Source organism: Podarcis liolepis (assembly GCF_965112155.1).
Source record: "Podarcis liolepis genome assembly, chromosome: 12".
Classification (NCBI taxonomy): Eukaryota; Metazoa; Chordata; class Lepidosauria; order Squamata; family Lacertidae; genus Podarcis; species Podarcis liolepis.
Genome location: NC_139563.1, coordinates 32273030 through 32561387, shown reverse-complemented (window position 1 = coordinate 32561387; position 288358 = coordinate 32273030). Strand labels below are relative to the sequence as shown.

The following is a 288358-nucleotide window of genomic DNA, read 5'->3' as shown; positions in this document are numbered from 1 at the left end:
GATCCTAAGTCCCCCCATCCTCAGCCTTGCTCCAATACTACAGCAACCCTGGCTGGTATTTAGAGTAGATCCACTGAAATTAATGGACCTAACTTAATCTTAGATTATCTACCATGAGTAAATCTGAGTTGAATGCCATCCCTGGAGTTGGTGCAGTTAATTCGCTTCTGTTGCAGCTGTTGGGAAAGGGGTAGAAGTTGAAACAAAATGATTTTTTAAAAGTCATCTCCTAGAACAGTTTTGGATTGATTGATTTTTTAAACTCTATACAGCTTTATATTTTTAATAAAAAAATAAAAATCTCAAAGTGGTTTACAGCATATTAAAACAATAAAACAATAGCCGGGCAATGTTCCTCCGGCCTCATGAGGAGCCTCTTTCTAGGGCTAGGTGAGTCTGGGCCTCACCCCGTAGGCCAGGTGGAAAGGGCCTTGCAGGGAGATGCCTTCATGCCTCACATCCAGGCGATGTTCCTCCAGCCCCCATGGGTTCTCCTGCACCCTATAGCTCCATCCGATTGCTCTATTACAAATTTATCATGTTAAGTTATATGAGTGAAATTGATACATGTGGCGGTATATTATCCGGACTTTTTGTTTCAATGGTTTATGAATAAGCTCCATTTTCTTTCAGCGAGTTTATCTGGTGCGTGTCTTTCTTTACATTTTTTTTGTAACATATGAGCTTAATCAAATAGTCTATCATCCAGACGTGCTCATAACCAGTTCAAAACAAAAACATCTTGGGCATGATCAATATGCTCATTTTTAGCAGTCCTAGATTCATAGGCTGCAACAGGTCTGAAGGAATGCAAAGCTAAGATTCCCCGACCACTGGGCAGCACCCCCAGTTCTGTGGAATGGTTGAATAGGATTTATGCTGACGTTTGTGGAAATGGTGCAAAGTGGCCAGGGGGTTGCAGCTTTCTAGACCCTAGAGTCTTGTGTGTTGTATTGCAGCCCCCAAACAAAGAGATGTGATGATGCCATTCCCTCCAACAGTTCTCCTATGAAAATAGGGACGTCCCATTCCATAATGATAATTTTACTATTTATACCCTACACATCTTACTGGGTTGCCCCAGCCACTCTGGGCAGTTTCCAACAGATATAAAAACATAATAAAACATTACACATTTAAAATTTCCCTATATAGGATTACCTTTAGATAGCTCGGGGGTCAGATTACTCCATACCCTCCAACATTTATCCAATGAAAATAGGGACATCCTAAGGAAAAGTGGGACATTCCAGGACCAAATCAGAAACCGGGAAAGCTTCTCTAAATCAGGGACATCCCTGGAAAATAGGGACACTTGGAGGGTCTGTGATGCCTGTAGCTGGGTTAACAAATGGCAACATTATTATCTATGTAATGTTAAGGGATTTGCAGAAGGGTGTATTGTTGATTTTATTATTGGATGGAATCCAGTGCTGCACAGTTACCTTTGTTATCAGTACTTTCTGTCACACTGCACATGTGCAAAGAACAGTTTCCACAGAAAATGTCCTTGCATAGACAAAACAATCTCAGCCTTCCGCTTCTTCTTGAAACTTTTTCCTCCGTTCTTCTTTGTTTCTGGAACGAACGACTCTTATACACAAAGAGAGAATATCCAACAAGAATTTGGATCCCCACCTGGACAAGAGCAACAAGTTTAATATATCTTTCAGATACTAAGACATTTCCATAAAGTTTGTATACAGTAAATGCATCTACTGATAATTATGACACAAAAGGCCATTGCATGGTAACAAGAAAACTTGTGGTATCTCCTCCGTAGTGTGGGATGATGTTGTAGCAGGGATGGTTACAATGAGTAGTGAGCAGTAGCAGATGTCTCCCACTCCCATTAAATATTACCAGGTACACCTTTCACTCCTCCAGCTTTCAGTTGCATAATATTTGTATTTAAGAAAATCCTTGCTCCTTAAAAAAAAAATTCTTTGCTACTCCTTGACGCCTACAAACTAGTTTTTTTCTGGGGTTATCACCTGTGTTCTAAGTCAAAGTAAATAATAAGAGAAAATTTGGGGTGTCATCCAAACACCCTCCTGGTGTTTTTTTAAAAAAAAATGGTTCCTTGATTGATCCTCACCTCTTTAATTCATGCAATTATTACTGAGACATGTTTAAGTGCATGCAAGAGAGAACTGGCAAGAAAATGGATTTTGCAGGGTAGGATATTGAGCTATATTGGGGGAGTGAAATTCTGACTTGAAATTAAAAAACAAGACCTGGACTTGCTAAGTATCTGAGATGGAAGCTGTTGCGATATTTGGTTATTATCTCACTGTCAAGTATTGTAATAACCTCTTTTTCTGCTATACGTGTAGCATTTTAGGAGGTGTTGCACCAAGGATCAGTGGTTGAAAAGTTAATTTCCTGCCCAAATGGATGACACCTTTGAGTTAAAATAGGCATCGTAGAAGCATATGCTATCAACATGGTTCTGTTTTATGGATAATGTATTTTTGTCTATAAAGCAGAACCCCAGAAATCTACACACTTAATAATTTGGGAAAATGTAGAAGTTCTTCACACACCTTTTAGGAATGAATCTCAGCAGGAGGAGGGGGGAGAAACCAGGATGTTTCATTTTACTGGCACTCCAGCGCTAAATATTTCCACCAGTCTATCTCCCTGCAACAGCTTCCTTATGTCACTGTCACATCCATGTAAAACTGCAATTTGGGGTGTTGGCAAGGACTGAGCAGTCTTAGTGATCTGTCTTAAGCAATTTGCTTGCTGACGCAACAATCACAGGCTGGAACAATCCTGTGCATGTTTACTCAGAAGTAAACTTGTGTGAATAGGAGTTACTCCAGCATAAAGATTTTTGTCTCACTGAGTAATTTGTGAAAATTACACAGCCATAGAGAAGGCCTAAAATGTCAGTTTCTTATTTAAAGCGAAAGCCTGTGACTGTCCAACCCACCTTTCCCTCTCTCCCCACATTGGAGACCATCAGTCCTGCACAATGTGACCTTCACAAAGAAGGTTATTCCAGTACAATTAGCTGTTGATAGGTCAAGCAAGCAAACAAGAATATGCCTAAAATATGTATTTCCTGGGTTTGTCGGTTTCGGCAAAACTAGCAAAAAGAGTCTTGTGGTACCTTAAGGACTGTCAAATATATTGCATTATAAGCTTCTGAAGAGTACAGTCCACTTCATCTTATGCATGAAGTGTTACATTAGTTTACATATAAATATATACATAATTGAGGTGGCTGGATGGAATTATATACAGTCAGGTCAGAGAGAAATGAAAATCACAAAGTTCCAAGAGGGTTATAATAACATAATAAACAGGGGTCATCACAAAACAGTTGTTGACAACACATACATCCTGGCATTGACAAGCCAATCAACTCATATAGTACTGTTGTTTAAAATCATTTGTCTTGATTAATACAGATGACTGTAATTATAGAAGATCTTTCCCAACATGCATGCTGCTTGTTCCAGATTAAACAGCAGCACAATCCTGTACATGTCTACTTTGCAGTAAGTCCCACTTCACCAATGGAACTCAGCCCCAAGAAAATAGGCTATTTGAGAAGCAATTCACATAAGTCATCGGTGTGGCCCGCCTCTTCTCATTATTGTGGTAAAGATTTTGAACACATAAAGCAGCTTATTTTAATTAAGATTGAATATTAAACATGCATTTGTAATAATTAATGACAAATAGTGGTTGCTAATTAAATACATCGCTTGGCTGAGCACAGTGAGAACTAGGATTGCTTAGGCGGGTTACGTAAGTTGACATAACTAACAAAAGATGGCCCTCCAGGCCCCAGAAGACCCTCAGTTGGCAATAGCAATGCTTCTCAAGTTTGTTGTGCGGTTCATACTTCATACCTAGAATGTACCGTGGTGGGTGAGTCAGTAGCATTGTGGAAACTTAACAAGAATCTTTGTTACTTTTCTTAACTTCAGACCTGTGGAAAATGGCAAGGAAGCCAAACCAAACATTTTTATGGGATTGCTCAGATCCTATATCCACCTCTTTTTGAAGGAGAGAAAAGCCAAACACCAAAGCACACAATCATAGGTGGAGCTGTTGAAGCAAACATTTATTATTCTTCTGCCCTTCGGTGTTTTCTTTTAAAGGTTATAGGGAGCCAATCGGCCAAAATTGCACACGAAGGCAACAGGCAGCTGCTCAGCTTTCCCACAAGTGTATCTGCTGTCAGAAGAAAGGCAGCCGGCCTGCTGTGAAGAGATTGGAGAACCATCCAGATGACAGCTCTTCACAGCAGGAGGCTGTGTCCACAGAGGCATTCCTCCTTTCTGTGTGTGTTTGGGACAGAATGAAAACTCACCACCCCATTCTTCAGAGGGCAAATTTGGGAGGCCATTTTGATTATTTCTGAAGGGCTGTGGAGGGTGGCCCAGACTGGTTTGTTTGGTTTCAGTGCAGAGATGCTCGCCAGCAGGGCCGGCTCATAACATCCTGGCACCTGAGGCAGACCAATAGATGCTGCTACTCCCTGCCACCACCTCTCTTCCGCTTCCCTTGCCCCATGTTGCACCAACCTGCTGGCTTCACTAGACCTTGGTAGAGACAGCAGCATGAGCACTCCTTGAAACACTCCGGGTGGCCATTTCACCCACACTGCCTCACTCTGAAGAACGATCCTAGTTCACAATGAGGTAGGGTCTTTCCTCAGAACTGGGGTGAAATATCCCCAGAGAGCACTGAGGAGCACTGTGGTATTTTAGCGGCAGTGATATAAACACAGTTTAAGAGTAAGCTGTCTGTTAAACTTTAAGCAGTATTTCTGCAGCTGTGGCATATAGTAGTAGTAGTAGTAGTAGTAGTAGTAGTAGTAGTAGTAATAATAATAATAATAATAATAATAATAATAATAATGTGGTACCTCTGATTACAAACTTAATTCGTTCCGGAGGTCCGTTCTTAACCTGAGGTACCACTTTAGCTAATGGGGCCTCCCGCTGCTGCAGCACGATTTCTCATCCTGAGGTAAAGTTTTTAACCCGAGGTACTACTTCCGGGTTAGCGGAGTCTGTAACCCAAAGTGTTTGTAACCCGAGGTACCACTGTAATAAATAATTTATTATTTCTACCCTGCCCATCTGGCTGGGTTTCCCCAGCCACTCTGGGCGGCTTCCAACAAAAGATTAAAAATACATTAAAACATCAGTCAATAAAAGCTTCCCTAAACCGGGCTGCAACATGGATGTTCTCTAGAGCAAAAATAATTCTGCAGTTAGACATTTCATGCAAAGTATTTGCTGAATATTTTCTTGAGGAACCAAATATTTTCTTTGGAGAACATTATTCATATGATCACAGCATTTGACACCTGACAATATCTTATATCCAATGCCATTTTATAACTCCAATATCTGTCTCAATATTGGATTATTATTATTATTTATTAACTTTTGGCATTTCATGATATTTGAGAAGTGACATGAAATGATATTCAACATTTGACCAGAGATATCCATTAATATTTGTTCTGGACAGCAGTGTTTGACACTGTCTCAAATGTTGATGTCAAATTTCACATGATTTAACATAGTGAACTTCAGAACCAGAAGTTGTGGCTCTTTTGAGAGAAATTGAATATGCATGAGCATGCTTCAGTTGTATTAGTTTTGAACTTTTGATCCCCTCAAAGAAGAGAAATTGTTGTTTACTTGTTGGCTCCTTTCTCAAAGTTACATTTATTTCAATTTCAGTCAAACTTGAAATAAGGGCTGGAGCTTTGAGTATGCGAAAGTAACATTTCCTGTAGGTCTAGTCTAGGAGGCAACCAATGAGATCCTGATCACTGAAATGGAAAAACGTTCTTTAGCTGGAATAATGGTTGGTAGAGTGTCCCCATGTGACCACTGCACACTGTTTTAAAGTGTTTCATATTGCAACCACAGTGTTTTTACTCATGCTTAACACACTATGCTTTGGCTTAGGATATAAAAGAATAATATAGTTGCTCTTGACTACATATAGCCGTAAACCAGACAGCTGCAACATGCCTTCAGAGTATTTGCATATCGCTCGCTGTCAAAAAAACAGGCACTCCTTTCCATATTATTTCAAAAAGGTTGTTTTTTTCCTGGAAGCAAATAACATAGTAATGAGCACAAAACTTGCACAATATCCCAGAGAGAAATTTATCTTCACCTTAGACCCAGAGATGGCTTTTACATTGCATGAAAGCTCAAATTTAATGCGGAATGTAACAGGAAAAAGTGATGGAAATGGAATAAACTGCTCTGTGAAAGCAGCCTTTTTTAGCCAAATCTGCATAGTGCAGTGACATCACACTGTTTCTTATGTGATCACTGATTGTCCAGGATCACCTATGTTAAAATCTAAGAAGGAGAAAGAAGCAGTTCATAGGGGGCAGTGGCAGAAAGACATTAAAGCTAAGTGTGCCATGGGAATGAACAGGGTCAGTAAATGGTGAAGATTCTCATAAAGGGTTCATAAGCATTGCTGCTTTTGGCCTGGAAACTGAAATGGGAAAATATGCAGTGCATTCATACATTTATTTTGGACCAGTGAGATTGCATGCAGTGCTGACAGTGGGGAACCAAACTGATTGTCCTAGATGTGTGATTGGAGGCACTGACGTTTGTAGTATAACTGGCCTCTCTGGAGTGTTTCACACCAACAATACCTTCTCGACTGCTTTTGAAGTCTTCAGTCCGCAACTGCTTAAGGGCTCCTGGAATTGTTAAACCCTCATTTGGTTCCTTCAAAGTGGAAAGGAGCCTGGCCTAAATTAAGGTTGGAGTGCTTTCCCCAAGGCATGCCGAGCTTTATGGGGCTTCAGGCACAGTATTTCAAACTGTTAATTCAGAAGTAAGGGGGAAAGAAATTGCCACTATATTATGGCTCTGTCTAAACAATTCAGCATGTTTTCTTTCAGTGCAAATGCGATGCAGCTGCTTCGAGGACCGTATTTACAGTACAGACCCTTTATGAGTAAACCAAGACAATAACACTACATAGGCATAATAATTGGGGGGCTGTGGAGTGGTTTGAAGTGATTTTCTAATTTTAGATTTAAAAAGAAGTCATTATGAATATGTTTTATTTTTAGATCAGGATAAACCAACAATGGACACACACACACAAACACAAACCCAGGTTAAGATTTCATTCAAGGAACTATCAAACTTGCTTAGGGGAGGGAAGGTTCACATTTGAAGGCAAACTTATCCAATTTGCACTTTCCAAAGAGCAATACTGGGTGGGTCTAATTTCAGATGAGAAAATAACTGCTTATTTTCCATTGCAGCCATCTCAGATCACATGAAAACGTTAACATCAGTGTATTGTCAACTGTAGTGATTTTTCATAGTTAACTCCAACTAGTAATGCTTGAAGAATTTGTTTGGTCTACCTTTTTTTTTTAACCAAACTGACCTAATCTGTACTTTTGGGGGACACTATTATCCCTTTGGTTTTCACACTTATCCATTTTGCAATACAGCTCAAGGCAGAAAAGGCAGGGCAAGGGGCTTATAAAAATGCATGTTTTAGGTTAAAATGGATATTTCTTTATATAGAATCATAGAATTGTAGAGTTGGAAGGGACCCTGAGAAACATCTAGTCCAACGCCCTGCAATGCAGGAATGAATATGCAACTGCCCCATATGGGGATCAAACCTGCAACCTTGGTGTTATCAGCACCATGCTCTGGCCAGGTGATTTAGGATCAAATGCTTACCAAAAATGCCTGTTTGGGAGGATTCTGGTTGGGGTTTTTTTAAAAAAAGAATTCACAGAAAGATGTGGAAATGGGACAGAAAAGATTTATGAATGAATACATGTGAAACTAACACAAACTGGGACTTGAATGGCCTGTCCTTCCCTAATCCCGGCTGGAGCATTATCTGGCCCAAATTCTCAATCTTCTCCATAAGCTAAACACTCTTTGCACTAGTACAAACCAAACTGTGTGTCTTTCATGCTCAGCATTATTCAACTTCTAATTCTGATGTAAGTTTAATGTTTGGATTCAGACTGTTGGATCTGAGGTGGCTCCAGGGCCCATTAAACATCATCATATTGAAGTTCACTGGCATGGTTAGTGTTTTTTTATAAACACTTAAAATATGAAGTACACATTCCAACATTTACTAAGTATAACTTTCATCACTAGGAGTATTTCCATATTCAATAGATATATAATAAAAAATGTGACTTTATATTTGGTCTGTTCTCTGTAAAAGGAACTGTTATAAGAAGTTTCCAGTTTGGTTGAGTAAGTGCTGTTTAATTTGTAACTTCTCAGAGGATTAATTATAGCAAACAAGAGAAATGGAAGGATGAAAAATGGAAGGGTTTGTTTATCGAGATTGGTTTAAAAATAAGCATCATCATCTGCTGGGCCAACTGCCCATGCGTTCCAACCGGTACTAAGGGACGTAAAAATAATACATGCCGAGCCTTGCTGTTTCTGACGCGTCTGGAGAACTTTTCAACTAACATCTGTACATAAGACAGAATTAATTCATTTTAAAGTAGAGTTCATGCTTATAGATTTGTGGAACGTCAAAATCAAAGCACACATTGCGCAATTTCTCATACAGGAAGAGATCTGCTGAGTGTCGATCAGGCATATCACTTCTACACCCACTTACCTGGGTGCAAGTCCCATTGAGGATGGCTCTGTCAAAGTGGTTAATACTCACAAGATATAAGAAATCGAAACTAGGGCTGGGTGGAATCACATCCACACCCGTTTGCAGGATCATCCCCTTCAAAGGTGGTAGTGGGGAGAATATTTTTGACTTGGGAGTGGACAAAAGTCACAGCATTTTTGAGTGGGGTAGATTTACATTATAGCAAAATGACCTTTTCTTCCTCTCCCTCCCTTATTTACCCCAAAGTGAGCTATGCTTCAAATAGTGAGTTAGCTGTGTTCAACAACCCAGCTACCATTCCATTTCAGCTACCAAATATGGGCCCAAAATCCCCACATGAATGATGCTACATTAAATCATTCCCACTGATGTGTGCATGAGGGATGGCTTTTTTTTTGAGCTATTTGATGGCCTTAAATTATTGGATGGTATGTGCTTCACTTTAATATTAGGAGGAATGTCTTAGTGGTATGGGCAGATCAACAACTGAATCACCAACATCATCTAGAGGGATAGCGGCCTCTTCATTACTGGAAGTCTTTAAGCAGAGACTGGACAGCAGGCACTCCACCTCTGGAATCCCTGTAGCTAGCAAGAAATTGGAATAATAATAATAATAATAATAATAATAATAATAATAATAATTTCATTATTTATACCTCACCCATCTGGCTGGGTTTTCCCAGCCACTCTGGGCAGCTTCCAGCAAAATATAAAAAATAATAAAATGTCAAACATTTAAAACTTCCCGATACAGGGCTTCCTTCAGATGTCTTCTAAAAGTTGTGTAGTTCTTTATCTCCTTGACATCTGATGGGAGGGTGTTCCACAGGAAGGGCAGTACTGCCGAGCAGGCCCTCTGCCTGGTTCCCTGTAACTTCACTTCCCACAGTGAGGGAACTGCCAGAAGACCCTCAGAAGTGGACCTCAGTGTCCAGGCTGAACGATGGGGGTGTCTATAAAGCCTCCTCCATCCCTGTGATTGTATTATTCTGTTTGGATGGGCTCTTTAAGAAGCAAAAGGTTAGCTTCAGAAGGCAACAGATTGTTAAAGTAACAAAGAAGCACCATTCTGTGAGAGCCAGCAGCTTCCCCCCCCCCATCTCTTTAATTTATTGCTTCCTCAATAGTGAATTTTGTGTCCAACATCTATTATTCCCTTGATGTTCATTGTGAATAGGAAGCCTCACTGAAACATCGACTCCGTGGTACAAATCAATGTGATCCTATTTTTTAAAAAAAGTTATAAAAGAAGCTAATGAACTGGCTGTTCATGATGCATTAATCAAAGAAGGCCAATGGTCCTAACTGGTGGTTTTTCTAGTGAGTTGGTAGGCCAAGACATCTGTGGCCCAGATAAAGAAAACAGGATAGTGTGCTTCCTCAAGGTTACATGATAAATTATGTCACTTTAATGTGTCACAAATTGCATTCCAGCCAGTTTACAGTTCACATGGGAATGCAATGCTGGTTTATACAGAGTGTGTGTGAGTCAAAACTGTCTGAAAAAGTTAGAGGCCATTGAAATAGGGCTTTTGCACAGATCCTCTTGCCATGTTAATTATCTGTCATGTTTACAGCAAAAACTGTGGGCTAATCCTTACTGTACACACAAACGGACACAAAGTTTGTTGTGATGGTGGGTCTTTATTTGCTGCAGATTATTTCTGAGGAAAGAGAAAAGGAAACTATTTCATAAACCCAAAATGAGTAAGGAACAGAGGACAAAGCAAGGCCAAAACAATTTCAGTAAAGATAGATCCTGGGACCCAAAGAACTCCTTCTACTCACATAAAGGATTGTGCTAGCTCAGTGGAGCCTTTGCTTTTTATCTGTCAACAGCTGACTCCCGTGCCATATTATAAACAGTTCGCTATGTCAAGTTTGCCATGCAATGTGGATGGCTGCTGACTTTGAGCAAAACAAGCCTAAAGCCTCCTTGGAGTCACAGAACTAGCTTCACAGTTCTTTGGATCCTGGCCAGAGGTTAGAAACAGAAGAATAAAAACCCACCAGACTGACCAGCACAGTGCCTGAGAAACTGAGAACTAAGCGGAATCTGCTTTATACCAGCACATCTTCAACACTAGCCTAACCCACTTTGGCTGACAGAAGTTCTTCAGGGTCTCTGACAGAGTTCCCTCCTCTCAAGAACATCTTCTATCTGCTCCTTTTAATTGCAGTTTCCAGGGTCTGAGCCTGGGGCCTTCTACATGGAATCTTCCACTGAGCTCTCCTCCCTTCCTTAGTGGAAAAGTGGGCAGAAAAAAAGGTGTAGGGAGATGAAAGGAAACCTTGCAATGTGGTGGAATGAAAACAGCCCTTCGTGCCTCAAAACTTCCAAAAATAAAGAACAGGACAAATTGTATCAGCTTGTACACCCTGGAATCAATTCCTTTGTTTGCTTTGACTGATAGGATGATGTTACTATGGATATTTTTTTTAAGCAACTCTTTGTAACCAGATTGCATCAAAGAACTTCCTACGTTATACAGAAGACGTTTTTTATGACCTAGGAAGTATAGCACAGATGCTAAAATGTCCTATATGTTTCAACATTATTCTTCAGTTCCATTCTTCCTCTGTGGGCTTTTAACTGCTTCTTTCCAACCCCAGCTGTTGTTCAGCTGAACATTTCCCTCCACAATCTTGTAATGTTGTAACACCATGGTGGACATCCTTTCCCCCATGTAATCACAACGGAGGCCATTCTGTTGAAGAGCCAGCCACAGAAAATGAAACTGCTGCTGCTTTTAGAATGTCTCCCCTATGATTTTGCTTCAGAGGGTCTTCAAGGTGGCCATGGACCCAGTGGCAGGTGGTGGTGGCAGGTTGAGTGTGTCAGAGCGAGAGGCAGGGAGGGCAACCTTGGTAGAGCCAGAGCCAATGACAGACAGAGCCAACTAATTCTAGTTTTGTCCCCATCCTCCTCCCAGCTGAGTTCCACAAAGGGTGATGCTGAGATTAAGGAGGAGGAAGCTGATAGCAGTGGCACCCACTGCGCTTGTTTGTCAGAAGGCAGGTAGGTGGAGGCTGGCTAAGATCAGACTGAGGCTGGTGGGGCAGAGATCCACAGGTGTTGGGATTTGAGCTCAGGCAGTTCCTCTTTCGAAGACTTAAACAGCAGTGGGAAATATGAATGTTGATTAAAAATGGACCCAATCCAGCCTAGGTCAAGAACTTCCGGGTCAGATTGATTTGAATGCAGAACTTTAATTATGAGCTCTCTCCATGAGGCCAACCTATTGTCTTCTCCAATTTCCAGCAGCTCTACTTCTGCAGACCCATACCTTAGCAAAGTTAGCTTAACCTAACCAAAACAGGTTTTAAAAATAATAAAATAATACTAGAATCAACAATGAGGGCAATATTTGTTCTGTGTATGGAATATGCCTAACAATGCCCTTTAGGCCATGAAATTTAAATAACATCAACAACAACAACAATAATAATAATGGGCTTTTGGGGAGCATCAGTTTCATTACTTCATTTACAGACTTTGCAAAACTATTTCTGTTGTTGTTTTTAAAGCTAGAAATGATTGTATTGTCCCTTTGAACACTTAAAAATGAAAAATTAATAAAACAAAGAGTTGAGGGCTTTTAAAAACACATGTACTATTATATCACAGTGATATTACTTCAGCCGTTAGATTTCAGCACTGGGAATCTGTGTTATGTCCATAAATCCCTTAGGAGAAAAACATTTTTTAAAAAAACGAGACAGAGAAAGGAAACATTCCCCTATTCAGTTTCTTTGTACAGACCTCCGACAGGTTTTCAGGCACGCCAGCCTGGTTCCGGTGGCTTTGGGGCTCTAGATGTTCTTCAGGAAAGCGAGCACATTTGGCTTATAAATCTTTAAGAAAAAAGGAACTTTGAGGCTGATCTATAGGAGCACCACTTATAATGTCCACTGAAACTAAAGAACTCCCAACACCTCAAAGGCTCGAGTTTACTATTTATTATTTATGTCAGGCTTCACACCATGCTCTGGATTTAGTCAGAGATCATTTGGGAATATATAGTTCCTGGAATGCAGGTGTAATTTAGAGAGCCACACAGTTGCATTTAGGCTTTTGTGTGCTACCTGGTGGATTGTGGGATTTTGGTACATCAACTTACTCGGGCTGCATTCAGGCCTTATGCTTATCCACTCCAAAACTGTGTCATTATTATTATTATTATTATTATTATTATTATTATTATTATTATTATCTTCCTCCTCCAAGGTAATGCCTCTAAATACCAGCTGCTGAAAACTACAGCAGTGAAGAGTACTCTTATGCTTGGTCCTGCCTTCTTCCTAGAACTGGGACTCCGAATGCCTCAAAAGAATGAAAACAAACATGGCTAAAACATATAAACATGGCTGAAATATATATATATATATAAGATAATAGCTAAGAACTAATTAAACTGCAACAGAATGAAAACAATGTAACAAGAAATCTATTAAAATGGAGATAATCAAAACGGCACAGCACTATTAAAAGACATTTCCTTAAAAACAGTCAGTTCCCAAAAGCCTGCTGGATTAAAATAGTCTTCACCAGGAAAATAGCCTTTTCTAGAAAAAGAGGTGCTGGAACTTGTTTTTTAGGGAAGTGCCCACCGGAAATGGATGAGCTTTTTTAAGGAAACTGCTATGCCATCAGCCACAAAAACCCAAGGAAGGAACGCAATGCTAAAGAGGTGCTACAATGTACCAAAGAGGTGCCGGAACTCAGTTCTGGTGAGTTCTGGCTGAAAAAAAAAGCCCTGGTCTTCATCTGTTGGCAAAAGGACAACAAGGAGGGAACCAGTCTAGCTTCTCATAGCAATGTCCAAAGTCTGGGAGCAGCCATTCCGAAGGCCCGCTTCTGCGTCCTCACCAAGCATGACTGAGAGAAGGGCCTCCAGAAGATCTCAGGTCCCAGGCAGGCTCGTATGGGTGAATACAGTCCTTCGGATAGCATGTAAAGGTAAAGGGACCCCTGACCATTAGGTCCAGTCGTGGCCTATTCTGGGGTTTTGGTGCTCATCTCACTTTATTGGCTGAGGGAGCCGGTGTACAGCTTCCAGGTCATGTGGCCAGCATGACTAAGCCGCTTCTGGTGAACCAGAGCAGCGCACGGAAACGCTGTTTACCTTCCCGGCGGAGCGGTTCCTATTTATCTACTTGCTCTTTGACATGCTTTCAAACTGCTAGGTTGGCAGCAGCAGGGACCGAGCAACGGGAGCTCACCCTGTCACGGGGATTCGAACCGCCAACTGGCAAGCCCTAGGCTCTGTGGTTTAACCCACAGCGCCACCCAAATCTCTCAGACAGCATGTACAGAAGCCAAAATATTGACATAACATAAATTTGCCTTAACAGTGCATGTAAACTAAAGACAGGATATTTATTCCACCTTAGCTATCTGTGGTCACTTGCTGGATCTCTTTCATGGTTGTAAAAGCCATCCTTGTTAAAAGGGCAAAGCAGGGTGGGGAGGGAAGCCTTTTTTGTATTGTTTTCATTTTCGAACGCAATGCCAAGGGAAAGGGGAGAAAAACAGGTGGTGACATCATAAATATGGAATCTGAAGGTCACAAACAGGAATTCAGACAACAAATGGGAGTGTTCAGGAATGTACACTATTAAAAAATATCAGGCAACTCTCCCCTGCCCCTCCCATCCTCTGAACAGGGAAGACACAGGGGTGCTGTGAAATGTAGTGTTTCCACCCTGAGAACTGCATAGCACATTTCTTTCTTTTTATTTCTGCTAAAAGTACCTCTGTGAAATCATTTCAGCCTTGAGGAAAAGCTTTCTCTTTCCCTAAAGACTTACCCACCCCCAATATGAGTAAAAACACTCATGAATTTTCCTTTAATAATATTACCAATAGTGACATTCCTCCCTCCACATACCTAAAAAGAGTAGTCTGCACTATTAATCCGAATATATATTATTCTATTTACTGCATTTCATTTTGCTTGCTTGCTTTTTTTGAAGTAGAGTAGAATTTCCTTAATTCTTCTAAGAAGCATCCCTGGAATTATATGCAACAATGATAAAATTTTACTGAAACATTTGTGATGGGAAGTTTTGGAGACAGAATTGAAAGGAGATTTCTTTTTGGATTGATTTTTTTTTTTTAGGGTGGGGGAAAAATATATATAATGAGGCCCTTTTTCATTAATATATCCTTCATAGGCTCAGCATTAGGACAACTGAAGGCTGAGTTTGGAACTGTTTATCTTGAGGTCTTCTTTCCTTCTCCATTATTGCATTTGACTCTTCTGACTAAAAAAATAATAAGTGGGCTTTCTTTTGGTATGCTGCTCTACCTATTTGTTCGTCGTCTCTCTCTCTCTCTCTCTCCTCACATTGTTTTCTCCAGATGGTGGAAGTTACAATCCCCTGGCTATTTTTACCCAGTGTCACTCTCTGCTCCTTTTCCACCGGCAACGCTCATCAAAGCTAGTGGAGGAAATAGCAGCTGTGTTAGCCTCAAATTTATAAGCATAAAATAAAACGTTAATAAAACAGGCATACTGAGCGACACAGAAAAAAATAAAAAACACCGATCAAAAGTGCTCTGAAGAGGCAAATGTAAGGGAGCCTCACTAAATAAATAAATAAACCCACAGATCTTCCAAAAATGGTGTTGCAGAGGTGTGTATGTGTGGTGGTTGTTGTTGTTTTTTGGTAGCCTGGATGATGCTGATGACAATCCCAGTTCGGTTTTTATCATTATTATTTTTTGACCATCAGTGCTTTCCAGGAAAGAGATGTCTGGGTGTGTTCACGCCTGTTACTTCTCTGCTATTGTTTTGCCACAATTAACACTCCATTATATGTGTAAGAGGGGTTTTGTTTGTTGCTGGTGGGCGGGGGTGTGTGGGGTGTGGAGAGGTGGTTTGCCAGAAAATGAATGAAAGAAAGAAAACCTCGTATGGTTTATTAATTTATTAATTTATTAGTTTATCAAAAGCCAGCCACTCTCTTTGCCTCGTTCCAGTCCAGACAGAAATTGTCAGCCTGGGTTCGCTCTCCTTTTACCAGGTCTTTTTGGTTCCTGCTGTTTGCAGAATGCTGCAGATGTCTGACTCCACAGGAAACCCTTCCCCCTTCCTTAATGGAACTCGTGGGAATGTGGGGAACCTGGAAGTGGAGCCCTCGTTCCCTTCCAAGCCTACTCTCTAAACCCCTATTGACTAAAAGGGACGGCGGGGGGTGGGGGGAGAGAAATATCTCCACATCCCTGGAAACAGTTTTGCCAGCCTATTTTTCAGTAAATCCTTTAAATTAACCACTTCACTCCTGATTATAAGAAAGATTTGTAATTTAAACAGCTTCTCTTTAATGTCCTGAATCATTTCCACCCATTTTTCTGAAGTTCTCCATTTGGGTTGAATTACAGCATCCCACTTCCATTATGTAATAATGTTTAATAAATGAAAACAGGTTTGGATTCTGCAACAATTTGCAGTGTTTAGCACAGCCCCAACCCACCTCCTTTACTTCTATGCTCTCTGGGAAAGAGAGAAAATGTCTCTGAATATTTCCTTTAAAAGCCAAAAGCATTCACAGAGAGAGAGAGAGAGAGAGAGAGAGAGAGACAGCCTTTAAAACTTGTCTCTTCGGTTTCATGCAATATTGCCACAAGTTCATTTTCCTTACTCATTTTCTCTTTCTTTTGTGCGATAGTTTTTGCCGTCTGGTGTAGCATTTTCAATGAAGTAGTTAAACTCATTTGGGCTAGAATCTCCTCCACATTGCATACTGGTATGAGGTGTGTCTTATAAAGAGGGTGTTTATATTGGATATGATAAACTTAAGAAATTCCGTTTACATATAATAGTTTCCTCTAAGAAGGAATATAAAACAGAATGAGTTCAGCGGGATTTGCTAAAATAATATGGCATAAAAGTCTAAATCTTATAGACTACTACCAATCAGGGAGGAACTTGTTTCCAAAAGCTATATGGCTCAGATAAAAGAAATACGGCTCAGAACCTGTAATTCAAATTCTTTGAATTACAGCAAATTCTTTGAATTGCAGCTTTTTTTACATGCCCTTTAACTTTAATGGCCAATATTTCATCCACATGGGTAAAGATTTCTAGTTGCGGAGCATAGCATAGCAAAAAGAAATAAGAAATGAAGTTGGTATACGGCAGGATATGAGGCACATTAGTGGTCAATTCACTTTGTCCTTTATGTGCTACTTGTTATGAAAGCAGGTCTGGCAAACAGTGATGTCAAGGCATGGCTTTGTGAGCAGAAGTTCAGGGCTCCAGTGTCCCCTCCAAAATTTCTCCAATGAAACTAAGGTAAAGGTAAAGGAACCCTGACAGTTAAGCCCAGTCGTGAACAATTCTGGGGTTGTGGCGCTCATCTCGCTTTACTGGCCGAGGAAGCTGGCGTTTGTCCAAAGACAGTTTTTCCGAGTCATGTGGCCAGCATGACTAAGCCGCTTCTGGCAAACCAGAGCAGTGCACAGAAACACTGTTTATCTTCCTGCTGCAGTTGTTCCTATTTATCAACTTGCATTTTGATGTGCTTTCGAATTGCTAGGTTGACAGGTGCTAGGACTGAGCAACGGGAGCTCACCCTGTCGCAGGGATTTGAACCACCGACCTTCCAATCAGCAAACCCTAGGCTCAGTGGTTTAGACCACAGTACCACCCGCGTGCCCCCCCCCAGGAAACTAGGGATGTCCTAATCCATACCCTCCAACATTTCTCTAATGAAAATAGAGATATCCTAAGGTAAAGTGGGACATTCTGGGATCAAATCAGAAACCAGGACTGTAAATCCAGGACTGTAAATCCAGGACTGTCCTTGGAAAATAGGGACACTTGGAGGGTCTGCTCAAGTGTGCAGAATGAGGAGGAGGGTTCGCAGATGCACTAGGGCTAGCTTACCACCTTTGGAAATAAGTAATTGCAAACCTAAAAGGAGAGCAGGCCATTATGTCCAGAGTCCGAAATTGCCTAACTACTGTACAATCCTATAGGTATCTGAAAACAATCTGCTGCTTAAGAACACGATAGCACCGCCTGTCCCACTGCCCAAAAACCTGATCATATTGGAATCTTGCTTTGACACTGATAATGGAAAGGTGTCCTTCCCTGAACTGGAGAGTAGCAAGGAAGCCTAAGGGGAGTAAAGTAGGTTTTGTGGCACACACAGCGGGGTCCTCCTACCCCTTGCCACTGCTTCATTCATCTGCTAATGGAGGGGACAGCATCACTCTGTCTAATGGTAGAAGTTGTCACGGTCCAGTTCACGGGCAATCGAAGTCCCAGCTGGGGACATCAAGACGGGGGGGGGGGCAAGATGGCGGGGTGGGAGCAGGAACGGGGGTCCAAAAGCCAGGAGTCACGAAGCAAGGAGTCTCGAAGCCAAGGTTCAAGGATCAGGAAGCAAGAAGCCAAATGCAGCAAGGCAGGAAGTGTGTTGCTGTGGCAAAGAGCCAAAGGGAAATGCTGACCTTATATCCCTTCCCAGCTCTTGCCACCAAGTGCTGTGAGTTACCAATCAGTCTCACCTGTGAGGCCGTGCCTTGCCTCTTCAGAACAAACTTAGGAAGGCCCCAGTCCTGCAAAGTCCTGTTGGTCACAGGGCCTGCCTCCTGCACACACACCTGACAGAGGCAGCCCAAGTTGAGAGGTAGCCTATCTCTAAGCACTAGTTGCTGGAGAGAAACAATGAGAAGAGGGCTAAGGCAAACTGCTTTTCAATCCGAGGATAGTATTTAAAATAGTTTGTGATATGCCACGAGGGACCAGTTGTTCAAAGAAGCAAAACTGGCAATCTTATTGTATCAGCACTGCAAGGTCTAGGAGTGCAGCCAAAGAGTTTTTGGGATTCCAGTCTGTTTGGGTTTTCTTAGTGAAGATATCATGTGTTTCGTTGATATTGATTGGGCATTGCTTTCCCATTCCTACCCCCAAACCACCCCACCAACCTTTCCAACCCAGATTCGAGCAGGGTAGAAACATCTAAAGCAAGGTTCCCAAAACTTGGGTCTCCAGCTGTTGTTGGACTACAACTCCTATCATCCCTAGCTAGCAGGACCACTGGTCAGGGATGATGGGAACTGTAGTCCAAAAACAGCCAGAGACCCAAGTTCATGAAACCCTGATTTAATTGATTGGATTTAATTTAATTAGGAATGAGGCTAAATGGAGTCATTTACAGCTTTTGTGCTCCATCTGTCAAAGAACCCAGGAAAACTGCCTTCAGAGTATGCTATCAAAAATGTTACGAAACCCACCAACGAAAGTACCTTCTTGAACAAAAAGTGGGGGGAGAAAACATTATGGGCAGCAAGGGAATTATGTGAAGAAAATACAAGGCAAGCTCAAAGTCCTCGAGGTTAGAAAATCTTAAAATGGAAAGGCATGCCTAGTATACGCATAGTATAAGCTAGTGGAAACTACACAACTGACCCAATTCACTTCAGAAGGGATTGAAGAATGGAAAAATGAATGCATGTCTGCACGGATGCCAGCTTCTCTTAATGAAGGTTGCAAAGCCAGTTAGCATTTGAAATAAAACCTGAATGAAGATATAAAAATATTGCTGAACTTCTTAAAATGGATGGCATCACCCTGCAAGGTCTTTACTTCGGCTCAAGTTGCTGCCAATAGGGCTGTGATTCAAAATACCACCAGAAGTGGACACGTTCCAAAGCTACATCTGGGTATGTAATTGCAGAGGAATCTTTAGAAACACTTACGAGGAATGCAAAAGCTTGATGGCTGCAGTGGGCAATTTTGAAAGCGATTTACTCACTCTGTGCTCAACCCACGAGTGCAAGCAAGGAGAGGATCCTTTCGAGACAGATAGAAGGTCAGAGCCAGCTAAACGGGTATAAAAATGACTAAAAATAGCAAGAGTAGAAATGGGGAAAATGGGCAATGCTTGGTTGCCAAATCTGAATCGTATAATCTATCCACTAATAAGAAATAAGTGATGAGTGATGTCACCGTACGGTCTTCTTGTCAAATGGTCAGATGTTTGGGCTTTGTGGTTTTTCAAAGGCAGATTTATTGCCCAAGATGAGGGGAAAGTTCTCCAAAATCCACTCCACTTAAAAAAAGAAAAAGGCATGATCTCATTCATTATGACTTTTACTGTATGACACACAAACACACACACACAGAGAGAAGCAATCAGAACAGAGATATTTAAAAGCGGGATATGGCTGAAACGTTGCTGCAATATATAATAGACAGCGCATGAATTGAATTTTAGGGAAAGTGGCATGTCGCTCTGGAAATGCTTTAAATGTCTCTGTGCATAATAGTTCTGCGGAATCCCGCTCACTAATGACGGGTCGTTATAGAGCGTTGAAAAGGAAACCCATTTCCAAACGCTGCCTGCATCCAAGTCTATTAAGAAATAATCGTTGTTAAGATGAAAGTCTTGTTAGAGTTTCAGTGAAAGTGTTTGGCATACAAGGATGAAAAGTCAACAATCAGCATTTAACAAGAGACACAGGGAAAACATTGTTTAAAAATGCCACTGAAAATTTAAATTCTCCGTAATAGCAGGATGCAACGCTACCTTTTATAGTTTTTGATCCGTGTTATAAATGTGGTCGTGACAAAGGGATACTCTGGCTTTAACTTGCTGGCAAGAACGTTAGCTGTTTTCTAGCACTGGAAAAAATATATATTTCCAGCTCCTCCTAAGCCAACCAAAGGCCATTCTTTTTTACTTGGAAATAAAAGTTAAAGGAAACACAAAATAATGTTAGTATATGAAGCCAGAAATGAATTTTCTTGAAGATTTCAGAGGAAATGGGCATACAAGCCTAAAAATAATAATAATACTATGCTCATAACAAGAGACTCTAAACAATGTGTGGGATTTAATTTGAGGAAAGTAAATTTGTTTCTTGAATTGCTGGTGTCCCAGCCATTATCTGTCTCAAAGGTTTCTAAGAACCCATCAGCGGATCAAGGGAGATTTGCAAATGCATTGCTATATTAAAATCAGCGGGTGTTGCTGGAATCAATATATCACAAAGGATGAAGTTTTACTTCCAGCCAAAACTGAAATCAACAGCAAAGCCTCGAGTAGTGGTAAAATTAGATCAACTGCTTACTTCCGTTTGAGGGTGATGAAGATCCAAGGTTGCTCTCATCCGTTCATTTCTCCCATGAATTTCCATTCTCTTCTCAGTATAATGAAATGCTGAGATTTAACATTGACAAGGCTGTGCAAATGGGAAATGTTTTAGGACTAGCATCAGATACGCAATCTGTAATGGGCAAATGCTCCCCCGCCCCTACCAATTGCAGTTTACAGCACTGAACCATGTGAGCGATCGCTAGCATGATGGCAGGGGTTGTTGTGATTTGTAGTCCTAAACATCTGGTGGCCAACAGGTTGTGGAAGGCTGGCAGACATCTAGTAGTGTGTGCTCTGAATATTCGGTTGTTTACAGTCGTCATCCCTGTTTTCTCGTCATGTACCATGCACACAACATCATCAAAATGAAATACCACTCTTTATTAATGACAATTTCTTAGATTCGAAAGGGCTGTGCACAAGCTAAAAGGCTCTTCCATTTAACAGTTCCTGCTGTCTCCTCCCATATAAATCCCCTTTACAGGGAGGTTTGTCGTTTGTTGTTAACAGATTTCAAAATATTCCCAATGAATATTTTTGGGTTTTACCTCCTGGGGGTTTCCTACGTCTTGGAGTTTGGGTTTGTTTTTGCTTTTTTGGAGATTTCCTATTTTTTGTTATTTTGGGTTTGGAGATTTCTTACTACTGCTTCTTGTTGGTGGTGGAAGATATGTCCCCCATTAATGGAAAGGCTCTCGTGGGCCAAAACAAAGCAAAGCTCTTCCCCCCCGCCTTTGTTACATGAGTGCCTTTCTTCTTAGCTTTCAGCTGGCAAGAGGGTTTATGGGAACAAAAGAGAAATCCAAAACAGAACCTACGAACAAAATGCAGAGCAAAAAAAGTAGGGGTGAAAGGAAGGAACGTTGCAGGCACATTTTTTTCCTTTTTTGCATGTATCCCTAGGGAACTGCTTCCCATACACATGTTTTTAGGTGTTTCTTGGTGTCAGATCTTCAATCAAGGTCTGCATCGGCTGTGCCTCCCCGTGTCAAGCTCTGATTGCTGTCAAAGACCTTCGACTGATGGGAGACTCACACCTACATCATCATTTCTTCTCTTTGGGCCTTTAACTATTGAAGAAACAAAGGAAATTAAATGATAAAAAGTGAATTAAAATAACCCCGAGATTTCCACTGTGAAACTTCCCTCATTTTGCCTAAGTAGTAATGCAGCCCATATGGCATTTCACTCAACCTAGCACAAGAATCACAGTCTCTTTATAATGCTTGGCAATAGCCTCAACCTGGAGCTGCCTTACGATATGAATTTAGGTTCATTATAGCATCTCTTTCGGGGCAACCCACTCCTTTGAATTAGGCCGGCTAGATGAAGACGGGATCACTCCAAAATTCCTCTGCACCAGAGGAGCACAAAAGGAACATGAAGAGCTGCCTCATACCAAGCCGATTAGCTGAAGGCGTATCCAGACTGGTGCCCTCTAGATGCTACTATAATAGATTTGATTTATTGTATTTCTGTGCCGATTTCCATTCAATCGGATCTCATAGCAGCTTGCAATCAATTGAGAACATTAGCATCACAAATACAGCACGAATCATATAAAATAATTAACAAATCATCAATAAAGCAATTACAATCGATAAAACACTATTAACAAAACAGCAACTTAAAAATATGCTAAGCATTACAATTATAGCAGAAGTCCCATTATATGATAAACAAATCAAAAAGGCATTTAGAGTCTATAAAACAATTATTAACATGGAGAAAAGAGCAGCTTAAAAAATATATTCTGAGCACTCTCCATGCCTCCTTGACTCATAATCTTTCACTTTATTCAGTTCATTAAAATAAACATAGAACACGCATGGTGCCCATTGTTAAGCCAGCTCATGGCAATTGTATGGGGTGATGGGAGCCGAAGTCTGGAGAGCACCACCAACAAAAATGGAAAAGGAAGCAGAAATTGCAGCAGTTTGCTGGTTCGTCTGTGGTGAGGAATGGAAATCTGCGAAGCACGTAGCACGTACGGTTGATATTCATTTACATCGTTGTTGTTTTTTTAAGCTTGTCAACAATATGCAATTAATTACTTTTTTACATTGTTTTGGCATTTCCTTTGCATTTAAATTAAGGTAAGTTATGTAAATAATTATATAACTTACGTTACATTGTAGACAGTGAGACATGCAACATAGCAGTTGGCAGAAACCTAACTGGAAACAGCACTGATTGTGATGAACACAGGTCAGAATGGAAATTACTGCCTTTTAAAATCCCTATCCCTAATCTGGTTCATTACTGTCTATGCTGACTGGCTGCAGCTCTCCAGGGTCTCAGATAAGAGTTCCCCCCAGCTCTTCCTGAAGATCCCAGGGGCTGAATCCAGGATCTTTTGCATACACTCCATGTGCTTTACTAATTAAGTACAGTGGTACCTCGGGTTACATACGCTTCAGGTTACAGACACTTCAGGTTACAGACTCCGCTAACCTAGAAATAGTACCTCGGGTTAAGAACTTTGCTTCAGGATGAGAACAGAAATCGTGCTCTGGCGGCACGGCGGCAGCGGGAGGCCCCATTAGCTAAAGTGGTGCTTCAGGTTAAGAACAGTTTCAGGTTAAGAATGGACCTCCAGAATGAATTAAGTACTTAACCTGAGGTACCACTGTACCATTTCCCCACTATAACATTTTTGCCACACAGTTTCTCTGGTATAATTATGCTGGTACACAACCACTCTAAAGGGAGGTGTGAGATGGGGTATATTTGGGAAGGAACAGTGCTTAATCAGACTCCAATGCTTGCTCAGAAGTTGGCCCCACTCCCAATGCTGGCAGAATTAAAACTTTCCAATTGGAGTCAGTGGATATGGTGACATGACTTTCCTCCCTCGCCTTTTCTATCTTCGTGACTGTAGCCCTTCCACATGCAGCATGGGCATCAGGACTACATTGCTGCCCCTAACATTATGCAGCACCTCAGCCCTAACGCCCACATGTTGCATGTTGAAGTCTGACTAGATGAAACCTGTCTGTGCATTTGTCAGGGATTGGACTTGAGAGGGTGAGATGGAGGAAGAGGAATGGTGGAGATCACACACCCTTCTCCTGACGCTGCAAGAGAAGAGGGATGAAGCATTGATTTACAGCAGGGCTTTGAGGGGTTTGAGGAAAGTCACAACTCAGAGAGAGATGAACAGAAGAGTTGGAAAGTGTTAGAAGAAGGAGGGGGGAACTGCGGCAGGGCAGCTAGATGGCACGTTGCGACCGCAGAGTATTTCTGATCGCTCTTCTCCCAGAACTTGGCATTAATTAAGAGTTCAGGAACAAAGGACTCAGAGACATTTGGCCACAAGTGACCACCGTAAGGAAAGATTCTGTTACTAGGATGTAGGGAGGAGGAGCCCAGTTTGGAGCAACGCCATTCTTAAGGCTTGCTGCGTTCTTTTGCCTCTCACTATTATGATTGAATGAACTCATTAAAAAGGACTCTACCTTGTTTTCTCTGCTGTTGCTGTAACCAGGTGAGGAATAGCTTTCCTGCAGCCTTGATAGCATTGCTGTTTGCTCCTAGGTTTCCATGTCATCTCAAAATCTCCGTGGGATTGGGTTTCCAATACTGTGTGGAAACACTGTGTGCACCAGAGAGCCAGGCAACGTGAGGAACACAGGGAGCTATCTTTGCATACCTTTTGGAAAAGTTAACTCCAGAGCACACCACCAGCATTATATAAAGCCCGAGTCAGGGACTTTTCCGCACGTCAACATTTTCAGTTCTGTCGGCAAGAAAATATTAAACATAAAGGCCCTCAAATTTGCAGCAACATGACTTCAGAATGTGTTGTTCACCTATTTTCCATATGTTCTGTCTTCCACGCACACATAAACTGTATAGGCATATTTGCACTTAAAAATAACTTTGTTGCATAGACAAATGTGGTTTCCACATGGATGAAGAAACGATCTCCAACTTCCAAACAACATCAGTGCCACATGTAATGTAGTGCAGAACACACCAATGGGGAGAAAGTCCTTGTGGACTAAGACCTGCTTAACATCTTGTACCCCTTTACTAAACGAGGTCAATATCCTTCCATTTTTATAGAAAGGAAATCCATGCCAAGTGATACTGAGTAATTTGTCCAAGACCACACAGGGATTCAAGAGCATACAGAGGCCAGGATGCAAACGCTTCATCTATTTTCAGTACCATCGAGAAAAGAAAGCCTATCAATTCAGACTGTCAATTAACAAGAAGGATAGGTTATGAAAGCAGGGTACAAATGTGTTGCTTGAATCCTCAAAATTAAAGGCACTATGTAGAGAAAATACAAAGTACTCTATATATTCTTTTAGTGCAGTAACCTAAGTACTCTTTAGTAAATAGATTTCAGCTGAAGTAATGAGCATAGCTCAGCAAAAACAAGCTTCCCTCTGGCATTTTCAGCAGTGCAAAAAAACAAAAACCACACACATGACTCCTTTGAGCCATTTTTTGTCCACTCCTGAAAATGTTGACTTGTTCCTTTACACGGCATTTAGTTGACCTCAGTTCGGCACCACATTGCCAAGCCACTGTGTCTATATACTAGATAGCTGTGGTGGGGAACTCCCAGTTCAGTGGCTGAATCAGGCCCACCAGGCCTCCCCATTGGGCCTACAAGGCCATTTCAGCCAAGCCACGCACACCTGTCCTGCAAGGCAGGCAAAGACCTGTCTCAGCTGAAAGGGCACTTGCAGACACTGTCAATCAGCTGATTGATGGCCTCTGCAACTCTGATTGTTCAGCTCCAGTTATTGGAGCTTGCAAAGCCAGGTGCAAGATTCTCCACAGGTCCTAGGGATCAGCTGATTTTTGATGCTTTGCAGACTGTGAATTTGTCTGCACATTTTGGTTTAAATTGTGTGGGCAAAAACCTGTGAGGTGAGAAGATTGATAGGTGGGTGCCCCAGGCATCTGCCAAACCTGGTCCACAGGGTGTGGAGGAGATAATGATCTGTCTGTTGCTGTTGTTGCTATTTTCTGAATTTGTTCGTTCCTTTATCATGCCCAGGGCAACCCAAAGCTACTTACAACCAAACAAACAAATAGGATCCAGTTGGCCAGATCCAGTTCTCAACCCCTAATATATAACATTGTGATATAATCCTATTCACTCTGTGATCCCTGGCTAGCTAGGCTGGATTTATCTGATACTAAGACTGCAATCCTGTGTGCACTAATTTAGGAGTAAAACTCATTGAGTTATTTGGGACTAACTTCCAAGTAAACATGCATAGGCACGCTCTGTAACATAATAGATTGTGGTTGTGCTAAAGTAATGAATCATTATGGTGTTTTTCGATAAGGTTCCCCCAGCCTTCTGCAAACTGACAGATGCCAAGAGGGTGCCAAAATAATTAACACTACCACCTTTTACTTTCTTTTTTTCCACCAGCTCGGGTGTGAGGGTGCTTCCAGATTGTCAACATTTTCTGGTGGGATTCAGTCACAGCCCAGCACATTCAGGCTGCATAATTAAAACTAAAATGGAGCTTTTGTGAAACAAATGCATTTCCTAAAGGTTTGTTTTTTGAGATAAGTTAAGTGATGGGGAAAGGAACAGAATGCTGTGGTTTAACACTTGCTTGATGGAACGTTGTCTATTCCCCCAACAAACTAATCAGGATGAATGCTTATTAAATAGCTGACATTATCTGATCTTTCTGCAACCAGCTGCAGCTGGGTCCTTATTAAACAGTTCATCTGGAAAACCCACATACGTCTCTCTCTCTGTGTGTACACAGTACCCATGACTTCTGTACAAGGCTGTCTCTGAATTCTTGGGGAGGCTGCAATTAACCCCCTGTCGAGGATTACTGGATTAGATTCCTCACTGGTCTGATAGAGTACAGAAGTTCCTCAGGTGTTTTGCCCATAAAGGTCTTTTGCCAAATGAAACCCCCACTTCAGTATATATAGGCTGTTCAAATTGCTCTCTGTTCTGGATTCTTTCCAAGTGTTGCATTGTGTCTGGAATTGCAGCCTATAGACAGTCCTCTGTCTAATGATCTTTCTTTCTTTTTTTCTTAATAAAAAAGTTCCCATTTTGCTATGACATGGTGCTAACACGACGTGCCGCGGATAGACAAAAATATCAAAGAGTGCCCAGAATCTTTCCTTGTTTAAAAACTTTTGAAGCCCAGTCTAAACTCAGCTGATAGCTGAAAGCTTCCCTCTCTTTCCCCTTGTATGTGATTGTTGGAGCAGATAGTTAAAAAAAACACAAAACCCAACCAAACTATTTATCCTAATCAGCAGTTGGAGAAGAAGAATGTTAAATAAACTATTTGATTCAGATTCCCTTTTTTTCTGGATGTTTACCCGGCTGTTGACAAAAGCCAGAGAATGTTTAATGACTTGGGGGGGCGGTACAACTTTCTGATGCTCTGCATTTGCTTTTCTTAAAGGGAAAGCAGCAACGATGACAGGCCTCCTCTTGATACCCAGTTTGATTAACAAAATTTATCGTGTTCCTTGTCCAGTGTCCAAGTCTCCCATGTTGAAATGTATAAACATCTCTAACAGAGCGAGAGAAGACTCAGATGTCTCTCAGAGAATTTGGGCCCCATCTGCACAATGCATTTAAAGCAGGGCCATATAATTTTGAACAACCATGACTTCCTCCAAAAAAATCTTGGGAACTGTAGTTTGCTAAGGGCCCTGAGAGTGGTTAGGAAACTCCTGCTGCCCTTGCGGAACTCCGTTTCCCAAAGTTCCCTGGGAAGAGGGAACCCTAGGAATGAAAGTGCTCTAGGAATTGTACCTCCATGAGGGGAATGGAGTATCCTAATAACTCAATTCATTAGTGAAAATGACATAAAGAATCCATTATACTGGAGAAAATTGCTTGCAAATTTTTTTAGTTAAACTGCAGGCAAAAATATGCAGATTAGGAGAAATTCACAGTAAATGCTGATGATTGTTGTTCTGATGTAACTTGAAGTGCAGCAGCTAGAAACAACCTTGCTACATTTTAAGCCGCTAATGTGCACATAGACTACGTTACACTCATGCAGGGGGTCTTTTATCCCAGGGGGAACTCACTGGAACTTAGTTCTGATACCTCTCAGGTGGGTTCCGGAACGTTTCTGGTGAGTTCCAGGTGCCATTGCCATTCTATGAGAACCTTTTTCTAGAAGTCCATTTGCCCCTTCTTGGGTGGGCACTTTTGCAGGTGGGCCCTGGGTCAGGGGCGTAGGAAGGGGGGTGCAGGCCGCCCCGGGTGTCATCCCTGAGGAGTGACGCAGTGGCTCGGGCCCCCGCGATGCTCGAAACGGCAGCATGGGACGAAGAAGACTCCATCACTGTGGCATCCCCCACCCTGGGTGGTGTGAGGATCGCCACGGCACCCCAGTAGACAGCTCACCCCACCCCTGCCCTGGGCCTCCCTGTGAGCTAGTAAATGGCAGGTCAGATTGTCTTCCTGACACCAAATTGGAGGGCATTCACCTGGGCATGGCACCAACTGCCCAATGGCAGTGCTTGGCCCCGCGCTCAGAGCAGGGATAAATGGCAGGCCTGCCTGGCCTTTGGCCTCTTTCTTCGCGGTGCCGATTCTACAATCAAGTTAGTCTCAGCATCAGGGCTGCCAGTATAACAAGACCAGCCTGCCCAAGAGATGAATTAGGAGCCATCAGTAAATAAACAGATACAAGTTAAAAGGATAAAGAGATGAAGGGAAACAATATGTAAGGCTGATCTGCAGGCTTTGGTTTCAGATATGGTCATGAAATTTCAGATTATTTTCTAATACAGGAAAATGAAGGACTAATTAAGATGGCACAGCAAAGCTTTCCAAGTGTAATGCATTAGAATATTCCTTGCATTCTAGTCATAATTAACAATCTACACACAAAGGTGATAAACCTGGAGGGGTTTCAAAAATGAGGCTTTGCCACTTGTTTGATCAGTCATTAAATTGGGTGTTACCCCAAAGCTTTCCTAATTTGCCCCTCCAAGTATGATTCAGGATTATTCTTTTGTGGATTATTTAAATCATCCTTGCTTTACTGGAGAATGAAATATGCTTTAATTGAAGCCGTGTGTGTGTGTGGTCTGGACTTGGGTTTGGTAGAACAAAGACTTTTAGAATTGTGCCAAACTTCGTAGCATTTTTGGTGGTCTGATAATATGGGTTGCTTCTATTTTCTAGTCTCATAACAACTGCTTTCCTTTAGCATTTCAAACCTGGCAGTTATTACTGTTTACAATTGAACTGCCGAAGAAACAAGATTGATCAACACATTTGGCACGCATGATGCGCCAGGGTGAATTAATAATGTTAATAACACGAGTGGAATTTATTTGTCCGGAGGAGAAAGCCCTTTCTGTCTCACTAGTCAGGGGTCCTCAAAATTGCATGTACTTCTCAATCATCACCACAAGCCTCAAAGTCGATTCTGTGGACAGCCTGTTTCCCTTAAATGCTATGTTAGGCTTGATTTCATGTGTCTTTCATAGCTCGTGCCATTTGTGCAGTGGAGCCAACTGCTTGACAGCAGCTCTTCTGAAGAAATTAATACGATAATATGCCTGGGGGTAATGATGCAAGAGGCATGACTTTTCTGGTTCCATATAATGGTTCATTTTCTAGATGTTTACCTACCCTGAAGTCAAAGGAAGCACAACGCTCATGTGCCTAATGATCTCTTCAATTCTTGACATTGCTCTCATAACTACTCCAACTAGTGCTTTGAAAAAGTGTTCTGGGAAGATTTTGGTTCATAACAAGGGCTGCATCATACATTACTGACACTGCTAGAAGTGTTTCTATGTGCCTAGTGTTCCTTGGGTGACCAGACTACGGTTCTGGCAATGGCAGGGAACATCTTTATGCCAGCACTAGTTACTGCTACCAGGGACCTGCAGGTCTGTTACAGAGAAGCCATGTAACTTGGGCTGCCTCACATACTAAGCCCAGCACAGATGTTTTGTCCTGCCGTGTGAAGTGCTGTCATTCAGAAAAAAACTACTTGGCTGATTCCATATGAGTGCCGCCATAACATACAAATTGTCACCAAGGGCGTTTCCCCAACATCTGCTCTGTTGACTAGATTCCAAATTCCATGTCTTCAGAATACCAGCTAGAAGTTGCTGAAAACAGATACTCACTGGATTAGCACTTACACTGGTATGATTTAGTTGTCTTCAGTGCAATTCCTGGGTATCCGTAAGAGGTAAATATGCACTCTATAGCATTTTGTTACACACAAACCCAATATATATATTGCATGTATATATTTCAGAATCAGGTATCGTATTTAGCTTTTCTTGGGTGCTACAGTCAAGGTTGTGTTGCCAGTGTGAATCCACACAAACACAAATTTATGGACAAAGTCCACGCAAGATGACAACTTCTGACACATTAGAAACAACTCATTTTTGTTTATCTTTTTGCCTGAGAGTGATCAAAATGAACTCTATATTGTTTCGTTGCCAATAAACATGAAAGAGCGAAATAATATACAGGAAGGACATCTTGAGAAGCAGGACCTTTTCCAAAATAGAGATATTTTCATTGCTGGTGGCATTCCAGACCATCAGGGCAGTTAGTGTTCCAGGTAGGAGGTTGAGGTGGCAGCTGAGGATAGGAATTTGCATTTAAATATGCATATGCAAATTTATTTGCATAGCTGCAACTTTATAAGTAATTAATATAATTTAAACAGAAGTGCGGCATTTCTCACATTAGTGGGAAAAACTGTAACAAGTTGATCTGTTGGCTCAGTCTGTTGTCGTGTGCTAAGTCAACTTTGGATGGGCAACATCAAAGCTTGCTTTTCCTTCTTAAGGTTCTGCATCTTTAAACTGGACAGCCCTGCATACAGAGGACTCCTTCAGAGGGAGAACTGGCTTCTGTAAAGTTGGACACATGGCCCCCAGCTGAGGTATTTCTAAGTAATTCCTGACTATCCAAGAGAGTGGTGCAAGGATACCCTATATTTTTTTGGAATTCCGTAAACAGAAAGTGGGATGGTGTCATGAAACTGGGAAGAAGCATAAGAACTAATTATTTTCTGGGGGTGAAACGCTAGCAATCACATTTTGTTATGCCTGGAAAAGGCAGACAGATAGTGTCCATGTCTTATGAGGTGTCTCTGCAGTCTTACGAAAGGTCACTTTCCGAGCATCCCTGTTTCTCACTGGCTGAGAAATGTTTTCTCTATTTAAAAATACAGTCCTTCATCTGCTCAGTTGTTTATTTCTGCTTCCTTGCAACCAATAATTAATAGATTATTAGGCAAGAAGTAGTTTCCACTCTCAGTCTCTTTAGTTCAGTTTGAAATATTCTGGCATGCTAAGTGAATCCTAGTGATCTGGCAATGGGTCTGGGTTCTCCTTACTTCCTCTAATAAGATTGGTGAGCCAGGAAAATATGATGCATTTTCTTTCCTCCTGCTGGTCTTCAGAGATTTCTCTCTCTTCCACTACAGTCATTCAAATATTGCATTTGTGTGCATTTTTAAGAATGATCTGTACTTCTTAACTTCCTGCCTGACTAAAGGGTCCATCACCTCCTCCCCACTTTATGTGGCCAGAAGGTCATGAAGAGGTTGTTGACTAACACACTTTCTTCCATTAATCCTCTTTATTTCCATTTGAAACCATCTAAGTCCATACTGGATTTCTTTTATTTTCAGTTGACTAGCTTTATTTTGGACATATCTGTTTCCATTTCCTTCTCTGCCTTTTTTTTTTTTTTGAATATGCAAAAACAGATGCCCCAATATTTTTATTGAAACTAGATCAGTAGCATGAAAACATTACACAAAAGGCAACTTTTTACAAAATAGTAGGTTTTCTCATTCAGGGTGTGTATGTTTAATTAAAGGGGGAAAGGCAATTTCCCAAAGTTACATAGTATACCTTAAAAAAAACCAGGCCAATATGGCGTGGTGGTAAGAATGTTGGCAAGACCATCTCTACCATTAGGCAGCTGATTTTGGGTGTCACCAAAGTTAAGCAAACGGTCAGTTATTTAATTCATTACCATTGCATTTTTACTGCCAAGGATAGGCGGAGGAGCTGGAGAGACTTGCTATTGTGCCTCAGGCAGCAAAATATCTTGGGTTAGCCCTGAATGTTGGATCAGAGAAACATGGGTTGAAATTCCCACTCAACCATGAATCTTACATAGTGTTCCAAGCCCAGTTACAACCTTTCAGCAAATACCACATACCAGAGAGAGAGAGACTGGGAAAGAATAAAATTGGATAACCACGTGAATGCTATGGTGAGCTCCTTGTGGAATAATAATATGATTATCCTTGAAAATACACTGCAATATGTTACAGTGTTTGTGTCCCATTAAACAAATGCTTCTGTTCAATGCTCCAGCCAGCCTGAAACAGGAATCCTGTATTCAAACCTCTCAGGGTGGAGGAGAAAAGAAGAAGGTGAGAAAGAAGATTTCCTCCCTCTCTCCCTCCCCCGGTACCTTCCTCTACTGCAATAGAGGCCTTGGGCATGAGATTGGCTGCCAGCTGCCAAAATCTTAGCAATTTATTACTATGGAAGGTTGGTGGTGGTGGTTCTACATAAATGGAAAGGGGAAAGGGGTGCTTTTTTCTTTCCTTCCTCCTGAATGGTGCAGGAAAAGGAGTTTATTAACCTCACAACATGAATTCATCCTCCCACCCCTAATGAGCCCCCTCCAGGATGCTTATTAGGGGCTGCTAGTGGCTTTAGTAAGCCAATTTGCTCTCTTGGCCTGTCTTTCATTTTTGCCCCCTTTCTCTTTCTCAGCTGGTACCCTAATACATACTCTCCAGCATTCCTGGGACCAAAGTCAGGATGCTCCTATTTTGGTCCTGAGCTCTTGCACTTGTGTAAGAGCACAAGACCCAAAGACCAAAAACTCTTGCAAGACCAAAAACTGAGCAGCTTTTGTTCTGGTGTTACCCAGATGACTTATGCCAGAGTGAGCATCTTTTGGGCCGGCGTCTCCTGCCAGAACACAGAACCATTCTGGGATCCAATCAGAAGCCAGGATTGCCATCTCTGATTCCAGAATGTCCTGCTTAAAACAGAACAGTTGAGGAGTATGCTAACATTCTCTGTTTCAACTGCTGTCAACCATAGACTTATATGCTGGTCTCACAGAATCAGCCCAATTTCTGGTTCCCTTAGATTGGTCCCCCCCCCTTCCAGGACAGAAATTAAAACCATCCATGTGAAATAATATCAGAATCTGGGGTTTTAAAACAGCTGTGATTGGGCAGCAGCAGTCCCATCAACAAAGCAAGAAGCAAGAAAAAGGAGTTGTTGTTTTTTTCAATGGTCAGAGTGAACCAGGACATTCTATCTCCAGACAATGGTGTGAGTTACTCTAACATTTCCTGAACATGTTATAGACTCAACAGCCATGAACGTTCTGTAAAAACTCGAAGCTCATAGATCCTTAAAAAAAAAAATCTATAGTTTTATTATAGATACATGTAAAGATGAACATTTAATGTTATGGAGAGGAGGGGAATTGGACCAAATGCACAATGAAATCAAACAAAACAACAAACCAAGATACCCCATCATCCCTGATCATTGGTCATGTGTGGACTGATGGGAGTTGTAGTCCTACAATATCTGGAAAGTGCCTCATTGACTACTCCTGACCAAGGGTGTAGGGGTATAGTTGAAAAGGGGGTGGGGGTAGGTAGTGGGAAACTCTCAAATTATCAAGATATAATGTGCCAGCATTTCAATAAAGCATGAATCGCTCAACAACACCTTTTGTCTCCCAGGCTTTTCAACTTATGAAGCTGATTATATAAATTTGACTTACTCTAGAGCTGGGCTGAAGGAGGCTTCCTTTCCCATGTACACATGTGTGTGACTATTTGTGCCGTATGAAAGTGAGGGGATTGTTGGTGACATGTGGAAGAGTAAATTCTAATAATTTTGGTGGAGGGGGCTTACCATTAAGGATGAAGTGGCTGAAGGCTCCCCCCTCAAAACAAAGCTATTGTAATTAAAAAACAAACAAACAAACAAACAAATATTGGTCAATGTAGGCAGCCACTTTTCTCTCGACGATTGCTCCTGGGAACAATACTCCATCATGAAGTATTTCTGGCATCAGTATGTAACAGTAGTGATTCAATCTGCCTGTAAAGAGCTGTGGTATAGCTGGACTTTTCTTTGCCATTCCCAATATATGTAAATGTCACTCTTTATTTATAGTGAGTTTTTTTTTAAAAAAAGAAAACACCAACACAGTTATAGAAATGTAGTTATTCAAATGCATGCTTTTATTTTTTTAAAAAAAGTTCTTAAGGGTTTGGACTGAATACATGAAACCAAGACAATGAAAAATGTTCTTGGCCATGAAGTTTATGAGGATATTGACATTGGACGAGGGAGACACCTGGACAGAGATGTATTGTACCACATGGTTTACTCACTGAAGTTATGAGGTGTTAGGGACTATGTGGAGCACATCGATGACACTGTACTCTGGGCTTCCTCTTCGGACCTTGTGATCTAATTTCTTTGCTTTTCACTACCTTCCAACACGGTTGTCTCTGGCAGGCTACAAATATATAGCTACTGCAGGGGCCCTGAGCTGGGATTTGGGACAGTCTTGTGTGATGGAAAATAGGAAAGAGAGAGCACTGTTCTGAGTATGTTCAAGTCACACGAGAGGTGCGAGAGAAATTTGGTTTATTTAGGGTTTTAAAGTGATCCTCCCTAATTCACAGTTGCTGAAACAAGATGTGAAGCAAAACACTTCAATGAATTTTGCAATGCATAAAAGCACAAATATTAGTGAAACTAACATAAAAATGTGTTGTATTAAGGGAAATTGTTTGCGGAAATGTGACTACCAGGCAAATTGCAAACAAATTATATTTTAGAAGAAATTTGCACTAAATTCATGATGAATTTTCATTCAGACTATATATACAAGAAACAAAGAATTGAGGGAAAACTGGAATTGACAGATTTGTCCCAGCCTAATTGATGTCTCAACTGAGAGTCAAAGCCTCTCACACAATGGTGTGATGTCAGATAGCCATTTCACCATGTTTCTCATTATTCTGCCATTTCACCATGTTTCTCATTATTAGGGATTTTCTTAAAATTACCATTGCGGAAGTCATGAGAATCTCACCTTTATTTGGCTCTCTCTTCTGTAAACAAACAAACAAACAAACAAACCCTTGCTTCTTACCCTTGCAGGAATGTTGTGTATGTGTGAAGCGGGAGCTCCTTTTTAAAATGCAACCACAACACTCTGCAAATTCTTATGTATAAAAAGGCATATCACAAACTGGCATATTATTATTTTTTCCAGTTCATAAATCAAGGCTATGCTTTTACCTGGCCGGACTTAAAACCTTCTTCATATTTTTGCCTCTAAACAGGCTAGTTTATTTTAATTTTGTGATATACTTGAATTTAGACCCTGTTGTCATTGGGGAAGGTTTATGAACAATGCAGGTACTCTTGTAAACCAAGGAAATCTTTAATAATGAAAAAAGAAGAAGAACTGAACTTAAAATGGCCCTCTTGACTCCATATAAGACACCATCTCTCCCCACCCCTGCCTCTGTGATATGAAGTTTATGTTCCAGAGAATGTGGGTTTGGATGGTTTGCAACAGCTAACCATCTTGACCTTTTATGTTTTTGTATGGCACTTGAAGCCACAAAGCCATTTCACTTGTTGGCTGCCATTTTGTTTTAAATAAACATTGATATTCATTTAGATTGGCATTTAATGGTTTTGCTAATTCCCCCCCCCCCCAAAAAAAAGACAATACTGGTGTGCACAGAGCAATCGAGCCCATCACATATTTGTGGCATATAAGTGGAGGTTCTCAAAGTAATTATTCTGTGTACATACATGTAAGATACAGGATCACATGTATGTCTGTGTGGACACATGAATAGATCTGGCGGCATGTGACTGTTATCATCTTGTAACTTATTCACATCCCAAATGAGTCAAACCTTGCTGCTCCCATGAGGCCCTGGGAACTTTATTAAGTTCCATTTCCTTTTTCTCTTTTCCGTGGGGCCTTCTATTAAGGTCCATGACTTTGTTGGGCATACTCAAAATAGGGAGTGTCATTTTAAGCTGCATTGGATGACGACGGTTGGGTAACTTGGGACTGTAGCTCAATTCTTTCAATAGTCCCAAATAAATTTCCCTATATATGCAGATTCGAGCTATGCTCAGGAGTTGACTTGGCTATTACAGCACATGTTTAATCTGACATATTTTTTAGGCACCAGTTATTGCGCTTAAGACAGGAGTTTGAAGTTGACGTAATATACATGATATGAAACAGAAACACAACCAGACATGTCAGATAGAATCCCAAGTACAACAAATGGTCTTCTGCACACGAAACGGGGCTTTTCAATTTCTTCTCTCCTCCTGCAACCCATCTGCACTCTCAAAAAACGGGTTGAGAAACCTTCCAGAATGGCTTAGACTGTAGAGGACTGCAACATGAAAGGGGAATTTGGCTAAAACTGAGGGCCCTTGCCACCCTCTGTGCATGTCAACACCTTTGACTTTCTGTACGGCGTCTATTTTTCTTTTACCCTAAAGTGGAATTGCAATGTCAATATTACACCACCCACGGAAACGACATATTCCACCATGTCGTGTCAGCTCTCCAAAGCAGTAATGCTTGTGGTCATCAGATGTGTTATCCTAACAGGCTTTAATTCCCAAACTCAGCTTCTGGAAGCTGCTGCCTGAGATTTATGATGCCCTCTCCCCTGATTTCAACAAAGATAATTGGAAAGGCACATGTACCAACTTCCAGTGTGTTTTTGAAATCCCCTGAGCGCCTCCAATTAGAAAACAACTTTTTGACTTAATATCCTTCAATTGTTAAAAACTTGCGTCACTGAGAGATTGCACTGAAATGTGGAGGTCCCAGCACATTGGCGTTTGATTGTGAGGGGATGTGATTGTTCCACATTTAGACTGGAAAGGGTTAGGAACTCCACTTCCCAATGTGCTTAATGAATAAAAAGAAAATTGGACCCTGGAGTCAGAGTCAATGATCTAACTGAGTGAAAAATGTTTGCAGGTTAACAAGGGCAACGGTTCCTTGCTGTAATTCCCATTGGGGATGAATGACAAAAAAGGCCAATAAACCTCAGACAATATTATTTATTAACCTGTTTTCTTCCTAGAAAATAGATGTTACATTAGATCTTGGAAGACTTTCTTTTTTTCTTTTCTTTTCTTCAAAATAAGATCTCTGGCAAAGGGAAGAGCCATTAACACATAAACTCACCCTGTTTGTGAAGCTGCCCAAATTAACCCTTTGCTAGGATTACTTAAGCATCAGACAGCAGTTGCTACCTGTCCATGTCACAGAGGTGGCTGGAGCCCATTGGGACTGGTAGGGTGGAAGACCAGAAGACCAGTAGTAAATAAAGCTGGGCAAATAACTCCCGTTTTATCTGTAGCCTTCACCCACCTGAGCTCTTTACGGACCACAGTGAGACTTAGGAAGAGAAAGCAGATAGCCAGTGACATACCTGGACTAGTAGTAAGTAAGAAGACAAGCTGGTGGGGAGCTAGCTGAGTGGAGACTGAGCTTGGTGAGGCAGTGCCCCATTTGTCCTAGAAGAAGAAGAAGAGTTTGGATTTGATATCCCACTTTACCACTACCCTAAGGAGTCTCAAAGCGGCTAACATTCTCCTTTCCCTTCCTCCCCCACAACAAACACTCTGTGAGGTGAGTGGGGCTGAGAGACTTCAGAGAAGTGTGACTAGCCCAAGGTCACCCAGCAGCTGCATGTGGAGGAGCGGAGACGCGAACCCGGTTCCCCAAATTACGAGTCTATCGCTTTTAACCACTACACCACACTGGTCACCCAGCAGCCTCCATTGGGATTTCATCCACATCTGGAAACTTTGTTTTATCGTATTATATTTAGACCTTTGTGTGCCCCCTTTCCACAACCTGGTTCACAAGTCGCATTAAGTCAAACCATGGTTTAGCATGAATGCAACAGTGTGCAGGCTCTTTGAAAGTTTTGCTTTTCCCAGTTGTACTGCTGCCATGCTCTGCTGAACGAAGCTGTTGTTGGGCTTAGTGTGTCATCTGTCATTATGGCTTGGCTCTTCCCAACAAACCATGAGTTTTAAACCATAGGACAAACCTTAGATACAACTCATAGAAACTGAGTCTTTTCATTTCTTATTGGAATGATAAAGTCTAAGCTGCAATAAATCCGTACACCTTACACAGTGAAAAAGAAGTTTCAACCCCAACTTTCAATTCTATGGAATTAATAATAGCATTTTCACATAAACGGAATGTACATTCACTGTACATGTACAATATAAAGTGCAACTATTATGTTTAAGGTAATATTTGAACATTTTGAACAGTATCAAGCTATCCCTTTCTCTGTATGCTACTATGTTAACTATCTGAAAATTTATTTCAGAGGATTTACTTTGTGTTTTCTTAATTTATTACTGTGCTTAAAAAATATTTTTAAAAAACAAATACAATTTTATATCCATGTTTATAAGCAAAGTATGTGATCTCCCACTTTAGTTAGAGTCTTCCCCAGAACTGCCCTCCCCCACCCCCACATGATTAAACGGCATCCCATAAATAGAGCTCAAAGGAGATATAAATCACTAGTAACAAAGTATAAGAGTTGATTTACTGGAAAACAGCAAACTCACCCCATTTCATATTTGAATCAGCTCTTAATCAGAAAACTGAATTCAACAACAACAATATCCCACCCCCCTGCCCCCAGCCATAGAATAGACATGAATCTCACACAAGAGGTTCTTTGTGCTGAATGTCTCTTTGATCTCTATATTTCACATTGTGCAAGTTTGAATATTGAACTGTAACATAAAACATATTTGTTAACTAGTCCTAGCTTTCTTTACAAATCTGTGCCAGAATTCCTATCACCATGGGTTGTGATCTTGTATCATAAATTAAAGGCAGGGCTGGACCTTGTCAAGTTTTGGGTAGAACTCCAAGGAAAATACAGATGCTGTATAAATTAAGCACAAAGACCACCTACTGAGATTTCTGGTTTTGACTTAAGATGCATGCTGTTAAGACAAGTGCCAATCGAATTTGGGTTTTAAAATCAGCATCCTGATCACAACTGGCTGTTAATAAACGTAGGCAGCTTTTGGCAAACCAACAAAAGTAAGCCAAGATTATTTCACAGAACGTGCCTTTAAGGCAGTTACATCCCACACACCCTAAACCTGTCTTAATTCATGGGAGAAAGTGAGCAAATATTGTGCTTTTCAGCTGTTTTTATCTGACTATGCTTCATGTCCACTTGTAGTACACAAATCTGTGATCAGATGCTGAAAGGATTGAAGTGCTTTGAAATGGATCTGAAATTTTGCTTGTTGTTTGTTTGTTTGCTTGTTTGTTTGTGTATTGCTTTTTTAAATTGATGTTTGTGTTGTTCATCACTTCAGGATGTTTCATGGGAAGCCATTAGACAAACAAGCAAATAAATAATACTATTTATTCAAGAGATTTGTGTATCCCGCTTTTTGATGGGGGTTACCAAAGAGACTCAAAACACTTCCATAAAAAAGAAAAATACACCTTACACCAGGCATAGGCAAACTCGGCCCTCCAGATGTTTTGGAACTATCATTCACATCATCCCTGACCACTGGTCCTATTAGCTAGGGATGATGGGAGTTGTAGTCCCAAAATGTCTAGAGTTTGCCTATGCCTGCCTTACACCATATGACAATTCAGGTGGTGGGTAGAAAAGAGATGCAAACGTGTTTTCCTTTTTAAGTAATTTAAAATTCTGAAGTCATGAGGATGTTAAGTTCAGGGATGGAGAACCTTTTTGCAGGCCAGGGACCTGTTATTTCATGGGCAAAAATAGCTGTATTCTTTTATTATAAAATTTCATTTCTTATTAGGATTACATGAGGTTTCATGGGCTATATCTATGTTCACTCTGCTTAATTCTTCCTCTGCTAAGCTGTTTGTGTTTACATCTATAAGAGCATAATATTATGGACTAATCACGCAAATGGAAATTAGGCCGCATATATGTGCCAAATTCAGTGTGCACTATATAGCGGTTCTACTTTGCTGCTTAGCTGGATAAGTTTTATTTTCAGTGTGAGGAGTATCACCATGCATTGACAAAAAAATAAATTTATACGTACAGAAGAATGGAACAATCAGACTAGTTGGTACATAACCGTCTGTAGGTTTTTAGGAAACCCCCCAAATTGTTGAGCTTTTTGTTACAAAAATTGCCCAAATAACCATGATTTTTCAATTGATTTGCCTAAGATCCAAAGTGCTGCCTTACCCTATAAGGTACAGGTAAAGGTCCTCTGGACGGTTAAGTCCAGTCAAAGGCAACTATGAAGTGCTCATCTCGCTTTCAGGCCAAGGGAGCTGGCGTTTGTCCACAGTCAGCTTTCCAGGTTGTGTGGCCAGCATAACTAAACCGCTTCTGGCAAAACGGAACACCATGATGGAAACCAGAGTGCACGGAAACCTTGTTTACCTTCCCGCCACAGTGCTACCTATTTATCTACTTGGACTGGTGTGCTTTCGAACTGCTAGGTTGGCAGGAGCTGGGACAGAGCAACAGGAGCTCACTCTGTTGCAGGGATTCAAACCACTGACCTTCTGATTGGCAAGCCCAAGAGGATCAGTGGTTTAGACCACAGCGCTACCTACCCTGCATGTTCACTGCATGGAACATGATCGGATCTGATTTTCATCCTCATAGTTTGGGCCTTTCTGTGATAGTGTTTTGGATATTGCAAGAAAATAAGGGTCAGATTACAAGTGAATCCCTGTGGATTTAAAACTCCTGTAATTTTATCTTTATTTTATTTATTTTTAGTTGTAGCATCAGGAAGCAGGTAGGGCAACACAGATCAGGTCTGTAGGGAAGGGAAGTTTAACCCCTCCTCACTCTGCCACCTTTCAGCTGAATGTGTCCCAAAGTTGGTATTTGCCCTCAAAGCTACTGATGGCTTCAAGGTTACCCATCTCCCCCCTCCCATCTCCTGATTTGAATTCCTCACAGACCCCTTTTAAAGGGGGGGGGGGAGCATCAAAGGTTGGAATTCAAATAGGTTTTACTGTTGCATTTCATTTGACCATTATTATTGTGGAAATTCCGAAGTCTGTAAGAATAGTAAAATATTGCATAATTGTTTTAGATTTCTTGGCCATCCCAGATATTATACCTATTGTTGTCATTCAACCGGTCCAGGCTGGGGAGACATTTGCAACTTTTTGCAGAAAAAAATCTGACTATTAAGCAGTATATACATATCTGATATAAATAAATAGTTTCCTGTTGCTGAGGAGGCAGTGACAAGAATGTATTTGAATTATCTTTTGTAAAAAAACTTTTTAAAACCCATTCTATAAAATTTCACAGGTAGTTGTATATTTTATCAATATATTTGCATGTATTTATGTATTTACTATGTTTCGTGTAGTTGGTATTGTACAACTTTCATTAGGTGCAAGGAGCCTATGGGACAGGAAAGGTTAGAAGCAAAATAAAATATTAACAGCGCAGTAGTCCAGGAAATGTAATGTGACAACAAGCAATTGCTGCTTTTTTCCAAGTCCCTACAAAGGATAAATGTACGCATTTGGTTATAAAACAAAGGTGGGAGGATAAGGTCTCAAGACCCTGCCATTATAATGGCAAATAAAGTACTACTTTTTGTTGCACATCAGGGTAGAGATTAAAAAGAACTTTATAAAGTATTTATGAGGTTTTGATTTACCACAATTCTTTTCTCTGGCTCTTTGAATCTCTGCATAGCATCGTAACGCTAGATCATATATTTTAACAATAGAACACCAGATAGACTGTAATGATTTGGCATTCTGCCTTTTGGAATAAAAGCTAAAGCTAGTCAAATAAATCATTCCCCAACAGCAAGGAGCTATGATTGCACTGTAAACTTTGGATAAATCCATTATATTACAGAAAGCAAATTGAAAGAAAGAAAGAAAGAAAGAAAGAAAGAAAGAAAGAAAGAAAGAAAGAAAGAAAGGTTGAAATTACCAGCACAGCATTATGATGTAAGAGAGCCATCATAATGACTTGTACACTTTGATCAGAAAATTTATTTCCTCTTTTTTCTTATTCTAAGGGCCAAACTATATGAGACATCATCCAGGCATCCAGGCATTTAGCTATTGCATTTTAATAAGTAAATGGTGGGTGCGAGGGTATCAACCTGGTTTGGGATCTTGTGCTTTTAACTGTTCCCCCACCACCATCAACAGAAGCTATTCTTCAAATGCAAGTAACAAGGGCCTAATCTACATCAGGGCGACAGGAGGCAGAAGGTTGAAATCCTCCTGCCCAATACCTCCGAGGGTTGAAATCCAGATTGGGGGCCATATATATAAATATATCAGCTACACAATTACTCATTGCGCAAATTTTAGATCCTAAGCTGACATACTGATAATTAAACCTGAAAGTTCTTGCGCCAGGAAGGTTTCAGGCAACTGCTTTTCCTTGCACTGACCTCTGATGAATGGAGCATAGGGAAAAACTGAGAGTGTATTGATCAGAAAGGGAGGGGAGCAGGCGGTTGGCATTAAGAACTTCAATGAAAACATATGCATCTCGGAAACATAGACCTGTGTGTCAGAATCCCCACTGGTAGAGCAGACAGCAAGGACGCCAGTGATAGGTGGAGCCAGACCCAATAGCAGAGTCAACCAATTCAACTCCTACCTCCTGAGTTCTACTAGAAGAAAACAGAGACTAAGGAGGAGGGAGGAGACAGCCAGGACCACTCTGCTGAGCGGTTATGATTAAGTGGCGGATTGGTTTGGAGGTATCAAGACTGTGGTTACTGGGGCAGTGCCTCATTTGCCATAATGGACTAACCACCACTGCCTAATAGGAGGAGGTCATTTGCAAGATGGTGTTGATCCTCAGGCTATCTTCTCTCCAAAGTTTCTTCTCCTAGATTGTTCTCATTTTTAAAATAATATTCCTTAATGGCCCCAACTTATAACTGGGGTTTTTATGATAAGCAACAATAACAACACATCAACAAATGGGTGAAAGAGCAATAACACAAACCTAAATAAAATAAAATATAACACCAGGAATAAATAGAATAAATAGAATAAATCTAACACCAGGAATAAACTAAAAAAGAAGAAAGGAAAACAGATAATGAAGTAGTTAACAGTGTTGGCTCTTCACTGTATTTATGCTTTGTAAATGACAAGGCCTCTATGATGAATGGGGGTATTAATTTCTCTTGAAGCTATTGTTTTAGCTGATAGTATGCCAACCCCGCAAGATGAATGGACTTTGTTTACATTATGAAGGCTATCTTCGCCAGCCAGCAAGCTAGAGGTTTCCTTTATTTGTGAGGAGAGAAGTGTATAGATGGAGAAACAGAAGTAAAGTCCTGGACCAATGTGAATATAGGGCATAAGAAGCTCTCTACTGGATCATACTGATTTTCCTTTTTTAAAAAAAAATATTTATATTTTTTATTTTATAACAAACAAAAAGCAAAATCTCTCTTATAAATCAAGTTATTACATATATCATATTTTGACTTTTTAAAATTTCATATATATCATATTTTGACTTTTTTAAATTTCGTATTTCGAAACTGACATTCCTTCTTGTCCTTTGAATGTACTTATTTAAACATTGTGTTTCCAGCATTGGCCAACTTAATGGGAAATCTATAATATCCTTCACCCAACTCATATTGATGGGTATCTGCCACTGAAGATGGAGGTTCTCTTTAGCTCTCATGGCTGGTAATCATTGATGGATCTCGCCACCAAGAATTTGTTAACCATTTTTAAAGCTATCTAAGCCACTGGTATTCCATAGGTTAACAACGTAGTGTACAGAATGGTACTTTCTTTGGTTTTGAAATAGCTGCCAAACAACTTCATCCGTTGCCCGGTGGGTGGAGGGAAAATGTTAATAATCATATTATATAATAAATATCAACATCTGAATACTCCACAGAACTTTGTAAAAGTGTGTAGGCTAAAATCACCACAATCTTAACAAACACCAAATGATACATAATAACCTCCATTGCTTGGACTATTATCCACAACTAAAATATATATATTGTATCAGCAGCAATGCTTATATGCAGGGTTTATTATACAAAGGTGGGAGGGAAGGAGAAAATAGTAATAAATAAAATATCTAAAATATGTGCTGATTGTATGTATTTGTTTTATCTTTGTTTTAAATAAAATTTTAAAGAAGAACAAAAAGGTGTCTCATTGATTTGCGCAGTCATTTGGAGATTATCAAGCAGATAACCTCTATCAGCATTGAGCCTAATGTAGAATGACTGTCATCTGCTTCAACAAAAGTTGATAAAAACAAACAAATATCAACCTCCACTGCCCTTAGTCATATTTTTAAAGTTAAAAAGCCTCAAATGCTTTGACCCACAGGACTCCAACACCCATCAGCCCCAGCCAGCATTGTCAGCAATCACAAATGATGGGATTTGCAGTCCAGAAACCTTTTGAAGGCCACAGGTTCCCCCCAGCCCTGCTTCTGCCTTTTCTGCTAGAAAAGCTGCTGTAAAACCCATGATAATTTTAGAGAGGGCTCCTATGCGTGTTTACTCTGGAAGTGAGCCTTTGCAAGTATGTGTGCTGCCACACTAGACATTATGGTGGCTCTGGGAATGGCATTTCCTCACCTGCAGAACCCCTTTTTGTATTACAGTTCCCCCCAAAATGCAGTTACAATAGGCTGTCACCACACCGTGAACCTCCTGACATGCTCATCTTTCTTGGGGAATTGCTAAGGCCTCTTTCTTCAGCCAGCTCTACGGTGGGGGGGGGGGGGAGGAGGGTAAAACAAAGAGGGACAAATTGAATTTATTTCCCCAAACCCCAGGGGACACAAACTTGACGAAACATGATGGGATATCCTTAGAATACAAGAGATAGCTTAACACTTATGCAGTGTGGCACACAGGAAAAATTCTAGTGAAAAATTCAAGAGAAATTCATTTTCAAGCCAAATGCCAAAGTCTAAAGGATTTTATTTGGAAGGGATGGCAGGAAGGAACATACAGACTAGAAAATAAAATAAAGTCAATCTAACTTAGCTAACTTAACTGCTTGAGTGTTGGGTTTCAGAGGAGAGTCTTGAGTTTCAGGGCATATTCTTGCAAAAGGGAGGTTCTGCCCATCTTGGTCACCTGGCTAGATGGTTCCAAGATAAAAGGGATGAAGCTCCAAATTTTGATGCGAATGCGAGACCAGTAAAAGCTGGCCTCTTTATGGAAGAAGATGTTTTGCTCTGTCTCTGATGTCGGCACTCTATGCGACCAGTCAAAAATGTATTTAGAAGTTGTTATCACCTCCCTTATCATCTCTTCACTTATGTTATACAAGTGCTAGCACCTGAAATGGCCACCTGTTTGTGGCAAGCAGGTCTGAAAGAGAACAGGCATGCCCAATGTAGGCATCCTTGAAGCTAATGGTTCAGAACAGAAGAACAGCCTCATAGGTTCCACCACCGTCCTCTTTGGTGGTCCATGATTTGAACTTTTTGCTTGGGTTGTCATAGTCTAAAACTTTCACAAAAATGGCAAGCACATTCAGAGCCACTGGAAAATAAAACACTTTGTGGGGACTTCATCCTGAAGCCAATGTGTAAAAATGTGGAATCTACATACGTCTACTGCTGAGGTTATTATTCATTTTAAGGGGATTCATTATATTTTGATGAATAGTGTACAGTTTCAATAAATAAGAACTAATAAACAGTCACTTCAAAATTCCACATTGCATTACTTAGCATTATGCCGAAGAGAGAAAAAGTCTTATTGTGGCCCATTCTGCAAATCCCACAAGGTGTTTGCCTATAAATGATTTACAATTTACAGAATAAGGTGGCGGGGAAGAGAAAAACGTTGGACTTTTAAAATTATATTAACACTCACTACTTGCAAAAAGTACTTGTACAGTTATCCAAGTCTCTTGTGGGCATTTCAGCTAAAGTCTGATGTAGAAATACACCGGAAAAGAACAGCTAGTTGATTGGGCTACATGCCAGCCTTTGCTGCAACTGCATGGTCTCATAAAACACCTTGGCCTCTTCCGCTAGTCAAAGTGATACTCTATTACATATAAATGCACTTTTTCCAGATAATTCATATTTTTAAGTATTAATTTTCCTTAGTCTTACATGTTATATCAATGTAAAGGCAAACTCCTTGTAAACTAATTTTAAACAGCAATTACTGTGTCAAATGAAAAAGCAGCAATGCTATACTTTCAGTAGGGAGAGTAGAACTCTCACAGCCTCAGTTTGTAGTCATCTCAATATTTATGGGATTTCTTGGCAAGCATTCAGAAGAAGCTCATCTGTTTTCTGATAGTCTTTTTCCAGTTTAAAATATTGGTTCGTGTGCACTGATGGTATCACACACATACACCCCATAGGCTCTCCACCCCATGGACTCCCAGAGTGATATCCAAAGAAGCCGTACTTAAGTTAGTTGATTTCAGTGGGTCTACTCTGAGTATGAATAAAGTTGGAGACCACTCGGTTTGGTTTCACCTGCTTTACTCTGCTGCAGCAGTAGCTGACATGCTTCTCAGAACTTTAATTGGTCCCTTCCTCAAACATATTTATCCAGGGATAAGACGCGGGTGGCACTGTGGGTTAAACCACAGAGCGTAGGACTTGCTGATCAGAGGGTCGGCGGTTCAAATCCCCACAACGGGGTGAGCTCCCATTGCTTGGTCCCTGCTCCTGCCAACCTAGCAGTTCGAAAGCACATCAAAGTGCAAGTAGATAAATAGGTACCACTCCGGCAGGAAGGTAAACGGCGTTTCCGTGTGCTGCTCTGGTTCTCCAGAAGTGGCTTAGTCATGCTGGCCACATGACCTGGAAGCTGTACACTGGCTCCCTCGGCCAATAAATCAGAGTTGTCCGCGACTGGAACTAATGGGCAGGGGTCCCTTTACCTTTACCTTTACCGTTACATTTAAGAGAAAGGTTGAGATGTGGAGGGGGGAGAACAGCCATTAAATATTGGCCTGAAATAATCAAGAGATTGATTGAAATACAGAAGACAGCTACTAAGCAAAAAAGCTGCTCCATGTGGTGGTCTTGTGACATATATTTCATTAATGACATTTAATGGATTCAGAGGAAATTTAACCCTTTCCTCTCTTTCTATAGTCCTGCTGGAGGGACTCTTCTGAAGCTGGTAGCTGCTTTGGTTTGGGTAGAAATGCACATCAGTGTTGATGGGGGAACTCCTCCTAATGACGGGGCCCTCAGGGTCTGTTCCAACTCTACAACTCTGATTCTATGAAAATACCACGTTCAGAGATTTTCATCAGGACTGCAGCAAGGGAGAAGAGAGTTAGATTTTTTCTCAAAACAAATTGCAAACTTCCCCTCTGTTGTTTTTCCCCCCTCTGGAGTGAAGGTATACTGTATATTGTTTCCTAGTTTTGAAAAAGCGAATGAAACTTGGAGCCTTACCATTTTGCTAGATATCTACAACTCTCTTGTCAACCATCCCACCCCCGGAAGGAGACCAATCCCACACCAGAGCCATCTTCAGTAACCATGGCCAGCCCCACTTTTCCGCCAACATTCAAAGTTCCGCTCTGCCCTTCCTCTCCAAAAGTGGAAATTCAAAAACAGCCAAGCAGTACTGATATCCCTGCACACTTTTCTCGTTTGAGTCAGTCTTTCATTTTTATTTTTTTATTTGTTTGCTTATTAGTCTGCCATTCTTGCAAGGAAAAGTGTTAAGGACATTAAAAAACACACCGAAGTCTTACATTCCTTGTGGACTCTTTTGGTATCCACCCTCATCCAATCTACTCTCCTGCCCCCATGACCTTATACTTGTTGGATGAACGGTGGAAAAGCCATTACCTGCATGTGGAGGGAAAAACATTTAATGAAGCACAAAACCCACACAGTTTTAGTTAGGCTGTGTGTCCATATGTCACTTTCCCCCCACTGGCCATTTAGCATTAAAGCAAAAAAGGAAAAGTGTCACTTGAAAGAATGTGGACTATACTGCCTGTGTTGATTTTTCCTAGTCTCTTCCATCGACCAGCAGGAATTGTCACATTCTCCAGGCAGACTGCCCATGGAAAAAAAATCCCCTGAAAGCTATTCTGCTTCTTCCCCTTATCCTATTAACTGTGGATATGAGCAGCAGAACTCTTTCTCATCTAAGGAGGACAACAGAGCCTTCAGAGAAGTTTAGGGAGCCAATAGTGAAGTTTGAAGTAGTTGAGAGCTACTGAAATTTGTTTATTTATTTGCCTGTAGGGTTTTGCTGTCAAGCAGGGACAATTAAAATGATCAATAAATACAGTTCTCACTGTGGTTTTGCAAATTAAGAGCTTAGAGTTGCATCTGACCAAGTTAAACTTAAATGCACTGAAATTAATAGACCTACCTAAGTTAGTGCACTGAAGTTAATAGACCTAAGTTAGTCATGTGCACAGATTTCAGTGGGTCTAATTGGATACAAAATTTAGTCCACGGTGTAGGGGAAGCATGAGAGCAATAGCTGAATGTGTTTAATGGAACGGGGATGAATTAAATCAGTAAAGACTCTCCCTATAATTTTGGAAATAACTTCCTCCTTTTTGGTGTCTTAGACTCACGGTTATTTCAAAAGGTTGTTCCCCATAGGCAGAGCCAGAGTGGGGCAGAGTAAACCCCACCCCAACAACTAGTTCCTCTCTTCTAATTCTCCTATGCTGAATCTCTTGACAGCTTAAAATACAGTCATTTTTCACATGCCCCTTTCCCAAATTAACTTTGCCTCTTCTGTGTACCCATAATATTTTTTCTGGTTCTGGTTTTTTTCTGACTTCAGAAGGTTGGTGCCCCAAATCAGGGTGCTGCAAACGTTGATTAAAGGAAAGGAAGAGTGGCGAGTCTTCCAGACCACATCCTGTTCTAGGTCCTTTTTTTATACTACAAATAAGGCTCTTCCAACCTTCTCCAGGGATGCTATTGGAGTTCACCCTGAGTATGGATATGGAATCTAAGGTCAAGCATATTCATTTTTCATACCGCTGGCTCCCCTGAGATCAGTTTTAGACACAGTTGGCCTAAGGAAGTCGTCATGATAGCCAAATTCAATGGCTGGTGCACATTTCTTGAAGCATTATAAGACAGGTTGGTAAAATCCAAGGCTATTCTCACTTACTGTGTGGCTCCAGCATTTGGAGCCAATTACAATTTACCAGAATTGGACTGTTTAAAGTGGAGTGATACTGCTTTAAATGTCTAGTGCAGATGGGGCCTATGACACCTAGAACTATTGAGGGTGATCTCGAATGTATATCCTCAATTATCCTTCAGAGTGGAAACAGGAACGTTACCCATGGTGCTTGGAATGTTTCCTCATCTTTTCAATTATTGGATTAAAATTAAATCAGAGGAGATTACCCAAAGGTTGTTTGCAGGGGATGAGTTCCATAGGCCCTTTAGAAGGGATACATGGCTTCAGAAAACTGAATGATTGATTTGATCTTACAGCTTTTCTCAAGCTTATCTCTCTCAGAACAGTGGCAGCTAAAGTGGCCTTTAAAAATAGACTAAAAGGCATTTTGGCACAGGCTGACTTATCCTTGATCTCTGAGGTTAAAGCAACCTCTTGATATTGTATGATTCAATTCAATCTCGATTACGGAAGCCATTAAAAAAGAACTCATGAAGTTCCCTATTAGAAAGGTTGTCTCTTCTAAAAAAAATCTGCAGTTTTGGAAGACCATTTCAAGTATATTTCATTCAGTTTAAGGCTTTATATATGTGGAGAGGGTGTAGCTGATGATTTACCTCAGTATTTGGCATTTTGCCTAACATTTGAGGTAAAAAGATACCTGCAGCAGACTTTCTTCAGCTATCTTCTTTAATCCTTTTCATTTCATTTTTATGACCCTCTTTTTCCACCTTATTTCCCCTTCTTATCATTAACAGTCCTTCATTTATGCAGTGTTATTCCAGTTCTAGGCCTAACGGCGTTGCTTCTGTGTGACTCTGTGTAGTCTGTTTTAATCACTCTGAGTTATTTTATTTATGTATCACAGAGCCTTTTTTATTCTTTACTTTTATTGCTTTGTGTGTGAGCCAAGTATTTTTTTTATTCATCAGTTATTATCATTATTATTAATTATTGCTTTCTGTCTCTGCGTGCTTGCCACAATTAGTGTCGCTGTCTGTGTGTCCAAATGAATATCTATTTATCTTCATCATTATTATTGGTGTCTTTAGGGTGCCTGTTTTCCACATGCGCAGAAATTGCCTGTTACTAGACTGCACTGTTCAAGCAGCAAAGAACACACACAGCTCAGTTGGTTAGAGCATGGTGCTGATAGCGCCAAGGTTGCAGGTTTGATCCCCGTATGGGACAGTTGCAGAGTCCTGCAATGCAGAGGGTTGGATTTGATGATCCTCAGGGTCCCTTCCAACTCTAGGATTCTATGATTTAACACAATTACACCCCGGTTCAGGGACGTGGGTGGCGCTGTGGTCTAAACCACGGAGCATAGGGCCTGCCGATCAGAAGGTTGGCGGTTCGAAGGTTGCTCGGTCCCTGCTCCTGCCAACCTAGCAGCTCGAAAGCACGTCAAAGAGCAAGTAGATAAATAGGTACCGTTCCGGCGGGAAGGTAAACGGTGTTTCCATGCACTGCTCTGCTTTGCCAGAAGTGGCTTAGTCATGCTGGCCACATGACCCAGAAGCTCTCTGTGGGCAAATGTCGGCTCCCTCAGCCACTAAAGCGCCGCAACCCCAGAGTCGTCCACGACTGGACTCAGGGGTCCCTTTACCTTTTACACCCCGGTTCATCTCACATTGTTTCTGACAACGGGGAATATTTTCAATTCTGGCAGCAAACCAGAAACAACTGCTTGGGAGGGCTGGCTCCCAGGAGTGGTGTCATTGCCAGTTACTGGGAAGGATGGAGTGGCAGGAAATGGATGCTATGAGGTTGCACTGGTGGACCCAATATAGTGTTATCACTGCCGCAGTTGCAAGGTGCTGACCTCCCTTCTTCCTCACCCCTCACTCCCTCCAACATACAGCATTGATGGCACTGTTGGTGTTGCCTCCCCACTCCAATGGACAAGTCATAAGCTGGGGCCATGAAATAGGTGGCAGCAGGTTTTTATAATTTGGCAGGTTTCTTACTGAGAGGCAACTCTCTCTGCTCTTCTTTAGGAGAAATTGCCCACAAAGCCCTGGGGAACATCAATTTTTACCACCAACAAGCCCAACTTTAAAAGTTTACCTTATGGGAAGCTACTTGTCAGGGACTGGACTGAGCAGGAGGAATGGGAATTGAGCCCTCAGTCTGATCAGCTCCTCTCAGAAGAGAGGAGGAGTCAGTGGCAGAGCATATGTCCACCCTGCCCAGGGCGGGCATGCTCCCAAGGGGGGCGTGGTGTGGAGGGTGCCCTCCCAGGTGCGGGATAGCTGCTCGGGTGTCCGGAACAGCACACACACCCTGCAGCCATGGGCGGAGTGAGCTGCCCATGGTGGACATTTGGTGCACTGCCCGCCTGCAACTCCCAAGCCTCCCCCAAGCTGTCAAAACGAAGGGGGAAGGGGGGAATGCTGCTGGCAAAGCGGTGCAGCTCCCCCTCCTCACCCCGAGGGCTTGAGGTAGGTTTGGGAGTCATGGGCGTGTGGCGCGCCGAATGTCACCCCCCTCAGTGAGGGCACTCGGGGCGGTCCGCCTCCACCACGCTCCCCTTCCTATGCCCCTGGGAGGAGTGGGAAGTTTCACCCTCCCCGTCTCCAGCAGTTTCAGGAGGAGAAGGAGATGGAGGTGATGTACAGCTGAATGAGGAAATCCCTAGTTATGAGATAGTGCAGGATGAGGAGAGGGAAGTTGGAGAGCAGACAGCAGAGACCTCCCTGCAGAGTATGGGAGACCCTCCTACTCCAAGGGCTAGAAGGTTCCTCCGCATTCAGGAACAGAGAATGCAGAGGGATGCGACTCCTGTGCCTTCCCATAGGTTTCCAGGATGTTGTGGGAGACGGAGGAGGAGGGACTCAGAGTAGCCAACGTCTCCCATGCATGGAGACATGGATCTTCTGTCTTGCAACCAGATGCCTGAATAAAAAGCCATAAAAAACGAACTGTTTGTTCTTCTTGACTCTGAGGCTACCGGGGGAGGAGAGGATACTCCACGCCTGACACTACTATAGCTATACATCTGAAATTTGGCAGGATTCATCCCCTCAGAAAGGGAAAGCATTCCTGCAAATTTCACGCACTTCTGCCAATGAAAAACTTTAAAAATGCAGAACTGCCCAGCATGAACACCCTGGACCTATTTCTCTGTAATTTGGCAGCCTTTATTCACTCTGGAGGGACTGCTGTGTGTACAAATTTTACCTGCTGTCAAAAGGGGGGGAAATTATAGCTGGCTTTGTTTTCCCAATAGTGAATGGGGTGGAAATGAAGCCTCATTTTTTCCAAAGCATACTTGGCTCCTGAGCTGAGTTGGGCAGCCTCCAATGCATTTTGGACTGGGGTGGGCTGTTTTTTGAAGTGCTGAAACCAGGTCCAAACCTAATCTTGTGGTTGGTGCACATTCTGAACAAAAAGCATAAATCTGTAATTACTAGGATAGAGTGAAGCCCAATTATTTGGGGTTTTTTGATCCAGCAACCAACCTGTATTAATAAGATAAAACAGGGAACAGGAATAAAAGTTAGCACAATGTAGAGCAGGACAGATTTGAAAAGTAGCCAGCGAAAAGTGAGCTTTTAAGTATCAGAGTAAAAACAAAATCCTTATGTTTGTAAGTCTCACCTCTGTCATATAAATCAAGAAAAGGGATCTGGCAGTCCTGCAAACATTATTTTGATAAATTACATTAAGTCTGCAATATTCTCCCTAACGAAAGCTAAATGGTCCTTATACTGCAAGACAGTGGCGTAGCGTGGGGGGTGCAGGGGGGGCCGGCCGCACCAGGCGCAACATCTGGGGGTTAGGGGTTAGGGGGCGCAAATCCACGGGTTAGGGGGCACAAATTACTTGCCTTGCCCCTGGTGCTGACAACCCACGCTACGCCACTGCTGCAAGATTACACTGGTGTGGGGGCACAGGAGATAAGAAAGTTAAAATAAAAGATCATTGAAGAAAGAAAGGATAACGGTTAATATGTTCTCCTAAGAAATTGATTTAGAAACCTGGGAACACTCCAATATTTTAGCTGTTTTCAAAAAGGCATAATTTGATAACTCTGGTTGTTAATGAGTACATGTACAATAAGTGCATGTAAAATGTTTGTTTGCTTATTTATTTATTTTCATTTTGCTACACCGTCATCTGATCCTTCCTCCAAGGAAATTAAAACAGCCTTTTAAATATCAGAGCAATCCAGGCAGGTAGATTGAACTGAGAGATAATGGCATGCATGACACATGGCCAAAGACACTCAGTAGGCTGAAAAGAAGATTTGAAACAATTTCCACAAATTCATATCACATCTACAGCCCCATGTCATACCACAAACTGTTCTGTTTCTTAATTATCAATTGCTTTTTCTGCGTTCTATTAACAGGATATTATCACAATCTCTTCTACAAAACCTCAGCTATTCATAAACTGAAATAATCCCATATAACAATCGCATCTGGTTGTGACCAGGGAGGGCCTACACAATAGCTGCACAAAGGCTCCGGAACTCCATCTCAAGGAAAGCCTGCCTTACCTGTCATTAATGGGGTTTTTTTTTGCCACATGTTAAAAAACTGTTGTTATTGTAATTTTAAAGAAAGGTTTTTGAACATTAGTACCTCAGCTCTGCAGGAAGCTGTTTTAACTGGGCACTCTAGGCTCTGTTAGTTTACTCTGGTGTTTTTAATTTTTGTAATCTGATTTAACATGGTACTTAAAGATGGGGCACAATTTAATTCAAACTCCCATTAAAAGGTAAATCTATGAAGTTCACACTTTCTGGAACAATATGAGAACTGAAACACAGCCCTCTGTCAATTTTGATTGCAACTCCTTGGGGCAGGGACCTGTTTTTCACAGGTTCAGGCCTCTCTCTCATGAGAGTATCCTACATATGGACAATCAGATGAACCCTGGTGAGAACAGGATAGTGTTTCTGCATCCCTAGGGTGCAATAGAAGTTTGAGTGGTTTAATAAATAAATAAATAAATAAACTTCCACCCATAGTCTCTAGTCTTCACGTTGCCATGGAATCATGGCAGCAGAGACTTGCATGCTGGTTAAAAGCTCCCTGTCACTGGGTAGTTGCTGGGCTGAAGGATAACATACCTACTTTCAGCCTAAAGGACTGAGCAAATATAAATCTTCAAGTAAGGGCCGGGCTGTCCATGAGACAGACTGAGACAGCTGCCTCAGGCAGTGGAATCCATAGGCATGCCTCCCTGCCACCACTAGAGAAGCAAGGAGAAGAGACTGTGGAGGCTTCCGAGTTCAGGTGAGATCACGCAAGATTCCACAGGGCTCTTGTCTCACCAGAATTTGGAAGCCACAGCCATGTGACCCCAGTAAACAACTCGGGTGGAGGCAGCAGGGGAGTGAGGTGGGAATGCGGGGCAGCACCTCTCCATTTCGCTTCAGGTGGCAAAACAGGCTGAACTGTCTCTACCTCAAGCACTTGTTTCCCCAGGTTGAAGTGTATCATCCATAGATCTCCTAAACTGCAATGAGGACTCCCCCTAGTGGCTTAAGGGATTGCAGGAAGAGGTGGAAGTGATCGATTCACCCCTAAGCCAATCCCCAGCAAACTAACCCTGAAAAGATGTCAGTAATTTTCATGGATATAAAACCCAATGGTTTCTTTCAACAGCCGTGGAGGAGAACAGAAGACAAGCTCAAGGGGTTAATGAGGGAAGGAAGGGAGATTAAAGCATGTAGCCTGCCTGTATTCTGTGGCTCACAACCAAATACTTATTTTAATTTATTTATTTTTACAAAAACAAGCTAAAAGCGTCAACACAACAGCAAATACACCAACAGCATGATGCCTAATACAGCAGGTCAAAGGGGTCCAAATTGTCAGAAAGCTACCAGAAAGCTAGAATGCCCCTCAACTGGAAGGGTGGTCAAGGTGTCTGAAGTGGGTGTCTGCAGCAGATATTAATATATTGGAAGGTTTATATGGCCTGGTCCAAAACCCTGTAGGATATTAAAGGTCAAACTCTGAGTTGTGCCTGGAAACTAAAGGAATGGTGCGGCTCTGGAAATGGTTCTTATCCTGGCTGAATTATGTTGTAATATATTTTATGTTATACATGGAAGGATTTTGAGACCATAAACTCAGGGTACCTATGATTCAGATGAGGATACTGAAAGAACAGTTAAAAGTGTGGAAAAACTGCACCAGGGAAGCAGCAAAACTTCAAGAGCGACGGCAACAGTCCTGAAACACCACCACAATCTAGAAAGCTAGAAAAGTCCAGTCGAGGCAAAGAAGACTTTTACAAACAGCCTACACTGCAGAAAGACAAGTGTACTGGAAATTCAGTGAACTGGGCCATTTCAGGCAAGACCGTGCACTTGTTTAAATCAATTTTACAAGCATGACAAAAACTACATTGAAAAGTCATATGGTCTGTAAAACCTGCTAGGATAACATCTTCTGCATTACAACCAGGGTGGAATTAAACTGCCTAAATGAGAACTCCCTAATATTATCCAGCAGCCTGTTTGGCAAATACGAAAGAGTGGTTGAAAAAAATCTGCTTTATGTAAAATTTAGTAAGGTGACATTACTTTGTCTTTTAAAAACACAGTATAAGATTTGATTAGAATAAGAATGTAAAGCTGTTCATGTAAAATGTAAGTGTGCCATTTTCTTGGTTTGAGAATACAAACAGATTATTAAGACCAAACTTTTCAACCTTAACCTTGATGGGAAAACAGAAAACTGGTTAGACTGAGGGCCTAGTTGAGGAATGGAATAATGTTATCACATGATCAGTTTCAACAGCAAACTGGACGGCTAAGATCCATGACATTTCAGTATTTTCAAATTAGACATGCTGTAAGAGGCGCGGGTGGCACTGTGGGTTAAACCACAGAGCCTAGGACTTGTCAATCAGAAGGTCAGCGGTTCGAATCCCCGCAACGGGGTGAGCTCCTGTTTCTTGGTCCCAGCTTCTGCCCACCTAGCAGTTCGAAAGCACGTCAAAGTGCAAGTAGATAAATAGGTACTGCTCCGGCGGGAAGGTAAACGGTGTTTCTGTGTGCTGCTCTGGTTCGCCAGAAGTGGCTTAGTCATGCTGGCCACATGACCCGGAAGCTGTACACCGGCTCCCTTGGCCAGTAAAGCAAGATGAGCGCCGCAACCCCAGAGTCAGCCACGACTGGACCTAATGGTCAGGGGTCCCTTTACCCTTTACCTTTAAGAGCATTATTAAGAGCTGATTCCCGTTAATGGAGTCATCCCCTTTTGAAAAGATTTTGATTCAGGGGGGCACTAAATGCCCTTGAGGGCAAATGTATTGTCTATTGACTGTATTGTATCCTATGTGCAGCTGGCTTTTATCCTTCAGTGGCAAACCAAAGTGAAGACTTGTTCACTCTTCTCCACTACATAAGCTTCGCCCTCCACTAGGGCCCTGATTGGCTAAAAAAATTCAAAAATTTGGTGGGCCACAAAATTCAAAATTCTGGTGGGCAATCCCAGCATCCTCTGCAGTCATTCAGATTCTTCTGAAGGAAGAATCTGCCCAGTGAAGCTGTTGAAGAAGCCCACAAGGTTACACAATTATACTTATCCCAACCACTTCTGACGTCTCAGGTTCAGATAATGGTATCGTTAAAATGTTCACTCTTGATTTGAAGCCTCCACATTTTTACTGACACTTAGCACAAGGAGGGAAGAATGTTTTCACCTGTGGAATTCATCAATACCCGGGTAGTAAACGTGGAAAATATTCAAAATATTTTAAATGCAATTAAATTGAGGCTTCGACGCAGTCTTCTTAGACTGAAGATGTTTTGGAGCTGGCCGAATAAGAATCATTAGCTGGCTAAGTAACCATCCAGGGAATCAGGAAGCTGTGATCGCTTTACCCTTCCCTTCCCTTCCCTTCCTTCCCTTCCCACCCATGACCTCAGAGCAAGATTTTCCCCACAAATTTGCTTGGCATAATAGGTCTCGACTCTGGCATTCCAGCCTCCCTCTGTATGTGCACTTAGCTTGTGCTAATGCTAGTGGGATACAAGCTGCATTGTGCTATGTTAACAGATACTTAGAAATCTGCTAGAGTGAATTCTTGAGGGCAGCAGAATTCTTTGCAATGCACAAAGCGGATCTGAGAAGGCGCAGTTTGTCCTGAGAAAGGATAGGTTTTCAAGGCATGTGGTGCAGAAAAGAAGGCAGTGAAGAATTTTCAATTCCAGTCCACACATTCCGGATAAGAGAGTCTGAGCTAATACCCTTGTGTATTATGGTGTACGCATGTAGCTACGGAAGTAGTGTTAGGATGGAATTTATGGACACTAAATTGTTTGCCAGGAAATGTTTACTAGCTATACCCAATAAATGCCTGGAAGCATGTCCCTGGATTTTAATGTGATACAGTTTTATTTTCTTATATTTGGAATGAAGTGTTGCAAGAATCGATAGAGGAAACTTTTACTTTAATGTAAAACAAACAAGCTATGCCTGCTTGTGTTTATGAGACCTAGCTGGAAATGCTTGGTTAACTATAAATGTTTTGCCCACATCTCTGGACCCATGCCATTTCTGACATATCAGCGGTGAAATGTATGTCCTATTTTTAGAGCCAAATATTCTCATCATCAAGTCAAGGTATATTTTAAACAAAGAATCTGGTTACCACAGCTGCAGTGTGATGTTTAATGAAAGAACTGGGCATGCATTTGAAAATGCTAAATATAAAAAGCATCTGAAATGGTCAAGACCTATGTGAAGTAAAATATATATATGCTTCTTATGATAAGTTGGGATATTGTACCCAAATATATCTACAATTTTTCATTTCACAGAGATCTGTGACTATGATAGCATAAGATTCAATGTTGCATTTGATTGCTGTTGTACCATCACAGATAGACAAATTGTGTCCTTCCAATACAATTTTTTGGAGTCAGTGAATTACTTGATTCGCCTGGATAACAAATCTATTATTTTACCAAATACTGTAACTTTTGCAAATGCCGTACACTGTTCATCTTTTCCCCTTCATACAACAAAGCTGCACAAAGCTATAAGATCAGAATTCAGCAGAGTTTACTTAAATGTTTAGGGACTGTGCACAAGATGAAATTATATGTGTGTGAGAAATCATACCAATAATATATGTCTTCCATTACTAAAAACATGATCACAACACAATATGTTTATATGCAAATATTTGTTTTTACCTGCAGTATTTTTTTTCCTGTGAGATGTTCCATAGTTTGATACACAACCCACTTAACATGTTAGGATTTAATAGCAGGATAAATATGTCTCACATCTTATAGTCCTAATCTTGTTTTTCTAGCATTTTTAAAAGTGAGATATTAGCAGTGATCCTTCAAATATAGTGTAATTAAACATAATTAGTATACTTTAAATTTACCTATTCATTGTTGAATATTATTTCCAAACAGTTCTTTCAGTTAGTAGAGCACTAAATATGTTTTGCTGGTTTAAAAAACAGACACGTCTAGCATTTCTACATAGGTTATACAGGAAAACTAAATTACTAGTATATTAAAATGTAATTTCTTAACAAGGTCTCCAAGGGAAAAAAATATAATTTTCCTTTAAATTATAGTCTAATTTTTAAAGCTGTGTATGGTGACATATTTAGCTAAACAATGTCACAGCAAATAGCACAATACAATGGAATTCTTTGTGACTGAAGTATAAATCAGTTTTCAATAACAGATTATAAATTTAATAAAGCAGTTTCTATTGGAAATACTTGGGGAGGGGCGTTTCATAGACATATTCTATTGCTTATGAAGAGTAAGAATCTTCAAATGTCTTCTCTCTTTAAAAAACATCCATCAACAGCTTATTCCATTATATGTTTGGCAGAAATATTGGTGTTTGGTGACTGGAGCAACGTTAAAGACCTAAGGCCACACACACTATTGCATCATCACAATTGTTCCCTTTTGGTTTGATGTGTGCCATTTGCCACCAGTTTGCTTAAAGGACCTACAAAATCTGTGTTGCTAGCTCAAGAATGGCACATGTTGCAACTTATTTCCATTTGGTGTGTGCTTTCCCAAAAATGCCATTTTGAAGCAGTTATAGAGGAATGGAAAGATTTTTCGCTTGCTTTGTTTTTGTTTCTCATATGGAAGTATTTCGCTATCTATGACATGAAATATAAAAATCTACAGATGTATAGACACAACAGCAAGTAAACACCCAAGAACACTCAGAACAGTAACACCCAACAGCACTACCCTCCAGCAACCCAAGCAATGCTTCGAAGGACTGCATATCGTGTTTGTATGTCATGTCACGAAATTAAAAGTCGCCTGCTCCTTGGGAGAAAGGCAATGGCAAACCTAGACAGCATCGTAAAAAGCAGAGACATCACCTTGCCAACAAATGTCCGTATAGTTAAAGCCATGGTTTTCCCAGTAGTGATGTATGGAAGTGAGAGCTGGACCATAAAGAAGGCTGATCGCCGAAGAATTGATGCTTTTGAATTATGGTGCTAGAGGAGACTCTTGAGAGTCCCATGGACTGCAAGAAGATCAAACCTATCCATTCTGAAGGAAATCAGCCCTGAGTGCTCACTGGAAGGACAGATTCTGAAGCTGAGGCTCCAATACTTTGGCCACCTCATGAGAAGAGAAGACTCCCTGGAAAAGACCCTGATGCTGGGAAAGATGGAGGGCACAAGGAGAAGGGGACAACAGAGGACGAGATGGTTGGACAGTGTTCTCGAAGCTACAAACATGAGTCTGACCAAACTGCGGGAGGCAGTGGAAGACAGGAGTGCCTAGTGTGCTCTGGTCCATGGGGTCATGAAGATTCGGACACGACTAAACGACTAAACAAAAGTTTTTCTCTTTTTTAACATGCCTAGAAGCCCAGTCAAGACCAGAACTCAAGGTACACAAAGGGAAAAGGTTTCTGTTGCCCTGTACAGTGGTGCTTCGCAAGACGAAATTAATTCGTTCCGCGAGTTTTTTCGTCTAGCGAAGCACGAAATCCCATAGGAATGCATTGAAATCCAATTAATGCGTTCCTATGGTCAAAAAAAGTCCAAACAAAGCCAAATTTGGTACAACAAGAGTTTATTAAGTGCTCTTTAAAGTCACACATACTGTAAAGAGCATTTCAAAAATTGAAGGAACAATAAATTAAGTTTCTAAACATGACAGAAAAACATTTAAAAATCAACAAAGTGTACAGTACATTTTCTAAGACTCTGGGCGACAACTCGAAGAAGGTTCCTCTTCCACTCTTTGCTTCTTGCTGAAGAACCCCCTCCTCAACTGTTCCCCCAGCCACCCACCACACAGAAATTCAAATCCAGAATTTTTTTTAAAAAAACCAGCAGTGGTCCAATGGTCACAGAAAATCATAAAAATGCAGGAAAAAAACCACAAGCTTCCAGATTCTTGCAAACCCCTCCCCAACACCAAGTCCTTGAATTCCAAACACCCCCAACCCAAAATCCAAAACCCCCCAAAAAAGTTTTAAATGTTTAAAAGAAGTTTTGGAAAAGCTTCAAAAATCACCAAAGTCTTCAAAAACCTCAAAAAAGGCTACCACACCGCGTTCTATGAGTTGCTCCTCGAAGTCAAGTCGCAACTGTATTAATGGTGTTAAGAAAAAGGAAACAAACTTGCAAGACGTTTTCGTTTTTCGTCTTGCAAAGCAAGCCCATAGGGAAATTCGTCTTGCGAAGCAGCTCAAAAAACGGAAAACCCTTTCGTCTAGCGAGTTTTCCGTCTTGCGAGGCATTCGTCTTGCGGGGCACCACTGTATATGGGTAACAAAGCCAACCACTTCACTAACAGTTATGAATAATACTGGTATTCTGCTTACTGTATATGCAACAGAAAAGTTTAAAAATGCCCTTACTTTCACTTAACCTGTTTGGAAATGAAGAAAAGGTTTCTATGTCTTAAAGTTTTTGCATTAAACCTGAATCTGGACTCATATAAGGAGGGCCAGCTGTGGATGTTATCATGGACACAAACTGGCCAGATGTCCACTCCTTCCCCCAAACCAGAGTGTGTGGGAGGTGAGGCCATTGTTGCAGTTGCATTCAAACTTGGCAAGGGTGGAGCATGAAGATATTGGCATGTAGACATAAACATGCACATGCTATCCAATGTGACATGAGTCCAGGAAAGGTGTGCCCAACCCTCGCCAATACATTTGCAATTGTCTCAGTGCCTGCCCACCAAGCATCTGGTTGCTTAGGAGATGTGTGTGCATATTGACAAAGGAAAACAAGTTGTTGTTCTTAAAAAGTCTACTCCTCACTGCTTTCTTTTGGAAACTGGGTGTTAATTTAGGGTGTGTTGCCATAAACAGTATCAAAAGGCGGATCACAATAGAAAAGGTAGAGCTGGAAAGGAATAGTTAAAAGCGGTCACTAGACTAGAGTGTATACACAGCCATCAAGATGGCAAAAAAGCATTTTAACTCGGGGCTTTGGGAGCCAGAAGCAAGGGAGAATTTTCTTTAGGGATTGCCTAGATCACACAACTAAAATCTTGGAACTTGAAAAGGTAGTGACTTAGGAAAGTCTAGCTGGAAAGGTGTGGCTATCAGGAGCTTGTTGCAACTCAGGAAAAGATTGTGTTCTCCCTTATCTAGGCAGCAAGAAATTGCCATAAGGTGTCCCTTGCCTTACTGTCCTCACTCAGCTTACAGCTGCAGATCTCCTCGTTTCAGGCAGACATCTTAGTGACAATATGCCAAGGGGCATCTGCAGGCAGGACTGGGGGCGGGGGAACTCTGTCTGAAATGCTGACCAGCTGCCTGACAGTGTAGATAATTCTAAACTAGATGAATCAGTACTCTGGTCCAGTATAAGGCAGCTTCCCATGTCCCTAACATGGTCCTAGTTAATCCGCTGACAAGTAGCTTGCCTCTATATTCCCAAGCTTGGGCACAATCTATCTTCCTGCCAGCACTCTGAAGGCCAGACTATATATGAACCTCCGACTTCTTGTGTTGTTTCCTTGCAAGGTGTGCACCCCTGGAACAAACACTGGCACAGCCATGGCGGACATTTCTGGGAACTAAAAATCCAACTGCTCATTCCATGGCCAAAACTGATTATTCCTCATGCCAGATACCGTGCCCAGGACTTCCTTGGCAGTCTTCATACTTCCTTCCTCCCTGCTGCCTTCCAGACCTTGAATGTGACCTGTGAAATACAACCCTCAGTAAGGGGTTAGGAATGCTGTACCCAGATAGCATCACCCTCCCTTAAACATACAAACACACCAATTGTGGAAGGCAAGAGAGCAAAAGCTTTATGATAACTCGTGTAACTGGGGCTTTTAAATCATCTTCTAGTAGCTCCCTCTGTGCCACACACTTCTGAATTGTCCCCCAACATAGTGCAAGGAGCTGTGGTAATATGCCTGCCTAGAGGCATACAGCATTCAATGCTGTGAATGAAATGAAATACTGAAAGATCCTATCAAATATAGAACAAATTCAACTTCAGGATGATTAAAAAAAAAATAAATCCAGCCAATTAACACAATAAAGAAAGTACACCTGAATTATTCTTACCAAAGTTGTAATATAAATTGGCTCAAATATCAGTTTTAGGATTGAACATTGATTTGAGGAGATGGGATGAGATCCTAGAATCAATGTATAGTTTTCTAAAAATGAAGAGGATCTTAAATATTCTGCTTTAGGGCCTGCTGCAGCAGATTGCAATATGTATTTTGAAGGAAGACTCGTTTTGGCATTGCTGAAGTTGCTAGGAATTTTTCTTTTGATTTTAATGAAAGCTGGAATGGGATAAAAGTATTCATACAAAAAAAATCCAAACCTAATAACCCAGAAATATACCCTTTTATTTATAATACCCACTTAGTACTGTTTTACTGATTCACTTCATGCAAAGAAATGTACTAAAGAGAAGTGTCCAAAAACTTTACAGTCCAAACCTAGGTAGGTATCAGATAATATCAAGTTGGAAAATAAAACACATCTGCTTTAGGCTGTGTTCTCAAGCATGCTTATGTGAAAGTTTTGAACTAAATGGGTATTTGTAAATGTGCTTAGAAGAGACTCAAGTTGGATCTGCAACAAAATGTTGCAGTGTATTCCCCACTTCTAAAAGGAGTGTTCTATATTCAGAATACTAGTCCATAATTCCCCCCAAAGGAGGGCATTCTAATCCACCCCCACCGTTGTTCTATTTCCCCCCTCAGCCATAACTTTACTTTCTGTGGCCACTAAGTATGCTCAGTCTTTATTGGAGCGTCTGTCTCATTAGGATTTGTGTGTGTGTGTGTGTGTGTGTACTACTGGAAATTTCAGAGTTCCCCCAAGTACACTGATACTTCCCTCTTGTTCCTCCATTCATGCTACAAGCCTGAAACCTTGACATTTATATAATCATACACAATTTAATTATTTTTCATAACTTGCATTCCAAAACTACTGTATAAATCCCATCCATTACTATAGGTCTTGTATCAATTTATAGCTGTGGGGATGAGGTGGTGCCTGTTGAAATCATGGTTGCAACCCACAATGCACCGCCGCCTCAATATATATGGATGGAAATTAATGGATATTAATTTCACAAAAGTTACAAGTGTATGGTACATTGTTGCTTCCTGTGAGAATTAAAACAAAACCAATGGACAGCGTGACAGATTTTTCATTACAGCCAGTGTTTCAAGATATTTGTCAGTAGGTTTTTTTTCTTTCTTCCAGAGGAATATTTCTAAATAATAAGCCATCTTCAAACTGGAATGTGTGAAATTAGATGACTAGCCTATTTCAGAAATAAAGTGTATGAACAAGATGTTTAAAAGAATAATAAATGAGAATTGTATGTATCATTCTGGCCCATAATATTTCAATTGCATGTGATGATTCCTGGGTTTTGGTGGGAACTGGGAATAAGAAACTTGTAGCCACATCCTATGAATGCTTGTAAAAGGTTATGGCTGCACAAACATTGGCACTAGCTAGTTGCATCCTATGCAAAGAATATGCCAAATAAGTCAAGTCTGTGTTCTTTAAGGTTTGGCTATGGGCCTTCGTATGTAAGACTCATGCATATGGATCAATATGCATATATGGTGTGGGTTTTTCAGTATGAGGGAGTCAATTGCCCTGTCAGTGTGGACAAGATAGGGCTGTTTCAGCTTATCCAACTTCTCCCTTTAAATACCGTGACACTTTCTTGTCCACACCTCACTCATGTAAGAACTTTAACATTTCCACTGCAGTGCCCTCTGATTTTTTTTCCCAATAGCACAATATATTGTGTGTTGGTGCATACATCACCACACTGACACTGTTGTCCTGGCACATTATGGCAGCTAGCCTCACACTTGATATTATCCTCCTTTTGCCTTCCACAGTAGATCATAAGATCAGAGTGAAAGTCAGTGACACTAAGCATGCTTATCTAAATTGAGCTCTAATGAATCAACAGAACTTATTCCTGTGTACATGTGTTTAGCATCAGGAGGTTATACGGAAACAAATATGTCCAGGTAATTTTTTGGAGTCAGTGAATGTAGACAGAAGACAAAAAAAGTACATGTTTCACAATTCAACATAATAAAGGTTTAATTAATGAATGATGGCAAATAGCTTTGTGGTACTGAGTACATTTCATGAAACCTACTAGCAGCATTATTTTTTAAAAGTCACAGTTTTGGATTTAAAGTTTTAAATGGCAGCCACTAACTAGCCATTGCAAATTAAACACATTCATAGTTAAACATGGAGACCACAATAAATTAATGCTATTTCAGATGCTAATCCTTTGTGACAATAAAGCAAACAGCTATATTAAACAGAACCAAGTCCTGCAACTTAATATAAGAAGCTATGAATATAAGAAGCAATGTATGAATTTCCATACATTTTGGGAAATATTGCTTTTTGAAATCAGTTTACTTATTAGATAATTTTTTATTAATCTCAGGTTTAGAAAATTTAGCAGACTGTTTTTTCTTATAGTTTGCATGATCCATGATTATGTATTTGGAGTAATAATAAAAAAGCTGACACTAGTTTATTTTCTTGCTGAGCCAGATCAAATAAGCATTCCAGAAAGGCAAACCGTGACTTGCTGTAATCAGTAATGTTGGAAGTCTAGAATTTTTTTTTTTAAACAATCAATATTTTAAAAATCTAACATTTAATTAACCTAATTTGAAAAGCTGTACAAGTAACCGTATTATTCAGATAACAATCCCTTGATACAGTATATGCATATATCCACTTTTGTTTAATGAAACATTTACACTGTATTGCTTGTGTCTGCATGGCTTGCTTGATGCACTAGCAAATACGTTCCATTTAAACAATAATGTTTTGATTGTAAGAAAAAATGAAGAGGTGGCAGAAGAGGGGCAGGGTAGTTGATGCGATATCTAGGAAAACAAAATAAAAGAAAGCAGCTTCTGATTATGTGCATTATGTTTAAATCTGTGCAGTATTCAACTGTTGGTCTTTTTATTATTTCCTTCCCTGATATCTACTGACTTTTACACACACAAACCACACACATAGAAAAATGTGGTCCAGTCTATTGCTTTTTCTCTTGACATACAATTTGCGAAACCCTTTTTAGGTTTGCCTTAAGAATGAATTAGGAAGAAAGCATGACAGGCGTCCTTCCGAACGATAGAATTAAGGAGCCATATTTCATATTCCCTTTGATCTGGAACGTTAACTGTTCCAGCCGCTTGGAGCATTTTATGGCTCAAACTGAGCAGTCACCCTTTCGATTCTTCTTGTCCCACATCCACAGCGACTGATTGACAGCAACAGGTTGGGAAGAAATTTCAGGGCACATTAAGATCTGACACTTGAGGGGAGAGAACTTAGTCCCATCAGTGGCCACATTAAGGGAAGTCGCACCTATTAGAGATGAAAGCTAGGACCATGTTTATAGCTCACCTGAAATACCAAGGGACTTTAGATCCCCCTGTTATTTGTTTTCCTAAATAATGTTAGCTTAACATGACTCTGGTCATACTGAATTTTAGCAAGTGACTTCAGTATTTCAGGTTAGCTTGGTTTCATCCTACTACATAATTTGATTCATCTGGTACCACATTATACCTATATATTCATCTATTTTAGATTAAATAGATGGTTGGTAAATGTTCCATGATGGGGCCAGGGCTTCTTCCCCAGAAACAGCAGCTCCAAGTACAAAAAAAGGGGGCTGGCGGCTGGCGGAGAGTCCAGCCATTGTGTTTCCTTTGCCTTGGTCTATATTAGAGCACATATTGAAACGATAAACACAAGGCACAACATATTTCATCAAGATTGTTGAGTACATAGATTTTCCTCTTTTTTTCCCCCTTCCTGAAGGAAGGGGTGGGGAAGGGCAGCTCTGGCCTTGCCCAGCCACTTATGGCCACCGCTGGCCCTTCCAGGAGGACTTCTGAGAAATGCCACTTGACTTAAAAAAACGCTTCAAGATAGTTATAAATATAAGAAGAAAACAGATCTCAAAAAAGTGGGAAAGACTCTTACCGGCCACAGAGCGCTGCAGGTTTCCAGCTCAGTCTAAAACTGTGAGGCAAACTGCAGCAGCTGCTGAACAAAACTTCTAGTTGTTGGTGGTGGCTTTTTTTTAAAAAAAAAAAGAGAGAGAAAGTCTGCAAAACTAATTTCCCACAAATAGGACTCAATTTCCGTTTAAGCAACTACCTCTTGCAAATCTCATACAACCCTTTTTTTCCCCCACTGGCAGATGAAAATGACTTGTGTGAGAGAAAGAGGGGGAAAGGGAGAGAGAGCGCGCGCGTTTTCACACGCCCGAGAATTTACAAAGGGGGACTAAATGTTTGGGATTTCACAAGCGCAAACACAGAAGGGGAAAAGGCGGGAAACCCTTTTTTTTTTAAAAAAAAAAAATCGTTTGCTTATCAGCGGTCAGCTCAACTGTCTCTGCCGTTTGCTGTTTCGAAGCGCCCTCGGAGGCTCTCCTGACACCTGAGACAATACAAACACCCTCGCCAAAGGGAACAGAACAAACTGTCTCGTGTGTTTGTGTGTAAAATGGGGAAGGGCGGGATGCCTTGTTTTGAAAGCACAAGAACCTGCGACCTCTTTTGCGCGCCCTGTGTATATCTTTGTTTACTACTCAGATGAGAAATCAGCTCTGTGGAGCGGGAGGAGGGGAGAGACTCGGCGCTTTGTCACAAGCTTTGACATAAGGGGTCGTGAGGGGTCTGCCTCCTAAAGCCATGATTTGTTTCCCAGTCGAACTCGAGCGCCGAAATGACCATCAGTTCCTCACGTCAAGTTAACTCAGCTTCCATGGCACCTTATCATGAAAAAGAGGTTTCCCCGCCCCACTCGCACCTCTAGGTGAGATTCTGGCTATTGTTATTGCTGTTATTATTAACAAGCAACGTCGGGCACGACGGCTCGAATTCTGTCAGGTAGGGGGAAAGCAAGGGAAGCGGCCAATCAGATCGCGCCTCAGGGACGCCGGAGAGGCGCGCGACAACTGCACGCCCCCCTAGCTGGGCAGGCGAGGGAATCCCGTCAGGCGCTTGAGGCGGGAAGGCGCTCGAGCGCCTTTTGCGCCTCGTCGCTCCCGCGCTCTGCCTCACGCGACGCAGCGCCTCGGACTCCAAACGCGCCTCCGCCTCGAAGGCGGCCCCCTCCCCCGAAGGGTCCCGCTTTCATGTACACTTCAAGCAAGCACTCGTTTCTGCTTACTCCACCCGCGTTTATTTATTCCTCCACATATTTATTTCTAGCCCTTCGAAGCAGCCCCAAATCAAGCTGAAGTATTTAAGTGCTCAGATCCTGAAACTTCCCTTCTGCTTAAGGCTCATCTGCCAAAAGTTTCTTCCTTCTTCCTTTCTTTGTAAAGAGCTCTAGGGAAAGGCAGTTCCACCTTTGTGAGGTGATCACCATACTTTTTGGACCTATCTGATGTCAATAGATCTTACCTGGATCCCGCGTGAGGGTTAGCTATTTTAGAGACCGACCTAAATTTACAAGGGGAAAGCGGGGTGTTGTCAGGTATCTGAAGGATTCATCTCTTGTCATTGGTCCCTAGCCGACACAGTTTGACAGCCAGCGAACTGATTCAGGTGGTCACAGTTATCTCTTAGGATCACGCAAATCTAAGAATACTTTCGCGGGCGGAGAATTTGCCTCAGAGAAACCTGCTCACAGCTTCGTGCCACTAAATTCGTAATCTCCAGTCACAGAGCTGACGCCCATCAAGATGGTGATCAAGTAATGGGCAGGTGTGGGTAACCGTAGCGTAAAATGAATTCTCCACACCTGCAATTGCTCAATAAAGCAAGTGATCACCAGCTGTTTGCCATATTGAAATGTATTCACTTTGTTGAAATAGGCCTGAGGCTTGGCCCCACATTGGCCCAAACAGAGAGTTTTCGCTTTGTTGAAAATGCCCCAGTTGAAGAAGTGAAAGAAGGAGATGACACAAAACCTTTTTTTTTAAAAAAAAAAGTTACATTGGGCTCTCCTGTAAACTTTGATTCCAATCCATCTGATAAGTTCTCCCTTCACTCTGTCAAAGCATTTCTTGAGAGACATGCAAGTGCAAAAAGCATGCTGAGTTGCAGGAAAGTCTTGTTCTCAAGAATCTACTTTTCATAGATACAGAATAATATACTTTTCATATATACAGAATATTCATGTCCCAGAGAAACAATTAAAAGCTCCAGAATGATAGTGGGATGATGCCTCTTCTCAGCGGTAGTTAGATACAACCGACTTTATTGATATATACACATCCAGGCTCATAAGGGCTGGTGAAAGAATGAAACTTCATTCCCTTCCAAACAGAGTACCCCTATTTAATATTGTCATCACTTCAGATCAGGCTTACATTTCGTGCATCATTTGTGACAAATGCTGTTTGGGCGAAAGAGTGGCGTAAACAGAGCACAACCATACTTCATATAAATCCATCCTTGGTACATGTTCTACAGCCATTGTGTGTGCACCCATCTATCGGAGGGGAGAGAGAAGTCTAAAATTTAGCCAGGAGGGAGAACCTCAACGTTTGTTTAGCACAGATCACATACCTTATTTCAGTATTCCTTATAACCCCGGGATTACGTTGCTTTCCCCATATTGCAAATTAACTAGTGTGAGGATGGGGAACTAGCCAACATACTGCACCAGAGAGATAAATTTTGAAATTCTTTTGAGAGGATGACAGAGACAGAATTTTATTAGCCAACGAAGCATATAATGGTAGATGTTAACATTGTATATTCATGTGGCATCCCCCTTCTTGGTTGTTGTTTTTTAGACACTGGATATATATGTGAGGTTGTGTAGCACAAAACTTCCATCCAAGCTCATCATTATAAGAATTTTGTAACATTAAGAATTTGGTGCCTGAGTTTGCTTGTTTGCCTCTTCCCTCCTCACCCCCTTTTCCTTTCGCCATGTTTTCTTAGATTCTAAACCCAAAGGCAGATATTGTACTATTTCTATGGATTTGTATGCCATTGTTTATTTATTAGATTTATATACCGCCCTTTATCCAAAGATCTCAGCTTGGTTCAAAAGATAAGAAAAGCACAAATAAAACCCTTGACAAGGTGAAATGGGTACTCTGTAGCGGATAATGCTGCCTGTTGCAGATTTCTAAGTGTCCTCTCAGCAGGGCTAGAATCAGGACCATAGGCCAGCTGCTCAGGCCCCAGCACTGGTCTGCTGAAGTGCCACCAGCTACAGAGTCCCCCGTGGGGAACTTTGGGGCGCCTGGTGTGGGTGTGAAAGTGGGCGCACATGAGATTGAGGGCGCACTCCTCGTGGGAAGCGCCCCTGCAACTTCCTCCATCGAATCCCGCCTTCTACTGTTCGAAGGGGGAGAGCGCAGGCAAATGAGCCAAGGGGGACACCGGCTGCTCTCGGCAGCCTCTTCACACGGCCACTTTATTTCTGGGTTGGCCTGGCAAGGAAGGCTGGCTTGATGGGGAAGTGCGGCTGAGAACGGGCAAGCCAGTGGGGAAGAAGAGGCTGCGCGTCCTGGTCTCCTGTTAAGAGGGAGCAGGCCCAGGAAGGCTGCCCCCAGAGACGTCTTGCCGCCCGCCAACCCCACTCGCAGCAAGCCCTAATCTCTCCCCCAGAGAGAAGATGTGGACCAAAAGAGTCATGGCAGGCGGCTGCTTGCGCAAAGGCCCAATCCCATTTTGCACTGGGCGGCTGTCCGGAGGGAGATCCTGGCTCTCTCCCCTTGGCTTCCGCACCCTGGCCTGCCAGACTGGGTCCATGGGCGTAGCCAGGATTTATGTTAGCGGGGAGCAATATTTTATTACTTGATCTAGGGGTGGAGGCAGTTGGCCCCCTCCTTGCCTACGCCAGTGGCTGGGTCCCACCCTCCCTTCGATGGCTGTGCCCCCGAGATATAGGGAGTAGCAACCTCCTCCTCGTGGCACCTGCTCATCTGCGCTCTCCCTCCGGCCCAAAGGGGCGGAAGGAGGGACCCTGGCGGGAGCAGCTGCCCCATTGGCCCCCTTTGCCTCGGAGGAGCGGAAGCGGGTCCCCCCTGTCCCTGCCCGGGGCTCCCTCTCAGCCGCAGCTCGCCCTGCCTCCCGATCGCGCCTCGGAGGCTGAGCCGGGGTCAGGGCGAGGGGAGCCGCGGGCGGGCGGGCGGCCGCTGGGCTGGCTGGCGCGCGGAGGCAGCTCGCATGTGGTCAGTGCCGCCGCGCCGCCGCTAAGCCAGCCCCCGGCTCACGTTACACACTCCTGTATTTATAACCTCGGCGAGCCGCTTCCCCCTCGGAGCACTTGCGCGGGACCACCTCCTTTCTGCCGCCGGCGGACCGCGCGCCGATCGGGAGCATCCGATCGAGGCCCCGCTCGGGCGCACAAGCCCTGGATTATTGGCGAGCGCGCAGCGGCGGCGGCGGCGGCATCTGGTGGCTTGCGGGGTGGCTGGCTGGGAGGAGAGCGCAGCGCCCCGGCGCCTCTTGAACCGCGGGCTTCCCTTGGCAGCGGGGCCGCCTTGCGCGCCGCCATGGATCACACGCTTTTCGGCTGCCTGCGCAGCCCGCACCATGCCCCGGGCCAGGGCTTGCACCCTTTCTCGCAGTCGGCGCTCGCCCTGCACGGCCGCTCCGACCACATGTCCTACCCGGAGCTCTCGCCCTCGGCCTCCTCTTGCATCATCGCGGGATACCCCAGCGAGGAGGGCATGTTCGGCAGCCAGCATCACCGCGGGCACCACCATCACCACCACCACCATCACCATCACCAGGCGCAGCAGCAGCAGCAGCAGCAACAACACCAGCCATTGCAGACGAACTGGCACATTCCGCAGATGGCTTCGCCGCCGCCTCCCCCTCCGCCGCCGCCGTCCGCCTCGGCCAGGCACAGCCTGTGCCTGCAGCCCGACTCGGGTGGACCCCCGGAGCTGGGCAGTAGCCCCCCGGGACTGTGCTCGAACTCATCCAGCCTGGGGACCAGCACCCCGACGGGGACGGCGTGCGCTCCGGGAGATTATGGCAGGCAGGCGCTGTCCCCGGTGGAAACCGAGAAGCGCACGGGCAAGCGGAAAAGCGACAGCTCAGGTAAACGGGCCCCTCGTGTCTTTTCTTGGGTGGGTGGGTAGGTGGGTGGGTGCGGGAGTCGAAAAGGGGAAACCCACCCCCGGGTGGATCGGGCTGTTGGCGGAGAAAGTGGCTTCATCTTTGGTGCGCTTCTTTGGTGAGGTTAAGTCACCTTTGGGGAGACGCGGAGAGCGCATGGCATCGCCTTCTAGACCTTTCGTCGCGGGCAGAGATGCATGGACCATCAGGTGGTGGACCATAAAATCGTTGGCCGGCGGGGCGGGGTGGAGAGACTTGCTTCGGAATCTGGCATCTCTGACACCAGGGTTTCCATTCAGTCCTCCTTTCCCCAGATTTTTGTTTCCCTCCTGTTCAGGGTCGCAGGCTGCTGCGCGCTTTTGGAAGAAGCGCCACGAGCAGTCATGGAGCCCGTTTCTCTTTAGGGCTGCCTGATATATAACCGAACCATTGCACAATTGGAGGCAAGTTCTATCCCTGGAAGACGTTTGTAGTTATTCTTTTGGTTGGTTTTATGGATTAAGAGGGTTACACACAAATATGTAAACAGTTTTATGTCTAAAATGAGATTCCTACCTCTGAAAAGCACATAAACTGATAAATTAGACGTACATGTTTCAGATGTTTACAGTACTACTTGTGTAATAGATACAATGTAAATTATATCATACACATAGTGCAACTTCTTCAGGTACAGACTACAAACCGAATAGTATGTATACTATTTAAATACCCACAATAAATGCCACTTTTTATACCGTACATAGTCTTGTATAAAGAGCATAAAGCATTATTTAGAAAGAAATAGAAGTGAATTTCAATTTTGATCAATAACAATGTATAGCAAAAAGTGTAGAATTTCTGCAATTACATTTCAGTTCTTAAGACATTTACTTGAAAGTAAATTCAATATATTTAAATTTAGTGGTATTCTGAGATCAGATGCATTTACATGACAGTTTCATTCACTTCAGAGTTTATTTTATATGTCCTATAGTTTTAAAGCTAAATTTGACATGTGCATTTATCTGGATTGCATATCTTCTACAACAAATTCTGTGATTCTGTAAATTGATTTAAATATGCTACAAAATTCCAAGTGGGAAGCTAGAAATGAAAGATGTCATTCACATAGTAAAACTGCTAAAGGTAAGATGTGCTTGTGCACGAACACACACACACACATGCACACAAAACACACACACAGAGAGAGAGAGAGAGAGAGAGAGAGAGAGAGAGAGAGAGGGGAAGATAAATGAAGCAATGCTTAGAAAGAGAAAGTAATAGGCGTGTTCAGACAGTATGAAAAGTTCACAAGGAAAGCCTTGACCTTGTCTTGTGTTGTTTATAATTGCTAGAATAAGTAGTAGAAACCTCATATTTGAAATTGCCTACATTTTGTAGTTTTCTATCCTTTTTGAGCAATTTTCTGTGCCAATTATTTTACAGTGTTGTAGTTTCTTATTATTTCTATCTTGCGATTTATGGGAAAAAAGGTCTTGTTGATCTGAGAACACTGAATTATCTGCAAACAGAAATTGTATATTTATATAAAGAGTGAGTAATTACATTTTTTCACATGTGTAAGTTGGTAATTTATTATTATTATTTCAAGGAGATATAATTTTTAATTGGCAGAAGAATAAGAAGAAAAACTTCTTACAATGCAAAATGTTAAGAAAACAGCTCATCACAATTCAAGGGAAATATTTATATTTAGCTTTTATTGAAATCCAAAAACTCATATATTTAAAGTTGAGTTGCAGTGAGTAATATTCTGTAATACAAGTAACACAAAGTAAAACACAATCCTAAATGTATTTATAGGAACAGGAATACTGTTTAGGATTACAGCCTTAGATCCATGTCATATCAAACATTACCTAGAAAAAGCAATTTAGTGAAGCTGACTTCCCAGTAATCTGTATAAGATTGCTGGCATAAATTTGACTAAATTATTGAAATTCTTCACTATTATAGACTTCATTATGCAAATGTTGCCTACGGATGGCTTCTGTATATTTCAGAACAGTATATGTAACAAAACATGCTTAACAATCGATGGCAAATACCAATTTTAAATTAGTCCAGTTACATAGTTTTGAACATTTCAAAAGGTTTTTTTGGCAGTATTTTATTCAGTATATGTAAATTATATATTTTTTGTTTTCTGCTTCAAATCGGTGCATCTTTCTGACATAATTGAAATAATGGTTTTTGTGGGGGGTCACTTTCCCATACGAATCGAGATTAGATTTCAAATTGCTATTTCATTTTCCTTGAAACATGAACGCCTATGGATTAATACCTATACATATGTCTATCACGCTTGTATGTTAGAAAAATTTTATGTACAAATAACTAGGGCAATGCCTAAGGTGTAGATTCTAAATAGGCATGAATTAGACCATTGCATTTGTTAGAACCGCTATATCCCAAAGAACTCCGTAGAGTCTTTCCCAAAATGTATCTGCGTGTATTTACAGTGGTGCTGACAATGAACAATTGTAAGTAATTTTCTTCATCTGGCATCACTGTTGTACAAATTTTTATTCCATTAGAAATCCTAGCAGTAGCAAAAGCAATGCAATTTTGTTTTGGTACACTGGTAGTTATAACTTGCAACAGTAGGTACCTTTGCAGAGCAATGAATAGACTTAATTTTTGCCCTTGTCTTGTATCGACTTTCAACAGTTTTAACGGACCTCTGTATTTGACTGATTGCAGTAGCATCACAGGAAACTGTCATCTGTTTCCAACATGATCTGTACATGATATCATGATGGGAAATTCAGTCATCAAAACTAGCAGACAACTGCTGACAGTTCCTCCATGTGTCCGCAGTAGCTCCCTTTTGATAGTATCTTTTGCTGATGTAATATAACCTAGCATGAGAAAAACAACAATCTTTAATCAGTTTAACTTCTTTCCTTTTAAATGATCTGTGCCGTCCATCACTGCACCTCTTTCATATCAAAACCTCTGAATTCAACACTGTAGTGCTGAGCATTTGTGTAATAATTGTGGATATATGTTGCAAACAAATTTAAATTTAAATGCGGGAGTTAATTCACCTATGTTAATGAGGATAACAATGGCCAAATAGAAGCCTTTATTCATTTTATTTAACATTTATTTCTTTGATCTGTCATGCAAAATGAATCCTTATTAAGCCTCAGTGTACCAAATAATTTTCATCTCTAGCTTTCTGTCTACACTTATCTTTATTTCACTGTTGGTTAAAATGTAGTTTATAGTTAGAGATGAATACAAGCAATTCACTATTACAAAGGACTTGCGCTTTATAATCAAGCCAGGCCTGTTTAATTCAGTGGTTCTTGCCTTATAAGTAATAAGATGGAGTCTGAAATGTAAATCATTTTATTATTTATTTTGGACTGCTTCTTGACCCACCTGATAAGCTGCCCTTAGAGCTTCTTAAATATCAGATATTATCAGGGAGACTTGAATGGAAAAATGTAATAAGAAAGCAATTTTATAAGAATATGGAAATACTTTTTTAAAAAGGAAATATTATTTGATAGCATTTTGAATAATAACAGTTACATATTTAAGAAAGTGCATGTTGAAAAAACATTTAAAAAATAAATAAATAAAAGTCTCCAAGTCTGTTCTTATAATTCATTTAATACAGGCAACAAAATTAGGCATTTGCAAACTGTTGAATGCTGTGCCAACTAAGAATTTGAGGAAGGGTGGGCAATATGGAAACAGAAATTATTCTTCAGTAATATTAAATATATTAATCCCAAAAGTAAACAAATGATAACAAGGAAGGCTTATAAAATATCCTCTGCATATTGTAAGTTTTGCTGATCACTTCCATATACCTTGATGCTAGACTTCCCTACATTATTAACTGATGAATAAACACATTTCCTTACTTATTTTCCATTGGCATCAGTAGGATTTGTTCCCCATTATACCTATTTGGGAAAGCTTCTTAATTATTTAAAATAATGATGAAACTATTTTTCCATGTTCATGAACTGTTTTGCAACCCTGAGATCCAAACTTAAACTACCACATGCTATCCTAACCACACAGAATTAGGTATCCTTAAATCCATTGGAATCAATGACTGGTAATTCTGTAATAATCTGTTTAGAACCTGGTACGTACTACTGTTGCACAATTTCAATTAAGTGACCTGGAGTCTTGCATAAACTCCAAACATTGTGCATTTGATGGATTACTTCCAAAATATTTGCAATAATTTCCAAGAAATGCCTTTAAAAATACATGCACCAGCGTACTTATTAAAAATATCACGCATGAGAAAATGATTCGATAAATGCCTGCTAATAGTGTGAATTTTTTGTTGTTTTAATGATTACTCTCCAAAGCATTTTGGTGTATATACACATGCATGCATACACAGCATAACGGATTCATCCGAGTTCTCAAACTTTTCAGCATGCTTCTACAGTACAAGCACAATATATTTACTATGTGTGTTTTTCTTTCAGACAGAGGTAATCTGTTCATTATGCTTGGTTTTTATTATTATTATCAACATATCATTCATCTTGAACAAAAACACTGAATCCTACAGGCCAGGATCCAAAGATACGATATAGGCGCATCTTAAGAGCTAGAATCCGAAGAATAGCACAATTCGTTCTGCGTTCTCATGGGGGACATTGGGCTTGTGTTTCTCAAACATCACCTCCCCATGCCAAATGGCAAACCACTTTTGAAATTAAGGGGACTTTTAAAAGCACATTTTATATGGCACAATGGGTGGTCTGGTGCTCAAAGAAGAAGAAGAAATTAAAATCCCCACATGTCCCAGCCTTTGGCATACCTAAATTAGTTCTTTTAACCCCAGCCAAGGCCATATGTGTGCCCAGTGGTATTTCCCCCCCCACCCCCAGCCCTTTTGAGCAGCAGACTACAACGCCATATTATTACAAGCTGCTTTTGAAAGTTTCCCTGAATTCAAAAGTAGCTTTTCCTGTAGTCTTCGGGGTTGCTTTCCGATGTACATGAGCCCAAAGTAAACTAGTTATCACAATGAAAGAGAGAGGAAGCGATGCTTTACTGCGTTTTGCTGTAGGATTCTAAACAGATATGACTGTATTGCAGATACATCTTGATTCGGGTCAAAACTTTGGCTTAATTAAATTAATCAAATATTTCGCTGATAACATAGTAACTTTAAAACAATTCCTACAAATACAGGGCCAAATACAAATCCTACCATTAGGCAGCTTCTTCAGACAACTGATATTGGGTATCATGAAATGGTAGCAAATTGACTATTATGTGATTTATTGTGTTGTTATTGCCGGGGAGGCTGAAAGGGTGCTTATGGGAGTTTCTGCCTCAAGTACCAAAATAACTTGGTCAACCTTGATGGGGATGGAGAACTTGCTTTCCCACCTGAGGCAGCTAAATGCATTGGGCCAGCCCTGCTAACTCAAATCCAAAATGTGGGATATGGAAATAAGGCCCATTGATTACAGTAGCATTTATTTCTAGTAGCACATTGTATGTGCGGGTATTCTGCTGGGCGTATGGAACTCTGAAACATACAAGGAAGGGATTTCCCATTTAGAATAGAATGAAACACCTATCAGAGTGTGCGCCTCTGTGATAAGTTCGGAGCTCCTGAAAGTGGAAACTGCATGTTTCCTTGAACTTTATATGTATATCGAATGGAGCTCTAGATTAGGATGGACACATTTAGGGTTGGAGTTTCTTTTTGTGAGTCAAAACACAAATAACACAAGTACTTGCTTTTAGAGGCAAAGAATATTACTTTGAATATGCTTATAATTATAGTGCAAGGCTAATAATTATTCTTAATATGAAAATATGAAATGCTATACAGTGGTACCTTGGGTTAAGAACTTAATTCATTCTGGACGTCCGTTCTTAACTTGAAACTGCTCTTAGCCTGAGTTACCACTTTAGCTAATGGGGCCTCCCGCTGCTGCCGTGCCGCCGCCACACGATTTCTGTTCTCACCCTGAAGCAAAATTCTGAACCTGAGGTACTATTTCTCGGTTAGCGGAGTCTGTAACTTGAAGTGTCTGTAACCTGAAGTGTCTGTAACCTGAGGTACCACTGTATTAGTTTAAATTTCTAAGCAAGGCATTTTTATTTACAATATATTTTTCTAATGCTTTTCACGAATATTATAATTACGCATTAGAAGATAACATCATTTTAGTACGAAGTGGTTTTTGAATCAATGTGCAATTCTGTGCTCAGTTATTTTGGAGTAACCTCCATTGAACACAGTGCGATCACACTTGGAACTATGCTGTATGAATGATAAAACCCACTACTTTCCAAAGAACAACTTGAGACATACTCTAGAGCAGTCTTCCTCAACCTGGTACCCTCCAGATTTTGTTAGATGACAACTCCCATCAGCTCCAAGTAGCACAGCCCAGTGATCAGGGATGATGGGAATTGTGGAACCTCAGGTTGAATTAGGCTGTTTGCATGTATACATAGGATTTTTTTAATGTTTAGTTTCAACATCTAACCACCATGTCCCTTGTCTTATAATGTGGTGTAAGAAACTATGATTTTTAAAAAAGCACAGTTCAAAAGCGTATGTGGGTACTAAAAACAAGTTGTGTGCTTTTCTGACTTTTCCCTATGATAAATCAAAACAGCTTTAAAATAATTGAAGTGCATTAAAATACTTTTGGAATTTTAATTTTAAAAATTTGGAGGTTGTGTTCTGAACGCACTTCCTAGAGAATAGCCCTCACTGCATTCCATTGGACTACACCGCTTCCAGATGACTTGTTTATTCAGCATTCTTTGTGATTTATTTACTAGGAGGTTAGATGATGTTGCACCAAAACAAGTGTTATCCCACACTCTCCAATGCATTTCCCCAACACTCCTTATCTCAGAAGGTCTGATCTTTCAGGGGAAAGGATATGTTGTGGAAGACTTCCCGATCCACTATAATTGGGTAAGCTAAATTTGCCAGTATGAAACTGAATCTCCCCTGCAAACAATGACAGTCTGGAAGGATCCTTACTTCTCAGTAAACTTGCGTAAAGATTGTGCTGTATAATCTCATTTGCTTGGAAGAATAGTACATGGATTTCAACTGAACTTAATTTTACAAATCAGGGTAGGAGATAATACATGGCCTGTGCAAACAGTATGAGATTACGTAGTTCAGGATGAGACCATATAAGACAAAGGCAAGTTTTGCTTATGTGTTGACACTTCAAATTACCTTCTGTTTTTATGCATTATAGAATTCGAATGCTTGTCTAGTTTGGGTTTGTCTTGTAGTAAAATTGCCTGTAACTGCCAAGAAGTCCCCATCTTTAATCTGAACTGGCTACTAACACACCCAAGCAAAGTTGCATTGAGACAATTGCACATTTAAGACATAATTAAAGAAAAATGTGTACCTTTACAGTGGTACAGTATAATTTTATATATACTGCTGGTCCAGAATAATTTTGCGTCTATCATTTACAAATTAAATTCCTTTTGTTTTATCTTTACTTCTGTTTATCTGTTGTCATATTGGCAAGCGAAAACAGAACCATAGCAAATTGAGCATTCTTTAATATTTTTAGGGTCAGGACAAATTGCAGTGTTTTTTTTAAAAAATAGAAAATTCCGGGGGGGGGGGGAATCTGCTATATAGGCCAATTTCTAAACATTACAAATAGTTTCCACTGTATTTTAAACATAATGAAAACAATGGATTTTATTTTACCCTGTACTCTTTCCCTCCAACCGTCATATAAAAGCCAGGTTGAACAGTCAACCATAGTAAGCAGCGGCTGCTTAAATGCAACTCTATCCGTTTGCTTTGTGCTCAGAAGAAAATCTTATGCGGATTGCTGCAAATAATGTTAACAACTGCAAATAGGTTGTTGTTTTGAGCAAACCTACTGGCATATGTGAGGTTTGCGCAGAGATCAGGGATTATCCTCAATAGCAGTTGGTGATATAAGGGGAAGAAGAGGGGCAACAGCCACTTCTCCCCACTGACAAGGGCCAGTTTTCTGTACTAGATGAAATACCTATTTCCCTATATACCTATATTTGGGATTTATTATTAATATGGTTCCAAAAAATAAGTCTGATGAAGCTCTTCATTTTTAATATATTTTAATGCAGTAAACTGGCTTAGCCATTCGAAAGCAAGTAAAGTAGGAAAGAGTTTATCTGACTTTCAGCACTGAACCTGGTTGTAGGACTTAGGGGTTCTGTTTGGGTGCAGAAAACGCAGGATGGTCCTTTCCTTCTGCTATTAAACCCAATATTAATAAACAAGTTTATTTTAGATGGAGATCCTGTTGGGATTTCAGCTTTAGTGAACCTGGGATATGCCTTCAGTTTCAGCAACAGGTGGAGAATAGCGGTAGGAGGTGAGGTGAGCCAGGAGAATAAGGGTGGAGAGTTTATTTATTTTCTTTACTGCAGAATATTATTTTAAAACGTGCTAGTATTTATGCAGAGGCAGTAGTACAAAGGCTTTAACTCCAAAGCTTAATGTTTGTATATTCCTAATGAGCGTGTAACCCATGGTTGTTTACAGTAGAAGGGGCCTGTGCCTCCTATCATTCAGTCTGCCAGCATTAAAGCAGCTTTTACAGAAGTTGCAGAACCCCTTTAAAACAGTAGAAGAACAGCAAGGAAACCAAGATATTTGAATTAGTTTCAGTAGCTATCCTTTCCCATTTGGATCTACTCCACTGCAGCTCATGCTGTTTTTTGAGAGACAAAATTAATAATTTGCAAGATTGTTTTAATGGCCTCATTGAAATAACTAAAAATTGGTTGGCATCCATCTATCTGTCTTGGGAAACAATGGAGGAGTGCACCTTTGGGGGTGAAGTCAAACTGTTGGAAGGTTACAGTGCCTGCTGTGGCTGTAGAGACCAGTACAGGAGAAACGTGTTTTATTGTAGCTGGGGCAGATGAAGGTGCCCAGTTGTGCTACTGCAGATGTACCTTGGTGCTTTTTCTCTTTGCGCTGCTCCCAGCAGACATTCCTCCTCTGGTCATTACTATGGAGGCATGACCCAACTGACTTGTCTCTAGGCGCCGCCATTGTCTGCAAGAGATTCTCACATGGCAGGGTTGCCAACCCTCATGTCACGTTTGCAGACATCTTCGTAACATGTCTGCCAGCAGGCCTGGTGCTTGAAGCCAGCTTCCGAAGAACATACTTGGATTCAACTAATACCACCCAGGGAAACTACCCTGGAAGCCAAATAAGCATTAAAAGGAAAAGATTTTGCTAATAAGAAACTTCTTTCTGGTATGACAGGAGGAAAAACTAATGAATGCACATGCAAGGTTGTACCCAAGTAAGTCATAATCAGAGTAGAATCAAGAGGCACGACTAACTTAAGTACACTGAAAATGAATATGAATGAAAATACTATGCACCACCAGATGCTGGTGCTGTTCTTTGCGAGTTATCCACATATTTGTACAGTCCTTTTCTTGACCCCTCAAGAGGTTGTAAAGCAGCCACTAATAATCCCTCCTCCCCAGGTAGATAGTAAATCAGTGGGTCTATAATAATTTTCAGCATTGACAAGAGAACTACAATTTGCACCAGAAATTGAGCCTACCACATCACTCCCTTAAAAGGAGAAAAATTGTGCTGTGTAGCTCATCGTCAACAATGTATTTAAAAATCTCCAAAGTTTGTCATGGAATTGAAATCTAGTAGCTTTCTCTGTGTGTAGACAGGTGGAAACAATGTAGTTATACATCAAGACTTCCATAAAGAAACTTCTTGTTATTCCCAGTATGAGTGAGTATTACAGCAATGTGCATGTGTTAAAATCTAGTAAATAAATGGATGTGCACAATACAGTGGATGTTTCTTCCTCTAAGAAAGACTTTCAAAATAGGCTAAAGTGGTCATGGCATAAAAAGGAATATATGGATAGTTTTTAAAACATCTCTGCTGGGAGCAGGGAGTGAGACCGTTCTTTTCATGTTCTGTTCTCAAAAATACAGGAGATTTTGCCAGGCTCCTCACCTGGTTATGGGCCAGCTTTTGAACCAGTGGATCTACTGCCAGCTCTTTCTTGACCCCATAATGACCTGTTTTGTTGAGTGGGTTGGTGGTTTCTACTGACTTTGCAGATGGTAGCTTCCTGACTGCCTGTGCTTTCAGCAAGTGCAGCAAGGACTTTTATGGCAACAGAACCCTCCTGCAGTAGTGTGGTTTGGGGATTGTTCCCTAAGGCTGCAATCCTGAGTCCAGTTACCTGGGAGAATGGAATAGGTTTTACTTCTCAGTAGACATGGTTACCGTTGTGCTGTAATTATGTTGTCTGCTTGTCTTCAGTTTGAAATTATCAAAGCTGTCCTTCATGGTTTCCATGCTGTGCTTTCTGGAAAAAAGACACTGGAGGATTTTGATTTATAATTGCTCTTTGCTATTGATCTCCTGTAACCAGGGAAACTATAAACACTTTCCTATGTCATGTAAGCAACATATTAAATTAGAAACAACGTTTTTTTAATGTCCTTGATTTCGGCTTTGTGTATCTTAAATAATAAACATAACCTCTCAGTTAAATAGACCTTTGTGTTCTGATATCAAAGGAGTTCTGATATCACAAATGCCTTTGTCTTTTCAATGGACAGAGCAATCCAAAAGAATAGGGAACCAACACATTCCAAACTACATTCAGGAGCAGGGCAACTGGCTGTTGAGCCAACCTGAGCCTGGAGAGGGGAAACAAGCCTTTAAACTAATTTAACTTATGCCATCCTTTTTGCAGTGCAGCTTCCACTGGATTGCTAGGTCATGTGACCAAGCTGAATAGTGTTTGGGATGGGAGTAAGTCTCCCCCTGTTCTATCCTATACGAGACCCCTTTTTGGAGACTTAGCTCAGCCGCCTTCAGCTTACCTGGTTGAGCCCCAGCTGAGCTGACACTTAACAAGATGAAGAGGGCGGCTCAAGACATTTTGCTGCCTGAGGCAAAGGACAAGATGGCGTCCTCCCCCAAGGCCCATACAGAAGACAGTTGGACTGGCAATTTAATCTTAATCCAATACTGGTGAAAGGAAAATATAGCCCACCGCACTTGAGAGCAGCAGGATAGTGTAGGGGGTACAGGCCACATGGCTGTCACAACTTTTCCCCACATGGCAGCTGCCTCACTCTGCCTCATCATAGGGCCAGCCCTGTGGATGAAAGAATTCGGCCTGTATGGCTTTGGCTGAGCCCAGGCTCATCCCAGCTCAGCCAGAAATCTCTCTACAGTGGTACCTCGGGTTACATGCGCTTCAGGTTACAGACGCTTCAGGTTACAGACTCCACTAACCCAGAAATAGTACGTCAGGTTAATAACTTTGCTTCAGGATGAGAACAGAAATCGTGCTCTGGCAGCGCGGTGGCAGCGGGAGGCCCCATTAGCTAAAGTGGTGCTTCAGGTTGAGTACAGTTTCAGGTTAAGAACGGACCTCCAGAATGAATTAAGTACTTAACCCAAGGTACCACTGTATTTCAAACTCCACGCACCCCAGAGGATATTGAGTTTGAATGGCTTCCTAAAATACTAAGAAAAATACAGGAACCCTTTGAAGAGATGGATGATTAAAGATTAGAAGATAGTGGAATTAAGCATAGTAACTCAGCCAAACTGTATTTTTCATAGGTATTAAGAGTCCTGCTGCTCATTCTTTCAGTTGGCAATTCTGAGTGTGTACTAAGGTGGATTTAGTCACAGCAATAAAGCTGGTTTTCCTAGACCATCATTGAATCAAGCTGATAATGGAACCTGTTAAATTTTATTCTGCATATTCTCTATGGTGAGTCACTGCAGCACAGCATGATCACCGCAACAATACTAGCAGTTTGGATACCAAATGCTAAGATTGCCCCGTATAAGATTTCTGTATAAACATACAACAGAAAGCTGGGTGGGGGATATATATGAAAGAAACATGTTCATGTTAATTGAAGCATTTTACGTCTATTAATACGATGCTTCGAACTTTTTAAAAAAGACTGCCGTGTGTGCAAATGAAGAACACTGAAAATTCTGGGATCATAGCAATAATATGACAAAATTTAAATAATAGGATGATTGATCAATGTATTATAATTGTATATTTTTCTTGGGCAAGCAAATGTTTGGCTCTGTAGTTAAGAGTCTTTGCTTTCAGACACTGGGCTGGCTTTGAAGTCAAAATATCCAGGACTAGAGAAATTAGAGTCTTTTGTGTGCATTTTCTGGAAAAGATTACTATGTTCCTGCGAGAAATTGTAAGGCTGCTATACTGAAGGCAGTGGAACTTACTTCTGAGTAAAGATGCAAAGGTCCAGTTAGATTCATTGATAAAAGAGCATACTTTCATAAATGGGCTGCCAGATCATGTAAGTGTCCCATTTGCACAAACAAAAGGAAATAAATTTGCTGGTGCATTATATTTTAAAATAAATGCCAGGTCAATAAATGCTGAACACAACTCATCTGTTTGAAAACTACCGTATTTTTTGCTCTATAAGACTCACTTTTTCCCTCCTAAAAAGTAAGGGGAGATGTGTGTGCATCTTATGGAGCGAATGCAGGCTGTGCAGGTATCCCAGAACCCAGAACAGCAAGAGGGATTGCTGCTTTCACTGCGCAGCGATCCCTCTTGCTGTTCTGGCTTCTGAGATTCAGAATATTTTTTCTTGTTTTCCTCCTCCGAAAACTAGGTGCGTCTTGTGGTCTGGTGCGTTTTATAGAACGAAAAATACGGTAATCTATTTCCCTAAACATATTTACTTGTGAGTAAGTTCTACTGAGATCAATAAATGGCTATAGCATGACATTCCCTTTATCTCTCAGGTGAATGGTGAATCCTGGGTTCCTACATTGTCACAACTTCAGATGTTGTTTGGGGGAAAACACTAAGATAATGTGGAAGTTGTCGTTGTGAGTGTGCTGTGTAAAATATAAATATTCTCTCCTTTCATATCTTATTATTTTTGAATTTATTAATACTCTATTAAAACTTTAATAGAAGCTGCGGGTTTACGTAGCCCTAAGTAAATTGGTTTTAATTTGGAGTATTTGAACAGGTGGACTAATTAGCAAGTGGATGCAAATTGCAATGATCCCATATAACACTATATTTTCATGTATTTTAATCTTATGTTAATTATGATTCACACCCCCACCACTAGTCAAGCACAGCATTTGCTAACAAAAAACAAAAATATTTTCTCAGTTATTGAACTACGGCAATAAAAACAAAGAGTGCTTTGTCAGTGAACACTCTCTTCGTGCTGCCAGTTGAAATTCCTGAAACTGCCTTCAAAGGCAAACCCGGGTAGAGGCATTGCAGTAATTTAACTAGAAAAAAGGGGAGTGATGAGATCTCAAGGGTGCACAAAAATAAAGATTTTATTGGTCCAACATGGTTTGAAATATGTACCACTGTTCTCTAGTGAGTTATGTAATCAAATCATTTGGTACTGAGCACCCCAAAGGGGGGGGGAGTCACCTGCTTTTTAAGTCCTCCTGAAAAAAGTGTATATCAAAACATGTTGGGCCAACAAAAACCTTTGTTTTTGTGTACCGTTGAGATCTCCTCTCCTTCCCCCTGCTCCTCTTTTCCTATTATTGGTGCCTTCCTTCTTCTGGTTTCCCTTTACAGTAATATTACCTGGAAGAGACTAGGACATGAATAATCAGACACTGCCTCGGTCATTCACAGTTAAATTACTGTAATGTGTTCTGCCCTGGGCTACCTTAGAAGACAATCCAGAAATTTCAGTTGGTTCAAAGTTTGAACACCAGGATATTTACTGGAGGCAGCAGAGTGCATCATATTTATTATCTACAGTTGGTTTCTGTATTCAGATCAATTTTCCTTTTTTAACTATTAAGGCCCTAAATGGCATAGTACCTTAAAAACGACCCTCCTCATATGATCCAGCTTGTGTACTTTAATCTGCCTCTAGCTAGGGAAGGGGGAGGAATTCAATTCAGTTCTCATTTAAAGGCAAACCTATTGAACCTGCACTCCTAGAAATAACCAAATCAAAACACAGTCAACCTTCAAAATTTGAACTTCTATGAATTTTGCAGTGCAGATCTGCAGCCAAGTAATGTGTACATATACACGTACATGCTTACGTAAAGTGTGCGCATGAAATGCATATACAGTATTAGTGAAGATAGCATTCAAAAATGTGTTAGGGGAACTTTCTTGGCAAAATGTGTACATTAGGCAAAGTTACATGCAAATATATATATCTGTTGATTAGGAGAAATTCACACCAGAATGCTGATGAATTTTAAAAAGAAAAATAGCAAATTTCTGTGGAAATGTGTGTAACTGAATTTAATACTGGAAAATTGGAGAACTGAAATTGACAGATCCAATAATCCCTAGCACTAATGAATGTCTTAGGTGGGGTGCCACTGATCACCACACCCCTGTTTGGTCATACCACTGCAGCTTACCCAGAGGCAGAGGTGAAGCAAGGTCATGGAGGTCCAAAGGCACTACTAGTTAAGCTAATCCTCTGCTCCTGACCATGTGTTTCCATTATACCAACCTTCCTACTGCCATGACTCCCTACTTTACCTCCTGGTAAGCAGCAGCAATGTAACTGACTGGAGATGAGGTGAACAGTGGCATCCCATCAAACCATTCGCTGCTGCCTCTGGGGCCCTTCTCCCGGCACCCTTGCTGTTTGATACATGATGAGTAGGTATAAGAGAGAACCTTTTGTATTGTGGTGCCCAGAATGTAGAACAGCCTTCCCAAAATGATTTCTCGGATTTTATGGTTGAAGGGCCATGAAAACAATTCCCAGCAAGTCCCCCCCCCCCCCGCAGCTATTTGATAGCTGTTGCTATCATTGCAGTTATTTTTATTCTTATTTTACAAGTTTATTGGATTCTTAGCCACCTTGATTAGCATAGCATTTTGGAAGGGGGCAGTAAATTCAGGCATTTCTGTTCTGTTTCCCCACTGTCTCTCTCTCACTCTCTCTCCTGTGTTGGCATGGCTTATCTGAAAGATTCTTCACTTTTGGCTGGTCTATAAGAAGAAGCATAGAAGCCATAGAAGTTTGACTTGACACTATATAAACCTATTTAAGATTCGGTTTGTTCTCCTTAGTTTGACATAAGTAATTATGGGGTTATCCCAACAGTAAATTTTATTAACGTAACTTATAAGATGGTCTGACTCTGTTTCTCATGAGAGCTAGTGCAGTAGTCCAATGGGGACAAAGTCATAAGAGGACAATGGACTTGCTTGGTAGCCACAGGCCAGTTGTTGACTCAGCCTCAATCCTTCATCTGTAAAGAAGAAATGACAATCTCAGTTAACTGGGGGAATTGCATGCAGGCTGCACAGAGTTGTTGAAACACACAAACTGAAGCCCACTACAAAATGAGACATTATGTTATGCTCCACTGCCTAATTTCTCCCCCATATGAACCTGTTTGGGCCCAAAGGTCAGCTATAGAAGCCGTGCTTGATATTACTGTAAGATCAGTCACATTAGAAACATGGGAAGAAGCTGCTTCATACAGAGTCAGACCATTGGCCCATCTAGCTCAGTATTGTCTATGTTGACTGGCAGCAGTTATAGAGGATTTCAGACTGGCACCTGGTCCCTGCCCTCCTATCTGTAGTTTCCTGGAATTAAACCAGAGATCTTTTGCATGCAAAGGAAGGACATGCACTCTGACTGACACCTCCTCTTCTATTTGATCTGGAAGTCACCGTCTTCCTTTTTGCTTTATTGCTTAATTGTGACTATCCACTCACTCACAGTTTGAGAATTGCTTTCTTAGAAAGCATGCTGGAAATAAACTCAGAAAGGTCAGCATAGTTTTTCATTAAAATAGCCATAATTAAAATAGGACTGCAAGGAACTGCCTGCCAACCTGAGTATAGTTAGACTGCTCAAACCCCACTGGTATAAATGGCATCCTCTAAAGCTGATTATAGTTTTAGCTTGATGATGCCTCATTAATTTTCATTGCGTTGCACAATACAGAGGAAAAAATCAGCATGTCTCCCAAGTTTTAGCAGACTACCGTAGACTTCAGGTGATGTCCACTCAGAATGTAGCCTGGGAATAATTTCTTTATTAGAAATAGAAGGACAAGAATGTTCTGCATAAAATGAAGCTTCAATATAAATAGAGAGAAAATCTCCTGTGTTAGAAGCATTTCCGCCCCGGTATTATTTCCCCCCCTGTATTATTTTTTCCCCTGTACTATTTAACTGTCTGGCCCTATTAAAGAAGTGGGGCACTGATTTGGATATCCCTTAAGCTTTATATATCAACATTGCAAGCCATTTTGTTGCAGTACACTGTTTCAAAATCTGTTTAAATGAACTGCATTATATGGCTAGGAATTAACAATTGCTCAACGTGCTTACTGAGAAAAAATATTTAGAATTGTACACTTATATGTAGTGATGGGAAAACTGACACATTTCAGCTCAGAATAGGCTCAGCATAGCTAAGCTAACACATTTAACAAAGTAATAATAAGAAAATAAATTATTTTATTTCCAAGCCTCCTCATGCTATCATGAACATTGATGCATAGGTAGCTCCTCCCAGAATCCCCCATGGCCCTTTGCAGATCTTCCCTTCCTCCAAAGCTTTCCCAATAGCAGCGGTTGGACATAGAAGTGACGAGCTCTGGATGAATGCAGCATTCCCCCCCCCCCCCCCTGAAAGGGATGCATTTGCAGTCTTGAGGTGGTAAAAAAGGAATCACTTATTCCCAACTATTGAAAATAGTGTGCATCATAGAGGTACCACTAGATAAGATTCCTGCCAGGGTTTGTGCATGCATGTGCATACGTGCTAAGTACCTTTAAAGTTGGGGCGTGTGTGTGTGTGTGTGTGTGTGAGAGAGAGAGAGAGAGAGAGAGAGAGAGAGATGAAAAGGATTTCATTTCCTCCCTGTGGTTTTGTGAATGGATTTGAATGAGCAGACTGGTGTTCTGCACAGTTGACACCATAAGACACAGAAACTACTGTATTTTTCACTCTATAAGATGCACCAGACCACAAGACGCACCTAGTTTTTGGAGGAGGAAAACAAGAAAAAAAATATTCTGAATTTCAGAAGCCAGAACAGCAAGAGGGATCGCTGCACAGTGAAAGCAGCAATCCCTCTTGCTGTTCTGGCTTCTGGGATAGCTGCGCAGCCTGCATTTGCTCCATAAGATGCACACACATTTTCCCTTACTTTTTAGGAGGGAAAAAGTGAGTCTTATAGAGCAAAAAACATGGTAAATACAAAGCTGACTTGACAGGAGTGGATGTGAGGGTATGTGACACAAAGACAGAAGGCTTTGCTTGTCTAGAATTTCCAAGCAAGTTCCACTAGTAGTACTATCAATGAGCACAGAACATGGAAGAACAAGGTCAACATTGCTTCAGCATTCCTTCCTGAAAGCACTGCAATTGGGAAATCCTGGTAAAGAAAACATTCACTCTGATTAGAAACTACACCTACCACTCAAAATTCCCTTCTCTCCACTCTGGTGTTTTTCTTGCATGGCATGTTTCGGGAGATGTTTCAGTTTTGCAGCTGTACTGTAGCCACTGTTTTCATAAATACCACAATTTCTGAAATTCCCTCAATCACTAAATCAGAGGTCCCCGCTTCAGTTCAGGGAGCTGCTTCATCTCAGACAGACCCTGAATCTGTCCAAAGCTGCCTGCTGTAGTTTGGGATTCATCTGAATCATATGCACAGCCCCAGTGGCGTAGCGTGGGTTGTCAGCACCCGGGGCAAGGCAAGTAATTTGCGCCCCCTAACCCGTGGATTTGCGCCCCCTAACCCGTGGATTTGCGCCCCCTAACCCTAACCCCCAGATGTTGCGCCCGGTGCGGCCGGCCCCCCTGCACCCCCACGCTACGCCACTGCACAGCCCTATTGTCTGCTGCGAGGCAGAGGTGTATTTGTGGTGTCTGGCCACCCCTGGGCAGAAGAGATCTGTGTCCCTACAAAGAGAAACTATTTAAATAGATGAGACTGAATCCTGCAGACCCTGAATCATAGGTCCGCATCTTCCCACTAGGTGGGGCGGGTTGGGAGAACCCCATACATATCATAATCCCTCACACACTCAACACCATTCAGGACAGTCTCTCCCTCCCTACACTTTTGTTTTAACTGCTTCTTCTACCCCACCCTCCCAAAATGGGGAGGGAAGAAGCAGAAGCAGCAAAGTTCCCATCTGGATCCCAGGAAATGCCTCCTCTTCCACTAATAGCTTTTCTGAATAAGGATGATCTGGGCTGACTTCTCCCTGTGTACAGCCATTGACGGAAAGACATGTGCGGCCTTTGGAGGAGTTCCTGCACCCTTAGCCCACAGCAGTGGTGTCACTCATTGTTGGGGATTTAGAGCAGCCCAGTTAGTCTAGCTCATTTCAAAGAAATTTGTGGGTATCGGGGCTCATATTTAGCCTAATAACATTTCCCCAACATCACTTTTTGGGACGCGGGTGGCACTGTGGTCTAAACCACTGAGCCTAGGGCTTGCTGATCAGAATGTCGGTGGTTCAAATCCCCGTGATGGGGTGAGCTCCCGTTGCTCGGTCCCAGCTCCTGCCAACCTAGCAGTTCAAAAGCACATCAAAGTGCAAGTAGATAAATAGGTACCGCTCCAGCAGGAAGGTAAACGACATTTCCGTGCACTCCTCTGGTTTCACCAGAAGCAGCTTAGTTATGCTGGCCACATGACCTGGAAAAACTGTCTGCGGGCAAACGTCGGCTCCCTCGGCCTATAGAGCGAGATGAGCGCCGCAACCCCAGAGTTGTTCACAACTGGACTTAACTGTCAGAGGTCCTTTACCTTTTTTTACATCACTTTTTTGTTATAAAACCAAAAAGCTTAAGAGTCCAGTCCCCCTGCCGCTGTTGCAAATGCCACCCATCAACTTTGCCATCCCTGGGCAATTGCCCCATTAATACATTTCGGCTGCAGGAGTGGCTAAAATGATTCAGCCTGAGGGCCAACCCATCTACCCATGGCCAACCCCCTGGGGCTGCATATGAGTGGTAGATGTGACTAAAATGGTGTGTGTGGCCATACCACATCCTTGCATACATGTGCACACACAGGACAACCCCCTTCCTTCTCAGCTAATATTTTTCTAAACCACTTTGAGGGGTTTTTTAAATAATCAAGTGGTTTATAAATGGTATGAAATAAATGAATAAAATAAATAATCTGTACAGATCAGCTGAGGAGGCGAGTTAGTGCTCCTCTCTGCTCATCAAACGATCAATATGATGATTAAGGAGATGGTGATTTGCATCCCGATAAGATTTCTGGGCTTTGCCTACCTCCGCACTGTGTCTACTTCATTATTGTTTTCTTTTTGCCACCACTGCCGAAATTGGTAGTGTCTAGGATATTTGCAGATAAGACCTATGTGCCTAATATGGAGGCCACCCAGAGTGGCTGGGGAGGCCCAGCCAGATGGGAGGGGTACAAATAATAAATTATTATTATTATTATTATTATTATTATTATTATTATTATTATTACCAGATCCTGTACATTTTTATATTCAGAAGTAAATTCTGTAGTTTAATGGTTTTGATTGGGCTAGAAATCCATTAATTTCAATATAATTTAGGCATGCCTAATTTTATCTGGATTGCCCAGAAGTCAGTCCAGAGTTACACATGATTGTACTTCAATGATTTCAATGGGACTTAAGTGGCCAATTTGTTTAGGATCAGGGTATTAAGAGTCTCAGCTCTGAAGACTGTAGCTGAAATGAGAATTAGATCATATGAGTTATACATTGGCTAGTCTATTGCTAGTCCCTAGAGGACTTTTTTCCATCTCACAAAAACCGGCCACACTGTTTGGCACAAACTAAAGACTCAGCTCAAGAGGCTTCTGTTCCAGGACAGAAATAGCAGGCAGAAATGAGTGTCAGAATTGAGATGCATTTCCACAGTTCTTTGGAGACATTTTTACAACTTTTTGTCTGAGCTACACCTGGCTCTAGCCAGGAATAAATCACCTAATTTTTATGAATGCTAAATTAATCTTACTTATAAAAAGCCAAACTTTTGTGAAGTAAAATAATAATCTTACGGGGATCAGCCTACGATAGTAAATCAAGGCATTATCCAAAGACAATAAAAGGATTTCACAGATGTTTAAGGTCTGCACTGATTTCTTGTAGGCACCTTGTCCATATGAAAGGGACTTAAGCAAGGGAGGCACTCAAGTATAGCTTTATTCAGACCAGACATGTCTTGGGTGATAGTTGATTTACTGCCAGGTCACTTGTGAATCTTATCAACCATCTCATCTCTTGCCTGTTATCTTAATTCTGTATGCTATAAAAAGATTGCTTCCAGTGGAGATGATTTCACACAAGGGCTGTTCTACCCTGACTAAGCAAGGGCAGCTGCTGCTAAGGATAGAAAAAGACAATTGCATTAAAACATAACCCGTAGTTGTTGCTGCTGTGCTGTTGAGGATGGGTTTGTGCTGGGTGAAGGCAGCTCATCCCCCTTTCTCTTCTTCAGAAGTAAGAAGCAAGGGCAAGGTAAATCTTCTTTGTCCCCCTGCCGTTTGTTCAAGGGAGCTAATTCCTTTCCTTGGGATTACAAAAAGAAAAGAAAAAAACAGGATTGGTGGACTCGCAACATCCACACAAATGTATGCTTCATTGTTAAGAAGAAGGAATAAGAGGCGATAAGAGAAAACATCAGACTCTGTTCTAGACAGACCGTCCCCTAGACTGTCTATTTCAGACTCAGTCCACTCCTATGATTGGCCTGGTCAATCTGAAAGCCCTGACTTAGATAGAGGAGTTTAATAAGCAAAGCCAAAAGTATATCTCTAGATTGACTCACTAACTGGATCTCCTCTGCTTCTCATATCCAGCTAAAGTTCTCGCTCCTGTCTCTAACATTTGTATGTGGGGGGGGGGAGGGGAGGGGGTGCAGCATTCCTTCAAAAAAGCAAAAAACAAATGAAAACCCCACCCTGTTTTCATTGATGAAATATTTGGTATTGAGTGTGTGACTTCCTCTATGGTTTTCTAGCCAATTTCCTAACATTTTTCTTCCAAGTGCACACTAAAAAGACCTTGCCTTAAATTTGAGGATAACTTGATATGTAATAGCAATAGCTTATAGTATGTTTGAAGTTCTCAAACTTAATGGCAATGAACTGTACAAATAAACATGAGATCAATGAACCGCACGACACATGACAAACTGCTCTGCCGTGTATATTGTGTAGCATGTTGCTCAGGAGATACTTCTAAATGCATGATTACTTTCAGATCACATAATAAGCTGCATATGATTTTCTCACAGTGTTTTAATTTTTTAAAAGTTACATTGTACTTTTTTTTTTTGAGACATTCAAACACCCCCCCTCCCAAGAGCTTCATATGCTCCCCTGGTTGAAAAACACTGCTTTCAAATCTGTACCCTGCTAAAAAATAGGACTTTGGGGCTTTATTGTAGTCTTCTGCACCACAGTCATACTGAAATTAGCCATTCCTCATCCACTCTGCCATCACTGTTTAAAAATAATCAGGCAACTAAGCAGACAACAGCAACAACAAAGCCCTGCCACATACTCACAGCTTTAAAGCAAATGAGCAAATAAGTAAAGGCACATCATGAAAAATCTAATGCATAATTCACTAGGAAGTTTGTCAGATATTGTCATGAATGACATTTGTTCAAGCCCACTGATTTTAACAGGTTACCAAATCCCTCTCATAAATAATGCTCTTAGGCTCCTTCTACTTTTCAAACATGGTAGACAGAAACACCATTTTAAAAGGGCTCATGGGGACAGAAGTTTGTTTATAAAGAGGAACTGCACTGTGATTTTTACAGGTGCGGTTCAGTGTTGCTCAGGTATGTAACTTTTGTTACTGTTACTTTGCCTTCATGCTAATATTTGTTGTCAGAATAGTTAGCTTCTCGAACCCAGGATGTTATCTTTAAGCACATATAGATGATAAAAACAATCTGCCAGTCCCTTGTCTTGTCATCAATGTATAGAAGTTTGTAATATTTATTTATGCAGTTATTTATTTTAATAACTTTCTAGCCTGGAGAGTGAATTCCAAAGTTCTTAAGCCACCACTGAAACTTTCTTACTGGTGCACCTGAGGTTAGGGCCTCAGACACTGACCTTAAAGTTTTGGAGGGCTTATATGGGTAGATGGTGCTTCAGATAACTTGGTCTGAATTCCTGTCGGGATTTATAAGTCAAAACCAGTCCCTTAAATTGAGCCTGGAAATGAAGAAGGAGCCAGTCCCTTCACATTCATGTGACAATCTGCTACTAATGACTCCTGCATACTTAACATTATGGTATCTTTTCATTTTCATATATTTTATGGCTTCCCATTTCCCCATATTTTAAAAGATCATCACATGTACTTCCAAAGTATCAGAGCTCCAGATGACCCTTATTTTAAATGCTGCAACTATATTATCCCTTATTTTTCACATTTTGATCTTAGCAGACTTTTCCCTGGCCTCGTAGCTATGGCATTTTTCTTGTGTGTTGATTTTCAGTCTACCCAACCTCCTACTTTCTTATCCTGTTATTTGCCAAGTAAGGTGGGTTTAGACTTTTTATACCAGTCTATACACCTCTTAAATACTTATTTTGGAAGGCTTGTAATTGTCTGTGCCTATGTACTTATTGAACTTGCTGTCTACTAATAGGCAAGAACTAGTAAATGTAAAGAAATATCTGAAAGGACACGCTGTTGAACTAATATTTTTATTCACCTCGGCGTATTAAATAATTGAGAAGCTAGAAGGAGCTGGCAGAAAAAAATGAAGGTACATTGGAAAATGAGCAAGTAGCCTAAATATTCAGGTTCTTATGGATGGAAAAGATCTCTGCCAGGTTTACAAACATTTCAGTTCCGCCATTTGCGCAGTTCCTCATTTTAAGATTCAGAAACCAGTTAAGTAGAAGTATTAGAATTGCAATTCACTAGTTATGCTTTTGCTCCATTCTGCAACTGAAGTAGTAGTTAGAATTGATAACTAGGGTCACAGAACAAACATATGAGTTGGACTTTGCCTTGCACTAGTGCATTAGCCACTGTTGGGAAACTTGCTAGTATAGGCTGCTAGCAGTCTCTGGCACTCTATCCTAAGGGCTGCCAATGTTGTCACGACACTGCTACATTGAATTTTCATAGTAAGGGAATAAGATAGAAATGGAGGGTTTTAATATGAAAGTATAGTCAAGCTAAGTATGCTGCAAATAGAAGATATTTGTTGTGACACAAAAGCTTGCCAAGTGGGGTGGAGCCATGCAGCTCAAAGCTAAACAGAGCATTTTTCATAAGCATTCTTTCCAGGTTAGTCTTCTGCAACTCAAAATGTAATGACAGAATCACTCCAAAACCCTGTTGGGAAGCCCCATCCCCTTTCTTAGCAAAAGTGCTGTAAATGGAAGTGTTGTCCTGGCCACATCCTGACCTAGCTCAGTTAAGAAGTGGTTCTAATGTAGCATGAGTAATTTCTGAAAGTCTACCCAATAAGAAATACATGAAAAATGTTTTGTCTGTCTTGGAGTGTTCCTAATCCATGTGCTTGGATAGTTGGTAGGAATTGTTCTAATTTAGTTAACCCTATCTATAGATGTGATGCAGGATTTCCAGCAGACCTAGCGTAGGCGACCAGTTTTGCAGTTGTTTGGTTGATAAGGCATACATCAAAACAAAATTAATCTAAATCAAAGATTATTTCACTCTGTAATTTCTTCTAGGGGGGAAGAGCTGCCGGTACTACGTGCCCTTGAGTATGCCCCAGGGGAAAAACACTTATTTCACTTATTGGTTTTCATTGCCTGGTCCAAACAACATCTTCATATTTAGTGAAAACTAGCAGTTTTGGGCCAGGTGCAGTGAAGCCTTGGATAGTGTGGCCAAGCCAGGGGAAGCTGCAATAAACACAGTACAACCATTTTGGGATTAAGCAGGTTTATTGGCGCAGGCATTGGGTGTGTATCTTGTATCAATCAGCCTGTCTGCTGCTTGATTATTTAGCATCATTACCTAGAGTTAAGGATCGTCCTATGACGTACATTAGATTGGGGTGACCCTTCCAAAATAACCATTTTGGAAGGGTCATGGCCCATCAGCCGGCATCTGGACAGAAGCACCTTGCCCTGGATCCCTTTAACAGGATACCCTGATTCTTTGGATTCTTTGGCTCCCAACACATACATCCCCCATCCACCCTTGACTAAGGATCCATCTCAGTGCCTTAACTGCCATCAAGTTGTGATAGCTATGAAGTAGGCAAAGCCCCCAGATAGGCCTACTTTGTCTGGAGGCAAATTCCTCTCTGGCCCCGAATACAGCAACCAAATACTTCCAGAGCAAAGTCTTACGCGAGGCCTGTTTGCGTACCCACAGGGAGCCCCTACAACATAACCTGTAGCGTAGATGCTAGTGCCAGCTGTGGCTGAGTCCTGGGCATGGCTGACTTTTACAGCTTGGGAGCAGAACAGAGGGAAGACGTTTCCTTTGGTCCACTCCTTAAACTACTCCCCCTAGCTCGCCTACAATTGGCTGCAGCCACAGCCAATGAAATGGAAGAGGAATCGATAGCCTCCCCTGTGCCGAACCGCAGCCACTGCTCCCCTTCAGCTGGTGGTAAGTGGTCCTTGCCAAATAGAGGAGACCTGGCAGTTGCTTCTGTAACTTCTTTGGCTTTTTCCAAGTGATAGAACTATTGGAATATTCATGCTGTTCTCCTTGGAGTGCTGTAATAATAAGGTCCTAAATAAAACATTCTTTAAAGTGTAGATTTTCTTCACTCTGCCATTTGTACGCATAGAATGCGCTGTCCCCTTTTAATAGGCCTTTGCCCATTTAACGCCTCAAAACTGCTGACAGCTCTGGTCTTTGCTTTCTGCGGTCTAAATTTGATCAGCTATGTTGTACAATTTATCTTGGCTCTCAAAGAGGTTTCATATTAATTTTCACGCTTTATTGCTCCTATGTAATATTCTCCACTGTCTGGTTCTCTAGCTATAGGAACTACTGATACACATGCCATATTCGAAAGGGTCTATTTAGCCAACAATTAAGGATCTGTGTGTGTGCCTTAAGAAAAATCTGAGCATCTAGTTGTTTCCCTTATCGCCTGAAATGATCCCAATATGTTTGCTTTTTTTGCCAGATCACATATTGTTTGCTATTTAGTTAATTAATAATAATAATAATAATAATAATAATAATAATAATAATAATAATAATAATTCCATACACCTCTCAAGCAATTCACAAAATGCAATAAAAACAGCCTTTAAAAAGTTGAAAAGACCGCAGAAAATAGCAGATTACAAAAATAATAGTGAAGAGATGCCCGTAGCAGAGACCTAGTCATCCAGCTGGGAAGAGGGGTTTTTTGCTTCAAATGCACAGGTTCTGAACTGCTAGCTTGATTTTTCAGCATATGGGATACTGCATTTTTATAGAGTTCTGAAAAACTGAAAAATTTACTATATGAATGAGAAGAGAGGGAAAGGCTGAATTTCAGAGATATAGAACACCAACTTTTACTGCGAGTTGCTATTAGTGTGGTTAGAATCCAGACTGTGCAGGATGGTGTGTTTGTGTGTGTGATGTCCGCATAACCAATAAATCTGTCATCACCTACTGGCCTCCATTTCCTTTGAAATAAACAAATCACTACGAGACTCTTTGAAGCAGCAGACTTCCAGGAAACACAAAAGTCACTTTTGCTTCTTCCATTGAGATAAAATAGTCAGTAAGTGGAAATGAGCTGCAGCTGAAGGAGTCCGAGGGTTCCTCGCACCTGCTGGAAAGTACAGTAGGTTTCCACACAGCAGGAATTCAAACAAACCTCAGATCATTGCATTTGGCGAAAGTGAACTTGCCTAGCCAAAGGAATGAATTGTAGAGCTTTCAAAACGACTAAAATAAAGCCAATTCCATAGGACCATAGGAAATGTGAAAATGGAAAGGAATCCAAAAGGAAACCCAGCTAGGTCTGTCACTTCCATTGAGCTGGCTGCTCTTTTCTTTACACTGTATCAGAGCCTTCGCATTTATTTCAGTATCAGACTTATTGGAACAGTCCACAATTTTCTCTGCATAATGATAATAATGTGTTGGCAGTTCTCTAGGTACCTTCACATGCCCATTGGTGCTCTGCATGTTTGGGAAATTATTTTGACGGTTTTTTTGGGGTTCTCCCTTTCTATATGCTTTGTGAAGTTAAATACCTAATTTAGCCACTTTTTCACTGCTTAATATCGCATTACACAAATGTTTCTAGTAGAGCCAGTTTTGGTTACCTTGTGCTATTTTCATTACAGAATGAAAATGGATTGCAAGTGATACAGTTTCCAAAGTTAGTGTTCTGAATGAAAAGCAATCACCTGTTTAGTAATATTCAACCCTTATTTGCAATTGATTTACCATTGAAGTATGGAACATGGTGCTGAATACAGAATTTAGCATCCCGGGAAACTACAAATACATGGGGGAAAGTCAGGTTGCAGTGTTTAACTGTTTGACCAGGTGGATTAATTGGTTAAAAACTTTCATGAGTACCCTGATGAATCAGACTTTTTTTTAAAAAAAAAAAGGTTAAATTTTATTTTTTAAAAGTTATTATTTTTTAATATATATGCTTATAAAAACGGGAGATGGTAAGCTGTGGCTTACCGACTCACTCAGAAGGGAGCACCTCTCCTAAGAAGACAACTATGCCTATAACACACATGTAGCACACTACCACTGACTTTTGTAAAGTCAGCAATAGGCAAGAGAAGATTTCCTTTTTAAAAAGGAAAAATAATACTTTATACATAACTGAGGCATACTTGGGTTTAAAAATATAACACTGTCACATCTAGCTTGGAATAATTTTTCTAATTAATGTTATAATGGTGTTTTTGCCTTCTTTCTTTCTTTGTTTAACTTTATACATTTTACATTTTTAAGTAAGGCACCTAAAGCATTTGATACTGTGAAGCTAAACACTTCATAAACTTCACCTGGTGTTATAACATAGGTAAATGCAGAATATGTTCATTAACTTTTTTGGTAGCTATCAGTGCAATGCAATCTGTGAAAGATTTTGAGGAATGCTTCATGTACATGATTTCAATGCTCTGGCATTTGCTCAATATGTAGCATGTCCATTTGCAAGCTTCTTTGTTCTTTTCTGTTTATTTTTATTTCCACCGAGCATTGCCGTGTTTGCTATAGGCATTTTGAAATACAAATCAAATGATTTAAACATATATTTCCAGACCTCTTTAAAATGGCTTGAAAATAAATGTAGAAAAAAAGGAACAAAGAAATCTAAATAAGCACAGGTGCACTTCTCAGGAAGTATGAAAGAGATCCTTTAAAGATTTTGAATCATGTCCTTGGGTGATTTATTTGTGTAACTGCTAAACCACCTTACTGCAGGAAGGAAGAAAAAAATTAAGGACTATTAAACACTTAACATCATATTTTATGAACTGCATGGGGCATTGGACACACAACCACAACAAAGGGTCAGTCACAATTTCAACCAAATGTATAAATGGTGTCTTTTTACGGTTGATGTGCTTAGCCATGCATCTTTTAAGCTGTAAACTGGGCAGCTGTGAAAAATGTCTTTCTTAATCAAACTTTTTATTTGCTTGTTGGGGTATTTTGTTTCTGAGTTAACATTGTATCTGGATTTTATTTTCAAAACCAGCATATTTAAAGATTTTTTTTCCTTATAATTCAAAGTATACCCACCACCAAAGGAGTTGCTTAAAACGGTTAACAAATAGAAATGCAAACATAAAAACAACGCAATTAAACACACATTTTAAACACAAATGATCGGAAACAGCAGCAAAAAATAAAACAGAAAGAACAGCATGAGAATCGAAAGCTTGTTTTAAAAAAGGAAAGTTTTCTGTTTTCAGTAGAACGCAAATAAATAGCAAGGTGGTCTAACCTCTTGGGGCAGGGAGTTTCACAAATGGGGTGCCAACACAGGAAAGGCCCTCTCATGCATTACTCACAACCTGATCTCAGAAGGGAGCAGACGGGCCATAGAACATTTAGATGGTGGCCGGTGGGGGGGGGGAGCCTAGCTTAGTTGACCCATGTCTTGAGGTGGCCCTTAACCGAGGCACGACCCTGAAAATCTCAAGCCAACGGTAGGAGTATCAATCATTCTCTTGCTTACTCTGAGGCTTCTCAGCTCCTGGCAATCAGCACCCCCTGGCCAGCCCCAGAGGCACTATATGCCTGGGGAGCTTGTAGCCAAGGCTGCTATAACAAACAGCCACACAAACCTTTGGGAGGCAGAGATGTGAGAGGGCATCAGATGAGAGGGAGGGAAGGAAAGAGGGACAGAGGCCAGTGTTGCTCATGGCACACTGGTTGAAAACCACGGGCCTAAACCAAAGGTTACCTACATCTGTAATCAATAAAGCGGTGGCCATTTTCAACCCCAGAACATTGTTGTGTCATTTTGTTCACTGGTTATTGCCTTCCCCCTCCCCTACCACCTGGGCATCCTGTGTTTGGGTCTGCAAGCTTGTTTAAAAAGGAAAGTTTTCGATTTCCAGAAGGATTCAAATACAGTGGTACCTCGGGTGTACAGGCGCTTCAGGTTATAGACTCCGCTAACCCAGAAATAGTACCTCGGGTTAAGAACTTTGCTTCAGGATGAGAACAGAAATCGTGCTCCAGCAGCGCAGTGGCAGCGGGAGGCCCCATTAGCTAAACTGGTACTTCAGGTTAAGAACAGTTTCAGGTTAAGAACAGACCTCCAGAACAAATTAAGTTCTTAACCCGAGGTACCACTGTAAGTAAAAACACTCCTGTCTACAGTTCACACCTGGACAAGTGTGGTGTTTTAAATTGAGTGCAATCCCAATCAGAACAGGTTGGACTGGTAGCCTCCTGACCAACAATCCTGTCTTAATTTAATTTTTGTTAAAAATTAAGCCCTCATCACAAAATGGTCCATCTCTCAACCTCGTGTCAGCAAGGTGGACCAGAAGGATACCATGGTTGATGGTAATTTACTGAATGGTCCCGTAGAACCATTAGAGGCACACTCCCACACCTAGCTCCTGGATAGGCGGCTATGGTTATGTGGATAAGAATGAAAGATTGCACAGCTATGTAATTCATTCCTGAGTATATGTTGCTAGAAGTGTGGATGTGCTTGTAAAAGTCACCTCTTTCTGATGTAGAAGCCAAATTATCTCTAATCCCAGACACGCAAAGGCCAATTGTGATTATTCACAGGCAAAAGAAACACGCTTCTTTGTTATTGCACCTTCATACGACCTGAGGCCAAGTCTTGGTTCTAGAACTAAACGGAAAAATTTATCCATTTTTCAATGAATACAGAGAGCAGATCTGAGAGTTGGCGATATTGCTTGGCAGACCTCTGTTGTTCTTATTATCAGCAGGAACTTTCTCAGCATTTGTGACTTCATTTCCAGATGTGTGTTTAAGTAATGAAGCCAACCCATAGTAAATCCTAATTACAGGTGCTGGGCATATGTGCAGAGAGACATGGCATTCAATAACTTAGAAAAACGAGACTTCTTTTGTGTCATGGATATAAAGTAGACTGTAGTTGCCACAGAACTTCAGAAAACTTCAAGAGTAGGGATCCAGCATCAAGAATCAAGGCCTTTCCTTCTATGTTTACCTCTTGCTTTTTCCTCTTGATTTCTGCTAGTGGAAGAATCTGAGAGCATGTTTGGTTTCGAAATAAAAGCCACAAAGAAACAAGAAGCTGAATTATCTCCAGCACTTCAGCAGTTGGATAACTTGGGGAAGGGAGTATGTAGAGATTCAGTTATCAGGATTTCATAATGAATAGATTTGAGAGGAAGGACTTGTCATTTCCATAGATGTCTGTTCATCCTTCAGCTCATTGGAATGATGAGATCAATATGTGCCTACTAAAAAGTTAGGATAAGTAGAAATACAGATGGACTTCATACACCAGAGCTACAAAGTCTCTTCCTTTCTGATCAGGATTCTGCCAAGGAGTAATTGGATCTTGGCCATGAAATATGACAATCAGTAAAGATATTTTTAAATCTTAATTAGGAAACAGATTTGAATGACGTTTTCAAATTCAGCCTTATTTCTATATCCTTTAATCAAAGGAAAGGAAAAGGGTTACCTTAGAAACATATTCCTGCCCTATTTCAGAGTACCTTGTCTGTAGCTGAAAACTGTTTATCTATGGATGTGTTCATACAAGCATGCTTATCACTCAAGGGCCTGCACACACTAAACCATAGCAGAACATGTTCACAAATCTAGGGCTCATGTGCTCCTGTCTTCCACCATGGCCATGAGCTTGGAAGCTTCTACTTCCATTTTCAACAAACCATGGTTTCTTGTTATTCCTTTTCTCCAAACCATTATGTCTTGCTATCTCTAAACCAGTAATTATTGGAAAGACTAAATATAATCAATTGAAATTGGCTATGATTGTTAACCACAGTTTGAAGTTGTTCTATTTCAGGAAACCATAGTTGACACTAACCACAGTTTATCTGTGTTCAGGCATAATGAGGAACCATGATCAATTGAAACAGAAGCAAAAGCTTCCTCATGATCATGTCAGAGGAGGAGAAGGAAAGCATGCATGAGCTGGTCTTGCGCACATAACATTAAATTAGTGTTACATACAAACTTGACTTCTGACTACACTGCCAAGTGACAACTTGCGTGTGAAGCAGCCATAATACTCCAAACACCAGAAAGCTTTCATGTCATCTAGATAATCTCAAAGGCTGTCTTTCCAGTGCAGGCAATTCATCTACTAAGCTACATCTAAAGAATGAATTCTACATTAAAATAAATTATGTGTGTTTCCCCCCCCTTAAATCTTTTATTGTTTTCTAAAGCATATTGGCTAAGAACTCAGAATATGCCAAAATACATGCAACAGAAAAAAATTAACAAAATATTGCAATTAAAGATAAAAATATTTACAAATGGTTTGTTTTTGAATTACAGACCAACAATTAATAAAAGCCATACCCTTTCAAAGTGTTTTGTGTTTTGTTTAACCTTTCCTCATACATGTAATTCATCAGTTTCACCATCTAGCAATTTTCCAAGAATTTCACCACTCAGAAATGAAAGAAAGGTAGACCTAGGCCATTGCAGTTATTTCTTTTCCAGAAATTATGAGATTTCTGTTACTTAAACACCCCAACATAGTATGGATTGGATTGCAAATAATATAGAAAAGAAGAAACAATAAATTTCATATATAATTTGTTTCTCAAAAAACTTCTGCTCTAATATGGTCACACCTTCAGCATTTATTGTGTGTCTCTGTATATGCAGAACCACACATCTGCACAGAGCTGCCAGTGTATTGAAAAGACTCGAGGAATCTTATGTCTGCATATTCTTATAAAACAAAACCTTATAATATGTCTGCAGATTCTTATGTGGCAAAGATATGGGTCATCATGGGTCCTTTGCATTGACTTGTTTTTGCTTCTTCCAAAGATTTAAAGACATGTTACCTAATATTTATTTGAGGAAACAAATACAGTACAGTTCTATTGGTCACATCTCGGCTTCTACAAAAAGTAGAATAAACGTTGGCTTTTTCGTTGACTGGTAGGTAAGGATGCCTGCTGCCTCATAGGGATATAAGCACACATAGACTAATTCAGTTCTCATGAACCATGAGCTATTGACAAGATTTTTTCCTGCTTTACTACTTGTGGTTTGTCCAGAGAGACAAACCAGAATCCTGGGTTTCAATATAATGCTAATCCAAACCTTGGCTTGGCTACAGGTATACCACACCAGCAGAGGAAGAACAAAGCAGCTGGGCACTCACCAATTCATGGTTAGCCATAGCTTAGTTAAGCGGTAAATGCAAACTGGGCCACTGTTTTTGCATTTTGTTGTGCTTCCTTGCAAGTTTTAAAAACCAGCAACACAGTAACTTATAATGTTCTTTAGTCCACAGAGAAGCACAAAGATGTTTGTAACTATCTTAAATCAAATCGTATTTGGTAGAGAGTAAGGGTAGGGAACCTGTCATCCTGCACATGTACTCCATTTCCTATCACCTTGACCAGCATTGGCCAGTGATTAAGGATGATGGGAGTTGTAGCCCACCAACATCCGAACAGCCACAGGTTCTGCTTCTCTTCTATAGAGAATTCAAAGATTTTATCTCACTCACACTTGAAAGTTAGGTAATGAGGCTTAATAGATTAAGATTTCAATTTTTTACCAGAAGCCTTTAACCTTTTCTATTTATTATGAGTCATTCAAATGCTATCGGTCTAGTTCCCAGATTCCCATTACATCAGTTTACTGTGAGAACATCTCTGAACTGCATCACCATCCATTTCCCCCCTGGATTTCATAAAGGTTTTGGGCAATGGGTTGCATTAGGAAGCCAGGTGTCCAATTTTACAGGAGATAGTCCTGGATGTACATCTTGCACAACATGCTTGCATTAAGTTTATGTTTCTAGTTCTGGATCTGACAATGTAACACATAGAAAAGCACTGAAGTCAGGTGGAGTGAAGTAAAAGTTTTGTTTGTGGTGTTTATCTGTGATAACATATTCACACATGCCAATCACCAATTGTCAGATGTAGAACATATGTGCACAATCCCAGAACGTTGAGTGAACTAATGACAGGACTTCAGGTGGTGTGTGTGTGTGTGTGTGTGTGTATCCACATGTGTGGCTGGCCCTAAGTGAAGGCAAAAACTATTAACTTTTAACTCCAATCCCTTACCAGGGATTTTCTGTTTTAACGTTTCCCAATCTTAATATTTCCTTTTTCAACAGTTCTGAATGATCAAAAATCTAGGGTTATTTTTCTTCCACAAATGACAATTTTCAGATGGGGGTGGGAGTGGGGAATGTAACATTTCTTTAAAAAAACCGATTAGGAAGGGCCAAGGGGATGTTTTGCTTTACCATTCCACTCATAAATGGTGGAATACTAGGAATATAAGCAATCTGTTTATTCATAGCCTTGTTTACATCTGCAAAAGGAGTCGTTGCTACATTTCTTCGTTTCTCCAGAGGCCTATAAATAATGTCCAAAGCCAAGTACAATCACTCAGCATTGTGGAAGTAGTATTAAAATTCAAACAAATCTTTAAACAAACTTTAGAGTTAGTTGGGTGACAGCAGGGTGTGTGAGCGAGAGAAGGAAAAGGAATTCTCCATAGGTCTTGCTAATTTATGCACAACACCATGCATTCCAAAGAAAAACCAGGCTTTCGAACTTAGGCGGCTGAATAAAAAAAAGAAGACTTGCACTGAAAGTTCACTATTGCCTGAAAATATCATTGAGGTTTGAGCCCCATGTTGGGAGAAAGACTCCTGCATTGCAGAGGGTTGAACTAAATGACCCTCGTGGTCCCTTCCAACTCTGTGATTCCATAGAGTTGCCTAACATAACACATGTTAAGTAGGGGTGGCAAACCACAGAGCCAGGGTCCAAAGGTGGTCCTCCAGGCTTTTCTATCCTACCTTCACGACCATGTCCCCTTCTCAGGCCACACCCTCTTTCCCAAGGGCCTATTGGCCCAAGGGGAGGATACAATGCCATATGATGCAGCAACCTTGATGAAGCAAAGCAGGTTCTATCATAGAATCATAGACTTGGAAAGGACTCCAAGGTTCATCTCCTCCAACTCCCTGCAATGCAGGAATCACAGCTAAAGAATCGTTGACAGTTGCGTGGCCCCCAAGGTGGAAATAATGACGCATGACACAATTATTAAGGTTAAAGGGCTAAAAAAAAAAAGGCCACAACTTTATTAGTTACAGGTGATGAGCGGTATTGGCTTAGGCATTGGTCCTAACCGACTATATCCAACTTCAGCCTGTCCGCTTGAAGTCCGAGAAGGGTTAACCACCAGCAGAGGGAGTCCTGCTGATGCACATCAACTAGGAACTCCCCTGGGGTCACCGATAGGAGGTGTGCCTTAGGCCCTCACCTCCTTAGGCTTCGGACAGGGCCATGCCCCCCGGAATCCTTTATTGGACTACCCTTCAATATGCGGGGCAGCAAAGAGGGAGATCCCCAGCCGCGTCCTGCCTTAAATAGGGCAGGCCACGCCCCCAGAGCCAGCTGATTGCCTGGCCAGGTGGTGACGCAGCCAGGAATCCCCCTAATTGCGCGGGGGCTGCGCTGAAGGGAGGAAGTGGCTATGGCCATCCAACCCAAGAATATTTCTCAGTCTCTTCTATGCAGAGGACTTATTACTTCCTTGTTCTTCCTCTTGCTTCAAAACATAGCCGAGAAAAAGGTGGGCTATAGATATAATAAACACACAGAGACACAAATAATATTTACACCTACATTTATCTATAGAGAGATAATCTTTTTAATTTGTGAGCTTGGGGTGGGGTTTGATGCTTCATTCCAAAGCTCCCTTTATGCCTTTGCATTGCTTTTCATGGTCTTTATGAGTAGGGGTGTGTTTTGGTCACTTTGGAACAGGCCAACTACCCAATGGAGGGGGACATAGTGGGGCAGAATTAGTGGGACAGAGCAGAGAAAATATAGTGGAAGTGCTTTGGATCTGAGATTGCCAGATGGATCATTCAGAGTGAAGGTGCACAGCTGAGGACAGCATTGTTGTGAATAATAATAGTAATAATAATACCTTGCCCATCTGGCTGGGTTTCCCCAGCCACTCTGGATGGCTTACAGCATATCTAAAAACATAAAAACATCAAGCATCAAAACCCCCGATATAGGGCTGCCTTCAGGTGTCTTCTAAAAGTTGTTTCATTCTTTTTACGGAATCTCTGCTAAGCTCAGAAGACATAGGCACATGAGACAAAGCCATGTAAAAAAAATGAGCGGAGGAATTTCTGCTGTTCAGTGGAAATCTGAGTTAGCTGATCTGTGAATCTTAGATCCACAGGTGACAGCAGCTGGACACAAATCCACATCAAGTTGTTCCTATTATTTTGTCAGCCTAAATTTTGGGGTTGCAAATCACAATTTCCATTGTACAGCTCACTGATCTTGCAATTCGTAAATGTAGTACATATTTGTGTAATGTTGGGTATTGCTCCCATCAACTAAAATTCTACCCAGCGTCCCAAGAAAAATGAAGCAGAGCAGTGGTTAGGCTTGCTGCTTCTGACCATTTGCATTGTGGGCAGAGATCATAGCCTGCAGATCAGAGCCCTAAAGTATTAGGCAGGACTGAAGAACAGCCTTTCTCAGGAAAATGTCTTCTTGGGGCCATGTAATGTGGCTGGGCCTTGAACACTCTGGACAGATTTGCTGTAGGCTCCAGGCACGTGAATCTGTGAGGCAGGCTAAGCAAACCTCTTGGCGAATATAATGAACTGGTCAGCAGCTCTGATGACTTATTTACATGATAAGTCATCCTGGAATAACCCTTTTTAACTTACTCAGCTCTAATTTGTTGACATATTTTACTAGCTAATCAAAAGCTGGAGTGAGTTTAAAGAGAGTAAGATGTGGGTTGAATGACCCTAATGTGGGTTGATTGGTGCTGTGCCAAATCATGATTTATGGTTCTGATGAGTGATTCAGATGAGCTATTTGCCACATGAAAGGTACAATCTAGGCCGAAAGAGAAAGCAACTCATCAAGTGCAGAAGCAGTTGTGTAAATCTGTTCTGAAACAGTACCAGCCCTGGATGGCCCTCAGATTAACATGACAAAACTTTCAATTAACCAAACAGCCAACTGCACCATTGAAATTCACAGTGTCTCCATAGGATTCCTGCACTGTGGCAGCTAAGTTAACCCTGAGTTGCTTGTGTTAACCAGAATGCATGAGATACACCTGTACTGTAGTTCACACGGGTCTTTACAGGTACTGTACAGACATTAAATGTGAATCAAGTTACTTGGGAGATAGGTCTTCATATTTTTAAAAAGTCTGTACATGGTTTGTCAGAAGGACAATCCCATAGCTAATGACTGTTTGTTTGATTATGATTCACTGTTGCCACCTTGGCAGGGGTACCCAGAAGTAGTTCAAATCTGCCCAATGGGGTGAGCTCCTGTTGCTCTGTTCCAGCTGCTGCCAACCTAGCAGTTCGAAAGCATGCCAGTGCAAGTAGATAAATAGGTACCACTGCAGTGGGAAGGTAAACGGCATTTCCATACGCTCTGTTTTCTGTCACAGTGTTCCATTGCACCAGAAGCAGTTTAGTCATGCTGGCCACATGACCCGGAAAGCTGTCTGTGGACAAACGCCAGCTCCCTTGGCCTGAAAGCGAGATAAGCGCCGCAACCCCAGAGTCGCCTTTGACTAGACTTAACCGCCCAGGAGTCTTTTACCTTTACCAGAGGAATGTGCAATGCTGAACTCTTTATGGAAAAACAAGTTAAGAAATCTTCCAATAAGAGCCAAATGGACAAATCTGTAGTATGATTGATCTGGTACAAATTTGCAATTAAGAAAAATTGATGCCAGTTACTACTTTTGGAGTATATATTTTGTAAATTATACTTGATTTAGCATTTATGTATTAGTATATTGCTTTCTGTTAAATTTCAGAGCATCTTAACAGTAGATGAGTGTGTTTGTTTGCTTTTTTAACTTTACTGTACTTGACAGAGAAGGATTTGTTTTTAATGCCTTTGCAGTATAGATTACAATTGACTATACTAGGAAAAGAAAGGATGCAAATGATATAAAAAAACAAATGCAAATCTGGATTTAATAACTACCAAAAAGTTTTTCCTGTGGGAAAGCTGTAAATGAGAATGTCAACAGAATGAACTTTCTCTTCTGATTAAGATGGGGTACATCATCGGCTGCTAATGATCAGCTACTAATATTTTCAGGATCTCTCTATTGTGCCCCAAAATGGATGTATATCTCCTTCTCTGCCTCATGGTACACAATGGGATGAGGGAAAGGGAAAAGAGAAGCACCACATACTGAACAGGGTAGAGTTTTATTCCCGTGCCAATTTTCTTTCAAATTTTATTCTCTTGCTCATTCAGCTGCTTTAAATCAGCATTTTATATTTGACTTCCTTTAGTAATGTTTTATTTTGAAATGTTTAAGATAATATTTTAATTTCCTTTTAATTATGTTGCTTTGGATGTAAACGTTATATTTGGCTTTCTTTGTTATTGTTTTATTCTGGATTGTTTTATTTGATGTTCTAATATCAGTTGTATACTGCTTTGAGTTTTTCTTAAACATATAGAAATTAAAAGAATAACAACAACAACAACAATAGTAGTTTGGCTTCTATCCAAAACATCCCCAATTCTCAGGGCAGTTCTGATCATTATTCTTTTTTTCCTTCTTCCATACAATCTTTCTGTTTTTAATGAGATTCCACTTACAATTTGGGAAATGACTGCATGATTCGAGGCATGCATTTTACAAACATACATGTTCTTCAAACATGCTGCCTACATATGGACATTTGGGGCTCTTGGTGGGGTATAGGCATGTCTGGAAGGTGTTCATGGGTGTATGCTATCTTGTTCCTCCATTGAACCTAGAAACAAGTTTGTGAGGTTATCATTCAATCTGAGCCAAATAAGAGGTAATTTGCTATAAGGAAGGTATAAAGACATTACTTTTTGTGTTGACATGTATAGGACTGCACTGCTGAAATCCCAGTTTATTCATTAGATTTATCTGTCTCATATTTGCAGGTAGTCTTTTTTTGTGGGCGGAGACCCCCAAAAATGTGTGACTCTTTGACATGAACATGGGCAATAAAATCTTTTTTTCAGATGTTTTAACTCTTAATATTTTACAACCCCTTTTTATTTTGCCTTCTCCTAAAAGACAGGTAATTCCATTTAATTGCAGGTGGGAAAGCACTTTCCACTGTTCCTTTTCTTTTATGGTGAGTGTTGCACTTCGGGATGATGCTGTAAAAGTAAACTGAATGAAATAGTAGAATACACATACACTGGCAGCCCTGTGGAGTCTGAAAAAAGGAAGAAAAACAGATAACGTCTGGTTATTTACTAACCTGCATTTATGAGCACAGCTGGCCCTTTTAGGTTTCATTTTAATGCTTTCTGAGGGGTAGTAAGATATATAAAATATTTGGCTAGAGCACATGTAGCGGACATAGGTGCACATATATGATAAACCAGAGAAGACAGACTCTTTTCTACATTAATTCTTCCTAGCACTATTACAGAGGTTAGCTTGGATTCAACAGACAAAATCAGAAAGAAAGAAAGAAAGAAAGAAAGAAAGAAAGAAAGAAAGAAAGAAAGAAAGAAAGAAAGAAAGAAAGTATTTAGAAAGCTAACAGACAACTTGAGTCTAGACCATGAAATGGGAAATGATTTGTGACTGCATGGTTAAGCTAGATACTCTGTATGCTACTAATGTGTAATATGAGCTTTTGAAAACACACACCAGGCAAAACTGCTTACAATAGAGACGGAGAAAGCAATGTGATGCGGAAATGTTGGATAATAGTCAGACCATTCATGCTTAATTGCTGCTACAATAGTCTCCTCTGCGTTGTTGCTTCTTTCAGACTTTGGGCTTCCATAAGAAGAGCCCTGTAGCTGCCCTTCCTAGCTGGAGCAGCCACATTTCTTGGTGAAGCATTTGTGCGTGTTCATAGTACCAGCCCATCTCCTTCACTTTCCTGGTGGAGAGGATGTGAGGGCCAGGCCAGGGGAAGGAAAAAAAAGTGACCTTCCCTCGCACTCCTACATGCAAATAGTTTGCTATATAAAGGGCTTTATAAAGGTCATGTTAACAGAAATTTTAGTACAAACACCAGGAATTAAATGACTGGCATAATTTTGTGTTTCATAAGAAAAAGGATGTTAAGGATACAGTGAACAAGAGAATATCAAGAGGTTCTTTTTCATGCCATATAGACATTGTTGAAATATAGACCATGGGTGTAGCATGTTTGTGAAAGCCACTTGATTTTTCAAGTGCTTTTCACAGATTTGGTTGGAAATTTCAACAAACATTGCAGAAAGCTACATCAGCTGATGCAGAATACCCTAACCATTCATGTTTCTGAAAGCATTCTTGTTGGAAAGTCCTGTTCCCACACTGTTCTCTGGGAGTGAAGTCTAATGTAATGTATTGGCTCATCCTTCCAGAGATCCCCAGAAATATCAGGCTCAAAAGCTTGAGTTTGCCTATAGCTCCAGTCCTTTCTTGCCTGCAGTCTGCCCTTATCTATGTACTGAACCTCTTTGCTGGATTAGGTATTTCAGTTTTACATTCCACCAGGAAAACAAACATGTCTGTACTACAAGTTTAAGGAAGGAGGAGGAGTAGCATGAGGCATAACTGCTGGAGACTTGAGTAAAACCCCTTCTCCAAAACTACTAGTTGGGAGAGAGACTTTGGAGAGAGAGGAAAGTGTTACATCCCCTGCCCTGTGCCTGTGGCGATCCTGTTAATTATCACCCACCCCCCAAAACAGGTGTCATGTGCTTTTTTATTTTCCAGTGTGCAGGTTAAATGTAAAGTGCATTTTACGTCATGTTTACTTTGGCCCTCAGAGGCAATTTTAAAAGGTGTGCATCCTGAAAGCTCCTTACTGCTTTCAGTGGGAGACCCAGTTTCTTTCTTCTTAACTCTCCTTTTCCTCTCTTTTTTTCATTTTGTTAACCTACTCAAAGCCCATATCTGTCAAAGATCAGATGGAATAAAGGGTCCTGGTTTTAAGGGCATTTTAATAAAAAGGCAGACAGATGTACCCTAAGTGCTATCTAAACCAATAGAACCACAGAGTGGCACAGCAAAGAAGTGATCTGTGAGATTGTATTCCTCGTAAACCAGATCAGAGAATTGCAGGTGCAGAGGAACTCAGCAGCAAGGCAGATTTAGCTGCCAGCTAGTCTTAAGGGACATGGGTGGCACTGTATGTTAAACCACAGATCCTAGAACTAGCCTATCAGAAGGTCAGCGGTTTGAATCCCCATGACGGGGTGAGCTCCCATTGCTCGGTCCCTGCTCCTGCCAACCTAGCAGTTCAAAAGCACGTCAAAGTGCAAATAGATAAATAGGTACCACTCTGACGGGAAGGTAAATGGCATTTCCATGTGCTGCTCTGGTTCGTCAGAAGCGGCTTAGTCGTGCTGGCCACATGACCCAGAAGCTGTACACCGGCTCCCTCAGCCAGTAAAGCGAGATGAGCGCCGCAACCCCAGAGTCGGTCATGACTGGATCTAATGGTCAGGGGTTCCTTACCTTTACTAGTCTTAAGCAGAAGCAAGTATATAAACAAAAGGAAGTGCTTCTTCACATAGCACCATGGCTATACTATGGAATCTGCTACCATAGGATGGTGTGAGGGCTGCCATCTTGAATGCTTTTAAAAAGGAGATTAGATAGTCATTGAGGATATGTCTCTCAATGGCCACTAATAATGAATGCTCTGTATTACTTCAGTAACCAGAGGCAGCATGCCTTCAAATGCCTCTTGCTGTGGAGCTCAAGTGGGGAGTGTCTTTGAGTTCATGTTCTGCTTGATTTAAGAGACTGCTTTTCAACATTAGTAGTAACTGATTTTTATCTTTCATATTTTGATATGCTTTTAATCACTGCTGAAATATTTTATGTTAAGTGGTTTATAAATTATTAAAACAAAATAAAGCGAACCCACAGATTGGGGGGGGGGGGAATAGTATTGGCAATGAAGCTTGTGACACCCTCTTTCATAGCTTCCGTTCCTTGCTGTTACCACTGGGATTGGCGCTTTCTGTGTGGAATGATGTGGATAGAAACCATTAGATTTATGGATACTTCCTTAGAGATGATGCATTTTTTTTTCCTTATGAGCCAGTTTGATTGCTCTCCCTGTAACCTTTCCATGAGCTGCACAATTCCAAGCAAGGACTCCAGTTCAAATGGATGAGTTCTGAATAAATTAACAGGTCACAAATGGAAATTTCATTTGGAAATCAGTCATATGCATTCCCATTTGTTTTCACAACTAAAACAAAAGGGTTTAATTCATTCATACCCTCCTTCCATTTATTTACTGCTTAACATGCTGTTGGTCATAAGCAAGTGTTTAAGAGGAGCGGAATACTATATGATTTTGAGAAAACCCCCCAGCCTAGATTGTGAATGTTGCTGCTGCCATTCCTGGTGACTCCAAGAATCATCATGCTGACCACTGGAGCCTTAGAGCTCACAATGAAGCCACTTTATGTCTCCTTTCTTGGGTGCTTCATCTTGCAAAGAATTGGGACTGAGCTGTGTAATATTCAGTCCCATCTTTGCTGTCATATAGCATTGATGCTTTTGAGCACAACTGATTTGCCGATACAAAACTGCCATTGTCCTTTGCAAAATGCAACCTCAAGAGCTGCCTTTCTACAGAACAAAAAGGAAAAAGTGAAAAAGTAATAAAGCCATAAAGAAACTCAACCTGCCTTAAACTCTGTGAGCTTTTCAATTTTATTGCTAAGTATGGAAAACTTAAAGCCTACATTCCTTGGCTTACATGCAAGCTATTTATTATTTTTGGTCAGATGGGAGCTTGTGCATTTGTGGATGAGGAAGAAATGGAAACTTGAAAGCCAGCAAAGTCTGAGTTAACATGCACACTCGTATTTGTGGAGAGGAGGGCTCTTCATAACAGTCTAAGAAAGTTAATTTTAAGAAAATAAAAGACCTTTCTTATGAATGTAGACAAAGAAAGTTTAGAACAACTCTGAAAAGGGTGGGTGCATTCTCACTCCATATCCAAATATATACTGACAAATCAGTGGTTGTAGTGGACACCACCTGGCATGTCCCGACAGATTATTCTAACGTGGGTTTAGTGTTGGTGAACCAAATTAGAATGAGTGTGTGTGACAAATGATTCAGAGGCTACTTTATCACCAATTGAAATGTGAGGAAGCAAGGACGGTACAGAGCAATCAACTGGTCTTCCAACCAACAGGCACAGTTTTGTGAACAGAGAAGTATAACCTATTGAACTGATAGGTCTGATGCCTTTGTTACGTAACTTTTCTCCCGGGCATATGGCTCATTAAACAAACTATGGCCTTTTAAACTGGGGGGGGGGGTATTGTTTTTATTTGTCACTGTGCTATGCATTTTTGACTCTGGAAGTTTTGCCATTGATATCTGCATCGAAATGGCAGAAGGGTTATTGTGAATGGTGGCGACCAAGTACAGTGGTACCTTGGGTTACGAACTTAATTCGTTCTGGAGGTCCATTCTTAACCTGAAACTGTTCTTAAATTGAGGTACCACTTTAGCTAATGGGGCCTCCCGCTGCCGCCATGCCACCGGAGAACGATTTCTGTTCTCATCCTAAAGCAAAGTTCTTAACCCGAGGTACTATTTCTGGGTTAACGGAGTCTGTAACCTGAAGCGTCTGTAACCTGAAGCATCCGTAACCCGAGGTACCACTGTACTCTGGTTTAATCTTCTCACAATCATTACCATAATCTATTTTCCATATACTTTACTTTTTCATATATATTTAAAAGGTTGAATATTACCCTAGCAATTGAAGGACCTGGTGCTCCTTATATTAAAAGAAGCTGTATGTCCCTCTGCAAATAATTGCAACCTTTCTCCCTTACTATACTAGTTAAATTTAAGATCCTCTCTGGGTGTTGAAAGAGAAAACAATGCTTGGAAGCAAGTGTGCATGTTTTTCCATACTTCCTGTTTGTCTTCTTGAGTTAGCTTAATCACAAAAATCCCCCAAAGTTTTACAGAACTAAAAGCTATCAAGCTAAGCACCACCTGATCACTCATCTGCATTTTATGAAATATATAGCAGCGAGTGTGGAGAACAATACAAGCTTTACATAATGCTTTCCTTTAACCTCAGGTGTTATATACCATATGTTAATACTTAAAGTATTATGTGGGAAAAGGGAGTGCATTATGGGGCCCTTTCAGACCCCCCCCTTTTTTCAGCTACACCTACCATTTGGCATAGGATACAGGCAGCAGAGGAAAACTCGAGGGGGGGGGGTTGCCTCAGTTGCAGCAGCTGCAAAACAGATGGGAAGCTGACGTGAAATCTGCCAGAAATCTCCTCTAGGTTTTCCACCCATTTTCCACCAAAGAGAAAACAAATCTAGGTGATATTATGAATATAGATCCCAAGCTCAAGATGGGATGGAATCTCTTAATCCTGGCTGTTAGAAATGTGGAAAATAAATTCCTGCAAAAAATAAAACAAAATACTGCTTTGGGAATCAAAGCAATCAAACTTCACAGAGACAACATACCTAAAGAGTATCCAGAGCAAGTTGATTTTAATAGAAAACAACAGGGAAAGAGTTGCACATAACATAACACGAGGCCATGAAATGAAGGACAGGAACCAGTCAAATGTATGCAGGAGTTTAAAAATCATACATCTGCTAAATGCACATTTCCCCCATAGCTTGTAATTGCATAGCATTCTTTGCTGTTCATTCAGTACAAAAAATTATTTATCCAAGTGAAATTCTGCCATTATTATTATTGCTGTCAGGTATGTGAACCATATTAATGGGGCTTGTGAGCCTCTCTGGGTTTAGCCAGAGGTAGCTTAGGCTGCTCATATAGCAGAGATGGGGAAGGAACCTGTGGCCCTCTGGATGTTGCTGAACTCAGATCGCACCCCCAGCTCCATCCCCCAGGATACCTGGCCATGCAGAAATTGCATAGCCGGTGTAATGATATTGCTAAACACCACATTAGCATTAAGATTTTATTTTATTATGTCACAAAGCCAGCTGAAGCATTGTCCTAACTCAGGAACGGTGCTGGAAAGCTGAACACAGCTCTTCCTCTTTGCAAATCTTCCTGAAAATTAGAGTGCTTTTCACAGCAGCCAAAGATGTTTGTGAAAAGTGACCCCCTTTGCAGTTTAGACCTGTTTCAAAGGATGAAACCAAAGGGTTGTGGGAAAGATGGCATTTTGGGAAGTTAATTGAAGAAATAGAGATGGTGGGGGCATGTAGGTATAAGGGATGCAAAGGTGGAAACCGCTTAGAAGTTTCGCCCTGTGAGGGTGGGGAAGCAAAGAGTCTTGGATATATCATGTTTTGAAGTCCACTCTTTTTAGAGCGTTCTCTCAGAGAATCTCAAGCAGACGTCTTGCACATCCCTGTAAGTACTGTAGGTCTGTGAAGTTCTGCGTAACGCAATAGAAGTAGTTAAGTGGGACTGCAACTTGAGAGAAAGCCAGATAATTGTGGAAACGCAGTCACTAAAAGTTTTATAATTCTGTTACATAAGCCTTGTTACCAGGACTTTGTGGTTAATGTCTAACATTTCTATGTACCTTTCCAATTTTAGAATTTATTTTGTTTGTATTAGCCTTATATATACCCTTCTTCTCTTGCCGTATTGAATTTTACAACGTGTTAAAGTAGGCAGAAAATTTTAAATTAAAGTAAATATAGTTAAAAAATTTAACAGCCCCAAACATTCACAAGAATAACTCATTTCAATAAGGTCATAGATTAGTCAGTGTTTAATACACTGGGCATAGAAAATAACATTTTTGGTATGGTCAGCAGTCGTTAGAGATAACCAGTTTTATTCAGGAATTTACTGGCTGGTCTTTGGCAAATTATAATCTCACCCTAATCAGTGCGGCCAATGTAACAATAGTGGTATATCTCAGAGGATAATGAAGTAGCTTCCACATTTAAAGTGAATGATAATTTGTTCTACAGTGATAATCTTTCTTCACCACAGAACTTTGTGAGAGCAACTAGCAGCAAGAAAATATGTGTTAATATATTTTACGTGTGCTAGATATTGCGGAAGAATTTCCTCTTCTTGTTTTATCGAGACTAGATAGTGATAGATAAATTTAAAAGATGTAGCTGTAACTGTGTGGCGATGCGATGATTATTTGTTTTTTTCATGAAACAGAGACCAGTTTGGATTCTACCATTAGTCAGTGTTTAGCAATAATTTATGCAAGATATTTTACTCTACTCCAGACATTTCATTGTGTCCCAACATAGCCCCATAAAGCAAATGAGAGACTAGGAAGCCAACAAACGATGAGGCTGGGCAAAACAGCCTCACCACAGTTCAGCCGGGAGGCCTTTGCCAAGAGCAGATGCCGTATGACACACGTACATTCAGTGATATGCAATAAAACTGCAACCCAGACTTTACCCATATGCCAGTCTGCCAAGGAAAGCTACTGCTGCTGATAGAAGCACTGCTGCCAAAAAGGTTTTACAGCATAGTTTCTATCCAGTAATGGCAAGAATGTCTGAATAGCGAATCTTCCCCTGTTGCTTAGGTCTCGTGCAAGATCTTTCTGGCTAACAAAACGTGACCAGCTAGCTATGCAACTCAGTTTAATAGTCTTGCTTGCAATATGCAAAGTGTTTTTCAGTGACAACCAAACCACTCAAACTGTAGTAACTGTCCAACCAGCAGTTTATTTATCCTTGAGAAAATGCTTCAGACTTGCAAAGCTATCACCAGCCAGGTAGCCTTCCCAAACAAGCAGTTCGTGCAAGATGCTGAAATGTGTGCAATGCTGTGTGGGTTCTTTTTTTTTGGGGGGGGGAGGAGGTGGCAGAGCTGGCCAGGATGGATTTGATTTAAATCAAATCGATTTAAATCACGATTTAAATCACAAGTCAGACTTGATTTAAATCATTTTACAGAAAGACTCATTCTTGCTGGTGTAATCTTGATATTTACAACCAGAGGAAGGTTTCATTTTTGGAATAATAAATTTTCAGAGTAGTTTTTACAATTATCTCAAAAATTACTGATTTGGTTATACTATTAGAAATACACAGACAGATAATTATGAAATAATTGTGAGGTTTAGTAAGTTAACTGTTTATATTTTCTGCTGTACTTTATTGGTAGAAGAAAAACAATCATTTCCTTAACAACAATTTAAGCAATTTATTTAACTAAAGCAATAACATTATAGCACATGTATCCATGTTTGTTAACTGATGTGGTTAAACATATATTTTTTAATAAACTTAGACTGAGTTTTAGCACACATGAAAAACTTAAAACAAATCCTTATTTCCCGATGAATAGCCTTTGGACTATCATGTAACTTAAATAGAAAACTATCTTTAGAAAGATTTTTCTGCCCAAAGCATTTTATTTTAAAAATCCAATTTAAATTTTAAAAAATCCGATGTAAATAAAACAATCCATTTTTGTTTTAAAAAACCCATTGATGGAGCGGGCAGACTGAACACAGTCCAAGCAAGTGTAACTGAGTGGACCATCCTTTGGGCAGGGCAGGGCAAGTACAGCCTGGGCTAGCAGATAAAATGGCAGGCTGCACGAACTAAAGAGTCAGAGCAGAATCTAGGAATGTGACATACTGTGAGAGCATGGGTGGGGAACATGAGTCCCTCCAGCTGCTGTTGGACTCCAGTTCCCATAAACCCCAGCCAACATAGCCAGAGATTGGAGGTCCAGCAATACCAGGAGAGCCACAGATTTTCCCACTCTTGCGCTAGAGCATAAGGAGCAGAACTGCTGACCCATCCAGTCCAGCCTCCTGGTTACCCAGCTATTTCTAGCGCATGAGCCTTTTACCATTGATGCTCACCTGTAACTGTGTTTCAGAGATGTGCTACCTCTGAACTTGCGAGGTTCCATAAACTCCTGCAATGATTAGTATCCATTGGGGACTGCATCCTCCATTCGTTTTTTCTAATCCCCTTTCAAAATGATCAAGCCTTGTGGCCATCATTGCGTCTCGTGGGAGCCAATGCCAGAAATCAATTGCATGTCATGTGGTGGTATGAATAAGTGCTTATTCTTGTCTGTCCTGACAATTAAGTTTCACTGGATGACATCAAGATTTAGTCGTCCCGTCCCCCCACACACACAACAAACCCCAAATATTATAGTCTTTCCTTGTAGGGAAGGGGCTCCAGCTCCAGATAATTTTGGTTCCCTTTTCTGCATGCTTTCCAGCTCTACAATATCCTTTTTGAGATAGAGACAATCTGAACCAGTAAGTTCAGGTCAGACAGAAGACTATAGCCCATCGCATTCCCTAGCTGACCGTACCAGGAGGTTGAATTTACCAGTAGGTCTCTCATCTGGTATAACAGTCACAAGGCTTGGAAATGCATCACTCATACGTAGATCCATTTATGGCATCAGACACTGGGTTACAGTTCCTATTGCCCTTACCACTAGCCATCTTGGCTGGGGCTGATGGGACAATTTCTGGAGAGCACCATGTTGCCTATACCAACTCACACACACAAATAAAAATAAAATAAAGTAAAATCTGGGGGCACCTGTTCTTAAGTAAATAAGTGTGCCATTTCAAATAGTAAGATTCTGGATGGCAATGGTGTTTGTCAAGCTTTGCCTGAGATTTGGAAAAAATACGACAGGACAATTAATCAAATGCCTGCTTCCCTGATTAAAACAAAACAAAACAAAACACCCATAAATAATTCTCAAACCAGAAATGCAACCCAGGATAAAGTGCAGATTGCAATAGCTGTTCCTGAGAGACGTCCTCAAATAATGGCTGGTGCAGGCTTACCTGTTTCCTAACTTCAACAGGCTTTGTTGCATCCTGCAACAAAGAATTGCCTAATGGAGCACAAGGGACTGCCTTTACAAAGACACTAGAACACAAGGAACTTTTAGGAATGAAGAGGAAGATGAGGCTGTGATTGTTCCTGTCATTCTTCCCTCAGGCCAACAGAGTTGTCTGTCAGCTCCTAAGCACATCTTTGCGCTGGTATTTAGAGGCAGGCAGGGTGGAGCTGTCCAGCTCTGCCTTCCGTGGTTCCCATAGGATCTCATAGCAGTTGTTGCAGCTACAGGACAGATAAGGATCACGATGCCCAAAGCAAACCTGCATACTCAGGGCTTGTAGGCAGCCATTCGAGGAGGCTGATCTGCACTGTTGGAACTGCCTTGCCTTGCCTTGGTGCACTGCCAAAGCCTACTGGCATTTCCTGGAAGTATATGGTAAGCTTTCTATTTGTACATGCCATTAGGGAGGAGGGCGAGGTGCAGAGTTCCTTTGAATTTCATTCTTTGGCCTTCATAATAAGCATTTTACATGCCGTATTGGTAGAGTTTGTTATATTTGTCTTTTTTATATCCTGTTTGCCTTTCAACATTTCTTTTATTTTTAAGATGTATATCAGCAGACAGGCCTATGAATTTTCCTTCATAGAAGTTTCCAGTGACTTTGGCAGTAGGGACAATGATTACTGGAAGTTCTCAATGAAAACTAAACCCTTTTCACTCTACCCTCCATAGGAGCTGGTTATAATCCAAACCATTCTTGTCTGCTTATAAGATCTGCTGTAGTTATGGTGTTCTTTGGCCAACAAGGCCATCTCAGGCATGCCAGTGACTCATCCTTCAGCGAAAGTCATAAAGAGACTGCTTATGAGCTTGTCTGCTTGGAAGTTGATGCAGGTTTCTATTTAAATCAGCAGCTGAAGTGTGAATTTATCTGTGACATTTTTAAGATGGTTGATGAAGCCAAAAGTTGACTAGTGATTCTCATGCTGAACGCTAGCTAATTTTGGATTTACAGCACACAGCATGCCAAGATTAGAAACAAATGGATATAAAATTGGGGTGGGCAGGGTAATCCGATACATGGGTCATAGTTTGCTTTAGGGCCACTTTGCACATGATTCTTATGTGTAGGGAAATATATGTGGAAAAATAAATGTGCATGTATTTTTCACATGTCATAGGGGACATGGTTTTTCCTACAAGGCAGTGATGTCCAGGTAGGAAAATCCCAATTCATTCAAGCAGCGGCAGTCAGCTAATAATAGTCAAATAGCAATGAGCTAGCTTTTAAATGTTAATATGGGAAAGGCCTTCAGGGAGGTGCCGTTCTTATGACATTGCTTCATTGAGAAAGTTATTTTATAGTAGAAGATATCTTGCCTGGTGTAAAAAGAGAATATAAAATGGCCAGACAACTCATTGATCCAAAGTGATCACAATCCCAATGTATTTTAGGTTATAGAGCCCTTCTTTGGAGGAATGCTTAGGAAAAACTATTAGAACAATCTTATATTTAAATGTTGCAAGTTTAAACTTCTTTCAAACATATCCCAAATGACCTTTACATAAAACAGCAGGATGCTAATCATTGCATCCAGTCGTATTGCATATGGCAAAGAACGCGAACAACAAAAAAACCTCTTCCCCATTTTAAACAGGGTGTGTTTGAATGGTGGTTGCATGATGGTTATTTGAGATATATTTGTAAAGACATTTGTGTAGGTGATTCAAGGTATTTGCCTCTAGCAGCCAGAGCTGTACCTGCAGTACATAAGAAGGACATGGGGAGTCAACCATGCACCACTTGTGCCTTCAGTAGGCTGTAGCATTGCAAGCACCCATGAATTTGACAGAATACCGCCGGCATGACGTTTCCTGCCTATACCAATACTTTCTGAATCCTATCTGTACAATACCATCTCAAATGATATTTTCACCTTGAATGTTTGCTTCCTAATAAAGCATAAACGTATCATGGCTCCTGATTTGATCTTTCATTTATTTCAGATTCTCAAGAGGGAAATTACAAATCAGAAGTCAACAGTAAGCCAAGGAAGGAAAGAACTGCTTTCACCAAAGAGCAAATCAGAGAGTTAGAAGCAGAGTTTGCTCACCACAACTACCTCACCAGGCTGCGGAGATATGAGATAGCAGTAAACCTGGATCTTACTGAAAGACAGGTATGAATGGAAAATAAATTAATGGCGTTCTAAGTGCAGGCAATTACCTCAGACCAGATCTATCTCATTTAGAAGTAGACATGATAATGTGTGGAATAGAATAAAATCCTAACATGACATTTATGTTATGCATATACATACTGGATAACATCAATGTTATCTTTGAAACAGATACTTATAAAATCAGTTAGCACATTGTAACAGCCATGGAAAATTAATGAGCTCAGTTCCGTGTCTGCCAGAATAGAAGAAATGCATTTTCAGACTGTCCTTTTAACATTCATCCTGTCTTCTGTGGGTTGTTGGTTTTTTTAAGTTTTATAAGCATTTACAACACAAATGCATTTATCTTCTTCTCCAGTCCCGTTTTTTTTTAATAAATCCCTATCCCTCCATACGCACACTCTATTAATTCTAGCAATTCAAACAAAACTGGTGATAATGTTGACCTGTGACACAGGGTAGGGTGCTGTCAGGCATGTTCAGGACATGAAACCTGCTTCTGAAATGTGAATGACTGCTGGGCAGGATTATGCAACTGCTAGGAAAATCTTTACTCTCTCCTTTAAGTGACCCTGATTCTATACTGACTGCTGCCAGTCCGGTACGCCTACCACAGAAATGGCCACATTCATCAAAGTACACAGGAAGTTATTATTGAGAAAGTAAAATAACAGGCAAATTTACTCAAGGCTTGTCCCAGAAAGGATGAAGGAAGTGAGAGAGATGGCGAGGAGGTGGGGAAGAGAGGAGATGCTAACCAGCCAAGAGTGGCTACATGGTTATGCTTCAGTGTTCAGAACAAAAGGAATCTGAAGTGGTAGAAGCTGGAAATCTGGAGACATGGGGAAAGAGGGAAGAAATCATGGGGGATGGGTGGTGCTTAAGTGAAATAGTACCCCCGTTTGTCCTTATGCTCTGTCCAAAGCGTGTCAAAGGGAGGGAGAAGGGGAGATGTAAGGGAATGCTTGACTTTAGGTTGAGTATAGTTTTTGACATGAATGGGAAGGTTACAAAAAAGTGCAGTGCTGCGAGTAACTAATTCCTAGATGGCAAGGTGGTGCCTTTATTGAGTCAAGACGTGGAGGTGATTTGGCTGCAGCATGTCCAAAGGTTTTCAGGCCAGCATCTAGAGGACAGGTCCACTTTCTGTTGTGTGCTCACAGGCTCTGCAAATGCACACTGTTCTGGTGTGTCAGTTCACATTCAGCTAACAGCTAACATTCCTGACAAATGAAGGTGAGAGAAAATATTAGAGTGGACACCGAAATGGGATGATCTGGTGCTGTAATAGGGAGAACAGTTTAAGAAAACAGGAAAGTTCCCCAAATATACATTAAAAACAGGTGTCAACTGCTACTGGTGGATAATGCTCACCTGCCCCATTCCTTAATCCTGTGTTTAATGTTCACACCTCTCTCTCTCTCTCTCTCTCTCTCTCTCTCTCTCTCTCTCTTAAAAACCACCCACCTTCTCCTGATAATATATAAGGTAAAGGTAAACCCCTGAACGGTTAAGTCCATTCAAAGGTGACTATGGGGTGTGGCGCTCATCTCTCTTCGGGTCTAGGGAGCCAGTGTTTGTCCACAGACACTTTCTGGGTCATGTGGCCAGCATGACTAAATCGCTTCTGGCGCATGGAGGACCATGGCGAGTGTCAGAGCGCACAGAAACGCCGTTTACCTTCCTGCCTCAGTGGTACCTGTTTATCTACTTGCACTGGTGTGCTTTTGAACTGCTAGGTTGGCAGAAGCTGGGACAGAGCAATGGGAGCTCACCCCATGGCGCGGAACTGAACTGCCAACTTTCTGACTGGCAAGCCTAAGAGGCTCGGTAGTTTAGACCACAGTGCCACCTACGCCTCACACCAAACAACACTGATGCAGCTTGAGGAAATTAAGTTGCATGTGCACGAAACCTTTGCTTTCGTAATGGCACTTAATACAGCACATTCTTGGTGTGTTTTTTTTAAAAACAGCAGAGCATGATGAGATGATTTCTGTTTCCCAGAGGCAATTCTTCAAAGGTTTCAATTCAATATGCTGCAGAGGAGTAATTTTTGCTGCATAGCTTGAGATATGACAGAACCAAAGGAGCTCTCAAAAGAGGGGTGGGGGGAAGCCTCCAGAACTGCCAAGACAAAGATGCTTCTTAAATTGTCTTTGCTATATAGCTGTGGCAGCCTCCAGGGAAATCTGGAATGCAAAGAGCTGGGCTTCTTCTGCTTCTTCATTTGCTTTTTAAAGGTGGATAGCAGTTGTACTAAATTAGTTGTTGCAAATTTGTCTTTCTTTTTCTTTTTCTATAAACTCCCTTCAAAGCCACTTACTTGTGTGGTAGTCCGGGGAAGGGCTGTTGCTTGGTAGGCAGAGCACATGCTCTGCACATTGATCCCAGCAGGATCAAACCTTGGCGTCTCCAGGGCCTGAAACCCCAGAGTGCTGCTACAAGTCAATGTAGATTAACACTTTTCAAACTTCCCTAGGTGTTGTTGGACTACAATTACCATTATCCACAACCTTTGGCTAAATTGGCCAGGGATGATGGGACTTGTAGTCTAACCATATATTGGAGCACACAGTTCACAGAATCAGAGAGTTGGGAGGGACTCCAAGGATCATCTCTTGCAACCTCTGCAATGCAGGAATCCTACCCACAGCCAATCCCTGTGTGGGTTTGAACCACCAACCTTCAGGTTAGCAGCCAGACACACTGACCCATTGCGCCACAGAGAAGAAACCAATATAGGCCATACAGAGCTAGGTGGACCAATTTTGTGTCAATATAATAAGGCAGTTTCCAATGCTCCTACTTCAGTAGTGCTATACATCAGCTACTAAGAGCTAAAGAGATGGGTCTTCACAGTATGAAAAGGGTGGAAAATGTCGCAAACTCACAAAGCCTTTTATGAAAGAAGTTTAATTAAAAAATTGCAAGGTTCTAGGCCTTCATGGTAGCTAATATTATTTACTTATTTGTTTTAATATATACACACATAAATGCACCATTTTATTGTAATAAAACCTCTAAATATTGAGATGATCAATGCAAAAGTTAAAACGAGGAAACAGGTTTAAAAGGTAATTGAAATTAACAGTAGACCAAAAAGAGATTAAAGCACATCAACATCCACATGTCTGGATAAACAAATGTTTTAAGCAGGTGCTGAAAAGGATACAGTGAAAGGGCCTGCCTGGTGTCAATAGACATATAGAGTGTTCCAATGAGGTGTCAGCAATCTTTATATAATACAGTACCAATAAGTAACATATTGAACTAGACTGTGCAACAAATTGGCAGCCAGTGCAGAACTCTTAGCAGGCTGACATGGTCTCACTCCTGATAGCAACCGTGCTGCAGCATTCTGCATTAACTGCAATTCTGGTGCAAGAGAAGCTCCACCTAAGAGTGTTTTGCAGAAATCCAATATTTACTTATTTAATTTGCCTACAGAAAATCCTACCTTCTCAGATTATATTGTTGTGGTGGTTTATTTATGTATTAACTGTGATTATCACTTGGCTTTAAAGCAAAGGGATTTTTAGGGCCCAATCGGGAGTGATGCAGGACATCTGAAAACACAGATTCTTGCTTTTGGGGTTTATTTAAAGACCAAAACTTCCTAGAGGGCAATTCAGATAATAGCCATAGTGCTGGACGAGGGGAAAATGAAGACGGAGAAAGGTGACAAAAAGAGGCATACATTTCTGCATGACTACTTTTTAACATAGTCTGCCAAAGAATAAAAAGTTATCAGATTTCCATGAGACAAGTCATGTACTTATCTATCAGAAAATGTCCTAGAATAAGCACTAAGACTTAATAAAACAAATCACATTCTTTTAAAACTCTTTATGTAAAAAAAAAGATTAAAAATAGTAATATCACTTTCCAAGAATGAATAGGAACCCTTCCCATTATGCTATTTTCCCAATCGAAACTTAGGCTAATGCTAGCTGGGTGAGGGGGAAGCATTTTAACCAAAAGCTGCATGGGGGAAAAACACAACCCACCCCCATGCAGAGGTCGGAATCCAAATCATTGCCCCCCCTTGCCCCCTGAAGCTTTCTGATTGTTTTTTTAAGCTGTAGATCCTTTTCATAGATCTTCTGTGTCACCTCTGCTTTGCCCTTGACAGAATATTAAGAATCAATGTTTCATTGGAGTTAATGAGAAAAAAAGAAAATGGACTTTACACTTCCCTGTTTGATAAATAGATTCTTCAGCTTGTGGGTGGGCGATCCACTTTCTACTGAAAACAATGTCCCAGTTTTCAAGTTACATAGTTCTCTCTTTTTCCTTTCGATAGGCAGGTTTTACCTGTTCTGATAAATTGCGTGACCGTCCATTGGTAAATGAGCAGAGACTCCACCTGCTTCTTCAATACAGGAGGTTTTTTATAATGTGTTGCTGGGAGGGTCAGGAAACCACCACATTTGAAGGAAAGATCACAAGAATTATGGGGTATGGGTTTTTATGTTTTATTTGGTTTCTGAAACGGTGTCCGTTTCCTGCAGCTCTGGCCTTGGAATGTGAGATCTGGTCCCAGTGGAAATGTCTGCTAGTGCTGCCTGTAAGAGAGGCTGTCAAATACAGTTTAAGCTACATATTCACATACACAAACACATTATTTCTCTGGATTTAAAAGAAAGTCGTTATTCCAAGGAAAAGAAAACGTGTGTGTGTGTGTGTAAATATACATATATGTCAGACTTGATTTTAAAGCAGTGAGGCAAATTCTCCACTGACTGACATGCTGTGCAACTTTATTTATTTTTAGGGGAGCCACCTGCATTGAAGCGAGCTTAGGTTTTGACTCTTGAGTAGAAAAAAGCTTTGATTCAAACTGTTACCTTTTTACTGTTGTCCTGTATACACTGAAACAATGCCTCTTGTTTCTAGCACCCATATCATATTCTTCCCCCACTCCTCCAAGTTCAGTAGCCCTCTCTCTCCTCCAAATAAAACAGATAAAGCTAAGAGACTTTTCCTCCGGTGCCTGCTCCCAAAGAGATGTTCAATATGCGGTCATATATTCCTCAACCTATTTAAGCAACTGCTAAATCATCAGTCTGGGAGACCTAAATACTAACCAAGTTGTTGACTAAGGGGAAGGAAGCTGTGCTTTCACACCACGCCAGTGAGCAGATGTGCCTAGCAGATCAGTCCATAACTGGTGATTTAGAAATAGTTCCTCGTGCTGCAATAGCTCCTCTCTAGATTAGCCACCTTTTCCACTGTGCATGGTAGAGTATATGTGTGCTTGAAAGAAACAATAAGAACCTGCTCATTAAAATAAAATAAAACGGTTGAAAGAGGAGACTTCATTTCATCAGTTGTTTAGGTTTATCCAGGTCCAACTCATCCTTTTCTATCAAATGCACAAACCTCTTATGTAGAAATATGATGATTTTAAAGTCACTTTCTTGTCCTTCTATGGCAATGCATTTAGTCCAGTACACTATTATTAATTAAATTTATGTACTGCCCTTCACCCAAGGATCACAAGGCGGTTTACAATATAAAAACACAAAAGTACATAACATAATACCAAACAAAAAAAATACCCCCCATATTGTTTAATTAGCCAAAGACCTGGGAGAAGAGGAATGTTTTTCCTGGTTCAATCAGGCGCCAGTTCAATCAGATCCATAGGTCATACATCTCTCTTGACAAAACAGTGTCTGTCAGTTGGAAGTCCAGTTGTCAAGATTGCTGTGTGCCTTGCTTGTTTCGTACCATTACAAAGTGGTGCTCTGAATCATTTGTTGCACAGACTGATTCTAAGTTGGTTCACCACCACTAAACCCAGGTTAGAATAGTCTGTTGGAACATGCCAGATGGTGACCTATGTGACCTGCCTGGGGTTTGATGCTTTGGAGGTATGAAGCAGCCGAGCTTGCTAAAACAGCATTAATATGTTAAGAAAATGTACTTAGTTCCATTAAAAACAACTGGATTGATTTCCAAGAAGGTGTGTTAGGCTTGGAACACTTTCAGTCAATGTTTCATCTGTATGCTGCCGTTCCATAGTTCAAACCTTGCTCAAGGCAGCGTACAATATATTTAAAAAATTACATAATGACAAACATAACTAGAGTGGTCATAAACAATAAATGAAGCATCAAAAAGCTGAACAGTTTCCACGTAAATCACAATAGTATCTAAAATAAAGATAAAATAATTAATATCAATAAGAACAATAACCCACCCCAAATCGCTAAACAATACCCCAGCACCATTACAGGAAGCTGAACTGGAAGTAAAGTATCTAGACAGATGAATGGTCTTAATTAAGAAGTATCTCAAGCAAGTGCTAGCATTAGGGCGTGGTCCTACTGCAGGTTTGTTTGTTTGGCACAGCCATCATCCATGTTAATCCTGCAGTTCCATTTGGAATAACAACAGATAACATGAAGTTTACAGGCGTAAGATGTGCAGATTCAGGGCACAGCACTTTGGTCTGGAAATGTTTGGGAAGTGTCAATCAGTTTAACTTCATGACTTAAACTAAGACATACTTGCAATAGACCCATTGAGATCAATGACTTAATTAAGTCCATTGGTTGCAGTGGGCCTGTTCTATGACTAATACTGGATACCACCCAGAACCTTTTGCATGTTTAAATTGCAGGGTTTATTCTTATTATTTAAAAATGTGAAATTGCCTTAAGCAAAAACGTTCTTAGAAATACCATTTTATTTAAATAAATATTTGGGAGTTAAGTTTGTATTAGAAAAGATCCCAATTTCAAATTAATAAGCAGCTATTTGCCCCAAACACTTTACGAAAATCAAATACAAAACTTTACATAAAAATAAAGTCTGTTTAATTTTTCAGAAACTGTTAGTATTTCTTTCTCATATTCCGACTTTTACTTCTGCTATTAGTATTACTACTACTACTTCTCCTCAATATATATTTTGACTTTCAAGCAAGCTGCTTAACTGTTTCAGATATGCAGGAACTTTTAGCAATAGGATAAAGTGTGGGCTTCTAAGAATTTAAGAGAATTGATTTTCAGAATTCACACATCCTTCCTATTGCTAAAATGTAACAGGATCATGTATCAGTTCCATTATTGACTTGTCACGAAATCCAAAGGAAGTTCAGATTTCACCTCTCTGAATTTGATCTGTGGAGGAAATAACACATGAAACATCCTTTACAGGTTGTTATATTTAGCACATGTGATATATGCAGTTCAATACTATTTCTGTTTCAGAGTATAATGGTGTAAGTTGTTCTTTATTATAAAGTAAAAGACAAGAACTTGACAGTCTAATGGTGCTAAATGAAATACATAGGAGACTGGGATTTTAAACGAGTGATTTAAGCCATCTGTAACAAAGACTGCATTTTAAAAGCTGTTAAACTAGAATTTTAAAAGTGATACATTAAAACCCAAAGGAAAAGATGGATTTTCCATCATTTATAAAGTTTGATTCTCTTCATCTGATCATTATGCATTTTTTTAAAAAAATACAGAATGCATTTATCTACTTGCACTTTGACGTGCTTTCAAACTGCTAGGTTGGCAGGAGCTGGGACCGAGCAACAGGAGCTCACCCCATCACGGGGATTCGAACCTTCTGATCAGCAAGTCCCAGGCTCTGTGGTTTCACCCACAGTGTCACCCGCTAGAATTATGCAAATTGTCTGTTCCGGTTGGGGTTGTAGGTGTCTGGGGGCACTTCTGAATCCATTACTGTCACTGGAGGGCTTTAGGAGTGTCCTTTACCAGCTCCAGATAGTATTGCTGCAGTGATTCATGTGTTAGTTACCTCAATACTGCAATGTGCTCTATGTGGGGCTATCCTTAAGGTTGGTGTGGATGTTGCAACTTGTGGAAAATGCAGTGGTTCATCTGCTAACTTGAGTAGTTTACAGCAAATGTATGAAACCACTGCTCAAAGTGCAGCACTGGTTACCAATTTGCTACCAAGACCAAGTTACCTAACATATAAACAACCTGGGACCTGGTTGCCCAGTTCTTATGAGATGTGCTAGAACCTGTGAGTGTCAATCTAGTGACAACCAAGAAAGCCTTTTCTATTGCAGACTAACTTGCAGAATTATCTCCCTAACCAGAAATAAGGCAAGCAACAATTCTGCTGAGTTTTTGGTGCCTCCAAAAATATATATATTTTCACTCATCCCTCTGCTGAGTATAGCTATCAATTCACAGTCCAGTTGCTATTGCTATTACTTTATTTGTTTGCTTTTATTGCACTGGCATATGTTGTTATCTGTTCTAGTTTGTTTGTTTGTTTGTTTTATAAAAGGAAGAACAGTATAAAATGTTAAGTAAAATTACCAGAGCCAACTTTTCATAAACCTGGGTGGAGGGGACATCCTTAAAGTTTTCTGGCAAACATACTGCTGGACAGCTTCCTAAATATAAGAGAACCTCTCCTTTTGTACTCCTTCATATCTCTTTGTGGGGTAACAGTTTGGCTCTGGATAATTTAAATGATGACTTTGCTTTAGACCTCTTTTCTATTGACCCCCAACACAACCAGCATTAAACCCACTAGAGTTGTTAATTGCCTATTCTTCTTCTTTCCTTTCCTTCCACCTGTGGTATGGTGCAGGATGTCAGTAAAGAAACAGAGTGTTTTACCGTTGCTTGGATATATTCACCAAAGGGATATTGTTATATATATTTTTTGCCATCCAGTAGTTATTGCCTTCAACCTATTGATGCTAGTGAAAGTCACCCTAAAAGGGAAAAAAGACTAATTGACATATCTTATTCACAGCTTAAAGCTAATGGAAATAAAAGTGAAGAGAAGAGCTTGGGGAGAAAGGGCTTGTCTCATCTTACACAGACCACTTCTTAATTTTGCCAGAAGGCATCTAAATTTAGAGGAAGGCTCAGATGGTTTAACTTATGCTTTCTTCCAAGCCTTACATGTATGTGCTAGCCAATGTAGATTCCCTTAGATTGACTTAGACTCCCTCAGGCTTACTCACTTCCTCAGACTCACAGGCACTTGCCAATTTACACCTCTTTTTACATATGACCTTTGCAATTTGGGCCTATTATGTTTCAAGCAGTTTTATCTATTTTTCCATTCTCGTTGCCATTCCTCTGCAATCTAAAATAAAAATACAATTACTCAAACACACTTGTACACTTATAGGCAGAAACAAAGATTGCTAATAAGTATGACCTGCAAAGTCCCCACCCCCAGTAGAATAATGCCATACAGTTTCTTTCCTATGAATTTGTCTAGACTTCTATCCTATTTCCATATTCTCAGTGTACCTTTGTTACATTTTATCCCCCACCCTGCAAGAGTACATTTAGCTTTCCTATCTTTAGGCACCCTTTGGTTGCCAGACACTACAAATCAGACTAGATATAGCAGTGTCACAAATTGCAGCCAAGAGTGAAAGGCATTTAACATATTAAGATAATCTTTTCTTATTTTTCCCCTAGGTTCATTGCATTATTCTTAGTTTCCTTGTGCTAGTTCTATTTTCACATGCTAGACTATATTATTCCCTCCCCTTGAACTTGAATTTTACGTGTGACCCTCCACCCCACTGAACTGAGCACATTTGCCTTCATCGGCCTTCATAAACTATTCCTTTCCAACTGCTGCTGGACATATTTAAGGCTGCAATTCACAAACCAGCTAACCCGATGGGCTTGAGTTAAATAGGCGTTAGCGCAAGTGCCCTGTCTATGTACACTTGCTCTGGTTTCACTACACAAAATATGGTTGATTGCCTACTAAATTTTACTAAAACGGTCTTTGAATTTGTGGTACTTTCCCCATAGATTAGATATTTTCCCCAAACTCCACAGAATAAAATATGCAAGATCTAATTTTAGACACAGATGAATGCGGTTTTTTTGAGATGCAATGCACCCCTGGTCCAGCTTCTCCTTCGCTTTCAGTTATGGTTCAGTGTTGAACTGACCAACTAATATTTAAAAGGGATGGGGAATCTGTAGCCCTCTGGGTGTTATTGGACTACAGTTCCCATCTGCCTCAGCCATTATGACTAATGGTCAGGGATGATGGGAGTTAAGAGTCCACCACAGGTTCCCCATCCTGGCTGTATATTATTCTATCACCCCCATCCATAGATAAATTTAATCTCTCTCTCTCTCTCTTTTTATACATTCTGTGCATGCATGTTTAAGCATAAATAATATTTATGAGAAAAAGCTGTTGATATTTTACAGAAAATAAGAACTCATCGGATTTATAGCAGAATGATAGTCCCAAGCATAGTATAGCTTAATACAGTGTTTGGCATTAGCAATACATTGCTATTTTACTAGAGGAAATTCATTGCGAAAAGTGTCATATATAATTTTCCACAAAGGACTGCATGAAGAGTACAAACATTATGAGCCCTTTGACATTGTTTTTGTGAAAGCTTTTGACAGATGGCGTAACAATATTTCCTAACATCAGAGCAACTAGCAATAAATACTTTCCTCCTTATATTAGGTTTATTTTACTAGCCTGCTTCTTTGGCTCTGATGTGCTGTCTAGAAGAAAGGATGTGCTGCTCAAGGTTGAGAAGCTTCTAACTAATTCAAAACCGCCTTCTCCTAATTCCAGACACTTACATTTCGTTTAAATAGCAACATGAAAACAACACAAGCCATCAGTTTGAATTTAGCATAAAATTACATAGAAAAAAAAGGTTTATAAACAATATCTGCAGTAGAATTTGACTTGATTTCCTTTTTTTATTATTTGTGAAATAGTACAACTATAACTATATGAAAAATGAAAAATATGCCATGGCTCCGTTTACTGGTGTCGTATAACGTTTCATGCTGTGGCTAATCCTTGGTGTTTCTTTTTAAAACCCTGAAACAAAAAATCTGAACCATAGCCAAGGAGACAGGAACCTCCCCAAAACTTTCCACACTAGACTTTTCCATGCAGCAGTCCTTGTAGAAAATAATCATTTTTTGATATTCCAGGACTGCAGTAAGCAAAATGTGTATTAAATAAGATGAAGAATAGTCTATTTCAGCTGTGCAAATGAATGTCTGTGCACCAGTTATATCAACGGTAAGCCAACATATCACTTACTGAATGCAGCTGTGGCACAAAGGAACTTCAGCCACCCTCTTAGATATTATAAGCATGCCATTATCAGTCCTGTGACTATTTTATTGATGTCCTACATGGCCGTTTTCTTTTGTTTTTGATTCAAAGGTAAAAGTTTGGTTCCAGAACAGGCGGATGAAATGGAAGCGGGTAAAAGGAGGGCAGCAGGGAGCCGCTGCCCGAGAGAAGGAACTGGTGAACGTCAAAAAGGGCACACTCCTTCCCTCGGAGCTTTCTGGCATTGGTGCAGCCAGCCTCCAGCACACAGGGGACTCACTAGCAAACGACGACAGCCATGACAGCGACCACAGCTCTGAGCATGCGCACTTATGATAAGACACGAAGGAGTTGCAGCTCTGTTCTCAGGAAAGACACGCTAACGCAGAAAGCCTTACACGGACGTAATTGACGGATGCAAGCGACTCTCTCGCAATTAACAGAACCTTGAACTTACGGTGTCTGCTACTCTTGAATTTTTTTTTTTTTTACATGAATTCAGTAAGTGCCACACCTTAAAGTTGCCTTGTGAACAGAAGCAGAAAGACAAGCTTGCTTTTGAACATTCCAAATTGGACTGTCATTCTAATGACAATGGGCAGGTATTTTTTGCTTTAGCTTGCACTGAAAAAAAATGCCATTGCTCTCAACAAAATAAATATTCTAATAAATAAATAACACAGTGCCAACAGAAACATGGTCTAGTGGGTAAGAAATGTATTTTAACTCTGTATATATCTACTTTACGGCATTTTTACTTTTCACTCATTTTTAGCAACGCATTCATATTAGCTGACGGCAATAGTCACTCATGAGAATTAAATGGCTTCTTTTTGTCTCTATTTTGTTTTGTGTCCCAGAGATAGCTACATGCAGACCACTGTGTTCAGAAAAGAGTCTGCTATGGAATGTCCTTATACCACAGACAAAACAAATCTTATGTTGCATTTACTATCAACTGCTGCTAATAGGAAATTATTAAACCTTGCTCTTCAAATTTTCTTATCTTATACCAGCAAAAGTTTTGTGTTTTGTTTTTTTTAAAAATAGGATCATGCCTGTCCGGAAAAAGAACCATTGATTCATATTTTTTATAGAATTCATTACCACAAATGTTTTACATGCATTGACATCTTGGCTCATTTCAGCTGCTGGCCACAGTTCATCTACTCCTGATCAGCACCTGATAAAGTCAGTAGAACTGTGGATAGTAGCTTGTGCTATAAATTGGAATGTTTTTTTCATTTACAGTAATGTAATAATATTCAGGTATTATAAAGACAGAGTTAATGGTCACAATTTATTAGATAGCTCTGTGTAGAAAATGCAAAGGTCAAGGCATTCCCTCCCCCTCCCAGGCTTTTGTGTACATACAGTGGAATAATACAATCAAATTTTACACAAAACAGTGATTGTACTTGTAAAGGAAATGTTTAATAAATGATCCTTTTGGAAATAATTCTTGCTCTCCTTTGGAGTTTTCATAGGTAACTCAAAATGTCAGAACTGTAAAATGCTCTAAAAATGTACCCTATGTTTGCTTTAGATAGTGCAAACCAGGTTTTCCATATTGGATGAGGCTTCTACCTTGATACATTGGGGAAATCCTTTCCTGTAGCAGGAAAAAGCAACCCTTAGCTACAGAAGTCTCCAGCCAAGAACAACAAGAAACATGCTAAACCGTTTTCCCAGATCTAAGGCAAATATTGAATGGATATTTTTTGTGGCAACTTGTGGAAAAGAAGAAGAAATTATGGCTAGTGTTCAAAAATGTGATGTAGGCCAAGCAAACATATATTGCAATTTAAAATATTTAAGATACGTAAGTACCTAAGGCATATAAGAAAAGGTGATGATATTAACAGGGAAATACATTATGCAAAATAACATGCTAAAAATAAAAGCAATTTATCACAATACTCCTCACTCTTTTGCCAATTGTCATGCTTTTGCTGCCACTGAACAGTCATTGTCCCCACACCCAAATAAAGACTCAACATACAGGGTGAACATTGTTAATAAAACTTGACTGCTACTGAAATAAACTCCTTACAGTGACAATAGTCTAGCAACCCTACCATGCTTCCAAGCTTGAAATTGGCCACTGTCTGGTCCCTGCTCATCAAAGCTAACTGCTTCAAGGAGGCAACAGGGATCATCATCAACAACAACAACCACAAGCCATCCTGCCTTTGAAATCCTCCATTCATCACAATGGTACCTTGGGTGATCACCAATATCTTTCTTTTATTCTCCGCCCTATCTATCTAACCAATGGTGATATTGTCTGAGGCTCTCCACTGCACCTGTATTCTGTCAAGTCAGAAACTTTTCTATGCTGCATGAGTTGCAGCATAACCTCTTTGACAATCAAAAGCACCAATCCAGAAAGAATTTCTAATACCCCAAAGACATTTTCCTGTACTCAGGATGAAAACTTTGTTGCAGAAACTATACTGGACTTGCGGTAAAGAAACGAGCCTGTTTTATATGGGCTCAAAAGTCATTTTCTGGGTGAAGTCCTTCATTCTTTTTCTCTAGGTGTACACACACACACACACACACACACACACACACACACAGTGGTACCTCGGGTTAAGTACTTAATTCGTTCCGGAGGTCCATTCTTAACCTGAAACTGTACTTAACCTGAAGCACCACTTTAGCTAATGGGGCCTCCTGCTGCTGCCATGCCGCTGGAGCACGATTTCTGTTCTCATCCTGAAGCAAAGTTCTTAACCTGAGGTACTATTTCTGGGTTAGCGGAGCCTGTAACCTGAAGCGTATGTAACCTGAAGCATATGTAACCCGAGGTACCACTGTACACTGTGTATATATATATATATATAGCAAGGGGAAAGAGCTGGTCCATATCAGGGCCATGGCATGGTGAGGAGGTGGGCTTTAAAAATTTGCCCTTGACATGATACCTGGTCCCCTGGTCCCCTCGGCACCAGTTGAAGATGCCATCCTGATGCAAATAGCAGTTGAAGCATGCAGGACAGGGGAGGGTCCAGACTAGAACCACAACAGCGGCAACCCATCTCACCACATCAGGGTCCACCCCCCCCCAATTCTCGTGAACTGTCACTTTTTAAAATCAAACACCCCACAATCGCACAGTGCTGTGTGAATAGCACCACATCTGTTTTTGCCAAAAAACTATCAGGTTTCTAATTTTGGTTTGGAGCAGATCAGGTCCTTACCACAGAACCTGATGTTCTCCACATTGGCAATTTAAGGGAGAGATAGATCTCATGTTGGGTGTGCAAGTGGGAGCCAGCAGCCACATATATTCCATTATAAAGCGGTCTGCACCCAGTTGTACTGGGATCCGGTGAAGTGGGCATGCCTGAAACTCCAGATATCTCAAAGCAGGATTTCACCGCATCACTAAGTTGAAATGAAACCAGCATGGTTCTTCAAATCTTGAACTCATGCAGTGTTTCTTGGGAAGGCGGATGACACAAGCTAAGAACCAAGCATTAGTCCCAGCATTCATGTTGAATTTCCTGGCTTTCGTCCGGCAATCTCTCTTGGGTCAATACATATTTTGGTCTGCGCAAACAATGCACATATACAATTTAGGATCACCATGCAATATTGGCAGTAAAGCTTAACCACTTCTCTGCTGTAACTGAATGTATTACTTAAGGAAATATACTGGATGGATTCTGTACATAATTGGTAAATGTACTAAGTTTATTTTATACACACACCCCGACGAACATTTCAAGGCATTGCTGAGCATAGAGGTACAATGAAGTCCCTAATGCAGCTACTAATTTCAGAAGCCCTAACAGGGCTATTTCCAATGGAGAGAGAGAACGGAGGCAGGGGAAGTGTGAGCCAAGACACAGTCACTACACAAAGGCACAAGCCTTCCATCTGGACGACCTTTCCCCTTTGTTGTTCCTTCAATCCTCTTGCACCTCCCAAGGGAACCACTAAGTTTATAGGCAGGCAAATTCCACGTGCTCCATGGAAATCTCTGGGAGAACCACAAAAAGAAATCTATCCCCTTGAGTGAGAAGTCTCCTTATTTACAGGAAGTTTTCCATCTGGAGACAGAATTACTGTCAAATAAGTATTTACAAAACTGCTTTGCTCTCAATCCCTCCCTCTCCCCCCCTCCCCACCCCAACCCCTTCTAATACAGCTATCAAAGCCTGGAACATTTACAAGTGTTTCTAATCTGCTTTGCTGGCTGATTTACAGAGATGTGAGATAGACATACTTTATGTAAATAAAACTAATAAACATGAAAGCTTGTTTAAAATGACTGAATACAAGATAACGGCGCATTTGGAATACGGCGTCGTGTCTAAGGTTAAGAACGAGGCTTGGCCTGCAGCATGTGGCATGGAGGAAGACTGCAGTAGAAGGTGCGGAATGGTGAAATTTGGATGAGCCAGGTTGTGTGAGAGTTGCACCCCAGGCCTTTCCTTAATGGTCCCCTGAGTGCAATGGCGGACAGCAGGTTTCACTCTTTAGTGGATCCTATCCACTGTATTGCCCTTTCTAATATTTTCCAGAACTGTAATTAGATTTTACTGGTCATGGAAATGAGAGACCCCGACTAGGAATAGATGTTACTCCAAATGATATGTTGATCTGCTAATATAGGACTTTTTTTTTTTTTAGGAATTCTAGTGTCGGTTCTTTGATTGTCACTTTCATTTGCATTAGAGTTAAGCCACTCTCAGCACAGTTCATGCACAAATGGAGCAACACCACAGAGCAGGCTGAACAAACAGCATAGGGGGCTGTGATCTCTCCAATCAAGACAGCATGCTTTCCCTTCTCCAGCTATAGGAATTACTGAATTTGTTGCAGTTCAAGCTGGCCCTACACCAGGCAGAGGATGTGCAGGGTGGGGGACAGTCCCCCTTGCACTCCTCTTGAGCCTCCTCAAGAGCACAGAGTTGTGTGTGCCAGTTCAGTTGGCTTTTCTATGTGGAATGGAAGAGAGGGTGCCATTGTCCAAGCAACACATCTTAGGCAAGCTCTGTTCTCATGCCCATTCTAATTACTTACTTCTTACGTACTTACTTACTTACTTACTGATTACGTTTGTCCCAGTCACTGCTGCAGAGTGTTCAGGCAGAGGTGAAGCTAACTGTGTGAAGCATCACTCTAGTTGTTCAGCAAGTTTGTTACCCAGTAAATTTTCCATTGTGTCAAACTGTTTTGTAACCATTTGGTATAAAGACTCTGTAACAATGACGTAGGCACTTCATGTGTTGTGCCTTCTGCATGTTTCCCCACTAATGCAGATTTGTGGAATCGGTGGTTGAGGGGGCGCACAGAAAATGCACAGAAATCCAATACGCAAACAATATACTAAAGCCACACCATCAAGCAACCTTTAGTTTTTGGACTGGTGGACACCAGAATCTACTTCCCTTGTGCTCTCCTAGTCTCAGCACAACTGAAATTTGGAAGAGAATGTTATTTTGGGGGGAAGGAAAGCAAACTCCTTCCAACTGCTCCTTTTCTGGCCCATGGATGAGGTGAGTTTGGCCTCCTCCTTGCAATGGTATTCTTCCTGGGAAGCAGGAATGGTTCATGGTTCCCTGACCAATAGTTCTTGCCCTTAGTCTCAGAGCAACTACGGTTTGAGACGGGTGTTCTTTTAGCAATACAACAGTCACTATATTTCCCTGTTTAGAGAAGGACCAAAACTCAGTGCTAGAGGATCTGCTTTGAATGCAGAAGATTCCAGATTCAATTCACAGCATCTCCATATAGGAGGTGCCTGTTGTGAAACTCTGGAGACCCACTGCTAGCTGGTACAGTGGTACCTCGGGTTACACACGCTTCAGGTTACATTCACGTCAGGTCACAGACTCCACTAACCCAGGAATAGTACCTCGGGTTAAGAACTTTGCTTCAGAATGAGAACAGAAATTGTGCTCCAGTGGTGCAGTGGCAGCAGGAGGCCCCGTTAGCTAAAGTGGTGCTTCAGGTTAAGTACAGTTTCAGGTTAAGAACGGACCTCCAGAACGAATTAAGTTCTTAACCCGAGGTACCACTGTACTGCAATTGATAGACAAATGATCTGACTTCCTCTGCTCCAATATAGAGGGAGGGGAATCCTTAAATATCCTACCAGAAATATTGTAATGGACTCCTTTGGAGGGCTGGTGTATAATATATATGAAATTATTTGAACAGAATTTGGAATTTTTATCATTATTAAGTGCACTAGTAAGTTTTACCTGCCATCTGGAGGCCGGTACTCAACATTTCATTTTTGACCAGTACTAACATGGACCAGCCGAGAAATAATTTGTTATAAACATTGTTTCCTTCAATATCTACAAACATGTAACCTTCACTGGGCATTTTACCACAACTGTATTACTATAGAAAACATTTTTCTATAGTAATACAGCATCGCCTATTTGTGTTTACTTATAGATTTTTCTTTTTTAAAAAAATAATCTTCCAAACGTTTATGACTTTATTTGCATGTGCAGCTGACAAAACAGTTGAAATATGTGGTTGCCAAAATACATTTTATCTTTCAAATTACCTTCATAAAAACTTTCACAGGAGTATATACATTCCAGTGAGGAAAGGAGCCAAACCTAAATATGACCCAACAGGAACAGAATACGATATTTCTGTGATTCTTATGAATGCTTACACATAAGCAATTTAGAGAGGAAATGTTTGCATGACCTTTTAATTCATAAAGCATTCCAGCTGGAAGTCAAAACATTACACTACTCCTATTGCTCTGTGCTAAAATAGTTGCCTAAGTATTTGGTTGTACCATGCACACAAGACCCCCAGAAGCAATTTCTGCAATAATTTTGCCATTCAGAAAATTGACTTCCATGTGCTTGGAATCTAGTACAAATGGGACATACAAATTTATGCTGATTTGCTCTGATCTGGCAATTCCTTTGGAGAACAGCAGCAACAATACAGACATACAGGCTGTGCACACATGGCATTTTAATGTGCTTTCAATGCATTCTCTGTGCTGGTCAAAAATGCATTGACCACAATGCATTCTTCAAATCGTGAAAAGATCTCAATTTTTTTTAAAAAAGTGTTAATGTGCTTCTTCAATTTGCCATTTTAATGCAGAAATAAAATTTAAAGCTGCGAAAATTTGCATGGCCCTCTTGTGTGAATTTTTGCAAGTGCTTTTGAAAAGCACCTTTCCAGGGATGGGGTGAGGAGTTTTACACCTGCTAGTGACATTCATGGTGACATTGCTGCTGAGTATAGACTGCAGGCACACCCCACCACTTTGCTCCCCAACCCTGCAGAGTCTGGCATCCACTTTTCTTTCAGGTAGCCTCAGGGGACAGTTGTGTGTTTCATGTCTGAACTTTTACTTCTATGCATATTTATTCAGAAATAAGTTCATTCAGTTCAGAGTTCAGTGGGATCTACAAAGGAATTGCAGCTCTGAATATATTTCCCTGGAAATAAGTTCTAGTGATTTCAAATGGTCATACTTCCAAGTAAGGATGTTACCCGCGCAATTAAAACCATTGCTCTAAGCAAACACTGTTCTACATTTTACTCAAATGTAAGACACACTGTGTTCAATGAAACCAGTGCTCTAATTAAGAGGCGGCAGAGGGGGCCTGTCTCCTAAACTTTGGCTAAGAATCCTTAGGCCATTGGTCAGCAAACTTTCAGCAGAGGGCCGGTCCACTGTCCCTCAGACCTTGTGGGGGGCCAGACTATATTTTGAAAAAAATAATGAATGAATTCCTATGCCCCACAAATAACCCAGAGATGCATTTTAAATTAAAAGCGCACATTCTACTCATGCAAAAACACGCTGATTCCTGGACCGCCCACGGACCAGATTTAGAAGGCGATTGGGCTGGATCTTGCCCCCAGGCCTTAATTTGCCTACCCATGCCTTAGGCAATAGCCTGTTTTTCAAAGACTAAAGTGTGTGTGCAATTTGTATTGTGCCATTCCATAATTTGAGCACTGAAAGGAGTGTACTCTCAGTTTAGCTTTAGGCAGTCACCTGGCTGGCATAGAATCATCACAAGGGAGATAGTTACCGTAATGCCTAAAAGAACATTAGTCAACAAACCTGCTATCTTATTATTTCCATTGTATTGCATTAGGTAAGAAAGAGTAAATCATTTCACATTAGGATAATATTAGGTTAGGTTTTAACATATGTTCCCATATAGTTAGGAAGCGGGGGGGGGGGGGAGTCAAACTCTCTTTCCACCCTGATGTCTGTCTTGAATTTCTCTCAGTTTTTGCAGACAGTTTGGCTGGTTTCCAACATACAGCGTTGGCTGTCTGGTATGAAAAATGCCATCTGTAGTATATGGAAGTCCTGTTATTAAACAAAAAAGTGGGCTGCTAATTATTCTCTGGGCAGGTGCTGTTAAAGTGAAGTCATGTGTCAGGCATGGTATAACCTTGGAATTGCCTAAAATTGCCATATTCAGTTGGGAAAGTACAGCAGAACATAAAATGGAATTAAAGAGAGGGTAGAATGGGGAGCTTTTTAAAAGGGCTGCAATGACCTGCTGCTGCACAGAATGGAGAGGAGTAGTATGCATTTAAAAAATGTTAATAAACTTTGAGGATGTGGGTTGGCTCGTAAGTGTAAGCTTCTCAACACGGAAGGAAGCTTTTCTGGTTCATTTTTACATCCTTGATTTCGGTTCCTTTAACTTCCAGCTGGAGCTTTCCAAGGAATCTCAAAAACCTTAAAATAAAATTCCTGCATCCCAGAGCCCTGCCCCTCCAGGTGGAAGGTGAGCCTAGAATAGTTGTTCTTGAATGGTGATGAGAAGCATGGAGAAAGCATGGCACAAGTTCCTTGCCATAGTCTAAAACCCACCTTTCTGTTGTCTAAAACTGCCATTAATAAAAAATAAATAAATCCAAAATATCACATACATCAAAGGCAATAATAAATAAGAATTAACTGCTAAAAACTTTCAAATAGCCTTCAGGTTCTGCTTGCAAGTTTCTGAAGTTGGCCACTGTGAGAATAAGAGGCTGGACTAGATAGGCCACATCACAAACTGCTTTTGACAATCTCCTCCACTTATTGACAATGGCTTATTAACTGTAATTCTGTGCTGCTATTCAGCTCCTTTTGTTTGATGCACTCAAGAAAATTTTGACTATTATCTTTGGACAGGGGACGCAGGTGGCGCTGTGGGTTAAACCACAGAGCCTAGGACTTGCCGATCAGAAGGTCGGCGGTTCAAATCCCTGTGACGGGGCTCCCATTGCTCGGTCCCTGCTTCTGCCAACCTAGCAGTTCGAAAGCACGTCAAAGTGCAAGTAGATAAATAGGTACCTCTCCGGCGGGAAGGTAAACGGCGTTTCCGTGCGCTGCTCTGGTTCGCCAGAAGCGGCTTAGTCATGCTGGCCACATGACCCGGAAGCTGTCTGCGGACAAACGTTGGCTCCCTCGGCCAATAAAGCGAGATGAGCGCTGCAACCCCAGAGTCGGTCACCACTGGACCTAATGGTCAGGGGTCCCTTTACCTTTACCTTTGGACAAGATGTGGGTTTAATATGGCTGGTTTTATTAATGTTGTGATTTTTGTATTGCATTCTGTTTTATTATTATTGGATAATGCAATTTCATTCATTTTTGTACAAGCAGCCATAAGTGGGTCTTACTCCTAAACGTGGCCTATAAACATTTAAAATAATAAATAACAAAATACTAAACCCACCTCATGAAGGTGCTGTTATGCTAAAAGGCCCAAGCAAGCAAGCTGAAGGAAGGGCAGGGTTAACATATATTAACTAAAACAAATAAGCCTACTCGACAGGAGTGTTGTGGGAAGAAACCTGGAAGAAAGGCGGAACATAAGTCTAACAAAGAAATACATTTGAACCAGAGTTTAGCAGGCTGGAACTCATTTACTGTTCATTGTACTTTTATTCCACCGTTCCTTTGAGATGCACAGTGGCAAACATGGTTCCCTCTATCCCGAGTTTTATTCTCAAAACAATCAGTCATGTGAGGTAAGTAGGCTGGAAGTCAGTGGGTTTCACAAGCTGTCCCAGTCAGGCTAACCACTAACTTATTTTGAATCTCAGTGCTCAGCTGTGGAACACAGAAAGGGCAGGATACTAACCTCTGAACATGTGCAGGGTGCATATGTTTTCCACACACTTATTGTATTATCTTTTCGCAAATTTAACTCAGCCTACTGTGTACAGTATAAGGCACAGTTCAGGGTTCTGGTTTGTTTTGTTGCCTAGCCCTACCTTCCCACATCTGGTTAATTTCAAATTGCTACCATCCCTCAGTGAATTTTTATTTTTTATTTTTATGCGATGCCGGATGGGCCCTGGTGTTCTTAATATACTCAGCATCTGAATGTTTCAGTGACTTGTGATAATGAGATGTACACTAAAGGACTGGGCATGCAGCACAACTGAGATTGTTTCCTTTTTGGCAATGCCAGATTCCTGTTCAAAGTTACTATGGAATTTTTTTCAAAGATGAGCAAAACATGAATAAAAAAGGCCAACATGTGTGGTGAGACAACCTGGCTAAAGCGGGAGCCAAGATCTCACTAAAATTAAATGCAGACGGCATGAGGATAAACTTAGCAAATTACCTCAATGGTATTGAATCAAACAAACCAAGAATAGTCTAGAGAAATGCTGGGAGCAGGATTTACATATATCTGTGGAATGAGTCCTGCAAACTCACTTTTCTGAGGCCACCCACAAGGGCACAACTATTAGTAATTCTACTTATGTGCACTTTTTAGTGCAACTAAGGATGCATCAGATTATTTTCTCCTAGTTGTATAACAATTAAAATGTGGGCAACCCCCTTGCCCCAGCATCCGTCATCAGATGACTCCTTTCCACGTTACGACTTACAGGCATATACCATCAATAAATGTCACTTGAAGTGGATTGCTGAGTACAAGTGAAGTCTCTACTCAGCTATACAGCCCACTGGGTTACCTCAGGCAGTCTAGTCTACCTCGCAGGGTTGTTGTGAGCATAAAGAGAGGCAAACCATATAGGCTGCCATGAGGTCTTTGAAAGAATGGCTAAATGAGAAAAAATATATGTTGTTCACAGCATATACTATTTGCTAAACAAAACACAAAAAGGGGGGGGGGGAGGAAACCAAAACCAAGTTCTGTGCTGTATTAACTGTGCTGCAGGACTTAGGGAAAAAATGAATTCTGTCAACTAAATGAATTATGTAAATCACTTGGCTTTATTTAAATTTACTGATTTTGCATAATCTTTTCTGCTACTGCAGCTTTGGAAAATAGCCAGGAGGACTGAAATGATGCCTCCAGGAAATCTGTCTTCTGTCTGTTTTTTTCATAGCTACAAGAACTAGAAACTTGGCTTTTTAAAAAAGAGAAAGTGGCTGTTCTGAGGCAGAGATTTCACATGAACCTGCAAAAATGTGTTTCCTAAGTATGTGTTCCCCAATAAACACAAACTGGTAGTATCCACTTGCGTAATCCTTCCCATGTCCACAGATTCTCCCCTGTAAGCACCTTTTATTAGCATTATGGATCACAAAAAGAGGCTCAAAAAGGATGCAGGCTGCATACAATTTGTTTCTGTTAAAGATGCAAATTTATAAAAATAATTTAAGAAATTTCAACAGCAATACAGCTTACCGTAGTGAAGACCGTGACCAGGTGACCTGTGTGCCTCTGCAGGTGCTAACTGTTGATGGACAATTTCAAGGCCCTTGTTTGCTCTCCCTTCTTGTGGTTCTTTAAGTTGCACTTGGACCAGACCTTCAAACAAGAGGATGTCTTCAAATATAGGACTTTCCTCTGCAAAGTGGGACCCATGGCCACCCTAGCAAGTTGCTTTTCTGCAAGAAGTTTATTTTTTTTTATTTTTTTATTAAAGATTTTCTTGATTTACAAAAGTGTGTATAATGTCTCTCTCTCATATATTCCCCCCCCCCATGTAACATTTTTACAAATCGGCTTCATTTGTTGAGACATTAGGAAGAAAAGGGGGAAAGAGGTGGAGGGGGGAAAGATGGGCGGGGGTGGGGTCGGGTGGCGATGTTTCTATTTTACTTACTATATGTAGGGTTTGGTGTCAGCGTTGCTTGTGCAGGTTCTTTGCTGTTCACTCATGTTCCTTTGGTGGTGAGAGAGGTTGGGGTTGGCCTAGGGTATGGTTATTCATTTGTGGTTGGCTGTGGTCGTCTTTGCTTTCATGTATGAGTGGGGTGGGTGGGTGTTTTGGATCAGGTTAGCCATATTGATTTGTATGCTGTTGGTGGATTTTTGTCGTTGTCTTGTTGGGCTGTGTATGTGATACCGGGGTGAAGCAGTTTACATGGGAAGGATCAGTCAAATTGGGATCAGACTGGATTGGGAAAAACTTCAAAGAGAGGATTAGCCTCTGGGCTCATGAACACCCTGAGGGAGACACATTCTGAGGAGTCAATCATGTTCCTTGTAAAGTGTAGATGGATACAGAATGTTGGTTTTGGTGTCTTCGGGTGTCTTCCCGTGTAAGAGTTGGGGTGTCTAGGCGACGTTTCGTTGTGTACAGAATGTTGTGTCCATTATCAGATTAACATTTGTACAGAGTGATTGTGAAAGTGCAGCATACACCCACTTCCAAGTGTGGCTGGTTTATCAAGTATTCCCAGGGGAGAAAACCTTAGATGTGGATGCTACCGCTGCCTCCTGACTGAGATTCAGGGTAGCATTTTGTATCCACCGGGCCATGGACTTGTGCCAACCTGATTTATTTCTGTCTACCCTTAGCAAAGGAGTTGGCTTAGCTTCTTCCGCTGGTAGGAACTGTCTAATCTTTGCTTCCTCTGAGAGCAATGGGAACCCTCCAGATGCAAGACTCCTAGGGCCTCTTCAGACATTATCTTTTCCATGTGTACACCTAAGTAAGTGCAGTGTGAGCCCAGAATTGGCTGCAACTTTTTGTTGTGTGGCAGAGTTTATGGACATGTACTGTGTGAAACTATTGCTCACCAAACACTTGGCTAGGTGGGAGGGCCTCTGCAAATAAATGTGCAAAAGCATAGCTATTCATATTTCCAGACTTCCTCCCTGCAATCCCTTGAAGTATGTGAATTTGCTGCTTGTGATACATGCATGAAAAGAACAGGCTCTACGCCTGACCAACACCCATAAAACAGAGCAGACTCTAAAGTAAGTATTTTACAATTTATACACTGCTTCTCGAGATAAATATATTCAAGGCAGCGCACAGCATAAATTTCATCAAAACAAAACCACCTCACTACTCCTGGAATCTTGGATCTAATTGACATGTTTTTAGGGGGCTGCTTCTTTAATTTACAGGACCCTCTCATTGCCACTTTGTGCTCCTTTGCTGGAAAGGGTGAAAGAGAAATTGAGGAAATAAGTCAAAGAAGCATAGAATGATAGAATTTTACAGTTAGAAGGGACTAGGGTCATCTAGTCCAACCCCCTGCAATGCAAGAATCTCAACTAAGCATCCACAAATGATGACCACCCAACCCCTGATTTAAAACCTCTAATGTCTACCAATGTCTACCAACAATGCAGGATTGCGCGCCCTCATTGTTCAGGGGGTGGAGGTTTCCCCAGCATCATACCGTATTTTTCGCTCTATAAGACACACTTTTCCCCTCCTAAAAAGTAAGGGGAAATGTATGTGCATCTTATGGAACAAATGCAGGCTGTGCAGCTATTGCTGAAGCCAGAAGAGCAAGAGGGATCAGTGCGCACCGATCCCTCTTGCTCTTCTGGCTTCAGGGATAGCCACGCAAAGCCTCTTGAGTGCAGCCAGAGCGCTCCTGCCTCTTTGCTTAAGAGGCTTTGCATTGCTTTCTTGTTTCTTGTTTTCCTCCTCTAAAAACTAGGTGCGTCTTATGGTCGGGTGCGTCTTATAGAGTGAATATATGGTAACTTCTGGTAGATGTAATGTCTAGTGTCCACCACCATCCAAGGAAGTCTGTTGCACTGTCAAACAGCTCCTACTTGTCAGAAAGCTATTCCTGATGTTTAGTCGGAATCTCATTTCTTGTAAATTGAAACCATTGTTTGGGTCCTACCCTCCAGAGCAGGAGAAAATGAGCCCAGGACACCCCTATGGCATCCCACTTGTCACTTTTTCCCAGGATTATGAGGAAGCATTAGTGAGTGCTCTTTGGATTCAGTTAATCAACCAGCTACAAAGCTACCTAACAGTTACCTCATCCCCTTGGCATTTTACCACTTTCTCCACAATAATATCATGGGGGACTTTGTCAAAAGCCTTGCTGAAATAAAGATACACTACTTCCACAGCATTCCCCTGATTCACCAAGCTTCATACGCTATCAAAAAAAGACATGAAAGTCATCTGGCATAACTTGTTTTTGAGAAACCCATGCTGGGTATTAGTAATCACAGCATCCTTTTCTAAGTCCTCACTGACCAACTTTTTAATTATCTGTTCTGCGACCTTTCTTGGTATCGATATCAAGCTGACTGTTCAGTAATTACCTGGGACTTTTCTTCCCCTACCTTTTTGAAGATTGGGACAACATTTGCCTGCCTCCAGTATGCAGCGACCTCACCTGTTTTCCAAAAAGTCTCAAAGATTATAGACAGATGGGATTACATCTGCAAGCTCCTTTAGTACCCTTGGATGCAGCTCATCAGGCCCTGGAGCTAGGTTTTCCATTACCACGTCTTTTCCTATCTTGGGCTGCAGGGAGTGAGCTCCTTCCAATGTTTATTCTGTTATTACCAGGTTGGGCACTGCTATGCTTTTGGGTGAAGACACAGGAAAAGTAGGTGTTGAGCAGTAAACTAATCAAAATGACGAGACTATTTTCTTTGCAATTCTCAGCTGCAGCATCTTCTGTGTACCTTGAAGTTGCTGCACTTGAGGTTTATGGGCTCACACTATATTGCTCATCCAACTAAACAATGTATGTGGGTGGAATAAGAGCTATGTGAACTAGCTTATGGAAGTGTACCAATTCAACTGTGTTTGTTAAGGACTCCAGACATTATATGATCAGTGTGTTCTTAACAGCCCTGCCTTGCCAGGTCTTAAGTTTTACATCTCCTTTGTGAGATGCTCTGTTGCTCCAGGATATTAGATCAATATTGACTCAGGGGAAGACGTGTCAGCTTTTGAATCCCCAAACCAACATGCACTAATACTATGAGCTTTTCCTCCTGGCCTCATGCCAGTTTATTTCTGACACTTCCTGACCTTCCTCTCCCTGTGGGATTACACAATATTGTTGATGCTCAAAAGATTAAGACACAGAAGTCCAAATACAGACATGCACTGACAACTTGGCCAATCTTGAATAACTGAGCAGTAACTTCCCGTAACTTATTTGGTACAATAGGTTTGCTCATGAATAAAAAATATTAATCTCAATAGCTTGGTGCACAAACCACTCACTATTGTGCTGTTCCCATGAGGTTTGCCAGAAAGTTTCCAAATGAGTTGTGTCTTTGGGGAAAGGTGTGCTATAGATCTCTATACCAATGATCAATCTCTTAAGCTCTCTCTTAAGGAATCACTTCGTTTCAGGAGTGATTTAAAACTGTTAATCAAGAAAACTACTTTATGAATCTATTTTATGGTAAAGCCACTGCATCTTTGTGAGATTAAGGAGGGGCACCAGTCATTAAACCCACAGTGTGGTGATGGGAAAGGAGCTAGATCACCTCTAGCATGTATGAGTTTTCATCCACTCCAGCATACTCACTTTCTTCTTGTGATGAAGAAAAAACGGGTTTCAAAACGATACGGAATTCCTCCAATTTTGAGCTGAAATTAGCAGGACATGTCGCATTTGTAATGTGCTTTGGACCAATTTACAGAAACAGCACCATTCTGCATCTGAATATATTCACCTCTTGGGGAAAAAGTGCTTTTGATGAGTGCATGGAAAAAGAGAAGGGCTTTTGGCTTACTTTTCAAAGTTGACAACAGGCTACTAACAGCTTACATGTCTGTGGAGCACCTGGAAAAATGATTTATGGCAACTGGGGTGCATGGTCCCTCAAGTGGCCTCAATTAGACTTCAAAGTTACTGTGAAATCTTACCGGTTGTACTGAGCAACAATTCTGCCCTCTGGTAGAGAGCCTAGCTAATGCTGAAGTCTGACTCCAGTTTCTTGGTTCACAGGCCAAGGCTACTTTCCAATGTGCGTACAAAACGAGACAATATGAGATCAACTTATTTGTATATAAACCACACAAATTCTTAAGCTTAATTCTGTGCAGTGTTTGGCCTAATTTTATTCACGTGTGGGGGAGGGGAGGAAAGGCAAGTGGAAGAACTAAAATGGTGGTGGATTGGGAAGGGATGAAACAGATAGGAGTGGTGGAAGGAGAAGGGGGAAGCTCTCTGCAAGCAAGTAATTTAGACCTCTGGCAAGAGCAATCTGTCCTTCCCTTGGTAGCCCACTGAACAGGAAGAGGGAAAGGAAAAGAAAAGGTACTGGGCCCTGCTCACACCGAAATATCCAGTCCTGCCCACCAAAGGCATGCAACCCCTGAGCAAATGCAACCCTTAAGAAAGAAAAAGTTATGCTCCCCTGCAGTGCAGGATGTCCCAATGTGAGCAAATGGGGGAATCAGGGTAAACATGGAATTCTAAGCATGGAACTATATATTATCCAGTACAGGCAAAAACAGCTTGGTGGTGACAGTGAATGAACAATCCAGGGGAAAAGAGTAACAAAGCATTTGCTGCCTCACACTAATCTCTTTAAAGTGTAATTTCAGAAGCTGCACTTTAGAAAAAGAAAAGCCATTCATTTTTAAAAAAATCACAATTCAGTGTATTGCAACCCATAAATTTACCAGAAGGTGCTCCAGATATGATCACAACAACACGAAAGGACAAACTTCCATAGAACCTTCTCCCAGCCATTTGAGGGAATGTGATTATGATTGCTGTTTCTATGTTACATTTTTAGGAGGGGTACTGCTGTTTTATTGTTAAACTTGATGGATTATTTTTTTACTGTGTATGTATATTGCCTAGAGATGTTTTCTATCAAGCAACAAATCAAATCAAATTAATAATAAAAAATAAATAGATGGCACCAACTATTTCCTTCAGGATTTTTACATGCTTCCTGTGCTAAAGAAGATGAACAGACCAACAGCCTTTATTCATAATGCAAAGAATAATACAAATGGCTTGCCATAAAGCTGATTTTCTATCAGAGACACAGAATAGATTCTATCTCTGTGTATCATTATCCTTTAATATAAAGCAAAATATTACATTTATATTAAAGCCCGCCATTGTCATCAATGAGCCTTGGATAAAATCCTAAATCTCCAGACTTTCCGGAACTGATAAATAAAAGCATACACAGAAAAATCCATCCACATCTTGATCCCAGCTGCTGTCAAAACAGTTGGCTGCTCTGGAAGGGTTCCTCCGAACACAATTGAGTAAATTCCACAGTTATTATATTATTTTCTCAAAGTATAACACTCTCCCTCAATGGATTGGAAACATTCATGAGAGTATGTGGAATCCTGTTAATTACTTCTGGAATGACCATCGAGGAGATAATTAGGACTTTCCACAACAGCTAGGGCTCCAATCCAGAACATTCTTACTATAACTGGACTATAACTATAACTGGACTATGGTTTGAGCTTACACTTTCCTACAATCCCTTTCCCCTCCAGATATTACAATGCTGTATTCAGTACAGTAGTACCTCGGGTTACAAACACTTCAGGTTGCTCGATTTTGGGTTACGCACTGTGCCAAACCCGGAAGTACTGGAAAGGGTTACTTCCAAGTTTCAGCGCTTGCAAATGCGCAGAAGCGCTGAATCATGCTTTGTGCATGCACAGAAGAGCGGAATCACAACCTGTGCATGCGCAGGCATGGTGTTGCAGGTTGCAAACATGATTCCCACACAGATCACATTCGCAACCCGAGTGTCCACTGTATTCCCACTTATCGCTTGTTTACAATCCAGTTGTGATAAAAAGACGGAAAGAGGAGAAAAGTGGGGGGAAGGAGAAAGAGAAAGAGAAAGGGGAAATGAAAGTGAAGAGGGGAAATGATATACAGCAGTTTGCTTATTCCATGTGTAGCTCAAGGGAGCTGTGACAAATTGTCTGAAATGTGACCCCCTTTTGAATCTTAGTGCAGAATATAGCTTCTAATACTAGGTCATGGATCCAGTTTTGCAATATTATCTATTTGATTCCTTACCCCACTCTTCACCATAATGTCCCAGGGTGGATTACAATGATACAATCTTACAATGAAAAGGAAGTAAAACAGGTAAAGCAGTTTATACAATTATAAAAATGAGCAGAGGAAATACAAACAAAAGCAGTACAGCATAGCTTAAACAAAATAGTATTTGTCTTGTCATTGTGATTCTGGTGAACCATTCCCTGTGTTCATCTATTAAGTCCCGGTACTTCTGGGTCTGTGTGCAGCCCACCAGGGTATGCACATCCACCATTATGAATGTTTTACCTAGGATTGCTTCCCACTATGCTAGGATGTGTTGCCTCAGTTCTGCCACCTGATTTCTTGCTGGATTTATTATTATTTATTAAATTTATTGGTCTTTTTTAAAAAAAATCAAAGTAACTCAAAGTGACTTACAATATATAACGAAACATGCAAATAGAAAGAAACATAAAAGAAAAAACAAAGAAAATTTAAAAGACAATACTGTTTTTTAAAGGCAGGGTTGAAACATTCCACCCACTTGAAATCACAGATAAATAAGAGCCAAAGGCCTGGCAAAAAAGGGAATGTTTTTGCCTGGCACCTAAAGCTAATGTAATTATGATGCGAGGCAAGTCTACCGAGGGACATCATTCCACAAGTGGGGAGTCACCATTGAAAAGGCCCCTTCTTGTGTTGCCCCCCTCTGGACCTCCCAAAGAGGGGTACATGAAGAAGGGCCTCAAATGGTGACTAAAAGGTCCAGGTTGGTTCATATGGAGAGAGGTGGTCCCTGAGATATTGGCATCCTGAGCTGTACTTTAAATTGGGAAAGCCAGTCAAAGCATAGAATTGTAGAGTTGGAAGGGATCACAAGGATCATCTACTCCAACTGCCTGCAAAGCAGGAATATCAGCCAAAGCACACATGACAGATGCCATCCAATCTGTGCTTAAAAACCACCGAGGAAGGTCCACCACCTCCAGGGGGAGACCATTCCACTGTCAAACAGCTCCAGACTAAACATACCCAGTTCCCTCCACCATTCCTCATGAGGCTTGGTTTCCAGACCCTTGATCATCTTGGTCACCCTCCTTTGCACATCTTCTAGCTTGTCAATATAGATCAAATCCAATACATTCTGCAGGCAAAGCAGATGCTTTACCACTGAGCATCTTTCCCCCCACAAAATGTATGATTTAGCCATACAAACTGTGGAGGCCTAACCATGGACGCGGGTGGCGCTGTGGTCTAATCCACTGAGCCTCTTGGGCTTGCCCATCAGAAGGTCGGCGGTTTCAATCCCCGCGATGGGGTGAGCTCCCAATGCTCGGTCCCTGCTCCTGCCAACCTAGCAGTTTGAAAGCATGTCAAGGTGCAAGTAGATAAATAGGTACTTCTCTGGCAGGAAGGTAAACGGCATTTCTGTGTGTTGCACTGGTTCGCCAGAAGCATCTTAGTCATGATGGCCACATGACCCAGAAGCTGTACGCTGGCTCCCTCGGCCAGTAAAGTGAGATGAGCACCGCAACCCCAGAGTCGTTCGCGACTGGACCTAACGGTCAGGGGTCCCTTTACCTTTACCTTTAACCACGGAAGGTTCTCACAAGGCTCCCCGTCATTCCTTCTCTCTCACCCACCCACCCAGCCTTACCACTGGAGGTTCAGGTGGCCTCAGTGCCTAGAAGGGCCTTTTACCAGCTATGCCCATTATGTAAACTATTAGTATTCTAGGCCATGGTGATTCAAGCCCTGGTAACCTCAGTTATTTCAATGTCCTTACACTCCAAATGTCCTAATTTACCAGCGTTGATCCCTATTTTCTCATACTGTGGTAAAATACTCTATTTTGCCTGTGGTAATATTAGAAATGTCTTTTTTAAAAAACAACAACAGCAGTAACAATAAACATTGGTGTACACTAGAATTTTTTCAGGCCTCACACCTTCCTTTAGCTCCTTAAAGCTCTGAGGGGAGATGAATGCATTGTGTGTCTAGAGTGTTTGAGTATATGCACCTGGACAGAAACTGCCAGTGCATTATCTTCTCTTCAGTGGTGTCACATCAGTACAGGAGTTTGGGGAAGGTGTCCATGGCTCCGAGTGCAGCAGGCCTGGCTTACCACATTTTGGAGGAAGTGAAATAATACACGTTACCATCTAAAGAGGCCTCCCCTAAGACCGTTAAGTCCAGAATCTAAAAATTACCGAAGTACACCACTGTTTCCCTTCAGTCCCCTCACAACCATCTATCTAAACAATAATGCATTCCCAAATGTGTTTGAGCTGCACCCATTGTGAAATTAAACATTTTAAAAAGCATTTAGCAGTTTCCTAACAAGTCCTGCTTCTGTAGCCAGGGTTCTTGACTACTCCAGAGCTCCCTATGTATATACAGTAATTCATTCTGGAGCTCTCTATAGAGTTGTTGTTAATGCCTAGATACATTTTTCTTTTGCTTAAAGCATTTCTACCTTACTCTTTAACTCAAAAGTAGCAACAGCCCTTGTTCTCAAGCTAACCATCTAAAAGACAAGCCATGCAAGTATATCAGGTTTGTTCCAGAGTTTCCTCCAATATCTATTATTTAAACACATGCCTTGGTTCTCAGCAAGATAATCCATCAGTTTCTGTTTATGAAATACTCTTCATAAATATTTGTCTATAGTACATAGCACTAGCTCATTACAAAAATAAATAAATAAATAAATGGGGAGCCACAGCCGCAAATTAAAGAGATGGAATCAGGTACTGGTTTGTGACTGATAAGCATTATTTCGTCATGTGTTTTTAGTACTTATCTAATAAAGAACTTCGACTCTTTTGCAATCACAGGTACCACCAATTAAATGAATCAAAATAAGCTGTTGCACAATTACCCTCATCAGGCTAGGAATATAGTTTAATAAATAGCACTACAGTGGTACCTTGGGTTAAGTACTTAATTTGTTCCAGAGGTCTGTTCTTAACCTGAAAAATGTTCTTAACCTGAAGCACCACTTTAGCTAATGGGGGCCTCCCACTGCCACTGTGCTGCTGGAGCATGATTTCTGTTCTCATCCTGAAGCAAAGTTCTTAACCCGAGGTACTATTTCTGGGTTAGTGGAGTCTGTAACCTGAAGCGTATGTAACCTGAAGTGTATGTAACCTGAGGTACCACTGTATTGCCACATTTTAGACTACTTTAATAAATAGCAATGCATCAAAAGACTTTTAAAAATATGGTTATTATTTATTATTTTAAGCTATTTCCCATATTCATGTATAATTTCAAATCATTCAAACAAACTATCCGCAGCTCACGTCTGGATACAATTTCACTTTGCAGTGAATTGCTGCCAAGGCAAACGGTATTGCCCAACCCATTCTAAACCTACCCTAACTCCCTTTATGAGTTTATTATTTAATGCTGCTGCAGAGCTCCAAAGAGACCCAAACAGGAAGCGTCTGGGTGTTTTCTGCTCATAGAGTGGGTGGGACAGAGTTCTTCAGAGAAAATAAGAATATGAGCTGCCTGCAGATCACATTGGGCCAGTTCCTCAATTTCCTCCAAGAGTTTAGTTTCCTTGGATACTGAAATGATTAGTCAACACTAGAATACTATCCCTTTAGACCTGTGTTCCTTTAATTGTATTGGAGAGACCTTGGGTTCTACAAACACAAAGGCATGGGGCAGAGGAACACGTACACATCCATACTCACAAAGGTCCTGTTTCTGGAGCCTTGTGCCAAATGCTAACAAGTCACAGTTCAGTATTCAGCTCAGTAAATATATGCTGCATTTGCTCTTTCAACTCTCCATCTTCAGGACACAAACAGGGCTCTGATAGTCCTTTGAGAGTATGCCAGAGAAGAGACCATACTCACATAAACTGAATGTCCTACCACATTGCAAACTGGGGGATGCTGGGGTCCTATTAGTAGAATGTTCCTTCTAAGAGAAAACACTGATGCATTTGTTTCTGAAGTGGTCTGCTTTGTGTGACTTTACCCACCTAATTTTCATGGGAGACATTTGTGGGAAGTAATCTCCACATGAAAAAAACTCAAAGCTTGTATCATGCCAAAGAATTATGAATGTTCTCATTTTTAACTGACAGGACGACTCAAAACTTTTTCTATATTTTCCACGGGTTGAATCCAGAGATATGCACACCTAAGGGAACTAATGGAACCTGCCTTTTCCCGTTCCTCTAGACCCTTATGCCATAAGTCACTCCATTCAACAATGACCCCTGGATCTCATGAAAGGCTTTTTGGGATGGTTGCTGGCAGGGAGGAAAGTTTGTTCTCAGCAGTCCCCTTCAGTGCACTTATCTTTAGATCCAACCCCACGTTTAATCTAATTTAAAAATCATTGATTCTTGCTTTTATTCACAGTGTTTTATACACATAGTCTTTTTATTATCTGCATTTTCAACATGATTTGTTGTATACTTTTGAGCCCATTTGAACTTTTGCAGTAAGTTTCACCTGAGCTGCTTTTAAAGAGACATTATTCACAGAGCAGTTTACAAATACACATTAAAATGTAACCATGCATTTATTGTCATGACACAGGGACTTTACCCCCATAGAATCAAAATGAACCTCATAATATAGATAAAAGGGCTGAAGTAAAGGTGTAAAGATAAGTGAATATGCTGTTCTTATTTGGAGCACAGAAGGGGCTCCTGAACCCCAGTTCAGTTCAGTTCAGTTCTGTTCTGTTCTGTTCAAACATCTCTAGTTATTTTCTAAAATGGACTCTGAGTCTACTGTGTCAATATGCACATGCTCAGTCTGTATTCTATTTTATTGTTTGGATGAGCAGAGAGCAACATAGCTTATGTGTACCTTGTGATAACCAGTTTACTGAACCTCTTAGAAGTTGTTTAAGGTAACAATTGACTTATCAAGTATCAATTCTGCATCTACCAAGAATCATCACAATGTTGGTCTGCAGCAGCTGTATAATGAGAAATAAAATACTCCAGCAAAGCAGGAAAATTGGTCGATTCATTTTATTGTTACTATTAAACATTTTGTAACTGATATGGAAAAATCAATGAAAATTTGCAGATATTATTGCTTGCCTTCTGTAATCTGAGAGGAATTTCCTTTAACTCCAACTGTAAACATTCCTTATACATACCCTCTCTGTTACTTATCTTTGTCTCAAAGCTTTGTGCAGCATCATATTTTCAAGAAGCAAAGTTATTTCCTTCCACGTTGCCATGTTGACAAACCTAATCTGGACTCAGATTAACAGCTGAGACAGCAAATGCAGTGATGAAACCATAACAGGGTACTTATTCTTTAGCACAAGGTCTACTTACATGGCAGCACATCAAAGAATTGTACCTGCTTCTGGATTCAATTCCTATTGCTGTGCTTCCCAGCAAGACAGCAAGCAAGAGGAGCAAGACGCAAGATCAAAGTGCTATAAAATAAGGAAAATGTTGTAAGATAGTAAGAAAATGATTGAATCGGAACATTAAACACTACTTTCTTAGGTCACTTCAACACAATTGGTATTTTTGGGGTGGGATTCAGTTGCATAGCATCACCATCAAATTTCACAATTAAAGTAGATTTGGTGCTTTTGCAAAACAAACCCATTTGCATTTTAAAAAATAAATAAATTAAAATACTTTTTGAAGCAAAGAAAGTGATGGGGAAATGCACTAGAAATTGTGCACTGAAATTGCTTGATGCAGTCTCTTATATTTTCTCCCACAAATCAGAATGAATGCTCAATAAACAGTGACGTTATATAACCCTCCCTGCAAGCTTCGTGCAAACAAATCAGAATGCTAAATAAACAGCAGTCTGGAAGTAACCTTAGAATACACTGTCTTTGTAATGTAACAAATTAAAGCTTTTTAAGTTGTTATTGTTGCAGCTACGGTGCCTCTCAAAAACAAAACAAAACTGGCAATACTACAGTGTAACCCCATTTCTCTACTTTCTCTCTTTGTGTGGACAGGAGGCAGGCATCTGTGGCAGACTTTAGGCTTCAAAATTTCAGCGGTGCCCTGTGAAACACCAAAATTTGGCACCCCTACCTCCACTTGCCTTCCATTGCTGGTCATTGTTGCAGCAACTGGCCCAGCGCAGGCGAATGTAATCAAGATCCAGGTGTATTGGGATGTGTGGATCTGAGCACCCACAATTAGCATGTGAAGAGTTAATTAACCTGAAGGTATGGGGCAGTTATTATTATCATTTATTAAATTTGTATAGTAACAACGTCCCAAGTGTGAGTTAGTATACAAATTTAATAAATAACAAGAAAGTCAAAATTGTCTTAAATCCTAGTCAATCAACAGGTGTTGATGAAGTCAGGTGAATTCCTTTGTTAGGTGATGCCTGGTGGGGGATTAACCATTAGCGCTTCAAACCACTAGTGCAGGCATAGGCAAACTTGGCCCTCCAGCTGTTTTGGGACTACAACTCCCATCATCCCTGACCACTGGTCCTGTTAGCTAGGGATGATGGAAATTGTAGTCCCAAAACAGCTGGAGGGCCGAGTTTGCCTATGCCTGCACTAGTGCATCAAAAGAACTGCCCATTAGAATGCCAATAAATAAAGGAAGTGGAATCAGGGGAGACAGGGCCAGGAAATGCTTGTATATTTTTAAAAAATGTAGTATAAACACTAACAATTGGGAAACACTTGCCCGCCAGCAGTCCAATTGGAGAACAGCCTTTACCAAAGGTGTTGTGGACTTTGAAGATGCACAAACTCAGGGCGAGGAGAAACAAGCTAAGAGGAAGGCACATTTGGCAAACCCTCACCGTGATCAACTCCCACCCAGAAAACTATGTCCCCACTGTGGAAGGACGTGTGGATCCGAATTGGCCTCCACAGTCAGTCACAGACTCGCTGTTAAGACTGTTTCCATGGAAGACAATCTTACTCGGCTAGGAGCGATGGCCAAAGAAGAAGAATTATGTTCCTGGAAGGCCAGCATGGGTGGCAGAACAAAAAGTGATGCTGATGCTGCGAGGATAAGAAAAGAAGAAGAAGAAGAAGAAGAGTTTGGATTTGATATCCCGCCTTTCACTCCCCTTCAGGAGTCTCAAAGCGGCTAACAATCTCCTTTCCCTTCCTCCCCCACAACAAACACTCTGTGAGGTGAGTGGGGCTGAGAGACTTCACAGAAGTGTGACTGGCCCAAGGTCACCCAGCAGCTGCATGTGGAGGAGCGGAGACGCGAACCCGGTTACCCAGATTACATGACTACCGCTCTTAACCACTACACCACACTGGCTCACAAAAGCAGACTGCAAAGTTGTTCAGGTGTGTCAGATAAGCGTGCCTAGTTACGTCGGAGGGGAAAGCGAGGGTGGCGGCCAACTTTCGTCACGAGAGACCCTGAGGCGAGGAGGAGGCCGTGGCGGTGGTTCGAGAGCCGCTCCTCAACTTATGGGTCACCCGCCGCAGCCCTGCTTCCAGAAGCCGCAGAGCTCGCTGAACTCGCGCAGCTCATCGATCTACTTCCCTCAGGTTGTTTGCCTAAACGGCTGGCGCAGGGCCCGGGCTGGCAGGGCGCCGGCCGCGGCCTTGAAACTAACCCCAAAGGCTAGCGAGGAAAGACGGAGCGAGCGCTGCTCTCGCTCTCTCTCTCTCTCCTCCCCACCCCCGATAAGTTGAACTTTCCCCTAAGAAGGGAGCGCCGGGCTAATATCCTCTCTGCTCTTCGCCTTGGGCTCGCGCCTCTCCTCAGGAGGGGGAAAAAAGGCGGTCGGCGTCGTTGTCAGCAGCAGCTGCACAAACAAGGCGAGCGCAGCCAAGCCATGGCGGCTTCTTCGCCCGCCGCCCCTCAGCGGGCGCTCCCCGCCTCCCAGCAGCTCCGCGGCCTCTTCTACGCCCTCACGCCCAACGAGAGCTCCTTCTGCGCCGTCGAGGAGGTGCCCGATTACACGGACCAGGTGAGCCAAGCGCAGCTCGGAGGAGGAGGCGGCCTCGCTTGGCTTTTTTACCTGAGGGGGTTTTACTTCGGTCCTTCTCCTCCCTCCCCCCCACCAACTATGCACAAACCCCAAGGAAGCAACCTGTGCTTTGGGCTGTGGAACACACGTCGTGGCAAGGGCTCTTGGGCTGCCATAGAGAAGCCCAGGGTTGAGTTTTACCTCAGGGGTGAGGAGAAAACAAAGGCTCTTTTGGGGGGAAGTGTTGGCAGAGCTGTTCTGTTTCTTGTGGGGCAGCCCTGGGTGTTGTGAACAAAAATTGCCCTTTTCCCCTTATGGGGTATCCAAGAGCCCATATAGAGTCCTTACATAGGTTCCCTATTGGTAGGAGAAGATAACAGAGGCCAACCAGAGAATATTGAGAAGCAAAGCAGCTAGTAAGCCTGATCTTTATTGATCTGTTGCAACAGGGTGCTCCCTTCACACGCAGGAGAGGAGGAGGACCCAGAACAATGGCGCGCAAGGCCTTATAAAGACTTTTGAAATTGTCACCCTGTAGATCAAGACCACCCCCAGAAACATCATACATACATCACGGAAGGGGTGTAATCTAAGACCACCCCTCAGATACATCATACCTACATCACAGAAAAGGCGGTCTAAAACAGAAATTTGAAATTTGTCTTTTGTAATGTTAAATACTTAGTGGGCCAGGTCACAGGCTCACACCCTATTCATATCTTAAATGTGCCCTTGAGACAGGATTTGTGAGGAAAGAGACAATGGGGAGGTTTCCCACTTCGACCTTGCAGAGAAAACATTTGCTCAGTTTAGGAATCAAAATGGTTCCAGGTCGCTCTTCCTGTGCTGATCTATGCACGTGTTTGGTTGGTACGCTTATGAACATTACTATATATCTAAGACCTCAAAAATTCCTATCACATGGGGCCCTAGGAGCCAGGGGGCCGGGGTGTCTTCGCCCCCAATCAAATATTTGAGCCCCCCACTCCAATTAATGGACATCGCCAGCACCATTTTGCTAGAAAAAGAAGGGCCAGATTTCTCCCTTGTTCCCTTAGAATGACAATGGCGCCCACCAGAAAAAATGGCGCCCACTGGGAAAAAAGCCCTTGGCATTGCTGTTCGTATGGTGCCTTATATATTTTTCGGGGTGGGGATTACCTGCCTCCCCCCAGTATTTTATTCAAGTTGGCAACTCTGTCTATGGTACACACTTTGTATGTAAAAAGGCTCTAGGTTCAGTCCTCAGCATCTCCAGGTAGGGACTGGGAGAGACTCCCACGTCTGAAACCTTGGACCAGGGCAGACAATACTGATATAGGCAGCATGGGGGTAGCCAGGATTTTTGTTGGGGAAGATAGTCAGGTCACCCTCTAAAGTTGATGATGTTTTGTGGGGAAATCACAGGTAAAAAAAATACACACACACACACGCCAGTACGGAGGGCACGCTTTGGTAGGTTGGTTGGGGAAAACCTCAGTTGATTGAGTACTTTCAATGCTTTTCAATAGCTTCGCCCATGCTAGGCAGCCCACTGTTCTGACTGGGCCTAAGGCAGCTTCCTGTCTTCCTGGCCCTGACTGTGGCCTGAAATGAATTGGAGCTTAATGTTGCAGGGAGCTGGTTGGCACCAGGTTTCAATAAGAATGATACAGGAAATTCTGAGGAAGCCCAAATAAAAAGGGGAAACAAATATGGACTGGCATTTTAATACCAAGTGTTGGGTGAATGCTGGGGGGAAAGTATATTTTACTGTTTACCTGGCCTTTACCCCAAGGTCCCAGAATGGGCTACAACAATTAAAACACAACATTAAAAATACTTTAAAACAACTTACAAGCACAGAAATAAGGTAGGTCCTAAAATATTTATATCTCAAGTGTCAAAAGCCTGAGTAAAGTGGAGCACCCAGGCTCCCACAATAAGCACACATACCTGGGCAAGTCTCATTGAATTCAATGATTTGCTCGGTCCCAGCGCCTGCCAACCTAGCAGTTCGAAAGCACCCCCGGGTGCAAGTAGATAAATAGGGACCGCTTACTGGTGGGAAGGTAAACGGTGTTTACGTGTGCTGCGCTGGCTCGCCAGATGCAGCTTTGTCACGCTGGCCACGTGACCCGGAAGTGTCTCCGTACAGTGCTGGCCCCAGCCTCTTAAGTGAGATGGGCGCACAACCCTAGAGTCGGACATGACTGGCCCGTAAGGGCAGGGGTACCTTTACCTTTACCTTTAATCTTTACTTGGAGTAGACCCACTGAAATTAATGGGCCTAAGTCATGACCATTAATTTCAGTGTGTCTGCTCTAAATGAAAGTTAGTTGAATAGGACTAGCCCACCCATGGGATCAGACTATTGGTTTGCAATTATGTCCCCAGCTGGGAAGGAATGTTTTTTGCTGTATATACATATACAGTTGCACTTTTATGTTGCACTGAAACAGAAGCACTTTTCAGATTGGAAAGGACTATAGATCCCATGGTTTCCATGAATGTCTCTAGTTCCTGACATATTTACTTAAAGTTGTGGTAGCTAACATTCTTTGGCCCAAGACATGTAGGAAGAATGGAGGCTATCGTTTCAAAGGGCTTCATGGGCAGCACACATGTGTGTGTACACATATACACTGCACTGCACACACACATACAGCAGGCACAGAGAAGAAAGAGTGGTCACATGCAGGTGTTCTCTGTTTCATGCACATGCAACACGCAGGCAGACTTCATCTGCCTTGCCTCATCCCCCTGCAGGTTGATCTGATGACTGGGAGAAGGTAGTGTTCTCCCCATCCATCCCCACTCACCAGGTAGCTTGCTCTCTCATCTCACTATATCATTATCTATCCCGGTCCTAGTTCTGGAATGGCATTCTGCAATGGGGATTCAGTTTCTCTGTGATAGGAGGAGAACACAAAATCTTAAAGGGTAAAGGCTTGGGAAAGTTCCCTGTCCGAGATCTTGGAAAGCTGCTGCTACAGTGGGTAAGCTGGATTAATGGCCTAGTTGTAAATTCAAACCTGCTTTTCCAGGGTTCTTGGTCACTAGAAAATGTGATATATATTAATTGTAGGATCTACACACACATTTTATTGAGTGTGTGGCGGTTAGGAGTGATAGCGTCATGTGTGATCCTCCTCTCCTCACCCCCACATGTGAAAAGTGCTAGAATGAGATTTGGATCTGGGAACATAAATTCTACATCTGCTATGAACTTTTATGGAAAATTAGATCCCTGAGTCTACTCAGCCTCATCAGTATAGCTTGCAGTGTGAAATAACTGTGTGGTAGAATGACCAGCTCTAAATACAGTTGATTCAGAAACAATACACTGAGAAAGTCTTTTGCTTCAGAGGAGTCTTTAACAGTGTAAAACATAAGCAAGGGCAGACTTACTCAATGTAACAATGGAGAAATTTCCCAGAAGGCAATTTTCAGTTTCCCTTTCACCGTGCAAAATGGTATTTTTCATACAAGTTGTGTGTGTGTGTGTGTGTGTGTGTGTGTGTGTACACACACACACACACACACACACACACACTAATTTCATGGATCGGTCAGAAGAACACAATACCTATATTTTCTTGAAAGTTCATATGTTTTTAAAATACAATTTTCTTCATAAATGTCATGTTCAAGTTAGGATTGGTTTCACACCTTCAGACAAACTTCACTTGATCTCCTGTCTCTTGATGACAGCTATATGTGTGAATTGTCTGTACTGAAAATACATTGTTACTGAGTTTTTGATGCAATACAAAATAAAAAAATCAACCAACAGCAATATTCCTGCAAAACTACAATATGCAGATGCGATGATAGCAAAAATAATGTGGTCTCAAGTATAAATCTTTACTACAAAATAAGCACTCTGTCGTCTTTTATTGTTGACTATCTTGTTTTTGTGTTTCTTTTTCATTTTAGGCAACTCCATGGTTCATTACCCTGATTTTTCTAGAGCTTATTGTTAAGTGGGCTCAGAAAGGATCATCAGCTCGGGTCAATGACAGCATAGCAAGTCTCTCTGCAGGGATCCTGTCTCGACTTCCAGAGTGAGTCCTCTCAATTGCGTGGTTTGGCTGATTCATGTTTAGGGGGAAATAATCCCCTGTGGCAAATACTAGCTTTCACTAACACAAAAAAGCTAGTAGGTTGGGTTGGTTGTGAAAGTGCAGTGTGAAATTGAAGGCATTTAGCTTCTCCTCCTGCTGCCACTGCACTGCAGGGAAACAATCAGTGTTACCTCCAAAGCTAGGCTTGTGTTTTATTCTTCTCCACTTGTTGTAAGCTAAGAACAGACCTTGGCTACTGCTCATACAGCAACAATGAGCCTGGGTTTGAATGTAATGTTAAGCCAGACCATGGTTTGCTTCTTGGCAGCGCAGCAGCACCAGGAGTGTGGAAGGAGCAAAGCACCTACTGCTTAAGCAGTGAGCACATTAAACCAAAGTTTATTTTATTATGGGTTAATGTAACATACAAACTAGGCCACTGAGGCATGCAGCTGTTAATACAATACGTAGTTTTGCAGGAACTGGTTTTCCACATCTGCATCTGAAAGTATTTGTAAACGACTAAATAGACTAGTTTAAATCAGGGGTTGATAACCTTTTTTGACCATTGGGCACATTTTGAATTTTGAGAAAGTGCTGTGAGTGCCAGTCACAACATGGCTATCGTGGAGGACATGGCATAACACAAAATGGGTGCCATGGGGGATCCATCATTGTTGCTGGAAGTTCCTGTGGTTGTAATGCTGAGGACTGCTTCTTATCAACTTTGGCTACAATGAACCATGCATTGGTATCCTTGAGACTATATTACTGTAATAGTCTATGTGGGGCTTCCCTTAATATTTGAAGGTGCAGAATGCAGCTGCTGGGTTGCTGAGTGATGTGTCTTGCCATGGCCATGTAATTGTTAACAGAACTACACCAGTGTCCAGATTTGCAACTGACCCTAGTTTAAGGTTTAGATGTTAACTTAAAAGACCCTAAATAACTAGGGCCTGGGTTATCTGATCAAACACCTTCTCCAACACATATCTGTCCAGTCACTAAGTTCATTCACAGAGGCCTCCTGTTGGGGCACAGCCTGCAGACATCCATCTGGCATTAATGATGAAGAGGGATTTCGCCGTGATGGTATTGACTTCTGGGATGGTCTTGCGCTAGAAATAAAGTATGCACCAACAGTAATGCAGTTCTGGCACGTGCTGAAAGCTCTCCCAAGGAATCCATTCCATTGTCGAACAGGTCTTATTGTCAGAAAGTCCTGATGGTTAGTTAGAATCTCCTTTCTTGTAACTTGAATCCATTGGTTTGGTTTCTAGTCTCCGGAGCAGGAGGAAACAAGCTTGTTGCCCCTTCCATGTGTGACAACTCTTTAAACATTTGAAGATGACTATCATTTCTCTTCTCAGCCTCCTATTTTCCAGGTTAATACTAATAGTAATAATAATAATTTATTATTTATACCCTGCCCATCTGGCTGGGCTTCCCCAGCCACTATGGGCAGCTTTCAACAAAATATTAAAATACAGTAATGTTAACATACCCAGTTCCCTCAACCATTCCTCCTAAGGCTTGATTTCCAGACCCTTGATCATATTGGTTGCCTTCCTCTGCGCATGTTCCAGATGCTGCTTCCCTTGCATGCTTTGGTAAAATTAGGTACTACTACTTTAGTTCATACTTGACTTTACATCTGAACCAGCAAATTGATTTGTGCTTGGTAAGCACAAGTCATAGTTTGGTACATGGAACCTATGGCCCTGCAGTTGGACTGCAGCTTCCTTCAGCCCCAGCCAGCATGGCCAATGGTTAGGGATCATGGTAGTTGTAGTCCAGCAACATCTGGAGGACCAGAAGTTCCCCATCCCTTTATTAAACAGTTGACCAAACATTATCCATTGTTCTAGATGAGTTATGAATAGCAGAGGGGAAAAGCTAACAGGATTAAAAATTAAAACATTCCTTTGTCATTTTTTATCCTAAAAAGCAAGCAAACAAAAAAAAAATATTAAGTTCCTTCCATTAGAGCTTCAGGCAGCCTTTTCCCCCCAACAAATACATAGTAAGGAAGTTTGACTGAAACTGTTAAAATAATATTTCAGCAGAGCTCACTGTATCTGGGGAAATAGTAGTGTAAATCATTAACAGCTGAGGGTTAGATTAACGCACTATTGATGATATCCTCTCCTAGGGACTAATTTTCATCTTCTCGGCTAACAGGAGAAAGTTTCCCACTTCCTTGGAAAGCATGTGATTAGTATTAAAATGGTGACTTGCAATACATCAAACCTGTAGTTGGAACAGATCTTCAGACATATAATAAGAATACCTTTTTAGTTGCTGTGAAGAAATTTGAAGCCAGGGATTTAAAATTTAAGTATGTAATGCAACTTTTAAATTCTCTTAAAAGGAGGAAGAGTATTGCGGCTGCAATCCTAAAAACTTTTAGTAAGTAAGGTCTATTGGACACAGTGGGACTTGCTTCCATTCCAAGTAAGAATTGAATGAAAACGAATAGTAAGTTGCTTAAGGATAATTTAAGAGACATTTAAAATTCATGTAAATGTAAAGCTTTAAACTTTTTAAAAATCACTTTAGAAATGGAAACGGGATTGAAACATTAAAGCTCAGTTCTTGGGAATAAGTCTCACTGAACTCAATGGAGCTGTTCCCTTCTGTAAGTAGATGGTTCTGAAAACCTTGACACTAAAAAATAAATTACAAATAAAACTTGCCTAAAATCTTGAAAAGTTTTCAGTGAACCAAGCAAAACAATACTCATTTCTCCGGAAATAACTACCGGTATATATATGCTAGATATGAATATCATCTACAGTTAATGCACTATTTCTTATATTGGTTCATTTTCCCCCATGAAATTAAGAACTACAAGTAAATGTTCACAATAACATTTTGGTAAATGTGAAGTGTTTATGCATATATTTTCTTATATTCAGATCCTAAACTCACCTTATTTATTTGAAAGGAATGAACTTCCATGGAAAAATATAGGATTGCAGCCTGCAATGAAGTATCAGAAAATACCTTTCAGTTGGTTTGCCAATATGCTTTTGTATTTAGGCTGTACACTTAATATTGTTTCTTTTTAGCCATGCCTGCAATGAAGATTTCCATTCCTAAAACCAGAACAAGATATAGTTAATCCTGTCAACTTAATATAACTCTCCACACTGTATTGACTACAAAAAGAGGGGAAATTCCTATTGGAATTTTTATTATGTGTGATTCTACATCTTCCTTTGTTGATAACCTTTAAAATTATGCAGCTGTTTCATATTCATTTTTTAAATAGCTGAAAGTCATTTAACCTATAAGGGCTGCAATTCTTTATACACTTATCATTGAAAACAATGGTACATATTTTTGTGTTGGTTGCAGCTTTTCTTTATTTTTAAGGGAAACAGCACAGATTTAAAATAACAATAAGCAAACGTTTACTAGGCTCTGCTAATAATATTCAAAACTCTGCCATTTTTGTGAATTGCTCTTAGCCTAAGGTTACTTCATAGCCAGTTTTGCATATTGAGGGTAGAAGTGGATCATATTTGCCTTCCTGAGCGAAGTCAGGGAATAGAACTCCCACTCCTTCCTTCCCCTTTCCGCCACCTTGCGGAAAGTTTGGCTTTGTATTGGAGTGTGAAAAGGGAGAAAAAGCCTTGACTCTAGCATGTCAAGCATATTTCAACTCGATTTGTGTCAACTCTAATAAGTTGGTTGACAGAGTAATAAATTGGTTGTCAGCTCGAGAGCTGGCAACTGTCCAAAAAATAAAAAGGGGATTTCAGATTGCAGGCAAGCTCTTTTCCTTTTTCAACCTGAGGTTTCCAAAGGCTGCTGCTTCTCCCTCCTTTTTCGTAGAGAAAACATTAGGAAATCTTGTTGTTTTACTTTTTCTAGTCGTTTTCCCATTGAGAAATGTAAATTTCAATTTTAAAGTAAGTCTGTAGACTTAGTTATGGTGTGTGCTGGTGACTTCTAAGCAATTTCTGTGAAATAAGTGGTGTGGCCAGCTTGTATCTTTGTAAACCACATTGAGGTTTGTTTGTTTTTTACAATCAAGTGCTGTATACATTTTATTAAATAAATATTTCCCTTGCGCTGAGGAATGCTGCCTGTTGTTATTAGACAAGAACAGTGTGTTTGTGTGTGTGTGTGTGTGTGTGAGAGAGAGAGAGAGAGAGAGAGAGAAAGAGAGAGAGAGAGAGCAAGAGCGAGATTTCACTCCATAATCAGAACCAGCAGAACATACATAGCTGCTCATGGTAAGCATAAGGTGGTAAAGGGTGGCTGTCTTTCTAATTTTGTGTTATTCCATGCTCTCCATGGCAGCCATTTTGTGCTCCACAGCAGATACAAGATTCACAATGTGCACACTTAATCCAAAAAGGTTGGCGACCTTTGGATTTCCTATCTCATATTTTATTTGTGTCATATCTACTTGATTTTAGTCTTTGAAGATCCAGCGTTTCCTAGTAGCTTCCTTTCCTTTATTCCACAAAACTAGACAGCAATTTATGGATTTTTAACACATTATTTATCTAACCTTTTGCAGAATTGCATATAAGGCTACATTACTCCAAAATAGGTAGAAATTAAAGCCAAGTTGTAATGTTAGTGAATTTTCCTACTATTTTGCAATGAAAATTTGTCAGAGCTTCTGATTATAATCATCTTACTTGGAGCAAGTGCCATTTACGCAAAGGAGCTTAGTTCCAGATAAATAATCAGCTTAATTAGCCTCCATTTTTTTCTTGAAACCCTCATTGAAGGGGGGAGTAGAAGGTTTTTTGTTTTGGGGGGAAAAAAGAGTAAGCATTAAATAACTGCTAGGTTCATGACTTTCATAAAATATTATACAAAAAAATATAAGTAACTGCTGATGCTTTTTGTGATACAATCAATTATTCTTACAATTTTAGCTATTATGTTTCATTTTTTTGTAATCCAATGATGAATGAAAAATATGCAGAATTTACTTGCGTGACTTTTAAAACCAAAACAAAATCATTTCTTTGCAGTTAGTCTGAATTTTACACTCTGGCTACAACCCATGGAAAAAAGGACTCAAGGGTAAAATGAAAGTTCATAAAAATGGAGGAAACGTATCTATTCATATTTCTGGATATGCTGCAAAAGCATTACATTTCTTTTATTAACAAGGCCAAAGTGAGAAAACAGTATCCAGTGGCCACAATCCAACACAGAGTCAGGCACTCTTAAGCCCTTTTGATTCAGTAGGGCTTAAGTCCATGTAACTATTCACTGGATAGTGGCCAATAAATGATAACATTGTGTTGCTGGATCCCCCCCCCCCTTTTTTCATTTCCTGGGCAGTGAAATGTTGTTGAGAATACTTTTTTTTGTTCCCTTTAGACTAGCATTGGTTCTCTTCTTGCCACTTGTCTGTATGATTAAGAATTTAAGCTAAGACTTGCAAATGCCGCATGCTATAAATTGTAAAAATATGGTTGGTCATATAAAATCATCTTTAACAATATCTGAAGAACAGGACTCTTATGAAAATTAAACATCTTCCAGGTGTTTTGCCTTAGAAAATGGCAGGTTCACCTACCATTGAAAGTTGCATGGAAATTCTCGGTCCATCAACTGCCAAAGTGAAGTTAAACAGATATCTTGAGTGGAAAATCAGGACAGCTGTTGGAGGGCTATGAGTGAGGCACAGGTGGACTATGACAGCCAGAGGTGAAAGAGGGTCCTCTCATACTCTTTTTGAATTCTTTTTGGCTTTTGGAGTTGTAACCAGGAAACATTGCCAATGCATTTCCCAAATAATAGTTTAGTGTTAACACACTTTGATCATAGTGATTCTTTGTAGCTAGAGGAATCAGGTGCGCAGAGCCTTACAGGTAATTTTGGGTCAGCTTAAGCCTCCAGCACCACAGTAGCAGCAATCTAATACGCTGACTGCACTTATTTGTCTTGTTTGTCATTTTTTGACTCTTCAATGTTGCCTCTGCTCATTGGGCCACTGCTTCTGTAGATTCAGTTTCATAGGGCCCTGTTGATTTGATTTTGAATAATTTATCTTCACCTTTTTTTGAATTCCTTATGAATTTGTGTTTATTGCTTCAGCAAGTGTTCTTTCACTGTTTTTCTACAATATTTATTTATTTATTTGCTGAATTTATATCCTGTGTTTCCTCCTGAAGGAGCCCTGGGTGGAAAACAGATCCACAAGTTAAAAACAAAAACTTTATTATTCAGTTAAAACATTCTAAAAACAATTACAGTTTAAAAAGTACTCCACCAAATGATCTCAGGGAGGAGCAGTATTCTTCAGCCACCAAATACTGAAATGTTTTCAAATTCCTCCTGAGCATTAGTAATGATGGAGACCTACAACTCAATAGGGAGGGCATTCCACAAATGGGGAACTATCGCTGAAAAAGTGATGCAACTGAGTAGTGCAGGTGGCAGCACTGCCAAAAAGGCCTCACTTGTTGATTGTGGGGTTTGAAATGGTTGAGAGGAATATTTTAGGTACTTGGGTCCCAAGCCATTTAGAGCTTTATATGCCTCATTTGTCACTGCCTCCACATACTTGTCCAACACAGCATTTTCTGATTCTGAAGGAATGGAAAGAGAGAGCTGCGTATCACAGGTATACTGATAACACCACCCTCCAAGTCCCCATATGACTGCGTCCAATAGTTTCATATCATGTTAACTAGCACACGAGACTGAATGGATCCTTGATAGATTCTGAAAGGCATGGAGTCAAGCAACAATCTCCTATTACTTGGGAGTAAGCCATATTCATCTAGCTTTTGAGTAAATTTCTTCTGAATAAATGTGCATAGAATTGGGCTACATGTTGAACTCAGAAATTTTCTTCTGAACTATGCCTTCCAAATTTCAGAGCTTTGTTTATAACCATTGAGCTGGCAATATACATCTATGTGTGGGACAACTACAGACTTCTGGAACTGCCATGGGACTCACCGTGGACATGGTATTTGACATTCCTTGGAGTAGATTTTGGTTACTACTGGTTCCACCGTATGGCTCATGGTAAGACTTGTTTTGTTTTTTGATTTCTTGTATATTTTTTACTTGTTTTCTCAAGAGATGCTGATGAAAGCACGCTCAGTTGATGCTGCCAGGAATGTATTAATCTTCTCTTTAACAAGTTGCTCCACCATGAATGCCATTTTGGCCATGAGGACTGTCATCCTGTCACCCAGGACCAGACTACTTGTAGGCAGAGTAAGGTGACTGTGTCAGGCAATAGACAATGGGGGTGAAGTAGTGACAACAGTCTACCCCTGCTATGCCCCCTCAGCATGTTTGCAGGCTGTTTTCACTCTCCTGAACTGTTAGTGATGCTGCTTGTATTCCTGTACTCCCTAGTCATGTTCCAGTGCATCACAGACAGTACCATTAGAACAGGAAAACCGAGAGGCAGGCAGCCCAGGCTACAAATGCCAGATGCCAGAAGGCATATGTGTGCATTGTTCTGCTCCTATTATGCACGAGGGTCCTGATGCTGTTGCATTTGGTTGAGGAATGGTGAACTAAAGTGAGATGTTCGAGGACAGAGCTTTGTGTCCCTCAGCTGTCTTCAGCTGCAGTAGAGGATGTTCTCCTTCCCATAGTGTTAGAAGTATGATTCACATACCAGTCCATTTCATGTTTCCATTTCAGTTTATGGAATGGAAGGGGCATTTTGTGTTTTTTCCTCTCTCCTTTTTAGGCAGCAAAATGTTTTGGGCTAGACATGACTGGATGTAGGCAAGTAGAAACCTCAAAGGCAAGACACAGGCAGGCTGGAAGCTGCAAATTGTAAAGTTTGTCTATGTGAGTGAACCACTGCGAAGATCAGGACTTCACTTGTATGGAAAATAACTATATTTAGTGAAACTCCCCTAAGTTGTTGCATTATCTTTATTTACTTGATTAAAATGCACCAGTGAAAAGTTTCAAAAATGTATTGGCGTTTCCCTAAGAGTGAAGTCAGATGTAATCTTCTGAGAGCAGTGTAGCCTTTTTGTGAGTGTGTTCAATTTGAAGGTTTCTTTTTTTTCTTGAGTTAGGAAGCTGGGGTACCCAGTATGCTTCTGATTGCCTGGTACCCATGCTGTTGTCAAGAAATCTCTTCCCCTTACCGCCACCAGTCTTTGGAACAATTTTGAAGTTAAATATTTTACTCTCTTTAATTAGCAAGGCAAAGATGAATGAACATATATATGCATACATGAAATTAATTTAAAAATGAAAAAAGATTGTCAGCCTTCCTGAAGCATGAAAGGTAGGGGCTAAAACTGAATGGCCGTATAAACATTTAATTTGCTGTTATATATGTTTGTATTTTAAATACTAGCAGTCACCTTTAAAGTCCAAAATGGCCTGGGGTGAGGTGGAACATATGAACTTGCATGTACTTTATGATTTGCTCTCTGGCTCATCCATTCGCAAAGATCTGATTGGTAGTTATCAGAAATGGGATCTTCTCCTTGGTGACATCACAATTATGAAATTCTCTTCTCATGAAGATCTAACAAATGCCCTTTCTTCCCCTTCTTATATAGGTGCTTTTAAACTTCTTCTTTTTTGAAAAAATATTTGCTTTTTTACCTTGCTTTTTAATACCTCTGTGCGTTTCTACTGTGTTGTTTGATTTCCAGCATTGTTTAATTTGTTTCTTTAAATGTAAGCTGTTCCAAAACATTGGTTTGAAAAGGAAGGTATAAATTATTTAATAATTTTAGGCCAACATGCCTAAAATTAGTAGGGGACCCCTTTTGGGATTAGCGTGAACTTTTGCATTTCCTTCAAAGGATAGGAAATAGAGATTTCTGTTCAAAGGGGAAACATTCCTAAATCCTCAGATGTGTGGAAAACATTGCTGCAGACTTAAAAACTATAAGGACAGGTAGGAAATTATGATGGGCTGTTGAACTGAGTGGAAGGGTGGGATGGCTCCTGCCGCTGATGAGAACACTTGTGATGGAAAAAGGAATGGGGTCAGAATCGGGCTAGAACAATGCTGGGAGGGTTTTTGAATTAAGCAGCAGAGGAAGGAGGCAATCGGACATACAGCAATCCTATGGGGAGGAACTCCAGACTTCATTTAGAGAGAGGGGTGGGTGGGAGATGAGGAAGTGCATGGGAGATGAGACAATGCTAAGGGGAGGGAATATTCATCATAAGGGGTAGCCAAATTCTTTGTGTGGGTGTGAGAGAGATGGGGAATATTTTTCATCAACAACAACATTAACTGTATTGGCAGCACTAAGATGTCCATGATTTCCATTATGAAAAGCTATTATAATACATCTCATCCTGAGCACCTAATCCTATCCACCAAATTTGCATTGACAGAGAGGAAAAGAAAATCTGTTCACTTCTGTTTGGGGGGGGGGGGAGAACAATTGCCCTTTAAGAGAACACTGTTGAACTCTTATTTTTAAATTATAATTAGACCATTTCATTGCAGGCAATACGATTTTTAAGGTTCAAACTACATGTGACACTCAGTTGCACGATTCTTTCCCCAGATGATTTGTTTCTTTAATGCAAAGCAGCCTTGGAGGAGGCTGTGATCAAGAGCGGGGAGAACAGTAGGGGGGTTGTTTTAACTCCTATCCTTCCTGCCATTAGTCTGCTGAAAATCCTCCCCCCAGCTGCTTTCCCACCTGTGGGGAGAAAAGAGATTAGGTCCTGTCAGGGAAAGAAGCACACAACTGTGTAGTGACAGGATGCATGCATGGTTCATTCTGAAACAGCCTGCTTACTACTACACTGGATGGGTGCCAATTCAGCAAGGTACAAGAATCTCGTGTCATAATAGCCACACAGAATAGAGAATTGTCAAGGGAACATCTTTACACTATGGCTGAGTGTTATGTACGGAGTTGAATAGGATCCAAACTGCAGCAGTCTGATTGGTCCTAGAACAATAGGATTCAGAATACAGCAGTCTGAGTGGTCCTAGAACAATGCAGCACTATGATTGGTTGGCAGGAACCACCCAATCATGCTCCAGATAGAAGTGAATCCACAACCTGATTGGCTTACAGTAGAATTCCGGAATTAGCCAGTCATGTGCAGCCCATTGTGTAAATAATGTATATAAAGCAGATACTTTGAGGGGACTTTTATTCATTCCTCCTCACCACTATGAGCTGAATAAAGAGCATGAAATCACTTTGCGACTCTGAGTATATTTCACTGAGGAAACTATCCAGTTCTGTTCTCTAGAAGTGCTCTATTTTGGGCAGTTGTATATGTAGAGGACCACTGTCTTGCTAGTGATTAAACTAGCAAGCAAAGTGGAAAAACAGCAGTGAAAAGGAGGTTACTAGTCAGTTTGGGGCATCCAGCACCATGTGGGATTGGCAAGATACAGTAATGGCTACTTGTGTTTTGCAAACTTTCAAAGGACTCAGGAGAGCAATGCCTCCCTGCCTCTTTTATGACAAGCCATTCCATGTGAGGCTGTTGAAGAGCAGCAATGTAAACTAAAATTAATGTTACACTAAACATATATTACTAGTAACTTTTTTTTTTGTAACTTGCTTTCAGCTTAAAAAACAACAACCAGAAAAGAGACTTCAAAAATGTATTAGAAAGTGCCTTTGAACATGTGAGCCATTGGGAAAAAGCTTAATAGATGGCTTTTCAAATTTTAGCAGACCCAACTACAGTGGTACCTTGGGATGCGAATGGGATCTGTTCTGGAGCCCCGTTCGCACCCTGAAGCGAACACAACCTGCGTCTGCACATGAGCAGGCCGTGTTTCACCACTTCAGCGCATGCACGTGACGTCATTTTGACCATCTGCACATGCATGAGCAGCAAAACCCAGAAGTAGCGCGCTCCGTTACTTCAGGCCGTCATGGAGCGCAACCCAAAAATACTTAACTTGAAGCACATTTATCCCGAGGTATGAGTGTATTTTAACTTTACTAATTCTAAAAAAGGTGGGAAAACTTTCTGTAGAAGGTGACAGCATAAGGTTTCTAATTTACTGTAGTTACCTTGTTTGTTTTACATATCTTTTGCTTGGTTAATTACAAATACAGTATCTGATGTCTTTCCCCGGTGGCTAAAGGTTTTTATTTTCATTTTAAAGGTGCCAAAATGCTTTTTAGTTCAAGAATGGCAGTGCTTTCCCCAGGATACTGGAGTGTTTTCTAGGTGACGCAAACACAAAAATGGATAAAACAGATTTATTCCTCTGCACTCCTCACTTTTAAAAATAGTCAATGGAATGAATAGACCCATTCTGGTGTTTTCAGAATTGGTCTAAGGCCTATTGTCATGTTTCACCATATGAATTAGGCAAACTAATCTTCCTATAGTTGCCTGTGAGCAAATAAACTTTTCCAAATTACTGTGGACAAATTCTAACCCATATGTGATGCTGTTAAAAGTCAACTTTTATTTGGCTATATCTGAATTTCCCAACCTGTAAGCCTCCTGATTTGTTAGGCTGTATTTGTAGGTCACATTTTCTGATCCTCTAACGTTCAGAAATTTAAACCATAGTTTGAAAGATTGGGAAAGCGTGTTCTCATTAAAAGGGAGCACATATTGCGGTGGGGGCCAGCCAAGACACCCTCTGTTGCCAGGCAGTTTGGGATGGTATAGCTCTGGCAGAGATTGGTAGCCTGAGTTGCTGGGGTAATTTTGATGTTACCAATTTGGGGGTGGGAACAGAGGTTTTTTAAACAGTGCTCGCAGCGATCTGCTTTCTCTTTTGCTGCGTGCACCGGATCACCCGCCCACCCGCCCTTAATTTGGGTCTTGTGCGTTGACCTTGCTATGCCTGTTACGAGGTCGCCTGCGTTGGGGCAGGGGCCTGGTAGGAATTTTGTCCATTTGGCAGATTGGCTGGTGCCATTTGGTTTTTTGCCTACTGCATAGCAAATCGTCGCAACTTGTAAGGTTGCGGTTAGGCATTGGTTAAAATTGGTTGGAGGAGGGGTAAGGATTGGCTAGACCTGCCCCTCCAATGCTGCTGCTGCAAGGGAATTCTGTTAAAGGAATTCAGGGGCTTGCCATCCTTTTGTCCAAACCCCTGGAATCGGGTTCGGGCCGCGTAAGCCCCTGGGAGCATGCGGGGAGAAGCTGAGGGCTTGTGGCGCAGCTCCAGTTCTCCCCAACATTGTTCCCCCTCACTGACTTTCGCTGGAATCCGGAAGTCAGTTCTGTCCCCAGACACGGGGACAGATAGTCCTAACCAATGCCTAAGCAACCACTCACATCCATGTATGTTAATAAAGTTGTGGCCAAAATTATGCCAAAAACCTTAAACAAAAATTCTGTGTGAAGTGTGTGTTATTGGGGTGGGGGTGTCTTGGGGACCTCAACAGCAACAAGCACTATACTTGCGTGTTGACACCCCACCCTTCCCTCCTATTATGCACTAAGCTTAATAGAATACTTTCTGGTTTGATCAAACCTCAATCCGTCATTATGTCTGGCAAATTGCGATAAGACTGACTCTTCCAAACTAGGAATCTACATGAGGAGCTCCATGTTGGGCAAAAGATCCTTGCATTGCAGAACGTTGGACTAGATGACCCTCGGGGTCCCTCCCAACTCTAAAAAGGTAAAGGACCCCTGACAGTTAACTCCGGTCGTGAATGACTCTGGGGTTGCAGTGCTCATTTTGCTTTACTGGCTGAGGGAGCCGGCATACAGCTTCCGGGTCATGTGCCAGAAGTGGCTTAGTCATGCTGGCCACATGATCCGGAAAAACTGTCTGCGGACAACGGAACACCGAAACCAGAGCAACACACGGAAACACTGTTTACCTTCCCGCCGGAGCAGTACCTATTTATCTACTTGCACTTTGACGTACTTTTGAACTGCTAGGTTGGCAGGAGCTGGGACCGAAAAACAGGAGCTGACCCTGTTGCAGGGATTCGAACCGCTGACCTTCCGATTGGCAAGCCCAAGGCTCAGTGGTTTACACCACAGCGCCACCCATGTCCCCCACTCTTATAGTTCTATAATTCTGTGATTTTATAATCAAACAGTTTGGAGAGAATCACTCAAACTAAGAGGGCAGCATAGCTGCTGTTTCAAGTGGTGGCAAAGTCAGCCTCCCACTTGTTATTTTTTGGTTCTGCTTTGTTTTTAACTAAAATAAATTATTGGCCATTTAATCTTCCCCCACCAGAACATTTGGAAAATTCACTTTGCTAAAGTTGCGCTTTACAGGGGAATGGTGGACCCCAGAATGTGTGTTTGAGGGAGGAGATAATTTTAGCCTGACTTAAAATAATGTAACATTTATTTTAAAAAGTGGTATTAGTATTTGAATTGTCTGTGCTGAACTTTAAAACTTAGTTACATAATAAAATCAAATGTGTCGGTTGTATGGCCCTTGTAGTTTAAATGCATCACGTTAAACCACAATAAGAAGACTTCAGACTACTTATATTTATGCTTACTGGCATCCCAGGGAAAAAGGTAAAGTTCAGTTTATAAAATCTGGGCAAATAAGGATGTAACTTTTTCTTTTCTCCCTTGGGCTGAATCTCAGCTGAAATAACTGACAATTTCTGGACTTGCAGGAGGAAATGATGAGCTAAGATAAATATCCAGATGTTTGCTGGCCAGATGGATAATGTTACATTTTGGAAGACAATGGTATACCTGTGTCTCCTGACAGGAAGTTGTAAACACAAACAACCTTTTTATCTCTGTAGTCTTGATGAAAGTTTGTCTCACTTTTTTAAAATACAAAAGTGTGCATTTTTTTATAACTAAACCTACAACGGTTCCAAATAAGAAATCCTTGCAGCATGGAGGCACAGCTTTGAAATGGTGGCTGCATCTGTCAAAGTTAATTTAACACTCTCTGTGCATTGATTTCAGTTCATGGGAGACTTGGCTTCCAGAAGTGCCTTTCCAGCATTAGGAAATAGGTGTGCCATCTTTTCCCATGCTTCCTAGGGTCTATTCTCATGTTTCAGGTTATTTATGTCCAAAACTGGAAACCTTGACTTTTCACCTGTCCACACCAATTCAGCCCCCCTTAATTGTTTGGTTACATTTCAATCAAATTATTGAAATTAATTATTAAAAAGTAATGGTTTGTATCCAAAGTTAGTCATACTCGTAATAGACCCATTGAAATGATTGAGCATGACTAATTTAGGTCCATTAATTTCAGTAGGTCTACTCTAAGTAATAGTTGAATACCACCCTATGCAAATGATACGTGGGTGGCGCTGTGGTGTAAACTACTGAGCCTTGGGCTTGCCAATCGGAAGGCCAGCGGTTCAAATCCCCACAACAGGATGAGCTCCCGTTGTTCAGTCCCAGCTCCTGCCAACCTAGCAGTTTGAAAGCACGTCAAAGTGCAAGTAGATAAATAGGTACTTCTCCGGCGGGAAGGTAAATGGCGTTCCCATGCATTGCTCTGGTTTTGCCAGAAGCGACTTAGTCGTGCTGGCCACATGACCCAGAAAAACTCTGTGGACAAACGTTGGCTCCCTTGGCCAGTAAAGCAAGATGAGCGCAGCAACTCCAGAGTCATTCGTGACTGGAGTTAACTGTCAGGGGTCCTTTACTTATACCTTTTACCCTATGTAAATTATTCAGCAGTGTAAACTCATATGAAGTATAGCTTCTCAACTCCTAGAGAGCCACATATGCTGGTTTTTCATGTAGATTGGATACATCCAGAAGGTGGAAAATAACGTTGAGGTTTTTTCTTTTTAAAAATCAGAAACAAAACAACAGACTCTTTAAAAAACCGTCCCCTTTTGGTTAATTTTACGGGGTGGCTATGAATAGGATGAAGGTGTTTGCCTTTGCAGATTAAGGACTCTGTTTCTTGCCCTCAGTCTGTATTGATTTTGTGACATCAGGTATAGCCTGGTCTGGAGAGAGCCTTAGCTCAGTTGCAGAGTCATCTGCTCTGTCTACAGAAGGTCCCAGATTCAATCCCTGGTATCATCAGGTAGGGCTGGGAGAGACCTCTGTTTGAAATCATGGAGTGCCACTGCCAGTCAGAACTCAGCTAGATGGTCTAATTCAGTACAAGGCATCTGCCTTTGTTGCTATGGTTAAGTGATTTAGTGATGTCATGCTGGATATGGTAACCCTGATTGACTGGAATTGCATAGTCCGCAAGGAGGAGGAGGGGATTTTAAAAATTGGTGCCAAAACAGCAGCTGATTAAGGCTGTAAATGACGAGGAGCAAGGAATAGATGGAATGGTGCTATTTAAAACTGAATTATGTTTATAAACCACTTAGAGGTTTTTTTTTTTACACTTTAGCAGTATCCAATTTCTGTTAAATAAATATAAATAAATAGAAAGAAAAAAAAACTTGGTACAGCACTGAAGAAGCTTAAAAATCCTACGGGTTGAATTTTCATGTCCCCCTCTAAATTATTTTAGGCCCAGGAAGACTCCCTGAGTGAGTGCTTGAGGGCCCTGCTCTTGCCACTTACCATCTGGCTTGGGGCGGGGCCTTTGGCCTCATAAGGACTGCGTGCTGCTTGCGGCCTGCTGCCCAGGAAGACTCCCTGAGTGAGTGCTTGAGGGCCCTGCTCTTGCCACTTACCATCTGGCTTGGGGCGGGGCCTTTGGCCTCATAAGGACTGCGTGCTGCTTGCGGCCTGCTGCCCAGGAAGACTCCCTGAGTGAGTGCTTGAGGGCCCTGCTCTTGCCACTTACCATCTGGCTTGGGGCGGGGCCTGGGGCCTCATAAGGACTGTGTGCTGCTTGCGGCCTGCTGCCCAGGAAGACTCCCTGAGTGAGTGCTTGAGGGCCCTGCTCTTGCCACTTACCATCTGGCTTGGGGCGGGGCCTTTGGCCTCATAAGGACTGTGTGCTGCTTGCGGCCTGCTGCCCAGGAAGACTCCCTGAGTGAGTGCTTGAGGGCCCTGCTCTTGCCACTTACCATCTGGCTTGGGGCGGGGCCTTTGGCCTCATAAGGACTGCGTGCTGCTTGCGGCCTGCTGCCCAGGAAGACTCCCTGAGTGAGTGCTTGAGGGCCCTGCTCTTGCCACTTACCATCTGGCTTGGGGCGGGGCCTGGGGCCTCATAAGGACTGTGTGCTGCTTGCGGCCTGCTGCCCAGGAAGACTCCCTGAGTGAGTGCTTGAGGGCCCTGCTCTTGCCACTTACCATCTGGCTTGGGGCGGGGCCTTTGGCCTCATAAGGACTGTGTGCTGCTTGCGGCCTGCTGCCCAGGAAGACTCCCTGAGTGAGTGCTTGAGGGCCCTGCTCTTGCCACTTACCATCTGGCTTGGGGCGGGGCCTTTGGCCTCATAAGGACTGCGTGCTGCTTGCGGCCTGCTGCCCAGGAAGACTCCCTGAGTGAGTGCTTGAGGGCCCTGCTCTTGCCACTTACCATCTGGCTTGGGGCGGGGCCTGGGGCCTCATAAGGACTGTGTGCTGCTTGCGGCCTGCTGCCCAGGAAGACTCCCTGAGTGAGTGCTTGAGGGCCCTGCTCTTGCCACTTACCATCTGGCTTGGGGCGGGGCCTTTGGCCTCATAAGGACTGTGTGCTGCTTGCGGCCTGCTGCCCAGGAAGACTCCCTGAGTGAGTGCCTGAGGGCCCTGCTCCTCCCTGCCACTTACCACCTGGCCCAGGGCGGGGCCTGACAGGCCTCACTAGGACAGTTGTTACTGCCGGAGAGGCACAGAGTGTTTTTAAAATGTTTTAAAAAAATTTTTTTCTGGATTTTTTGTATTTGGGGGGTGGGATTGATGTTTGGTTGGGCTTGGGGAATTATTATTTTTTATTTTGATGTTTTTGTAATTTTTATATTTTTTGCTTGTATTGTTGTATTGGTTTTGTTTGTTTGTTTAAGGTGTTATTTTGTTTTTAGGGGGAGGGGTCAGGGCTGCCGGGGAGTGGGCCCCAGCCCACAAAATGGCTGGGGCATGTTCCACAGGGGGGGATGCACTGGGACAACCGATCTCAGTGATCACGGGTAGGAGGAGGAGTTACGCTAAGACCAGACCATGTCATTACAGAGGAGGCAGGTTTAGTCGTTGTCTGAGGACTATCCCTGCCTCCGGGTCTGGTCCTGTCCGGACGGATACTAGAATCAGCAAGGGATACCCACATGGCCTGAAGGTGCTGCTGTGCAATGCCAGGTCAATGATTCAGAAGACCACTGCCATCCATGACTTGATCATGGATGGAGGATTTGGCCTGGCTTGTGTAACAGAGACTTGGTTGGATGAAGCAGATGGGCCTGTTCTTGCCGCTGCTTGTCCACCAGGTTTCTCTTACGCACAGCAACCCAGGTCATGTGGGCGGGGAGGGGGGGTTGCAGTGATTTTTAGGAAGTCATTAGTTTGCACCAGGCGTCCTATTGGGAAGACCCAGTTTTCTGAGTGCATGTTCTGGAAGTTGGGCAATAGGGGCAGTACAGGATTCCTTTTGGTGTACCGACCTCCCCGCTGCGCCAAGGATTCCCTGCCCGAGCTGCTTCAGGTCGTGGCGGATGTTCTCCTGGAGACACCTAGCTTGGTCGTCCTAGGGGATTTTAACATCCATGCCGACACGACCTTACAAGGGGCCGCTCGGGACTTCGTGGAAAGCATGGCCTCCATGGGGCTGTCCCTGAATAAGTCTGGCCCAACCCATAGCCGTGGACATGCCTTGGACCTGGTGTTTACCTCTATGGATGTTGGTGATCTGACACTAAGTAAAAGCGAAACGAAAGAAGTGCCATGGTCAGATCACTTCCTGGTGCAACTGGACTTCTCTGCGACCCATCCCCTCTGCAGGGAGGTGGGACCAATTCGGATGGTCCGCCCCCGCCACTTAATGGATCCAAATGGTTTTCAGAGAGTGGTAGGGGATGCTTTATCCCATGTTGATGGCCTTTCAGCTGATTCCCTGGTGGCCCGCTGGAATGTGGAGTTAACCAGGGCTATTGACTGTTTGGCTCCGAAGCGCCCTCTCCGATTGCATGGAGCCCGGACAGCCCCGTGGTTTTCCACGGATCTGAGGGCAATGAAACAATCGTTGAGACGGCTAGAGCGCCGGTGGCGGAGAACTCATTCCGAATCTGACCGGACACAGGTTAGAGCTCAACGTCGAGCCTACCAAGTGGCGATAGCGACGGCGAAGAAGAATTTCTTCACCGCCTCTATTGCATCTGCAGAAAACAGCAGCAGGAGACTTTTTCAGGTGGTTCACAATTTAGCGGAACCACCTGCAACATCGGGGCCCAGTACGGGCCACATGTTCTCCTGCAATGATTTTGCAAAGTTTTTTGCAGATAAAATCGCTCAGATTCGGGAAGAAGTAGACTCCACCGTGGGAGCAGGGCCGGGGCGGGAGAGTGCAAGAGTTCTGTCTGGTCAAGTTGAGTGGGATCAATTCCAATCTGTTACCTCCGAGGATGTGGACAGGCTGCTTGGACGAGTGAAACCAACCACCTGTCTCCTGGATCCTTGCCCATCCTGGCTAATAAAAGCAAGCCGGGAAGGGCTGGGCGATGGGCTTCGTGGGGTGGTGAATGCTTCCCTCCGTGAGGGAGCCTTCCCACACCCGCTGAAAGAGGCGGTTATTAAACCGCTTCTTAAAAAACCATCTTTAGATGCGGCCACGATGGCCAACTATCGCCCAGTCTCAAATCTTCCATTCCTGGGCAAGGTGATTGAGCGAGCGGTTGCCGAACAACTCCAGGCACGCCTGGAAGAAGCGGACCATTTGGATCCCTTCCAGTCGGGATTCAGGCCTCATCATGGGACTGAAACTGCCTTGGTCGCACTGGTTGATGATCTCCGGCGGGCTAGGGACAAAGGTGAGAGCTGTTTCCTAGTTCTGCTGGATCTCTCAGCGGCGTTTGATACCATCGACCATAGCATCCTTCTGGACCGTCTTGAGGGGCTGGGAGCTGGGGGCACTGTTATACAGTGGTTCCGCTCCTTCCTCCTGGGCCGTGTTCAGAAAGTGGTGGTGGGGGATGAGTGTTCAGACCCCTGGGCTCTCACTTGTGGAGTGCCTCAGGGTTCTGTCCTCTCCCCCATGCTTTTCAACATCTACATGCGGCCGCTGGGAGAGATCATCAGGAGGTTTGGGCTGGGTGTTCATCAGTATGCGGATGATACCCAGCTCTACCTCTCTTTTAAATCAGAACCAGTGAAGGCGGTGAAGGTCCTGTGTGAGTGTCTGGAGGCGGTTGGAGGATGGATGGCGGCTAACAGATTGAGGTTGAATCCTGACAAGACAGAAGTACTGTTCTTGGGGGACAGAAGGCGGGCAGGTGTGGAGGATTCCCTGGTCCTGAATGGGGTAACTGTGCCCCTGAAGGACCAGGTGCGCAGCCTGGGAGTCATTTTGGACTCACAGCTGTCCATGGAGGCACAGGTCAAATCTGTGTCCAGGGCAGCTGTTTACCAGCTCCATCTGGTACGTAGGCTGAGACCCTATCTGCCTGCGGACTGTCTCGCCAGAGTGGTGCATGCTCTGGTTATCTCCCGCTTGGACTACTGCAATGCACTCTACGTGGGGCTACCTTTGAAGGTGACTCGGAAACTACAACTAATCCAGAATGCGGCAGCTAGACTGGTGACTGGGAGCGGCCGCCGAGACCATATAACACCGGTCTTGAAAGACCTGCATTGGCTCCCAGTACGTTTCCGAGCACAATTCAAAGTGTTGGTGCTGACCTTTAAAGCCCTAAACGGCCTCGGTCCAGTATACCTGAAGGAGCGTCTCCACCCCCATCATTCTGCCCGGACGCTGAGGTCCAGCGCCGAGGGCCTTCTGGCGGTTCCCTCCCTGCGAGAAGCAAAGCTACAGGGAACCAGGCAGAGGGCGTTCTCGGTAGTGGCGCCCGCCCTGTGGAACACCCTTCCAGCAGATGTCAAGGCGATAAACAACTACCTGACATTCAGGAGACATCTTAAGGCAGCCCTGTTCAGGGAAGTTTTTAACATGTGATATTTTATTGTATTTTTGGTTTTTGTGGAGGCCGCCCAGAGTGGCTGGGGGGGCCCAGCCAGATGGGCGGGGTATAAATAATAAATTATTATTATTATTATTATTATTATTATTTTATGTATAGGTCTGTAGAAAGCTTTTTGTTGAAATAGGGAGTTTCCAGCTCTTTAAAATGTGGAGCTGATGGGATTGAAAGGATATATAATCCTAAATCAAATTAAAAGCTGTCTCAGTTTGCTATTCTGGGCCACGTAGAAAAGTGTTGTTCATCTATTGCTAGTGAATGAGCATTGCGTGGACAGGCGGAGTCCCCAGATCCCGCGCGGTCCTGTTGGCTTTTTGCAGTATAGTGACGCTGGGGAGACCATGCATTAAAAAGAAGGGACTCAAAAATAACTTAAAGAAGGTTTTAATAAGAAAAACAAAAAACTCCATTTACACTAAATACATCAACAAACCAACATGACCCAACCACCAACCCATCCCCCAGGGTAATGGGAGAGCTAGATGCTGCTCCTTATATACTCTACCCAAATGCTGACACACCTTAATCAAATACAACTCAGCAGCACCTGCTATGTTTCACAGCTGTAAAGCTGGGTCTCGTTATCTTGCTCTGGCCCTTGCTCTGGCCCCTTAAAGACATACACATGGAGTGGAACAATGATGAACCTTTACATTTAAAGAAACCATTCAACAGGTCCCCCCCGTCATGTGGAATAACGACTCAAGACAACGTGCTATGGGATTAAATTGGCCACAACTTTATTAAATTTCAAATGTGGGTAGACCTTGGCTCAGGCATTGGGCATTCTCCCTCCCCAGTCCCCAGCCAGGGACCTAGGGAGCTTCAGGGTTATCCAGTGTGTGGGGGGGGGGGATGGGCCAGCTCTGGAGAACATATGTTCAAGCAGAGATAGCCGCCCCCGTTACGCCGCCACCGCAGGGGAGAGCAATGACGACCTTTCGGCGTACGGTCAAAGCCTCCCTTCAGAAACCCCTTTAACAGGGAACCCTGGTATCGCCGCCGCAAAGAGGAAGATGGACTAAAGGATTCCGCCCAAGGCCTGATACCGCCAAAGTTGTGACGTTTTGCTACGGGAAAGGCGAAACCTGCCAATGCTGGGAAATTCCTTTCTGGCCCTTTAACAGCGACCTTATTGTAGCAGCGCCCGCATACCTGTGAAGAAAAGTTAACCTGCAAAACCTGTGAAGAAAAGTTAACCTGCAAAACCTATGAAGAAAAGTTAACCTGCAAAACCTATGAAGAAAAGTTAACCTGCAAAGGAAGACATTAACTGAGGGTGGGTAGGGTGGGAGAAGCTCTGGAGCCAAGTGAGGATTCCCAGGTAAGATCCTCCCTCTATTGTGTGGGCAGGTAATCACTCCCCCTACCTGGCCTGGTCTCCTTGGCAACGCTTCCCCCAGGTAGGATTGGACAACTGACTGAGGTAGGCGGGGACCTCCAGGTATCCCACCTGAGGGAAGGCAAAGCCAAGCCTATGCTGATGGGGCCGCTCCAGATCCAGGGCTGCGCGCGTCCACGCAAAGGGTGCCCCCCGTTTTAAGTGGGGAGTGGTCATTGTGTCTCCAAACTATGCTTTGAGCTAATTACATTTTAGGCAAAATGCTGATGCAAATATGATGTTGCACCATTGAAAGAAAAGAGAGGGAGAAATTCAAGAGGAGGGGAAGGAAAGGAGAAGGTGCAGATGAACCTAAACAGTGCTTCTGATTCCCTTATCAGAATTAGATTGGGCAACATTATGCTTGCACTAGTCCTGGGTCACTGATTCCTACTAGTTTCACATCCTCCATTTTCTTCTTTTTATCCCATTCTTCTTTTTCTGTAATCCCAGGAGGATTGCAACATGTAGTCTAGGAAATACTGACTCTTGAATTGTTATCTGCTAACCAATAAAACAAGCACTATTTTGTGTCTGGTTTCCCACCACCTGTATTATTAGAAGAGAAGCTAAGTATCATAAAATAATCAGAATATGTATTACAGTTGTATATACAGTGCATCGGATTTGAAGATTCCTTGCAGATTCCCTGATGCTTCTGTTAAACATTTGCTTGGCAAAAGTTGGGGGGGGCTACATTGAGTTCCCCCCCACAGCTACATTCTAGACAGTATATGTAGATCAAAACGTATTTTACAAATAATAATTCATAAATAAAATTGGTACTTGGTCAAGAGAAGGTTATTATTCATATTACTTTTGTTTATCCCACATTTAGATAATACGGTACCTTGACTGATACCATCTTACTTGATAATATATTCCACCCATCTAAGAGCATACATTTCCATATAAATATGGAATCACAGGATCATTTGTTTGCATGAATGTATGTATGCACTATTCATATGCCCTTTCCCAAGACTAGCATGTACCAATGTAAAAAAAGTTTTCCATTACAGCTGATAACTGTGTTTTTAAACCCCTTATGAATTGGTGGAGACAATGTTTTCCATTGAGTAAAGTATTTAGATTAGCTCTGAGCTGTAATTATGGGCATACACTTAACTTCCTTTGACTTCCTTAGGATTGCATAAAGTACAAAAGTTGATCTAGCAACTGATTACAGTATGAAACATAGATGGTGTAATTCACAGAATCATATCAACACACAATAATAAAGGCCTCCCTTTACAGAGAGCCCCTCAAGATCTACATATGATTCTATGCTAAACAGCCATGTTATTAGAGCTCATTATTAAAAGAGATGCATATAAGGCATCTGACAGTATCAATTTTAAGGTTTTAGTGCACAATAGCACCAGGAATCTAAAATTAAAACTGTTATTAGAAGCAGTTGAAAGGATGCACTGAACTGAAGCTGTGCCTTGCAATCTTGGCTATTGTTATATTATTGCAGAGTCCCACAGGCAAGCCTGACATGAACAGTACAGAGACTTCACATCCTGGCTCTTTTGATTCTTTTGTCCGCCCTCCAACCTGCATGGCCAGGAACCTTCAGTTGAGAAAGATTTATGAAGCCCTCACTAACAGGGTCAACCCTGTTATATCATCAGAGGGATCCTTCTTAAAAATAATAACATCCATCCACAGCTCTGTAGGGTGGCCTTTCTTGGCATCAGCATTTTGTGTTTGTCTTAACAATCTGCGCACACAAAAGCTCACCCCCACTCCCTTAACTCCAGTGAGAACGTCTATCAATTCTGTTAGGCACAGTAGCTCAGGTTCTTGTTATCTGTCAGCCCTGTGTCATCTGAGGTAACTGATACATTGGAGAGGTGCTGTAAACTTCAAAGGGGTAGAATTGTGCATCCTGAGGACACATGCTTAGATTTAGAGGTTTCCACATCAGAAGATATAAACAGAAGGAACTGACTGCTTAAGAAAAGAATTTATCTCTCACACGTACAAACCACTCCTGCAAATAAGCATGTTAGTTAGCGTACATTGCAGATATTCCAAATTGCCAACCAAGGTTAAATATTCACAGATGTACTACAAGACAGAAGTATTTTTTAGATAGATAATATGTAAATGATGGATCATCTCTCACACAGTGACCTTCCTTGCAGTTCAAGCTTAATCGTTTGGCCGAACTAATCAAAATGTATTGTTGTTCATAAGAATGGCAAAATAAATGAGGATGTTATGTTTTTGTATTGCTTCCTCATAGACAATGGCCTTTTATTTACTGTGATTTCATAAACTGCTTCTTTGCAGTTAGCCTTTCAAACTAATTTTGTCTCCAGTGTTGGGAGTTTAAACAAAAGAGAATATATTCCTGGGTACTTAGCCAGGGATTTTGGAGAGTTAATACTCCCACTCTTCTTTGTCAAGTGCCATGGGGATTTCTAACATCCGCACAACAGACAGGAACTTGGTTTTATGCCTTAAAAAGTGGATGGATTTTTTCCACCACATAATCTGTACTGCAATTACCAATAAAAAAGTAGTATTTAAGTACTATAAACTGAACAATCTGCAAGCAGGTCTATTTTTTAAAAGTAAGACATGAGCCTTGAAGTAAAAAAAATGGGGGGAAAAGACACAGGGAATTTACATCAAGTTTCACAGTGAATATAGAAATCACCAAAATGGATAGATGGCCAGGTCCTAAGGCTATACGAAAGGGCAGGGGGACTGTGTATGTTTTTGAAGCCCAGTCCCTTAAGCATTGTAGGCCATGTTAAGTTCTTTCTGCTGTGTGTTCTGTGGCTTCTGCAGAGTATGCACCTGAATCAAAGCTCAATGGGTGTTCTGGGGCACATACCTTATTGGCAAGTATATCATGCCAGTCACGCTGATCTTTGAACTGGGCCCCATGAACTTTAGCCTTTAGCTTGCAAAAAGGACACTAGTCCTTTGTGATGGGTGTGAGTTCATTTTGTGGTAATTGTAGATTTCCGTCCTCCTTTCCTAATTCAGTTTGTCTTTATGCGGGTCTTTCGTATTGCTCTTCACATTCTCAACTGAGAAACCCAACTTCTGGAAATACACCAAAGTTTTAACAATGTATCAGGAAGGATTCTGTAATCCATTTGCTTTTACTTTTATTTTTGTCTCTTCACACATTTTGCAAATGTATGAATGTGAGGACCATTTGCATTTTATGACAGATTAATTTATTTAGCTTTTTCTTTTTCTTTTTCTTTTTCGTCCCGGTAGTTTTCTTTTGGATGATTTAGGACCAAACTAGATGAAAAGTGATGTGGAATCGCATGTTGTGTATTTTGGTGGGGATTTTTAAAAAGTGGTTCCCCCCACCCCCAATTTATACAGGTGAGCTGTTGGGTGCCAATAAAAGCCTGAGGAGCTATTTTCATTGGGAATCTGTTGTGGGGAAAGAATTAAATTTCCCTTCCCTGCATATCACAGTCCTGATCATGCTCCTCTATTGCTGCCATTTAACAGCAGATATGTGAAAAGCATATGTGACATAGTGTCAGGGCACCCCCCCCCCAATATTGAGGGGGTCACCAGGCACCCTCTTTGTGCCCCAGTCTTCACCCAGCAGCCCAGGAGCTGGGTCAGGGCTGGGAAGAATGTGGGAGATATTTGCCTTCCCTCCTCCTAGCAGCCCAGGAGCTGCCAAACTGTATTTATGCTTGAGAATTTTAAAGCAGGGATCTGCAGCAGTAAAAATTGAATATAGATGCAAGAAATAATAATAATTAACATACTGAATAAACCCAATAAATACATTCTACTGGGGTGTCTACATTAAGGCTGTTGCATAAGAGCTAGAGCATATGTTGTGTTTACTATGGGGAAACTGCCGAAAAAAACTATATGGAGAGTTTACTGTCAACCTCTAGCAGGGACCTTGAGATTCTCCATATGGCACTCTGCAGCCTAGGGAGGTGGAATGGAGAACTTTCTCTGAGGAGGACCTCTTAGATGACATTCCTTTTGCATATGTAATAATTAAAACTGACTCCTAAAATGGTTCTTGCTATTTGCAGTTTTTATAAGTTACTTGTATTAAATTTGCTGTCCAATTAATTTACTTGATAAAAATGTTTTAAAGTCAGTCAGTTTAACCAATGAATCAACTAAACATTTCAGCCCTAATAAGAAGCCATATGTCCACAGGGTTTTTCTGCTGTGTTGCTCATCTTTTAAACAATTAAGCAACCAAGAAGAGCCCTTCATGTTATTTATGCATCTTGTAATCAAACAGACTAGTTAAGCCAAACTGCTTGGATTCATGCTGGTTAGTCCTCTAAAGCCAAAGGGATTTGATCCATTTTTAAACAGATCAGCTTTACTGTTCTAGTAGACCACATTATGAAAAATTAAGTTCTTAAAGCATAGCATCTTAGCATAAAGGAAACAATTGAGACTTAAGTAAATAATTTTTTTAAAAAACTGAACTCGTGAACGTGGCTTAAAAAATTGGCACAGCACACCAAGCAGCGTTGCCATTTGTGTTGATATTCTGTGATGTGACCAGAGTCCCAAAATCCAGTGGTTGTTTTGCTTGGCTCAGTTGAAGCATCACATTCCTCAGGCTTTTGCACCCCATTGACTGTACTGGTGACAAGATCTTTAAGTCACTCAGCAGACTGAAAGTCAACAGCTATTACACATATTGCTCACATGTGCTAAACTTTACAGTCTGTTTTGCCAAGCATTTCTTTTAAGATCCTTTTTTCAAGGGCATTTTTATTTTTTAAAAAATAAATAGCAATAAGCAATTTCTTTTACTTCGTGTTTGCTTGTTTGTTTAAAAATTCATTGTCAGCTAAATAGTTACATCTTGCACTTTAAAAAAATATTCCAAAGGTGTCTGCTGAGAGAACTCTACTGCTGTATCATTCCAGTTTTAGTATATGTGCTCCTGGAGTGAGCATGGACTGCCTTCTTTGGAGTCAACGTCCCTCTCTCAATTCAAAATTCAGGAAGCATGTAATATTTACAATATTCATGTCAACAGCAAAAAATATATAAGAACAATTAACTTGAATTATTTCTTAGCTCTGGAGTAATGTTAAAATTATACAATACAATTAATTAGATGAACATCTTAATTATTTACGAACCATTGTTTGTATGAAAGGAGATGACAGTAATCAGACCACGACTGCCACAAATAGGTGGTATTATCTTTGACAGTGCCAACTATATGTGACTTACATAATCCAGACCTATAATACCAAGTGATGGAATCATCTCCTTCATCTCATAGCACCCTTCAAATCACCTAGGTGATGATTTGCACCTCTGCATAGAAACTTGTTTGAATGAATAAATTATTCTTACTAGACTGAGACACTAGACAACACAGCTGCTTTTAGAAAACACATTTATGTACTATATGTACATCGCTAATTGCATATTATTATTATTATTATTATTATTATTTGTTAAATTTGTATACCGCCCTTCATCAGAAGATGAACCAGGGTGGTTCACAACAGATAAATACAAAATGAGAATACAAAATACATAATAAAACAAAAACAAGAAGAAACCAATAACACCTCTTCAATGAACACTTTATAAAAGTCATGTAATGTTAATCAGCCAAATGCCTGGTTGAAGAGAAACATGTTGGGAAACTGCCAGGGAGATAGTGTCCATCATGAGCCCCCAAGCCGGAGTTCTGGATGTCCATCGGCCTCCCGTACTCACGCAGATCCAACAGTTAGGGGCACAAAGCCTTTGGAAATTCCTGGCATCATTCCTAGGCTGGTGCACCCTCTTTATCAGAAAGACACAGCCAAAAGCTTGCATCACAGAAGAGCATAATTTACAGACTTTATTTAGCGTTTAACAGAACAAAAGAAAACACGTCCATTCTGTCAGCGTGTCTGAGCCGACTGACAAAACGAAAGGAAAAACAGCAAGCATAAACATCCTGTGAATAGGACATGCGCAGACTCTGTTGCTTACAAAAGCCTGCTCCCTTTTAAGGTGGAACGGAAATATCCTAACATCCTCCCCCTTTCCGTGTAACCTGTTGTACCTGTGGTTCACCCAATTGCAACCTTTGTACATAAACCTTAAGTTGTTCTCTGTTAACAACCTTTGACAACAGATCAGCAGGAATTTCATTTCCTGGCATGTAGGACACCTGAATCAGTCCTTTCTGGATACACTCTCTTGCACGATGTAACTTAATCTGCAAGTACTTGGTTCTCTGCTTGCAACTCTCGGAGTTCAGCAAAGCCAAACAAGATCTATTGTCTTGATACACTTGTATAGGACATTTCACAGAAACCCCGATGTCCTTAAACAGTTGCATCAACCATTCACAATCCATGAGTGAAAATGACAGAGCATTGAGTTCTGCTTCACAGGAACTTAGGCTCACTGTTGTTTGCTTCTTGCACAACCAGTCAAACAGGCAGTGGTTGTACATGTAGCATACTCCAGAAGTGCTTGTACCATCCGTGGTGTCACTTCCAAAACTAGCATCTGCAAAGATTTCAAGACCTCCAGTCTTCTGACTGGTGAATCTCAGCCTGTAGTGCATAGTCCCTTTCAAATAGCGGGCTATGCGCTTCAGAGCTTTCCAATCCTGAACCGTAGGATTGTTGGCATGTCTGCTAAGCAGATTACAGCTTACAGCTATGTCAGGTCTTGAACATCTGGCAATGAAATTCAGCTTGCCTAGAATGCATCTGTACAGCGTTGTGTCAGAAAACGCTTCAGCAGTACTGTCTACCTGGTAACCTGTCACCATCGGTGTGTCTGCTGGGTTTGCATCAACCAAATTCAACCTGGTTAATACATCAGCAATTTTCTGTGTTTGGTGTACCAGAAAATTACCTGCTTGGTCCCTCTCCACCTGCAGAGAAAGATAGTTGGATACCTCACCAAGATCCTTCATGTCAAAGTGCTCCTTCAGCTGAGCTAGGGTGCTTTGGTAAAAAGCCTGATTCTTCCAAAACATCAGAAGATCATCAACAAAACATAAACAATACAGTTTGTTTTGCCCCTCCTCCTTGACAAATACACATGGATCAGCTTTGCCCTGGTGAAAACCTAGAGAAAGCAATGTCTCAGTGAGTTTTGTGTTCCAACACCTGGCACTCTGCTTGAGACCATATAAGGATTTACGCAGTTTACAGACCATTCCCTTCTGTATCTGCATCCCATCAGGTGGAAGCATGAACAGCTCCTCCCCCAAAATCCCGTACAAAAAAGCTGTATTAATGTCGTGGTGGGAAACATGCAGTTTCTCCTCCGCAGCGACCTTGAGCATCAGCCGAATGCTCTCATATTTGACTGTGGGAGAGTAGGTCTCGTGGTAATCCTGTCCTGGTACCTGTGAAAAACCTCTGGCAACCAATCTGGCTTTGTGTCTGACTACCTTGCCATTCTGGTCTGTCTTAGCCTTGAAGACCCATTTGCTGCCAACCAGTCTCATTCCTGGGACTACCGGTACCAATTCCCAAGTTTGGTTCCTGTTCAAGGAATCAACTTCAGCCTTCATGACATTAAGCCAAGGCTCAGCATCTTTAGAGGTTAACTCCTGAACCTCTTTGAAGCTTGAAGGTTCCCATACCTTCTTTGAGCTACTAAGAACAGCAGTTGCTGTCTTAGCAAACTCATCAGCATACCTCTTTGGAGGTCTGCCTTTGGTCGCCCTTTCAGATCTGCGTACTAGACGCAAGTCTTCTGGACTCATCTCCTCTTTCTTAGGAGAAAAGTGACCAATGGTGAACAGTGGTTCTTCCAGTTCATTGTCAGACGCATCAGATGGTCTGACTGAGGCTTTTGCGCTCTGGTAGTCTGCTGTGTCGTCACTGTCACTGACACCAGCAGCAGCAGCAGCACCGCCCACTGAACTGGAATCCGAACTCTGATCATCATCATCATCATCATCCTCATCCTCATCATCATCATCCTCATCCTCATCAGCAGCAGCTTTCTCATCTTTAGCTGCTTGCTTGACATCACCTTCATCCTCCTCTGGGTAACACTGGAAAATTCCCACATTTCCCCCCCACTTAGGATTGTACTCAACACTCCTTGTGAACTTAATGGACTTAGAGTCAGTCATCCATACCCTGTATGCACCTTTTTCGTACCCCATGAACAAACCATGTGCCCCACGCTTCCCAAGCTTGTTGGATTGTTGTGTGCGTATCCACATGTCCGAACCAAAGATTCTCATGTGTTTGGTGTTGGGTTTCTTGCCAAACATCTTCTCATAGGGGGTACAACCAATGGGTGATGACAATCTGCGATTAGCGGTGTAAACCAAATTCCCTAGAGCCTCCCCCCAAAACTTATCAGGGAGATTGGCATCATGCAACAAGGTCTTGATTCCTTGCAGCAATGTTTGATTTGCTCTCTCCGCAAGCCCATTCATCCATGGCGATCTGGGCGTTGACATGTCATGCTGGATTCCCTTCTCAGTCAGGAAAGCTTCAAACTGCTGAGAAGTAAACTCCCCGCCCCGATCAGTAAATAAACAAGAAATACGTTTACTGTGCACATTCTCCAACCAAGCACAGAATTCCTTAAACTTCGGAAACGCTTGCGATTTCTGTTCGAGCAAATACACATGAATGTACCTGGAAAAAGAATCAATCAGAATCATGAAGTACCTTGCTCCTCCTATAGAGGGCGCTAGTGGCCCTACCAGGTCTGCATGCACTAGCTGGTAGGGTTTGGAAGCCTGCCTGCTAGACTCCTTGCCCTTTGGAGCAACCTTCACCTTGTTCTCTGCACAAGATACACATTTCATGTGAAATTTACAGGGTTTGATGTTCAAACCTTCAACCACCTCTGGCATTTTGGCCAGTGCCTTCCAAGAGAGGTGACAAAACCTTCGATGTGCATCATGAATGCAACCTGCATGAAGAACTTTGTTAGTTTGTGCAACACAACAAGAATCAGCATTAGACACAACAACAGTGTCATCATAAGTTATATGGAACAAACCATCCATAAACTTTGCATGCAAATAGTCCTCTTTGCCTTTACTGATGACACAGACGCTCCTCTTGAAGGAAATCTGAAAACCACGCCCAGTAAGCTGTGGGACGCTCAACAAGTTGCTCGCAGCGCCTGGAACAAAAAGTACTCCGCTGATGGTTGTGTGCAAACTTGCAAGTTTCACAGTCCCTTCTCCAGCAATTTGCAACGTCCTTCCATCAGCCAGGTGGATCTCACCTTCCTGTGGCTTGAAGGAGATAAAGAGATGCCTGTCCTTGGAAACGTGGCGGCTGGCACCTGAGTCCACAATAAACCTGCCTTTGGCAGTTGGAGCAGTCCTTACAGCAAGCAAACCCTTGTTTTGCACTGGTGTGGGCTTTTGCAGCTTGCCCCCCTGCTGCTCCTGGCCAGCAGATGTGCCTTTAGCCTTTGGTGAAGCTGTGCCAGCAAACATCGCTTTGTTTTTCCCTGGCGCCACGGGCTTTCCACCCCCCCTCTGCTTCGGGCCACCTGCAGGCTTTTTCCTCTGTTTATTTCCAGTCTTTGGACAAAACCTCTGAGTATGACCTTGGTTCCCACAGTTCCAGCACTTCACAGCTGCCAACGCTTTGGCTCCCCCTGGAGGCTGGAATGCTGTCCCACTTTGCTCCCCCTGAAGCGCACAAGCTGACTCAGCTGCATTCCTTCTATCGTATTCATTTTGCAAAGTTGCCAAGACCTTTGTAGCAGTGAGGTCTTGCGCAGGGAGGGTCGCCAGCTGACTTGCCACGGCATGATAGCTTTCATCCAGGGAGTCCAGGATGAGAATAGCAAACAGTGACTCAGGCATATTGAAACCTCTCTGAGCCAACTCCTGTCTGAGATGCTGCAACTGCAAAACGTGGGCTCTAAGATCTTCCCCTGGCTCCAAACGCTTCCTGTGCAGCTTTCTGAAATAAAGCAACACAGACCCAGCCTCTCGTCGGAGATGACAGGCTTTAAGCCCATCCCACATCTCACGGGCAGTTGCCTTGCCAGCCAAGGTGATTAACTCTTCAGGAGCTACTGAGAGCAAAATTATTCCCATGGCTCTCGAATCCTGTGCTTTCCACTCATCTGTCACAGGGGCTGGGGGGTTCTCAGAAACAGTATTCCACACTCCAAGCCTTCTCATCTGGCCCTCACAGTACCTTGCCCAGGTCTGATAGTTGTGGCCATTCAGCTTTAGTGGACACGGAGCAGTTTCTGAGGTCTGTAAGAGATCCATCTCAGCTTTTTACTTGAGCCGTGAGCCCTTTTTGCCTTCAAAGACTCCTTATCTTGGCAGCCATTAATCACAAAGCCTTTCTGGCTCGGCTCCCAGGCCAATTAATCTGCCGGAGATCAAAGAGGTAAAACAGAAAAGCCAAATGCCTCCCTCATTTCTTTCGCTTTTCCCACCATACCTCTTAAACGCAGTCTGTTGCAGCTTTACTCTCCTGTAGGTGCCGTGAATCTGGGCCCATAACCTTGTTGTTGGGAAACTGCCAGGGAGATAGTGTCCATCATGAGCCCCCAAGCCGGAGTTCTGGACGTCCATCGGCCTCCCGTACTCACGCAGATCCAACAGTTAGGGGCACAAAGCCTTTGGAAATTCCTGGCATCATTCCTAGGCTGGTGCACCCTCTTTATCAGAAAGACACAGCCAAAAGCTTGCATCACAGAAGAGCATAATTTACAGACTTTATTTAGCGTTTAACAGAACAAAAGAAAACACGTCCATTCTGTCAGCGTGTCTGAGCCGACTGACAAAACGAAAGGAAAAACAGCAAGCATAAACATCCTGTGAATAGGACATGCGCAGACTCTGTTGCTTACAAAAGCCTGCTCCCTTTTAAGGTGGAACGGAAATATCCTAACAAAACATTCTCACCTGGCACCTAAAGATGTGTAATGAAGGCAGCAGGTCTCTCCCTGGGGAGAGCATTCCACAAATGGGGAGCCCCACAGAAGAGGCCTTTCTCATGTTGCTGCCCTCTGACTTCTTGTGGAGGAGGCACACAAAGAAGGGATGATGATTGCAAAGTCCAGGTTGGTTTATATGGAAAGAGGCATTCCTTGATGTATTGTGGTCCTGAGCCACTTAGGGCTTTATAGGTCAAAACCAGTACTTTGAATTGGGCCTGGAAACTAAGTGGCAGCCAGTGCAATTGGGCAAGGATCAGCTGAAGTTTCCAAACCATCTTCAGAGGCAGCCCTACGTGTAACACATTGCAGTAACCTAAACTAGAGGTTACCAGAGCATAGACAACAGTAGTGAGGCTATCCTTGCCCAGAGAGCAACACAGCTGAGCCACTGATGGATGCATAGTCTTTGGCAAAAATACTTTTTTCTCATAGATGAAAAAGGTACTGTATTTGTGGTAGAATAGTTAATATTAAAACCTTTGACCATTAATCAAAGTGAAGGCAGTAGAAGTTCCTATGGTAAATCTAGGACAATTGTTTATTTGCCTACCTGAATGTTCAATATTATTTGTACATGTTTTTCCAAAAGGCACGTGATGGCAAAGTGCCAATTTACCAGCTTTTCTCTTGTGACAAGTAATTAAACATTATACTTGTTATTACTAGGTATATTTATCTTTCCCTCACTAGAATTGGACCATTTGTCTTCTGAAAGGGGCAGCGCCTGCACATTTTTCTAAGTGACATTTTTGAATTACCAGTCCAACATTTTCCACCCCACCCCTGGGTGTGTTTTTTCAGAAGTAAGTTTTGTGACATTAGTGGCATTCCTTTTCAAGAAAAGTGAGCATCACATTGTAGACTGAATATGAACTCTGAGTAAGGAGGTTTCTGCTTCAAATCTTTCCTCAGCTGTGAATTTGCTGGATGCCCCTAGACAGTTTTGACATCATGTCAAACAATAGTTAAGGAAGATTAACTATGGTTTTGTGTGTTACCTGAATTGACAAAACATAATTTAAAGCTTTTTCTGCAGCTCCTTCAGGGACCACTGCACCTAAATTGCTGACCAGACAGAAAGTGATAACTAACTAGCAGCTTCCATGGTTTACCTTAGAAGTTCACATTGTGATTTGCGTTGTAAGGTATGCTTAGTGCAAACTATGGCTTGGTGTGATACCTGACTGTCTCTGAGAACTGGCAGGGTTCTGAGGAATGGGTGGAAGAGGTAGCGGGGCCAGAGACTGATACAGGCACAGCAACAACTTCAATGTAGGAGAAGTTGCAGGTTGATTGCGCTCACGCTATTAGGGAAGCATACTTAAATTTGGGGTGTAGGAATGGCCACCGGTTGCTCCTACAGTCCAGCTCAGAGCACAAGCCTAAGGAGGGGCTAGCTAGCCACTAGAAGCATGTTTGTGTGTGCTTAGTGCATCTCAGGAGCTGCTGTTATTCATGCGTTGTCAATAAATAAGGAATTAAACTACCAGTTGTTTTACCTCCATGGGCTTGGTGTGCTCAGTACACTAGCTCAGTCTTAATACAGTCATACCTCGGGTTACAGACGCTTCAGGTTGTGTTTTTTTGGGGTTGCGGACCACCAAAACCTGGAAGTACCAGGATGGGTTACCTCCAGGTTTCGGCTGTTGCACATTCACAGAAGTGCTGAATCGCACTTAGGTTGGGAACGTGCATCCTGCATGGATCACATTCGCAACCCAAACATCTACTGTACATTTAAATTTAGTAATGGAGATAATAATACTTACCTACCTCACAGGGTTGTTGCAGAGATGACGAAGGCTATGTCTGTGACTGTGTCTGTTTCTGTGATTCTGTCTTGGACATCCACAAACAATGATAAAAATATAGGATGGTTAATGGTAACAGTATAGATTATACTGTTAATTGTTTTAGTTGCAATGCTAGACAGCTGTAGCAAGGTAGGGGTGTGTCTTCATGAAGTGGGAAATAACTATTGAAAACCTCTGATTGCCACCAATCACCTTATGGAGTGGGGAAATGGCTTTTCCAAACTAGCATGCTGGTTCAGCTGGCTTGTCTGCTTGCGCACATGTTTCTCCCTAGTCTGCCTTATACCTCTCTAAAACCTGTTTCTTGAAGCACTCTTTGCCTGATGTGTGCTGTCTTACTCTGCTATCTGATTAGCATTCTGTGAATGACCATGGAACAGAAGGGATGGAAAATGTGAGTGGTGACAGGGGATGAAACAGAAATAGGCAAGATTTCTTGAAAACTTGGCATTTTGTTTATGCAATGATTTGGGAATAGGGCAATCCCTTATTTGCCTTTAAAATTATGAGAGATTGTGAGTCTCCCTTCAGTTTAAGGCCAAGCCAGCATGTAAAAAATATTGCAGTGCAGTAAACCTCAGTGATAAAATAGCAACATCCATTTGATAAACCTTGACAGGAACCATAGAACAATTAAAATGAACTAATTTTCTTGAAATGCTGGGGATTTATTTTTTAAAGACTTTGTCCAGTGTCAAGTGGATATCAAAGTAGAAACTGGGCAAGTTTCTCGGGAAGGTAATTCCAAATGAGGGCACCACAAGCAAGGAAGTCCTCATAACACCAGTTAATTTTCTTGGTGGAACAATAAAATGCATTCAAATATTTTGCAAGAAAGAAGTGAACTGAAGTGATGTCTGGGCTGTCCCATTGTCCTCAAATTTTTCTCAACTGTTCTCTTCTTAGATGCTTCGCTGTTATTTTCAGCAAGACGCACAATAGTGAAAGGCACAGAGACTCTCCTGTGAATGTTTTTCTTTTTTCCTCTTAAAATTTTGATGCCTCAGCATCATCTCTTTCTTCTTGGCAGTACACCATGAGCACCAATCTGTTTATACTCTTCTTCCCAGCCAGTGTAATCGAACCCCCATTATTTTCTTCCTCTGAGAATTGTTAAGTTCATTTGTTTTAACTATTTTTGAAAGGGGGGAATTGGCCTCGCTTAGGAACTCACTCTTCTGGGTTGCCCTCGAAGTCTTAAATCCTACTTGAAAGCACCACAAATGAGGCAACCTTCCTGCTTACTTCTTCATCATAGCTGAGAGTTTTGGCTGGACAAAGAATTAAAATGAAGGGGAGCAGGAGCATTCTGTGGTATGTGCACTGCAAATATTTTCCTAGCATATAATATGAACTATTGGCTCCTTAATTTCAACTCTTCTCTCAGCAAGATAGCCTGAATAGCTCGGCAGGAACACTGCAGTCCTACTAACATATTTAGGTGTGTGTTTTGTGTATCTCAGATCTCAAAGTCTCAGCCCAAGAACCTAGGAATGCTCTTAACCCTAAAATGCATGTTCAGTACCGGTACTTAGACTGTGATTTGAAAATGAAAAGTGTATGTGTGGAGTACTTTTCCTCCACTAACACCATCATTTACCATCTTTCTGGTATTACTTATTTATTTAAAACTTTTATAAAATGCTCAATGGTTTAAAAAACTGTGATCGTTGTACAACACAGAAACATAAAACAGTATCGTTAAAACAAAAATACGCATAAAATTCCTGTTTTCGGTATGGTACCACAAATATAATTTCCCCAGATGACTTAAGTGATCTTACAGGTCTATATAGTGACATGGCGGTCTTTAAGGTAGGGGGCATAGGGCATGATTTCCAAGCATGGCTGATCTAGCACCTGTTACTTTAGAAATTAATAGTTGTTTCTGTGATGTGATACTGTGTTATGAAGTAAAAGCAGCGACCATTTTACTTGGGTCTAATGTGTGCGTGATTGCGCATGCATGCATCACCATGGACCTGGAAGTGGCCCAAAAATGTGGTGGGATGGGCTTATACACAGTCTATGTATGCAATGACCCGGAATGCAACCCCCCACAGAATCAGAAAGTTGCCTGTATTAATAATGCTGCTTTGTATATCATGGATATTTACATACAGGTCTTTTCTTCTTCTTTTTAACCACCGCTGAGGCTCATGGCCTTTTTGGTTAATGGATTGTCCCTTTAATGGTAATGATATTTCAGGGAACCTAGCCTTTGCATAGGAAATGTAGTCATGCTGAAATATGAATAAATATTCAGAATGACACATTCCCATGACTTTGATTTGTATTATAAATGTGCTAATAATATTCTGCTATGGACCAAGGTTCATACAAATTGCTGTGGAATTTTTCCCACACTTGGAAAATGTTGGCCACAGTATTCTCCTAGTATATTAAGCTTTTGGAATTCACTTCTGTTTCCTATTTCACAAACATTAGTCAAGTTTTAAAAGAGATAGAGTGGAAATAGTGTGCAAAGATTCAGTTGAAACCGCCACGAAAAAATGATGGATAAATATTGTGTAAGGTTATTATTTTGTGTGCTACATGGTACACCAAACAAGGTAAAGGTAAAGGACCCCTGGATAGTTAAGTCCAGTTAAAGGTGACTATGGGGTGTGGCGCTCATCTCTCTTTTCAGGCCTAGGAAGCAGCGTTTGTTCACAGACAGCTTTCTGGGTCATGTGGCTAGCATGACTAAACTGCTACTGGCACATGGAGGACTGTGACAAGTGTCAGAGTGCACAGAAATTCAATTTACATTCCTGCCACAGTGGTTCCTATTCATCTACTTGCACTGGTATGCTTTCGAACTGCTAGGTTGGTAGAAGCTGGGACAGAGCAACAGGAGCTCACCCCATTGCGCAGATTCAAACTGCCAACCTTCCAATCAGCAAGCCTAAGAGGCTGAGTGGTTTAGACCACAGTGCCACCCATGTCCCACACCAAACACTGATGCGGCTTGAGGAAATAAAGTTGTAAATGCACAATGCCTTTGCATTCATAATGGAATGGTGTTTCCAAAGAAGTGTTACTTTGAGTGGATGGGGAAATGTATTGAAAAATAAAAGGTCTCCAAAATAATAATTGCAATTTCTTCATTGCATGGGTTAGTCCCACATGTTTTACAAGCCATCCTAATAAGTACAGCTGTGTGGTGAATATGCAGAGCAGTTCTAACCTCCAATTCAGCCCAATTCAGAGTTAGGATGTGGCAGAGGCTTCACTTTGTAAATAGGGGATCTCACTTTTCCAGTGCTGGGTGCTCAGCTTCTTCAGCTTCTAGAAATGAGCCTGATCAGGCCTCTGTCTTGCACCAGCCTGTACTGGAATGCTGAAAACCAGCACTTTCACTGCCCCTTCCCCCAGATACAGATGGGTAGCCGTGTTGGTCTGCCATAGTAAAAATAAAAAAAATCCTTCCAGTAGCACCTTAAAGACCAACTAAGTTAGTTCTTGGTATGAGCTTTCGTGTGCATGCACACTTCTTCAGATACACTGAAACAGAAGTTGCCAGATCCTTCTATATAGTGAGAAGGTGGGGAGGGCTATTACTCAGAAGGGTGGTGGGAATGGGTGATTGGCAGATAGCTGAGATGAGCCTGTTGACGACTCTTAACGACTGCAATAGGTCTTACAGGAAAAGGCAAGGGGTGAGAAGGTGAAAAATGGCTTAGTCATGTATAATGAGATAAGAATCCAATGTCTTTGTTCAGACCAGGTCTCTCCATGGTTTTAAGTTTGGTAATGAGTTGCAATTCAGCAGCTTCTCTTTCCAGTCTATTTCTGAAATTCCTTTGTAGTAAAACAGCTACTTTGAGATCTTGTATAGAATGTCCTGGGAGATTGAAGTGTTCTCCTACTGGTTTCTCTGTTTTGTGATTCTTAATGTCAGATTTATGTCCGTTTATTCTTTGGCGTAAGGTTTGGCCTGTTTGTCCAATGTAGAGAGCTGAAGGACACTGTTGGCATTTGATGGCATACACAATGTTAGACGATGAGCAATTAAATAGTCCCGAGATGGTATGTGTGATGTTGTTGGGGCCAGTAATGGTGTTGTCCGGGTGTATGTGGCAGCAAAGTTGGCATCTGGGTTTATTGCAGGCTTTGGTGCCAGTGTCCGTGTTAAGTCTGGTTGTAGTATTATTGTGGGTTAGGAGTTGTTTAAGATTGGGTGGCTGTCTGTAGGCAATGAAAGGTCTTCCTCCCAGAGCTTGAGAAAGAGAACTGTCATTGTCCAGGAGAGGTTGTAGATCTCTGATGATGCATTGTACTGTTTTAACTTGGGAGCTGTATGTGATGACTAGAGGTGTTCTGTTATTTTCTTTTTTGGATCTGTCTTGCAGCAAGTTCTCTCTGGGTATCAGTCTGGCTCTGTTGATCTGTTGTCTAACTTCATCTGCTGGGTATTTTAGTTTTAAAAAGGTTTGCTGTAGATCTCTTAGGTGAGAGTCTCTGTCTGTAGAATTGGAACAGATGCGGCTGTAACGTAGTGCCTGGCTATATACAATGGACTGTTTGGTATGTTAGCTAGAGGCATGTAGATATGTTTGTCGGTCAGTTGGTTTACGGTATAAGGTGGTGTCTATGCGCCCATCCTGTATTTTTATAGTAGTGTCCAAAAAATGTATTTCTTGCATAGATTGATTCATTTTTAGGTTGATTGTGGGGTGAAAATCATTAAATTTCTGGTGAAAGGTGTCCAGGGTCTGTTGACCATGTGTCCAGATGATAAAAATATTGTCAATGTATCGTAGGTACAAGAGAGGTTTGAGTGGGTAGGAGTTTAGGAAACGTTGTTCTAAATCTGCCATGAAGATGTTGGCATACTGTGGGGCCATGCGGGTGCCCATTGCTGTGCCGCTGATCTCATCTCTCACCTATCTGCCAATCGCAGATAGCCTGGCAGATAGCTGAGATGACCTTCCCCCAGAGGCATACACAGGCTTTCCTGCAACCTTGGCAAGGAGCTGTATTGGTGATTCTGAAGCCAGGAGAGACCATGGACAAGAAACTCAAAAAGTTAGTTTTTTGTTGATTTTCACAGGCTCCTAGGCACGCCGAGCCACAGTGGTGGTACAGTTTTTGTGCCCCCCTAAGCCTGCACCCTTCACAGGGGTCAACCTAGCCAACCCATGGTAGGACTTCCCGACTGGCATGTTCTCTCCCTCCTGGTCGATCGTTCGGGAGCTTCAAAAGCTTTCTTCTGCCTGAACATCACAGCGACTGATGCCAACAGACATCAGCACACTCACGGATCCGCAAAGTCTTTGCAGTTTGCGTAACAGACCTCAGCAACTCAGCATTTTGGCTAATCTACTTTATTTACATATAAAACACTCAGAGCATTCTGACTTAGCTCCTTTGTCTTTCCCATCAGACAGGAAAGAGAGAGAACAAAGGACAATAATCCCACTTCACAGAACACAGTAACACAAACATCCTGTCTCTTCCACTTCCCACTGTGGAATGAAAACATACAACAATCTCACGACTGCAATCATGGAGCAGGAATCTTAACAAAATACACCCCTGTCTTTCTCCTCCTACCCTGGCTGATATGAGTGGTAGGACTTCTGATGTGACACTGGCTCTGTCACTCTGCTCAGTTTGACTGCTCCTGGCCAGAAATAAGGATTCTAAGATAACAGTGATATCCTATGCATGCTTACTTGGAAGTAAATCACACTGTTTTCAGTGGGGCTTAGCCCCAGGTAAGTATGCACAGGGTTGCATCCCTAACGGTTGTATCAAATAGCTTATAAGAAGTTGTTTAAGGAGGGTATTTTCTGCTTTCTGTCTTTAGATAATGCCTATAGAATGACTAGAACTAAAATCTGCCAAATATCCTACCAACTAATTGATTGTGTATGTGGTCAAAATCAGTGGGGGGTTGTACCCTCACTTTCCGCTCCAGAAACTGGGTATCCCGTTAAAGGGATCCATGAAGGAGTTGCTTCTGTCCATTTGCCAAGATGGCAGCTTGGGCCTCAGTACTTCTAGAGGTGGCGATCCCTGTGGGGATCCCCCTATTTGATGTAAGTCATAGGAATCCCCACTGCTGGGTTGACCCTCATGTCATTTCCGGCAGGCCGACAAGAAATAAATGATTACCCATTGTCTATGCCAAACCTCTTCTTCTGTAGTCAATAAAGTTGTGGCCTAATTTGATCCCATTCGATGGCATGGTGTCTTATTGGTAGCTCATCTGAGTGGAGGGGTGGGGTGGGACAATGACTAGAACTAAAATATGCTAAATATCCCACCCAATAATTGATTGTGTATGTGGTCAAAATCAGAGTGGTATCAGATTTATTATGTGTTGAATTGGAATAAGAGGAAGAAAATAAACCAGGGAAGCAGGAGGAAGAGGATTGGATCTGGCACCAATACAAGAAATAAAAAAAGAAGAAAAATACAGTTAAAAATCAAAATGAATATTTATTTTTTAATTTTTATTGGGTTTTGTAAACAAGAATAATGTTATACAAATTAGTATACCAAGTTTTCTCATGTCATATGTATATCACAAAAATAGCATAATAAATGTGGAGAACTATCTACAACATATGTTTCATTATTTAATGTGATGGCTGTGCCATCACCTGTCTTCAGCCACATATTCAGATCTGTCACAGACCACCTGAAAAAGCTCACAGACCACTGGTGGTCCATGGACTACAGTTTGGGAACCCCTGCCTTAGACAAATGTGAAGTAATCCTGATACACTTTGTCTGTTGCCTTTTGAAAGATGTTTGGGAGCATATTTTCCTACAGATTTGAAATTGTGACACTTAAGTTAAATTTGCAGCCTTTGTCATCAGTGACCCATGACAGATGGACAAATTTCAGCTTGATTGGTAAAGATGGAGAGTTATGTGTCATGACATTTCTGTGACTTGTGTTAGTCATGACTTAATATATTGTATTCAAGAAGCAAAACTTTTTATTTTTCGTTGTGGAGATATAGTTTGTCTTTGTGTCATATGCAACCTCACCTAAAAAAATAAATAAATCGAAGAACACAATCATTTGTGTTATAAGTGTAAGGTTTCTTCTTTCCCTTTTGCAGCGGTGCATTATTTATGTTTTAACTAGAGTACACTTGATAGGAAGTGGAAGTCAGAGCACTGATCTCTTGTAATTTGAGTCAGAAATTGTCAACAGATAAATTAGTTGTAACTTTTCGCAGCTGAATAAGAACATTAAAAATATTGGTAACAGCAAAAGGCCACTTACTATACTTGCCAGTATTATTTCATCTTATTCTAATCTCAAACACCTGCATAGGCTGCCTCTTTCCATCTCCACCCCTAGATCCAAGGCTCTCAGGTCATCTTTCCTGAACACATTTATAATCATTGGCTTATTCTTGCCGTCTAGGTTGATACTTTAGATGTCGTGAGATTTATTGTCATCTGTTAATGGCAATAAAAGTATACTCAATGCTTCAGGCCTAGTATTTTCTAGGTCAGGACCTGACACACAGTAAGTTAGAGTCCGTAGTCAAAGGATTTATAGGACGGGTTAACAAGATGCAAAAAGGAAACTAGAGAATTCCAGTGTGGGAGTAAAGAAGAGAAGAAGTTGAAAACAATAGTGCATTATTTGCCAGGGTTCTCAAACTCCCCCCCCCCAAAAAAAGTTATATACACAGACACACAAAATTTACCATTAAGTACAAGATTTCATTGGTACATCAGTGCCATTACTTTCATTAGCAGCTGATTATAAAAATGATACAATTTACATAATTGGGGAAGGACCACAGTTCACTGGTAGAGCATCTGCAGTCCTAGGTTCATTCCTGACATCTCCAGGTAGGGCTTAGAGAGACTCTTCACTGAAACCCTGAACAGCCACTGTTAGTCAGTATAGACATTACTAAGCATGATGCACCAATGGTCTGATTCAGTATAAGGTAGCTTCCTATGCTCCTATGTGCATTACCAGGTTAGCCAGAAATCCCTTGCTAACCATGTCTGCTCAGCAGTACGTCTCATATAAATCAATGATGCTTACTTCCAGGTAAGTTGGGTTAGGATTCCTCCCTTACTGCATTTTTTTTTTTACTACCACTCTGTAATAATCACAGAAAAGTTCAGCCATCTTTGTTCTCTGGTTTTTATTTTTTTACTATATTACTGCTTGTGTGAAGACCAAATTAAGAAAAATGTGTGTGTGATTTAAAGGGCATATGATTGGGAGATTAGAAATTGCTCAGTTGGTATTGCAATAAGTCAAGAACTAAGACATAGCAAGCAAACAAATTGCCCTGGAAGCATTCAAATGAATACTTGGTTGTAGTGGACAATGGTCTTGGCATTTCTTTTGCCAAAGTTTGTGTTCTTGTTTATTCTTCATTTTCTGTAGGAAGCCTCCTTGTCTCTAATAGCTTCATTGACTTTGCTTGTTAATCATATTAGCATCCTCTTTGCCTCAGTGGTGTTTTCCACATTCGAGACATTGAATTTTCCACATTATGGTTGTGAGGAACTCCCAAGCATTCTGGAGAGATTTGTTACTCTTTACTTTCACTATCAACTTCCCTTTTACCCTCATTTTGGGGGAAGTTCTCTCTTTTGAAGTCAAATGTGACTGTTGGACTTCCTTGGCAATTGTTCGTTTTCATATATACTGAATATGATAGAACTAATTAATTCAATATTATTTACATCCAATACCAGGTCCTGTGTTCCACTTGATATTAGGTTCAAGGTCACCATCTGTTCTAGGGCACATCATGACCGGAATGCACACATACCCAGTCTATGTTAGTGTGACTGAAGTCACCAATTACTAAAACATTTCCTCAATTGGATACCTCCTTGATTTAATTATCCATCTCATATTCGTTTTTCAGATCATTACTATGAATATTCAGAATAGACTGTGTTGTTTGCTATGTGCCACCCCCCCCCCCCATGCAATACAGTATCTCCTTCAACACAATGAGTTCCCTTGGCTTAAATTGTGGGGAAAGCATAAGCAGTTCTCCCCTCCCCACCCCCATATTAAAATTCAGGGGATTGAGGGGGGTGCATCTCCTACAAAATAAGCTTGTCTGTTTTTTCTATCCATACATACACTTGAAGTGAAATTTCTATGCAAAGAAAGTGGTATGTAAATAGCCTTTCTTTTAAAAAATACATGTAAACTAAATACATACAATTTTAAACACAGAAGCCAAGATTTGAAGAGTTGCATTAGGTGTGTCCATCAGCTTAGGTATTTGCAATGGGACTTAACACAACCTTTCAAACAGTGGGCCCTTGACCCTAATTGCAAACGACTTTTGAAAGCCACTTTCCCCATGATATGTGGGGATGATGTTCAAAGTAGATATGGGAACCCAGATGGTGGTGTTAGAAACTGAGATATGAAAGCTATAAATTAAATGGCACCTCAAACCTAGGTTATGGGTGCTGCAATGGAGTGTCTAGGCACAATTATTAGAACAAAAATACAAAACTGAAAATGAATGAACTGCAGCTAAAATCTTATGTTCATTTTTCACATAGTCTAGTCCTCATCTGAAGAATGCAAAAAACAAAGCCATACTTCCCCTGCCCGCCCCACTAATATTCTTATGAGGGTCCCTTCTCCAGTCTTCAGGGAGTGGCTAGAAGTGGGGAGGTAGAAAAAGCTCCTCCTTTTCTTCCAGCAGTGGCAGTTTTAATCTGAAATCTTAGTCTCAGTACTGCGCCCAGGGCTCAGAAACTGCTCACATTAATGAAATTCCCTGTCGCAAAATGCATCTAGAACGATGGGAGTTTCGAACGCTGTCAGTTGGGATGTAAAACTAGGCCAGATGGTTTTCTAGATCCTGACCAAAACTTCTTATTAAGTATATGGTTGACCAATTGTCTTTTATTTTGATTCTCTTTTTGAGTTTGTAGAAGTAATATCAACATACCTTAGTTAATATCTGCATTTTTATTTATTTATTTAATTTGTTTACTCTTGGTGTACTCAAACTTTAATGTTCCCCTTTAATGTATGCACATTCAGAATTTTGGACATTGTGGGAAAAGGTTTCACTGGCAACCATTCTTGCCATTAAAAGTGTTTCCCATCTGAATATCAGCTGCCAAAGTATGTGGTATCCAGCAGAGCAGGAGGATGAGGACATAGTTTGCAATGAAGCTGAACAGTTTGCACTTCCTAGCAGTGACACCAAACATCAATCTTTATAGAGACAGCCCAGAACACAGGAAAATAAGAACCCTTTACGAAAAAAAGAACAAAAGGAGAATTATCTTCTCCCTTTCATTCTCATTCCAGTTGTTTCCTCTTCAGATCCTTTCAGAACGAAATATATTCTCCCAGTGACATTTCAGATTTTTATTAACGCAACTTGAGTTATAAATGTATGCACTCCACAATGTAAAAAATGCTTTGATTTCTTTAAATGTTGGCTTTGCTGTTGATATTAGTCTATGGAAATGTATTCTTGGACTAGTAGAGGAGCAGCAGCCCAGCTGCAAAAGTAGCATCAGAGTGCTACAGTATTGTGTCTACATGGGCTTCTGATTTCATAGCATCTGAGGCTGCTACTTTAAACTCTTAGTAAGGGTTTGAGGTGTTGCAGGGAAGCTTGTCTCCTGTTTGTTTAGTTTGGTTTCATATAGTTTTGTCCAGCAATGGGAACAATGTTCTTCTCAGCATGTGAGTAACCTGTTTTGAAGTGGCTTCTCCCAGAAGGGAGAAGCTGCATGCTTTGCCTGCAGTTGTTCACCCACAGGAAATTAAAACAGATTCCTTCATCAGTTGTTGTCTGGTTATGTGTTTTTAATTTTAAGTGCTTGTGATCTTTTTAAAATACATGTGTAGGTTAGGGACATTTGTGTGGGAGGGACCCTTTCCCTGCCTTGTCTCTGTTCTTCTCCACCATTGGTGGGACCATTGGTCCTTTTAGCTCAGAATTGGCTGGCTGGGATTTAGAATTCTCCTTGTCCTGTTCCTTCTGCTCCAAGAGTGTGTTTCATCTTTCCTTGTGCATGCTAGGGCTAATGTGTTGAACTTGGGTCAAGAGTAGGAAGATGTCATCATGCACTGTACAAAGCCACCTTTCTTATTTCCCTTTCCTAGATGCCACCTGGGTTGGCATGGTGTGCTCTTAGGTTGAGCAAGAAAGGAGCAAGGAAAAGAAGGCTACGTGGCTCCCTGTGCTCTGTCACTGCACAAACCTGCCTGCCTGCCCCCTTTCCAAGGGATGGGGCTGTAACTCAGTGGCAGGACATCACCTTTGCATGAAGGAGGTCCTGGTTTCAACCCCCATCATCTCCAAATAGGGCTGGCAGAGGCCCCCCCAGTCTGAAACCCTGGAGAGCCACTGCCCGTCAATATGGATAGTACTGAGTTAGAGGCACCAGTAGTCTGACTCGCTATAAACAGCTTCCTGTCTTCCTACTTCTCAATTGCTCTGTGCTTCAGTATTATAAAACAAAATGTTGGAGTGTGATAGAAGAATTGATGTTTGTGAAGATGGATGGACAGACAGGCCAGAGATGCTACCAAAATTCTTCAGGAAATTTTAGTGGCTTTGGTGATGTTTGTCTCAAAGAAGAGGAGATCATTAGAAGTCCTGAAATTCTTCGCTCATTTTTATTAAATGCCAAATGAGAGAAGGCTTTCTGACTTACCAGTGCTAAAGAACTGTCACTAGGAACACTAGCCCATGGAAGACGCATGGTAAAAGAGGGTCCCCAAACATAGGTTGGCTTTTGCTCCCAAGCCCAGTTTTCACAGGGATAGCTATGAAAGGTAATCACCTAGCAAAGCGGTGGATGAAATCTTTGTGAAGAAAGGTCTGAGCTGCCCACCATTTCTCTAAGTCAAGATGTCACATGTCTCCTGCCAAGGCTCTTCATATGCAAAATGGGTACTTAAAATTCCTACCTAAAGAACATGAGGAGAACGAGGCAAGGTTCCCCACCCAATGAGAGGGGAATGTACCTCCCAACATCAGGGTATCCAGGTCCCTTTAGAGAACCAGAGTTCCAAGCTGGAATCTTCTATGCAGCTGACCAGCCTTGGTGATTCTTTGTGAGTAAACTTGAACAACAAGTGTAGTGAATAAGCAAGTTCAGTTTTAGAGCCACAGTGCTCAGGTTTATTTTATATTATGTTTTGACCTTCTGCTTCCCCTCTAAAAAAGTTTCTTAATTTGGCTGTGTATATGGTTGCCAGTCTCAGAGTTTTTGGATCCCTACATGCCTAAACACTTGGCATTCATGCTACTGGGAATTTTGGATTGGAATTACAACCACACTCTTCTGAGGTCTGGGAGGGACTCGGAGAGAGTGAATGCTTCCACTACACTCCACGTGAACCTCAAAGGTGCTAGTTGATCTGAGTGCTAGGGCACTGTTTTAGTGCATCCCAGGTTCCCTTCCATCTGGGGCTGAAAGAGTAATTGGGAGGGTGGTGGCAGTAACTGCTGGAGAGTAAGGCCCGCTGGCAGCACTGCAGGGCTGTTGTGTTACAGTTGGGCAACGAAGTGCGTGGGAAAAGCTCTCTTGAGCACTTCTGTCTTCGTCACAGTCTTGACTTTGCTAGAGGGGTGCTTTTTAGAGCCTTACGGTGGATTGGAAAAGGAAGTGAGTTATTTCCAATTGTGCAAAAAAGAATTTTTTTCATTTCCAAATTTGTCTATGGTGATATCTAGTCAAGCTCACCCATCACTAATATCCCACTCCCCAAGCTTCAATATGATGCTTACTAACTAATACAAACAAATCAAAATCCTATTGAAATAATGTGGCTTTTTGGACATGTTTCACCTTAAAAAGCATAAATATGTATTACTTAAAAAATAAAGCTGTTGTAGACTTGAAGGGCAAAATCAATATGGATTACACCCTCTTAACATAGGCTGTGTACAAGATACCTTGAGATTTTACTGCAGGAGGGCTTGGCCGTCTCTATTTTTCCTGGACGAGGTCTGTACTACTTTTTGCTTTGGAGATTTCTTCCCACATTGCCTCAGATCAATGGTTTTTGTTTTGAATTTCTAGAATGCTTGTGGATCTTCTCTGTGGGAGTGATTGCTTTGCTATTCAGATGGTATGGCAGAAGATCAGGCAGGGGTTTCTGGCACACGTACATATCTTTGAGGCAGGTTTTGCACTAGCTTGCTATAGTTCTTGGCATGTATATCCTGGGAACATATTCCCTGACTTTTCTATTTGATCCTAAGTTAGCCCACTCACTGAATCATTTTCAGACCACACAAGGTTTTTAATTTTTGAGTGATGGGAATGAGAATGAATGGAAAAATCAAATTAGAGAAAGAAAAATCAGTAAATTGCCAATTTTCACTAAAATGGTTCATATATTGATACATTTTTCCTTTAACATTATGCAGATGTGTTAAAAGCATTTAAGGGCAAGCTATGTCAATATGATACATTTATGTGCAGTTTCAGACCTTAAACTGAGGATATGGGGAGAAGCCAACAATTGGCATTGGATCACAATGGATTTCAACCCTTATCCTTTACTACCGCCAGCCTCCTACCTGAACCTACCAAGTGCCTTATCTCTAGCAGTCCTTAACACAAAAGCTGGCAAGTGGGATATCTTGGCAAGCTCTCCCATAAAATTTTTCTTTTATTGCAACAAAAAAGGAGGAACAACTTTGGTGTGTTCTGGTTCAGGTTACCCTCTGGGGTTGACTTCTGGCTACTTGTTTCAGTTGATTTGAGGGCTGGATAAAAATATTAACACACTGGATACTGAAGGAGCAGAAATGAAAAACAAGAAATTTAAAGTTACTTGGTTTCTTTTTATTTAAGAATGTATCAGTTGATTTCTGATACTACATCTCAAAAGTGACATACTTAGCAACATTTTAGTACAAGCAATGGAATGGGGGACTCTTCAGGGTAGTATGCCAAAGACTCCTTCAAACCTAGTGCCGCTCTCATCTCTGGAAGTTGGGACACCCAGAGAAGTGCTCTAGTAGCAGATCTTGGAGTTCAGGCAGGTTTTTGTAGGAGAAGGCAGCCCTTTAAATATGCTGGTTCCAAGTTATTTAGGCTCTGGTGCAGTAATTTAATTTTCAATGACTGGCTGACCATTATTAAGGGGGGAGAGAGAGAGAGAAGAGAAGAGAAGAGAAGAGAAGAGAAGAGAAGAGAAGAGAAGAGATTTATGCGGCTAGTGTATCTGGAGTCTGCATGTGACTTTTTAGTTCATTTGTTAAAGGAAAACTATTATGGAAAAAAGGTATTTGAAATTCAGTCTTTAACCATGTGTAACATTTGTAATTGTGGACAACTTTAAGTTGAAAATAGTAGAATGGAAATGTTAATGAAATTATGTTGTAGTTTGCAGCCATGTAGCTATTTCCTTTGTCTTGCTGGGGAAAAAAGTGTGTTTTTAGTTTGCTTAAATTCCCCTTCCCTAGATTCAACGTTTTTATTTTTGTTTTTGATCATGGGGAGAATAAGTTATGTTAGTTGATTGACACTGGTGTGCTTTCCATCCTTGTAGAGACACCTTTTGTATTTTACAATGTGTTGGCTACAGCTGTATATTTTGTAGTAATAGATAAAACAGGCTGCCACCTGTGTTCAGGGCTGACCAGCAGTGAGTGTGACTGTTCCAGTTCTTCTAGGCGTGATCATTGCTCTTCATTCATTACTTAATCTTAACTCTTTCTTTTTAGAAAGGAATTCTACATTGCAAATACAGAGCAGAGTGAAATTTTGGTTTAGCACACATTGTCAATATATTTGATTAACATCAGTATTTATCCTGCCAGAGACCAATGGATTTTTTTATTATTTCATTTTTCAAATAGGACACAGTCTATAGTCCTTAGGCTAACCATTAGTGTTTCTGTCTACATTTACAACTTGACACTTGGCATATATTTCAAAATGAAAATAGATGTAATATATATGTATAGACAACAATATACAGTACTAGTATTTTCCATGAAACCACATCTGCTCCCAATGTAATTAAACTGTTCATCTTAAAATAAGAGCTTGTATTACAGTTACTTTCTAAACTCAAGGAAGTTATACTGGCCTTTATTGGTTGCTTTTGCAAATTCTTCTCTCAGAAATAGGTCTTTAAAATTAGCTTTTAAAAGACAAGTCCACCTTGGTATATATTTTAATCAAATAATCAAACAATAACTATCTGTTTATAAGGTGGAAATCTGTTTATAAGGTGCAGGAGTGGAAGTTTTGATGACTATTCTCATTGATCAATGGGTTTCCTCTTAGGCAGTAAGAACCTTTTTCTGTAAAAATAGCAATCAGAGGCTCTGTGTGCACATAGTTCTGTCCCACCTGTGCAAGAATTCTGGGCTATGTTTTTTTAATCACTCATTTCCACAGCTGACTGTTTGATGTATTTAAGACGAAGAACACGATTTGGCATTGTTCTCACTGGTTTCTCACTCTTTAATTGAATACTTGCTAGTAATAAAATGGACTTCTAGTAATTCTTTTTGAATACCATTTAACCTTAAGTTAAATGAATGTACAATGTAAAAATCATCATGGATTCTCTTACTTGAACTTTTCACAATGACTGAGGGAAAGAAGCAAAATCCAGTTACTGTACTGTGTTTGTACAGCTGTATCTCATTGAGTCAAGGTTTGTGTTACACACAGTTTGTGATAGGAAGTATATGCTTTTAAAACAACTAAGGAGACAGATCTTTAACCTCCACCCTTTTTATATTTTTTTGTTCACTCATTTAGCTTCTGTCATGGTCCTAGGAAGTATTTCAAATACAAATTATTGCACAGTATTGTAGTTTGCATGAATAACTCATCCCCTAGTGCACTCATTAGGAAGGGTGGATTAAGATACTCATTTCCCTGAAGAATTGGTTTAAGATACTGAGTGCTTCAAGAGAAGATGAATTTTCAAAAACGATTTCTCAGGTTGCATGTTAGGGATATTTTCCTGATGGGTCAGTTAAATAATAGTTTTTCAGTATAGCTGATGTGAGGATTTTGAGGAGCTCAGGATACAGTCTGGGATAATTTAAGTTGCATCCTATATTATTAGCAGGTCATAATTTGTTGGCTGTCATATGCTAATATCTAACTTACAAGTAGTTTGCAATTTCTCTGGTGTCTTGGAATGAATGACCTGAAGATTCATTAACATATTGGATTTGATAAATTTGGTCTAACGGGTTAATCATCACTCCTAATATACTTTTGGCAGTAGAAGATACCACAGCATTGATGTTTAGAATCATATATAGTGAACAAGATCCCAATTTTTGCCAAATCTAACTTGCTTAATCGTTTCAACAAAAGTTTACCTTCCCATTGTTACTAAGTAGAGTTCATCTGGCTGCCATCCAGTCAACTTTCACATTATCAGCAGATTTATGTAAACTTCATTCTTTGAAACACAGGTGACCTGAGATTTGTTTAACTTTAACAAGACAACTACTAGACTCCACCACCCACTTTCACATTATGATGAGTTCAAGACACTCCACAGAACCTCAGGCTACACATCTGATGGCCATGAAAGACTTTGTCTTTTCAGTTCTTCTTGCCAAATTCCTTCTCAAAACTGTCTCAAAATAGACATAGATATCTAAAATTCATAGCAACCAGGCCACCTAGACTATTTTAAAGAAGACAGTGTCCTGATATATTTTGGCTATTGATAGTGAGGCAAGGGACATATAAACAATCAGTATGCATATGCATGGCTGCTGATTGGTGGCTGCCTGCTTCCCTGTCTCCTTAGTAGAATTATAGGAATGGAGGCCTTGATCAACCAACCAGGCATATAATCATCAGCTCGGGGCTTCTGACCTCCTTCACCATCACACTTAAGAATGGAAATAAACCAAACAAAATGAACAACCCCCACCATTCAGCCCAGACACTAAGGTCCACCTCCAAGGTTCTTCTGGAAGTTCCCTCACCGTGAGAAGTGAAGTTACAGGGAACCAGGCAGAGGGCCTTCTTGGTGGTAGCGCCCTCCCTGTGGAATGCCCTCCCATAAAATGGACTTCTAGTAATTAGTCAAGGAGATAAAGAACTACACAACTTTTAGAAGACATCTGAAGGCAGTCCTGTATTGGGAAGTTTTTAAAGTTTTACATTTTATTACGTTTTTATATTCTGCTGGAAGCTTCCCAGAGTGGCTGAGGAAACCCAGCCAGATGGGCAGGATATAAATAAAATAATAATAATAATAATAATAATAATAATAATAATAATGCAAAAAGTGTAAAATTCTCATGATATCCCTAGACAGCAATATTATGTTCAGGGAACGATAGAGAATGAAAGATTATAATAAAGCATTACTACATAATAAGACGCTTACTCTTATTTAGCTTATCTTTACTGATAAAGATTATATCTAATTGCGCACACACTCTTCCAATTTCTCTTAAAATATGTCCTCCCAATTTCCTCGCTTTACAGTTTATTTCTGTATGTATTACTTCAGCTCTTTAAATAGGTAACTTTTCTCACTTATATTAACCCCGCTGAGGGGTCCATTAGATATTCTCTCAATCATGTAGGAGCCACTTAATTGTGAGCCGTTCCTACATAGGTCATTTGAATTATCAAGGCACTTGGGCAGGGTGATTGTTTCTTTGCAATTACATTGTTTGATTGCAATTATATGAGCATTTCCTCAAAAGTAAATATTGCTTTATTCAATGGGTGTTCAATGCATAGGATTGTAGCCTTAATCATTTTCCTAGGTGTACGATAGATATCCTATGATCCTGAGAGAATGTCTAAAGAGATTCTGGAATTAGCTGATTTTGATGTATAAAATGGGACCAGGACAGAGACACCGAGTTCCTCCCAACATTGGGGGGGGGGAGGGCTCATTGTTTGCATGTGACATTGCATTTGCGACACACACATGTGACATCATGTGCATCGGGAGGAGGCTGCAAGGCTCGCTGCCACTGTGGGGAGGCCTTATAAGGCCCACCCCCTCAAGATCGGGAGCAGCTTAGCTCTGTTCCCACATAATCTGGGGGGCGGGATGGAGGTGTCCTCAGCTCCATGGAGTTTGCACCTATGGACTATGATAACTGAAAAAATGATCTCACATCTTACATATCCAATCAATCACTGTCCTCTGCAGGTGAGCACCCCCTGCAGATACCACCTTCTCAGGAGGTCAGTTCCCAGTTCCATACAATGTCCTTTGTTTACTGCTCTTGGCTCCTTTGAGAAGAAGGGTGGGATATACTGGTAAATTTAATTAATCACCATCATTATAATTTCTGAAATATGTGTATCACATGCTAATTTTTATTAATTGTGATAGTTACTTGATTATAGGAACAAAATGCTTTGTTCTCTATTCCAGGGCTCACATGAATTATTTGTCTTTTCAGAGATTAATTTATTGTGGGCAGGACACCAGGCTCATCACAGTTCTGAGGACTATAATTTATTCACAGCATTAAGGCAATCTGTCCTGCAGAAGTATGCATCTTGGGTATGTTGCATAAAAGTTGTGCAATAAAATAATGGCTAAACATGTGTGTCAGTCATCAACTTTAGGGATATCAAATCTATGACTTAAGCTTTTTTCAAAAAGTAATTAGTAAAATGCTTTATTTACTTTAAACTTCCATGTGGATTCTACTTTCTCTATATCTTAAAGATTAATATATTTGACATAAGTAAATAAAATGAATTTGATACTTAAGTGCAATTGTAACATTTCTATTAACTAAAATTAAAAATTTTGAATTAACAATGAATTGATTTGTATATAAAGAGAATTGTTTTAAATCACATTGAAAGCCTATATATATATATTGTGTGTGTGTTCTAAATAAAATGTCACAAAACTACCTTGACAGGCTAGCAAAATTCTTATATTTCACCCCAATCTAGGAAGTGATATCTATATGTAGGAAGGAGGCTTTGCTCTTAAGTTCCTTTGCTCTAAAGTTCCTTTGGTTGGTTGGGACATTTATAGTGTGTTGTGCTTCTGTGTTAATAGCATGAGTGGATGCCCATGACAAATAGTCAGGGCTGTGCATGTGAGTCCTCGCACTGGATTAGGGACTGTGGTTGCTACACTGTTCAGGAGCTTGGTGCTGCCAATTCACACACTGTAAGTCACCTAAATTAAGGAAGTGAACTTTACTTTTAAAATGTAACTAAAAAGGTACTAATACATGGCCCCAAAACCTGACTAGCCTTGATCACCAGCCAATATTTATGGTTGTTGCTGACCATGTGCAGTGGAAGGATCTTTGCTGTGATGTCACAGTATGCAGAATGCATTTGAAAAAGTGTGAAGTGATTGTGGACGCAAACGTCTGTTCTCCTCACCTGGCTTTGAGCTTCTCATGTTGGGGTTGCCCGTGTAAAATGGCTCAGAAAACAGTAAATTGAGGTGTGGGGGTTTTTTTATCCTCTCTGAGGTTTAAAGATATATGGAGCCTGATCCTATGTGTGTTTACTTTGATGTAATTTCCCACTAAGTTCAGATGAATTTATTCCCATATAGAATTCCCAGGCTGCAAAGAATTGCAACCTGAGTTTCATTTCTTTGTCCTACATCAGGGTGCATAATTTCTCTTAACTATTTAACATAATTTACTACTTACTTTGAAAATTCTGCCGTTTAGATTTATAAAAAATAGAATTAACTGTTTTTGTGGTCACTATATATAAGCAAATAGTATGTAACAGCACTGCTGACTATTTGTGAGACTTGCAATCAAACTAATGAAGAATGACATTAGAAGATTTTACAAATTATAGTTAACTAATAGGAGATCTCTGGCTTCTGTTTCATAGCAAATGTTTGTGGTCTCCAGTGATGGGTAGCCTGCCATGTTCAAACGGATCCAGTTGAAATGTGACAGTGGTTCTTGTTTTGGATAAATTTGGCCATGCCAAAATGGAAACTAATTAGAATTGCCACAGCCTTTCTCGTGCTTTTGGAAAAAAGCAATGTGTTGTGATTTAAGCATTTTGCATCTCACCAGAATACCCTCCTAAATTCTTTACTTAGAACCTCTTTCTGTTACAAGTGCAGTGAAATAAGACTTGGTTGGATACAAACCCAACTGCTGACTTTTCTGTCATTGAACTTTTCAAATTTTTACCTGATGACATTAATTGAGTGTAGACACATGAATAGCTGGAAAAATGTTGTGGACATTTCCAATCCACTAGGAATTCATCCTTAGAGTTTTGGCTGGTTAGCAGTTCCATGGCAGAACAGCAGTGAAGGGAACAATTGAGTTAAGCAATTTAAAATAATGAAATGTGGCGACCATTTTAGTTATAGCACATCTTTATCCATACTAAGTTTCAAGAAAGCATATTTCAGAGTATGATGGTATGTATCTAATAACCAGAATAGCAACCAAGGGAATTGCAATGGGTACATTTTCTCTTTGCTGGCTTCTTCTATCTTTGTCATCTCAGGCATGTCTTGAATGTGGAGTTTCCCATAATTCTTTTATTAAATGAATAAAATTATGTCTATTATAATTTGGTAGATCCATTTGTTAACTTGTCTTCCTTAATTTTCAGATATTCTACTTGCCCATGGCTCTCTTTATTCCTCCCTCAGTGTGTGCTGTTCATCTCCAGTTTAATCTCCTTTACCAGTTCTGGATACATACAGAGGTAATTTAGGATCTTTAGCAATGCCTAAGCTCTTAGTCTGGAACTGTGTCTTGGAAATCTACTAGTAGCTGATTTATTGTGTAACAGAAGTATTTTTCTGATTTCTTTAAAGAGAAACATATGCTCCTTTTTATTCCTCTCTCTCTCTCTCTCTCTCTCTCTCTCTCTCTCTCTCACACACACACACACACACACACACACACACACAGGCCATTTGGTCCCAATTAGTTTAAAATATTTTAACTTCAGAATATCAAAACAAAGTACTATTTTAGTACTATATTTTTACACTTTTTATTTTAATTGCTGCAGCACAGATAGACTTTATATCTGAGAAAGACATATCAATGAAAATATTTTCAATGATCATCAGATCATTTTGTTAATGATCTAAAATCATGACCCAAATTTTGGTGTTGGCCTCCATTGTCCTAATGATTAGCTGCTCATGAAAGTTTCATGTGAACATTGTGTGCCTTTGAGCACATATTTGTTAGTCTTCTGTGTTGATAACTAATTAGTCATCATGCTATTTCTCAGGTAAACTTTGTTTCAAGTTTTAGTAATATGCAAGGATTATGTGCTGATCATATTATTTTTCTGCTGCATACAACAATCTATTTTGAATAGCCATCACCCCATATTTAAATTAATCCTAGAATAAATAATTATCCTCTACTACAACTGTAGCTTATTACATTACATTACAAGATGCTTAGTTATTTTCAGTTACGTAGTTCACAGATTGCTGTGAGGAGGCCATACATAGTTCTACAAATGCTTTCTCATCCTGTTTTCAGGTTTCCTGTGCATATTGTTTGGCTTACTTGCTGTGCAGTTACACTTGGCCTTTTATATATAATATAGCCTCAGCTTTTAAAATATTATAAATCTGAAGGTTATACTACACTGGTCTGCTAGGTATAATAAAATACCAAAATCACAATGGACTGTTAGGACAAATAAAGCAGTCCTGCTTTTTATAAAGAAAAGGGTCCAGGTGTTATTGTGACAGAACTAAATGTAATTTTGTTCAGATGTTGCTGTCTGACAGATGTGAATTCTACATTATATTTAATTAAGTGTTCTTCCATTACAAAATGCCTCTCTCATCTCAAGGCTACCTCTATTGCAACATTAAATCATGCGTTGCTGCCCTGCATGAAATTCCCCCAAAGAAAATGTTTAGCTTAGATAAATGATGCTCCTGAATTTCTAAAATAAATGGTATAGTTGTTCCTCTCAAAATTACTGATATAATAAACAGAAGAGGACTTTGAAATGCAATACTTCAGGAACTGAATCAGGCCCTTAAAAGGCTGAGGGAAACTGTTTATTGATAGTCATTTGAAAAAGACAACATGATAGCGCTTTTGTAACAACTGAAAAGAGGGAGATGTAGGAGGGAATTGCATATGGCTCAACTGAACCTTTCAACTTGGTTTCTGCTGCTGGTTTTTGGCAAGGTACATACATTCTGCAACCTGCTAGCTAATACTTGGTGTAGAAGGTCCATGCTTGCCTTCCATAGCAACATCCAAATATCATGCATTCATGCATATGGCTAGTGCTTCTTCAATCAGTTGTCAAAAGGTTGTTTTGATTTGGCATGGGAAACTTCTATAAATGCATCAAAAGCAGAATATCAGATTCCTGGTTCAGAAATATTCATTTTAATATAATATAATTTAATTTTAATTATAGAGCCTTCCACAGGCATGGGCAAAATAAAAACCAATACATTTATGTTTAAAGAATAATATAGACTATAATAAGTAATGCTTTATACAGGGTGTGCACCTACATCATATTTGCTTCGGACCCCAATTTGGCACTTAATGGAACAGCCTAGAATTGTGGTCTGAACTAATTTTTGTGGTCATTGCTCAAGCATCAAAATTTTGTTAATTGAACTTCAGCCCACTGCTATGCATGTAAATAGTTGATTGGGGGTGTGTGAATAAATGAAGGAATTCACTTTCTAGTTGAAATAATTCCCTCAGATTGTAAACTTGACCTTTTGATCACAATGGAGCTGTCCCTCAGCACCTTCTCCCCTCCTCACTCTAGCAGCCTCCTTAAGTTTAAATATAAAAGCTTCACTTTCACGAAGCTGCTCCATTCCCTAAAGCACTGGGTTTGGAGAATGCTAATAAAATCCTTCCCTATGATTACAAGCTAGACCTGTCAATCACAATACTCCTCCACCCACCCACAATCTCCCTGCTAGGTTTATTAATTTGGTCGTGACAAACTGTGAATAAAATAATCCTGAAGGAATGTGTTCTTTATATAATTAGGTTCGAAATGCTAATGAAACATGCCTATTTCTTTCTAAAAGCCATTGATTAGTTTAAAATAGTTCTAATTCAGTTTCTTTATAATTGCACACTTTTCCCACCATGTTAAAAGGTTTGTTTTTTATTCAATTAAAATCCATATCTAGTTATGTATCACCTGTCTAAAGAAAAGCTTTGAGCTTGTCCAATGGGAAGTAGAACCTTTAACTGAAAATTATTGGTGAAATGTGTGTGTGGGGGGGGGATTGAGTGACAACATTCTGCCTTCAAGATAATTTATTATAAACAGATTTCTTGAAACCCTTGTATTTATTATATAAACAGTTTCTAAGCTTGACAGTCCGTTAAAGCTAGGCTTTCACTTCTTCATTCCTATAGTGCAGTTATATCAGAAATTCAGCCCCCCCCCTCAATTGCTTTATGATCCCTACAGGCCTGATTCCTTTAGCTTGTTTTAGTTCGAAACCAAAAATATTATTGTTTCACTTCTCAATGTGGAAATTTGGAAACCTCCATATTACATGCTAACTGGAGTAGAAAACTGCCTAATCAGATAGGAAAACAGTTGGCGATGAATAAATCAGGGTTTGCCGAAAAATTCAAAGTGCTAAGGCGGGCAGACGAGTGCATATCCTAGGGGTTCTGCCTTTCCCCAGCTTCCCTGTAGAGAATTCACATGACAGATATGGCCACCATGCCCATCTGTATAAATACATGGGTGGGTTGTCTTGAATTAACACAACAACTTTAGTAGAAAAAGCAAATCATGCTTTTATTTTTATGTTTCCTTGCCAGATGGTCTCAAATATGGATTCATATTCCAAAGGGTTTTTTTAAATCACCTTGACTTTGGTGTAGTAGTTTATAATATTAAGGGAGAACAAAATAGTTGACTCAGTTCAACCAAATACAGCAGACCATGGCCCTAACCCCTTCTGACATTTTCATTTGTTTTTATATGTTAAGTTCCTGAAGAATTCCCTTGTTGGTTACATTGCAGGCTACAGATGTATTATAAAGAACCAAAGTTTAGATAATAATATGAGTCACAGGTAGCGTCGTAGCTACTTTACATATGCAGCCAAGAGTAGCACAGGTCTTCTTTACCATATGCAGATGGGCTGTTGAGGCATCAGTGTATTATTCAGGCCCAGTAAAGTTATACTGTTGGTAGTATAAGAGGTGCAACATAGATTCCACCTAAACATCAGGAATAACTTTCTTACAGTAAGAGCTGTTTGACGATGGAACAGACTTCCACAAGAGGTTTTTTTTAGCAGAGGTTGGGTGACCATCTGTCACTTATGATCTAGTTGAGATTCCTACATTTCAAGGGGCTGGGCTGGATGACCCTCAGGGTCCCTTCTAACTCTACAATTCTATTATTCTATCAAAATGAAACTAGGAGATGTGCTGTCATGGTTCTCACACCTTCACTGTAACTGATGCACCCCATTTGTTCTGGATTTTCATTGATAAGCCTTCTCCTCCACAATCCAAGAAGCGGGATCCTTATTCAAGTGACCTGTGATCTTTATTCAAGTGACATTTTGCAAAACAGCAGAACTAAGGATTCACGATGCAGTGGTGACTAGGGGAGTTGGCCACAAAATGTGACATTTGCCTTAGATTTCAAGTCATGACTGATTATCATTATTTAAACAAGAACAGTATTCAAGTCTACAGATATAAAGTAGTAAAGATTTCCTCATGTGTTGACACGACTTTGAGACAGCAAACATGCCACAAAAGATGCCGCAATTTTTCTATCCCCATAAAGCTAGCTTTGCTATTTCAAAGAAGCAAGTTTATTTTGCATTGATTTCATTTGTCTTTTTATAAAATATGACTTAAATAAAGTATACACATAAATGCCTTGGACTTGACATACAGTATATGTAGTGCAATACTGGTAGTTACTACATGAGTATTCATGACTGAAGATTCTATGATGAACTTTTGTAGCTTTTGGAATTGTAAGTTTTAAAGTTGATAAATAGCTCATTGTTACTATTTGAGTGTCAAAGGATTAGTATTACATTTCCTTTACCTTTTTATGGATTGGGGATACCAGAGGAATACAGTGCACACCATAGTCCCAGTGCAGCAACAAGTGACTTGTAAATGGGAAGAAACATCTGAACACATCTGCCCGTTATGGAGACTACCTTGCAAATGCAAGATGGTGCTGGTGTGGGGAGAGGATGCATATCCTTCACCCAAGGGTGTGTGAGAGCACTGCCAAACAGATGTTCAGCATTTTCAGTTCTGACAGTATCAGTCACCTGTTTGGGTGGGATGGATTCCAGCTTTCCCAACCACCACCACCACCTCCAGCAGGTGGTCAGGGCTGACAGCATCAAAATTTTGTTCGTTGGCAATGAACTGCAGCCCACTGCTATGCATGAAAATCTCTGGATTAGGGCCAGAACATAATACAACCCTCTTCAAAGGATTAATACTGCAAGCAGTGATGTTAGCAGGGATGGAAAAAAATCATTAAAAAACATCTACTTAGATCAAAATGTGCAGTTCTAGCCCACTTCTAAGCTTACCCAAAACATATAACTTGGTTCATAGTACTCCTCATGTTGGGAACCCAAATATGATATATTTTTACAAAACTATTTCAATATTTATTTTAAAAACAAACCAAAACTAAGCGGTTGAAGGTTAGGTGTGGTCTTTTAGAGAAACCACTGTGAATCAAGGAATGCCTCTATTATTTTATCATGGCTTCAATCTTGTTCTCACTTACCTGAGAGTATGCCTGGTTGAATTCAATATGACTTAATTCTGAGTAGACTTTTATGGGACTGTACAGTGAATCTAACTAGATGTCACCTTGTTTATAGCTGTAGAACTCTCTTGCTGGACAAATGATGAAAGTTGAGCTAACCTGAAATATTAACATTTTTCTTACTCTTAGGTGGCCTTTTGGGGCTTGGAGATATTTGCTGGCAGTTTTTTGTGGAATTCAAATGTGAATGCTTGTGCTTTTTTTGGTTTAGAATAAAAAATAATAGTCTGTATTCTATTGTCAGTCTTTTTGGAGTCATTTTATACTAATCTGTTGTCTAAATAAGCTTATTCATTCAACATATATAATATGTGCACAACTAAGATGCATCTGGAAAAATGAGCAAGTGTCTGTACTGCTTTCAGTTTGTACTATATAGCTGCTTTACTGATGGAGCAAATTGCATTTAGAAATTACTGGTCACCTCTTCAAATTAGAGAAAAATAAAAAACCATGTATAAAACATCTCTTTTGCTGCATTAAAGTATATCTTTGAGATAAAAAGTTCCATTCATGATGGAAATGATCACATTCTTATTATTTCCTTTTATCAAGGTGATAGTTTTCAAAGGAATCCTTTGTTTCTATGGTGTGTGTGTGTGTGTGTGTGTGTGTGTGTGTGTGTTGGGTTTGTGAGCATGTCTGACACTGAACATAAACTGAAAATGTGAGAGCAGTGGAGACTCTTGCAGTGGTTAAGAAATGACCTAGGGCCAGGGAGATGCAGCTTCTCACTCAGCCAAGAAGCTTGCTGGATTACCTTGGACAAGTTACCACCCCTCAGCCTAGTTTACCATACAGCAGGGATGGGGAATCTATTGTTCAGATGCGAAATACAGCCATCCAGTCTTTTCTACCTGGCCCTCAAAGCTGCCCCCTGGCCACACCCCTCTCCAGCTCTGCTTTATACCACAAATATTTCTGCATGGCTGGAATGTGTCATCGAACTCTGATAAGCCTCTTGTCTAGGTAGAGGATAGTGAGGCATGTGCACAGAAACTAATCTACTGTACAAAGGCAAACTTTACATTTGTTTCCTTGCCCACCACTGGCAAGTGGCCCTTGGGAGGTTGCCCTAAAGGGAATGTGTGGCCTACAGCCTGGTGAAAAAATTACCCACTCCTTCCTTACAGGGTCATTGTGTGGTTAAAATGGTTTGGGTCACACATATGTTGTACTTCGCTCTCTTTAGAATAGGATGGGATAAAAATGTAAGATAAAATTGCAATAATATGACAAAACCCTGACTTGTGTGAATAAAGGTTGTCCTCAGTGAATCTTACACATCATAGTAGCTTTCTCATCTTCTCTTATGACTATTTTGTTCAAGATGGCCATTGACATCCAAATTATCCCTCTGCTCTGAATTTCTCCTGTGGCATTTTCTTTTTCTTTTTCTTTTTGTTAACAAGATCATTGTTTTTTCCAAGGTTATTAAGAATCTCGGCCCTTTGGAGTTTATTCTCAACACACCTAGTCATCACAGAGTACATCATGGTAGGCAATATTAGTTCTGTGTTCATGTTTGTATTATTTTTTAAAATGTTGCTTTATATGAAGGAACGGAATGGCAGGAGCAGTTGTAAACGAGAATTTTTCTATTACTGTCTTAATAGCAGTTCTATAACATTTTAGATTCCCACCCCACTTGTATTTTTACATCTCACACAGGAAGTCAGGGTTATCCTTGATATTACTTAGATGTTTGTGCCCCATTAACTTCTGCCATAAATATATCAACAAGCTTGTACTCAAATTCTTCTCTTGTTCCTCAGCCCTAACCGCATGTGACAATGTCAGTGTTATTGTAACACAATATTTTGTGATGTTGAGTTGTATCTTGAACGTTTAATATTTGATTAATAATATATAAAGGCATTTCAGAAAGCCACTCCATTTTATTAAATGGTATGTGAATACCCATTTTGTTACTTTCCAAAACATTTTCTGCTTCAAAGACTGAAGAAAAATAAAGGAAATATCTCGCCCCTTATTTAACTCACCATAAATCTTACAAAACAGCTTAAATAATTTTTTACAGTGCAACACTACTCTTAAACATTTTTTTTCAAAAATGTATCAAAAAGTAACTCCAAATGTATTTCTATTATTTTTGTAAGCATGTTTGAAAAATGTCTTAAGCAGCTTGCAGCATATAACCCAGAGAAATGTTATTAGAAGGGAAATGACGCAAGAGGTTTTAAAGAAATGCTCAGAATCATGGCTGTGTTATAATTTGTTTATGAGGAAATGTATTCCTAGATGCTTATTTAAAGAAAAAAAAATGATAAAACACAATGTATTCTTCAAAGGCATTGACAAAGTTGGTTGCAACATTTCCCCCCAAATAGGAAGAAATCCATACTGCATTGATAAGAACTATGGTGGCACACTGATCATTTGGGACAGGATTTTTGGTAAGTGTAGTTAATTATTTTTCTTAACATTAGCTTTGCAAGCGGTGATTTTATTCTCAGCTTTTTTCCCTTCCCTGCAGGGACATTTGCTGCAGAAAATGATAAAGTTGTATATGGCCTAACACATCCAATTAACAGCTTCGAACTTCTCAAGATTCAGGTAGTCAATCTGTTTTTCTAACCTGCTTGTATGCTTTAATATTACATTTGATTTCATGGGTTGAATTCAGTGTGTTTCCTATTACTCCTTTGCTTTTATTTGATTGTTTTTGGTTCATTGACATACATAAGAATAAACTAGTTTTCGTCAGCCTCTAGCAGGATGGGGAATGTTAAGCTTCAAGTATTCTCATTAACAGAAGAAAGTGCCCCTGCACAGAAATGTCACACTGATTATTCTATCATTACAGTTCCATCATTGTATTTATATATGGAAAACATTTTGGAATACTCCTGGATTCTGCAATAAGCTTTCTGTCCTGTTCAAGGGCCCAGGATGGGGGCCAGGCAAGCCAAGACTTGGTCTTATGGAGGACATCCCAGAGGTAAGTATAGCATGAATTTCACTTCTTGGTTCTGTAAATTATGTTTTCATAAGGGTTCAGTCTTCTGAATGCTTACCTAAAGGCAAGCCACATATTTGTGGGATAGAAGCAGGTTCCTGAGCAAACTTACACAGGGACACTCCTTAAACCCAACTGAGTGAAAAATAAAAAAATGGATCTCCCATTTTGGCATACTGCACCCAGGTAGGATTAGCACCACCTCATGCTCAAGGAAAGACCTTAGTCAGCTCCTAGGAACTTTCAACTGTGCTCCTGGGAGCTCTTCAGTTTTAGGTCCCTGCCTTTGGTTCGAGCAGCAGCCCAACAGTTTAGTCCATCAACACAGCGCAAAGCCCTTTCAGCCTTACTAAAAGCTCCTTCAACCCCTTGTGTATAATCTCTTTCTAAGCACTTGATTACTCAAGTGATTCTGATCTTCATGGAAAGTTGGTTTGTCCTCCTTGGGCTGGTGGCTTTGCAGGCAGGCACCGTATCTCCCCTATGAACCAGCCTATTGCTGACTGGATCGTACCCCTGCCACCAAATTGGCCAGTGGTGGCAGGTATGCAGGGGGCATTACCTGGGCATGGTGCCAACTGACCAACACCCAGGGGAAGGATAAATACATTTTTTGTAATGTAGAAGGTTGAAATGTATATTTGTTATATGGAAAATAAATATGTTACCAAAAAGTGAGGGAAAGGGAGAGTAGAACCTAATGGGCTACGTGTGCAAATATTGCATTCCGTTAAAGAACAATGGGGGAAAATGACCCTCTAGATGCTACTGAATTCCAGTTTCCATCAGTCACACCCAGCATTGCCGATAGTCAAAGATGATAGGAATTGTAGTCCAGCAACATTTGGATAGCAACAGGTTCCCCACTCTGGCCTATAAAATAAATCATTTGTACAGATTAAAGGTTTCAGCTGCACTTCTATTTAAAATAAAATAACAATAAAACATGACGAATAGTGAATTTCAACTACTAAATGCAAAAATGGAAGACAAGTTAATTTGTGATTGAATAAAGACTCTGATTTGTTTGTTTGTTTTGTTTTGTTTTGTTTTTAATGTAGGTTACTGGAAAGGAAGTTCCCTACAGCCCCACATTACCAAGCTACCTTTGTGTCTATGTAGTTACGCATTTCGTCTTAATGCTGGGATTTTACATTGATTTCATTGCTACAAAATATGTAAGTATAATTTACACTTATTTAAATAAGCTGTTTCATGATACTTGAAGATGGTGCAGATACAGTGAAAATAAAGTATGTTTCTGTTAAAACTGGATGCATGAAACTGAAAACACTGGTGGATAGTATAGTTATTTTTATGCTTACCTGTTTTGTGGGTCAAGATGGATTTATCCTATCTTAATGTGAACATAATTTTAATCTGGTAAGAGATTTCTCATTTTTACTGATAGCTCCATCCTGACATTGCCCCCATCTTCTGTTGTAATCCTTTACTCATTCTTTAAACAGTGTAAAAAAACCCCACAGTTCCCACAATGGACTGCATAAAAGTTCTTGTTTCAAGACCCAGATCCTTGGCATGATACAGAAAGTCAAGCTAAACAGAAGGCTGAGCTTCAGGAGTGTTCTAAAACTCCAGAAGGAACTATCATAAGAAGAAAGCATTTATGTGAATAATATAACTTGGCATTTAACTTCAATATCAATTTTCCACTACACAGAGTTATGAAATGCCCATAGACAGAACTGGAACCTTTTTTACTTGGCTATGTCACAAATGTGGCATTGATCCATAAATAGACACAACTGTTTTCCTCATTTTTAGACATATGTTCCATTCCATAATAGCAATAATGCACTTGAGGTTGTGCAGAATTATTCTCAAATTATTATGTTTGGTCTGATATACATGTATACACAAAGTTTTAATGCATTAGCTTTGTTTTCTCAGTCTGGAATTATTTACTTGTAGGAGATAAGAAATAACAAAAGAAACGTTTTTCCCATAAGAAAATATTTGGTTAGATCATTCTTTCACTAAGAGGTTTAACCTGAACCCCAGCAAAAAGAATTTGGTTGATTTACATATTAGTGAGAGGTGCATTTGGCTGTTGGTGTCTGAGACAGTGACAGCTTTGTACCTTAATGTTCACTCTGGCCAGTTTTATTGTTTTCCCAAATTCATTTTCACACCTCCAATTTGTTTCCCTAATGCAACACTAAGTATCAGTTGGTTGGCTTGAAAATTTCTCAACTATGTTGTATTTTTAAAAATCACTGTCTTTAATAAGATTATAACACTGCAACGTAGATAAATCCATGAGGTTAAATAAAAATAACTATTCATAACTCTTTAGACCAGGAGAAAGAACCTCTACCTATAGGCCAATCCTGGCCCACCAGTGGGTCCAGTTTGGCCTGTGAAGCCATTTTCCACAAACCACTCTCATCAATGCATATGGGGTTACATAAAATGTTGGCTGTGCATGCCTCTTTCCAGCTGGGAACAGGTGCATGCAGTCAAGTCATCACTGCCAATAGGAAATAGTATGATTGATACTTAGCTGAAGTGTAGGTCTATATGACATCATGGGGTTACTGGGGCCTCTTCCTAATATGGACCACAGTATAATTTTATTCCAGTTTTGTTCCATTCATGTTTCTGGCCGTATTGGCCATTAGATAGGCTGCCGGTTTATAGGGAAACTAGTATTTTCTTACGCCTTGAAACTCCTATGACTGTTTAAACTTGGCAAGTTGGCGTAACTGATTGGGAGCTGAACACCTTCCCAAAGAGTCTTCGCTCCTGATTACGGTGGAGTCATAGCCCAACATAGTGACCCCATGATGCCTTATAGATCTATGCTTCAGGTAAGTACCAATCGTACTTTCTCATCTTCAAAGATTCCAACTAAATATCAGGAAGAACTTTCTGACCATAAGAGCTGTCGTTCCTTGGAGGTTTTTAAGCAGAAGTTGGATGACCATCTGTCATATATGATCTGTCATAAGTTTCTGCCAGCATTAATGAGTGATTCTCAAGCCTTCAAATAAAGCTCACCAAAAACCAACAGGTTACCATTATAAGCGCTTATGCACCAACACTGGATGCCGATGAAGACATTAAAGAAAAATTTTACTCTCAGCTGGATACCATCCTATCAGAGATGCCTAAGGAAGATCAAATTATCATCCTGGGTGATTTTAATGCAAGAGTTGAGCGAGATTTCGATCTGTAGCCTGGGACTATTGGGAAAGAAGGAGTTGGCAACAGCAACCAGAACGGAATCTTATTTTTTTATTTCCATTTAGTCTTTTGAATTTGTCATCCTATCATTTCTTTCCATCTTTGAGTATAGCTAGGGTCTCATTTCTCCTTCACCATAAAATAAAATGGAATAAGAGACAGCTTTTTTGACAACCTTTGCTCTTTCCCCCCTATATTAATATTTCCAAAAAAAAAAAACATTTTCTTAATGCAGCCCTTTGAAGGTTCAGCCAGTTATTTTAAAAATCCCTTAACTGGAAATATTCAAATATGGAAAAAAAATTGTTTCCATCATAAGGGCAAGTTGTTTAACATGGATGTCCTCAAGCTAGTCAATATATTTAGTTAACCCTGCTTGCTGCCAGTTGATGAACATAATTTTTTTTTTAAAAAAATCATTTTTATTAATTTGAGGATCAAATAATACTGAGGCCATTGGGAATTGTGGCAGGCCTAAGTAATTTTTACATTTGGCTCATATTTTCCACAACACTGGGATAATACAACTTACCCTTTTGCCTGACTTCCTGTCTTTAGTTTCCTTCCACATAGAAGCCTTTGGATCTAAACACATCTGCTCCAAATCTTTTATATTTCCCTGTCCCATTTCTTGATACCAGTCCATTTTTTCAAACTAGCAATTTGTATGCAAATGCATTTTAAAACCTGGATTTAATTTTTGTACGAATACTCTACCAAATTTAAATGTGTGTGGGCTATAGGTCAGTGGTAAAGCACATGCTGTGCAACCGAAATGTTCCAGGGTCAGTCTGTGGCATCTCCAGGTAGGCCTTTGAGGGAGAGCTGCCTAGAATCCTGAAAGCAGCTGCCAGGTAGTATCAGCGATACTGGATAAAGTCGACTAGTATCAAGCAACTTCCTGCATTTCTAAAAACAGTAGCCTGGATCTACAGAAGCTTCCTTCAGAGGAAATACCCACATGCCTGTCTGGATCCAATCTAGTATGTTAAGGAAGCTGCAAGAGTTTAGAACATTATTATTACTTTCCTGATTTATAAAATTTATTGATTTCCTTTTTTTTACTATGGTAATTCAAAGTGATATGCACGATATGAATAGTCAAAGGCAAACCTTGAAATGCACATAAAAAGACAAGCCCATTTTTTAAAGTTAGGATTAAAAACATTCCGCTCACTTGAGGCCACAGATAATTAAGAGCCAAAGACCTGGTGAAAAAGAAATGTTTTTGCCAAGCAATGATGTAAACATAACTTCCACTCATGAAAAGGAAAATGCTGGTGCTATGGGATATCATATTTATGAGAGATGTACTTTTGCTTTAAAATCACAGAATCGTTTAAAGTTTATTTGAATTAGCATGTAAATTTGAAAGCTTCCTCTCTTTTCGACACAACAAAAATCCCGTTTTTTGTTCAGTTTCTGTCAATAACCACACTTCAAAAGCTGTGCCTAATATATAATTGAGGATCCTGCTGTGGTTCCAGAGATCATCCCTTTCCCCTGGTTAAATACAAATACTGCAGTATATAAATTCTTGTTTATTTTATATGTTCATGCTTCATGTGTATTGTGTTTGGAGACAGAGGATTCTTACACTGCCATTAAAGTGTAACAGTGACATTCCTTTCCCACTGCAACTTGCAAACGCTTAGATTAGTGATCTAAGTTGTTTATTTTCTTTATTTTATTTCATTGGCGCAGCACCCAGAAAATTAACACAAGAACTGCCAAGTTCCCCTTTGTGGTTTGTACATTTCAAATATAAATGTGGAACGTAAATACAGGAACAACTCTAGTGTGCGTCTCCTGTATGATTAGATTGTAAATAGAAAACTATATGTAATAAATGCATATTTATATAACACAATATGTTTAAAATTTATATACATCTACCATGTATTTTGCTTTGATATTAACTAGAAACATGCAGGTTATTCCTGCTCCTCCTGACTTCTAGATCTCTTTGCTCCATCTAACTGTCACCCCTTCTCCATATCATGCTTCTTGTTTCTTGAACTCTTTCCCTCCCAACAGCACTTGGCCTATTCAATCTTCAGAGCACAGTGTGTAAGATGTCAGATGTTCACATATCTTTAATTTGCAGGCTCTTGATAATATCTACAAATGACTTCCATGACTGAATATATGTGCAAACATATTGTCGTTGAAAAATTGTGTGTATGAGCTATTCACATCACACATCTTTATATTTAAGATTTCAATTAGTATATTGACTTAAGAGTATGAGCTGTGAGCCAAATTTCCCTGGTTCAGATCTTCCATAGGTCACAGGTTTCACTATTTCCCAGTGTCAATATCCTTTTGCATCGTAATGGGATAAATAAGGATGACACATCCTCACAAATCACCCTGTTAGGGTTAGCAGCTGAAACATTTATTATTATTTATTTAAGCCAACAAAGTGTATCATTCCAGTGTTGTTACTGAGAGAAAGAGAGATTTCATATTTGCAAAGTATTTCGATGTATATTAAAAACTCTAAATGCTGTTTACAGTAATAACAATTTATCAATGGGATTTCCTCATCCTGTGTCTTGAAACAACATGATTTATGGGTCACCAGTGAGAGATAATACAGTATCTTTAAATCAGTTGCAATGATTATATCTTAATAAAAGAGAGAGAGATCTTTCTAAACACCAGTTAATGCACAGAGGAGAGGAATTGGTATTGCCTCTGCTGTCAAGATCCTGATCTCCATGTGCTCATCGAAATGTCTGAGCAAAGCCTATGTGTATGCTGGTTATATATGTATGGGTGCTGTTCAGATATACACATGGAGCCTGGGAGTGGGGACAGAGAGTATGATCTCTGTCGCTCCCTCCATGTGTCACCAAGCCACTGCACAGGGCTGCTGTACCTCTCTTTTCCCAGGACTTTTTCAGATCTGCTTTTACTTTAATCCAGAACATTATTGCTTAGGTTGCAGGTCAGAGTAACTCTACTTTCATTAAATGGGAGTTTGCATAATTTACTAGCCACAGGATTTCGGTTTTAGATAGGGAGGTGCTTATCTTGGCTCTGGCTGCAACCAGAGTCCACTAAGGTCCAGAGCCAGTTCTAGCACATTCTTTAGCTGTATTCAGCACTTCTAGCTGAAATAAGCCATTGGGGAGAAAGAGGCAAGACAAGAATTGCTGGGGGTGGGGGGGGGGGCGCTGAGCACAGTACTCTTTCATTCTGCGTTTTAAACAAGTAGATAGCTTCTCTAGTAAATGTATTTTTTCAGGTTGTAACCTGCCCTTCCAAAGGACCACATAGTTCCTTACAGCAATAAAAACCACAAAAAGCAATACAAGAAATTATGAAAAAGCATTGCAATGTATTAAAAACAACACGGCAGCACCTCCCAAAATTGAGCTTAAAATTATCTTTTTTTGCTTCATGGGAAAAAGCTATACCTTGAGATTTAACTTGAACACATTTCTCTTTTTTTTATAAAAAATCACGAGTTATTGGGGAGGTTTGCCTACTGGCCAAAATGCTTTTCGAGAAAACAGCAACAACAATAATAATGTGAAGTACTGTTACATTAAATTTCCTCTTTTTTTGTATCTCTCTATCTTGAAGTGAAGCAGTAAATCTGCGATTTGATAGTTTGTCCTGGGAAGAAATGTGTGTTGGCTTGTAAACTGGTTAGATTGTGTTTTGGTTTTTTTAAAGGCAGTGAATCTGTTTTCTTAGTTTAAAAGGAGTTAAAACTTTTGGTTAAAAATCCCTGGGGGTGCCTTTTGACTCTTCAGTAAAACAAAACCCACTCAGAAATAGCCTGGATCTTGTGGTTTGATGTGTTCTCCAAACATGGACAAAAGGAGTTCTCACTGCTATTAAATTTGAGAATCCTGTCCAACAGCATCCTTCCCTCAAATGCCTTTGAGGGGAAGGGATCACTGTGAAGGCTGTGGTATTCTTTCAGAAAACTTTTTATTGAGCTCAGAAAGCTCCTAGTACAGTTTCATGCATTTTCATCTACTATTGAGCCCTGAAGTCTGAATTAGAAATCTCAGACTCTACTATGAAGACTAACAGTATAGGACTCTTCCACTGCAGTTTATGCTTCTTTGAATTTTTTTAAGGTAAATGTACAGTGGTACCTCGCAAGACGAATGCCTCGCAAGACGAAAAACTCGCAAGACGAAAGAGTTTTTTGTTTTTTGAGTTGCTTCGCAAGACGAATTTCCCTATGGGCTTGCTTCGCAAGACGAAAACGTCTTGCAAGTTTGTTTCCTTAGCTTCACGATCTGTCCTTCCAGTGAGCACTCAGGGCTGATTTCCTTCAGAATGGATAGGTTTGATCTTCTTGCAGTCCACGGGACTCTCAAGAGTCTCCTCCAGCACCATAATTCAAAAGCATCAATTCTTCTGCGATCAGCCTTCTTCGATCAGCCTTTTCTCCCCTGAAATGTGCTGCTGCTATGGATTAAGTCATTCTCCACCTATCCCCACCCCCCAGTATCCACCAGTCTACTGAATCCATTGCCATGTCCCTGAGGGAGGGAAGCAGTCCATTAGCGAGCACGTGATTCAGAATGCCTCTCTGAGGTTGGAAGTCGATGACCTCAATTCGAGGTGGTCGGTGGCTCAGGAGAACGGCGCAGACCAGCACCAAGTTGAGATCAGGTTGGCGGCCGCTATTGGCTGACGTGGCAGAATCCGATCTATCTGCAATGCCTCTGTGCGGAGCCCCCGCAGCAGACGGGAGTGCATGCGCTCCTGTGTGGCTCTTCCATTGCAGCAGCTCCTTGCCGGAGTGGAGGCGGGGGGGGGGGCGGCGGTGTTGAGGCACAGAGAATTGCACCAGCTCAGCTGCTCTGTAGGTGCATCCCTCTTCATTGGCCAGCCCGGGCCTGCTGCTGCTGCTGCGGCGGCGGGAGGGGGAAGGCACATTTGCTGCACTCTCTGCAGGTTTCCCTGCCCTCGTGAAACCACTAGCCAAGGGAGTCGCTAGAAGGCAGCCGAAGCAGCTGCGGGCCTGATGGCGCCCCCACCGTCGCTCTCGGGCCAGAGAGCGTGGGAATGTCCCACTAACTGTGCTTCGCAAGACGAAAAACCTCACAGAACGAATTAATTTCGTCTTGCGAGGCACCACTGTATTTAAGTTTCGGGTGGAATCACCCTTGGTCAATAGATTGGTTATCCTGTGCCTCCTTAAAAATAATATCAAAAGCAACTGCTATTGTTTTCATATATCTTTTCCCTTCATTTTACATGTGGCAGAATTAGAAATTGAGAAATCGGCAGAGCCTATTTTCTGTGGCATGTTTCCTTAGGTACTCTTGCACAAGTGGCACTTCCGCAGGTGAAGATTCCTGATTTTTACCGAGGATTGGGGGGCCCTCTAGTGGAATGGCACTGTATGTGGCACAAAAATCAAAGGCAGCATATTAAACGATATCACTGTGTGAATTGCTGGGAAAATAAAAGCCTTGGATACTGTTGCTACTAAAGTCAGCAAGAAGAACAGTCAGTGTGATGAAGGAGAGCTGCTCTTCTGGCATTGGAGTCGCTGCAGTTTACTAGGACTGGGTTGATGGTAAGGCACTGGCAGAGCCAGTCTGACATCCCCTCTTGTTCATCCACACAGCAGCAGTCTCCAGCTGAACAGCAGCAACTCTGGTGTCATGAGGGTGGATTTGCAGCTCTGCCCTACGACACCAACTGCTGATGGGAAGCGAGGAGCAGAAATGAAGCGGAGACTGAGTCTGAACAAGGAAAACATAAACTGAAGCACAAGCACGCAGAGAGAGTGCTGCAGGATGTATAGGAAAAATGGAAACATGGTAAAAAGACTTGTGGCAAAACAAAGCGGGAGTAAGAAATGGGGAGATGCAGAAAAATTGATGGCATGTGGAAACAGAGAAAAAGGTTAGGTGGAGGCAAAGAGAGAAAGAGAAATGGAAAAATATACACTTTGAGCTTTATAGAAGGAAGAGAGAGAGGAGACGGTCTAACCATGAAACTTGTGGTGGCCGTCCATGGATGCCAGTACCTCCTGTGGCTCCTGCAATCCAGCACCTCTGAAACCCAAGAGGCTGTTTGCTCTCCTTGCTTAACGTGAGAACCTAAAAAGAGCCTGCAAGTTCACGCCAATGGCCCATCTAGTCCAGCATCCTGTTTTCACAGTGGCCAACCAGATGCCTGTGGCAAACCCTCATGCACTCTCCCTTCCTGTGCCTTCCAGCAAGTGGCATTCAGTAGCACTGCTGCCTCCAGCTGTGGAGGCAGACCACAGCCACCATAGCTAGCAGCCATTGATAATCATTTCCCTCCCTTGTACTTACGGTACGGCCTCTCCTGGTGTGTCCCGCAAAGGACCCTAAGGTCCATGAATAATAATAGCTTAAAGGTCCCGGGCCCTAAGGAAGCCAGACTATCCTCCACCAGGGCCAGGGCTTTTTCAGTGATGGCTCCGACCTGGTGGAATGCTCTGTCCCACAAGACTAGGGCCCTGCAGCACTTGATCTCCTTCCACAGGGCCTGTAAGACAAAGCTATTCCACATGGCCTTCAGTTTGAATTAGCCTGATCCTCTATTCCCTTTTCCCCTTTCATCTTCTATGAAGAAACCCTTTCTGGGACCCCACATTTAAATTCTTCCCTGGTTTCCTTGCTGGCCCTAGTAGGACCAACTTGGCCAGTTAGCCCTGTTGATCATTTGATGTCTACTGACTGCCCCCCCCCCTCAAATGACCCCTGAATTCTTGAATTTTATTGGTATTGATGCTTCATTTTATGTTGTATTTTATGCTGTTTTTAAGTCGCATTTTAATCAATGTTTTATATTTGCTGTTAGCTGCCCTGAGCCCAGTTTTTAAACCGGGAAGGGCAGGGTATAAATAAAATGTATTATTATTATTATTATTATTATTATTATTTATTAATTTGTCTATTCCTCTTTTAAAGCCCATCTAGGTTGGTGGTCATCACCGCCTCCTGTGGGAGCGACTCCCATAGTTTAACTATGTACTGCTTCCACTCTCCCTTTTGTTCTGAACAGAAGAGAGATGCAAAGAGCTTAGCTCAACATTCCAATTACGCTTACTAATCCAAGGTTGAAGACCACTGTGTGGTGGTCTGTAGAGAAAAGAGCATTCTATGGGGTTACAGGGGTGTTAACCAAATGAGTTAAAATGTAAGAAAATATCATTGTGTAGGTAACCTTTTGGTGTGGCCCTCTCCAGTTAATGTAAATGTCGTTCTCAAAGTCATGAGCTGAGCAGTCCTGTCTGAAAACATCAGGGCATTGCAAAAGAATTGTGTGTGTCTCTGTTCCCTTCCTTGATATAATCCTTATACCATTATTTGCTGGCAAACTGCTGCCGTTGCTGTTCCTAGTCTGACTGGGGAGGAAGAAAAATGTGCCACTGCATATACATCAGGGCCCTAAGCCAGTAGTAACCCTGTCACCTTACCCTATTTGCTTAATCTCTGTTGAGAATTCAAGTCCTGAATCTTTATATCTATATTGAATGGAATCTATCTCAACAAATGTTCCATTGAAATTACATATTTATACTCTACTGATTCTAGGTCAATATATTGAATTGTTAAGAAGCAAAAGCATAAATGTGAGCTCATGCTGAAACTGTGATAAATTATCAAACTGGCTTCATTTTTCTTTTCTTTTCTGTTTTTCTTTTCTTTTTCCCTTTTAATAGGATAGTGTTTTCAGTTGCCACTGCTCTCTAGGGAGCCAAGATTGGAAAATACAAAGATGTAATGCTATTAACAGTTTGCAGGGGGCGGGGAGGAGATATGTGATATGGTATTTATTTAGAAAACAGGTCTACTTCTTTGGTTCAGGTCGTTGAGGGTTCAAATAATTTCAGGAGAGGAAACAATAATAACGGCGAAGGAGTTATTTTCAAGGCTAACATTGTGTGAAGAACGATTTGGGAGAAAATATCCAATTTTTGTAACCTTCAGCCTTGAAACATAATGACATTAAGAGGGAATGGAGAATCTGTAGTCGATTTTTAGTTGCAAGGTTCAAAGTATCAAACTACTCTGAAAGCAGACAGTAACAAAGTAATATAATTGAGAGTGAAAGTTCAGACTGCCTCACTGGTAAGTTTAGAATTCAATATTCCTCCAGAGAGTTAACCTAAATGAGTAATTTGTCTGCTTGTTGGTTTAACAGACGTTATCACAGGTAACTATTCTCATGAGAGTTGGCTACATTATCCTGACACTAACCTCCATTGGATTCCTTATAGAGCAAAGGTAAGTAATTGAGCATTTCATTTCTGTATGTTTTATATTGCAAATGCAGCCTCTTGGGTTGGATTCAGAGTGTCACTTCAGTGAAAAGAAAGAGGATCCCGCTGGAAGGGAGGCAATTTTTGCCAGTTTTCCCTGTTCTCCTTATGGGAACTCTAGGGTCCCCAACCCTTTGGAGAAGCTTTTCAGGTTGAAAGAGAAGTCAGTGAAGATAATCTCCCTAGCCCTTTTCTCCAGGAGGAGTGCTCCATGGGTGGAAATCCACTTATAGAAACAGTGGGTCCAAGCCCTTGATTGCCAAAAATGTTTCTTACAATACAAAAATGTGACAATGGTGGAGGTTTAGAATTCCTTTACAAAATGTGCATTAGTGCAGCCTAGCCAATGGGTGGCTTTCCAATTATTCTGGGACTCCCAACCAATCCCAGCCAGCATTAACAACACTCTATTCGCTTTGTTTGCAGTTTAACCTTATTTTGCTTCCCGTGTATCTCCTGACCTTCCTGTGGTTCAAAATGGTTGCCGTATTCAGAGCCAGGAAAGAATTTCCCTGTATTGGCCAGTCTAGAAGTTTTGCCTTCCCCCTAGCAAAATGTAACGACTTTTGGTGGTTAAAGGCATAGGGTGGAATCCTAGTCTTTAAGCATGGGGTGAAGTGGTGCATCACCCAGTATTGATCCAGTGGTGTTTTCAGGGTATCCTGCTAAAGGGGTCTCGGTGGATGTCTTTGTCCTGAAGTCAAGCGTGGGGCAGACAGTCCATAAGACTTCCAGTGGCAGCCTCAAGATGGCCAGCTCAGTAGATTAGTTTCTTGGGGATGCCATAATCCTGGCACAACCTCCAGCAGGAGGCTAGAATGCATATGCACCCAATGCTTGTGCTAAAATTCCACCTACATTTGTCATCAATAAAGTTGTGGCCATTTTTAATCCAGATTGTTGTTTGCCTGAGTCACATATTATGACACTGACCCTGGAGGAGGGTGGCACTGTGACTGGGCCCACAACTGATGTTTTAGGGGGGTAATTGTGATTCTTCTTTACTGCAAGGATACATGCCAATCAAACCCTGAGCTGGTGAACTAAAAATAGACCTTACTAATTTCAGTTCTTTATGTTTAGGCCTGAAGCTCCCTTCTTGGAATCTGTCCGCTGTTCCACTTTCCTTGCCCTGCACAAACTTGGTTACTTGAAAACTTACATTGCGCTTCTGTCAGTGACATATGAGGTAAGGCAACTTAATTTATCACATAGTGCATATATTTATTTTAAGAATAAACTATATATGTTTCTGGGCCTCAGAGGTTTGCAATATTTAAAAAGTGCTTGCAAGCATAACAGAGTGTAGTGAGCACCATGAACCAGATATGATCCTATTTATTTTATTTTATATCCCACCTTTCTTCTGGTGCAGGGCCCAAGCCAGCTCACAACATTATTTAAAGCAGCTACAACTAAAAACACAATACATACAAAGGTTAAAAAAAAAGTAATCCTATTAAAAACATCACTGAAAACACTTTAAACCATTTAAAAGCACACACATACAGGCACACAAAAGCACCAGACCCACCCTCTGAAGACACTTCCACAACAGCCAGTTAGTAGCTAAATGCCTGTTGAGTGTGACGGGGCGGGGAGCCTTTGCCTGGTGACAAAGGGAGAGCAGAGAGAGACCCAAGCTGGCCTCCCATGAAAGAGAGTTCCACAATTTGGGAGCAAACACTGAGAAGGCCCTCTCTTGTGTCCTCACCAAATGTGTCTAAAGGTGGCAGGATGGAGAGAAAGGCCTTGCCAGAATACAACAGTTGTATTTTACTTTGGCTTTAGCAGTAAGCACTCAAATGGTGTACAGATAACACTACTTACAAGATCTGAATGCAATATGATAGAGTCATAATTGCTCATGGTACATGTTGATCTTTCTCAACCTGCTGATTGATTTTGCTGGTTTGTATTATAACGCTTCAAAAATCCAATTGACCAGACATCATTTGCAAGACAGGAAAGGTGATTGTGCAGTTTGGACAGCAATGGTTCCATTGATTTTTATCTTCAAATATTAGTGTCATCTGTATATATACTATTCTATAGCTTTGCTCATATCTATAATAGGAAGACTGTCATAGTCTGGGTATTGGTTGGGATGTACAGCTGTGTTTTCCTGTCAAATGTAAGAACCGCAAGCCACTCCATGGCCATGCCTACCCCCATGCTGTGTAAGATGTTGGAGGAAGGAAGTGATGGAAGGAAGCTCCCATGAAGCTTCATGATAAAAAGCCTTGTCAGCACACCTAGATCTAAATAAATTCAAGTTGAGCTTGTAATATTAATTCTCTCTGTTATCTTTGCTAAAGAGAAAATCCAGCCATTGTGGACTAGTAAGATGGACTTTCTTGACAAGACAAGAGCTCTGGGGGTAATAATGCCCCTTGGAGAAAAGAAATCATAGTTGAACCTTACATTCAGTAGATTAAGTTAGTTTCCACTTAGGTGTGACAGAGTCATTACTGACTTTAGCCTTAGCTAGTGTGTGAGCTGGCTTCACCACCATCAACTAAAGATGATGATGTATGGTTCCAGATGCTCTGGCCAATTGACCATAAAATTGCTCTGCATTTCTGGCAGGGCAGCCAAGTTAGAGCTTTTAAAATCTCCATGCCTGAAGCTCAGCGCCCACTGTTTGGAAGCTGCTCATTATTCTTCTCCTGCCCCCTGATCTGAGCAAAAGAGAGACTTCTGGAATCAATTAGAAATGTCTGCCCTTGATGAGATTTGCACGTGAGTTTGGAATTGTGAGGCTTTGATAGTGTCAGCCAACAGCTGCAGTTTCAGGTGGTAAAATCAAGAGAAGAATTTTTACAGGGCTTAATTACAATCAGTATATATTTATAACTAGTTGAGGGACACTAGAAAAAAGTGAAGTTCGAAACTGTCAAGCATATTGTTGAAGATGAGACTTCATTACTTCCATCACAGGAAAGTAAACAAAATGTTTGTTGGAAACTTGTGGTTGTGAGACTGTGTTGTGGCTGCAAGAAACTGGAAATGGTGTTTTCTGTAGTTCTTGCTGCAAAAGAAACATCTGGCAGTATTTATGTCATTCCTATTTGACAAGTTGAGGTAATAATAAGCGGTGATACACATTTGTGTACAAGTGTAAAGTACAGACTTTCTTAGATAAATATAATACAGCAATCCGAAAGTAACCCTTTCCCATCCAAGGATCTATGTATTAAATGTATATATTTTAAACATGTTATATTTACAGGGTTGTATCCAACGCTGTCCATGCACTCCTCCTACAGAACCCTTCATGCCCTCAAAATCTGCTCTGGAGGGTAGGGAACCTGCTGGAGCAGATTTTGCAGGGTGTGTTGGGGGGCTGCAGGGGGAAGGACCAGAAAGGTGAAGTTCTGTTGCTTGGGTGGAAGTCCACTTGTGCAATATTGAATTTTGCCCACAGTAAATAACAATTCATGGAAACTGTTACTGTTGATCATCTTGCTTATATTTACCTTTGTCTTCTATTGTGCTTGCATTTACTAAAATAAAAAGGAAATTATAATTATATCTGTATTTTGGAATACATTTTTAATCTATTTAAAATATGCAATCTTGACTTTGCTCAAGTAGTGGTTTCATGTCCTGAAAAATTGACACCCATGCTTCACGTAACTTTTTTAACTAGTAGTAAAAATTCTGCAAATATGATCTGATTGTCAGACCACAACTGCATTTATTAAGCAAGAGCTTATATATTTGCCCTGGTGGTTACCTTCTATCTTAAATAGAATGGAACTAAATGTCTGTATAATTGTTTTAACATCTATCCTACTTACCAGCTGAAAACCATTTTTAAAAAATAATGTAAAATAAAAATAAAAATCACTGAAGCAAGCTAGTTAAGTTTCACCGAATGTCTATCTGAACAACAACTAGAAAAGTATGGTGCTCATTCAAGAAGGCTAGGAGGGATGGTTTTTGTTGTGGGGGTCACTACAGAAAAGACAATGCTTCTCAACTGCAATTTTTCCTTCTGTGGAGAAAAGGATTGGGTAGTTTTATCTGCAGCTTAAATTCACTGTACTTTTACATATGACTGTACACCTGACTGTTACAAATGACAGGCATGGGAGGTTCCTACCCAAGGGTCTTATAATCTAAAATAGACACAGGTAAGCAACTGGGGGTTGTGTGAGAGAGAGCGGGGAGAGGGAGAGGAAGGTATGGGTAGTCCAGGGAATACTTATTTTAATTGCATGTATTTTGCTTTGTACAATAAGATATAGGGCGTAGCTGTTTCTCACGTTCATGCTGAATAAAGGAGAAAGACGCTCCTCCTGCAAAAGAGGGGAGTGGTTGTGGGCGGGAGCTGGTCTCCGCCTCCCACTCACCTGGCTGGCGCACCACGCCCACGGGCAGGCACCCAACCAGGTGCCTTCGAGGGGGCGTGGACGGCAGCGTAAATCGCTGCTGCTCCAGCCACATGGCCTCACTCTTTGTCGTCCCGTCACGAAAACTGAGACCCTGAGCTTTAAGGGAGTGGAGGGTGGGTGACTTGCGACGGGATGACGAAGAGTGAGGCCGTGTGGCTGGCGCACGACCCTCGGTGACATCAGGGGAGAGCTTATAGTTGGATTAGCATCAACAGGCTCAACCTACTGGTGAATAAACCCCCCTTTTAGACTCACCCCTCTCCGAGTGGGTGGAGTCAACTGACATAATCCAATGCCCAAGCCAATACCTTTTCACTTGCTGTAATCAATAAAGTTGTGGCCTTTTCTTGCCCATTAACCTTATATCACGTGTCCGTGTGTTTTCATTCCACTATGCGGGGATTGGGTCCTCGAACCACAATCCAGGGTTCTTAACAGCTTGATTGTAGAAACTTCTGCACTAGCAGATATATAGGAAGTGGTGAAATAACTGCTGCACTATTATGATGTTAGTGTAGGGTTGATTTCCTATTTCACCCCTTCAAAATAGTATCCTAGGCAACAGCCATGATCACCCAGCATGATGTGGTTGTATCATGTACCAGAGATCTTGATCCAGGCACAATTGCAATGAAACAATACACTTTACTCTTTACTCTTGCCACCACTGTGGCAGCTTGTTAGAGGATGGAGGTACTGGCCATTTGTATGCTCTAGTGCAGGCATGACCAGACTTGGCCCTCCAGATGTTTTGGGACTACAATTCCCATCATCCCTGACCACTGGTCCTGTTAGCTAGGGATGATGGGAGTTGTAGTCCCAAAACATCTGGAGGGCCAAGTTTGGCCATGCCTGCTCTAGTGGCAACAATGCAGGGGGCCAAAAATACATGACAGAGATCACAAGAGAATTTGTGATCCTAAAGGTTTTTCCTTTGGTGTCTCAGTGAATACACTGTTCCAACTCTCTGTTTGCCCTCAACTATGTGTATCAGTGGGGCTGGGGTGAATGTTCCATCACATATTCCTATTAGTATTCCATCATTCTGACTTACACTTATGCCCTGGAAAAAGATGTTCTGTAGGTCCAATTCCATTGTTTGCTTCTGATGTGGTAGAGTAACAGGTTATTTTACCTCATCAGCTTCCTATGGTGATTATTATGGGTGCTTCTCCGTGTGATGACAGGTAGAATCTATCATTTCAGTCCCCTTGTCTGTTATCATGATGTAGAAAGTACCACTTATCACCACATAGGGATGCTTGGTTGAGAAAATATTCACACTTGCCTTGTGATGGCTTTACCCCATCAAATGTGAGCTGGACCATAGAGGGTAGTTCTGGATCATAGAGGGTAGTGAAACAAACCTTAATCAGATCTAATGTGCTCATTACGATATGAGGTTTGTAATATTAAAATGTAAAATGTCATTGCTAAAGCACTGGGAACCTGAATAATAATTTTCGCTTTAGTTTCATGATCCCTGCTTTTTTCCTGGAATATTGGTTCTAAGCTGTTTTTCTTTTAATTCTGGTTCCTTAAACTTTTTTTTTTATTTAAAAATGATTATCTTTACTAGCACTACCAAGGAGTTTTAATTCAGCATTCTAATAGTTTTGAGACCTTCAGACCATTTTATCTAAACAGAAAAAATTATTGCATCCCTCCTTTAAGTTGATCCCAAAGTATAAATTGTGGCATGCTTCCTTTCTTTATGCAGACCCCATGAAATAGATAACTTATGCCTGTTCATCCTATTACTTCTCGACTAAAAGATTCATCATTTGCGAGGCTTTCAAGAGCTATTAATAGCCTCCAGTGTGTGCTATTACTGCCATCAAGTGTAATTATATCATTTTGCACATATAACTTTTCACATACTGTTATTTCCCAGGTATGACATCTCCCTTACGATTTCATCTTATGTGTGGTATTCAACTCATACTATTAAAACAATCCAGACTTTAAGTATTTTTGCTCTGTAGTATGTGGGAGGGTTACAGATGTATTGGATAGGAAAAATAGAGCTTGTATTTTAAAATAGGGAAATCTGGTTACTTTAATTTTGTTTTTCTCCAGTGAAAACATCCCACCTTAGTAATGAAGAACACAAAATTGTCAGGGGAAAAAACCTCCTGAAAAACTAAAATTATTATCCAAAGACATTTTTCATCACTTTTAAGTCAGGCATGGAAAGAACCTAAGAGTAGAAATGGGCAACAAGGTAAATCATAATAAAGGAAACCAAGTTTATCTTACTAACCAATTCCTTTAAAAAATGCCTATTTTGTTTGCAACTTAGTTCTCTAAAAAAATCACAAATTCTCACTGCTTGCTAAAGCTAAAGCCTAAGGCTGAGGCTTTCACCACAAGAAGGAGTTGCTTTGAAACTTAAATATAAGAAAAGCCTACTGAATCATAAAAGGTAAAGGGACCCCTGATCATTAGGTCCAGTCGTGACCGACTCTGGGGTTGCGGCACTCATCTTGCTTTATTGGCCGAGGGAGCTGGCGTACAGCTTCTGGGTCATGTGGCCAGAATGACTAAGCCGCTGGAGTGGTACCTATTTATCTACTTGCACTTTAACGTGCTTTCGAACTGCTAGGTTGGCAGGAGCAGGGACCGGGCAACGGGAGTTCACCCCGTTGGGGGGATTGGAACCGTCGACTTTCTGATCGGCAAGTCCTAGGCTCTGTGGTTTAACCCACAGCGCCACCCGTTCTTAACCCGAGGTACTATTTCTGGGTTAGAGGAGTCTGTAACCTGAAGCATATGTAACCTGAAGCGTCTGTAACCCGAGGTACCACTGTACTCGTTTTGATACTGGAGGTAATATATAGCCATCAAGACTATAGATACGGGGATTAGTTAGATATGGGGATAAGTGGCAAAATCGCCTAGCTCAGTTGATAGAGTGTGACACTCCTAATCTCAGAGCCATGGGTTCGAGCCTCAGTTTGGGCAAATGATTCCTGCTAGATTGGCCTAGATTATCCTTGTGGTATCTTCATAGTTAATCAAAGTTGAATGGAAAGGTATTGGGTGCATCAACCCTTAGTAAGTAACAGTCAATAAGAGTCAATAATTAATTGTCTAATAGTGCTGCAGACTGAGAGATAAGATATACTATAATGACTGCCTGTTGGACACCAACAGAAATTTAATTAAAAAATGCTTTGCATTTTCTTTCCCTCAGATCTGCATTCTCCATGACTGTAACAGTCCAATAGAATTAGAAATCAATGTAGCTTTTTTTTTTAAGTTGTATTTATGAAAGTTCATAATACAGGGAATCTCAGACTTTTTTTGCATTTGCATGCAGATATATGCAAAACAATACTAGTTGATTTAATCTGGATAAACTAGTTTTTTATTTTTTAAAAAAGTTAATTTATTAGCTACTTATTAGACATTGAAGCACCACCAGATGCATTGGGTTATTTTAAACATTTATTATAATGTTTTTCCTATGATGTGGACCCATTAAAATAGTTGTAGCGGTTTCTCTGTGGATTAGTAAAAAATATTTTGGAAATTCTTGCATTCAGTGTAGCCATCTATTTTAAGTAAAGAAAAGAAGGTTGTTAAGCTACCAGTGAGAAGTGTGAATATTGTGATTGGCCACTGTGCCTAAACCTGTGGACAGGTATAATGCAGAGTGTAAATGAATTGCTACTGTATAACCTTAAAACTGCAGATGTGGAAGCTAAAATAATATTTAACTATTCATGGTATAATGAATTCTTGCTTGGCGGCTGGCATTCAAAGTCTATTTGAAAGGTACTGTTGGCCTGAGATGCAAGTGATTTGGCAGAGGTCTTGCCTAATATATATTCTCAGAGCCTGTCTGCGCAAGGATGCTGGCAGTTTTAGTGTGATTTCTATTCCAGGAGACAAGTTTCTGTCCAAGGCAACATATGAGTGACCAAATACTTTCCAGTGGAATCTGGGCACTGTAAAATTTCCGGAACTAAGCCGAAAGATTGCAGAGCTTGCTAAACTCTCCCCCCGCCCCCTTGCATACCAGTGTGATGGTGAAATATTTCCAGCTGGAGTACAGTGTGGTGAAAGGCTGTAAATTGAACAGACTATTTATCTTGTTATATTTTACTGGTGTTTTAAATAGCAGTATAGTATTGCTAATCAACTGTAGTTTTATTTTTATTATTATTATTATTACAACACTATGACAAAAGGCATCTACAATACCATAAAACACATCTTACCTCTCAGCCTTTTGTAGAAAATCATCATCAGCAATATATGTAAAGGAAAAGGCATCAAATCACTTCCCATCAAACCAGCAATTCTCAGACCAAACCAGATGTAAATGGAAAAATTTCCTTAAGAAATCAATTAAGAATGGGATGGTTTTTGCTAGTTTACTTATCTTCCCTCAAGCATTTTCAAATCTGTTTTACAAATGTAGAGTCTACCCTTTTTGACAGGCTATTTAAATGTAAATGCAACTATATTCCCATATCCATTTTTTTATAGAAAAAAACAGACTTTTTATTATGATGCATGACACTTTGGGCTAAATTAGAGCCAGCGGTTACTGTTGGGCTGTTCTTGCTCTTCATGAGTTTTGAGTAAATTAGGGTTCTATAAATTATAGCCATTTTGTACCATTGTTTAACACAGCACACATGGAAAACACAGCACGGTTGAGTTGTAATTCAGCTTTAATGATGCAACACTTGGTTCCAGTCAATTGTTAGAAGGCTGTGGTAGTGTTACTTTAGTGCTTCAGACATTGCATGTTCCATAACAATTACAGCCCAGCTTTCAGTAATGGCTGCTGGCGGATTATCCACATGTGAAGTCATAGCAATTTTGAAAAAGAAGTAATAAAAATGCACCTGCCTTGTAGTGGAAAATGAGACTTTAACATCTTTGCTTTGAAGTTGGGTGAAGTCTGTGGTATTAACTAACAGATACTGGTATTATGATGCAGTAATCCAGCCCCTCAGGGGAGTGCAGGGATTTGTAATACAAAAAAGCTGCTATTTTCTAGTCACCATGACAATCTGAACGAAGAATGGAAATAATGAGGTGATGATAAAAACTAGAAGGGTGTTAGCTATAAAGTTGGGAATATGTGGAAAAATCACTTACATTTTGTACATTTTAGTTTAGGTGGCCAGTCCAGGGAATCAGAGAATTTGTTTTTGTCAGTAATGTACATTGGGCCTGTTTGCTTATCTGAAACTTGAAAACATATGATGTAGCAGACTTGCTGAAGGTAAGCAGCTCTTTGCCTGGTAGGTGCCTGGATGGCAGACTGACTTGGAACCCCAAGTACACTTCACTGAGCTCAGGAGGAAGGGGAAGCAGGATATTAATGTAATAAATAAGCATAGTTGCAAATACATAAATTGGGAACCTCTTTAAGGCAAGCTTCTTTTTATACAGTGAATAGTATTGCAATAGGCTGCTTTACACGAATAAAGGCTAATTTGCTTGTTAATGTGTACCAAATTCTTGGGCCTTAATCTACATTATCTTCATGCAGAGTGGTTCATCACAAGCCTAGGGGCACTGAGCCCATGACCAGTGGGGGCCAAGACATGACAAGAGGCAATAATCACAGGACAAACATATTGGGATCATTGATTACAGATGTTAGTAGATTTTGGCATAGGCATTGGGTGTATATCCTGATTCCTGAATCATCCAGCATGTCTGATGGTTGATTGTTTGACAGGTCAGTCCTGGGTTAAGGATTGCCCTATAATGTATATGATATTGGGGTGACCCTTCCAAGACTACAATTTTGTGAGAGTACTATGGCCCGTCAGCCCCCACCTGAGTATCTGGAAAGAAGCACCTTGCCTTGGACCCGATTCCTTGAAGTGGTGCATGGGGCTCTCAACACACACACACCCCACTCCACCTTGAATGAGGATCCAACCCAATGCTTTATCTGCCAGCGAGTTGTGACAATTGCTATGAGGTAGTCAAAAAACCCAGGCAGGACCAATTAGTCTGGAGGCAAAATTTTGCCTGGCCCTGAGTACTGCAAACTGATCTTTCCATAGCAAGGTCTTAAGCATGACCTGCCTGCTCACCTTTGGGCAGAGCCATGAGATGTGGGAGGGTGAGAAACGCAATGCCAAGTGAGCTGCCGAGTAGGTGCAGCCTTTTTATGCTTAGGGAGTAGACCAGAGGGAAGCCAGGGAAATGAAGTATTCCCTCTGGTCTGCTCCCCAAGCCACACCCCCAGTCACCCATGATTGTCTGCAACTGTGGGCAAGCCCCAGCAGCCCGTGGAGGAGGAAGAGACATTCTCCCCCTTCCACAGAGGGACCAGAAAACCACCGTGGCTTGGCCACACCAGACCACAATTTCCACCCCCTGCAAGGCAGATGGTAAGTGGTCCTTATAATTCAGTAGCAATTCTCTGTAGTAAATGTATGATGCAGCTTCTAATGTAGAATGGTTTGCTTCATTCTTTTGAATTCTGCATACTATATCTACCGACCCGTGAATTCTCCCTTAGCAAGAGACTTCACTGATCTCCTTTTCTCCCAACTTTAAGCATTCTGTCCCATCTTTGCTTTACTTTGAATTTCATATTGACATTTTGACAATATAATACACCACTATTTTTTCTTGTGAAGTCTGGCACAGTAACAATTCCTTCTTCCTGGTTTGTCTAGTTAGGATTTATATATATATCACCTTTTCCTCCAAGTAGGTATTCACATACAAATTCCATATTGTAATGCCTTTAGCTCTGTAACAGTTGATACATTCACAATACCTAATTCAGCATGTGTTGTAGCACCTGGTATAGCTCTTATTCAGTGCCAGAAGTTTTCAGACAAAAACATTTGGCCATATTCCAAAAGTGTATTGGTAACTTTAGGTCTGTAATTCTGCTCCATTTGATAAATATACTACTGCAGCTTTGAAAGTGTTCTTAATTCTGGGTATGTCTTCTCTCCTTGGGACATTAAAAACAAGTATTGCTTAAATAAGCACATAGATCATGTATTGATAAAGATAAGTATGCATTGAAGGAAAGAATGTAAGTTTAAAAAACATACTGAAATCACCCTCTCTACATTTTATGCTAAGTTACCTTGATGTGTAAAATTCTTTGGAAACAATTTTTCCTTCTACTATGGAGAGATCTTTTGGCTCAGAAATGTCTTTCCAGTCTTATAATACTAACAACAGCAACAGTAAAAAATGCATTTTGAAGTAGTGGTTGTCCTGTATGTATAATGTTCTCCATTTCTGGCAGCATCGGGGGTGGGAGGGTGGGAGTATAAGTATTAAAATAAATACAAACTTTTCTTAACTGACTCACATTTTTTTCAGTCACCACATATCTTCAGCTGTATAGATACAATTGTAAAATAATAATGTTATACATACATAAAAGCCATTTTGTCAGAATTCCAAATCGCTTCTTCAAAGCCACCTTCTTGAAGAGACATAGCCCTGTCTATGAAGTGTTAGGCCAGTTGTAAGAAATAAGAAAATGCCTGTGTGCGCGCTTTTAATTTACAAGCAATAACAATTGTTAAACAAATTAATGTTTTCCTTTTTTGTGTTAATTGATTTATGCTTGAGAAGCAAAAGGGCAGAAAGCAAATGACAAAACAGTCTTCACAATCTATTCTGGAGCTGCATAAATTGAAATCCACTTTCACACACACACCAAACATTGGAATACTATTTTTTTCCTAATTATTGCAACCTTCAATCATAACTATATTTTTCCATTACTTCTTTGTATTTAGTTTTTTCAACTGCAGTCTCTTATTTCCTGTTTCTATTTTTTCCCCTATCTCAATTTCCTTACTAAGAAACAATTTCTTATGGGATTGTATTCTCCAGGCTTCCTTAACAGTTATTTCTTTCTGCTTAGTAGTATTCCTCAAAGTCTGGTGTTAAGCTCAATTAATTTCTTCCCATGTCTGTTTCCCAGCTGGAATTCTTGTACTTTTATACTGCACTTCCCCTTCCTACTATTAATTTTTTATCATTGTGACATTACAGCAGAATGATTATAGTACCGTCAGGTTAGGGGGTCAACCCATTTTACATGATGCTTCGATTTGCTTAGTTACCTCCTGCATATCCTGTAATTTCATTATGTTGAAGTAGTGTACTTAATCTTCATTTCAGGCTAATCTGATACTGGTTCATACTTCTTCACAATCTCTTATTTAACACACTTTCTTCCATTTTTGTATTACAGTCCCTCAAGTTCTTTTAGTACTTGGCATTTAAGTCTGCCTATTTCCATAAGTGTTACCTCTCAGCTAAAGTCCTATTATAATTAATTACTACTGTCAGGCTTGTGAGATGCCTTAACACCAGCGCACTTGATGTTTCATATATACAAGCCAATTCAAATCCTGCTTCCACTCCAGTGCTGCTTTGCATGACCCCACTATGGCCTTGGGACATAGCCTTCATCATGGTAGTGGTGGTGTTTAGTCATTAGTTAGACCCATGCTAAATAGATATTGGACTAGACAGACCCATAGTGTGTTCCAGTGGGATTCTTCTAATGTTCTCTCTTATTCAGCTTCCACAGGGTAGCAGCACAACCACTGATCATGTTGAAATAGCAGCTCCGTAGTTAGATGTTATCAGCAATAGGGAACATCCAGCCTTCGGCCTTATTAGGTCTGTGAGGCTGCTTTCACCAAACCACACCTATCTGCCCCACACCTTATATAAATATGTGATGTCAGGTGTGAAACAGTTGAATACATGACTGCAAATGAACAATCAAGGTTCCTGATTGCACCTCAGCAAATGGGACTTGCTCTCAGCTCTTTGGCGCTGACAGAGAGCCCATTTGGGGTTGTACACTTGTAGGTGTGGCTTGGATTCAAACTGTGTCTGCAGGCAGACATTTCCCCCTGCAGAGTAGCTTTGCAGACAGCTTTGCCAGTTTGCAGAGGGAAAATGTCACTTGCTGGCTTTGTTTGACTACAAACCGTGCCTGGAAATACGCAATGTAGAGTTCGTTGACAACCCCCAATCAGCTGAACGGCGCTGACAGCAAGCCCCTTTGAAGTTGTCACCTGACATTACAATGTCAGGTGAATGACTGTGTACCTGTCAAAGTGATCCCTGAGGAGTGGGAGAGGTCAGGATCCAACCCACCCACTGGATCCAGTTCCCACCTCTTTCCTAAACTCCTAATTGCTAGCATATCAGTTCGCAGGCAGTTGGTGAGCCTGTTTAAACATTTTAGTAAATGGTCCCCAAGGGCAACTTCAGGGCGACAGCCACTATTATTACAGGAATACAGATTTAATGCTTGTTATATGGCACCTTAATATACTGTGACCTTGAAGCTTTGGTGTAAACTCAAATGGTCAACAGAAAAACCCTTTATATAAGTTTTGTTTCTGCAGCAAGCCAGCTGTGGATCCTGGTATTTATCTCTCTCCTCAATGTGCATTATCTGTTGGCTGGATGACAAGAAGGTGTAGACAAAATTTATGGGAATTAAAGAGTGAAATAAAAGTCTAATTGGAAGGCTGACCCAAAATAGTTCCATAGTGTATTGCACACTTGGACAGCTGTACAAGATATGTTTCATTAGGTGTATAAATAAAATTTTACACTACATTTTGGCAATATATAAGTAAGTTGTCACGATAAATTATACTCTCATTAGCATAAGTGTAGAAATCTATTGATAATGGAGATACATTTAATGTGTACACTGGGTGCTATGTTAACAAGCTGGCTACCAGCAATTTCTTTTGTTTTTTTCTGTTCACCTTAATAAAGGAAAATGATTTTAGGTCTGAACTTTATTATACATAACCCCTTACAAGCCCAAGGGAAAAGAATTCCTGCATTAAAGCTGGAGCCTAAAATTCCGCTGCCTCAGCTCTTAGGAGGATTTGAGAATATGAAGAACTCCTCCTGGAAGGGAGGTTGGAGAAGGGGAAAACAACCATTATATGAGTCCTGCGGGATTAATAAATCTTCCTGTATTCCTTGGAATCCTTTGAACTAAACTTCGAGAGAAGCAATGGAGACAAAGGTCTTCTGGAGCTTTGTTTCCAGGTTGCAGCCCTAACACAGAAATTCACTTGGACAATTTTTATCTGTAAACTCTAAAATGCTGTGTGTGTTAACTTCTGAACTTTTAAAGTCTGAAGACAACAATTATATGAACTCTTTTTGAAAAACGCAGGTCATTAGTAATTTAATGCTTCAATGATATTGCTGAATGTTATCTGATTGGCAAGGATCAGACCATTCCCTCTGACCATAAAGAGTCATCCAGAAACACACACAACGAGAGGCTGTTTTGCATGCAGCCCAAACAACGGACTGTAATTCTGTAGTAAGTGAATTGTGCACCCAGTGGCATCATGGCCAGCCTAATATTATCTGTGCAACCTATCCAAGGTGTGGTTCATGAACATCTGGGGAGCCAAGTGGCTCATAAGAATGCAGAAGATGGCCATCCCTGGTCTAAATAAAAAGGACCGTTTGAATCTGTGGTGACAGAAATAATTAAATTTGTGAAATGATTACCATGGTGGAAAAGACAAAATAAATTTTGGTAATGTCCATAAGCCTTGGAAAGTTCATTGTAAATCTAAATCAATGATAATGAAAATACTTTTTTAAAAGAGCCAGTGTGGTGTAGTGGTTAAGAGTGGTAGTCTCGTAATCTGGGGAACCGGGTTCGCGTCCACGCTCCTCCACATGCAGCTGCTGGGTGACCTTGGCCCAGTCACACTTCTCTGAAGTCTCTCAGCCTCACTCACCTCACAGAGTGTTTGTTGTGGGGGAGGAAGGGAAAGGAGAATGTTAGCCGCTTTGAGACTCCTTCGGGTAGTGATAAAGCAGGATATCAAATCCAAACTCCTCTTCTTCTTTTTTAAAAGTAGGAATACATTAGCAGGAAGCCATCTCTTTATTCTTGAAATTGTAGAATTGGAAGGGACCACGAGGATCATTTAGTCCGACCTCTTACAATGCAGGAATCTTTTATCCAGCATGGGGCTCATTGCTAAAGATTATTATCGCACTGCATTTCTGTGTAGAAACCAAAATAGAGAAAAGCAGAAATGAGGTGGTGTGTGTATTAGATTTGTTAAAATTTGCAGCTACAACTTCAAAAATGGAATTTTGGATAAATAGACTCATCCCAGCAGCTAAGAATCTTGTTGTAGAAAGTCAGCTGCCCGTACAAAACTCTTCCTTTGCTTCAGCAAATTCTCCACATGTTCCTCTAAATATTTATTGTTGTCATTCTTAGATTAACAATGTGAATGAGGACTTGTGAGAATAAATAACCGTATCTCTACAAACCAAAACATATGTTAAGGATGACTGTGTTTACCCAACTTTAAAACAACAAACATATTCCGCCCATGAGCAACAACACGTATTTGAAAACACTGTTTGGGCTGAAATGTAGGAATGGAAACCAAACAAGAACTGGCCAAGTTTGAATTAGTTGATGGAAATTTTGTAGAAATTCTAGCTTTGAGCCAAGAAAATGAAAATTCTCATATGGGTATTGTATATGGCTGTTTTGATTAGCCTTTTTCTCATGGCTTGGGTGGTTAACAGCAAAAAAATAATTTGTGAGGTAACTTGCTATGTATTAGCAATATATACAGCACTAAAAATCCCACAGTTTTAATCTCCACCCGTTAAATGTTCATCTTTTTATTCATTGCTAAATATTATTGCACTGCATTTCTAAGTAGAAACCAAAACAGAGAAAATCAGGAATGGTGTTGTGTGTATTTCAGGGTGTTGGACTAGATCAGGCATAGGCAAACTCAGCCCTCCAGGTGTTTTAGGACTACAATTCCCATCATCCCTTACCAGTGGTCCTCTTAGCTAGGGATGATAGGAGTCATAGTTCCAAAACATCTGGATGGCCAAGTTTGCCTGTGCCTGGACTAGATGACCCTCAGAGTCCAATTCCATGATCCTAAGAAAAAGGGCTTGTGAAGCCTTTGTACAAGATACTCCTTTTAAATTTGGAAGACCTACCTACAGCACATGAAGCTGCCATATACTGAATCAGGCTATTGGTCCACAGCCCAGCACTGTCTGTTGACTGATTGGCAATGTTGCTCCAGGGTGTCAAGCAAAGGTCTTGCCCACCCATCTGACATCCTTTTAACTGGGACTTGGATTGCAAGACATGTATTCGTTCTGTTACGTATGAGCTTCCCACATATATTTCAACATGCGTTGAGGTTACCAAAATATAGCTGAGAATTTTTCAGTCCAAATCTGATAAGAAAATTTGCAGCTTCCTCAACATATGGAAATGATGAAAAGTCTTTCTTTCTTTTTTTTACTATTGTTGTAACCATGTTATTTATTCACTATTGGGCACTTAAGGTATAAATGAGCGCAGTGCGTATGAAGAGCTGCTTAGCTTTTTTAATGTACAATGTGATTGCCTGCACTCTTTGGAAATGAAAAATAACAGAAGAACATACCTATGAGGCAGCTGCCAAGGTTACTAGGAGACATTTGTTTTTATAGTGAGTGGTTGAGGGATTCACCAATTTCCTGATAATTGACCTTTTTTTCCCCTAGAGTAAATTGCCAAAAGAATGACAATACAGAAGGAACTGTAATAAAAACTAGTCAGGATTATAGTTTTTCCAATGTAGATATTGTGGTGATGGGCATGTGGCATTTCACACAACTTCTTTCACATATGTGGGATAAGTGTCATGCTTTGAAAAGAGCACGTGGGAGACTGAACTGACTCCTCTCCCCTTACTTCAATCCCAGCTCACTCCTGTAATGGAGACAGAAATGGAGAAAAATATATGAAACAAGTGACTGTAAGACACAGGAATGGGGAGGGTTCAGTTCCTTTCCCTCCACATGCTGATGTTAAAAAGATCACACCCTCATATATGAAAAGGAGCACATATCCATCATTGCCACCATCTTGCCTTTCCCTTTAGGGTACAAAATAAGGGGCCCCATACCCATTTCAGAGATTTTCAGGATGTTGTTACAGTGAATTAAGCTTTCAACAAACCTATTGCCAATGCTATTATCCCCCTACCCTCAGCCTAGAATGGGGGCTGGAACTAGTGCTATCACCCTTGTTGGTGCGAGATAATGTTACATATTACGAAGCTCTAAAATTCACGAGGGATTAAAAGCTCTTTCTTACTCTTGTTTAAAATATGTCCTTAGTGAATATTTAGTGTGTGTGCATCCTATTATCTGAATTAGTGTGAGGCAGGATTTGACATAAGCATTTGTGGAAATAAATCATTGTCCCTACTCTGATGGGCAGAGCTAGAACACAAGGCTCATGGGAAGGAATATTAGGACTTGGTTCAGTCTACCTCCTCTGACTCATGACACATGTAGTTCTTAAGGAATCCAGCTGATCCAAGACTAAAACTTGTGTTTTACATGTGTATAGGATGTTTTCTGGCTGTGCTCATTCCTCACAGGTGTGCATGGTTGGCCAAGAGAATTTGTTTATTATTTGTTAGCATTTTTCAGTTGCAAGTTTTTCCCCCTACCACAAGTTTTCTGCTGCAGAGCCAGTTGCTATGTGCTAGCTGTACTGCATCAAATACACACACACACACACACACACACACACACACACACACACATATATATATATGAATGTTTGCCCCAGATAGGGACAGGGGAGAAAATTGTGTGGCTCGTGTTTTAATATAAACCAGCCAAATTCACACTTCCTGAAGCAACCTATGAACCTTTTTCAAAATTTGAATTTCTCTGAATTTTACAAGGCAGTTCTCCAGCCCAAGAATGTGTACGAAAATGCAGTTTGTGGAGCGCACACAAGAATGCATATATTAAGGAAAGCAATGTACAGAAATCATCCTATTAAAGAAAGGTTGCTTGCAAAAATGCATGTGCTAACCAAAACTGCATCAAAAGTGCATATGTTAGCAGAAAAGTGTATGAACTTTCATATGGGCTTTTTAATTTATGCAGAAATGAGGTGAAATGAACATAAATTTTGAAAAATGAGAAACTGAAATTAGCAGGTTAGGCAATCCTTAGCAGTGGAGCCACTTCTTTAAAAATGGCAGTTCCCCCTTTTTGACTACATGATCCCATCTAAATGGGGATCACATAGTCAGTATAACGATGTCATAGTAATTGGTCTCTACAGCCACATGAGGCACTGTAACCTTCCAACAGTTTGACTTCAACCTGAGATATACAACAACAGCGACACCTAAAGTACTCAATTTGGTGACATAATGATGTCACAAGAACAAGTTAGACAAAGGGCAACATTTCTTGCCTTTACTCTGAATTGGCTTCATGCTAATGCTATATAGTCAATCAAATCTGGTTGCATAATGGTCTACAAGCCGGTACAGAATGACAGCAAAATCGTTTTCTTACTCTGAACAGGCAAGCATATTTGCTCCTGTTGAAGTCCTCCCCACTCACTGAAAAGGAGAGGATAACTTTTAGCAGCTTTCCTACAAAAAAAACCATATGTGTGTATGGTACACACACACCCATACACCCACACCATTTTGGGGCTCAGCTCTAATCTATAAAGTACCTGTCATTTGTAAGAGATAGTTCCTATACTCCTAGCTTAATGCCATATAAAGGCCACAAGTAACTGCCATCTATATATGATTTAAAGGTTCAGGCAGTACCGTATGCTTAGTTCAGTGCAAATGACAGCATTGTGAGAAGTCCTCACTTTTTAACACTTAATCTGTTACCCTATTGTGTGTTTTGATATCCAATGTACATACTGAAGAAAGATGTGATTACTCAGTAACAAAGCTGCCAAAATGCTGGACCTTTTGCTTACTGATGGAAAAGAATTGTATTCAGTGGAACCAAGCCACTGAGTTATTTTTGCCAGGAAATAGCTAGCTGAAAGTTAACTAACACAGAATAAAACAGAATTTGGGAACTGAATGATGATGATAATAATAATAATAAAAAATATTTGTTGGTAAAGACTGGGTTCTTTTCTATTTTCTGAAGATGTTTTACAGCATCAATAGTCTATTTCCTGATTTAATATTCTATTTTAGATGTTTAGGGGTGTTAGAGGATAGGGGGTGTTTCTTCTGGGGTAGTTTACCCACCTTTGGTCCCCACCCTGAACTCATCTCTCACCTGTGGCTCCTAGAAACTGTCAGCACGTAACAGCAACCACACCTGGGGAACGGCTTCAACTGGCTGGCTAACCCACGTGAGGGTAGCCAATGGGTCTCAAACCTTCAGTGAGTTAGGGACTTCCCCGGTATGTGATAACAGGCTCTGGTGGATTGAGCAGATGAGACCAATAGTGAGTCCAATGGTCAAGAAAGCGGCTTCTGCATATATTGTACAGGGGAGTGAGGGGCATTTAGGGATCATCAGCCTGGGAAGGTAGCCCATCTAGGAGAAGGAAAACTCTTATCGTAAACATCCACTGCTTTGCAGGATATCTTCAGGAGAAGGAAAGGCTAAGGAGTAAGCCCTACACAAATCCACTGTGGAGTCCCTAAGACAGTTGGATGGAGTCTTGTGTGCCTCTTTCCGGCAAGTCCTGCAGCCAAGCATATTGGAGCACATCAGTGAGGCCTTGAGGGGAGCCTTTTGTTATCTGGGCAGTTCAGGACCTCCATGCACACTATCCAAGGAGATCACTTTGGTGCTGTTAATACAGTGGGTTGACTGTTCTGTTTTTATCCCACCTTTCTTCACCAAGTGTGCTCAGGGCATTTTCAGTGAAACAATAAACAATTTATAAACTACAAAATCATAAATGCAACCCAGCAATAAAAGCAGCAGTTAAAACATCAGATGGGTTCTCTCCTCTGCCTTGCTTCATCTTCAATGGGTGGTGAAGCCATTGAATTTATTACTACCCCTGTGATATGTAGTAGCATTTGTGTGGGGCAGAGTGCAATGTATCTATTTCAGAAATGGGTTCACGCTTGCTATAAACTTTTCATATAGGTAGTAGTCCTGAGTTTTTACAAATCAGACCTGCCTTATGATGTGGCAGTCTATATCAAGAAACTTTGAAGGACAAGACCAATATATTCAGCTCTTCCCCTTTGCTTTCTTACATGGAAGTCTTTAGAAACTGATAATCCTACATTTCTGTTTTGCATGATGAAATAAGTTATTCTCACGCTCCTTGCCTCCAAAAGACTGATAGTCCTAAATTAGAAATCAGCAGTCATGAGTCACTACAAATATATCTGGAAAGTTGAGGAGAAATGTTTTTTCTTTAGAACTTGATCTTTCATCAACTGGAAGTATCCAGAGTTGATAACAAAAGAGAAGGGATAACAAGTTTCAAAGGTGGACAGCAGAATTTTGAAAGCATTAATGGACCTGTCAGCCATATACAGTTGACAGCTCCACATATGCCTCCTCATTTTAAAAGAACAGTAAGTTGTCCATACTCGTGGGTCTAGATTTTGATTAACAAATTTTACAAATTAGGTGAGCAAGGAATAAAAACACAATAAAAACATTAAAAATTTTAATTGCAATCTGAATAGCTTTCTAAACTGGCATAGGAGTAATTGTGATCATGTTGATGTTTGTTGTTGAAAATTGTGGCATTTTGAGCATTACTCAAATATAAAGCAGTATTCCAATGTCAGCAATGTCCCATCTTCGAACAAGTAAAAGAGGAGTTTGTTGGTGAGGGATCCACCAAACCACTTGTGTGAACAAAAGGTACTGTTGCTTACACAAGATAGTATCTGATTTCCCTCTCCATCTTGCATTGTGTCTCACACAATTCTCACAATGTTCCAGACAAGTCCCCAACCTTGAGGATCAGTGTTTATATGGTGCAGCATGAAGGAAGAGTAAGGTCTGTGTGAGCAGACCTTCTCTCACAGTTCTCTGCATTCCTTGACCTGGTCTTTCTTTCCAAGGTGAGGTTAGCCCCAGAAAATATTAGTCGAGGCAATGCAGCTCCTCTTGCCCCCTGTAATGGAAGTGCCAAACTGCTTTTTACACATATGATAAGCCTTGACTAATCAGTTTCAAGCCTTGCTTCAGCTGACTCTTTGAAAGCTCGACATTTGTTTAAATGAAAGCACTGGTCTAAAAACTTTCTTCAAATGAAAACCAAGCCCGGCTGAGTTCACGTGAGCCAAGTTGCTCAGCTACATGCCTGCATATCAGATCTCAGCAGCTGTTACTCCTGAGCAGATTACCCAGAGAGAGTGCAATGATAGCATTAGTATGAAATGTAGCTGATGAGTGATGACTTATTTCACAGCAGTACATGATTTATGTTTTCGACCCAAAAGGCTACATATGGCTCTTTAAGTTTCTAGGTGCACTCAAACCTAAGATTCGGTTGTTCACTGTAACCATGCTGGCAGTCATGACTTATATGGAAATTATTTTTAACCTGTGGTGGAAATATAGACCCGTTCCCCCGGGTTTGCATGTGTTGTGTTATGTATGTTGATGGCTTGCCAGTGCATAGTTTCACTAGTACTGTACTCTCTGATGTGCTGTTAAGGGAAGCAGTTGTGCAAGATGATTATATTTATATGATGCACATGTTGCTGCTGCCGCTGCTGCTTTTTAAATACAGTTCTCTAAACAACTGCTCTGAAGTAAGGAGTTTGAGGATTGCACTAGAGAGGCCATCGCACAGTCTGTTATAGCAATTGTTATATGCCCATGTAGTAAAATGTATATTACTCATGAAAGCATGCCATCTTATCTAGAGCAAATTAACTTAAGAGATTTGAAAGATATATTTTTATAAGCAGACTTGCTCATTATGGATAAAGCAGCCTAATTATTGTTTGAGGCATTAGGGTGCCTTGAGCAAGTCCTCCTGGCAGTTCTGTTCCTCAAAAAACAAAAGAGCTTCAGACTGCAATTTTAAGGTTGAAGCTTTTTCTTGCAAGCAGAAGCTTCCAAATAGGGTCTTATTGGGTCAGTTTCAAATTCCCTCCATAGAAGGACTACACTCCTCTCTAGAATTATTTTTCTTAGAAATAAAATTGAGGACATGACACTATGCCATTGCAAGAGTAGTTCCAACCTGCAGTGAATAGAGGATTCTGAAGCCTTCTTTTATAGCCTATCAGTTTTTAAGTATTCCAGTTTGCTGTTCCTGATATGACACTTTAAGAGCACTTATCCAGAGTATACCTTTGCTGCTGCTATATGTCAGGAGGACTGCAGGTGCTTGCTGGATTACAACTTTGCACGCACCTGTACTACCGATGCCTGATGCAGTCAGCTTCAGCAGCAGCAGTCTTTTGTCCAGGAGAGGATATCCCTCACATATCCCACTAGTCACATATCCCTTCTTTGTCCTAATAGTTGATAATGGTTTTGAATACTCTAGACTCCATGGTATGAATGCCAGTTGCCAGAAACCACAGGAGAGAAGAATGCTGCTGTGCTCAGGTACTGCTTGTAGGCTTCCCATGGACATCTGGTTGGTCACTGTGAAAACAAGATGCTGGACTACATGGATCACTGGCCTGATCCAACAGGGCTATTCTTATGTTCTTAGTTAACACACATCAGCACTAAATAACTAGGAAATGTTATATGCAGAAACATGAATCCAGGCCGCTATTGCTTGCACATGTGGAAGGCTGGTTGTAGCTCAGTTGCTGATGACATACTTTGTGCAACAAATGCTCCAGTTTCACTTTCCATTATTATTAAATCCTCACAACAACCCTTACAGGTAGGTTAGTCCAAGAGATAGTGACTGTCTCAAGGTTACTCAGTGAGCTTCATGGCTGAGTGGAGATTTGAACCCTGATTTTGCAGGTCCCAGTCCAACACTAAACCACGTTAGATCTTGTAGATTGTATTGGGTGCACTTTCAAATGAGTAGTGTATATGAATTTTTTCTGTTTTTGAGGTGTTGTTTTTCTTATACATTTCCCCCCAAAATCTTTGGGCTACTTACAAAAATCTTAGGGCTACTTAACTACTTAGGGCATGCTTTTCTCAATGGCTGATGGATATCACTAATTTGTAATGACAGACAGTAATTATAAAAAGAACAGGGGTAAAATTGTTATAGAACTGATAGGAATTTATTTAGTTGGTGACAGAGAAGAATTTCTTGTACAAATAAATTTATTCAGATAAATTAGTTAGAATACAAGCTAAATAGAAATGAATAAATCCACAGTATTTTGCCATTTAAGATTTATCATTAATGAATCATGAAAATAAGAAAATTTAACTGTATTATGGATCAAGCCAGTCTTTCAGCCTTGTGGTGATTTTGTTGATCACACTATATTTTTTTCTTCAACAGTTCAGTTTTAGGATAACAATCAGAGTTTTCAGTGTTTTTCAGTCTGGGAGTGAATCTCCACAGCTGGATAGCTCTCCAAAGTGAAATGATCCCAGAAGGGTATGTTTCCCATTAACCAAGTCTCCTGTACCAATTCTTCTGAATAATTAATATTTCAAGAATCCCCTTGTGGTCTTTTTTGATCCATAGATGAAGTCATCCTCAGTTCTGATATCTAAAACCTGACTCCATCTTAGCTACTTGAAACCCAAACCCTTGTCAACATGGCATAAAAAGAATATTCAAAAATGTCAAAGTCTTTCAACTTTACCATATTGAACTGAAATAGGTGTCAAAAAAATTAACTATGTTTATTTGACATCAAGCTCCAGCACGTGTATAAAATTGGATGCAAAAGAATTAATTTCTGGAATAATGTGAGGAGAAACACACATTATGATGGATACAGATATTTGAATAAGATTTAATTAGGACAGGACAAATCAAAGTCGCCAGATGCTTTAAATTTACTACTACTTGCATGGCCTTTATATTCCCACATATGGATTTTGGATAGGACTGAGCCAAAAAAGTGAGTGTATCTTTGCAAAACACCCCACCCCATGAAAAAGGGGAGTCATTTCATTGATGTTTCAGGAGTGATTTCCCTCTCCCCCAGGAGAGTGCTGCTCATCAGAAAAAAATATTAATGCCTCCTGAAATGACTTTTAATATAAAAGCCAAACACCAAATACTTTTGGTTCAGTTCTAATTTTGAGCACATATCATATCATTAAGCTGAATTTACCAGAAAATACTGAAAGGGTAAGGAAGAGGTCCCCCTCTCAACCCAGAATAAATACCATTTGAGGGATCTCTTTAAAAAATTGAGACATTGTGTGCTTTCTGTTATTGCCAAAATACTGATGCAGAAACTGTAAGATACACATGTCAATGTCACGCACAAACACATTTTTGTAGGAGCCTTCATGCCTCCAGCTGAGGGGCAGATAGAAAGATGGTAACTCTCACTGAACTCTGGTTTACATAGTAAGCCCCCCTCTTCTAAATTATTTTAAAACTTTTGTCTTGGCCCTGAAATCTTTGGGGGTTTCTTCCACTTTCACTCAACCTCAATCCTTCCCCAAAATACCAAAACATAAAGGCTGAATGTTTCAGCTCAATGCTAAGCCTCAGTGAACTTCAATTTACTAGTGAATTATCATCAGCCTTCCTTAACATACAGCTTGACCTAGCCTGAGCTCTCCTGAGCTCCACTTGGAGCTGTCCGAGGTTCTACTAATGTTTGCACACCTGCCTATGCTGAAACTTCTGCTGGGACCTGAACTTAGGATCGATCTTTGGCTTGGGCTTTACTCAAACCTGGCCATCTTTGCTCCCTGAATCTAAATAATCTGTTGCAATAAGGGCCTTTTGCAATTATTTCCCACAAACTCATAGGCAGTTCCTCTTAGCTAGTAAAGGTACAAAGTGACAATACAGAAGTTCTCTGGGAGAGGCCTTAAGCAGGGCATCTGATGGATATGTAGTACGATGTTTGCCATGTGAATAAAACCAGAAAGCACATGGGTAAATTATTTTAGTAGTCACCATATGATGGCTGTTCAAATAATCTTGGTTCAACAAAGGCCAACGATGATTAGGCTTCAGCGTTGGGTTGCAGATGGAACACAAAACGAGAACACTGTAGCAGTATGATTTAGCAAAAACAGTTTTCTATATAGTAGAAGGGAAACAGTCAGTTCCTCATGTCTGCTATTGAATTGGAAAGGCCGTAGATGTGATTGGCTTGGAATTATTTATGTGGTAGAGAAGCTTGTAGACCATTTCTCAAGAATGTTTGTTCTATTGGGGTGTGTAGGGATGATTGCGGTGTGGGGAGTGGGGTCCGGAGGTGCGGGGCACCCCCCCCCTCACAGACAAAGCCACAGCTGTCTGAACATCGTGGCCTCTGTCTAACCCTTTGCGGTCTCAGTAGTCTGTGGTGTCCTGTCTGTAACCTTTGTCTCTGAGACCTTTTGTCTCCTTCGTCATACACTGTGCAAGGGGAAAATGACGCGGTGGAAACAGGTGCCAAAATAACTTTGTACCACCCCACAATCTCGAGACTGGAAGATGTGTAAAGGTCACAGCCCAAAATGTATCTGCCTGGTTTGCATATTTGTGTCAATAAAAGGAGGCTCCACAGGGCTGGCCAGCAGCTTGCATGCAGCCCACCTGTGCGCAGCTCACCTACATTATCAACTCCTGCCTCATGTCCATCACTTCAGGGTGTGTGAAATAGTTGCCCTCATGGATTGGTGTCTTAGCTTTTTTAAAGTTTAAAGGAAAGGGGAAAACACAATTGCCACGTCATTGAAAGTAAGCACCACCCTTCAAAGTGGTAAAAAGTTGCAGTACCTTACGCCTACCTTTGTAGGGAATGAATGGCACCACAAAGAGTGGGGCCATTATACTCAGTCTTAACTATAACTAGTATAGAAGTTTATAATCCTTTTCAGAAGAGTGTTGTCTGGTTGTGTGTGTAATTTAAAAAAAAACACAGCTGTGAACCCATACATAATTTAACATCTACTTGTTTTCTTTTGATGTGAAACATTTGGTGCAATAAAGCGGTAATACACTGATTTCATCATACACTGATTTTTCCAAGTTTCACTTTCTGACTTTTAGCACTGCTACTGGCCTTCATATCTGTATGGCGCTAGGCAATCTCTGTGTGCTCCCTAACAAGAAACACACATTATGGTTAAGTAGCAGAGGTGAGCAACATACGTACAATGCAGGTCAGGCGCGATCACTTACATTTTTTACGAGGGTCACTTCTGCTCCCTGGGTGGGATGTGACCTTTCCTGTTAGAAAAGGAATGACCACAGATGTTTGCCACCTCTTGTCTAAATGGCTTAGTTCTCAGTCCCCTTTCAATATTCCTTAAAAGCATTCAGAACAACAGAAGCTGGGGAAAGTGGCCAGCATGTAGAGATCTAAATATGGGTATTTTAAAGCCATAGATAACCTATTCTGAAATTAAATTTTTGCTGAGGACCAGTTCAGGGCTTAAGGATAGGATTTTGTCATGTCACTAGATAGTTTTGCTAAATTGTTTTCATTCATGCTGTTAGACACCTGAGGATTTCACTGAAGAGTATAATATAAATATTTTAACACAAATAACCCAAATTGATTTACAGTTCATAAGAGCCTTCTACATCAGGCAAATGGCCCATTTACTCCAGCATCCTGTTTTCACAGTGGCTAACCAGAAGCCTATGGGAAGCCCAGAGGCAGCACCCAAGCTCAAGAACACCCTCCCCTCCTACATTCTTCAGCAGCTAGTATTCAGCAGCACACTGCCTTGACCATAAAGGCAGAGCATAGCCATTGTTGCTAGCAGCCATTGATAGAGCTTGATTTCATGTTTATTTTAGTGGTATGATAATATATCTGCTGTCTTGCAGGACATCTTCAAGAGAAGAAAAAACTGGGGTGGTGTCTCTAAGATAGTTGGATGGTGTCTTGTACGCCTCCTTCTGGCAATTCCTGAAGCCAAGCTGGTGCCAAATGTATTACTCTGCTTTACTTTGGGCCACAACAGCAAGGCTGAGAGGCGGTTCTTGTCATCTGGGCAGTCCAGGACCTCCATACACACTGCCCAGGCTTGTACCTGGAGAGGTCACTTCAGTGCTGCTAGCACAGTAAAAGAAATGCAGAAGGTGGCAGTTTGAGTTAATCGGTCTTTGCAGCCACAGCAGGCTCTGTGGTTCACCCCTGGAGGCAAACTCCATTGCTTCTTGAGACAGACAGATGCCAGCAGCAACAATAAGTTAATATTTTTATAAACCACGCCTCTGCTGGAGGAGGTGCACTGCTTGCCAGTATGGTACCAGGCACAGTTTAAAGTTTTGCTTTTTGAATTGAAACCTAAACAGGTTCAGGCTAGGTTACATAAGGCATTTTATTGGCCACTATGGGAGCTTCATGGGCCTTTGGCGTGATCCAGCAGTGTTCTCCTTCCGCTCTTATGTTCATAGTGCTGGAGGGAAATGGTTTTCTTTATGGTAAAGCTGAGATGTCATTCCTCTATTCCAAAACTTTTTTTCAGTGGTTTCTATAATTCTTTTCTTTTGTATTTTCTTAATCCAAAGTGTTGAGGAGCTTCTTCGGCGTCCATACATTTTAATAATTTTCTGAACAACTAAACAAGTTGTTCCTTCCCATTTATACTGAGCTTCAATTTTCTTTCTTCTTTCTTTTTCGTTTCTTTTTTTAAAGTTTCCATCAGTTTGGCAAAGTAAAGATGAGTTTGATCCAACTTTTTAAACTGGGAGCTGGTCCAAAAAACTGAGTAGTCAAAAATCTGTTAAGTGTGTTGATGCCGTATTACCTGATACTTTTGGCCTTAATTTAAACAGTTTATGCAGTCGTTTACAAATTCTCTCTGTTGTTTTGTTTAAGTCAAAGTTAAATTTTTACTTGACATATTATCCACACAACTGAATGGATTCTGTCATAGTCCCTTTCCTACAGACCATATATCTTTAGGCACTGAAGCCAAACAAATAAGTACAGTTGGCTCTTATATCCCCAATATGAACATTCTCCATTCTCTCGAAGATTTCAAGTTAATTAATAAAGCAATCCTGAACATTTCCAGAATCCTGATGCTCTGCAAGGAATAGCCTTTATTTCACCTCATCTGTTTTCAAGTTACCTGAAAGTGAGCGGGTGGAAAAAGTGAATCATAAAGACATCAGACATGCATATGAGCATTAATAATACAACTGGAACTGATCAAAAGTAGAAATCATCAAAATAGTCTTTGAAGAAAAGCCGCTCCAACTTAAGACTCTTTTTGCATTTGTGAATAAACATTTTCATGGATTGATTAATTAGTCCTGACCAAATAACAAATGAGATGTAATGTTAACATTTTTTTAATGAATATTCTCTTCTGTATTTTAAACAGGAAAATTTAGATATGCCATACTTGTTGGCCATGATCCAAAGAACTGCAGTTAGGTTTCTTGGTTCCGTGTTGAAAGCAAGGTATTGTGAACAAAAACTATTCTGTAGCTTACAATAAAATATCCCTTGACTGTGCTTGGAAAACTCAGACTGTAGTCTGGAAGCACTGTATGAAAATTCATAAATTCATCATGGGTTAGCGCTCTGAACAGAAGCAGTCCAAGGGCTACAGTGAATTGTTTTGGTAGTGTGGTTCCCTATTTACTCATTAAAATATCAAATTTGGATAGTCTTATATTTTTTATATCTTAGGGCTTATCCACAACTCCATTTGCCACACTGTTTCCCCCCAGGGAAACATGATATTTAGGGCTGAATTTGAACAAACATCGATCAGGTTTTCTGTGGATTGCTATTTGTTGTGATTTAGTGCTAAAGAGTTTTTCATGGGAAAGTGGCAGGGCATAGACAAAGCTCTGAAACTGCTCAGACCTGTGTTTTCTAGGCACAGGACAAGTAGCAATGTGGATGAGTCCTCAGTGAAACAAGAAACAAACAGGTTTTCTGACTGGGAGAGAGACAAGTATGGAGAAAAATATTAGTCTGTTTTAAAAAGGCCCTAACAAGTATTGAGTATCAGAATGCCAGGAGGCGTTGAGCGTCATGACCTTTCAGGAGGAATCGTGGTGGACTAATTCTCTTGCCAAGTGTGTTGATTAATGATAGCCAAGACATAAACCTTGGTTATCACATTCTTTCTTGTACACAACTCAACTCACTTAATGAACAGTGCCACTCCTATTCACAGATACTGTGATTCAGCAAAGGCGCCTTACTCGTGAAAGTATAACTCTGGTTAGCTATTGTTATTGCTTGGACAATTTCTTGTGCTGAACTCCTGTTGATGTTAATTGATGAAAATGTTGCCTTCCTTTAAAAACAACAACAAAGAGACAGTATCGCTACTCATTCCAAGATTAAAATTTCTGCTGCGTTCTCTGCTTTACCCCCAATCTACTTTAACAGGAGGTTGAGTGATTAGCAGGAACATCAACTGCAGAATAGTCACCTTTTTGTATTAAAGATATTGCAATAGCAAACCAAATTCACTCTCATTCTCACCAATCAACTAATTAACATTTAATAGCAGGGACAGGAAGCCTGTTGGCATCCAGATGTTGAACTACAATATTCATTGTCTCTGACCATTGGCCATGATGGCTCCGGCTGAAGGAGTCCATCAACACCTGGAGCTCCCTGATTTATAGCCTGCATTCACTGTGAGTCACGTATGTAAAGATGCAGAAGTGGCTCACCCAGTGAGGGAGAGCAGCAACACCTAGCTTCCCTGCAGGTGTGTCACTGCTGCTTACTAGGTGAGGCAGGGATTAGGTGATGGGAAGGGCAATGTCAATCAACATCTGATGATCTCCTTCTACCGGTCAACAATAGAAAGTGTCCTCCACTGCATCACAGTGTGGTATGCTGGCTTGATATCATCTGATAGGAAGTGCCTACAGAGGGTGGTGAATACAGCACAAGATATTATGTCCCGTGAATCCACTGGATGAAATAGCGGAAGAACATTGCCTCAGGAGAGTAAGGAAAATTCTTAGGGATGATTCACACCCTGGTTGGCACTTTCTGGATCTCCTGCCCTCAGGCAGAAGATATAGAAGCATGATTAGTTGCACCAACAGGGTAAAGAACAGCTTATAGCCATGGGCTGTTAGGCTGCTGAATGAAACGATAACAACAGGGCAACTGACTTTCGGGTTTGGTGTGTGTGTGTCAGTAAACGAGGGGAATTAAGACTAAGAGAGCTGAGTGGGGGGTGCTCGTGTAATCTCACTGTATACAAGTTGTACAAGTGACAATAAAGTATTTCAATAGGAGCACCTGATTGGCTCTGCCATGAGGAGACCACATTGATCTCCCTGCTGACCTAGCTCTCTCCTCCTCATTAAAGTGGCAGCAACACACCTTTCAATAAGCTAGTTGTGGGTCCATTCCTCCAGGTGAGCCACTTATGTACAGATGTACACATCCTTTTAAAACAGCACACTTGTAAATGCCACACTGCCCCAGTGCTCCCCAAATAGAAGATTGCTTGGATAGCTCTCAAAAGGCTAGCCACAGTTGTAGGCAATTATCCACAGAACAACTCCCACCAAGCATACTAGAAATCTCTTAATGAAAGGATCAAACTACCCCGAAGAGATCTCTAATGCATACTAAAATGAAAGGCGCAAAAAAAATATCAAAAAAATCAGGAGGAATGCAACATCATTCCTTGCCACTGGAATAGATGGATTACAGAATTATTCTACAAATGGACCTTGGCAAGCAGCCAGGTCAAAAATAAATGTCAGTTATCTTGAATGAGCAGAAATCCAAATTCTGTTCGAGCTGCTCTGTCATAGGGTTTCCCTAAATGAACAGTGTAACTGTGAGATGACTGCATCTATAAGATGACAGATGAACACATAATCCAGGAGCTATTTCACATTTCCACTTCCTAGCTGTTATAAATCCACCCCAAATAAATTATGTTTTCTCCAGCTTGAAGTCTAAGGGATCACTGCAACGAAGCTAAGTGTATGAGATTAAGGGAGAAAGTGTCGGTGACAAAATGTCCTGGGAAAGCGAGAAACAGTTTCTCTCCTTGCTAAGAATTTGAGCCCGTATAGAAAGACTAGACTGACTAGAACAAATTTTGGAGCCGTGATAGGTCAGAAGGAACTCTTCTACACTATAGGTTAGTGTTGTTCCATGTCCATTCAAACAACCTTTGTGAGCAACATGCCATTTTCCTGGGCTCAAAATGACTTCATGCTAAACCAAAATCCCAGACCTGATTTGAGCAGATGCTACCACTCAGTCCACTTCAGAAAGGTTTTTGGTGGATCCACAGTCTATATTGGGGAAAGGATCCTCTGCTCCTCCAGATGTGTAGGAGTCCAATGTCCATTAGCATCAGCCAGCATGGCCAATGGTCAGGGATACTAAGAGTTGTATTCCAACAACATCTGGAGGGCTACAGGTTCTCCATTTCAGCACTGCATTCTCATGATGAAGTATACACACTCTCTTAGCATATTTAAACCCAGTTTTCTAAACAAGTATATTTGTTGTCAGCAAAGGAGGGTCATGGACTGGGTGTCCATCAATATGCAGATGATACCCAGCTCTACCTCTCTTTCAAATCAGAACCAGTGAAGGCGGTGAAGGTCCTGTGTGAGTGCCTGGAGGCGGTTGAAGGATGGATGGCGGCTAATGGATTGAAGTTGAACCCTGACAAGACAGAAGTACTGTTTTTGGGGGACAGGGGGCGGGCTGGTGTGGAGGACTCCCTGGTCCTGAATAGGGTAACTGTGCCCCTGAAGGACCAGGTGCGCAGCCTGGGAGTCATTTTGGACTCACAGCTGCCCATGGAGGCGCAGGTCAATTCTGTATCCAGGGCAGCTGTCTACCAACTCCACCTGGTACGCAGGCTGAGACCCTACCTGCGGACTGTCTCGCCAGAGTGGTGCATGCTCTAGTTATCTCCCACTTGGACTACTGCAATGCGCTCTACGTGGGGCTACCTTTGAAGGTGACTCAGAAACTACAACTAATCTAGAATGCGGCAGCTAGACTGGTGACTGGGGGCGGCCACCGAGACCACATAACACCGGTCTTGAAAGACCTACATTGGCTCCCAGTACGTTTCCGAGCACAATTCAAAGTGCTGGTGTTGACCTTTAAAGCCCTAAACGGCCTCGGCCCAGTATACCTGAAGGAGCGTCTCCACCCCCATTGTTCTGCCCGGATGCTGAGGTCCAGCACCAAGGGCCTTCTGGCGGTTCCCTCATTGCGAGAAGCAAAGCTACAGGGAACCAGGCAGAGGGCCTTCTCGGTAGTGGCGCCCGCCCTGTGGAACACCCTCCCATCAGATGTCAAAGCGATAAATAACTACCTGACATTTAGAAGACATCTTAAGGCAGCCCTGTTCAGGGAAGTTTTTAATCTGTGATATTTTACTGTATTTTTGGTTTCTATGGAAGCCGCCCAGAGTGGCTGGGGAAACCCAGCCAGATGGGCGGGGTACAAATAATAAATTATTACTATTATTATTATGTGAATTGGCCCTTGGCCTTACTCGAAGGAATGGGTTACTGGCTGGCACTGGTTTTGTTTACTTTGATTAGCTCAAATTAGCTTTCAGGCTTTTAAAAGAGTTTTGCTTTTAGAGTTTAAATGAATTTTCTGTTTTAAGTCTGAAGGAATAGAGGATTGGAAGGGGTAACTGCGGGTGAAGGGAACCTTTGAACCATTATTTAAAAGCAGAGTAAGGGAAATAAATCTATGTGAGTAGCTATGCCAATTTCTTGCAAATGTTTTCAGCCCAGTCTCTGTAGGATTCCTCTTGACACCAGTATAACCTCCCACCTACTTCATTCCCTCTTCCTTAGGAGAATAATTGTTGTTTATCATCTGGGTAAGATTCAGATTTATAGGTCATAGAAAGTATAAACTAGGGTTTCACCTTCCGCTGCCCTTCTCCTTTACTTCCTCTTTGAAATATTGGCCATTGCAACTAAAAACTGTTTTTGCATATAATGAAATTCGCAAGTGCATTGGAGGAGGTGTACTTTTTCAGCCCCCAAAGTTTCAATAGCAGCTTATTCCTTTAAAAGACAAATTTCAGAAGGCATATGTTTGAAAGAAAACTGGAAATATAAATACAGGAAATGAGTGTGTGACTGTATAACTGAGTTCATAAATGGGCCCCCTTTTCTTATTAAAGTGGACTTTTACAGTAGGGAAAAAACAAACCCACCTACTTAACTGTTCATTGTTACTACCAGAGCATGAAATAAATCCATAGTTTATATCCAAAGTTCTACCTTTGATATTCATTTTTCAAGCATACCCTTTGAGAGGTATGTCCGTACCTGTCAAAATAATGTGATCCATTCAAAAACTACCTTGATTCTCACCAATTAAGAACCTTTTTAATACGGCAGTACAGGTACTCAAACAACGTACTGTTTCAGAAAGAAATGTTGGCGACGTCAGAAGTAATTGCTGTTGCAAATGTGACATTTTTGAGGAAAGGTGCACGATAGCATTTGGTTCAGTTTGGGGGAAAGAAGCATCTGAACAGAAATGCAAAGAAAAATGAACTGTTAGCAGTTTTCAATCAGCTAAAATTATATATACAGTGGTACCTCAGGTTAAGTACTTAATTCGTTCCAGAGGTCCGTTCTTAACCTGAAACTGTTCTTAACCTGAAGCACCACTTTAGCTAATAGGGCCTCCTGCTACTGCCGTGCCACCGGAGCACGATTTCTGTTCTCATCCTGAAGCAAAGTTCTTAACCCGAGGTACTATTTCCGGGTTAGCGGAGTCTGTAACCTGAAGCGTATGTAACCTGAAGTATATGTAACCCGAGGTACCACTTTATCTCTTATCATGATATCAGTCAAGCATCAGCAACCATGTGTAGTTAGAACATAGGAAGCTGCCTTATCTAACTCCATATTGTCTACACTGACTGGCAGCAGCTGTCCAGGATTTCAGGCAGGAATCCCTCCCAGCCCTATCTGCACAGTTATAACAATGGCCAGAATGACTTCACTGTTCCCTGAAGTGTAGCTACCAGTGATTTCAAGAACATGTGAATCATGAAATAACTTTTTTTATAAGCATGCCTTTTGTGTTTGTGCACTATGACCACAATACAATCATGCATTTTTCATCTCTAAGAGCCGTAAACAAATGCGCTGACTAGAAGGAGAGTGGTGTGGGAATAAAACCACTGGGCTAGATCTATAGGAGTGGCAAAACGGTATCTGCAAGGCTATGTGTCTTGTGGTTCTTGGGGAATGGGAAGATTTGGACATGTGGCTCAGAAGCTGCCATGTGGTTGATAGCCTGCCCAGGCTGTAGTCACAAGTCAGATAATTGGCAATGGTGCTAATCAATGGTGTCCAGGAACAGGAGATCAGGTTTAGACTTCAGTCTGAATTACTGGTTGGTTCTGTCATGCATAACCTCACTAGGGTCACAGTGAGGTAGCAGTGAGTTCTTCTGAAATCAAAGTGGCATAAGCTCCTTTCAGTTTTTCCTCCCGAGTATTCATTGAATGTGTTTAGGCATGAATGAGGCTATGTTGCAGGCAGGATTCCCAACCTCAGAACATTCAGCAAGGGACTCTTATGGAAGTGACAGCTCAGGGCCGCAATATCTCAGGGACCGCCTCTCCCCATTGACCCTACAAACTGCCCCAGTGCAGTCTGAGGCCCTTCTTTGTGTGCCCCCTCCACTGCAATGGGCCTTTTCTGCAGTGACTCCCCACATATATTTGCGTCTCTTTAGGCACCAGGCATTGTATGGGAGAATGTGGTCTTTTAAATAACCTGATCTCAACTTCTTTTTCTTCTTCTGAGGCAGGAATTTCAACCTCTCAGTGACCCTTGGTCTCCTGGCCAATAGCATAGGCCAGAGCATTTGCTTCTTCTGCCCTGCAGTTCCAGCACAAGTGGTGATCAGAGCAGAGTCTACCTTGGACTGTTAGTGTTCATGTCTTTCAAAATATCATTATTCAAAGTGTGTTGTAAAAATTAAATGCGCAATTTGGTACAAATTGCAATGGGCTTATCATCTATTGATTACTGTTGAAAAATATATACTGTGCTCTATTTTCTTTTTTTCTGTTGCGGAACGAATTATAAAATGAGAGAATACTGAAAAAAATTAAAAAGATTGTTAGGTAAAGCAAAAGAAAAGCCTTCTTTCCAAATCAGCTGCAAAAGTATTGCCTGAAATACTAATTTTATCATATGTAGATAACACCAAATCAGCTGTATTGTGGAGAGCACTTTTTTTGAATGTGTTCCATTTTCCCGTATCTCTAGTTGTGGCACATGATAAAATTATCAATGAAGCATCCTAATTGGATCCTGAAGCAAAGGGATGTTGCCCTATGAATCATTTTATGTTTGTGGGAGGCAACTTTGGAACTAACAGAGTAGGAATGAGAGCCAGATGTTTTCTGGGAACCTGGCTGGACTGTAGGCTGTGTGCATTTCCTAACATAGGCAGCCATATGGAAGAAAAGGTTGGAAACATCCCATTACAAGTCATATATCACCCATTTGACAGCAAGGATTTCAGCTTGTTTTTATTTAAATCATGAAAGCAGCTGTTCAGCTGTCCAGCTGTATTAAATTTAACCCCTTTCCCCTAGCAGAATGAATGTAGTAATTTATGCAATAGTAGCCAAACAATTTGGTGGGTGCAGAACAAAAACATGTTAGGAGGACCCCACATTTACTCATGCTCTATGAACTCACCTTAAATGGTTGTGATTGGTTATGTCTGTTACGAAGTTATGCTGATGACCAATAGGAATCATCTTTATATCAAGAATACAACCAAATATTAATATTGTGCATGGTAAATATAAATAATTGTAATGAAAACAAAGATTTAAAACCAACTTTTCTTGAAAACTGGAATCATGAATAATTTTCAGCTTGATGTCAGCTGGAAAACCCTGTGCTTCATTCATTTCCCCCTCTTTCTGTTTATCAACTGTACTTACTCAGCTGCCAATACTATTTTTAAGGCGTGTTTTTCTTTTTCTCTTTATCTGTGTCTTCTTGCTCATGCAATGTTATCTTTGTGATTTGATTATCTTTCTTTACATATTTCTGTTTCCTTATACTGTGTGTTCCTTTCTGTCCTTTTCATGACCTGTTTTTTGCTTCTGGCCGTTTGGGTTGTTGGCTTTCATTGTAGAGTAGTACTCCACAGTGCAGTCCTATGCAAGTGTCCAGTGGCGCTTTTCTCATGAGTAAATTTAAAAGTGTTTCCCTGCCTTCACCACTAAGAAGGGTACACCAGTGTGTGCAGCTTCCCTGTCAATAAAGGGTTGTTGTTTTTAATTGGGATATCAGACTTACTTCTAGTGGTTTCTTTCAGTTGTGTTACCTTATTAGTTTGCTAACAAATAAGAACTGTTGTGTGATACATAGAGTAGATACGGAGTTCAATTTCCTATGCGGGAAAAGTATTTAAGTGAGATCCCAATGAATAGTATGCCAGAGTGATAGTTCTGGCATATTAAATGCCCCCCTCCCACTGATGCTCTATGAAGTATGTGTTTTATCTCTTTTGCCACAATACTTACCTTTAGTTCTCAAAGGTTTTGTATTGTGGTTGCAGACTGAGGCTAGGCTGTGTTTCCTTTGTAACACCATTATTTTATGAAGCATCATGAGGGGGCACTGGGCTTCCTTTTCAGGATCCTTCATAAAATATTTGGCCTTGAAAGCAATAGGGAATGAGCTGATCTCATACTCGTCTCTGCTACTTCCAGCTGCTAAGTTCACTAAGTGAGCAGGAAGGCAATCTCTTTATTAAGAGGTATTCCAAGCTATGAACAATTTAAATCTGCAGTTGAGATTGCTATTGCAGATGACATTCTGCCGTCTCAGTTCTTCGCTGCTCAGTGCTAAGCACCATCTTCAAATACACAAGAGTTGCAGTGGCTAACCTTTTTTCGGCCTACTACATTCACCATTGGCCAACCTTCTGTGGGAAGGGGGAAATGGCCACCTCACACTGTGTATGCACACTTTAGCATTCATGCACTTACACAGGGCACCTTTTAGCAGAACATCATTGTTCATAGCCTACAGGTACTTGGACTGTAACAGGGTTAAGTTGTTTGCTAAAGCAGATATGGAGATGAACCTTGTGCCTGGTTCAGCAGTAGCAGAGCCCTAACAAACATAAAACCGATCTATTCCAAACTTAGCTTTTTTTACACATGAAAATTTTGTTCAGAAATAGTTTGTGTACAATAGTATTTTTCTGGAATTCTGTATGAGTTTTCTCTCCCACCCCCAGTCACTGGCTCAGATTTATTCATTGTTTCATGATGTCTTTGGTCCAAGCTACTTCCCACTCAACACACCCTCTCTCTCTCACTCTCTCACACACAGCCTTTTGCATGGAATTTTGGTCTGGGCTCAATCCCACCCATACACAGGTTAAAAAACATTGCAAAAAATAAAATCATATCAAGATGTTTTTAAAATAAAACATATTAAAGTTAAGAAATTATTTATGTATCAGCACCTTTATATATGTAACATTGATTAGTGGTATATGTTTAGAAGTTACGGGACTTGCAAGTCTCAAGTAGTAATGAAATTTATTTTAATCTATGAGACAAAAATCTCATAATTCCTTTATTGATACTTGTGTTACCATTGTATGGATTAATTATAACGTGGCATTCAAGTGGTTCAGATTACATCTTCATGCATTTATTGTACACAGCCACTTAAAAGAAATTTCAGTGTTTTAAAATTCTTCAAAAACAAACATGCTTGTTTTTTAAACAAAAAACACATACCAATAAACAATATCATTTCTGTAAGCGTAGGTGACAGAGGAGTAGCCATACTTGTGTTTATGAAAATGTACCTGCATGTTAATAAATGTTCTAAATTGATATCAATAATGCTTTTAAAACCAAGAATTGTTTGTAACGGCTGCAAATCAGTTAAGGACTGAAAAGAACAGAAAAGGGTCCTATCTCAAATGTACTTTTCGTTAACATGCAAAGCAGTATTATAGTGAGCAGAGCTAATTGCTTTGACTGACAACAGCTATCCAGGTATCCCACAGAGATCATTGACATTGCCCGATGCTTAACCTCCCCCCCCCAAAAAAAGATCTTTATTGAAACTTAACATATATACATAATAACCAAAATTCCCAATGATTCCCTCACATAAAATATAATATCTAAATAACAACACCTAATTATACACTTAATTATAAAACCCACTGTCAGGGAACTGCCATCGGCTCAGGGGGAAAGCCGGATGGAAGGAAGCCACGCCTCTAGTGGGGAGGAGATGCAGGGCTCGGAGGATGCAAGGCGGTGCCAGGACACCTTGCCTGAACAAAGCGGGGAGGAAGGAGGTCCCCCTTTATCCAAGCCTTCCTTGCGCAGTAGGCTTTCGCGCAGAGAGGGGAGGCGTAGACTGGGGGTCAAGAGACTACTCTGCTGGGGAAGATTTAAGGACCGCCCACTCTCAGATTCTGCTAGTGAATGAGCAAAACATGGAATAGAGGCGCTCTGCATTGTAAAGTTTTTTAGCACCACTTATAAAGCTTTGGAACAGACCAATGAGGCATCTTGCCTGATTGCTCTCGAGCAACCACCCGATAGCCATAACACCCACCATCCACCCTCTACTTCCCTCCACAGCAATTCAACTTCTTTATATTTCTTTCTACCTTTTTTCCTTGCATTCTATAATAAATTGTTACATTCTGATTTTTCCTTCTTTCTTTATTGGTTTTGTTATTGCTTACATTTTTTATTCTAAACCTATTAACATGTCATTTTTAGAACAATATTTTGACATATAACCTTCGAAATACTTCCACTCCATTCTTAACTTTTGATTTGGTTGATAGCTTATAATTGAAGATAATTTTGCCAATTCTATATATTCACTTAATTTACAAATCCACTCTTCCTTTGTTGGTGTGTCCTGAGATTTCCATTTAGTGGCAATCTCCTATGTTTTGATCCTGCACCCTAGAATCCCAGAATTGTAGAGTTGGGAGGGACCCCGTGGGTCATCTTGTCCAACAACCAACAGTGAAGGAATTTCAACTAAAGCACCTTAATACTAGACATTTTCTTTTAAAAAAATGGCTTAATGTTTATTTAGATAACACAAGATCTTTCCTGGTAGAGTCAGAATTTTGAAGAGGAAAGATAAGCAACTGTGGTGATTCCTTCATATGGTATTGAGGCGGGCTCTGAATGTTGAGCCCAACCGCTGTCAATACTTGACGTGAATGCACTGATTTTGCAAATGTGGTTTCCAACCACATTCATTGATAAAACTAGTTGAAATTTATTGAAATTTCTAAGTATATATTTTTGCTGTTGCTTGTTGTAGTGGCAGAAAAAACAATCAAACACCTTAAGAAATAAGAAACATTGTCCTATTGACTGTGCTGAGTGCTCTGCTCCATCAATAAAATGTTGGAGAATTTCTTCTCCCCCTGTATGAATTTAGTGAACTGATCTCTGTCTTCCCATCTCTCTACACATAAATAGGGTGGGTAATTTCAAGAAGTCACTTGTCCAGCTGTCTTTGTTGTTATGCTTTACAGTGAATGGTTTACAGTGTATGGTGAAAGAGTTTGGCAAGCGGTGGATCTGCACGGTAGACAGCTATAGACACAGCTCCTCACAAATTGGAACCGTTTCGACATTACTGAGATTTCAAGCAGCTCTTAAATGCTTATTAGTGTGAATTGGGCCTGATTTTATAATCAAAGGCTTTAGCCTGGTCGTAAAATTTCTGCTTGAGAATGGGAATGTTTGTGCATACTTACACCTTTTTAAACAATAGCTTTAAGTGCTGGGGGGGGCGTGCTTTTCACTCTCCCCCCCCCCCCGTGTTTATGCAACCATTACCTGTGTTTTCAAGGCTTACTCAAAGCAGCTGGACGCCTGGTGTTTTCTTTGCCCTTTATTGGAACTCTTGCCAGAACAGGTAGTCAAGAAACGGAAAGTGGGGTGGGGGGTGGGATTCCGGCATCTGCCTGTTTTCTCTCCCTCTCCTCTCTCCCTCTCTCAGGAACACAGCTGTAGCTTCCATAGGAAGCACTCATTTTTCCCATCAGCCAAGTCTCTGCGTACCCTTGGGTCCACTTTTGGCACAGCTCGTCAAGTAGGATACAGTTTATGGCTTAGAACTCATGAGAGAAAGCATTCGGGCGGTCCCTTTCCCTGGCAGAACACCGAGAGCAATTCCCCAAGCTGCAACACACATGTGAGCATCTGACCTCTTGTTAGCACACCATGGGAGAGGTTAATAATTGTTGAGACTTCAGGCATCCCTTTGACATAGAAGCAAAACAATAACAAGCTTTGCCAGGATACAACTATATGCTGGGGGGGGGGGCGGAGAGCTGTGTTTGGTTCAGTTTGGTTATAATTTAAACAGGGGATGGGGGGGGGGACCCAGTGGGTAGGGACGCAAATGTATCACAAGAAAAAGAAGGGATCAGCATACTCCTTTCAAACCACCCCTCTTATTTATATAATTTGTTTCAGGCAAAAACTGCAGTTGGCTTGCCCGTGTGCTACTCTGGTTCATTGTTTCTGATAGGCTGGCCAACGTGAGAACAGGATGCGGGGAGAGATGGGCCTGATCCAGCAAGGCTCTTATTACGCTTGTAAAGTCACCTCTTTACAAAGTATCACATTTTAATAAGGTGCTATCCCATAGCTGTTGAATTCACCAATGCAGCTACCACAACAAACATGAATAGCTGGCCAGCTTCAAGAGATGAGCTGAAATTTATCAGAAAGATAATCTTCTGAGAAATCTTTTGAAAACCTGCTTCCTTGGAAGATGAACACTTTGCTAAATACAGTGGTACCTCAGGTTAAGTACTTAATTCGTTCCAGAGGTCTGTTCTTAACCTGAAACTGTTCTTAACCTGAAGCACTACTTTAGCTAATGGGGCCTCCCGCTGCTGCTGCTGCACCGCCGGAGCATGATTTCTGTTCTCATCCTGAGGCAAAGTTCTTAACCTGAAGCACTATTTCTGGGTTAGCAGAGTCTGTAACCTGAAGCGTATGTAACCTGAAGCATATGTAACCTGAGGTACCACTGTATTCTGCATTTTGTGTGCATGCTTGCCACCATTTTCTTCACAATGCCCTGGGACAATGCTACTTCAGAGGCACTGGGGCGGGGGATACAAAATGGTGGCTATTCTTCCAACATAGGAACTCCACAAAAAGAAATAAAGAACGCGGTGGGGGGTGGGACTTTCCAGTGCTGCTATTTATTGTGACCCCTTTCCCCAGAAACTGTTGGATAATTTCCTTCACCAAAATGTCCTGACTCAATTTTGCTGTCCAGGTATACTGTGGTTATTTTGACTGCTGACCTCTCCCTATTTTCATTTAATATGATCTCCTTTCTAGCACAGATGTATGGTCCTTTAAGTGGGTCATAGGTTGGGGCACTAAGGGATGGCAATGCCTTTCCTTACTTACACTTTTGTATCAATCTTAAAAAATCCATTGCAATGGAACACAGGTTAATGGTCTCAAAATTGTAGCTAAGGGTGTTTTTTGTTCAATATATAGTACATTAATGATTTTTCACATTAAATATGTTTGCCATTGGACTATATTGCTGATATTGCTGACAGGTGCCAAAAAAATGAGAAGAAAATATGTTGTTGGATTCTGTGTATTCCATGGTAGTATGTATGTTTTTTTATTGAAGGCTGTGATAGCAATAGCCAATGCGATAGCCAGTTACTATTGATGTAATTGTATTTAAATGTATTTGATTGCATATCAAGGCCACCTTTCTGAAAGATAAAATACTTTCACAAGAAGCAGAGTTTGGGGTTTAACCACTCATATTGCTGCTAACACATATTAGCTTCCACCTATTTCTAAACTGTAGGTGATATAAGAAGCCTTGTTTCCCCATCCCACATTATGACATTGAACAGATTTTCCCTGTTTAAACTATGCTGGAGCTTGGAATCAAATCAAATGGTTTGGCAGGTTTTTATGCTGTTAGAACATGTATTCAGGTAGAGAGCATTTTGTCCTTGTGTGTTATGTAAGAGCTCGTGCCTTAATGAAAATAGTGGAGAAGCTATATATTACGGTTCATAGGAAAGTGTTAGCTAGTTCATCTTTTCCAGGACCACCAGAGGGCAGTGTTTAACACTGCAGGAATAAGAGTCTCCTTTTATTTCCCCCCTCCTTGAAGTTTGGTTTTAGGGATAAGAGACTTTTGTGATAACTAAGGTTGTGTGTATTCAACCATTAGTTTTAAGGGCACAGTGACTGGGGAAAGTTACAGACTATGAACTGGTTACAAACTATGTACTACTGTAAATAGCTTCAGATCATTTGAAAGAACTATTAATGCTAGTATAGAGTGAAGGGGGCAGGTTTATTGCACGGCAGGGATATTTGTATGGCTATTTCGGCATTGCCAGCCTGATTCAGAACTTTGCTGGTGCTTCTGTGCTCACATAGAGTTCTGAGGTATCAAGGGCTTCCCCCATTCACTGTACAGTGGTACCTCGGGTCAAGTACTTAATTCGTTCTGGAGGCCCGTTCTTAACCTGAAACTGTTCTTAACCTGAAGCACCACTTTAGCTAATGGGGCCTCCTGCTGCCGCTGCACTGCCGGAGCACGATTTCTGTTCTCATCCTGAAGCAAAGTTCTTAACCCGAGGTACTATTTCTGGGCTAGTGGAGTCTGTAACCTGAAGCGTTTGTAACCTGAAGCGTATGTAACCCGGGGTACCACTGTAATATTTGTGACAGCTCTGCGTGACTAGAATATGACAGCAGGGCTGACATTTTTTTTAGAATTCCCTATGTGTGTAGCAGTGGCGTAGCGTGGGTTGTCAGCACCCGGGGCAAGGCAAGTAATTTGCGCCCCCTAACCCGTGGATTTGCGCCCCCTAACCCGTGGATTTGCGCCCCCTAACCCTAACCCCCAGATGTTGCGCCCGGTGCGGCCGGCCCCCCCCTGCACCCCCCACGCTACACCACTGGTGTGTAGTGGCTTTGCCTGTCCATTGGCACTCCTCAACGAACATCTTCAGTATGAACATGTATGCACACTAAGATATTTGGAGATACCATAGGCCTGTGTTGAGTTTCCATCCTTAGGGTTTTTCTACAGATTCTTCTTTTCTTCTGCAAACCTTAGGTATGAAAGCAGGTATGATGGGTGTTGTATTCCAACAAGATCTGGCACACACCAGGTTGGGGAAGACAGGCCTACAGCGACTGGCATTGTTTCTTAGGGTTTCAGACAGGAGTCATTCCCAGCCCCTGAGACTGAACCGTGGATGGGCAAAACGTGCTCTATCACTGATAACAAAGCATTCATAGAGGCTCTTAACTATTATGTTGGGAACATAGTGCAGGAGGCAATTAATATGTATAAATTATCCAAGGCTGCCCACCTAGTCCATGATTTAACCAAAACTTGATTCCAGACACAGTCTGCCCTGTTTTGAACAACACATGTGGCAGAGGATTGTGTGCTTGTTGGGCCAAGCTATGGAAAGCGATGTGAGCCAAAACCAGTACTTCAAATCAAGCCTGCAAAATCAGTGTTGATCTGGGGCATGTGCATAATACACTCCAGCAGCCTACTCTGTTCCAAGGGGTTAGTGGTTGTGTTCTGCTTCAGCTGCAGCTCACTAACCAACCTTGAAGGGCAGTCTTGAGGTTACGAAGGCATGAGCGATGGGTGGATGTGTGCATTCCATCACCCTTTCTCCTGACTCTGCTGTCAAGTTTCTTCGGGATTGTCATGCTAAATTAGACCCAGAATCCATCTTAGAAACTGGAAAGCAAATCTTACTTTGCAGTATGATCTTGACTCATTACTAGTGTATCGTGCCTTCTGTACTGAAGACATAAAACCTTGAATGTGCTCGGCTTTGAATACGACGTGCTTTTGTTTTCTTTTTTAAATGAAAATCAAACAGATTCCGTGACACAAGGCATCTCATTCTTTTATTTAATACGCTCCCCCTCTAAACGCTCATGGCATTTAGAAACACACAATAAAGATGGAAATTCTTTTGCATCACCACATTTGGGGCGGGGGGGGCGCAAATGCACACTTTTAAAGGATTTCCCTTTCATATAGTAATAGCTATCAGAATCTCAACAGAGAACACTTCTTGGGATTTAACAACCCACAGTTGTGCCTCAGGACCACCATCATTCAGTCATTACTCCCCTTAAAGAACACTGTGGTTTCGGCACCATTGTAGAAATGTTCTTTTTAAAATGAAGCCTATATTTAAAACTGCCTTATATTTAATGCATATTTCAGAAATGTGGTGTGATCTTTCTTTGATAAATAGTTACAGGAGCACATGCAATTATAGCTACATAAAGAGATTTAAGCACCATGAACAGCTTTGGGGGTTTTTTCACCTAGCCTTTCTCTGGATAAAGACAAGCACATAAAATTGTGTGTTGAAGTGTGTGCGCATGGAAATTTTTCCACCTTTGCAGTGAAATAGGAGTGGCACTTTTGCAACTGAGAGAGAGTAGGAACTCACTGGGTTGCAAAAGTGGCCCCTTCATTTTGCTGCGCACCACAGACCCTTCCAGCCGACTGCTGCATGTTAAAGATTAACAGAGTTGGAAGGCATCTCAAAGGTCATCTAGTGCAGCCTTCTCCAACCTGGTGATGTTTTCAACTGCAACTTCCATCATGTCTTACCATTAGCCACGCTGCTTGGAGCTGATGGGAGATGTCATACAAAACATCTGGAGGATGAAGGTTGGGGGAGACTGATCTAGTAGAAACCTCTGCTGATACATCAGCAGCCATCATAGGTGGACTTTCAGTCTCTGCTTAAAAACTTCTAGGTAAAGGTAAAGGTACCCCTGCCCGTACGGGCCAGTCTTGACAGACTCTAGGGTTGTGTGCTCATCTCACTCTATAGGCCGGGAGCCAGCGCTGTCCACAGACACTTCTGGGTCACGTGGCCAGCGTGACAAGCTGCATCTGGCGAGCAAGCACAGCACACGGAACGCCGTTTGCCTTCCCGCTGGTAAGCGGTCCCTATTTATCTACTTGCACCCGGGGGTGCTTTCGAACTGCTAGGTTGGCAGGCGCTGGGACCGAACGACAGGAGCGCACCCTGCCGCGGGGATTCGAACCGCCAACCATGCGATCGGCAAGTCCTAGGCGCTGAGGTTTTACCCACAGCGCCACCCGCGTCTCTAACAAAAACTTCTAGTCTAACATAATAAACAATTATGTCTAATGGGAGGCCAGCTGGCTAGGCCTGGTTGGGCTGTTCCCTTCCAGCCGTCCTGCTGCAAAGACCATCACCTTTGCTCCGACATAAATCAGCGACCTGGGCTTCTGAACTGTGCACACAGAATAGGTGTGAGGCTTGTGGAAGCATACTACAACTACAGATTTATTAATCATAAATCAGGACAAAGAAACATGCCGCGTGTCTCTCTTGTCGTCTCAGAACAGCAAAAAACAAAAGCTATACACAATGGAAGTTCCCAGCATACTGTGCTGAAATGTAAACAGACATGTGACACACAATTCCACACGTCTGCTTCTTAAGGTGGAATGGAAATGTCAACAATAATTTGACAGCATGCCTTATTCTATTCCTTGGTTTAATTTATAATAATAAAAAAATTGAAATGAAGTTCTCTCTCTCTCTCTCTCTCTCTCTCTCTCTCTCATATACTACAGGTGTTGTTTTCACTCTGCATTGCTTTTTGGGGAATACAAATGATGAAGAAACTCACCTCAAGCGTAGCAAAGCAGCACTGAAAAGAAATATGTCCAAATCTCCACATTAGGAATGCAAGAGCCTTTCTAGATCAGACCCAGAGGTCCGCCTAGTCCAACATCCAGCAGTGGCCTACCAGATGCCTATGGGAACCCTTCAAGCAGAATATGAGCACAGTAGTGTTCTCTGATTCATCATCCCCAGCAACAAGTATTCAAAGACTAATACTTGGGGAAGTGCGTGGCTATCGTGACTAGTAGCTATTTATAGCATTTTCCTCCATGAATTTGTCTTATCTCCTTTTAATGTGTCCAAGTTGGTAGCCATCATTACATCACATGGCTGTAAATTTCCATAATTTAACTGCACTGTGTGAAGAAGTACAGTGGACGCTTGGGCTGTGAACGTGATCCATGTGGGATGCACGTTTACAACCCACAGCGTTTGCAATCCATGTCTGCGCGTCTGCGCACGCGCGGGTTGTGATTTGGCGCTTCTGCACATGTGCAAAGCACGATTTGGCGCTTCTGCGCATGTGCGACCATCAAAACCCGGAAGTAACCCATTCTGGTACTTCCGGGTTTCGGCGGTCCGTAACCTGAAAAAATGCAACCCAAAGTGTCTGTAACCCAAGGTACACAAAAGTTTATATACCTCTACCACGAGCGCCTTTCTCACCTTTTCCCCCCTAAACTAAAAAGGCTCACTTGTTGTAACCTTTATTCATAGAGGAGTTATTCTAGACCTTTGGTCATTTTAATGGCTCCTTTTCCAGCTCTGTGTGATCTGGTGACAATTATTGCATGATGTATCCCAAGTGTGGTTGCATCCTAGATTTCTCTCTCTCAAACCTTTATTGGCATATGTACAACATTCCAGTAGATTTCTATAATGATTTTATAGATTTCTATAATAATATCCTGATTATGAGAGTTTTATATTCCTAATGATGCCTGACATGGAATTCACATTTTCCACAGCTTTTTCCACACTGATCCAACATTCTCATCAAGCTATTCACCATGAACCCAAGATCCCTTGTCACCCAGTTTGGAAAGATCTTTCTGGAGCTCTTTTGCAATCCCTTTTTGTCTGACCACCCTGAAAAAAATTGGTGTCCTCAGCAAATTTGGCCAACTCACTGCCTGCCTCTTACTCAAGGTCATAATTATAGCTAAAGTACATTCCATAGATGTGGTAGAAATCTATGGAGTTGGTTTTTGTTTTTTTAATGTTCACTTACTGCAATTTTATTTTTTGAAACAGTTAAGAAGCCTCAAATTGTTTTATTTTATTTTATTCAGGGTGTCGCAAACCTCCTCATACATAATGTAAAAGGAGTACTTTGCATCAATTCCACTCATGTGCAACCATATGTGGAAAACTTTTGAACAATTGATGAAACTCATAAATGGCATGCCTGGGGGGGAGAGGCCTCTCCTCCTTCCGGAGGGGAGGTGTTGTGGGCGGGAGACGATTCGCACGTCACGCAGGGGGCATTATGCCCCCTGCCCCATTCACATGGCTGGCGCCAGCCATGCCCCCAGTTGAGCACCCAATTGGGCGGCTTGGTGGGGGCGTGGTTTGCTGCTTAAGATGCAGCCGCGCCAGCCATTCAGCCCATTTGCACACCTTTTCGTAGCAAGTCACCCACCCACCACTCCCTTAGGGCTTAGGGCTTAGCTTTTCTCTTGACCTTCCTATGGACCTATGGTTGGTTGCCCAGGTTGCCCAGGGGGCCTGGTAGGAATTTTTTCCAACTGGCAAATTGGCACTGGCCTTTTGGGTTTTTTTGCCTACCTCGTAGCAATCGTCACAACTTTCTTGGTATTTGGCGGTTAGGCATTGGAATGTGTTGTTGGTGTGTGGAAGGGCAAGGTGTGGCCATCGCCTACCCCTTCAAATTTGGGTATTCCGTTAAAGGAATCCGGCGGTCGTGAATCCTGTCCGATGCCTGTGTGGCGGGGGGGGGGGGCATGGCACAACCCTCAGTGACATCAGGGGAGAGCTTATAGTTGTATTAGCATCAACAGGCTCCCCCTACTGGTGGTTAACCCCTCTTCAGACTCACCCCTCTCCGAGTGGGTGGAGTCAAATCTTCCGTGGTCCAATGCCTAAGCCAATACCTTCTCACTTGCTGTAATCAATAAAGTTGTGGCCTTTTCTTGCCCATTAACCTTATATACTGTGTCCACGTGTCTTTATTTCTCCAAGCGGGGATCGGGTCCTACCAACTAACTACTTTTCTTCTGACGTAGTACAGTCACCATAGTAAGTATAGATGGACAAATTCCACTGATTTAAGTTGACCTTATGCATTAATAAACCTATTCCCAGCCTAATTACATTATCCATGCATTGGATTGTGCCTTAAAGCCCATTAAAACCTGTAGGGCTTACTTCTGAGTAGTCAGACATAGGAGCATGGCCAGCTTTACCATTAGGCAGAGTAAGGAAGCTGCCTTGGGCCTCAAATGCTGGAGGGAACTAAGTTGTGTCCATCATGTGGTGTGCCCTACACCCACCAAGTTAGCCTGGTTCTTTGAAGGATGGTATCCTTTTGCCCATGTTAAAGAGTCAACTTTCATTTGAATTGCCTTCTGTACATGGCAGAGGCAAGGTGCTGCCTCGTCCTTTGCCTCGGGAAGCAAAATGTCTCGGGCCGGACCTTGATAGGGTTACACAGTTACCGGTAAATATTTTTATTTCTACCTGTGTTGCTGAATAAATGCTTCTCCAATATCAACCTGCCCATACACTGGGATTCTCTTTGGAGACCCACAGTTCCAGCCAAAGACCCCCTCTATCTGAAAGGGACCCTAAACAACAACCCCTCCACTAGGTCCCACCTTGTAAACCAGATGCAGCCGATGTGATGCCTTCCAGATATTGTTGGAACGCAGTTGACATAATCCCTGACCATTGTCCATGATGGCTGGGACTGATAGAAGTTGGAGTTTATCAACATCTGGAGGGTAGAATGTTAGCTACCTCTGCTTTAAGCAGTCTTGCTGCACCATTCAGACACCAATTCCTGCTCCACACTTCTACATAGCCCCATCCTTGATGACCTTTGAGTGCCCTAGCCAATTGAAGCCTTGCCTAGGACCTACACTGATTTCTTTTTGGCACCAGGCAAATATATATATATATATATACCAGTCCTTTTAATATCTGATGTGATTTTAATGCTGCCACTTTATCATCAGCTGCTTTGACAGATGCTCTGTTTTTGTGTTGATATGATTCTATTGTTTTAATTAATTTTTAAAACCATATTAATTTATACAAAAAGTTGTATGAATGTATAAAGACAATTACTGAATTATGCTGGAACATCATAGACTTTCCCAGTTGTTTAGCTGCCTTCTCATGGCTCTATGAAAACAAATAGTTATAACTGGAAAACATCATGTAACTCAGACTGTTAAGATTCCCCCTCTCTCTAGGAATATGCATGCTTTGCAATGTAAATTAGCAGCTGAGAATAACCTGGCAAAGAAGCAATTTTCCAGGAGTGCTTATTGAGTCTTTTCAGGACTGTTCGTACCAATCTTCATCCACTGAATGGACATGTCAGAGGGATTTTGGTGGTTTGATCTGCCTTGTTTCAAAACAACCATCTTCCATTGGAAAGATGCCCTTAATAGCATTTATTCTCCTCAAGAATAGTGTAATTTCTGTTGCCATGTTTAAGGGCAAGTGGTAGTTCACCATGGTTCTAGATATGATCTGTAATATACTTTCATATCCTCTCTTATCATCCTTGCTCGGATGTCCCTTTTCTTACAGGTCAGAAATGTGGCCAGTTAAATCCTAATCCACAAACTGTGATTCCTGCACTTTATATTACACACCATAATGAATGGAGGGAAATGTGGTTAATGCAAGCCTCCCTAATTCATACTTCCCCAAACAACACACAAACTGAAACATAGCTAAATGTGTACAGAGATGTGTATGTATGGGGAAAGTGTGCGTAGAAGTGCATATATTCATGAAAATAACATGCAAAAAATTGTAACATTTGGGGAAATTTATTGCAAAAAATGTGCATATTGAGAGAAATCCATAGCAAGCATGCACCGAGAGAGAGCAGGAAGGCTGGCCTGCTTCTTTGCCCATAGAAAAAATGCTTATGTTTTTGTGTGCTGATGTATAAAAATTAAAATCAGCCGATTTTGGTGAACTGAGATTGGAAAAATGAGAAACTGAAAAGGAACTGAAATGGGCAGATTTTGTCTATTCTTATACAGTATTGGCCCGTTGAGCTAAACTCCTCACACCATCATCGCTGCAGCTAATCTGGTTGGACCAGGGTGACATTGAGTTCAGGGCTTCATGGGTGCACTGGTGCACTGGTGGACCCAATCCAGCCCTCCTGATGTGGCAGCGCAGCCCTGACCTCACAGCCACCCAGCCTCTGTCTTGTCCAGGTAAGTTGGAGTGACCCTGGTGTCAGGGTTGCTCCATGACTCGACTCCACCACACCAGATGCTATGGATACCATAATTAGGAGGACCAAACTCTAGACATTTTGCATTTACAGTTCTGGCATATCTGGGTCAAGAAAGGTGGCAGATAAAAAACAATTGTATGAAATAAAACCACACTTGAGTCCGGTTTAAGTCAGATATGAGAGCAGCCACATAGCTTTCCTCAAGCCACAGACTGCGTTTTTGCACATTTTGTGCCATCTTCATGGGCAACTGTAGGAAACATGTCATGTTTTGACATGTCTTGGACTGACACTTAAGCTGTTTTGTAAGGAAGTACGTAAATAAGAAAGTGCCTGCATTCACTATTTCTGCAGGAAGAATAAAACTCATGACAAAAGTGCAAAGGCAAACCCTAAAAATAAGACATCTTAATTTACTGGTATTTTTTTTATAATCAGTGGAAAGCTTGGCTCAGCCTTCTGTCATCTGTACTCAGCAGGGAAACATGGAAGCAGACTGCAAACTGATGACAGGCCTTGTGCAGTTAACTTACGATTTTCAGCCACACTGAAAAGTGCTAGACAATTAGCCTGCTGTCTCACCCATCCACAGCCCACATGAACCACCATGCTGACTTTAAGATTGCTTATTTTATTTTCCTTTTTTTTTTTTTTGCCCTTGGGCCTTTCTCTTTCCTTCACCGAGGGAAAGTGTTATATTTTGCATTGAGAGCCTGACTTTGAAGTAGGGAAGACTCAACTCTTTCTCTGCATTGCCTCCAAGCAAATGTAGAACATATGATACTTCCAGCTAAAAGGGTGTGCTTGTTTCTCTCACCAGGAAAGGTGCTGGGAGAAAAAATCTGCAGCAATCAAGAGAGAAAGTAGCTTCCTGAAGTAACACATCTTTCTTACTTCATTAGTTGCAAAATCGTCAGAGCTAAGATCAGCATGGCAAGGGAAAAGAAAGACTCGAGTCTAGGTAATGATTTTCACAATGCATTTTCTGTCCATGTAAACGAGTCAAAAGAATCCCAGGATATATACTCATCTGTACATCTATAACATATGACAGCCACAGATACAGAAAGCAATTATTATGATTACATGGCATGCAGATGTTCTTAAGGTTGTTTTTTTAAGTGTCAAAACAGTGGAATGTGTCCAGAAAAGCCTATTCCTGGCCTTAGAACCTGTTGAGACCTCCTTGCAAGAGCAGGATCTCAGACCAACATTATTGTTTGCCCTAGCACCTGGCAAAGGGACGCGGGTGGCGCTGTGGGTTAAACCACAGAG

At 41.1% G+C, this 288358-nt stretch overlaps 2 protein-coding genes across 2 annotated transcripts; both read left to right on the top strand.

The window, feature by feature from the left end:
* The first annotated feature begins 70365 nt into the window (after nt 1-70365).
* MEOX2 (mesenchyme homeobox 2) lies at nt 70366-133731 on the top strand. Its single transcript, XM_083468520.1, has 3 exons — nt 70366-71500; nt 121015-121187; nt 132384-133731. The coding sequence occupies exons 1-3, from the start codon at nt 70948-70950 to the stop codon at nt 132606-132608; spliced, it is 951 nt and encodes a 316-aa protein (XP_083324646.1). The 5' UTR covers nt 70366-70947; the 3' UTR covers nt 132609-133731.
* Nucleotides 133732-157824: 24093 nt separating this feature from the next.
* AGMO (alkylglycerol monooxygenase) lies at nt 157825-284805 on the top strand. Its single transcript, XM_083468414.1, has 13 exons — nt 157825-158351; nt 162270-162397; nt 169260-169411; nt 214776-214879; nt 216943-217038; nt 223569-223635; nt 224490-224555; nt 224636-224715; nt 224966-225100; nt 226180-226296; nt 236489-236571; nt 237690-237795; nt 282585-284805. The coding sequence occupies exons 1-13, from the start codon at nt 158217-158219 to the stop codon at nt 282663-282665; spliced, it is 1350 nt and encodes a 449-aa protein (XP_083324540.1). The 5' UTR covers nt 157825-158216; the 3' UTR covers nt 282666-284805.
* Nucleotides 284806-288358: the final 3553 nt, after the last annotated feature.

Bases quoted from the DNA above. Each gene is read 5' to 3' on its own strand.
- MEOX2 (XM_083468520.1), top strand. From the start codon at position 70,948: ATGGATCACACGCTTTTCGGCTGCCTGCGCAGCCCGCACCATGCCCCG. The intron at 71,501-121,014 runs GTAAACGGGCCC...CATTTATTTCAG, and splicing joins GCGGAAAAGCGACAGCTCAG to ATTCTCAAGAGGGAAATTAC. The intron at 121,188-132,383 runs GTATGAATGGAA...TTTGATTCAAAG, and splicing joins TGGATCTTACTGAAAGACAG to GTAAAAGTTTGGTTCCAGAA.
- AGMO (XM_083468414.1), top strand. From the start codon at position 158,217: ATGGCGGCTTCTTCGCCCGCCGCCCCTCAGCGGGCGCTCCCCGCCTCC. The intron at 217,039-223,568 runs GTAATTTAGGAT...GTTTTTTCCAAG, and splicing joins AGTTCTGGATACATACAGAG to GTTATTAAGAATCTCGGCCC. The intron at 225,101-226,179 runs GTAAGTATAGCA...TTTTTAATGTAG, and splicing joins TTATGGAGGACATCCCAGAG to GTTACTGGAAAGGAAGTTCC.